The sequence below is a fragment of the Drosophila santomea genome, chromosome 3L (genome assembly GCF_016746245.2).
Source record: "Drosophila santomea strain STO CAGO 1482 chromosome 3L, Prin_Dsan_1.1, whole genome shotgun sequence".
NCBI classification, from domain to species: domain Eukaryota; kingdom Metazoa; phylum Arthropoda; class Insecta; order Diptera; family Drosophilidae; genus Drosophila; species Drosophila santomea.
Window position 1 is genome coordinate 1,697,488 of NC_053018.2, and position 266,919 is coordinate 1,964,406.

Below are 266,919 nucleotides of genomic sequence, written 5' to 3' on the forward strand. Positions count from 1 at the left end.
AGTAGATGAACTGATAGGCAGATAGAAGTGAAGTGCTTGAGGCTTGCAAAACAGGTTAAACTTATCACATTTTGATAAAAAGCTAATATGCTGTTGCAGCTATTTTAAAGCAATTGATGTCAGATTGTATGAAAAAGCATCCTCATTTTTTTGGCACTGGCAATATGGCATTGTGCCACACATGCTCAAATATAGATTGAAGGTTTTTCCCGGCCATGCAAAAGCCATTTGCCAAAATCAATACATTTATTTAGACCGCAGGCAGGAGAGTGAAAAGCAAATCAAATGCCGGCGAGCGACACAAAATGTATTTAGCATTGGGAGGCATTTGCCGTAGCAGCCCAAATATGGTATTGTAAAGGTAACTCAAATACCCAGACCGATTCCAATCCCAATCCCAATCCCAATCCCAGACCCAGTTCCAACCCATCCCATGCCATTCCAAGTGCCGGACTGCTCCTACGTCCACGAGCCTGTTTGGTTTTGGCCAAATCGTTTTACGCTTTGTTGCCGCCAGCCATTCTCCCAGCCAGGATGCAAATATGTGCAGAGGCTTAACGTATCCAATAAGGCCAGGAGAAGACGGACATGAGGGACATGGGGGACTTGGACCTGGACTTGGATTGGCCAAAGCCGAGCCACTGATGGACAAATCCCTGCGGACTCAGCTCGTCATCAGTGGACATAAGCAGCTCAGCGACTCGACTCATACAGAGCAAAAAGGATTTTGGGCAATGGCATTGAATAGCTCCAGTCTCTTAAATTGCCTGCCATTCAAAGCTACCCTTCTGGGAAAACTTGTTTAAAGTCTAAGTTAAATTTACAACAATTTATAATTCGTTAGATAATCATTCGTTTTCCTACAATGTAGCTAATCTCTTAACTGATACATAGGTGTTCTATAAATCATATGATTCGTAAGTAACAAGATTTTCGCCGCGTGCTGTGGCTCACTCCCTAATCCGTTGAGTCCAGCTGAGTCCGAGCCTTTACCACGTGTCCGATGAATTGGATGTGGTCCGGGCCCAACAACTTCATCTGGAGAAGGTGCTGCGTGTGCGGGTTGAATTCGCTTCACTGCAACAATGTTGCGGTGCGATTTATGCCGCTGCTCTTAAATGTCATTACCAGCTAAATGCCTTTAAATGGCCCCCATCCATTTGGGCTGACCGCTTGGCGCCAGCCGAAAGTGCGACCACTGACCACTGAAAACCACCACCATTGAACACCGACCACCCGTCGCGTGTCTTTATGGGCTGGGATCCTCCGCGGATCGGGTTTTCCTCCTGGAGCGACCAGACGCATTTATCATCCCGACCCGTGACGCGCTGTCGCCTTCAATTACACGCAAATTATTCTGCGCTCAGTGAACGGCGGCACCTGTGCCTGCTTACCTGCTCTCGCATCTTGGGGGGAAGTGGGGCATCCGTGGGACTTGGTCATCTTCATTGGAGCCATCTGCTGGCCGGGCGACCGGGCGGCCGGCGATCAATCTGCCTTATGTCAAGTGCCGGCCATCCGATGCCAATCTGGTGCTCCAGTTCGGTTGGCTCGGTTCGCTGGCAGCGATTAGTCTGATTGATCAATGGGTGTTTGCCAAAGGAGGATTAGAAGCCCATTCCAATGTGGAATGTACCACCGAGGCGATTAAACCGTTCTATAGAGTATAGTTTATAGTGATCAAGATTTGTATGAGTTTCTTCTCTCTTAAACTATAGTTTTTAAGTGCCACTCAATGGGCATTTTCTTCATAAAATGGCCAAAAATGGTCACAGAGTTGAAATAATCACCGTTTCTTGCAGCTAATGATCATTACTAACTATCCCCATCACTTTTTTGCAGATATTCAAAAATCAAATTTTGGCCAATTTTTCACTTTTTGATAAGGGGTACCATCATCATTTTTTTGAAAAAATCGACAAAAATTAAAAAGTTCACTTTGGAATGCCGATCGATTTGTGGTATAAATACGAGTTTAAAAAGGTATTACATTCAATAATCGGACCATTATTTCGCCTAATTTGGCCGATATACGGATTTTGCTATGAGGCAACTAGGAAAATTTCAAATATAGTTAGATTCTTAGATCTAAATTTCGAAATCGCCATCGCATGAATATTACTATATTATCAAGTGCCAATTAAGCTGCAATTTTCGAGAAACCCAATTAAGTATTTGACTTTCCTGGGAAGTATTTAAGCTGCAAGACTTCTCACTCCATCGTTTCAAGATCTGCGAGTTTCCCATTCACCTCGCTGAGCAATTGACACTCGGTTCCTACAATTGTCCACTAAAATATGCCGCATGCCCGAGTCGAGAGCCATGCAAATACTTCAAGTTTTCCTCAAGTGCGCGACTGCAGAAGGCAAGGAAGCCAGAAGTTAAGTCCCACCGAACCCCACCCAATCTTAGCTCCCCGATTCCTAATTAAACAATACAAATGCGAGTCGGCAGCCAAAGACAAAGACACAGATTCCGGGGTATTGGAATTTCGGCGGTGTTGAGTCTTGAGCCGAGTCAGCGCATCCGTAGTGCAAGTGGAATGGGGGATAGGAATTTTATAATTAATCGGCGGGAAATTGCGCACACGTCTCTTTATTCACAACCAGCCATCCCTTAGGTCTACAAAGTCGTCCAGCTCCTCGGCGTAATCCTCGGCAGTGCCATCGCTCTGGCCGTGGCGGGAGTAGTGATTGAAAATCATGTCCCTGGCCGCCGGAATCACCTTGCCGCTCTCGCATCCGTGCATGTCCTCGTACGTGATCTCGCCGTGCCCCATTCCGCTCATTCCGCCCATGTCGTAGCTGCCGTGGCCCCCATGGCCACCGCCTCCTCCTCCTCCTCCTCCGCCGCCGCCCTTGGCAATGCCACCTCCGTGTGTGGAAAAGCCAAGCACTTTGTACACCGTTTGCTTCACACCTCCACCTCCACCGCCGCCATGTGATCCATGGAGCACTTTGTACACGGTGTGGGTGTGGTGGTGCGTCTTCACCTTGACCGGCACGTGGATGATGAGGCGTCGGTGGCCCAGACGCCGCGCCTGGATTCCTGTCGCCACCAGCAGCAGCATTATGGCCAGGAGCTTGGCCACCATGGAGCGACTCCCGGATGACACCTTCATTTGAGCAAATCAAAAGTTGAATAGGTTTTACTATTCGAAACTGAGTTATAATTGAAATTTTATTATACTCGTATCAGAACTAAAGTGCAAACTAAAGTGCGAATTCCAAAAACCGAAATCCATTTTATTTCAATTAACAAAAACTTTCTGTTTGTTGAACATTTTCATTCATTTGAGTGAACACTTGGTGCGTATGCAAATTAAACTTAAAATCAATTTTGATTTAGTTTAATATGGTTTGGAAAAGCAATTAAAATTTGTTTTTAAACTTATTTACACTGCTTGAATTTATAGTTTTTATCAAAGCGCACACACTGCGTTTTCATTAGGTTTATTTGGAGTTGAAGTAGACTTTTTATTTATTTATTTATTTTGTGCGTACTTTCTGTTGACCCAAATGGTCAGCTTAACTTGACTCACTTTGGTCATTTGGCAGCTGTGCATTTGGCTGATGGAGCTGCTGATTAAGCTGGTTAAGCAGGTCCTTAATTAATCCTTTAGTTTGTCCACTGCCACCGCCGAGTGGCGCGCGTTCGCTTTCAACACTGTGTGGGCCGGCTGGAATCGATGGGGCTTTTATACGGATGCGGTAATCAGGTTCAGTGCACCATGGCCGCATGTGGCGTACTTATGGGCTGCCTCTCCTCCCTCTCATCCCCCTCATCCACCTGTCCATCATTATCCACATCGGCGGCAGTGTCGATTGCATTGCAGCCTCCACGGAGCCGCAACATTTGCATGTGCAGCGTCCACGTTACGTGTGTCTAATTATTGCTTACAGCTTGTTGCTTGCCAGCACACTGAAAGAAACAATAGGCTGCTATCTATTATTATATAAATAAATTTCTGTATCGCAGCTAGCTTACTTAACTAACTTAGTTTGATTTCCAACAATCAATATGTTCAGAGCATATGAGTTAGGGGAGTCCAACTCAGTTAGTACTTTCTCTTAGTGTAGGCCTAATCTTGGGGCGCGGTCGCTGCTCGCCGGAGCGTTTCGAGTATTTTGCGCCAACGAAACAATTTTCGCCACAGCATCTCTGCTCCTTGGGCGAATCGCTGGATCGGAAGCGGCGTTTTGGTGACTGGCTCTGGGAGCCGGCGAAACGGAATTACCACTGCCATTCATGGCATCTCACATACGCCGCTGCTCGTTTTCAATCCAATCTAATCCAATCCGATCCAATCCCATCCCATCCCTTACCTTCCCTCGCCGTCCCTAGCCCTATAATCAATTTAATGTGGCGAGCATTTCGCGCTTTGTTCAACATTTTATGCAACGCCGCGAAATGCGGAAAAGACATAGATTCGCGCGTGTTTTTCACTTAACATTATTACTTTAATTATTATTAGCCGACTGGCATGCGAGAGGTGGCCAGGGTCCAGTATCGCATTCGTTGCGTATTAAATATGCATTTCATTAGCATTTGCCGGCGATCGGTTGCATTTACATACGTAACTTGGACAATGGCTCACCTAGTTTACGAGGCGTATGCGTAACGTGTCGCTGGGGAGATTGTGTCGGTGGTAAGCGAGAAAGGCTTTCATTTTCATAGGTGAAAAGAAAAAGTAATAAAGCAAAGTTATTACTTGATTTGAGTTCACCCGCCAGTTTTTTATTAGGGCATTTGAGTTTTGTGCCTTGCACTTTCGATTAAACAGCCAGATTAAATCAATTAAAATTATATTTTCCGCTGCTCAGCGAGGACCATAAAATGATTACCATTTTACGACTTTTGCCAATTAATTGGAATTTTGCGCAGTGCTCTGCCTCAGTGATTATAGTAGTATAGTAGATATATGGAATTCACATGCCCTCGCCTCATTAAATGGATTTAATATCGCGCACAGAATGTGCACTCGTAAAAAGCCGGAGCACACTTACGCAGCGGAATGAAAGTCCCGAGGAGGAGTCCGGCATACGGCTAATGAAACGTGGCCCAAAGTTCGTCCGGCGGGCAGATAAACTGCAGTAATAAGTAAACTCCGAAATGCGTTGTGCAAAACGTGCGCCATGAATACCATAACTTTATGGCAATGGCCCACTCTAATTGTCCCGAAAGAGGGTCGCTCCACAAAGATGCTCCGGAAATGCCGGTGCCAGCTTCACCTCTTTACCTTTTTGTGTGCTTAAAGGGTATGCGCGGCAGTTCGGCACTTGCCGTTAGCCTCAGCGAAAAACATGGAAATCGCACTAATGGCAGGGAATTTGATTTGGACTCCTTTAATTGTAACTTTTCAAAGGACGTTGTTTGCACTATCACTAGTTTAACATAATTACAAATATGCTTTTGATTAAATATACAAAAAAGGGTATTCCTAGTGCCCCCTACTGGATCCCCAATTCTGCAGCAGTAATAATTTTGATCAACTTTTATAAGCGGCGTCATCAACCTGCGAGTGTCAGGGGCGTGGGAGTGTTGTTTGCGAGGGGGGCTGGCAATGGGGAAAGGGGGGTGATGCATGGGGCTTCTAACAGCTGCAGGAGCCAGGTCCCGACTTTGGTTGTTGCTGCCCTGGTTGTTATGCCTAGCCATAAACTGCATGCGAAATTACCAGAATGCCGCACACCCACACACACCAATAATACACACCCACACACACACGCAGTTAGTTGGATTTAGGGGCAAAAAGTTGCTCATTTACAGCAATCTGGTTGCCGAGGATACAAGGCTGGCCGGGGCTTCAGTTCGTCCTGCCGGATGCTGCTAATAAAATGAGAGTTGAGGCGCTAACAAGCCGCAGCGGAGCGAAGCGGCAAACGGAGGCCAGAGCCCCGGAAAACCCGAAAGGCACTGAAACTAACCCAACCAAGCCGAGTCGTAAATCCTGCCGCTCCTGCTCTGCGCACCCAAAAAAAAAAAGATCCAAACACAAACCACCCACTCCGGTCGGCACACGGATAGCCTGCACTAGCCCAACCCGTATCCGGACTAAGCAAACTCGTAAATTTGAGGAAATTACAACATGAAAGTCCTGGACGGCAATGCGCGACTCTAAATTAAATAGAAGTACACGGGCAGGGGCATCGGTGTGGGTACACAGCGGGAAATTAGGGGGTCATGCCCTAGGATTGTTCTCAAAGTATCTTTAAATGTACGAGTATCTGTGTGTATCAATACATTCCAATCTATACCTCTCTGGAGCACAGCTGTTCTTTTTAAATACTAGTTTATAATTAAAATGAAAGTGATTGCAGTTTTTCGCTCAGTGCAGCAGGTTGTTAGAACAAGGGTGGTGATCCAAACTATCCGCACCTGTTGGCCTGTTGATGGGGTGGAGAAGGGGCAGCCCGAAAACCTGGCGTTAATTAAAGCTGCAACATAAGCCCTCGCCGGACATATGCCCACTGATCCGAGTGGATTGCCGGATTTCTGGGCTGGGTGGGTGGTGATGGGTGGCCACTTGGGAGTGGGAGTTAGTAGGTGGTTCGCTCAGATTTGTGGCTGGAAAAAAGCGGCAAAAGTTTCGCCATCCGCTGGAGATTTATGTCAAACTAAAGCACTTGATGGCAGAATAGTTGGCATTTAATGGCTGCATTATTGGAGTTTGTTTGGAAAGTGCCGTAACTAATGGGTCACGGCTCTGTGCGCCGGACAAACGAGCCGGAGGAGCAGGCGGAATCGCTGGGGGCGGCAATCGGGGGCGTAACTCCGGGTTAATCCGAACAAATTGCCATTTATCTGCGGCCAACTTTGGAAGCCACTCACAGGTGGAAAGGCTGCGAGTGGCGAATTAGTATAACTCAATTGGAAATTGGAACTGTCCTTGGTGGGGGAAACATTTCAGATGATTTTAGGGATAAAGTTGCACTCCCAAGTGTGCTGTTTGGAGGCACTATCCACTGTCCATAAATCTATGCATAAAATAATTAAATATTTACAAACTTTACATTATAGTAAAGCCAAGCCATTGGGTTTTGTGCTATCAGAAGCCTAGATATGAACAATGTGTTATTACGTTCCATGGCGAACTGGGGTGCCGCTAATCTGGAACCAAGCTCGTTGAGTCCTCGTTTCGTTCCGTTCCTTTTGGCCGGGAGTCAAACGGGACGCAGATCAAACGGCTGGCCATCAGGGCCACCTGTGCGTGTCCAAAATGCCAGGCGCAGTGGGCCCACCCAGCGGAGGGAGGATCGAGAATGGAGGAGCTGCCAGAAATGGCCTCGGGGAGATTGGAGAGCGGCTGGGCTGGTGTGGAGGAGCAGAGGAGCAATGCTGGGCAATAAATTTCGATTACATAATTTGTAAATTGTTATAACCCGGCGAAATTACCATGAAATCTTTCGCAAGGCATTAAAAAATCTGCCACTTCTGGGCAGGAGCTGGAAAGCCATTCTGGCTGTTGGCTTTCGACGTCAGTGGTGGATTCATAAAGTTTTATGGTGTTTGACTGCGGAGCATCTAACAAACAATGGGGCCTTGACTTTGGGATTCCTGGCTCTGATTTGCCAGTGATTTGCCTCTGGAACTGGAACTGGATGTCGATGTGGATGTGGATGTGAATGTGAGTGTGGGCCTCCTCACAGCCTGCACTTCCTGCTTGGGCTTGGGTGGGCGAGGCCCAGGTTACGCATCAGCGGGCGCAATTTCATAGATGATTTCTGTAATGCCGCGATTAGTTTTTATGCCCCGGCCATTCGGACTGAGGAGGAGCCTCTTTTCTGCCTCTTCAGGAGGAGCAGCTCCCGCTGACCCGCCTAATTAATGGCAAATTGAAAGAGAATCGTTTATCTGGCACTTGTTATCGGGCCGAGGAGGAGCATGGCTCCCCGGAGTCTACGTTGGCCATGGCCCATAAATCAACAGCCAATTACAATAAAAATTTATCATGCACAATAAAAGCAAAGGAGGAGCGCGAAAAAATGACGCAGAAATAATTTACATGGCGCATTTTTCACATTTTTCACCAAAGGAATTTATAACAATGTCCCCAAAGGGACCCAGCACCCCTCCACCCCTCCTGCCACCAGCTCCTGGCCATAGATGGAAATTTTAATAAAGCACGCGGCAGTTCAAAGGAAGACAAAGGACCCGGCTCCTAGTTGGGGCTCCTCGCTCGGTTCCAGCGATTGCAATTGAGGGATTTATTGTAGTAGTACTGTACTGGATGATGGCACTCGAAGACATATTTGCCGGAGAGGCCAAAGTGCACTTGCTCCAGCTGCTCCGGGAGCAGGAGCTCTCCATTTGCCCCTTCCACCAGGAGTTCATCAGCAGCAAGCCACATCTCGGCCAGCAAATCAAAGTGCGTGCCGCGTGCTTCCCTTTCCGGCCTGGTTGGGTTAGGTCCGGAATCCGGAAGGCGAAATCCGGATTTCGACACCGGATTTCGTTCTACGGTGCTTTCACTTTCGGGTTCAAAGTTCTAGATGACTGGCAAAGCGAGGGGGAGTGCCGCCCTCCTTCCTGCATTTCAATTTACATTCCGCCCGCAGGACTTATTGCTTTTTTCGCTTTGATCTTCCCCCTTTTTTTGGCCGAGAGTCTCCCCCCCAATTTCCAGCAGCCCGACGAGCTCATGGCTTTTTATGGCCAAGTCCTTTGACGCTTATCGTGACGCTTGGCACTGGAACTGGCACCAGGACCTTCTTCTGGGGCCCATTTGTCTTCTGCTAACTTGATTTCGGCTTCGGCGGGGCAGCAAAAGTTGAAAAAAATTGAAGCACTCTGAATATTACTTATACCTTCGAAAAGCGTCAAATGATTTATACATAAAGTTTCTCCCAATTTTTTCAATTGATTTAAGCCCTATTGGTAAAGTACTTGCAGATAAATATTATAGGATAAATAAATGTATGTACACTCGTATTTTTCTCTGTGTGCCCAAACAAGCTCTTGTCCATATGGAAAGTACTCCACGTTGGTAATAGAAACGCACTTGCCAGGAATGTTCGACTGTCCTTGGACATGCGGGCTGGGCAGGACAACAAGGACATCTTGGTTGGTCCTTCTCCTATTCGAATTTGTGGTCTGGCCACGAAGAAAGTGGGCGGAGATAAGAGTTGGTCAAACACAGATGCCAAGGAAGGACAATGAAAATGAAATTGTCTTTTCGTTGCTTTTAAAATATATATTTTCATATTCCAATGGGCTAGTTAAAGCCAAAAGTAATAAACCAACCACTTTAAAAGACCGTTTTAATTTTGAATTTATGCAAAAGACTTCCCGTAGGAACATTATACGTTCTGCATTATTGTATTAATAACTTTGCAATCATATAAATCAATTGAAATCATGCACCCAAAACGCCTTCGCATAGCCAACTCTAGATTCCTTTCACCTGCCACATCACACTTTCATTTCCCCAGACATTTCGTGTTCAACAGCCCAGCCGCAACATTTAAATTTATTAAGGCCATAAAATGATATTTTTGCGGCCTCAGCCAGCGTGGCTACAAATGGGCTCATAAATATTTAAAACCGCTTAAAACACACGCACGAAAACCAAAAACCCAAAGCCAACAAACGTTTAATTTTATTGCCCTGGCCAACAGCCGCATCCCCCAACCAACTCCACTCCACTCCACTCCACTCCACTGCCAATCCCTTCCAGCGCGACTAAAGGGCTGCTCTTCGATAAAAGATTTTAATTCACTTTTGATCGCGTTCGGGAATCGCACCTATTCAAATCTTGGCCAGTACGGACCACCCAACAGCCAACAGCCAATAGCCCATCAAAATGTCATAAAACCGGGCATTGGTAGTATCGCCAGCATCGCATCGCTGCAGCCACATGAACATGATCCCGGCTAATTGAAAAGCTAAAAACTGAAATTTGTGTAAATTATTTCCCCCATAAATTAGCCACTTGATGGCTGTGCAGTGGCTGGCATGTTGGCACCTGGTCACCAGGTATCCATGGCCTGTCATCGAGGATCTGCCGTCGCAGGGAACCAGCTGGACTGTCGCAGTTGCATATAGAAGCTATAAAATGGGGCAAACGAAAGTTGACTGAGAGTAGTGCAGCTAAATAAATAGTAACCAAGTTCTAAACTCACAATGAAACATCTTAGATACACTTCAAAAGTGGAGGCCAAGTAATGCACAATATATTTAAGTATTTATTAGCATATCCCTACTTAAAAACCAATCAAATTTGTCGGGAAACCCACTGCGCCAACTATTGACAATCTGACAATCAGGCGGACCAAAGACGGATTTTATGGTCGCCGTGGAGCAGTTGGACATTTGGTACGGCGTGGTGGTCACTTTGATGACCCTGGGCTGGGGATGGGATGTGGTTTGGGCCTGGGCGAGTCGTTAAAGATTTGACGATCCCTTAGGAAGCGTTTTAATTTGTTTTGGCACCTCGACGAAGAGCCGAGAGCTGAGAGATAAAGCTGGAAGCGGATCGAAACTCGGCTTTAATTAAATGCCAACGAAATCGGAGTTTATTTATATGTCTGCCTGGCGTTTTGTTAACCCATTAGCGGCGACAACGTTTCTGCCGGACAGTAAGTATATTGCAGTGGCCGTTTTACAGTTGTCTGGCCCGCAGCGAATGGCCACTGGATCTGGCGGGGATTGGGGCTCAGATCGGAGATCGGGCAACGGGCAACGGGGAGAGAGTGGTCCGTCTGAGGCGCTGCCATGTTTAGTGGCAATTAAAATGTTTTTATCTTATTAGTGCCTCTTATCTGCGGCTGCCATTTTAAGATATATGCGAGGGACGTGCGCGAAACGCCGACCACAACAGTTATCGATTGTGCAGCATCTGTATCTATGGGGCATCCATCCCATACCATTCCACTCTATTCCATTCCATTGAGCTGGCCTGGAGATTAGGCCTGATTGAAAAATTTCCAGGGTTCTTCTAATCCATTAAAGCGATTAACCTGGCCGCCGACTTGCGTAGCTAAACTCAATTCCCACAGCTTAAATACTTTTCGAGGAAGCGAATCGTACCAATAATCCTATTTCAGGCTCATTAGATTCTAGATACTAGATACAATTAAATGTGAAAGTTAAGAGGCGGTGCTGTAGACTGAACACTTCCTGATCACATGGATTACTGAGACATATAATCCTCTTCTTTTGACTTTTGACCTTTCCTGGGGTTTTGGGCAGCCCCAGTAACTGGCAGTCAGTCTCATGCAAAAGCAATCCATTCCAAGCGCCTTTTAAGCCCGCGGGCCAGGCACAAATCAATCGGCCAATTTGCACGCTTCGACATTTCTCGATTGAATTATTATCACTAGAACCAGAGCCCGGCTGCCAGTATCCACGGGCGGGACACTGGACACTGGAGTCTGGAGTCTGGAGTCTGGAGACCCGGGCTTGTGATGCATCAAGAGACTGACAGCTGTGCGGTTTCTTTGACTGGTGACTGGGAGGCAGCGAGGCAATGAGGCAGTGAAGCAGGGAAGCAGGGCAGGTGGAAGGTGGAACCCGGTCCGTTGACCACGACCACAATGCCCCAGTGGCCATGTTCATGTCGGACTCTCGCTCGGATGGAGCGGGGCACCATATTTGCAGCAGGCGGGCCAACAAGTTGCAAAACAAATTTGTCAGAGTGTTTCCCATTTTTGGGCAGGCGTTGCAGCTTTGGCCATGTGATTTGTGCAATGCGTCGATGTTGCTGGTGTTGCTGTTGCAAGTGTTGCTGCTGCTGCTACTGCTGATGCAGTTGCAGTTGCAATTGCAATGGCAATTGGAATTGGAATTGCTTTGGTTGTTGGGGACGCTGGTTCCGGCGCAATGTGGTCATTCGCTAATTTGGCAGCCGTTTGCGTTTAATTAGAGGGCCGTCGCAGAGTTCGACCCGGAGCAACACTTTCGATTTTAGTTCTCCGGAGCTGCCCCGTGATCGGCCACGCCTCCAATCCGACCCCGTCATGCCCTCCCCGATCCAAATGCACTTAACATAAATATATGGGTTTCCAATTTGAGCTTTAATGCTGGCTGGAAACGAGAGTTTTATGAAATGAAGTGGTTAGCATTACATCTTGTGTTTTTCAATAGTTTTTGATAACTTAAAATCTTGGGATGTCCAAAGGATGACCTTTGTCCAATCTGTTAAGTGTGCATGCATTTCTCTGAGTGTGCCTGGTGGAGATCACGTCTCACGTAGAGGCCATTAAAGGCCACAGCATCACGATCGAGTTGGAGCTGGGCTTTCCAGCTGGAGCCGCGCTGAGTGAATGACTTTGAGCCGGCCTGTCGTCACACCCCCATGTAATCCTCGCACGATCTCTGCGCTTGAACCTTTTTGATTAGGGCCGGGGCAACGGAACCGCCGACTGACTGACGGTGGAGTCCACTCCCCTCGGAGATCTCCACTCCCCACTGCGGATCGCCTCGCTGAGGTCGTTAAAGTCGCATCGCTGCCGTTGCCGCTGGGCCCGCAGATTTTGGCGGGTCTTGGATCTTGGCTCTTGGCTTAGGGCTCAGGGCCTTGTCCTTTCTGCGCTTCATCAGGGCTTAGTTATGATCCGGAGTACCCTGCCAGCCGCGTAGGGATTACTCCATTTTCAAGGCGGTTCGTTGCGGAATATACGATACCAAGTTGGTGTCGACTTAAAGCACATATGATATCTTTAATCTGCATTCCTTGCCATAGCTGCCAGGTTATTTCAAGTGTTACATTAATACAAAATGGATGTAACATGCATTCCTCGTTTTCATCCGATTTACCACCCATAAATAGCTCGCATTCCAGTTGGCCATGTTTCAATTTGTCATTATTCGCCAGCATGCAAGTGAAATTGGTAAGAGTGTACCGGAGTACACTGTGAACTTTTGTTTCTGCTTTTATTGAACGTTGTGCAAATGTGCTAATCGAAGGAGCGGGGGATATTTGGTATTTTTGAAATAGCGTCACGTTTCAACATTTTACTACTCACTTGTGGCACGTTGTTGCCATTGAGCATATCAGTTTGGAATTTTATTGGCCACGCTTCCCGCCTGCGTAGCTCCACTCCTCCATCTCATCCTCATACTCATCCTCATCCTCATCTTCACCTTCGCCTCGGCCACTTGGAGCTCAGCTCACTGATCTTGGCCTTGATAGCCGCATATGAAGGCGGGAATGCCCCATGCCCGATTCCCCAATCCTCCGATCTTCTGCATCCTCCATTCCCCACTCCAACCGACTCCTGACATTTATATTGCCAGATATTTTAAATATTCCCTGCTCCCCGCGTGGGAGTTGTCCTCCTCCTGGCCGGGTCTTCAGGTGTCGTTATCGCGTCTCAATGGTCTTTACGACCAGCCGATGGAATGGGTAAATCTCGGACTGACTGCAGACCCACAGAAACACCCGCGGACCAGGTCACGTAATTTTTCCGAATCTGCAGACTCTTTTAAGTGGAATTAGTCGATAGTTTGGTCTTTATAGGGAATGAATGATGTTAAATTTTAATTAGGAATTTGAATTTCCATAACTTATCAAATGCACTTGCTTTTCGACATTCACAGCTGCCACATCCTTGCCCACCTATCGTCAAAATGGCGACAACCTGTCTATCACCACTGCCCCACCTGCGGATAGACTGCCACTGGGCTACCAGGAAGCTGGAACTATAGAGCTACAGGCCCAGGAGAACGACTACGTACTTGAGGAGTCCGCCCTGCGAGTGCCACTCTCGCCGCCGCCCAACTACTCTCCCCATCCTCTGACCCCACCGCCCAGTTACACGGAGAGACCAAGATCAGTCCAGGAACACAGATCCCACTTGGCTGATGCAGTGCATCCAGCTGCCGCAGCACGTGTTGTGGTAGCTCCGCCACCGGTAGCAACTACAGCAGCCAGCGAACTAGCAGCACGCCAACAAGCCAGAAGGAGACGGCGACTCCGGGAGCTTCAGCAGCAGCAGCTGCGATTCGCCTCCAGCACAGATAGCTCCAGTAGCTACGGATCCAGTTGCTCCGAGTTGGGTAGCTGCAGTGCCACCAGAAGGCAGCGTCGACGCAGGCGGGGATTAAGGGGTAAGTAAGCCATAATCCCCTGAAGCCATATCATTACGAATACCTTTTCCACTTGCAGATGCCTATTGTCCGGATCTTCTGAACGCCTGCTCCCTGATCCTCCAGCAGCCCGGCAGCAGCGACAGTTCCGTGGGCAACTTCACGGCCACGCCCCCGCCCCCGGTGCGAGCACCTGGTCACCGGGATCAGGAGGAGAGCTTCGAGTACAGCTCCGACTATGTGGAGATCGACGAGCTGCTGCCACTAGTCGCCGGCGGCAGAGCGAAGAGCACTCCGCAGCTGGCGATGGGTCAGAACCTGAGCCTGCGACGGCCGCGCATCTCATTGACCTGGGTGCTCCGAGAGCAGCAGCAGACGCAGCAGGCTCCACCATCGCAAACGCCCCCTTCCCCGCAGAAAGAGGCGCCAAAGGAGTCGGACAGCCAGGTGTTGGATCGCAAGGAGATCGAGGTCTTCCCGCCCAGAACAGAGCCCGTGCCCACTCAGCTGGATGTCACCAAGAAGCGGTACCGGGTTAAGCAGCTACCAAGTGGCGGTGAGCCGCTCAATGGCTATGCCACCACGCCCACCGCCCACCAGGCCCCGCACAACGGCCACCTGGCCAACCAGAAGTTTTTCAGCAACCAGAACCTGCTGGACGTGTCCAGAAGCGGTCCCAGCAGTGCTCCAGTGGCCGCCGCCTCCACCAAAGAGCTGCTCTTCGTGTGCACACCCCAGCGGGGGCCCAGGAGCGATGGCCACAGCGAAGCACTGCTCCTGGCCAGAAAGCGAAACGAGATCCGCAAGAAGCTGGCCTCCCGCCTGCAGCAGGCGAGATCCAGTGCCTCCCAGGCGGGAGAGGCCAGGGGCTCGGTCACGGGAGCGGAGTCTGTGAAGTGCACCTCCTACTCGGAGCCCAGTTTGGTGGCTGCCTCAGAGGGCGGCGGAGTGGGTGGCTCGAGCGGAGGAGCTGCTGCCCCCCAGCAGCAGCGGCGACATAGGCATCGCAAGCGGCGGGATCGCAATCGCGTGCAGAGATTCGGCTATGAGATTCAGAACGTGGACGAGTTTCTCTCCCGCTGCTCGCTGGCCACTCCCGGCAACATTCCCGTGGTTCTGGCCACAGCCAGCACCCTATACCAAACGAGACCAGGTGGCTACCAACTGGAGATCCCTCTGCCCCTGGGCATGGTGGTAAACGCGGTGTTCAAGAACCAGAACTGGCTGTATGTGCAAACGCCCCACGCGGAGGAGGGCTATGTGGGCTATGCCTGCTGCCTGCCCCTGGGGATTCTGCCGCAGCAGGCGAGAGCGGGCTCCCGGAACACCCCCTGCTGGGAGTCCAATGCGGATGTCTTCCCCCGCCCATGTGGCAACATGACGGACTCGGAGAAGGAGATCCGCCTGCGTGGTGGCACCCGATCCGACGGCGCCCGCACTCCACGCAACTCAAAGCCCACTGAAGATGTCCTTAAGCTCAGCACCACCACCATCAACAACAACAACCACCACAGCAACAATAATAACCAAACGAAGTGTGGAAGCACAACCAGCTCCTTGTACGGAGAGCAGCAGGTGGACAAGCTGTATCTGAGGGCAGCATCCAAGCCGCGCCTGGTGGAGAAGGCCTACGCCCAGTTGCGCTCCACTCGCCAGGTGGCTGCATCTGGTTCGGCTTCGGCAAAAAGTGGCGCTTCTCAGGATGAGTATGTGACCCTTCAGCCGAAGCCCGCCAAGAAGCAGCCGAGTGCACAAACCCATCTGCACCAGTCGCAGCCAGCGGCGAGGCGGCTCTCCAACGTCTCCTACATCACCAACGGCCACAATGGCCAGCATCTGCATCCAAAGCTGGTTCCCCTGCCACCCTACGAGCACAAGCCGGCCAAGAACCAGGCAGAGGCGGAAGCCACTCTGAAGGCGCTGCGGCGCCAGCAGGAGGTGGGCCAGCGGCAAACTCTAGTCGCCATCAACACGGACTACATCACGGAGAGCATCGCGGTGCACAAGGGCGAGATCGTCACGCTGTGCGAGTGCCGCGAGTCCAAGGATCAGCGCCAGTGGTTCTACGTGCGGACGCGGGACGGACGCGAGGGCTTCATTCCGGCCGAGGTGGCTGGGCATGGCTACCTGTAGACTTCCAACACCTGGTATGGGTCGCTCTGGGTCATAGAAAAGGGATTAGGAAGCTTAATGTAAACTAGGAACATAATTCGACATATTACCAATACTATATTTGCTATATCTAGAATATCTTGACCTTTAAGATTTTCTCATGATTACAAGTATGTGTTAAACCATTTAACTTTATCAAATTATCTCAATATTTCGAATCATTACTGAGTGTTGGATCATTCATGAAAAATGTATCCGAATTTGTCCAAAGAGTACCTTCTCCCTTTCAAGCTGCCCAAGAGGACCCAACCTACCCACTTGCCCACCCCAAAAAAACAAGTCAAGTTCTACATTTAAATCAATTAACTTAATATCAATCTTAAGCACTCATAGGCCACTCATTCCATTCGCGATCCTTAGTACGCTTCTAGTTGTAAACTGTACTCGTGTCGATGTCCGTAATTGAATACTTGTATCTGTGTATGTGTATTTGCGTGAGTGGAGATCCTTCACAGGATCTTGTATTTATCTAGCCTAGCATTACGAGTAGTCTATGTAAAAGAAACTTGCTTAAAGGAAATCAAAGAGGAAAGCGCAGACGGAAACTATTTATATCATTACTGTACTTGATGCTTCTACTATATAACATTAACAGACATTTAAATAAATAACTAAAAACCATTGCGTGACTATTGACCTGGGGAAGTGGGTAGAAAAGGAAATGCAAATTTTAACATATTTGTATTATCATCTTTATTATCCTCGTTTCTCTCAAGATCGAATATGTGTATATGAAGATAACATAACGCTTTTCAGGATAGATTTATAAATGGGTTAACGTTGACACAATCATAATGTTCCAATATTTGACCTACTTTTTAAAATGTTATCTAGAATCTAATATGAGTTTTATACAATTTTGGCCAAATGTTTCCTTCTTACAAAGCATCAGCATTCAATTTGGATAACAATTAATTACAAATATTGTACGGCATTCAAAATAGTCTATCAATGCCTAATGTGATCTATATAAATGTATTGTTTATGCACTCTAAAAATAAGTATCTTATTAAAAATATAAATACCATATACTTATGCTATTGATATCAATCTGTATATGCATGGGTTCGATTTAAAATTATTGCAACCTCCGTTTCGAGTTTGCCTCACAGGCACTCCGCAATTTTAACAGGAAGAGGTGTTATAGGTACTTAATTTAATATGATCTCACTTAGGGAGTTAGACGCGTATATGGTAAATCGAATGAGCATAATTGTTAGTAAAATTTAAGTCGAATGAAGAAGTCATTTACAAAAGTGAGGACCTTTGCTGGGTTGTAAAGCGCCCCTAAAATTATTGGTAATAAAATTGGTTGAGCTGACATGGCTTTGCTGCGCCAAAACACAAAAGGCAAAAAGGTAACATATCGAATGCAAGACAAATGCTACGCTACACAGAAATACATAACATCACGAACTGAAGTTCTAGGAAACAATTTAAACTAAAGTCGTTACGTACCAGTTGGGAAATTCTTGCCCTACATAGACAAATTAAAATATGACTTAAAATCTAGCCAGCGGGTGAAGTGACTGTTCCGGCTGTCTACTTGCGAAATTCCGGACTGGAACTGGGCGACGCCGTGGAGACGTTGTCCAGGTTAGTGTTGGTATTGTCGAAGCTCTCGTGCTGTGGCTCCGGCTCCGTGGGCGGCAGCGGCTTGTTCAGCAGCACAGTCATGTTCTTCACGTTGCTGGGCTTCTCCTCGTCCTGGTTGATGTTGAGCATGGCGTCGTTCATGCGGTGGTAGTGCGGCTTCTGCGAGGTGCTGGGGCGCGAGTAGTCCAGGTGATCATATTCATCTATCGTATAAAATTCAATTAATTAAATCATTGTTACCTTAAATATGTCTTATAAACACTGGACATGAGAGAAGCCGAACAGAGCACTACAAAAAATGGTTCTTTAACACTGGCTTACCCTCGGGGAACAAAATCTTGCTATAAATTTTCACTGATTCATGCCGTAATGTGTGCAAATGTGGAGTACATAGTTAGTTGTGAAGTTACTAAGCCTGAATATGTAAAAGTCTAGTGACATACCGGGATCCTTGTAGCCCTCCTTGTGTTTGATCTCATCGTAGACATGCTCCTCCTTCAGGGATTCATTGTACACAATCGGATTGGTCTGGTCCGCGTTCAAGTTCTTCGTTAGCAGGTCGTGGTTGTAGTTGATCGAGTAGCTACCGACTGTGGAGGCTACATTATGAGACATTGGCCCAAAAAGGTTGTGCTTCAGAAATCTTACCCCTGCCACAGGCATTGGAGTCATCGCCGTACTCCGTGCTCATCGTGCTCCTCTGGTCAAAGTTGTTCATTTTGGAACGCATGTTGTTGGGCAGCAGACGCGTCTCCGGCTGCATGCCGTACACGGGATTGTCGAAGTTGTGGTTGGGCGGCCAGCTTGGTGGATTCGTTTCATGTGTATAGTGCACATGGGCGATCTCCGTTTTCAGGTTGGAGACCCGTCGACGGTAGTAGAAGAATACGGCGAAGATTATGCAAGCAAACAAGGTCATCAGCACTAGCGTAAGAGCTACACTCGCCCGGCTCGCTGCTGGTCAAAGTGGTAATGAATGACTAAAGTTGATTATTGTATGTAATGTACCAACTTACAATCTTCGCTTTGGTCTGCAACACGTTGGGAGGCAATCAGATCTTCGCAATTATCGCCGGTGTAGCCACTCCTGCACACACAGCCGTGGGCCGCATGGCACTGGAAGTTTTCCGACGGACAAGCGCATGTATTCATGCAGTGCTCGCCGTAGAATCCCTCCGGACACACCTCGTCACACCGGGTGCCCGTCCAGCCGGTCTCACAGATGCACACACCGTCGGCCTTGCGGCACACCTTGTGGTGCACGCAGCGGCAGCGTTGGGCGCATCCTTGTCCGTACGTGTCCGTGGGGCAGGAGACGTTGCAGTTGGCACCTGTCCACCCTGGCAGGCACTGGCACTGGCCGGTCACGTGGTTGCACTCGCCGCCGTGCTCGCAGTTGCACTTGAGCATGCAGCGGGGTCCGTAGAGTCCGGCCGGACAAGGGTGCTCGCAGGTGAGTCCTATGTAACCAGTGCGGCAGAGAACTCCACCTGTAATGTGATCGCAGCTCTTGTTGCCTACAAAAAAGTGAATAGTGGTGGCTGTGTTACTTGGACCTTATTATCTCAACCACAATATCCTACCGTGGAGGATCTCCGGGCAGCGTTCCTTGCATTCCATGCCGTAGAACCCAGAAGGGCAAGGTTCCGCGCAGTCGTCACCAGTCCAACCGGGGGAGCAGATGCAGTTACCGGAGTCGGGGTCGCAGGAGGAGTTATTCAGGCATCTGCAAACTTTATCACAATTTTCACCATAGTAACCGCTCCGACAGTTGGTCTCGCAATGAACGCCTTGGGTTGTTCGATCGTTGGGCATCAGACAAGGACAACAAATACCAGGAACACAAATGTGCAAAACCAGAAAAGCAAATTAAATTAAGGAAATGAAACGTGGGCATGCAAAATAGATTCGAAAATGAAAGCAATGAGTTCAGTGTGCAGTAATTAGGTTGCAAGATGCTACTGTTTAACGTGTTATAGGCAAATCCGTTCTTAGACATTCTGTAATACAAAGCTAAAAGGATTCGACTGAAAATTGTATTGCCTAATTCAACTGTTTATGCTAGAAACTTTTGGTTAAGAAACAAGGTTGCTAAACTACCATAATGATGCGTACTGTTAGTGGTTAGCAAATCACGCGAGCTTCACAGTTAAGAAGGTTGTATCTGAAGTATTCACAAAAGAACAGGCCTAACCCTATCCAAGTTTAACTATCAATCACGGCTTTATCCTATGATTTAAAATCGAAGAAACTTATTAAGCACATTAATGATCTCAGTGATCTATGAAATGAGGTGAGTTCAATGAGGTAGGTATATAGAAATCCCGCTAGTACCTCCCCAATCCTGCTTGCACACGCATCTTCCGTTGGTGGAGTCGCAGGCCAGGCTGTTGTTGAAGTCGCACTGGCACTTCTGGGCGCACTCGTGTCCGAATTTACCGGTCTCGCACTTCCGCTCGCACCGCTCGCCCGTCCAGCCGGCGGCACAGGTGCAGCTTCCGTTCTGCGGATTGCAGGCGGCGTTGTTCTGGCAGTCGCACACCTTGGCGCAGTCCTGTCCGAAGTGGTTCAGATCACACGGCCGGTCGCACTTGATGTTCTTCCATCCCGCCGTGCACAAGCACTGGCCCGTCTCTGGTTCGCACTTGGCTCCGTTCTGGCAGTCGCAGCGCAGGGCGCAGTCCTGACCAAATGTGCCCGGCTCACAGCTGTCCTCGCAGGTGGGCCCACGCCAGCCCGGCGCACACAGGCACGTACCATTCACCGGCGAGCACTTGGCTCCGTTCTTGCAGTTGCAGGTGAGCTCGCAATTGGAACCGTAGCGCAGGAAGGTGCAGGGCCTTGTGCACTGAGCACTGCTCCACCCGATGCTGCACTGGCACTTGCCCGTGTCCGGGTGACACAGGTCCGTGTGCTCCATGTCACACTCGCAGGTGTGGTTACAGTCCACTCCGTACTTGTCCGCCTCGCAGATCCGCTCAGCGCACTTGACACCCGTCCAGCCAGGATTGCAGATGCACGTTCCGTTGGCCCGATCGCACATGGCATCGTTTGCGCAGTCGCAGGTCATGCTGCAGTTGAATCCGTACGTGTTCAGCTGGCACTCGTCGAAGCAGCGTTCCCCGCGATATCCGGGCGGACACTCGCACTTGCCGGTGATGTGGTGGCAGGGCGCTCCCTTGTAGCACTCGCAGCTCTCTTGGCATCCCGCGCCATAGCTGCCCACCGGGCACTTGTTCGCACACACGTCGCCCGTCCAGCCCGGATTGCACATGCAAGCCCCGGTCTCCGGCTGGCACTTTCCGTCGTTCTGGCAGGGACAGTCCTGCTGGCACTGGGCGCCATGTTTCCCGTCCGGACAGCGCATATCGCATCTAGTTGGAGCGGATGATTAGTATGGGTTTTGCGTTGGAGCAGGAGTAAAATGAACCGCTGGATGCAACGGCTTGAAATCACAGCCACAACGAAATATGCATTGCATTCTACGTTTCATTTTGCCTGATCCTCGGCCAGAAGTTTATGCCATCGTCCACTTACAGGGGACCCGTGAAACCAGGCGCACACTGGCATTCGCCGGACACGTGGTGGCACTTGCCGCCGTTCTCGCATCGGCACTTCTCGAAGCAGTTGGCCCCGAAGAAGCCCTCGGGACAGGTGTCCGCACAGCGGGCTCCGGTGTAGCCCTTGGCGCACTCGCAGTCGCCTGAAAAGGGCTCACATACCGCGTTGTTCAGGCAGTCGCACTGCATCGAGCAGTTCCGGCCGTACCAGCCGGGTGGGCAATCTACCGAAGAGTGACACAAACTTGGTTAGCTTCGGTTACGGATCACAGGGTACGGGTTCGACAGTTAGTTGCTGTTTGTATTCTTGCTTTTGCCTTTTGCTTGCTAGCCAGGAGGAACCCAGGAGCCAGACGAAGTTCCGCTCCCGGATGCTCCCGCTTTGGTGGAGGGAATTAGTGACCGAAAGCCTGCTTGCACCTGGATAACTGAGCCGGAGTGAGCTGCATGGTTGTGTGAGACAGTGGAGTGTAGGTGTGGGTGGTCGGAGTTAGATTTGGAGACATGGTGGCAAATTAAAAGGACAAACCAACAAAAGCTACAAAGCAACATAAAGCTGAAGTACAACTACAGAGACACTACGTGCAGATCTTTGGTAGTCCAAAGAAGGAATGCCCTTGCAGAGGCCAGAAACTACTTATACTATTTGAATATTCTGGTTTTTAATAGGAGATTTATTGTCTTCTTGTCGATTGTTTAAACATTCAATTTGGATGAGAATACCAATGTCCGCGAACAGATTAGTAATCCATTCGCCTTTCCTTCATGAAGTAGGAGTGCCGGTTGCTCGGCCCCGGCAGCAAAACGTGGGCTCGGAACTCCTCCATGTTGAATTCGTTGGGTTTGTAGACAAAGGGCTCCTTGATCACCGACACTGAACTCTGTTTTTTCACTAGCTCTTCGACTGGAGAGTCGTCCTTGGTCACTTTTTTCGTGATGCCAAGCATCTGCCAAATATCGTACTCCGACTCCTCCGCCACCAGCGACTGTGCCGGGAGGCTACGGACACTTGGCGTTGGAGTCGGGCAGTAGGGCAAGCACTCCTTCCTCTTCGCCATGTCGTTTTCTACCTTCTGCACCATCGGATGCTTCAGCGTCTTGGCGAACTCCAACACATCGGCGATGCTGGGGAAGCGCTTCGTATCCGTGACGAAGCTGTTTTCGCCATAGATATTCCGCCTGACTGCCACGTTTGCCTCAAACTCTTCTTTCTCGTCCAAGTCGCAGTCCCGACAGTCAAATTGGGTAACATTCTTGTTAACGACCAGGGCACATATAAGCTTTATGCCCAGCTTCGAGCCTAAAGGAATGGCCACCATTTTCAGCCGACGAAGCGGTTCGTGATGCCGCAGAAGATAGCCTATTTGGTCCACAACTGTCCGAGGATTCGCCTCGATACCGGACACATCAAGCTCCTCCACGTGCTCGGTGTCCTTGATGCCGTTGCACAAGATGGACAGAGAGTCCCCGCTTAACTTGTTGTGGGCCAAACCCAAATACTCCAGTCTGGAGAGATTCGATCGCTGCAGTGCCGCTCCGATGGCCGACATGGCGCGCGTATCCAGTCGATTGTACTCCAGCTCTAGGGACTTTAGCATGCAAAGCCGCTCCACCAGACTTCCCAACTCGGGACCACAGTCGTCAGTCATCTGGTTGTACCCAAAGTCCACCAACTCCAGCAAGGGCAACGTGCGCAGCGCTCGGCACACGGTATATAGCTTGAAGGTACTCAGTCGGCTGTTTCGAAACCGGAAGACCTGCAGCTGCTGCAGTGCCACCAATCCTCTAGCCAGACGAATCATGTCCTTGATCGAAAAGAGCGCGTTCCGCTCGTGGTACTTCCTACCCAAAGCCGGACCGAGGAACTCCAAGTTCAGCGATACCAGGTTGACAAAGTGACGTAGAAAGCTTAGATCGATGTGGGTGCAGTCCTCTTCCGGATATTTCACTTGTTTTAGATGCGCCAGATACCTCTGCTTGTTGCGTTTGTCCAAAACCCTGTCATCGCCATCGTCCGGTTCCGGCTCTACGCGGATATCGAAGGCTCCCTTTATTCGCTGCCTTCGCTTCTTCTTCTTTTTGGGTTCTGGCTCCTTGGGCTTTCGCATCGCGGAACGACGTCGCCTGCGCTCCTCGTGCTCCGCATCCCTGGCCGCCTTTAGATCCCGCAATCGTTGGCGGGCGACGTTCCGTTCATGTCGACGTTTGCGACGCTCGTTGTCGGAGTCATCTTCATCGCCGGAAAAGTTTATCTTAAATGATGTGTTGAATCCAATAGCTTTTTTCTCTGCACGCGTGGTGGAACCTGCGTCCCCCTCTTCTTCCTCCCCCTCCTCCTCGCCGTCTTCGGGTGTCATTGGCTCGTCACTGGAAATTTCCATGCTACCAGACTCCTCGGAGGTTATATCCGGCTCCAAATCGTCTTCCTCACGTTCTGCTTTCCGAAAGGCATACTCCGACGGCGGCTGCAGGTGCCGAATGTCCATGGAGCGCACGTGATCCTTTATCAGCGCGGCCAGTTCGGTCATATCTTGCTCTGGCCAAAGGGCAGCCGGACAGGCCTCCACCAGCTCCACGTACTTCAGGCTCAGTCCCTTGCCGCGCCAGTCGTAATCCTGCAAACTCTTCAGTGCAAGGCATGTCTCGGAACTCTTAGCTAGGACCACCCGCCTCCAGAAGCTGGCGTCCTCCACGAAGTAGCACTCGCGCAGAGGCACTTCCACATCGAGTGAGTCGTAGTGGACGCGCATCTTTCGCGGATCTAGGCGCACGGCGTCGGACACGTCGGCATTGCCACGTTTAGCCATCTGTCGGACGCACAGATCCGCCAAAGTGGGCACTTGGTCGGTATCATTAAACGCCTCTGCGAAGGTTTCTCGATTGCGCTCCGAGATCAAATTCCGGTTGGCGGTCAGGGGCGGCTTGTAAAGCTCATACACGGCCAGCAGGACCGGATCATTCGGTATACTCAAGCTGTTGATGTTTGGCGGCGGCAAGTAATCTGTGTCCTCATCCTCCATCCTAGGTTTCAAGATGTGAGTGTTAGCGTGGTGTAGATCTGTTTATGGTTTTTATATTTTTACTTTTTTTTTGTATGAAGTATTTGTTTGACTTTTAATGTGTTGTCATATTGGTAGATTATTTTTGATTTAGTTAGATCATTGATAACGAAATAAATTTCTTGTTCTTTTTGTACGGGTGAGCTCATAATTCTGATCTGTACAGTCGGTGGCAAAATTTTTTATAATATGTATGTAAGTTTCTGATTCTAATTATCATTTCTTTTTGCGTTTTTCAGTAGTCTGCAAATACTTTTAGAAATAAAACCTACAGTCGAGCAGCAGAACAATACAGCCTACAGTAAATTTGTAATCTTTGCAAGGGCATTTAGAACGACAAAGCTTCAAAGCTGCTTATGTGATTAAACAAGCTCTTATCTACGGGGTTCGGCTCATCACAGTCAGTCCGGGAATATCTTAAAGTTGCAGTTTAAAAAAATATAAAAACCCCGGATTGTCGGATGAGCCGCACCCTACGAACACCCAAGGCGATTCATTGTAAAAATTCCGTAGAGAACACAAAACACTTAGGGGCAAGCAACAAATAGCTTAAGGAGTCAACGAACTTATATCGCAGGCGGGTCCTCCGTAACCATGATCGCACTTGCACTTCTCCGGGGAGATGCATCTTCCGTGCTGGCAGGGTTCCGAGCAGTGGGGCACGCATTCTCCTGCGCTTGCGATGTAGCCATCTAAAAGTGGTTAACAGAGGTAAGATGTAAAGTAAAGTCAAACATCCAGAAATGCCCAACTCACCACAACAATCCCTTACAATGCGATTCTTCGCAATCGTCTTGGTTTTGTTGACCACACGGTTCTTAATGCGATAGGTGGAGCACCTTGGCGGAAATGTGACGCACCAGGTGGAGCCGCGCTCCTGGTACGATTGCAGTTCTGTGTAGACAACGTCTACGTTATACCTAAAGGTAGAAGTGCTTATTAGTTTAGTTGATATGTCGTGATCAGGGACCAGCTTACAGTTCTCTCCTTTTGCAGATATTGGGTCCATCCAGATCTTTAAGATCCGCCTGAGCCAGTACCAGCTGGGCCAGGCAGGCGATGAGGATAACCCGCAACATGGTGGCAGTGGTTTCCAGGTCCTGGAATGAGTTTCTCCTACTGATGCAGCTTCACAGGCGAATTACATTGAACTGATAATCGCAGTCAGTTTTCACTATGGGATGACTCAAGTCGCGATTAAACCAAAGGCAACTGCAAGAACAAAGAGAGAATGAATTTATTGAAGTCAGGCATTCTTTGTATGATATATATTTATGTATAGAGATGCATGTGTTTATCTAAATTAATAAATACATATTTCTGAACTAGAGTTGAAGTGACCACCGGATCCAAGTGAGTTCTGAGTTTGTGACGTAAAGCTTTTCCGGGTCGTAGGTCGTAGGCCAGTCCAAATGTAGACAATTTCCAACACAGCCAGAAATTGAAAGCTGCTCAATAAGTAACTGGGAAAAAATATCCCCAGAGGGGACAGTAACCTAATTATTCTAAAACTCAAGAACCCAACAAAGGAGGATGCACAAGCAACATTTGCCCTTCAATGGCGGCCCGGGAGGATTCGGAGCCAGCGCCTTCAACTTCAATGCCCCGCAGTTCGGCGACGGCGCTGGTTTCGCCGAGGGTCTCAACGGGATGCCGTTTCTGGGTAAGACGCCCACCACACCGCTGATGCGCTCCGTTAGCCGCAAGCGCTTGCTGGTCGATGGGGCTGGTCTAGACTCGCTGCCGCCACCTCTTCCTGCGATGGCCCAGCACATCCTGAGTGGCGGCGGAGTGGGACGTGGCCAACGCTTCCCAGTACCGCCCATCTCCACTTACTATGGGCACTACGAGGGCGACCATTCAACGTCATCGATGTCCAAGCTAAAGAAAACTTCCGCACCGGAAAACTCGAATGAGACTCAATGGCAGGAGAAAAATGCACCGTCTCCGGCTTCGGACACCGACTCCGAGAGTGACCTGTGCAGCAAGCAGAAGGGCGCAGAGTTGCCGGAATCCCGCTGGCGGCGTGCCTTCGGCTACATAATGGACACTCAGCCGGAGCAGCGGCGCCAACGCCTGCAGGTGATGATCAAGCGCTGTGGACAGTCGGCTATCGCCAAGCATCTGCTGGTGCTGCTGCAACTGCTGGCCCTGGTGGTGGTTGTGGGTTTCCGCCAAGTCACCCGATTCGGATGGCTCTGCGGCGGCGTTCGCTATCCCATGGGTCGCGCCAAATTCCAGTTGCGCAGCTACCTGCGCCAGATGCTATGGCGGCTGGCCAATGCCAAGGGCAATGACACCTTGCTCTTTTTCATCGTGGTGCTGGTGACGCCCTGGCTATTTCTCCTCAGCCTGGTGGGCTTCGCCATATCCTTCGTCTTTTCCATGAGAACCGGTGTGGCGGAGGCAGTTCGTCAGCTGCGCCGACGCGTATTTTAAACCATTGATGGGCAAGGAGCAGCGCCCAGAAGCTCCAGCACCCCAAGCCATCAGACAGACTTCACACAAGGACACTAGAGCAGCGCATTCCACAAAATCACACCTGACACATCGCAAGAAGAAACCACCTGAACATGGACTATATTTTGTGTTGCAGCAACAAAATAGAACTCAAGAAACGTATTGGTTTTTTTTAGGGATCAGCCTGGGTTTATAATATATAAAAATTTTCATTCTGGAAGATTGCAATCGGTTCAAAATGTGTTATATATCTGCCCATCCTTTGATGTGTGTACTGATTATTAAATAGAAAATGTATCTATTTGTTTACAACTTAATCCGCTCGCCACTCATCAATACCATTTATTGTGTATTATTTTTGCCATTTATTCTGCACGATAAATATGGATGTGAACAATTCAAAACGAAAACATTTCCGTCGCTCATGGGGCAGAACCACAGATTGAGGGCCATTGTTGGTCATGCTCTCTGTAATTTCACTTTCAATTGCATCCCGCCAGCTAAGAGCACCATTTATAGTATATTATATGATTCACTGGCCACTGACAGCCGCATCCAAGTTCCACGGCATATGAAAAGCGGGCAGTAAATCGGGAAAACCCAGAAGACCCTCCTCCAGTTTCCATTCAATGCCCCAGGGCATACTTCCTAAGTATCCAGAGGTCGCCTATGGGAGTTCTCGAATTTCAACCCAACATTGGGGTAAAAGATATTGAGAACTTGTCCATAAATTGTGTCAAGTCTACGTGTGAACTGGGCCAAGTAATGTGCGAGTGTGGTTTACAATTACCAGTGACCCAACAAGAATGGATTGCATAAACATGGATCGCTATCTGTAAAATTACCCTGGCCGAGCCACTTGCAATTAATGCCACAAATGTTTTTCAGGAAATAAAGATCCACTTTTAATACCAAACATTAGGTTTACATTCGTATAATATTTATGAAAGCCGCGGACAAAAGAGAGCTCTTTCTTTCACTACTTGGTTATTAGGAACTGACATGAAGCACGGGCCAGCTATGTCTGGTCAGTTGGAAAGTACCTACAATTAACGGGGGGATTGTCGTGATCCACAATCTGTGTTTATATTGCAAAGATAATTGCTGGCTTCATTTCTAGCCAGCGAGAAATCTGATTCACTTAATCGCACGGCAGGTGCTCCCCTAACTCATCAACCCGGTTGTCAAGGCCGCCATTAGCCAGAAATCGCGTGATGAACTGCCGAAAGTATTCAAGTGGCGCCAAATCTATTACAGCCGAGAAATTGTTTGAAACGGAGTGTTTGTAGAACGATAATGTTTTTTAAGACGTTCGGGAATGAATTCGTCGCTTAGATACTACCTCCCGAAGTAGTACGATAATAAACATCTTTGGCGATATAACTTAAAGAAGACAGAGATAAACACTTAGCAACCCCTCGACTTTGCTCACGAGATTACAACTGATAACGCCGGGCGATAAGAACAACCCAGGCATTCACCCTACATCCCAACAACGACTCGGTTCACTGATATTTGTACATATGTACGAGTACGTAGGTGACTAATTCAGTCTCTCTATAAATATACAAATCCACGGAACGGAAGGTGCGTAATCGTGTCATGGACAAAGACTAATAGAATAATCCCAAACTATCTCGTAACATCATAAAATTTACCATGGACAACGAATCGTGCGAATCAAAGAATACTGTTTAATTTGCTGGCCGTTTGAGTGATATTTATTTAAGCCATGAAGTCAGCTAGGAATGATTAGAAAGATTAGTAAGTGAGTACAAGCTTTTTAAAACAAAAAATTAACCTTTGGAATCAAAAATGTTAACCATAAACTAGGGTGCTACATTAACCCATCGCCATTAGTTTTCATTTTGCCACTTAGGTAGCAAATAAACTTGTATCTTCCCTGCCGCATAAATCATATTAAAATGCGAAAGGCACTCTTATTATGTGGACTGCCACGAGAAAACAAGTTTACATTCGCAATTTACTTATTTGTTTACACGTCTGATTGCTGTTTTAATGAGCTAAATGAAAATGTCGTGGATGAGTCACCTTAGGTTAAACAATGCTAGCCTATAGAGTCTATAAACTATATGGATCTGTTAGTTGTATAATAGGCGAGTGTGCGAGATTTTTCAATGGAAAACGTGTTCGGCACAGTTTGTTTTATCGAGTATCGAGTATCGAATCCATTCACCATTCATAGATGCCGCATGAACAGCATGTGTTTTGATGCTGAGTCACTCGGATCCCATTCAGAAAAATCTGGCCCAGAACTTCGGGTCAAGCTACCCCTCAACTCGCACGTTTGTATTTCCGCCCTTACCCAACGTGTGTGTAATTGTGGCGCACCTCATGTTTTCTGATTTATTTATCTGGCTCTTATCTGTGCGCAATATTGGACAATCATAAACCAGATGAGACGTACTGATTGTGATTCTTAATCGCAAAGGGCTTGCTAAGAGTTGTGCAAGTTCCAAATAAGGGTCATAAAATGTTAGCACTTGTATTAGAACCTTGGCAAATAAGTTAGGAGCCCATTTCCGCTGACACTCTGTCTACGTGCCCTGGGGTCTTTCAAGTGTTTGGAAAGTATAGGTACTTATATATGACTAATTCAATTTCGATGAAGGCGAACGAAAGAAACTACATTCAAGTGGATCGTGCAAACTAAAAGCTGCGGAAAACATCGGACTGAGGAAAAAGCTTTGTTGATCAGAAATCAATGAGATTCATCAATTTCTTGCAGTTAGAATGATATTTTTTAACGGAAGAGCAAATATAGATCGACTTAAAAGCAATTCCTATTTTCGTACCAATTCAACATCCATACTTAAAAACCTGATCTAAGAATAGGTAATACATTCCTTAAGTTGTGTGTATATTTTTAATTCAATTGCCTATGTAACTGCAAAATACGTAATTAGACATCTGGATTCGGTTTGGGCTTTTATAATCTTATGCATAAGAAGGAAAAATGAGCCAGATATTCTCCAACTTTAAGTACTGCGCACTTGATAGAGACTGAACAAAGATTGTCGCTTCCCGCTCCATAAAAACAGAAACATTCTACATACTATATGAAAGGGGCCTTCACTTGAGCTGTACTTTGGATAGCGAAATCAAAATCGAATTTACTGAATCCACATCTCAAATAACCGCAACGCATATGTTTTACGTTCAGTTGGCAATTTAACGCCTTGGCGAGCCGATAAAACACATTTGCCATAAACAATTGTACCAATAACAAACGTTTTCAATGGCAAGAAATTAATTTGGTATGAAAACAAGATGTTCTGCGTTGCAATTTTAGAAAAATAGTCTTGGGCCTTACATTAGTTTTATACTTTAATACTAGGCCAATGAAGACATTCAGTGAACAGCCTAATGAAAGCATAATGAAGTATATAGGCTATTAATATATAAACACGTCAGTCGCAGAGACAGTGATTTCAGCTGTTTCGCATTCATTTCACAGGTGAGTCCACACTCAACACCTCAGTTTGTATTGGCCAATTAGCGGGCGAAGCTCCGATTTCTAACCCGAATTTGGAAAGAGCCAGAAGCTCCACGGTTGATTCAGAGAATAGAACGGATTGCAGCTGAAAATCAAGAAAACATATGTATAATGTTCTAGTGGAAAGGCACCCACACCTTGCAATGCAGACAAACGAGCAAGAATTTAGCATATTCATCATCAGCAAAAGCAAAAGCAAACTGCACTCGCAACAATACGGAGAAAGCAAAGGAAAATGTTGGATAATGCAATCCCAAAGCAAAAAGATAGACAACAGAGACTGTCGTAATCATAAGGGGAAAACGAACATCCCGGGCGATGGGCTGCTCTTTAACCACTGCCATTGGACAAGAAACCCCACGAGGTTTCATCCCAGCCACTCCCTGCCACTTCACCCAGCATTATCAATAAAGCTGAGTAATCATGGCGGCGACAAAGCCAGGCTCCATAAAGGAACCTGAACACACATTTTAACATGCACGGTATGGTATGATAGATATGATATGATACGATATGATATGAGGGTGGGGAGAGCACACCTCTTAGTGCCGTTTCAGCTTTTAATTTTGCAATGGCTCGTGGGGACTTTTCGCTGTGAATTGCATTTTGAAGCTCAAGTCCTAAGCAGTCGTCATTGTTCATTAAATCACGTATGACAATAAAAATTAAGTTCCATTGTCAGTGTCAGAAATATAAGGCTGAGCTGCAAATCGCTTCGTTAAGGAAACTGTGTGAAAATTAAAAATGCTTCTTTTGGAAAATATGATCGCATTTTATTTCATATTAATTTAATAAATTCTTTACAAGCCTTTTATTGCATTTGATATTGCGCGAAAGAGGTTCGAAGATTTCTAAATCTTAATTTGTGGGTTTCCCCATATTCAAAAGTGAAAGAAAGTGTCGGGGATCTGATAACCTAATCAGCACTTATTAACAAGCACACCCAATAAAATGTTTGCGACTGGCAAAACAGTTGCACTGATAATTGGGGAACATCTTTTAGTTATAAAATATGCAATATAGGAAATGATTTTATGGTAGATTATTCAAATTGATTCGAACTATTTATATGCATTCATACATATGTATAGCAAATGGACAGCCATTGGATTCCTCTGGCGGCAGCGGAGTAGTGAAAACCCAAAACGTACAGAACCATTAGTTTGCCTTACAGATGCTCGACTGTATTTCATTGTGGATCTCATCTGGAAAGAACTGCAGCTGTGTGCGTTGGTTAGGCTATTCGGATATGTGTGTGTTTATGCTGGCTGAGTTTTCATTTGATCCGCTGCGTCGCTGTTGTTGTTGTTGTTTCGACTCTGACAGCTGGAAGCTTCCGCAGCAATCTGGAAACTGGAAAGAATCCAGAAGATGCGGGCTTCCAGGGAGGGAGGTGGAGTGCAGGGGGTCGATGAAAGAGAATTTTGCCAATTTGATGAGATTGCCCCGCATGACAAATAAAAAGATACATGCATGAGATACAAAGAAGAAGAATACGAAAGCGCGAAACCAAAGCCAAGGAAAGGCCATTAAATTGTGCGAAAGAGAAACCAAAACAGGTTTAACTGTTCTTGGTGTGCGCCAATAAAAGCGCTAATTGACACGCACACAAGTGCACTACTGCGGCCATAAACAAACCGCTGGAAAGGGAAAGAGAGCGGACAAAGCTAACTGGAACTTCCGTAAATCCAGAGAAAAATTACACATTTTACGAAAGAAAACTCTTATTCTTAACACGATAACAAAGACTAAGGACTGATATAAAACTGCCATGATTGGGGTTAAAACTCACCTTGGAAAGAAGTACGGTGTAAACTGGTTTCGGTTCTCACTCAAAACAAACCAAGAATGCACTCGCAATCAAATTCCACTCAATTTAAATTTACACGTTTACGAAATTCTGGCCATTAAAATCTGGAGAGGATTTGTATTTTTAAATGCTTACAACACCTTACACATGTATAGCCATATATGTATGTATATTTGCTATTGTTTTTACTTTCTCAACATCCACAAAACTCGTTTTCGTTGTCGCGAATCTTTATTTTGGCACACTACTCGCAACTAAGCTGATTTAGCAATTAAAATACAACCTCTTTGAATAAAAACAATTATTTTTCGTGCACTCCACCAACGACAAGAACAAAAACAACGAACACGACGCACAACAACGCAATTCTTTAATGCACTTAAGTATTTTCGTCGCTCAATTGGAGCTTATTCCGTTTTCGCAAGCACCGCAATTACTGTTTACTTTATTTTATATTTGCGTACGCACACAACCGCACGGAGCAGGAATTTATTTCATTTATTTAAAATTGAGCAAAAGCGGACAAGCGATTCAGTTAGCTGCACTCGCCAGTGTAACCGTTTCGCGAGTGTTGGGTAAGCTTGTGGTGTGGCCATAACACATTCCCCGCAAAATACCGGCAGTGAACAGTCACTGTTCCCACTAGGAACACTTTTACTTAAATAAATTTGAATTTTTCTTCTAAAACTACATCCTTTAATTGCATCGGCTTTAATTGGGATCGCTACACAGAAAATCAGCTGGATTAACTGAAATACTAGTCCCCGCTTAGCTCAGATCTCCACTGTCATGGACACGATCAAACTGTGGCACAGTGGGCAAGTTCGGTGCCTGGAGATCTCCGTGGGAGCTGCACAGTGGTGGCAGGTGGTGCAGATCCAAATGTTGTTCGTCGGCTGGGTGATGGGTTTCCCGGAGGAAATGCACGCCGGAAAACGAGCATTGCACTCAGGACAGGAGGGTGAGCTTGAAAGATCAGTAGTCCATGAGTATAATGATCCTTTTGATGACCATGACCCTTCACTTACCTATCAGGCACTGGAACTCCGCAGGAATAGCAATCCACTTTCTCGCCAACGTTGTCCTCCGGATCGTACTTGGCGAAGATCCCTGCCGCCAGCTCCTCGTACCGTTGAAGGGTAGCCTCCGGCAGATGGCCCTGTTGCTCCAACTTCATGAACGCCTTGGAGCAGGTGCCAAAGGCCCGATCCGCACAGCTAGCCAGAGCCAGTAGGCTGTAGATGTGCTCCGGGGGCAGGACGTCCTCGTAGTCGCGCAGCCTCACCGACGTGACCACGGCACTGTGAATGATCCCGAATCGGAGCTGCCTCTGGGCCAGGAGCATAAAGTGGTAGGCTTCGGCGCAGTGCCATAGGCTCTCGATGGCGGCCGCATCCTCCAGGGCAATGGAGTCCAGTAGAGTGTTCCTGCCGCTGGCGTAGTCTATCTCCGGCGTGGCCACCGCCTTGAGGTGCTCCTCCGCCAGCAGAGCAGCCAGAACGTACAGCTTCTTGATTCTCAGCAGAGGAGCCCGCTTCTCCTGCTCCCGTTCCGCCATTTGGGAAAGCAGGCGAGCTGCATCTAGATGGCGACCTGCATTCCTCTGCATCTCGATGGCTTCTTTGAGACGCCCCTCCTGGAGCAACTGAGCTGCGTGCTTTGCTATGAGCGTTTGCACCTGGGGCAGCTGGAACCGCTGGGCCAGTTCCACAGCCTCGCCCCACTGCCGGAGATTCACGCAGGTGGAGACGGCGGCCTTTTGGTCACCGAATCGTAGATGAGCTTGAACTGCCTCGGAACACATGCCCACGGAGGCCAGCATCTCGGCCAGCTTCGGAAGCAGTGGGCTCTTCTCCGGCAGCCGTTCCACGCACTTTTCCAAGTCGTCGAACTGCTCCAAGTGATACAGAGCCTCCATGTAGCCCTCCAGATAGTGTGACTTCTCGTAGTACTCCCTGGCACTCTCCCAGGAGCGCAGGTTGGCGAAGTGGTGGCCAATCTCCCGCCAAGCGATCTCCATCTGCTGGTCCGACACGCCCGATCCTCCCATCCTGTACAGCTGCACCACGCGGAACCAATCGCAAAGGGTCATGCGCAGCTCTATTGCCAGATCCCGACGATCTGCGTCCAGGTAGAGCTTCTCCGCCTCCTCGAACTCTCCGTAGAAGGCTGATATCTCCGCCCTCTGCAGCTCCTTTGAGTGTATGGTGCGCAGTCTCTTGACCAACTTGATGCCCGGGTAGTGGGCACAGCGCACGAAGGCGTTCTCTGCCGTCTCCAGTTCCAGTTTCTTCAGGGCAGACTCTGCCAGGAGGCGCCAAAGCCTCGGATGCGGGTTGTCCTCGATGAACTGCTTGGCATCCTCCAGTCCCACGTGCTCCAGCAGATCGTCGGTATCCCGCAAGGACTTTACCCTCAGTTGGATGACATGCGACGAGTTTTGCAGCTCACCCACGCTGATGATGTCGTCCAACAGTACACTGGTGATCTCCAAGTCCTCGAAGGTGCAAATGTAGCCGGAGCAGGATACGGGCTCCTCGGGATCATTGCCCCGGAAGATGTACATGCGCGTTTTCTCCATCAGAGCCAGCAGCAGTGGGTTATCCTTGGCCCAACTCACCGCCCAAACGTCCTTGCGCTCCACCCGACTGAAGTTGAGTTGCGTCTCCCTGTTGTCGTCCAGGTCGAGCAGCGTCATCACGCCCATGTGGTCGATAATGGCAGCTCGCCTATGTAAGAAGGATAAATTATACAAGTTTGTAGGGAGTAAGGTGTACTACCCACGTGGAATTGCAGTTGATTGCCATCTTGTAGACCTTGGAGTTCATGAGGTGACGGTTCCTCAGTGCCACATTGGCTATGCTGTACTCGTTGATGGCGCCGGATTCCCTGGCCACGAGAAGCAGCTTTTCGGAGAGAGCCAGGGCACAGACTGGGTCACTGATTCCCCGCTGCGTGGAGTGACCATCGCCACTGCTACTGCTCAGCATCAGGTCCTTGGCCATCTCCACTCCCGTGGGTGTGTCGTCGATGTGGAAGCGCTTCTCCTTGCGCGCCTTGACGTTGTGCAGGGTGGAGGCACTCTGAAAGAAGCCCAATGGGTAAGTGGTAATCGGGTTGATGACTCAAATTACGCACCTTGGGAGTGTGGTAGTGCCAAATCAGAATCTCCTCCTGGGAGGCTATGGCCACATAGCTCGAGTTGATGCCCACAAAGCAGGGTCTAATATCCGTGTACTTGGCTAAAATAAAACTGGGATTAGTCTCGAACATCATCATCTCTGGCGATCAACTTACAATCCACAGTGGTGCCAATGGAATTGCAGAGGAGCAACTGGTACACCCTGTCGTCCGCAGGATTACTTCGATTCTCCAGGGTGCTCAGCGCAATCTCCTTGATGTTGCTGCTGACACACTCGACTCCCAGGACGCAGTGCTCACTGCTGGACGCCAGGCACAAGGTGGGCTCCACCTCCTTAAGGAAACTCTGATTGGAGACGGTGTTCCAGAAGGTAATGACGCTCATAGGCGAATCTCTGTTTGCACTGCCGCTGTTTAGGAACACCACGGTCTTCTCGAAGTAACACCAGATGTAGTCCGGTCGGATGTTGGCGAAGTAGATGAACGAGTCCACGGCCATGGCGATGCGCAGGGATTTGCCCTCCCAGCTTAGCGAGGTGATGTCGTTGCCCGGAACCTTGAGGGTGCGGTAGATCTTGCCCAGCGGCGAGTAGAAGCCCACCTGGTTGGAGTCACGCTGCGAAGTCGGACCCACCGCGTCCATGGTGGTTCCACAAATGGCCAGCACAGTGCCGTCATGGTTCCACTTGGCGTCCACATTCCGCATCCCAGTGTCGAAGATTGCGGGCGCTTAAAGACAAGTGGGTTAGTTAGCAGCACCTAGAAGTTCCATCACCTCCTACCATCGTCATTTTCATTCCTCATGATCTGCACCCTTCCGTTCTCATAGCAAATGGCCAGAACTGGTCGCTTGCGACTCTGGGGGATCCTGCCACTGAACCAGCAGATGCTGGCTATGCGATGACCTCTGGAGGAGGAGCCGCCACTTATGTTCACGCACTGGATATGCAGCTTCATCTGGAGTACAAAACCGAAGTAGGTAAGCCAGCAGGATTATCAAGTACCTCCTTTGACTCACAGCAAAGTTCCCCTGGTTATCGTACAGATGGCACTCCCCGTTGGCCAAGGCAAACAAAATGAGCCGATTATCCGGACTCCACTGCACGCCAGTCAGATGAGTGCCCTTCAGCTCCTTGCCAAAGATGCGGTTGCCATCCACAGAACCCACTATAATCGCTCCATCCTCGTAGACGATGCAGATGCGCGATCCATCCGAGGTCCAGCTCATGCTGGCTACCGTGGACTTCTTCCTGTCGTTGGTCATCTCCTCGTACCAGGATCCCTTGTACAGCATCCACACCATGATCACCCCATCCGTGTCCGAGGAGGTCAGCTTCTGCTGGGCATCGTTCCAGGTGACCACGCGCACCGACTCCTTGTGACCATCTAGGGTTTGGTTCATGGACAGATTGGAAACGGCGGCCAGGCCGCCTTTGTTCTGGCCATTGGGAGTAGCTGGAGATTGGCATAAATGGTAATGGTAAAGTAATGTAGATAATGAATGAAAGTATCACTGATCGCGGTACTCACCCTGGTCCAGTTTCAGGACCTTGAGCAGTCCATCTGTTCCGGCCACTGCGATGTAGCCCTCCTCCTTGTTCCAGGCTATGCAGTTGAGCTTCACATTGTTGGGTATGGCTATCTGCGGAAAGACCTTGTAGACCACATAAAGATGCCTTGAATGAAGCCTACCTTTTTGCTGAGATAAACGAACATCTTGGTGTTGCAAGTGCACTTGGGTTCCTTCAGTTATTTTCAATGTTTCTCAGCATTTGTTGTGGCAGCAAAACTAAATGGTTTCCATGGTGATCCTAACTCCAGTTTGTATTACGGCCACGCAGCTCTCAGCTGGCTAAAACCCAAGCCTGTTTTGGGCCCATAAAGTGGTTTAATTGGTATTGGTGGCAAGTGGCAGTGAAGCACCTGCTGCCACCTGTTGCTATCGAAGTACCTGTGTGTTATCGAGGGCGCACCATTTCAAAAGTCGAAGTGTGAAAAATAAGAAACGTTTTTTTAAAAAGCAGATTCAAATGTCTAATTATGTCAAATTAACATACAATATACAAAGCTCCTTAAAAGCCATCGTTAGTAACTTAAAGATTGTGTTTTATGGCATCAAATAAAATAAAACCTTCCCATTATTACACCGTATCGGTTTTTAAAACGTTCTAATCCGGTTGCATTGGCTTATCGGACAAATAAGTTGGAATTAAGTCATAAAGATTAAATAAAACTTAAGTGGACTGTAATAATAACTAAGATAACTTTCTAATTGTGCAAATTCCGTAATTTTCCAGCATTACAGCATAATTTCCCTATATTTTAATTCTATTTCTAACATTTACATTTAAATTAAATTCAGTTAAATCACATGTCACGCAGGTGGATATCAGGCTAGTCGAATACCCCTCTTTAGCAATTCGTGGGCCAGCTTGGTGCCCAGAAACATGTAGACTAACAGGATGATGATGGACTCGAAATCAGACCGATCTTCTGGCCTGAGGAATATGTTCACCATACCGGTGAGAACGTTGGCCACCAGGAAGAATGTCAAACCATTTTTGTTCAGAGCCTGGCTAATCGTAAACGGAACAATGGATCCGCCCCTTTTCTTGGCCACAACTTCTCCCGATAGAAGACCCTTTTCCTGATCCTCCAAAGCATTCGGTTCCCACGGCATTGCGCTGTTGATCGCAAAGTCTATGGCTCCGAAACTGACCCACAAAGTGGTGCTCCCGATGGCCAGCATCCATATGACATAGCCCAGATTGCAGGTCACTCGGGAGATTCCAGTTTCGTAGGCACTGACGACGAACGAGGTCCACAGGATAATCACCAGGCAGAACAGATGCCTCAGCTTCCTGACAAACTCGGAGTAGCTCAGCACACTCTTCGCCACCATCCAGCGGTTAACATAAATGGACAGCAGGAACAGGCCAACGAATCCTGGCAAGGAGACCAGGCCTTCGCGATTCGCATTGAAGAAACTGGAGCGCTCAACATCATCATTCATCACATAGTCGGACACGCCAAGGACGCTCAGGCCAAACTGGTGGATCACCAACAGACCTGGAAGAGCAACTATTTAGTACGAAGATTGGAGGAAGAAGCATGCTCTAGTACCGAATCCCAAGGGCAGCAAATGGAGATCTTTGCGAGCCAGAATGCTGACCAGCGCGCCGAGGAACTTGGTGAATCCCAGGGTGAAAAAGGCATTCAGATGCTGGCCGTACTCATGGGCATCCTGTCCGTAACCCAGCGTCAGAATGGACACCGTGCGAGCCAGTCCCAGCAGGATGAGCGGCAGGGCGGAGTAGAGCACACTCCGGCGGAGATCGGACCAGTGGCGAGTTCTCCGCGACACCATGGCCATGGTGAAGACAAACAGACCGATGCCGGTGTCCATCAGCTTGGCTCCGAACTGCCTGCTCTTGCGGTATGGCCTGTAGAAACTCCCAAAGTCGATGGCCAAAATGCAGACGGCGGTGATTAAGTGGGTCAGAGCACGCAGGATGGACAAGCACACGGGTCTATTGCCACCCAAGTCAAACTGACCGCGGGTGCGAGCACGTTCCAGAGCCCTGCTTGTACGCAGAAACCACAAGGTGGCCACGATCATCACTAGTCCCATGTAGCCACTGTAGTCCACGGACACGGAGACGAGCAGAATGCAGGGCAGGATGACCAGGACGAACTCCATGGCATAGCAGAGATCGGGAGAGCCATGAAGCCGCAGCTTTTGGCACACCACTCGCGCGAATAGAATGCACCACAAGGTGGATAGGATCAGCAGAAGGGACTCGCCACTCTGGACCAGGGTTCCCCACCAATCCCAGTCGGAGACTTGGAAGAGGTCCAGTCCCAGGCGCTGCTCAAGGGTTCGGTTCACGGGATTTGGATGCGGACTCGGGCTCACATCGGGAATGGGTTCCGCTGCCGCTCGACTGTCCATGGCGACTGGCGACGGGATACCCCTTGGACTCAAACGTCGGTGGCCTGATAAAGGCTGCACTTAATCTGCCCGTTGATAGTCGCCACTTATCGGAGACCGGGAGATAGGCATAGTCATAGCCGATCGATTCGGAGCTTCAATAAAAAGCACGAAACTCGAAACAAAATTCGTTAAAACTTCAAACATCGGAATGTCGCTGAGAGAAACTGAAGTATTTCGCCAATGAATAGAAGCATTCCATTAGATCGCGCAAGCCGCGCAGTGATAAAGAAAACCACTCACTCATTTATTATTTTGACAAATTGTGTCAATACTAAAGCCCTTCAAGATCAATTTTGTAACTCCTTGCTTTGTTTTTTTCTCCGTGTACTTGTGCGTAAATTCCTATCTATGCTCTGTTTACTTTATTTAACAGTCGAAGACCTTGGCTACTGATAAATTCAAACCACATTTTGCGTTTTGGGGCTGATATAGTGTAGTGAATCGACTGGAATTAATGATCTAAAGTATGTGTTGCTAAAAATGTGCCCAAGAATTTACATTTTAAGTTGATATTTGTTTGACTGAAAAATATTTGCTGCATTTTTGTTGAATCTGGCGCCTGCGACATTTACTTATTTGACCTCTATTCTCAATTATAACTTTTATTTTAGTAATTTAGCAAACATTTATTTATTTGTAAAAGTCATTTTTTTAAACTTAAAACTGACAACAGTGTTTGAAACTCGCGCCAAATGAATCGATTGACAAGTTCGGTAGCTAGACAATCGACGACGAACAAAATCGGCCAGTCTGGCAGCGCCCGAGCCGTTGGTATTATTTAGTGCTTTCGTTGGCTTAAAGAAAAAGAGGCTCGTCTGCGGTCGCAAAGTGATAAAACCGCAAAACAGTCAATAAAATGTTGTTTATCCAGCAAATAAAGTGTGCTGCCTCCATGTCGGATGTCTAGTTAAACCGCTCGCGACCTAGTCAGTTGGAACTAAAGTTGGGGCAGTGCCAGTGCGGGTGAGTATTTCCATTTTTCCACTTTGCCGGCACGTGTTACGTTATTTTCCATTTACTACTCCATAAGTTGTTAATTAAAGCTGGTTGAGCAAAGTGTTAATTGCAGAGCAAGCTAATTTACAAATTAAAGCCTAATCGCAGTGTCTGGCGATTCAGTTCAGTCCGCTTACGTGCCCATTACGTGTGTAGATTTGTTGTGCTTTTGCACTCCGTGACGTCATGCGGCGTTGGACCAATCGGAATGCAGCTTTCGAGGGGCTTGTCCACCGATGACGCAGGCAACAGCCGACGTCTAGTCGGAAAATTGATTTCTGTTGCTTGTGCAGCGAACCACGTGAGCTGGCCACGTTTGCACCCATCCACCCACTTTCCGCCCCTCCGATCGCCGTGCGACGAGTATACGCCGTGTGTGCCCTTCAATTCGATGGATATACTCATTCAATAGCCAACTTTCGACGCGGCGCGATCGCAAAATACGGAAGCAAATAGAGCCACTTATTTTCTAAATATTGCTGCTGGCAGTGAGGTGCACATTTACGTAACTAATTGCGGGCAAGTGCTAAGAATATTATATGTTTGCATAGGTGTGGCCGAGTGTCAACGGTGCACTCCGGTGCAATCCAACAATCCAGTCTAGAATTTGCCATCTGCAAGTGAAAGAAAAAAACTCTGAAAGTAAAAAAACATTTCCCAGAACTTAAAGTATTTGATTCGCCTGAAAAGCTCCTTAGTTCCTCTATCAACAACTCGAGTATGTGCACATTATAATGAATGCAACTAGAAGATTAAACAACGCCCGGCGCCAGTGGAGCTTGCTAATCGAGTGACCTTTGACCCGGCCTGACTGAGAAATTCATTACATGTTCAGTAACCCGCAACTGCCCCCTTTTGCAGTGCAATTGGCAATCGGCTTATCAAAAACATCGCACACCCAGCAATTAAATGCAATCACAACAAAAACACGCCTTATCAGCAGTCGCAAATATTTCAGCAATCGTTTTGGCTGGCAAATCAAGTCGTACGATACGATATCGCTGTGATAAGCGAGCTATTTCAGGTCCACAGGTCGAATGCGTAATTTAATTTATGCATGTAGGTGCAAAAGTTGAGTGAACCTTTGCACCCCTGATGTAATCACTTATTGTAGTGCAATTCACTCGAATTACACCATTTACAGCATAAAGCGAAATGCAAATGACGGAGTAGCACTCGTTCACTTATTCACTTCAAGTGCAACTCTGAATCAGTGACTGAAATTACAGGCCAATAATAATACGATTGTTTACGACGGCTTTAATGGGTTCTACCCATGCACGCACACTCCCACTTATAAGTACATATATGTACATGTGTAGGTAAACAAGAATTGCACATCAAGGAAATACAACTCATTATCACGCTGGGCGGTGGCCAAGTCGAATTTAGAATACCCTACGCTGCCATGAGCTTGAATTTTGTCGTAAAGTCTATCTGCGACGTATATCATTAGTCCTCACTTCAATAAACTCATAATTGTTCTTATTTAGGGGTACTTTAACCACACCCAAGGGTTTATATGCCCTAACCCAGCCAATACTTCTCTTCTTAAGGCCATCAGTCTGCCAATGGCAACACTTTCGTTTGTGGGCCAACCACTCATCACATGCATATATATGAATATTTTTTCTCTCTGACATTTGGCTTTAACGAACTAGTCTTGTTGACCAAAATGACTTCATTAACTTCGTTTATATAACAAACACACTCCCCCTTTTTGCTTAATGGATGCAAATATTTAAATGCCATCATTTGCATGTGGCTCTATTTCGTTTTGTTGGCCTGCTCTTGAGGATGTCGCACCAGCAGCGTCTGTTTTACTTGGTTGCCCCTCAATGGAATATTTTCAATATTTGTTGTGTCTTTAAATAGACCGGCCTATAAGTATGAGCTGAATGACGCCCACACGTGAGATTGCGTATACGAATTGTCTTTGAAAAGCTGAAGAATTTATGTGTGGGATAATTTTGGTGGAACAATTTCCGCCCGTGAAAACGGGACATTGTTGCGTACGTGTACATAATTGTGGGGAAATGGAAGTAAACTGATTCAGCTGCGCGAATCGCAGCTATAATCGCAGCCTTAACAATCCGCAATTACGCTCCGTTCGAGGGCCTCACTAATACTGTACACAATCCGTGAGAATCTGAGTATTTTACAGTGGTTATAGGTTTTATTTCCCTGATCATTACCTTTGCACATGATAGTCCATTAGGTATTTTACGTCTAGTGAAGCACTATCTTTTTCCAAATTTCTGAGATTATTACCAGACAAATTTGTAGTTTTCCACTCTTGATAGAGCAAATTCAAGTGAGGCATTTTCGTGTTCTCGAAATTTTCAAGATTTTGGGCGCTATTTTCAGATTTATGTCTTCGAGCTTCTTCGTGCTTTCAATCTCCCTGATTTATGTGACACTGCGGTGACTGAAAATGAGCTACTTTTCCGACATTAACTTAGAGTACAATTGTTTTAGAGAAGGAAAGTGTTTGCAGTTTCTTTGTTTCTTTCCTATACGATTGACCCACTGTGCTGGGCTATATTCGTCTGCGGCGAATGCAAATGCGTGTTTTTAAATGCCAAGGCTGTCGCAACCAGTTCGCAGTTTATTGCACCGAGAAGCGTCTAAGGCGGCGTCTAAGCAGCGCCACCCGCAATCCTCCAGTCTACCTGCTCCAGTCCACCTCCTCCAGTCCACCTCCATCCAATAGACCCCTATTCCACCCGCCGACCCAGACATCGCCGCTGCCTGCCGGCTTGTCTTATCAGCTATCGGCAGCATTGGTGCTACTGCTGCTTCCATTTGGTCGGTAGATTTACCTAGTCGTATACACCCGTCCACTGGCCAAACTCGACCATGCGACCATACGAGCTAAAAGCTCTATGTGCTGTGCGGCTATTTTCACTGCGCTGCCGCGCCTTCGAATCGTTTGATTTTCAGCGTACAGATACATTTTGGCGCTCGTCGTGGTCGGTTGTGTTTTGTGTTTAGCTCGTCGCGCTCGGTCCTGCTCTTTCGATCGATTTCCCTCTCTTTCGCCGCAAACTGTCGTCTCTTGGGGATTTGAAAATATTTAAACAAGTGTTATCAGCAGCCATAAACCACAATCGAATACAAAAAGTGAGGGGACGAGTATGCAATGTCAAACAACTCATCAAATATCATTCATCGCAGTCATCAGAGTTATCGCAATAATCGCCGCTATCGCCAACTGTCCCTTGTAATAAAAGCTATCGTAAATTATCCCTTTTAATTCTTCGAGGGCTTTCGTTTTGCCGATTTAGTCGAGTGTTCGAGCAAGTGGGTAGGCAAATATTGTTCGATCAGCCCACCAAAGTGCTTTTCATATCTTATCTGCGATTTCGGGTAACATAACAGTTTATGGGCCGTGTATCAATGGTGGCCTATCAGCTATCAGCAAACAGTGCCTAACAAAGGTACACAGCCATAAACAGGCGTATATAAAACAATGTTGGACTGCCGACTTTGAAAAGTGTCGCCGACTAATTAGAGCTAATAACCAGATGAATCCGGAAAGCGGGGAAACTGTGGAAAGTTTACGAACGTAAATGTCAATCAGCGCAGAATCTAAACAAATCGAATAGATGTAGTCACCCAGTGCACTCGGTCATTAGGCTCTTATCACCGTACCGAGCACTTGACCTTGTCGCAGGGATCGCAATCGGCAGTTGGATCCAGTAGCTTACCATAATTTATGTATTCAGTTTCTGGGCTCCGCTCACGGCGGCGGAGCACCAAACCCGTGCGATAAGCAGTTGGCGTCAACAAGCGTTTCTGTGTGAGAGTGGGAAGAGGGCTCGACCACCGGCTCGGAGTGGGAATCCAGCCCCCCAACGGGCCACCCGGGTACAAAGTCAAACAATGGCCAAACAAGTGCCCGAGCACGGCGTACTCGTACTCGTGTATGTACACAAGTCCATTTCAGATCATATCGCCGGGCAGGTCCACGTGAAAGTGCGAAAGACAAACATGGAACTGCGGGGAGTGGGTATACTATGGATCTGAGCCGGTGGTGGTTCTTCCCAGTCTTCCAGCTTTATCTTTGATTGCTATCGTGAAATGATTTTATGGTTATTGTATTGAAATATTGTTTCGCCCTACACTGGAATACCTTGACTGTGGCGTTTGCCTTCTGACAACTGATAAATAAAATGAAGTGAAATGAAATACGCGCCTAAATATTAATAAATGATGTAATGAGTTTCTACCAAAATCAATAAATGGTTTATGGTGCATTGTAAAGCTTCTTTTTATAGCTCTTTATCATCATATCATAATTTATGCGTCTTGTCGTAGGCGAAATTGATTGAAATTAAATTTATTGTTCAATTTATCGCGAAACCTTTGAACTTTACCCCCAATGTATACATCCCATTATTATGCAATTATTTCCCAAGACTGACTGGCTTATCTAATCTGCGTTCTGTCTTGCAGGCAGCATGACCGAGGGCAAGAACTTACCCCACTCCAGTGCGGATGTGCCGTTCCGCAGCAAGGAGCTGCGCAAGCAGTCGCTCATCCAGCACACCGGCCTGGTCGGAGTCATTGATGAGGGCACCAAGACCATCGGCTTCTCCATCTACACCACGCCGGACTTCAAGGAGATCGCCGCACACCGGGTGGAGCTAAGCGTGATCACGCCCCAGGATGGCTGGTACGAGCAGGACCCGCTGGAGATGATGGCCTCGATCAACAAGTGCGCCGAGGAGGCCATCAAGCAATTGCCCGAAAACGGTTTCTCCGCCAGCGACATCGTCACCGTGGGCATTACCAACCAGCGCGAGACGACAATCGTCTGGGATGCGGTCACCGGCAAACCGCTGTACAATGCGCTCCTGTGGAAGGACATCCGTACCAGCACCACAGTGGAGCACATCGTGGCCAAAGTGCAGGATCCGAACCACTTTCGCAGCAGCACAGGACTGCCCATTTCCACGTACTTCTCGGCCCTCAAGATCCGCTGGCTGCGGGACAATGTTCCCGAGGTGAGGCAGGCCATCCGCGAAAGGCGTTGCAAGGCGGGCACAGTCGACAGCTGGATCGTCTGGAACTTGACAAACGGTAAGGGAACTGGGAACATTAGGATTAAAACATATTTAAACTTACTTAGCTTAATTGGTTTTGTGTCTCTGCAGGAGCTCTCCACATCACGGATGTGACGAACGCCTCCCGCACTCTGCTCATGAATCTGGAGACACAAGCCTGGGATCCCATACTGCTCAAGACGTTCGGCATCAGGGAGGAGATGCTGCCCGCCATCCACAGCTGTTCGGAGGTATTTGGCAAGATCACTTCGGAGCGGAGTCCGCTGCGTGGAATGACCCTCAGTGGAATAATGGGCAACCAGCAAGCCTCGCTTCTGGGCCAGATGTGCGTGAAGCCGGGCCAGACGAAGAACACCTACCGGTCCGGCTGCTTCCTGCTCTGCAATACGGGAGACAAGCCCGTCTTCTCCAGGCACGGTCTGCTCACCACCGTGGCTTACAAGCTGGGTCCCCAGGCACCGACGATCTACGCCATTGAGGGAGCTGTTTCGGTGGCCGGACATGCGCTCTCCTGGCTGCAAAACAAGGTGCGTATCCTGCCGGACTCCAGAGATGCTGAGAAATATGCGGAGATGGTGCCCACATCGGGAGACGTGTACTTTGTGCCCGCCTTCACAGGACTATATGCACCCTACTGGCGGCAGAATGCTCGTGGCATCATCATTGGGCTCACGCAGTTCACCCGTAAGAATCACATTGTGAGAGCTGCGCTGGAGAGTATCTGCTTCCAGACGCGCGACATCCTAGAGTGCATGCACCAGGAGTGCGGTTACGAGATTAACAAGCTCCATGCCGACGGCAAGCTTACCACGAACAATCTGTTGATGCAACTGCAGGCGGACACCATTGGTATGCCCGTCTTCCGCTCCCAGCTAATGGACTCTACGGCCTTCGGAGCTGCCATGTGCGCCGCCCAAGCAGATGGTGTCAATCTCTGCCAGTTTGAGCCCGAGAAGCGATACTACGAGAACGTGCACTACGACACGTTCCTGGCCACCACCACGGATGTAGAGCGCAAGGAGCGTTACGGCAAGTGGAAGCGGGCGGTGGAGCGCAGCCTGGGATGGGTGATCAAGCAGAAAAAGACGCGGGAGTACACGGAGGAGAACTACCGCATGATGTCCTCGCTGCCAGCGAGCATCTTCCTCATCAGCAGCTTCGCCATGCTGGTGCACTCCCTCGCTGCGAGTGGCCAGTAAATGCGACTGCTGCATGACACTTAGATCGATTCTCGGTTGTGATAGTAACTATATGTCCGGATTTCGTTTGGATCTTACACACACTCTGTACATAGTCCTCAAAGGACAATGGGTGGTTGAACGTGCTTTAAACCCTGTAAATAGCAGCTGGTCTCTGGACTAAGCTCCGTACTACTTTAAGTATACTGTAGCCTGACTATCATAACGTGTTTTCGTTGCATATTCTGTACGTCTTAGCCGTAGTTCCATTGACGTTGGCTGGATTTCCGCGCGCCACGCACGCCCATATCAGCGGAATTGTATATAGCCAAAGTGCAAACGACATTTCTAATTTAAGTAGGTTCCGTACTCGTATGTGTATGTATATGTAGTGATTACGCCCCTTAAACAATAAACACAAATAATACGAATCGAAACTTGGCGTCTAAGTGCGAATTACCAGGAACTTCAGAGCAGTATTTGCGAGATCGCAGATTAAGCGGCTATTTATTAGGGCGATTGTGCGTAGATGAGGTGGGCCAAAGTCGAAGATGGTATACGCTAGGATAATTAGAAAGTTGTGTGCAAAATAAGCTATACCATGCAAATTCTTTGAGCTTCCACTCTCATCTAGAAGTTTATTGAACTCGACATTAAAAGTAAGCTGAAGTTTACGAATTGTAAGAACCAAAACACTTGTACCTCTACATAGAGTATCACTTTGTGCAATCTCACTCGATGTGGGGTATGTTCCAGTATCAGTTTCGTTATCTTGGAGCGGAAATGTCAGTTATCAGTTAAATATGACTAAGGTAATCGATTGATTAATAGCTCGGTGGGTGTGTTTGTTATTGGAGGAGCTGGTCTCTAAACGTACTTAAGACTTTTAGGTGTGTCCGGGCTAAGGAAACAGCTATCGAGTTACCAAAATAGATGGAACCCATGGACTAATTAAGTCGTTTTTACTGCTGATTGTGAAATTTAAGCTATCGTTTATATTTGTACATAACCGTTTAGATAATGCCTTAAACTAAAAGTCAGTGATTGAATTTATTTGAAACCCATTTATTGAATTTATTGTGCGGCAAGTTATGTATTTGTAACATCGGGGTAACGAACATATCAATGGAGTATTGAAGTACCTGTGGTGGACACCCACTGTGCGATTCAAATTTGAATAGGGAAAACCTCTGGGAAAACCTCGAAAAGGGTTGAAGGCAGTGGTCAATCAAGCATAAAATCCAAGCTAGAAATACTAATATTCCCGAAATATGCCTAGTCCACGCCCCTTTGAAACCTTTGAAAGCAGAGCTACGCTAGCGAGTAGCCACTGTACTTCCTTCAGACGGGATCTCATTTAAATTGGCTCCACCGATTACCTCAACTCAAACACTCACTCATAAAAATGGATTCTCACCTGGCCAGCTTGCGAGCAGCAACAACAAGTGGTCGTAATCGTTGTTGTTTTTGATGGTGTTATCCAGGTAGTCGCTCAGCAGGAAAAAGGCAAGGTAAGGTAAGGTAGGGAAGGTAACGAAAACAAACGCTCACCTTTGGCAACAACAACAACCAAATTGATTTTCCCTGTTCGTCTCTGAAGAATTTTCTGAATCAGTGCAGCCAGCAGCCACAACAACTAGAACCGGAATCCGTTTGAAGTTGAAGCGCGCGCAACGTACACGCACACACACACAGGTAGCAACTTCGGACTGGAGTTTGTTCGAATGTGTGGGTGTCAGTTGCAAGCCACTTCGAACTCTGCACTGGAAAAAATCGAATTGCTTTCGTCATGAAAACACTTTATTCAACTCTTGAACTGAATAAGAGATTCAACCATAAAAAGAAATTGAGTTGTAGCCTTTCTTTAAAGACGATTAAAACTCTTAGGATCAGCAATACGATTTCTTGCAGTGTAAGTTCGATCTCCGAAGTTCGAAAAGATGTGAGTGCGATCGAAGAACCGTCTCTCAGTTGCGTTTGAGCTGCGAGCGTGGTTCGTCGCCTGATCTCCACTCTCTGCGCATCCGAGAATCCGCTCCAAGTCCAAATCCGCGACGGCGTCTTTGTATTCCGAGTGTGTGGCTGCGGTGCCTTGTTTATGTTAATCCAATATTTATATATACAGGCGAAATACTGCAGAAGTAGCAATAAATTCGACCAATTAATTGGAGCTCGGTTTTAGAAGCGTGAGACCCGCGAGCTGAAGACAGTGGAAAAATGAGTGTGCAGCATAAGTGATCGCTGGAAGTGGAAGTTAAAGGGTCAAACCGGTTTTCGGACAACATGGAGTTGCCACCAGCAGCAGCAACAACAACAAATGCGTCGGCATCCTTGCAACGTGTCGCCTCGGAATCCAGTCTTGGTCGGGAGCGGGATCGGGAGCGGGAGCAAGCAGCTGCTCCGCCTGGCCAACTGATGGCTCATCACTATCATTACATCCAATATCCGGCGCATTTCCAGCCGCAACAACTTCAGGAGCAGCCGCCCCAGCCCCAGCTGCCCTGCCAGTGTCCCTGTTCTTGCGGCAGGGCACCTCCACCGCCTGTGCAGCCCACCAATCCCGGCCAGAATGCGTCGATGGCCGTGGCCGTGCTGGTCCACCAACAGACGCCCAGTCAGCAGGAGCCGGCGAGGAGTTCACCGCTCAAGGCACAGTCCGCTCAGTCCCTGCTCAATCACTCCTACCAGGCGCTCCACGAGGACCAGCATCAGCAGCAGGATCAGCTCCAACTGGACTCCTCTGCCGGAGCCGGCAGCTGCGACTGCGATCTGGAATGCACCTGCCCGGCCACCGGAGGAAACTCCTCGCTGGCCCAGCACAAGAGGAGCCTACTGGCCGATGCCATGCTGGGAGCAGACGAGATCACGGTCAGCGAGTCCGACAACAACAGCACCATGATCAAGAAAAAGAAACCACGTTCCGGCGGAGGAGCAGGACAACTTCCGCCGAAGACGCAGCCCACGAATGACAGCTGCAACGACATCTACCACGACACCGAGCTGGACGGAGCGGTAGGAACCGGCGCAGTTGGATCTCCTGGCTCGGGGATCAAGTCCCAAATCCTGGACGACAATCATCGCCCTCCTCTGCCACCACGCCCACCGCCCAGACCCAGGAGCAATGCCAATGGCTCCATAGGTGAGTTGTAAAATCTCCTAAAGATCTTACAGAAAGGATAAGTTAAGTGCATATATTTATGGAAGTTTGCCAATATAGTAGATATAACCAACTCATATATTGGACTTCTAAGGTCTGGCTTAATGATTGCACATGCATTCTACTGAAGTGTTGGCCAATATCAACGACATGGAGATTATTTCAGAAGAATTCTTCACCTTTCTTCATGTCAATGAAAATTTATAGTCATTATCATTCATCGTGATTATCATGTCGTTCAATTGGGTTAGTAACCTTCATATTTACACGAAAGTTAAATTACTATAGCCCCATTATTACTGAATATAAGGATATGCAAGGGTATTGCCATCTTCGCTACGGTTTTTTCCACTGACTTGCCATCAGTGCTGCTGCTTTGCTTCCTCCACGCAATGAATCACCCTTCCACATGGTCACAGATTTCGTGACACTGATTTGCCACCCGTTGCGAGCGCAGCTTCCGCTTGGCCGCGGCTTCCTCATCCGCATATCCTGCGCCTGCGCCGGAGGAAGCTGCTCTCTCCGTGCTCTCCAGTTCTGCTGGAGCTGGTGCAAAATATTTGCTCGGGGGGTTGTCGCTGTGCTTGTGTCAGTCAGGATTTCAGTTGACACCGTTCCTGTAATTGCAACGCACACTGTAGCGCCACCTCCCAGCTTCTGCTCTCCAGTATCCAGTATCCACTATCCAGTACCAGCACCAGCACCCGTCCACGTCCAAGTGCCCCACTCCAGTCGTCTAAGTCCGCGCAGCTGCCTGCGGAGGCGCCTCATCCCACGTCCGCATCTCTGCCAGCTTCCACGGCTGTGTAGATATTTTTCTGTTTCGCTGCGGAGAAAAAAAAAAGAAGAAAGAGTGAAAAGCGAGGAAAACGTGTTCCGGAATTTCCCAGCTATTCGGCAGCTCCCGGCCAGGATGTGCTCTTAGATTGCAACTCAGCCAATTGGTGGCCACCTTTAACTGCCCGAGGAAACCAAAACTATCCGCATATCCACTAACCATGCACGGCTATCCGGTGATGCAGTTCGTGCAGTACAGCATGCCCCCGCCCTGCTCCTGGGTGCCAGGTCCTCCGCCCTCCTCGGGGAACGTGGATGCCCATCATCGCGGCTCTGGTTGGGATTGTCCTGCCCCCCGTGGCCACTGCAATTTGATTGATTGTTTACTCCTTAATTGCAGCCCATCGCCATGGCGCGGGGATCAAGAAGTACGTGGTCTGGTGCCTCATCTGCGGCGGATTCAGCTGCCTGCTGGGCGTGCTCTTCTTGGGCGTCTACTTCCTGCTCCACTCCTACACCATCACGGTGGGCAACTTCGAAACGGTGCCCACCTTTGTGCCCGCCACCCTGCTCATCCTCACTGGAATCTGCATCATGAGCCTGGCCAGGCGTCGGAATCGCTATAGCTACCTGGTAAGCAGATATTCTCGTACCCCTATAAGCTGCTCAGTTAATACTGTGAATCAATCCACAAATCCTTTTCAGATAAAGCTGTCCGGAGCCTGTGGCCTGGTCTCCGCCTTAACCTGCGCTCTGGTCACAGTGACCACCACCGTGCTCCACATGAGCCGCCTGCAGGCCTTGAGGGAATGCGAGTATGCTCAAAAGACACGGACGTGCACCTGCTACTCGGACCTCATCGAGTCACAGGTGGACCGAGTGGATAAGGGTGAGTTGTCCCACAGATCCCGAAGTCCTCGCGACTAATCCCTAACCGCCATTGCCTTTCAGAAGGAGTGCGCCTTGTGTTTGACTCCCTCTCGGACTGCGGCGTTGTCCACGGATCTCTGTACTCCTGCCTGAGAGCCATCTTCGGCCTGTCCGTGGCCGGAGTTCTCATCGCCGTCTTCAGCTGCATGCTGGTGTACCAGCTCCTCAGCCACGAACGCAAGAAGATGTACTGGGAGCAGCTGGAGCTGCGCTGCAGATCCCTTTACGCCAGTCAGGCTCCTCCTCCGGCCTTGGGTCCAGGCAGGATGTTGAACTGCAGGTGCTGCGAGCAGTGCCACGCCCACAGGCAGCTGACGCTGCCCCTGCAGGCCACCGCCTATCCGTGGGATGAGGCCACGGTCGCCGCTGCAGCAGCAGCCGCCGGAGGAGGAGGTGGAGAGCAGCGATTCTGGGCCACCCAGCCGCCGGGTAACTTCTACTCGCCGAATCCAGGTGGCGAGGATGCGGTGGGCACCTGCAGGAGTGGAGAGCGGGCAGGCGGAGCAGGACGAAGCAGTAGCGGGTGGAGCTGGCCTCGGATGCCTTGGCAACGTACCACTCCAGACGCCGGTCGTCGATTTCGCCAAGCTGCTGCCAGTCCGGACTCGCAGTACGGATTCAGTTCGTCCACGGCGGTCCAGGGAGATGGTAACCAGATGCTGATCGAGGAGCCCGTGGTGGCGGCCTACAGTGGAATGCCACCACCCAACGCCCTGCCCTACGGAGTTTGGGGCCCACCGCCGCCCTACAGCGATCCCAACAGTCCTGCCAGACGTGGCTACTACCAGTATCTGCAGCCAACTGCGTGTCTGGTGGGGAATCAGGGCACTGTCGCCGTGACTCTGACCCAGGAGCCAATGCATCCGACCCTGCAACACCCGCATCCCCAGCAGCAGCAGCAATTGCAGCAGTTGCAGCTGCAGCGGCTCCAGGTGCAATCCGCCACCTTGGAGCGGATGGATGGCCTCAGCAGCGCCGGCAATGTGAGTACTCTAGTGGCCGCCACTCGCTCCTCCGCCTACAAATCAAAGGCCGAGTACGAGAACACGCCGTCTGACAGTGACGGGGGAAATCCCCGGGAGAGGGAACGCTGCTCCAACACGCTGCCCACGCGGAAGCTAAAGAAGCGCTTGGAGGCGGGCACAGGAGCCAAGAGCATCGGTCCGCAGAGTAATCCTGGCCAGCAGCGACCCAATGTCCAGCAGTTGTTCGCCAAACAGGATCAACAGCAGCCAACGGGCCAGGCTAATCCTCAGCAGGCGCAGCCCCAGACGGCTGGGGTGGAGAACAGTGGCTACCAGGACTCGAACGGAGCCATAGCCAAGGACCAGGCGGTGGGAACGGATCCGGCCGAGTCCGAGGTGTATTTCGCCGACGTGAGTAGTTGCTGCAACATGTCTGTGAAGAACGACAGCTACTACGACAACGCCCAGCGGCTCCAAGGGCATCACCATCATCACCAGCACCAGCACAGTAATTGCAGCCACAGCAGCGGGCAGAGCAACGCCAACGAGGACTACCTGGCCCAGCGCTTCGGTCGCGGCAGGGAGCACTCCGTCCGGAGCCGTCTGCCTATTCCGCAGACGCGGCGGGAGGACGACTACGAGAGCTCCAACCTGAACATGCCCACGCTGAAGGAGCAGCAGCAGCAGGCGCAGCAGCTGCAGAAGGAGATCTCCCGCCACAGTATGTGCTCCGTGGAGTCGGAGGCCAAGACCGAGTTCACCGACCTCTCGCCCTCCACGCCCTGCGGTGGCAATCTACCGCTGCCGCCGCCAGCGAACTTCGCCAGTGATCCGCCGACGGGGCAGCAGTCGCCCAGCTTCGTGGCCTCATTTCCCTACTCCTCGGAGTCGCAGTGCCTGGAGGCGCATCGCCGCTCCACGAAGAACATCCACGAGCTGCTCATCGCCGGTGTGGGGGGTTCCTCGGCTGGCGGTGGCGACTCGCACTACGAGGTGATCAACGACCGAGGCAATCCCTACCAGCTGCAGCGATCGCAGCAGGCCAAGCACAAGGCCAAGTCCAAGACGCGGTCGCGGGAGCAGCTGGACATCTACGGCAGCGGAGCTGAGCGATCCGACTGGTCCTCGGATGGGGGTCGCTTGTGAGGCCCCGACGACCAGGAAGTATTCGTCTAGCAGCGGTTTCACCCCCATTATATTCTCTAAGGATGTGGATCTGTTTCGGGAACCAGTGGTGGGACTCTCCAGATCCAACTTCTGCTATATCATTCGTACATCCAGGACAGAGCTGGATACCTCCCATCACTGCCTGTAGAACCACCTTTGGTTTAGAATCGTCGCACTTGTAATGTTTGCCATCCAAAAACGGAACTCTATTCCATTATATGTCCTATATGTCCTATCTCCCAACTATCGAAGGTCCTCGGGGCTGCACACCTTGCTTTAACTACTTTACGCGTATCCTTTGCATAGTTTACTTAGTACATACAAGTATATTACTTATCACATATGGTAGCATTGAATTGAATGTTGACAACTTGTAGCAATGATAATCTATGGATATATTATATACAAATTATGTTATATTTACCTGCGTATTTACATAGTTGCGTATACACACACCCATATACACATACAAATATATGACTAGTTAGTTAAATGTTAGAGCGCCAGTTAAATTTATTAAAGAGTACACCAAGTATAGCCAAACATTTTAACAACAACTTCGGGCTCCTTTCAATGGGATGGCCAAAAGGAACTATAAATTGGAATGGAAGCTATATTACTTCTCCTCGTAAAGGAGACCCAAGAATCAAAGGAAAAACAAGTTTTAGCTTAAAAATACAATTTGGACTTTAATGACTACGTGAACAAGGTGATGTGTTTTTAAGACTATGGCTACCGGAGCACTCCAATCCATCACTGGGCCACCCGGTGCAGAAGCGTGAAGACAGCGGTGACTCCGAGACCCAAACTAACCACCGAAGCACCGGCATTCTTGCGATCCGCAATGTTGCCGTGCGGGATCTCGTTCTCGGAGTCATCCGGCTGGGGCTCCGGCACAGCCAGCTCCTCCACGGCCAGCATGGTGGCCTCGTTGATGGTCCGCAGGAGTGGATAGTTCTGGCTCGATCTCTTGGGCAGCGCAGTCACCTTATGGAAGTCGTCGAACGTGTCCTCGTCCAGCTTGCAGTTACCCAGGAAGTCGTCCGTGTCCACGGACCAAACCATCACTCCCGCCAGCCGCTTGGACATGGCGAACAGCACCTTGTTGGCGATGGAACGGGAGCTGTCGTAGGTAACCACGTGGATCTCTTGGGTGAAGACGTTCCGCTCGGACTTGGCCAGCACCTGGCTGGTTTGCGGATCCCACTCCCTCGTCCATCCGGAGGTCTGATTGCTTAGTGTCTGGCAGATCTCGTTGTAGCCCAGGAAGCCATCCTCCCGCGTGTAGGGTCCCCTGAAGCCAACTCCTTCACTGGCGTCGTTGAGGCCTCCGGCGGTCAACGTCTTGAACGTGCGTCCGTAGAAGGGCAGGCCCATCACCAGCTTCTCCGGCGGAGCGCCCAGCTTCAGCAGGTAGTCAATGGAGAATTTCTGTAGTGGGAAATGATAGGGTTAATGATGTTACCCTTTGCTTCCTGATTAGCAACTTAATCTAATCAAGGTTTATTCCCGGAATTCATTCCTTTGCAAGGAACTCGCATCCCAGGTGCACTCACCACACTCAGCGGATCATCCGCAGGCGCCGAGAGCGGAGAGTTGTAACCCACTCTGTGGTCCCAGCTGCCATGGTAGTCGTAGCACATGATGTGCAGGTAGTCCAGGTAGCGCGAGATCTGCCGCACATTGTAGGCCTCGTCGATGACCTTCTTGGACGCCCCGATGGCGGAGGTCAGCAGCAAGCCATGCTCGTCGAACTCTTCGCGCAGCTCCTTGGTCAGCAGGACGAAGTTCTCGCGATCCGCGGGCTTTCCCTCCCGCTGCGTGGGATACTCCCAGTCCAGATCCAGTCCGTCGAAGTTGTACTTGCGTATGAAACTGGAAACCTGCTTGACGAACCTGCCGCGCAGCAGACTGTTGGCCACCAGGATGGAGTAGTTGGCCGATCCCTCGTTCCAGCCGCCGATCGCCAGGCTAACCTTCAGATGCGGATGGCTGCGCTTCAGACCCGTCATTTTCTCGTAGCCACCCTTGCCGTATTCCTCCTTCAGGTCCTGCCAGGGATCTGCAATCAGCATTGGAAACTTTACTATGCGGAAGCCTTTCAATTTGCATACGGCAATAAATCGAAACGGAAACTCACCCAACGACTTGATGGCTGCCTGGGTGATGTCCAGACCAGCGAAGGCGTACACCACATGGGTGCACAGGCTGGGATCGAAGTTGTCGATAGCATAGGCGCCCTGCTCCGGCCGGTACACAGCCCACGTGGAAACGTAGCAAACAACCACCTTGTCGTGCAGGGGTCCTGCGAATAGAAACCGAACGACGGTGAGCAGTGAGCCACCCCTTTGTGGTTAACCGGTGCGTAGAACTCACCTGTCCTGGCGGCCACCGAAGCCCACAAGCTGCCCGCAATGCTGGCCAGGAGGAGGAGCAGCCACAGCTGCGGTGCTTCCCCACTATATCCGCTCCTCAGCGTCATCTGTTGCGGCTTGGTTTTCTGGGTACGAAGAACCGGAATCGAGAATGGAGAATGAGAATGAAGAATCGAGTTAAGTGCTTTGCGTGGTTGGCGAGCAACTGTGTTGTGACAATTTATAATTCCAATTCAGCTCAATTGCCGTCTTAATTGAACGGGGAAAAGGGAAAGGCACAAGAAGTGACCCATGTAGTTAGAAAAAAGCACAGCATTCTAAAGTCTATGTCTGGGTCCAGAAGGTAGCTGCAGTTTATTATTTCTAGACATTTGTTCACCTATTGCACCTCAAACTAATGATTCATTGCATCGGCTTATTGAGATTGACATTGGTCAGTCGAATAGTGGAATACAAATAATGCATTTATATTCTAAGGCTAAGCCACACTGCACCATTTGCATTGCTAAATGAAACATAGAAGTTTCTTAAAGTGCACTTAGGCTTGTGGAAGAACTACACACAGTGAATCACTGCCAGTTTATTTCAAAAACCGAAATCAAGACGAATGTAATCAGAGAATCCGCTTTGTTCTTTCCAGATCGCGTCAATCCGCAATCCAGACGAAGCAGTCTGGCCATTTTCGAGTGGGTAGTCCAACCTGATTCTCAACTTTCGCCGGTGCGCCCTTAATAGCTGGTCAGCGAATCTTGGTGCAACGGGCAGAACCGTGAATCATGCTGACCCCAGCTGCAGAGTGTATTTTTACTATCTTTTCCGAGGCGAAACAAGTTAGCCTTGATATCGCGGGCCTGATAACGATCGGCATGAATAGGCACTTAAGAGTTGGTAATATGGTGAGAGCTGGAAAATAGGAAGTGCGCACCGAGAAATGGGTGGAAAACAAAGCTCAGAGCGGTTTCACTTTCCGGCTTTTTCCTCCAAACTTATGCATATTAATTTGCTTCTTTTTTATTGGATTTTTTCTGTTCAGCTCGCCGCTGGCAAACCGGAATTTGGCGTTCATCACGAGATTAGAGCCGAGTCAAAAAAAAACGCGGGTACGAAATCGAAATCGTAATGGAGAGGAAAAAACCAGGCCGTGAACCCGAGAACAAACATCAGTTGGGGTGGAGATGGGCTTCCAGAGGAATTGTTGGCCATCTTCGCACTTGGCGGGTTGCGCATGCGCAGCAGAGGAAGTGGGAGCCAATTAACGAGCACACAAGTGCAAACACACACACACACGAGCGGAGAAACCCTCAGGTGACATAAAAACAAGTACGTTCACTGTGTTCCCAAGTAAGTAGCTGCACATAGGGCACATATGTGGATCCGTTAACGTGCCCAGCGTATCGAATTCATACGCTTGGCTCTCTGCTCTGCACTATGTTTCATTACCCGATCTGGAGTTGTTTTTCCGCTTTAGCGACCACGACACTCTTAGCACCGCCCTCGAAGCCAGCTCGCTTATAACTGAACGCGACTCTCCGTCTTCGGTCGTGGCCACAGCGACAACTGATACATATATTCGGCTCCGTCGCAGCTCTGTGGAGCCACTCAAGCCGAACCCGATCCACCAGCCCAGCCACATGCCAGTCTACCCCAAAATGCCAAGACGTTGGAGCGGGGAGGAAGTCGCGCTCAGCATAAAAACAACAACAGAAGAGAAATGAAATGAGAGGTGCGAAGAGAAGGCTTAGTACGTGTGAATACCATGGAAGAGACCTGTTATCTTTTCTAAAAAAAATGAACAATGAGAACTTTAAAAAAATAGTATACATTAAATATGCTGTGATTAAATTTAATGGTCGTAATTGGTGTATAGAGTTATAGACGTTCGAAATTCTATACCAGATTCTAGAAATTACAGATCTAGTACGTTCTGAATTAATTTTCAGCTTCAGTTGGGGAATACTGAGGTGTTCGAATTAAAATCAATTCACATTCACTAAGCCTCATGTGGGAACTCACTTACTATTTCCACTTCAAACCCACAAATCTAAGGGCTAAGTAAATGTAAATTATACTCCGCTTACAGACTTTTAAAGTGGCCGATAAGTCGCGCCAAAGCTATCGGTCTATCGGGCTTTTGCGCGTGAGACACGGGCCATCACTGCTTGTTGGACGTAAACAACGTAGAATCGGGAAATTAGGAAAAGTCCAACGGGGCGGGAAAGCAGGCAGATCACTGATTAAAGACGTGCTCCACCGGCGATGGACGTGGAGAAGGATTCTGTGGCGAGCGGAGCGGCATCCGCCTGCAAGCGCCAGAGGCGCAACACTGATTCCCAGAACGATGGTAAACCTGGAGACGAGGCGCAGGTTGGGTAAGTGTGGTGTCTTTGGGTGAGCAAGCTCTGCAGCTTGGATAACCCATTGATATTTTTTCCCATTGTGAACCAGCGAGGAAAACACGGTCGCCGCCAACCAGCCTTTTATTAACTGCGACGCAATCGCCACCAACAACAATAACGAGGAGCGCGACATGGCGGGCAAGGAACACCCGCTCCAAGAGGAGAAAGAGCTGCCGGAGAAGGATCGTGCCAATGACATTGGGACTGAGGAGCTGCCGGACATAGAACAGGCAGGCTCCTCCAATCTAGTGTATCAATTATCGCCGGCAGCAGCCTCCGCCGTGCTGGCTGCCAATGAGTCGGAAGCCACCGGTGTCATCGAGCCTGTTGACAGCGATGACGATCCACCTACTTCACCGACACCAGGTGAAGCTGCCGAGGCGGTCACTACACATCGCTTCAATCCACGCAACATACCAGCCACGCGCTCCTACCGCCGTATCAGCATAGAGCTAGTGGGCACGGTGACCGACTCGGAGTCAAGCGATTCCCAAGCACCAGAGGCGGAGGAGGAGAGCGAGCACGCGGAAGAGGACAGTGATGATGCGGCGGATCCGCATATAGCCGAGTCCGCTGAAGACAGCTCTTCGAACGACGACATGGTACGCTATTCACTTTCCAGTGAAGACGATACAACCACAGAGGTAAGTAATTTAGATTTAAGCGATGGTAAGGAGGTTACAAAACTTAGGTTCTAGAAATAAGTTAGGCTCTTAATGGATCCTTACTAACAGGTTGAAAACTTGCAGGACGAAGTGGAGTTAAACGAGCACGTCAATGCCGCTGACCGCGAGAAAGTGGACTACGCCGTGGATGAGGTGATGACCAAGTGCAAGCCCAAATACACGTGGAACTACGATCAGGAGCTGTTGCAGAGGGAACACAACATAATAAACCGGATTGGCTGGCGTGGCGGCCACACTTCGGCCTTGAGCTTTGGCCAGGGCTTCTACGGCTCCCGCCAAGTTGTGGAACAGTTGTCGCTGCTCAGTTCGCTAAACGACCACGACGGCTGCGTCAACTGCCTGAACTTTAACCGGACCGGCGACTTGATTTGCTCCGGCTCCGATGATCTCAACATCGTCGTCTGGGATTGGGCGAAAGAAAAACAGCTCCACCGCTTTCGTTCCGGCCATAATATGAACATATTCCAGACGAAGTTTATTGACAGTGCCGGCTGCTTGGACATCGTGTCCGCCAGCCGTGATGGCCAGGTGCGTCGGTCCGTCATTCCGCCCTCCGGAGGCGCCATTAAACCCGTCCGCCTGTACACACACAGCGAGTCCGTTCACAAGATCGTCTTGGTGCCGCACAGTCGCCACGAACTGATGAGCGCCGGCGAGGATGCGGCGGTCAAGCACTTTGATTTGCGCGCCAGCAACGCTGCCACCACTATGCTGCGCTGCGTGTACAACGACGAAAGTAAGCGGGGTCGGGTGCGCCTGTTTAGCATCGCACATCATCCCTATGCGCCGGAGTTCTGCGTCAGCGGATCCGACGACATTCTGCGCGTCTACGACAAGCGCAACCTTAAGAAGACCCTCGTCCAGATGACCCCCAGCAGTATTGCGGAAGTGAGCATGTGCCGCGCCCAGGCCAGGCAGTCTAATCTCTGTTTTCTTCTCGTGTCCAGTTTAAGATCACGCAAATCACTTGCGCCGTTTACAACCACAGCGGCAGCGAAATCCTGGCCTCATACAGCGATGCGGGTATTTATCTGTTCGACAGTCGGAACAACAAGGACGGCGAGTACTTGCATTGCTACCAGGGTCACATGTTAGTACTGCCTGCAGCCCAGAGTGTTCTGGCACTCAAATATCATCTCCTGTTACCCACAGCAACAGCCGCACCATCAAGGGAGTGAACTTCTTTGGACCCAGATCGGAGTATATAGTGAGTGGCAGCGACTGCGGAAATATATTCTTCTGGGACAGAAACACGGAGGCGATTATCAACTACATGAAGGGCGACCACGCCGGCGTTGTCAACTGCCTGGAACCCCATCCCTGGATGCCGGTGCTGGCCACCTCTGGACTGGAGCACGATGTCAAGATCTGGACACCAAATGGTCCGGAAAGGGTATGTTTAACTCATTAATGGGTGCAAATTTAATCTATGAAAGATGTAATGAAATCCACTCTCCGCAGAAAGTCCCCGACGAGGACGCACTGAAGCAGACGCTGCAGCGCAATTTTAGGCGCAACCTGGTGGACAGTGTTGACATCGACATCAACGGACTGGACCTTATACGCGGCTTCCTGCAGGTTTCTGAAGGCTCGCATTTGCGTCCGAGACATGCGTCCTGGCAAGGGCGTCGGCCGCGGGACAACAGCTCCAGCCCCAGCGACGGCTCGAATCCTTCCAACCCGGTTTTCCGGCGGCGCAGCAGCAACAGTTCCGACGACACAAATGACGAGGGAGTAGACGCTGCCGCCGCCTTGGACACGATGCTCTGCCGCACGCAGTGAGAACTCCCCAAGTAGGCGTGGACGTGCTTAAAAAGGCGTCCTCGGTCATCATATAATTTTCGATATTATAACTATGTTAGAGAGCGTTTCTGAAGCTGTGAATTTGTAACCGTAACACATAAGTGCGCATATTTTATTTTTAAACAAGGTTTAATAAATGCTCATTGAGACTAATTGCCCGTCAAATATTTTTTTAAAAGCTACACTTTGCTTCAATATGCGTTTCTATTTTGAGAACTGAATGTATTAGTATAAATAATTTAATGCTCGCAATGGAGCTCAGTCGCTTGTCTGGCAGATGAGGGCCACGCTCCGCTTGACCCAGTGGGATGCCTTGACATGGGTGTTCAGCAGCAGAGGAACCACGTAGTTCGTGGAGTGACCTGTCGTAGACAGTGTTCCCTTGCGTTCGGCAGTCTTGTAGAGCGGGCAGCGGTAGCGGGAGCCCTCGACCACATCGACGAGGCCGACGGGTCGGAAGAAGATGACGGGCATGGCATAGATGAGCACCTTGGGAAACTGCTCCACTAGCGTGCTCTCGCGCCAGTCCCAGCGGGCGCCCTCCAGGTACAATCCGTTGCAGTACACCCCGTCGTCCGGGGGCGAAGTCTTTGTCTCCACCTTCAGCACGTCGTAGTCGAAGGTCAGCGTGTCGATGGGGATCTTGTACTTCCGGGCAAAGTTCTGCATGGCGCCCGTGAGGAAGGCCTGCGTGAAGAAGAATCCAGACAGCCAGAAGGTTGGTGGCTTGCCGTTATGATGCCAGTCGTGGAGCCAGTTGAGACGCTTGTACAGATCCTGGACATAGGAGCCCAGTGGCTTCAGGCAGGGGTACGACTTGGACATCCACTTGGTCGGGATGCGGTTGAACTTCATAGCTGTCATCACGTTTTCCAAGTCGGGTGTCATCACGATGATGCCCTTAATACCCATCGCAAGATCGCGACAGGTGCTACGGATCTCCTTCTGCAACTTGAGAAACCGTTCCATCTCCTGCACCACCACCGTGTTCATGGACTCGTTGTAGTCTACCGGGTACTTCTCCGCCGCTGCCTCGATATCCATATCAGGCGGCATTTCCCGCTCGATTTGCTTGATTGTTTCCAGGATTACCTGCTCCACACTAACCCCTGCGCCGGCGGAACCCGCAGCCTCGCTACCCAGTAAAAGGATCATCGAGTCCAGCAGCGTCTTGGTCGTCTGCAGATCCCGGGTTATGCCGGAGTTGGCATGCAGACCGTAGACCTCGGGCGGCGCCAGCGAAGGCAGGTTCTCGTCCAGATACCGCAGGATCTCGCGATGCTCCGTCTTTCGTGGCAGGATGTAGCGATCGTCGCTGGCGAACCTATAGCGATTGTCGGAGACCGCCTGGGCGTTGCAAAAGTCCGCAAGGATCGTCACGATCAGCCGGCGATCCCAGTTGTCCGTGACCCTTCCACCATAGTTGCACTCGCTGGTCAAATACGAGATGGCGTCGTACGGCACGTGATCATACTGGTTGAGCAGCATCTAAAGGAAACAGAGCAACGTAAGTAAACTGAGCATATTCATTACCGTAGCAACTTACGCTCAGCTGCAGCACCGAGATCTGCAGATCGGACTCGTTGAATCCGTAGGCTATATTCCAACCCAGTGGGCCGTACTTGCGGCGCTCCTGGACAACAGCATGGAAGAAGCAAATGCCGTAGAGCAGCCGGGTGAAGGCGCGATCCTGTTTGGCACAGCCCGTGTAGAACTCGTAGTCGTTAATGGGCTCCGAGTTGTAGGAGCGCATCAGATTCTCCTTCAGACCGGTCGGCGGTTCGTTGGTCATTTTGACGCCGTTCTGCAGGATGGTCACCGGGAACTGGGGAGTGGGATAGGCTGTTAGCCAAATGCGGAAGTTGGCTGCAACGAAGGAATTCGGAATTTAGGACTTTAAGGCCTACTTATGCATTGGAGGACACTCACGCGTGGTGTTAAAGGTGTCCATGTTCTCCCAGAGGTATTCCAGGTAGGGCATCCAGGAAGCGGCCAAGTGACAGTTCTGCAGACACACCCAATAGCCCATCTCTTGAGCATTCTTGATCAGGGCCGTGGCAATCGGACCCTGGCCCTGGCCTAGCGAGATGCTCTGGAAGGTCTCCTCCTGGCCCATCTTCTCGGCGAAGGCCAGCAGGGAGCCGAGTGGGTCCGCTCCGGGAGAGAGAATGAACACCAGCGGCGTCAGAGCTGTGGAGTCAGCATACGACTTGGAAATGTCGAACTCCGGCGGGGTCACATACTGATCGCCGATGCACTCGGCAATGAAGATGCGCACTGCCAGGAAAACCGAGTCGGGCCGCAAGGCCTTCAACACAATGATCTTCTCGAAGGCGGTGGTCTTATCCTGCCAAGGAGGAGGCAGTGGTTGCCTCTCCGGGGAGGCGTGGTCGTAGATCGCCTGCCAGGCTTGCAGATGACTCTTGAAGTGATCCACGATGCCACGCAGCTCCTTGAGCTCCTCCAGACGGAGCACATTAAGCCACACTGTCTCTGTTATCCAGCTGGTATCCGGGTTCGGTGGCAAGTTCGTTGACTCCTTGGCATTGGTGACCAGGTGGGCAAAGTGGCGCATTTCCACCTGACCCGTGCCCAGCAGGATGCGGGCAGTAAGGATGAATGAGTAGAGCAGCTTGTCCTTCTCGAAAATGGATCGGCACACGTTGTTATACAGATTCCGGGTAAAGCCATCCACCAAAAACTTGATACGTCGCGGCAGATCCTTGGATTTGTTGGCCGTCTCAATGGAGTACATGTAGAGATTAATGTACCAGTTGAGTGAGAACTGGTACATGGGATCGATGTTGGGCAGATCCGTGATGGAGTAATAGAGTATGGACGAGTGCACTGCCACGGGCTTGTAGTTCAGCCGGAAGGCCTCGATCTTGGCCACAGTCTCCTTGGCAGCCTCCTGCTTCTCGACGATGTCCTTGGACAGGCCCTTGGAGTCCGCTAGGATCTGAATGGCTGCCTCGTTCTCCAAGATGTCACCACCAGCACTGAGTGTCTTCAAAATCATGTTCTCCGCATCCCGCAGAGCTCCTTTATTGGCCGCCGCCTCCGTGGTGAGAGTGATGCGCAGCTCCTGCAGGTCCGGCCGCTCCTTGGCCACCACAATGCTGAGGAGCTGATCCATCAGGGCATTCTGGGTGAGAGCGAAGTTGATGACGGTCACCTTGTTGAAGGTCTCCGGTAGGAAGTGCGGATTGCGTAAATTGCAGGTCATGTACAGGCGGAAGTTGGGATTAACCGGCACCACCGACTCGCCCAAGCTGATGTGCTTGATCCCGCCCTGCACGAATGTCTGCCGCATCAGAATGGGATCGAGTGGCACCTCCAGCTCCTCCTGCACGTTCTCTATTATCACGGGTGTTCCGTACTCAAGGGCCTCTGCGATGACCCTCATGTAGTTGCTCTGGTTGAATTTGACGCAGTTCAGCCGGTTCTTCCGCTCCATGTTCTTCAGCCAATTGTTGGCCTGCGCCTGCGGATCGATGAACAAGCTGTACCGGCTGGAGTTGGCCGAGATGATGGCATTCTCGCTGGAGAACTCGTCGTTGGGCAGTCCGTCCAGCTGCCAGTTCTGGATGGTCACCTCCAAGCCGAGTACATCGGTGATTGAGTAATGGGCGGAGCAGGGAATCTTAAGGTCCGTGACCTTCTTGAACCAATCCCTTACGCACTCGGAGCGGGACTGCAGATTGACGGCGGAGAGGTACGCAATTATCCCGCAGGAAATGAGCACATCACCTGGCAGGTGGTCGTACAACTCCTGCAGATCCTCCGCAGCCTTGTTCCATCGTGACTTCTCCCCACCCAGTCCACCGATGAGAGCCTCCGCCCGGAGCAGCTTGTTGCGACAGTTCTCGGCGTGCTCCTCCGTCTTTTGCATCTCTGCGTTGGCCTTGTCCAGTTCGATGTTCAGCAGAGCCACCTTTTCCTCCAGAGCCAATGCCAAGGCCCGCTTTTGGGCCAGAAACTCCATTGTGTCGGCGTACTCCTTCTCGGCTCCGGCCAGCTTGGCCTTCTTGGGCGCCACCACCTTGGCCACTTCGTCATACATCATCATGGCAATGATCCACTGGCACAGACCCTTGGCGGCACTCGAGGCCTTGGCCACCACCTTGGGATCGAAGTCCTTGTTGGGAATGAACTCCTTGCGGATACGCTTCACGATTTCCGTCGGTATATTGTCCTTGTCGAACTCCTTGAGGCCCGGAAGGAAGTTCATCTCGCCCAGAAGACGCTTGCTTGGTCCCCAGTAGTCTAGGACCATTTTCCCAGAGGCTGGATCCGGAATGCGCTCGGGCGGAATGCCCTTGATCACACAGACGGCGGCCATCACAAGCTTTATCACCGGCGGCGGATTCTTCATCGACTTGACCAGTGTGATGTCCGCCGGCTTAAGGGTGTTCAATGCAGCCAGGGCATCTTCCAGGACGGGAATGGCCTTGGCCAGATCCCGTTCGCAGTCCTGCTTCAGCACCTGAGCAGCCTCGGCCTGCACGGATGCCACTTCTTCGTCTCGCTTCACCTGCTCGGCAGCGGCGCTGGCGGCTAGCGTCTCCTTGTTGATCTCCAGCATCATCTTCCGGGATGATTCGGCCAGGGCCACCAGCTTGGGCTGCAGCGCATTGAGATCCCTTTGCATGATAGAGATGGCGGCGGCTGCCTGGGCCAGTGTATCCAGGCCTCCAATGTAGCGCATCTTGGCCAACATGGTTTCATTCTGCTTGCGCTCGATGAGCGTCTGGAAGGAGCGGATCAGCTCGATGAAGGAGGCGTTCGTCTGGTAGATGTGGCGACCCGTCATTTGGCAGAAGGCGCGCGTAGCCCGCGCAGCCGTCGTGTGGAAGTACTGGCAGGTGTCCATGATGGCCATCTTGATGTCCTCATTGGGCACTTTGACATCAACCAGCGACATCTTGGCAATCATCTGCAGGGCCTCCTCGGGCCAACTGTCGTACCAGTCGATGGTGCAGCAGTTAACCAGCGAGGGATAAAGACGCACCCGTGTCCTGAGCGCATCTCCGATGGGCGAGAAACTGAGGATCATGTGCAGCTTTTGCTTGCAGCGGTCCACGAAGAAGGAGAAGACCTGCAACGCGGAGACGTCGATGTTGCGATTGCCTCCCTGGGCAGCCAGACGCACCATTTCCAGGACCTCCTGCTTCTCGTCGATGGGAAAGATGTTGGGTACCTCGCCCTGGTTCAGCAGGCAATCAATGTCCTGCAGGAATAGCTCCATCTTGATCTGGTTCTCGGTAATCAGGAACGTTGTGTGCTTGTTCATTCCGCCCGCCTCCTTCAAGATCGCCTTGATGTCGTCATGCCAGTCGTTGGCCCCGTAGTTTTTGGTGATCTCCGGCTGGAAGAAAGAAGTCTGCACCATATTGGTGGCAAGCTTGGTCAGAGATTGGCGACCGGATCCGCCCAATCCTATGATCAGAGCACTTGCTCCCTGGATGGAGATGATGCGGCATATGCGGTTCAAATGCTGCAGAGCAAAAGTGAACAGGGTAATGTCCATCTTGTTGCGACGCGTAGAGTTATAATCCTCCAAGCTGGATAGAGCCAGATTCAGGAACACCTCCACGCTGGGCACCTCCTCGTAGCGCCGCTCATCCGGCACGCTGTCCTCGTCGAAGTAGACGCCGAACAAGATGTTGCTGGCCGCCTCCATGGTGAACACCGGCTCGTCGGGGCCCTGAATGATCATGGATTCTTGGAGGTCTGTATGAGGAACTGATGCAATCAAACTTACCGGAACGCAGTATCTCTCGAAGACTGTCTCCACCTTGTCCTTGAAGTTCGCCTTGAGGCACTCGTTCAGCTTGTCGAACATCCACTTGCGATCCACGTCGTCCACCAGGCGATCGTAGAAGACGCGCATTGCCTCGTGGTACCAGACGCGCACGAAGATCTTCTTGTCCACCACCGACTCCTTCCGCACCAGGGTGCATCCGGTTACCACGCGTGATATGTCTCGCAGGTTGAATATGTAGTGCGACTTGGCTGGTGTGGCCCTGATCTCCGACTGCACGCTCTTGTAGATGCTCTGCGTGGCGCTCACAATCTGGTTGGTCACCACGAACACATCCTGTCCGTGGCCAGCGCGTCGGAAGCCATTCAGAGCCACATTCAGAAATATGCGGAACATACTGTCGTCACTGAAAGTGTTAATGGAATACACGTTGAAGTGATTCAGGAAACGGGCGTAGACGTCCTGACGGCTGCCGCCGGGCAGGCCACATGCGGCCATGATCAGGACATTGTGGATGTAGACCTTGGAGCTGTCCTTCAGGTCATAGACATGACCATAGTCGAAGAACTGGCGCAACAGCTCCAGGGGAGGCTGGGCACCATACACCTCCTTCACCGGCATGTTCATGTCGTCCACGAAGAGCACACTCTGCATGCCCTTTGGCGGACCGTAGATGCCTCGCTTCCACTTCTGCAGCTTGGATATGAGAAGATCTTGGCACTGGTTGGCCGAGATCATTACCGTGAAGGTGATGAATCCCGTTTCGTACACCTCCTTGTCCAGCTTATTCATCAGGTAGTTCTGAACGTAGACCGTCTTGCCGGTGCCCGTTGGTCCTACAATCAGCATTCTCTTCTTGTGCTCCACGTGCATCTTCAGCAGGTGAATGTAGCGAGCGGTGTCCACTGTGGGCACTATAACACCAGTCTTGGTCTCCTCGACGTCCATACGCTTGGCGAGATCCGGCCAGTAGCGCCAGGCTCCACGCTGCTTATACTGGAACACGTAGTCCACCAGCAGACCCTCGGTGGGCGGAGTGATCTCCATCTTGCCCAGCGGTTCCGGCGGCGGCGGATCAGAGTCCCAAAGCTAAGGAATGATATTTTATATAACCAGGTACCTAAGTTGATTCGTAGTACCAATACCTTCTTCAGAAACGCGTCGAACTTCTCCCGAGACGCGGTGTCCAGCACTCCACCCACTCCCCAAATCAGAGCAAACAGTATGGCCGCCTGGAAGTAGCTCTGGATGTACTTCTGGTAGTCCTCCGGATTCTCCTCGATCGCCTCCGCGAGCTGCATGTCGAACAGGTCGAAGGTGGTCAGCATGCAGTTGAACTCTCCGGGCTTAATAAACTGGCTGCAGAATCGCCGTATAAAGGTCTGGCACTGCAAATGATAAACCGCGGTTAAAAGATGAGCATCTGAGGATGTGAGGAAGTACTTACGGGCGGGAGAAGCCACTGCAGCAGAGCCATTACGTACGTCACGCCCTCTTCATCCGCCCATCGAGGATCGGCCTTCTTCAGCCAGGTTTTGGCGAAGGCGCGCCATCCGAGCGTCGAGGGCTCCATGTATATCATGCCACAGCGGGAGACGGTGGCTGGCGAGGCCTGCGCCAGATCCATTACCTCGAACACCATCGACATCTCATTGCTCATGGTGATCACCTCACCGCTGGTCAGGCACAGCTTTTTGTTGTCGTCCAGCACCGTGTTCATGTTCTCAATCCAAACGGCATCCACAGGACCGTCGAAAATTACCTGAAATTGTATCGTATGTTCTCGGAATGGCAGTTGGAACGGTTATTCAAAGAACTCACCCACTTCCTGTCCGGTGTGGGCGTCATGGCAAAGTCACGAAAGATCTTGGCCACCAGGCCGTCGGTCCACTCGTACGAGATCGGATCGAAGGAGCCGTACAACTGGTTCATGGTAATGGACTTCGGGTTCATTATGCCCATTTGAACGTGCTGAAAGTAATTGCTCTTCTGTGGCGCCTTGATCTTCAGCGCAGACAGGACCTTGGCAAGGACCTGGAGCGTCTTCGACTTGCCCGCCAGCGGTTCGCCAACCAGCATGAACCCGTGCCGCACGATAATCATTTCGTACGTCTGGATGACCTTAAGAAGGAAGCTGGGTGCGGGCTCCAGGACCTCTTCCAGGCAGACGCGTTTGAACTCGGTTTCCACCAGAGAGTAGTCAATGTGCGGCAACTTGATGCCCGGGAATATGTCCGAGATAATGCCCTCGAACAGGGGAACATCGAAGGAAAGGAACTTGGGCAGGTTCACATCAATCAAGCTACGCAGCAACAGGATGTCCTCCACCTCGTCCGGATACTGCTTCTTAATGTTGCCGCAGGCGGAGAGCACCGTCTTCACGGCTCGCATGCCGTAGTCGTAGTGATTCTGGCTAGACAACTGTTCCGAGCATAGTCGGTAGGTGGTCACAATCTTGACGGCCAGCTTGCGGGCATCCACGAAACCGTAAGAGTACAGAGAAATCTCACCTATCATGGCGTAATCCGGCACCATCATGGCCACGGAACGGAAGAGCACTTTCAAGTTATCCGGCAACTCGGATCGGCCGGCATATCCGGGATTCATGGTGATGCAAACGTAGCAAGCGGGATTGAGGGTCAACTCCGTACCTTCAAACATGAACTTGGTGGCGTTGCTGCGAACAGCTTGAATGATGAGCAGGATCTGTTGCGCCACCACGGAGAGCACCTCCAGCTCAATTCGGTTGAACTCATCGAAGCACGCCCAGGCACCGCACGAAGCCAATCCCTTGAAGAACTTGCCCATCGCCTTGTAGTCCAGACCGTCGGAGCAGTTGAACACCTTGCACTGCACGGCCAGAGCCTTGGCCAGATCCTTGGTGGTCTCCGTTTTACCTGTACCAGCAGGTCCCTCCGGAGCTCCGTTGAGATGCAGTTGATAGGCTCCAACCAGGGTGCGGTAGCAGCGGTCCGTCAGTGGGGTGATCACCAGGCGATCCGAGTTGCCCAGATACTCGTTGGCAAAGGGAACGGTGGCGTTGATGATTCTCACCCAAGTCTTATCGTCCTCCCAGTAGTATCGCATCTGGGCCAGCCACTGGAAGTCGAACTCACTGCTGACCTTGTTTTTGATGAGATCCTCCGAAACGTCCTTGGCGTGCACATCGATCACGATCAGGGACTTAATGGTGATCCGGTTGAGGTTGCTAATCTTCGGCGAGCGGACCAAGGTCACAATGTCGTTCAGCTCCTTGGACAGGTCTTGAAAGAAGTTCAACATAATGGCCATATTCCCGCCGAACGTGCGGCGCAGGCATCCGTGGACGCGGGATGCCCAGTACACCTGCGAGATGGCCAGCACCGTCATCTGGGGCCACTCCAGAACCCACTCGTGCCGCTTCACCTTGGGATAATGGGCAAAGGATAGCTCGTTCTGGTAACGCACTGCCTTGAGCATTTCATCCTCCACTCCGATGAGCCACTTCTCCACACTTCCTCCGGCCGCCGCGGTAGAGACCTGCTCTATGAACTCAATGGTTTCCTTGTCACTACTGATCATGGCCAGCACGTTCTTGGCCGCATCGAACTCCAGACTGTTGATGCCCTCGAAGCACTTGCTCAAATGGGGAAGAACGCGCAGCGGATCCTTTGTCTCTGAGAGAATCTCCAGCATTTCGTCGTTGGCCAGAAAGAAGAAGCGCGGAAAGTACAGGCGCTTCTTCTCCAGGTAATTACTCACGCCCGTGGCTATGTCCTCCAGCAACTCATTGGCCTTCTGCAGGGATTCCAGCAGACCAGAAACTGGCGCTGTTTCCATCACCAGCGGCTGCCGGAGGACCAAGCCCATGTTCCTGGTATATGTCTGCTCCACGATGACGAAGAGGCGACCCTCCTCCGGCATCTGGGCCACGATGTCCTTCGATGAGAAGATGGGCAAAAGGTACAGATAGTTCGCCTGCACCTTGCCCCACTGGTCCAGCGTTTCATTCACGCGCATGATCTTCTCATACCACGCCCGCACCTCCTCCTCGCAGGGCTTCATGAATGCCGAACCCCGCATGACGAGCGTCTTGAGAATATGGTCATCGAGAAGGGCCTGAATGTCATCCAAGCTGTTGAGGATCTGTACGCCCGTCTCCTTGTAGGGACCATAGGGAAACACTCTGGTCTCCCACTCCTTGATCATGGCCTGCAGGGCGTTCCAAAGCTGTAGCTCTTTGTTGGCTCCGATGCTGATGATTTCAAACTGGTCGAGGATCGGGTCCAAACCAGAGTTGAGGATCTTGCGCAGAGTGGTCCCCGCATCGGGTGTTACGTCAAATCCGGCAATCTCGGACATCTCCTTCCAGTGGCGCTTGCGCAGAGCAGGATTACACATGGTGTTCACTATAAACACGCCAGTGGTGAAGTCTTTGATCGACTGTATCATCGAGGTGCACAGTCGCAGGGGCACTGGGTGTTTAGCCGGATCTGGATCTTCAGTTTGACCCTGCAAGAGATTCGATGTGGTATCACATGACATGTGGTCCTACCCAGTGATCTCACCTTGAATTTGCACACGGGATTGTCGATAAGATCCTGCTTGATCTTGACCCTGTAGTACTTTTGGTTCTTCTGGAACTCCTTGAGGTAGTCGTCCGTAGTTCTCTCCACGAACTGTGGTTCCAGGTACTCGAAGGGTCCGTCGTTCCAAACGCTCAAGTAACGCTGCCACTCAATGCAGCATCTGCAAATGGAAATGTATAAATAAGATCATTGGTTCTACCTTAAAGATTATCACTTACTTCATAAGTTCGGCAAAGGGGTAAACAAACGTTTTGATGATCTCCAGAGTGGGATACTCGGTCAGGGCGATCTTGAAGAGCTTCTCCTCCTTGTTGATCCACGCCACGTAGTCGTCAAAGGTCTTCAGCTGGTCTATGAAGTTTTGCAAAATGATATAGCTATCGCGGAACTTGTCCGGTCGACTCATGTCATCAATGACGGACAACTTGGGCAGCAGCTCCTCTATGTCGGAGTTTAGCTTCTTGATGACCTCTTGCAGGTGCTCCTCAAAAGTGAACTTGAACTGCTCCTGCTGCGAGGCATTATAATCGCAGATGTCGTTAATGTCCTTGATCCAATTGATGGTCTTGATGGTCAGGTCAAAGTGATATTTGGACATTTCAGTGAGCTCCACGATATTGGTGCCGACTTGCAGGCAGTATTGGATGCGGTCGGTCAACTCGGCAATCTTGTCCTTCTTCACGTGGATCATGTAATCAGCACTCTCGAGCAGCTCCTCCGTTGATTTCGGGATCTCCAGCGCCCGGTACTTAATCTTCTCAAACTCGTCACATATGTCCACCTCTGCCTTGATGTGCTCCCGAATGATGATCGTGGTGATCTCGTGAATCAGATTCTCGGCCAGGGTGCGGAGACCAAGTATGGCCGGCTCATTGTGTATTACGGCCATCACGAAGTACTCGGTTGCGGGCTCGCTTCGCAGCATTTGGATGAATCCGTAATACATGTCGATCCGGGCAAAATACTCCTCGAACTCGTGCGGTTCGGACAGAAAGTGGTTGAGGGCGTCTCGTTCCTGCCAGGAGTACAACGCATAGTACTTGTCCCGAAAGCCCTCGATGTACTGAGTTACCTCCTGGTACGTGCGCAGAATAATATTCTGAACCTTGTCTATCACGTCCTTTAGGTAATTGTCATTCATCTCGATCTTTAGGTAATCGTTCACCTTCGCGTACGCGGCCATCGATGTGAGTGTCTGCACCTGCGGCTGCAGTGGCTCCATGCGGTAGCCCACCATCGAGATCTCCGTAGCGATCTCGGCGAAGGTGCGCAAGATGGACCAGACATTGGGCCGCGTGTCCAGATCACTGGCGAACTCGGACCACTCCAGTGACATGGTCAACATGGGCATTGTGCGCGGATGACTGCACATCCGGTTCATTTCCTCGAAGGTGCGGATCTTCATGTTGGTCATCTCGCGGTTCATCAGGGCTTCCAAGGCGTTCCAGGAACGCTTCCACGTGCTCATCGGCATCACCCGCTTGCGCAACAGCTTGCGCAGCACCAGCACAATCTTTGGATACCAGGTCCACCTTAGAAAGGTGTTCACCTTGTCCAGTTGGTTCTGGATGTACTTGCGGTAGAACTTGTAGGACAGCGCCTCCCGTCCTCCCAGTCCCAACTGTTGCTGCATGGCGCCAGTGGCCAGTACGTAGTTAAAGATGCAGGCCAAGTTTGGCAGTTCTCCGACGGAGATGTTGAGGATGGCTCTTAGCGGAAGCTGCAGGATCAGTAGCTTCTGGGCGATGCGTCGTCGGTTCTCCAGGAAGTTGCTGTAATTTTGAGTGCGACCTGGTCGTCGAAACCCGATGTCCGGACGGGGCAGTTCGAACTGCGCCGGATCCTCGTCGGAGAACTCAGGATGGCGCAGGATGTTCTTCATGCTATAGACCTTCATGAGTCGGTTGAACTCCTCGTGGACGTCGTGCATGTAGGCCTGCACCAGCTCCGGGTACTTGTTCTTCAGCCGCTCCGAAGCGAAGCTTAGAATCTTGGCCTCCGTGCGGCGCAGCATCGGCGGCACCACAATCTTCCTCACCTCGCGACGCAGATTGTCCTCGTAATGGGATTGGGGCAGGAGGCGCATTTCTGGCTCCGGCTGCCACTGCTGGCGGGCGACCCGCACCTTGACATCCGCCGCCTTTTGCTTAAGGAACTGATAGTGCCGCCGCTCGTGCACCTCGCTGATGCGGAACTTGAGCAATGGGTTCTTCATGTACGGCTCATTGTCGTACTTTGTGATATCCGAGGCCGGGCGGTGCATCCGCTCCAGCTTCTTGGTGTACATGGTCGAGCCTTCTTTGGTTGGGATTTCAAAGTGCAGGGTTCCGGTTTTCCAATTCTCCGACAGTTATTGTTGCTAAGGCGACTTGTTGTGTTTGTTTTGTTTGTTTCCGAGGGGATGGCTTCCGGTTCGGCGACCTTGGAGGACAACAACCCATAGGTGTTAAAGTTTATGTTTATTTATTGATCGATAGCGTTATCAATTCGATTGAAAATGACATTATAGATACAGAGATTAACAACATTTTAGCAACAATAGTAATAGTTACAATAATAATTACATAACGTCTCGCTCCTCCGATTGCGTTCGAATATACAAAATTCTAAAACACCCGAAATGTTCGTCAAAAAACAGCCTTAAGTTTATGTCCTATAACTTACGCAGCATGAGGGATGGGATATTGAAGGAGTGAGGGGCCGGTTGGTGCGGGACGGGATGTGCTTGTATAGTGTAAAGCGCATTACAGTTCACAAAGTTGTACGTATAGAATTAGAAAACATAGATCAGCGTGTCTTCCTCACAATAGTTTCTATAGATTCGTATCAAAGAAATTGCACGTGTTTGATTTGACAATATTTAAATTGGCTTCTTGTGTGTGTTTCATGTTGTGTCTAGGTACTTTAAAACGTTTCTATATCTCATTCGCAACTGCTTCGGTTCAAGCGTATCTCATTTGGCGCTAAATTAACAAAATTTAGCGATCTATTTAGGTGTTATAACAAAAAGTATACATAACTATCCGCTTTTGATATCAAAGTTAATTCAGTCATTTCAGAACTGATCGTTTAGCTATGATGGGCCAACCCAGAACAGGCCTGATAGTTCGTAATTATTGCGTAACTACATACCTACTGGGGTGGCGAATATGCATATTAAACATAACATAGCCTATGGGCAACATTAGTGATTGACTCTAGTTCGCTGCGGTTGGGATTCATTGGTCCTTCGGCCGCTCCACTCGCTACCTCTCGAAATGCAGCACGTAGTCTTTGAGCGGGCCAGGCAGGTTCAGGCAGTTGATGTTTTGGGCCAGCTTGCGGTTCATCGCCTCATAGATGGCCCAGCGGGAAAGCTGCTTCAGACTGCGCGGCCGACGGTAGAGGGACGAGATCAAGGCAATCAGCTGCTCCGTCTTCTTACTGGGCACCTGTGCCACGTAAAAGTTGTGCAGGGACTTGAGGCAATTGAAGAGCGGCTCGTGGTGCATGGTCAGATAGAAGAGGTGGATGACACGCGTATATGTCGCGTGCGGATCGTTCAGGATGAACTCCTTCTTTGTGATTAGGATGATGTAGTAGAAAAGCAGGTAGCATGAGTTGGTGCGAAACGAACTGCGGAAGGTAGCTAGCTCGTTGGAGAAGATGGCGGTGCCGGGCGTGGTCTTTCCGCTGAGCACTATGTTGGGGTCAGCCCCGTACTGGATCAGTGTCAGAGTCAGCTCGTAGACGCACTCCATGTCGTGGCAGGTGCGCACATTGTGCACCATGTCCATCACCGCCTGCAGAATATGCTGATATGTTTTATTGCAGTCCAAGCCGTGCTGAAGCAGCATCAGGAGGATGTTCTTGATGAAGTCGAAGTTTGTGCGCTTTTGGGCATCACAATTAAGCGTAAAGTTCTCACTGACCGTAAACACGAGCACGTGCAGTGGTTTAAGGTTGGCGCGGTAGGAGCAATTGGGATTCGCTCCGTGCTGCAGCAACATACGAATGCAGTTTAGATAGCAGACCTGAAACCAGGCATTAGTTTTGGAACAAATAAAATTTAATATACGAGACAGACCTTCATAGAGTGCGTGAAATGATGCAGGTGATCCTTATTAATTAATGGCACTAGCAGAACCATAATGGGCACAGAGCCATCCCTCCCCACGATGTTGGGGTCTCCTAAAAATTAGTCATTATTTACTCTGCTGAAATATCACTGATTTACAAACCATTCTCCTTGATAAGCATGCTGAGCAATTCGTAGCAGACTTCCCAGTCTCGCAGGTGTCTAAACACACAAGCCATGGCACTGTTTCCCGCTTGGTTGATTGATTGCTTGGCCCCATTCTGCAGCAGAAATCGCACTAGATGCAACACGTCCCACTTACTCCACTTGTCGTACCCGTAACGGGCTTCCTCAAGGGCATAGCGCACTATCAGGGCGTGCAGTGGAGTGTTTCCCAACGAGTCTGGCGCGTTGATTAGCTCTTTGCATCCCCGTTCCAGCAGGATGCGCAAGGTGGCCAACGTGTCTTCAGCAGATTTACGAGCAGCAAAGATAACTAGAACAAAATAGACACGGTTAGTTAGTTATTAAAATATCTGAATCAGGATCTAATTCTTAATATAAAAAAAAAAGGAACTCACCCACATGCAGCAGGGTCATCTGTTGGGTGCAGGTGCGTACAGTTGTAATTGCACCCTGGTGAATGAGTAGCTCAAGAAAGCGGCCATCATGAAGCACGGCATGGTGAATGGGGTAATACTCGTCCATGATTAGATTTATTTCCTCCGAGCGGGTGACCACTAGTTGCTGGACACAATTCCAGGCGCCGCGTTCGCAGGCTAAGTGGAGCAGCGGCTTCTTCACGCGAAAGGGGATCCACGGCTCCTCCATCTTTTGAGTGAGCAGGCTTAGAACGTTGTACTGATCCCCGTCAATTGCGTAGAAGAGCGCGTTCTGTAGCTTTGTATTAAGCCGCTCGCTGACGTCGTCCACGTTGTTGTGCCACTTGCCGCTCTCTTCACAATTTCTTGTATGGGCGCCAGGAAAACACATTCGTGTGTCCACGTCGATACGTGCGCCGTGCCGGAGCAACAACTCCACGCACTCCTCGTAGCCACGCAGAGTGGCGATGTGCAGGGGCAGGGAGCAGGGCGAGCGATTAACGTCCGGGCGGTGGCGATGCAGCAGCCACTTTGTGAGATCGATGTGGTTGAGGCCGACGCTGCGCTGTAAGATGTTGTAGCCATAGTCGTCATGCATGGCCAAGATGTTCTCGTTTTTTGGGATCTGGATGAGCAGGCTCTCGAGGGTCTGCAGGGAAACCTTCGGGTTCGCGCGCAGGATGTCGAAAAGCGTCTGTATGGTCTCCTCGGTGGCCTTGGACAGCTTCCCGTCGCGATGCGAGAGGAGTGCGGATCCGGAGCGGAACACCTGGCTCACGGAGCCACCCATTGCTCTGGCTTCTACCCTTTTCGGCCGCCTAACACTGCACAGTCATGCTAGAATCTCCTGCGACGCAGTTTCCGGGGAAGATCGGTAGACGGGGAAATGCGTATCACTGCCGAAACCGTAAAAATCAATAAGAGCCCTGAAACAACCGCCCAGATCAGCACTGAACAACGGCTGGGAGGGGAGAGGCTGCTCCGATGGCTTCAGTCGCAGAATCCCACATCCCTGTGGCGCGTTTTCAGGCTAGATTCAGCGCATCCAGGCATTTCCAATTTATCACAATTACAAAAAACTTTGGGATTAAATAAAGTATATTATAGTATGGGATTTTTGATACGGCAATCGATATCAGTTGGTATAGGGTGGTATCGCTTATCGATATCTTGATATCAATTTTTTACAAAGCGCGAAAAAATGTATTTAAACTAAATGTAATTTACTGGGCAAATAAAGTGTAGTGTAAATGTAGCCCATTTAACATTTTCACATTTTACCTTTATTCAACGAGCTGGAAACCTGCTTTTTCTTTTCGATATTTGAAAAACAGCTGTAGCGATGTGTAAGCTTATCGGCTATCGATTCGTGTGTACAGTGAATACTAGAACGTAGGCACTGTATACGATTAAATTAAATTTGAAAACTTCTTAACAATGAAATAATGAAATAGGCGATATATTTAATTATCACCAAGTTAAACGTAACTTTGGTTTTAATAATAAATAATACCAACGTCCTTTAAGAAAATCGGTTTGCATTAGCCACTCTTCTCTGTAACTAATTGGCGCCCAAAAAAAAACGAGCGTCTTGGAAGTTTAGTTCGCTCGTAAGAATACCGCCAGAATCATGACCAACCGCCTGGAAACCAAATACGAGAACCTGAGCAGCATTTTCCTGCTTAAGGGACATGACTACCAGAAGCAGTTCTGCCATCTATATGCCCACCGCCTCGCCGAGATGACGCGTCTCCTGACGCCACTGGTCCAGAAAAAGTGGGGCAACAAGGAGCCCATCAAGAAACTGTGTGAGCTGCGGGGCGAACAGGACATACACTGCATCCTGATTGGCACCATCTTCAAGCATCAGGCTCACAAGCCCAGCATCCTTCGAGACATTTCTGAGGAAAATCAGTTGGCGCCGCAGCCGCCAAGACAAAACTACTCGGATCCGGAGGACAAGATTGTTCTGGAGGATGAACTGCAGCGAGTGCGACTTCAGGGCGAGATAAATGGCCAGTTCTTGGCTACCGGAGTTGTGTGCGCAGCCCTCGGTGGAACAGACAGCGACGGATTTTTCAACGTGGAGGATATGCTCTTCTACGAAAGCGGACCTCAGAAGCCACTGGCCACTATCAAAAGAAGTCGCTTCTTGGTACTGGCCTCTGGATTGGACCAACTGCAGGCCCACAAATTTGTGGAGGCCTTAAACCTCTTTCAGTACTGGCTGGCTGGCAGTCTTGGCAACAGCAAGGAAGCGGGCTCCATGGTGCGTCTTATCGTGGCTGGAAACTCGGTGAGATCCAGTGCCATGGCACATGTGCCCACTCTTCAGGTGGCACGCACCCAGGCGAACGCCAATGACACAGTCCAGGCTGTGACTCAGCTAGACCAGTGGTTTGCCTCATGGGCACGCTGTCTGCCCGTCGACATAATGGCGGGAGCCTACGACCCGGCCAACTTTATGCTACCCCAGCAGCCGTTCCACAAGTGCATGTTTCCGCAGGCTGCTCAATTGGCCACCTTCCAGGCAGTGACCAATCCGTACAGCTGCCGGCTGGATGAGGCCCTGGTGGTGGGCACATCTGGCCAGAATGTATCGGATCTGTTGCGCAGCACTTCGCTGGACTCGGCACTCGATGCCCTACGCTGCACCCTCACCTGGGGACACATTGCTCCCAGTGCACCGGACACTTTGGCCTGCTATCCGTACATCGACAGTGATCCCTTCATCCTGCGCGAGTGTCCGCACGTGTACTACGCCGGCAACTGCGAGTCCTTTGCGACGGAACTCCACGAGGGCGCCGAAGGTAAGCGCACCCGTCTGGTCTGCGTGCCCAAATTTAGCAAAACGCAGAGTGTGGCCGTTGTGGACCTGGATACGCTGGACTGCCGCCTGGTCAACTTTAGCGTAAATGCAGAATAAGAAATTCAATTAATACTAATAATACACCCTGTTAAGTCTGGAAAATCACTGGTTTTATTCGCTATCCTAGTGCACCACCGGGCCCAGCGGCTCGCCCCTGATGTTGGCCAAATCCAGGCGAGAATCGATGGTTTCATCTATCAGTCCGATCACTGCAATGTTGTCCCCCCGGATGATGTGCAGTCCCAGCACGATTTGCTCGATGCCGGAGGTGGTAGAGAAGACGCGTTCATGGCACTCGTCTATGATAATGTTGATGGTCTGGTCGAATCCCTTGAGTGTTCCAATGAAGTTCCTTCCGTCCGCCGTGATAATGGACACTGTGTGGTTGATATACGACTCCAGACCGGACATTTTAGCAGTCTTTCCTTGATAACTACTCCAAACAGAACAAAATAAATACGAATTGTGAAAAGAGGCTAGCGACGCGCTCTCCGATAACGATAACCGTGCCGCAAAACAGCTGTTCCGACTCTGGTGCTCATGTAATCGGTGCTCAACATTCTATTTTGCGAAAAAATTAAATTAAACTGCTTAAAATGCTGCGTCGCCTTGTGCAAGTGGGTGCCCGGGAGTTGAGCCGAGCCCAATCCTCAACCGCCACCGCGGAAAAGTGGGACCTGTACGCCGGAGTGCTCGTAGAGCGTCTGCCTGTGGTGTCCAAGTCCCTAAATCCGCTGGAGAAACAGTTCCAGGACTTGCTGTGGCGCGTGGAGTACGAGAACAGCCTGAAGTCCGACCATGAACTGAAGCATGAGCGTGAAATCGTCCAGGCGGAGCTCATCAAGCAGGGCAAGATCCAGGTGGACCTGGAGGACGGCGGATCCAAGCAGACGGCACAGGATCTCAAGGACGCCTACGTCGAGGAGCTGAAAAAGTTCCAGCTGGGCTCCCGCACCACGCCCGATGACCAGGCCAACAAAACTACCTCCACTAACCGTTGTCTGGAGGACACACTATACCTTTTGGTTAAGCAGAACCTGGGACAACAGGAGCACCTGATTCTGCCGCAGGGAAAGCGGGAGGAGGGAGAGTCCATGCGTCAAACGGCAGAAAGGGTGCTCCGCGAGAGATGTGGCCAAGATCTGCAGGTTCTTTTCTACGGCAATGCCCCAGTGGGCTTCCACAAGTACAAGTATCCCAGCAACCAGCGGACGGAGAGCGTCGGAGCCAAGGTCTTTTTCTACAGAGCATCCCTCCGTTCCGGCCAGGTGCCTGAAAAGGTCACCAAGTTCGAGTGGCTGCCCAAGAAGGCGCTCAACGGAAAGCTGACCAATGCAGCCTACGCGGAAAGCGTTAACAAGTTCTTGTTGTAAACGTAATTGTTAAAATTGTTTTGATATCTAACAAAAAAATAAAAAACTAGAGGAATAGCTACTAACTGCCTTTCATCCGGGAAGAAGTAGCAAAGATGTTATATTTTTTTAGAAATGGTTCCTTTTTCGAAATCAGAATACAGCCTCCCCTGAATCTTAAATAAATACTCCGCTCAATTAACATATTTAGACATGCAGCAATATATTTATTTTTGCAATTCACGGATTGTAAATATACGTCCAATACAGAGGCAAATATTTATTGTTATGTTTTCTTCGTTTTTTTTTTGCTTTGAAAAAGTTTACTACTTTCGTTTCGAATACACGTAGAAACTGGAGAAATCATAAGACGCTGGTTATTATGTATTTCTGGGTAGCAAGAGTATCTTAAACATTTTGGTATTTCAATTGTATCTATGTTCGTTACAAGTTACAGACATTCAATATGGAAAATGTGTGCTGCTCGATTACTGGAAGCTAAGCTTTTTATGTTTTTCAGGCGCAAGATGCTCAGATTACTGTGACAATATTCTCGATTAAATATCTTCTTCGGCGACCTGACGCGTTGCCAATGCTCAAACTGAAACGTCCAAATTTAAGATACTTTCATCAGGGTGTTGATAAATAAATGCAAAAACTACAAATGGTTTATAGTCATGTTGATAAATATGTATTGCAAGGTGCTATTGTTGATTTAAGGTTCATTGTGGCATAGGTTCTTAAATAAGCATTAAACTGTTTGACTTAGAGACTAAATTATCGAAAATAATGGTGTAAATATATATTTTTGTTTGTTTTTTTTTGTGGTTTTGTTGGTTTTTAGAAATATACTTTAAATTGTAAGACATATGCTCAGGCGCCACTAAACAAGACAATACAGGCTCTTTAGTTCTGGAACAGCGTTCGCGTGAAGTCTATGTAGTCCAGGGCATCCTTGATGGGCTGGCCGGAGCGCGGTTCCGAGAAGGGTTTCATGCGCTGCACGCAGTAGTCCGCCATGTCCTTGGTGAGGTTCTGTAGCAAGAATGCAAAGATGTTAGAATTGGTTTGTGTGCAAACTTTCAGTAAACTTACGCAGTAGAGCTCCTCCTTGGTGACGTAGGGGCGGTCGGCAGCGGTGATGGCGCGGAAGGCATTCTCGATCTCCTCGTAGGATTGGACATTCTCCGTCTCCTTGGAGATCATGAACGCGATGTATTCCTGCAGGGAGACGTAGCCATCCCGGTTGGGGTCGACCACATCGAGAATTGCCTCGAACTCCGGGTCGGGCTGTCCCTCCTCCACCATGGGCAGGTCGTAGCCGAGGGCGCGCAGGCAGGACTTGAACTCCTGGTGGTTGAGCTTGCCGCTCTTGTCCTTGTCGAAGTGCTTGAACATCATCGAGAACTCCTTGAGCGAGTCCTCAGAGACGCCCGAGTGGTTGCGTGCCTGGATTTGTTGCTCCAGGTTGTGCTGCATGCGCATGGACAGCTGGTCGAGCTGATCCCACTGCTGGGCCAGGCCCACCGTAGAGTGTTCCGTGTAGCGGTTGTCCAGGATTAGGTGCTCCTCCAGCAGGGCTCCCAGCTCTTCGATCTTCTTGAGGTCAACGCGACGAGCGCGCACCTCGGTGGCCTTGACACGAAGCGCCTCCAGTTGCTGTTCCAGGGAACCGGAGCCTTCCATCATGGACGTTCTGTGAAATTCGCGACGTGGGGATTGGTTGAGAGTTGGCGGATAAAGAGCGTTCGTTAGTAGGGCACAATATCGGGTTAGGTCTCAAACAATTCGGAACGTTACAATGATATAATGCATAAGAGAAGCAAATCTTGTTAGAGGTCTGTTACGGGCAGCGAATATTTTTCTGGATTTTTTGGATTCGGGCTTGCAACTAGTTTGTCTTCCCTTTGTTTTTGGTTTGTACATATTTACACGTGTCAGTGGGAATTAGGCGGGCCCGAGTGTTTTGATCTGTTTTGGGTCAGGTTTAGTGTAGTTAAGATTGGTTGTTCTTTGAGTTCAGCAACTAATAATGACGAAATTTGTCTAATTGCTAGAAGCGAGTTAAAATAAGAAAAGCGCCAAAGGAACGTTCAAATTGTAATTGAAAAATGCTACTAGATTGGTTAAACTCTTCGATTGAACGGAATAAATATGAAAATAATTTATGTTTTTAATTGCTACGTTTCTCTGTATGCTACAACAGTATTTTGATCTCGATTCGCATGCTAAAGAGTTTAGTTTCGTTAATTTTGAATAAGATTAGGTGAGACCAAAGGAGTAATGGAGAATCGAAACAGTACGTTGACGATATACACTCAGATTGGGATCGGGTGGGTCAGTGCTCTCGCTAATGCAACTAACTAAAACTAGGCCTTAGTTGTCGCTCAATCTTTTATCTTTTCAGTGTGGATATATACGAGTATTTACAAGTCCCCGGCTTAAGGGGCAAAGCAAGAGTTACGGAGCATATGGCCATTCCCAAAGGTTAGTGGAGGCGCAGCGAGATCGGGAGCTCAGCTCCAACGCGAGTTAAGGAACCAAAAAGATCACAACAGAAAATATGAGTTTAAACGCAGAATCAAGCCTGCTCGCTTAATTACCCTTGACGGTTATAACCCAGCATATAATATCTAGAAAATAGAATGGATCTTTCAGTTACGTAGTATTTCATGGGGGAAGAGTCGCGACCACGAGACTTGTTTTCGGAAATGTGTGGGTTGGGATGGGTACATGGATTTGATCCGAAAAAACCAACACACGTCTGGATGGAGTAGCCCCTCCAGTTGGGGAAAGCCCTAGCCCCCACTCACCTTGTCTCTGTTAGCCACTGGTGGAAAAGATTGGCGTGCTTGGCAAACTCCTTGCGCAGCTTGTCGTTCTCCTCCTGGCGCTTGGCCTCCTTGGCAAGTTCCCCATCGCGTTCCTCTATGATCTTTTGCAGATTACGCCAGGTCTCCTCAAGAGCTTCCATGGTGAACCACGTGTAGGGGTTGGGTCCAACATTAAAGCTCTTGATCTTCTGGTCGAGTGCTGCCAATGCCTTGAAGTCAGCTTCGGCCGACGAAAGGGACGCCTGGAATTGGGCATGGGCGTCGCGCAGGGCGCGAATTTCTTCGATCGAATTGCAGCGAACAGGATCTGTGAGATCCTCCTCGGCATTTTCGAACCAAGAATTGAAGGCCGAAGCTTTCTTGGCAAATGTCAAGTAGAGTTCCTCGATCTGGCGGAACTGCTCCTGCATGGCCAACAGTCGCTGCTTGCGCGTGTCGGAGGCGTCGCGCAATTTCTGCCACCTGGCAATCACGTCTCCGTGACGCTTCAGAATTGCCGGCGACTGGGCGTGGCTGGCATTGATCAGTTGGTCCTTGAGTGCCGTGATGTTGTGGATGCCCTCCTGCTCGAAGGCATTGAGACCTTAAACGAGAGGAATTGGTTTTACAAAAGGAACTAAGACACAGTTTCAGCTGATCTTACCTGCATCGAATGTCTCCTGCTTGGTCAACAGCGTCTGCACGGTGGACAGGTCACGTCCGAACTCGTCGGAGCGCACATAGTTCTCCTTGTCGTCAATCCAGCTCTCGACCACGTCGGCCTTCCACATGAACTGCAGATAGGCCGAGTTGTCCAGCAGGGCTCCCTTGCGGCGGGCAGCCAGGGCGGACAGGTTGTCCAGTTTGAGGCGCAGCTGCTGGCAGCGTTGCGCAATGGACTCACCGTGGTGGTTCTTGGCCTCCACCAACTCACTGCCCTGGTCGCAGATCAAAGAGCAGCGGTCCTTGTGGGCAGTGAAGTCCGTCTCGAAGGCGTCGTGCTTCTTCAGCAGACCTTGAACAGCGGCCATTGAGTCGCCGTAATCCTCCACAGAGAGCAGCTGCTGCTTCTCGGTGATCCAGGCCTCCTCCTCCTCCACCTGTGCGAGGAATTGCTGATAGGTCAGCGACTCATCCAGCTTCTGACCTCGCGTGGCAGCCAGGTTCTTTAGCTCGGCCCAGGCCTGGTTGAGAGCCTTCAGGCGCTGCTCAATTTCAGGCACACCCAGGTTGGACACGTCCATGAGCTTTTCGCCAGCCTCCTGCACAGCTTGAATAGCCGGTTCGTGAGAGGCCAATTCGGCTTCTAGACGCTTGTGCTTCTTCTTTAGGTTCTGGACGCCGGTCAAATCGCGACCGTAGTCGTCGGAGCCGACAAGCAGCTTCTTCTCCTTGATCCAGCTCTCCTCGTCGGCGATGTCGCGGAAGAATTGGTGCAGGGTCAGGGCCTCGTTAAGACGGGCTTGGCGATGGGCCGCCAGGTTGCAGATGCGCTCGTAGCGCTCATTGATGCTTTGACGCTTCTCCTGGATGCCGGCAGTGTCGAACTGGCCGCTCTCCACCAAGGAATCGGCCTGGTTGTTCATGTCCTTGATGCGGTCTTCGTGCGCCACGATATCCGCCTCGACCAACTGATGCTTCTTCATGAGGTTTTGGACAGAAGCCAAATCCTTACCAGAATCCTCAGTGGTCAAAAGACTCTCGACCTCGCCCAACCAGAAGTCCAAATCCTTGACAGCAGCGATATAGGTGCGCTGCTTGTTCGCCTCCTTCAGCTTCAGCGACTTCTCGGTAGTCTTGTGGGTCAGGTATTCCCACTGATCGGCGATCTGCGTCAGCCGCTTCTGCACCGCGTCCTCCGACCCGCTGCACTGCTTCTTATCGATCAGGTTTCCGCCCATGGCCAGCACACTCTGGATGCGGTCGGCGTTAGCCGCCAGCTCAGCCTCGAAGGCCTGGTGTTTCTGGTGCTTCGACTGGATGTTGGCCGGGTCCTTGTAGCTCTCCTCGGTGGCCAGCTGCAGCTTCTCTGCGATCCAGTTCTCAATCTCATCGGCATCGCGTGAGAACTGCTGCAGCGTCTGCTCGTCTCCCAGACGGGATCGCTTCTCGATCAGACCTTCCTTGAGGTGGCGCCAGCGCTCCAGCACTTGCTTGCGCTTCTCGTCCACCAAATTGGAGGCATAGTGGTTCTGGGCGATCAACTGATCCGCCACCGTCTGCAGAGCGGCAATCTTCTGCTCGTGGCCGTTAATGGCCTTGTCGAAGTCTTCGTGCTTCTTGATCAGTGCCTCCACGTTTCCGCCGGCATTGGCATCATCATCGGCATTGAGGAAGGCCTCGCGGGCAGACATCCAGGACTCGGCCAACTCACAGTCACGCATGTAGAGCTGCAGATCCAAGTTCTGCTCCAGCTGCAGGCGGCGCTCGGTCCATGCCTTCTCCAAGTCCTCGCGGGCCTTGGCGAGGTCCTCGATTTTCTCCTTGATTTCAGGCGAGGCATAGTGGTTGGCCTGCAGCAGCTCGTTTCCGAACTGCTCGAAGGCGCCGAAAGTGCCGGCGCGGGCATCGATCTCCGTGCGGTGTTCCTGGGGAAATTCATGGGGAAATCAGATTAGTTAGGGTCATGGACTTCGCTTTGGTAACGCCGTGTTAGAACAACATTGCAACGCTGGCAGGCTGGCCACTGTGGATCGATTGCTGCAGCGTCGAATTAGTCAAGAGTAATAAACGTAGAACGAAGTTAAACTGAACAAATCGGTGGATAAACTGAATGAAACTTGAACGGAGCTTGGATGTGTGATGATGATGATGAAAGGATTGCACAGAAAACTGTATAAGTTCATTAATGTATACATGTGTAAAGCTTTAATGATAAGTGAAATCAGGTTTTAATTACTTTTGTCGTAATACATATATATCACAAATTTTCAACTAAACCAACTGCTAAATGTATTTTATACATTTGATGATTTGGAAACACATTCCCTCGTGAGCAGTAAACTTAATCTGGACACTAGGAATTGAGTGATATGTGCTGATGAAAAGCCCAATGTGTGTAAGCAATATTAGATAAGATAACAAGAAACTGCTTGAGTTACTAAAAGAACATAACGTGTGTGTTTGTAAGGGAAAGCTAAAGCCGTAGATATGGTTTGGTATTTGTACATGAAGGGTATTCCCACTGAACGACATAAAGATAAAGAAGGAATTTCGAGTACCCTCTGATATATGAATTGGAATGTATGATACGAGTATGTTCTAATCGGAGGCGAGCAACACATAAACACAACGAAACACGGATCTGGGGAGATGGTGGTAAGCGAAGGATCTACCTCGTCGCCGGATGGAGATGCGATGCTGGAGGTCGAGGCGGCGGCTCCAGGAGCCGAGCTGCTGCCCAGGGTGAACCCAATCTCGGCACGGCGTGCCTGCGATGGGTATCGTATTTGATTGATTGTTTGTTTATTGGGGAGTTGGAATGTAGAAACACAACCATGATGGGGATTTGGATGTTGTCATGAACCGTGAACCGTTGCAGTTGTCGATGTCGATTGTTTGTTGTTCGTTTATGACATGACACGAACCAAAAAATCAAAACCAAAAAGATATAGTCAAGAGATGTAAAAATATAACCAAACAGTCTGCAGTTTAAGAATGGCTTAGACTTATGAAGGAGATCCTAGTTAAAGTTGTGTAGGAATATTCCCCAACGAAATTCTTACCTGATGACGCTCGATTAGAGCCTCGGCTCCAGTGACATCGTTAGCCAGCTCGTCGGACGTGACCAGGCTCATCATCGAGTTGATCCAGGCCAGCAGATCGCGGTAGTCGCTGAGGAAGCGCTGCAGATCGTATGAGTCCAGCAGCTTCTCCTTGCGGGCGGTGGACTTGGTGATGATCTGGTCCCACATCTCGTTGATCTCCTTCTGCTTGGCGTAGGTCTGCTCGGCGGTGTCCGGGTGCGACTGCATTAGCCTGTTGGCAGTTTCGTCCAGCTGGCGGATCTTGTCCCGCAAAGCGGCCAAATCGCGTTCCACGCCCTCGTGCTTGCGCTGCAGAGTCTGGACACTGCGCAGGTCCTTGCCCAGGTCGTCGTTGTTTAGGGCGTTCGCCTTCTCCGCGATCCAATCCTTGGTCTCATCAATGTCGCGATGGAAGCGTTGTACCTCATGGGCGGAGCCCAGTTGGCTAGCCTTCTCAGCAGTTAGCGTCTGCAGATTGTTCCACTTCTCGTTCAGGTCTTGCATCTGAGTTTGGATCTTCAAAGCGGCCTCGGTCTGACCCAAGGAAGTAAGCTGCACGGCAATCTCGTTCATGTTGGCCAGACGCACTTCGTTGGCCTTCAGGTCGTCATTGAAGTCGTCGAACTTCTTCTGGAGCACCTCAACCTCCTCCAGATCCTCTCCCACAACATCGGCGATCTGAGCGTGGTTCTCCTTGTCCCGGATCCACTGGGCCAAGTCGGCAGCCTCACGTACCAGAACGTACGCCTTCACAGTCTCGTTTAGCTTGTTCTGGCGCTCACGGGCGAGGGCCAGCAAGTTGTCGTACTGCGAGTTGATCTGGTTCTGGCGCTTGGCAATCGAATGGTTGTCCACCAGGTTTTGCTGCGAGGCGCTCAAGCCGGCCTCAATCTTCTTGATGTAGGCAGCTGGGACGAAGCCCTGGCGGTCGTTGACCTCCACCTTCCACCAGTCCTTGTTGTTTGAGTTCAGCAGGGTCAGCACATCGCCCTTCTTCATCGAGACCTCACGAGGGGATTTCTCCGTGTAATCGTAAAGGGCAACCACGCACTCCTTGCCGGTGATGTCCACAACAGGTGTCTCCTGCTGGCGACAGTTCTTGGCCTGCTCCTGCAGCGCCTGAATGGTGTTGCCAAAGGCCTCGAGATCGGAGACAAGGGCCTCGTGCTTCTTGAGCAAAGCCTCCGAGGAATCCTCGTCCTTTCCGTAGTCGCTACCAGTTGCAATCGGTTCCTTTTCGCGCATCCACGACTCTGCTTCGTTGGCATCGGCAAAGTACTGGTGAGCCTGGAGAGAGTCATCCAGATCCTGCTTACGCTGACTGGACTTCTCCTTCAGCGTGTTCCACTGCTCCTGAAGTGCCTCCAAACGCTGACGGATGTCGTCGCTGGCGAAGGGCTGATCCTTCAGCATGTTCTCGCCCGAGCTGATCACATTAAGCAGCCTGGCCTCATGGTTGTTGATCTCGGCCAGCACAGCCTGGTGCTTCTTGATCAGGTTCTGCACACCAATCAAGTCACGACCGCGGTTCGTGGATGCGGCAATGGGTTCCTTCTCACGGATCCAGGCAGCCTCGTCCTCCAAGTCGCGGAAAAGCTGCTGCACCTGAAGGGAGTCCAGAAGGTGCTGCTTCCTCTCGCCCATTGGGGCAGCTAGAGCGGCATAGCGAGCCGACAGATTACCCTCCTTGTTGCGAATGTTGTCCGCGTCAAAGTGACCTGATTCGATGAACTTGTTGGCAGCCACCTTGATGCTCTCAATGCGATCCTGGTGAGCCATCACGTCGGCCTCCAGCAGGGCGTGCTTCTTCTGCAAATTCTGAACGGAGGTCAGGTCTTTGCCGTGATCCTCCGACAGCAGCTGGCCCTCGATCTCGCTAAGCCATAGCTCAATGTCCTCGATGGTGCGGTTGAACTGCTGCTGTTGGCATGCCTCGTTGAGCTTGGTTCCCTTTTTGTCGGATGCCTGGACAAGGGTCTCCCACAGGACGACGATCTCCTGCATGCGGGTGTTGATCTGGTCGGCGGCATAGTGCTGCTTCTCGATCAGTTCGGTGCCCACGTTGGTGATGTCTTCGATGCGCGACTTGTTGGCATTCAGCTCGTGCTCGAAGTTCTGGTGCTTCTGCATCTTTCCGTTTAGGTTGGTAGGATCCAAATAGCTGTCATCCGTGGCGAACTTCAGCTTCTCGCTAATCCAGCCCTTGGTCTCGTCGCAATCGCGCTCGAACTGCTGGTAGCGGTTAGAATCCTCCAGCAACTGGCGACGCTTGGACGATTTTTCCTGGAGAGCAGCACGTCGGGCTAGAAGCATCTGACGGCGCTGGGCCACATCATCGGCGGCATAATGCTGACCATCGATCAGTTTGGTGGCAAAGATGTCTAGAGCCTTGATCTTCTCCTCCTGGGCAGCCAGACTCTTCTCAAAGTCCTCGTGTTTCTTAATAAGCGCCTCTACTGAGTCCAGGGAGTCGCCGAGGTCCTCGTTGGCCAGGAAGGCCTCCTGCTTGGCCATCCAGGTGTCAGCCTGCTCCGTATCGCGGTAGAACAGTTGCAGATCCATGCACTGCTCGTACAGGATGCGACGATCCTCCCACAGCGAAAGCAGCGAGCTCTTGTCGTTCTCCAGAGCGGCCAGCTTTTCCTGGATTTCGGCGGCGGCGTAATGCTCGCGCTCCAGCAGTTTTTGTCCGGATTCAGTGGTCAGCTTGAAGCTATCCTCGCGAGCATCGATCTCGCCCTTGTGCTCCTGGTGACGTTCCAGGAGGGCCTCAGCTCCAGCCACATCCTTTGCCAGCTCATCGGCCGAGATGATGGCCTTCATGCCATTGATCCAGGACACAAGGTCGCGGAAATCGGCGAGGAAACGGTGCAGGTAGTAGGACTCATCCAGCTTCTGCTTACGCTCGCGGGCCTTGGTGGTGAGACTCTGCCAGTAGTTGGCTATCTCAGCCTGTTTGTCACGGATCTGGTCACTGTGATCGGCGTGAATGGAGCACAGCCGCTGGGCCTCGGCTCCCAGTGTGGAAACTTTATCCTCCAAGGCGGCCAAATCGCGCTCCACTCCTTCGTGTTTGCGCTGCAGCGCCTGAACACTCGCCAAATCGCGGCCATAATCATCGGACGACAGGACCACATCCTTCTCGGCAATCCAGGCGACGGTTTCGTCGGCATCGCGGTTGAAGCGCTGGATCTCGTGGGCACCGAATAGCTTCTCTTGGCGCACAATGGCTAACTGCTTAAGGCGCTGCCAAGCCTCGTTCAGCTCCTCCTTGCGCTTGGTAATCGTGTCGCGCTCGGGATGTCCGTCTTGTACCAACTTATCGGCCAACTGGTTGACCTCAGTCACGCGGTACTCTTGGGAAGCCATGTCCTTCTGGAACTCATCGAACTTGCGCTGCAGAACCTCCACATGTTCCAGGTCCTGGCCGAACTCGTCGGCGGTGACAAAGGTCTCCTTGTCCTTAATCCAAAACATGACCTCTTCACACTGACGCAGGAACTGCACCAGGACGAGAGCCTGCTGTAGCTTAAGGCCCTTCTCGGCCAGACGGCTGAGAAGCAGCTCCCACAGTTTGTGCAGCTCGTCGAGACGAACCTGAATCGACTCGGAGGCAAAGTGTTGCTGATTGATCATCTCCTGGCCAGTGTTGTCCAGCGAGACAATGGCGTTGCTGTGCGCCGAAACCTCCGCCTCGAAGGCCTGATGCTTCTGGATTTTGGCCTGCAGGTTGGTGGGATCGCGGTAGCTCTCCTCGCTGGCTGCCTGCAGCTTCTCGTGGATCCACGACTCCAACTCGTCGGCATCGCGCTTGAAGTACTGGAAGCGGCGCGAATCCTCGAGCTTTTCACGCTTCTGGCGCGTCTCGATCTTGAAGTCATTGTAGCGGGACAGAACCTGCTCACGTCGCTCCTGGATGTCCTCGACTGTCTCGAGGATCTTCACCTCTTTGGGTGTAAAGTTCTCCATTTCGCTGGTTCGTTTACTTGTCTAATTGCTTGAGTGTTTCGTTCGTTTTGATATTGAAATGCTGTAAAGTTGTTATGCAATTAATTGGAATTCTTTTTCATTTGGTTTCTTTTCGGACTTTACCTTAAGTTGCTCTGGGCGCTGGATATTTTTAATTTAATACTGCTGCTGGTGCTTCCCCTTCATCAAATGTTCGACCGTGCCCAACTGTAAAGAAAATGAAGAAAGAACAATTAGTTTAATTCGGTTTAATCAGCTCCAATACAAACGCAATCACTCAATTACTTAATTGCTGGGTCATTCGTTATGTGGGAAACACAAAATCATGAAACTGAATGGCTGGCTTGCGTACTACAACGTTGTTTTCATATTTCATTCTTATTTCATAATATTTTATCTCGCAGTGACATTGCTCCCAAGTATTTTTTGTCGTTTAACGAAATTTATTTTATTATTAAGAGTAGTATGCAAAATACCTCCTGTAAACTCTTCAAACTACTTGACTGCATGGGCAACAATCGCAAAATTCTCATTTAGAATTTCCACATCGATTGACAACCTCGTCCCCTTATGGTGGCCTCAACGTTCGCACACACTAACCAAACTAAAAGCGCGAATGTGACGCATTCTCCCGCTGATTAGGTTCCATCAGCTATCGCTATCTTATCGGCTACATAGTGTGGTCCCCATTTCCAAGCTATTTCCAGCAGACACATACAAAAAGGGAACAGTTTATTCGAAACATGAACGTTCAATGACATAACCAACAGTTTTAAACTTAAAAGTTATCCAGATCGCGTGATAAATCGGCCAGCATCTCCATGAAGAGATGCGACTTTGCCTCGTCTTCGGGACTATCACCAGAGGCGTCATGGGCATCGGAATCTTTTCCGGTGAGAGAGAGTTTCTGTAGAAGGTCGGAAAGAATGCTCCACACTTCCGGCGACCAGTTCTTGGCAAACAGCGGCATGAAGAGTTCGTTAAGTTGATCCGCGCGTATAGCGCCAGACTTTAGCATTGATCTAAGGATCACCTCCAGCATCCGAAAGCTGTCCGCATTGTTGCCCATCTCCTGCACAAAACTAATGCTGATCAAGCCCTCGAAGATTCCGGGTGAAGCTTCACTGGCCATGAGCTGCGGTGACCGCCACACCGAACAGCTGGCCGAGATTACATCCTTGTCGAGGAAATTCGGTTTTCTGGTGATGAGCAACTGGAGCAGATGAACTAATCCAGACCCAATAAGGTGATAAAAAACAGTGGGCATTTGAGGAAACAGGACCGCCTTTTGGGATTTTCGAAGCAGCTCGGCCAAATCTTCACGACTGCCCACATAATCGGGCCGCAAGCTCAGGCAGTGTAGCCACTGCTGCAGCTGATAGAGCAGCTCTGACAGGCTGAATCCCACATCCGGACTGAGTTGGAGCTCACTGGAGCCGCCGCCACCTGCAGTCGCTGCATCTGCCTTGTTCCTATTGGAGTTACAGACTTTGGTGGTTAGCTCCTGAAGATCACCATGATAAAATGTGGACTGAAGCACGCTGGACTGGAGCCACTGTTGCAGCTGAGACTGTGCTTTCATACGGATTAGATGAGCATATGTAGACCGCAATACCGCATTGGTGGTGGCGGGCAAAAGTGCCTCCAGTGATTGCCCAATGCGCTTGTCCAGCATTTGATGCACATTCTCCTTCCAACGCTGGCACGCCTTCTCCCTGGCATCTTGAAAGATCTCATGCAGCTTTTGAAATACCTCCTCGCGCTTCGTGGAGCTGATCTCGTTAACTTTGGCATCCGCCGATGCCTTCGACGGGATCAGAATCTCCTGCTGAGCGTCCTTGACCACACACTTAAAACTGCGTTCCGTGACGAACTCTATCAACCTCCTGGTGGATGCGTTTTGGGAATGGAGAAAGGCATCGGCCAATTTACGCTGCTGCTGCTCCGAGGGACTTAGTTCGCTGGCAACTATCGCCTCCTTAGAAATGGAACTGCTGTTCTGCTGCAACTGCTCCAACCGAGTGGTTATGTACCGGAATCGCCCACTTCTCGCTTGTCTGGAGGGCGTAATGCTGACCCGGAATTCCTGCAGGAAAGGACAAGCCACTGGCAAAAGTTCATCCAACACGGGGGCGTACGATTTATCGTGACGACAGAGGCCCTTTAGGCAGGTATCCACAATTGACGAAATGCTTCCAACTCCGGCTTCCTGTGCCCGGTGACTGTAGTAGCCATTAACCAGCTGCGGCTGCGCATCCAAAAGCCATCCAATACAACTCCTGGCTATGAATACAGCTGCGGGTTGCAATTTTTCCATACGTATGGCGGCATACAGTCCGTACAGCAGCTCCAAAGTGGCCACTGCATCTGGAAGATGTAGACTGACCAAGTCGAGCATCGCCAGGTATTGAACTAGCCACGGAAGCGTGATCAGCAGCTTGCCCTGGTGCATGGAGCGTTCGAGTATCTCGCGGAGATTGAAGTCCGGATGAAAATGGCTACGAAGCTGCAACTGCTGTGGGCAAAGATATGGCGGAGTTGGGTTTCCATGTTGCGTGGACCCACTGAAAGGCATTACAGTTACGTAGCCCAAAAACTTGGCCAGGATTAGCATATTGGCCATGGCCTGGACGCGAACAATGTATGGTCCCTGCTGAGCAGACTGCTCTTCGGCACCCAAATCCTCAGTCAGCTGGAGCAGGTCAAAGGTGGAGTCGTTGTGACGCATAAGTTGCGCATACAGTTCCAGCTTCAGGTGCACCAGAAATGCCACCGATGAGCATCCGGCGATAAGGTCGCGAAAAAAGGCCTGCGAGCGGGGAAACTGACCTTCCACACTGGAACTGGAGGTCACCAGGCGCTGTGCCAGTTTGTTGTGCCTAAGTGGATCCAGCTTTAAGCCCAGTTCTTCGGGAGATTCGGTGGTCTCGGTGGCGGAGATCAGCAATTGGTTGACAAATAGTTTGGCCAGGTGCGTCATGTTCACTGGGTGCTCCGACACCTTAAAGATATCCCTAATACGGGGCCCCAGTTCGCTGGCAAAGTTGAAAACGCGATTCAGATGGCTCAGCTCCCACTGCTTAAGGGCTTTGTAAAAGAGATCCCTTTGGGACTTGAAGGCCCCGAACTCCTTCTGCGCAGGAAAGTTATCCCGCGAGTCCTTCTCCACGTGATAGTACACATTCTGCTGTGCGGACGAAGAAGTGTCCATAGTGAACGATGCGGTCAACTCCTGCTTCTGCTGACAGTAAGTTTCCAGTTCTTGGACAACTCCTGGAGGCAGCAGACTCAATCTTTCGTTTTGTAGCAAGATCCCCAAAGTCCTTTTGTCAAGCTGCAGAAGTAAACTTTTTTGGTTCTCCAGCAGTTTGACTGCAAAGTATACACAACTTTTGTATTGCGTGAGTCCCTGCAAAGCACTGGGTAGATCTGACTTGACGGGTGATTCCCCAAAATCTCGCACATTCAACAGCTGGAGCACAAAACTAAGTTCACCTAGTACGTTGGGCACTAAATTGAGGTCTATCAACAAGCTGTAAATGGTTGACAGGAGCTGCAATTGGTTTGTATTGGCCACATCCTCCAAGCTGAAGGCTTCCTCCGGGAACACCTCATCTTCGGGCGTCCTCTCCTGTTGACTGACATTCACTGGCGCTTCGCTTTTGATCTCCTGCTTTTTAAGCAACAGGAACTTGCGGGCCTCCATTTCCAGGGCCGCTTCTTGGCTTCTATCAAAGATTTCGCTGCTCTGCGAGATTCGCCAAAGGTTATTGTCATTGCTAAAGGAACTAGTGTCTCCAAAAGAGGAGTTGGCCGAAACATTCTTGCTGATGGTCATGGGTAAGACCCGTCGTCGCGGCTTGGATTGCGGTGTGGCTCCTGCTCCAGTTCCTGAACCCACTGGTGAATTTTGATTTTGCTGCTGTTGCTGGGGTGTGGTCTTCTTCTTGGATCTCTGCTGGCTCTGAATAGGTGTGTTGACCAGAAAGTTACCCAAGCAGATGCTGTGCCCACCTCCTGTTCCTCCGCCACCGCTTCTGTTGGGCGTGCTGCAAAACTGGGCGCCACTTCCTGGCGTTGATCTTCTGCCCTGCGGCTGCTGACGAGACGGAGTCGTATTCGAATTGGATGTCACACTGCAGCTACTCCGGCTAAGGATTGAGGACTCATTGAGCTGGTGCTGGTCCTCCTCCGTGACCGCATCAGCGACCGGTGGCTTGACCTGACGGATGGGTGTCAAGGGGAACACGGGTGTCTCCGAGTTCCGCGTACAGTAGTACTGCTTTGTGCTCCGACGCAGTGCCCCTAAAAAGTAGGTGGCAAAGTCCTCCAGGCTGCAGTTGCTTTGCTGATTACCCTTCCCGCTCTTTTTGAAGTGGGCGACAAACTTCTGCTGCAGCTGAGGGCGTGGCACCTTCTCCAGTTGCGCAAGCAGCTGCAGCAGATGGCTCTCTTCCGGCTTCGTCATTTCTGTATCTCCCGCTTTGAGCTCTGTGGGCATGATCTGGTGATCTATTTTCTGCGCCTCAGCTCGAGCTATTTTCGACCTTTGGCCCTCCTCCAATCCCTCTCTCCCTTTTGTTTCCCTGCAACGGAAGAGGAGAGAAGGGAAATGTTGGCTCGGCTTTTGTGGGTTTTCGTTTTCTAATTTATTTTTAGACTTGTTTGGATGGGTTGAAGTTGCAGGATTTTTTTTTCTTGTATTTTTGTATAAACAGTACTTTTTCACACACTAAACTAAATCAAAGTAAACGACACGAAAGACATTACGAATTGTCAAATTTAGGAGGCGATGACATCACCTGTACTAAAAGTTATAAAAAGTGAAATATTGGTTAGGATAGAAGGGTTTTTGTTAAGCGGGGGAATCAGGATACGACGATTTCTAGGTGTAGTTCGGAAAAATTAACATGTATGCTAAACAAATTATAGAGATATTTATCTAATCAATAAAAGAATGTATATAGTAGGTTCCCTCAAATATCCAAAAGAATTTGATGTTTAATGTTTATTATTAGATTTTATTTAATTTCTAATGGTTTCCAATTATTCCAATGGAATTGGCAACTACATTCCTTAATAAATTCCAATATCATGAGGCAAAATAGTTAAGATTGGCCAATAATGATTAATATAATAAAGCAGATGAAAAAATTCTAGGTAATAAAATAACATAAAATACAATTAGCACTAACGATAAGAAAATCTGGGGAATGTTCGGATTTCTGCAGCACTTAACTTAATATTTCAGATCGCCCCTTTAGAAGGGGTCAGCACAGTGAGCAATGACATCATTTTGGGGAGAGGGTGGGTCAGCATGCAGAGAAACAAACAAACAACACACTTTGCCACAGGAAATTAAAATAAATCAGAGGGAGATGGAAACACCCCAGGGCTTGGCAGCCATACAAAGTTGGAGCACACACACGCACACACAGGCAGGCAATTTAACTGTTTATCGCGGTGGCAAACAAAAACAACAACAGAATCGGCAAGTGCGAGAGATACACCTCAATAAGAGAGCGAATAGAAAGAGAGGGAGAGCGAAACATTAATTGAAGTGTCTATCAGAAAATAGCCGAGGATGACGTAATGCGTACGGTATGGAATTATGAGCAATCAATGAAGAGGCTCCGAAAATCAACTGGTACAAAAGTGTGCTACGAACACGAAATCATCTTGCAAGCAAACAAAAATATCCTATGCAAACACAGGCCTTCAATAAAGTCAAGGACATTTCCCCCACCCAAAACAGGTTTTGGCAAATGTAAGGCAAACAGTTTGCTTTTTTTACTCGTACTTAAAATCTCTCGCAAACACAAACAAGCAAAGAGAGAGAGTGTGCTCTCTCGCTTTCTCTCTTCTGAAGTTGCCGCACCACCACCACCGCCCGATGACGTACACACACAGCCATCTCTACTCCTGCGTAACTCGCACACACACATGCACAACTGGAGCACCAGATACTTTTTCTTAAATTGCAATTGGAGTCGAGAATTTTGGCAGAAATTCAAAATTTCCATGACTAATCAAGCACTGGCATTTCACCTTATAGGTTTTCAGTTTTGCCCAAGACTTTTCTCTCACTTTTGCCCCGTTAATTGGATTTTTGTGTCGCCTTCGAGGGTGTGGCGTTGACCCGAAAAATTTTCACTTTGCACGCACACCGAATTCCAATTGCATTTTGAACCCAACTAATAGTGAGCTACGGACGAAAACGATTGGAAAACTTACACTTTGATGGCAATCTAATTGTTCACAGTTAATTTGTTAATTTAACTATTGATTTGCAGTAGTTATTCGTAATTTTCACGGAGCGCCTCAATTCCACGGGACCGCAGTTTTTTTCAATATGTCGGCCGATTGCTAAAGAAGATTGTAATCAATATCGTGATTTCTATCGATTTCTATCGATGTCTATCGATTTTAGACATGGTTCTAATTTTGTCCGCTCTGGCGCTTTTCTCATAACACCAATCTTCTATTATCGTAATTCACTGGTGGTATTTTTCCGTTATAGCCCTGCGGTCACACTAATTTCCAGAGCAATCCAAAAAAAAAAGGAAGCAGCGGAAAACGAACAAATACCTGCAGAATTTACATTTAAAGGAAGTCCGCATCAAAGAAACAGTAAAATGGTGGACTACAGCAAGTGGAAGAACATCGAGGTGAGCCCGCTGCTGCGAGCCAACCCAATTAGCCGTCTTAATCGGCATACTTCCTTTTAGATTTCGGACGATGAGGACGACACTCACCCGAACATAGACACGCCTTCCCTGTTCCGCTGGCGACACCAGGCACGCGTGGAGCGCATGGCGGAGATGGACCACGAGAAGGACGAGTTTAAGAAGAAGCGCCAGAGCTACCAGGCGCGACTCATGGACGTCAAGGAGCGAATCTCAAAGAAGGACGGCAACGAGGACGCTCTGAAGGTATGTCATCACACCGGATGCACTGCTCACTTGTTGCTGATTAGCCTGGGCTGGAATTCCCAATAGTCTCTTTAATATTTCTCTGTCCATCTAATCCAGATATACAATTTATTACTATTACCAACTCTAAGATGTACATACATAAGTACTATCAAATGCTATGCCATCCTCCTTATTGGCCATGATGAAAGATTCAATATGTGATCTGCAATTTTTATCACCACAGAAAGAGCTGGAAAAGATCGAGGCCGAGGGCAAGGAGCTTGACCGCATCGAGAACGACATGATTAAGAAGGAAAAGAAAACACCCTGGAATGTGGACACCATCAGCAAGCCCGGTTTTGAGAAGACCGTGATCAACAAGAAGGCAGGCCGCAAGCCGGATGAGAACCTGTCCGAGGAGGAGCGAGAGCAGCGCATGAAGCAGTTCGTCAAGGAGAACGAGAAACTTTGCAAGCAGTACGGCATGTTGCGCAAGTACGACGATTCGAAACGGTTTCTGCAAGAGCATCTCCACCTGGTGGGCGAGGAGACGGCCAACTACTTGGTTATCTGGTCCATCAACCTGGAAATGGAGGAGAAGCACGAGCTGATGGCCCACGTGGCGCACCAGTGCATTTGTATGCAGTACATTTTGGAGCTGGCCAAACAGCTGGACGTGGATCCTCGCGCCTGTGTAGCTTCCTTCTTCTCGAAGATCCAGCACTGTCAGCCCGAGTACAGGGCGCAGTTCGAAAGCGAAATCGAAGGTTTCAAGGGACGCATTCAGAAGCGTGCTCAGGAGAAGATTCAGGAGGCGATAGCCCAGGCCGAAGAGGAGGAACGCAAGGAGCGCCTTGGACCTGGTGGTCTGGACCCAGCCGATGTCTTTGAATCCCTGCCCGATGTACGTTCCAGTTGTTTGCTGTTTGGGGATTATTCGACTAACTTTTCTCGTATTTGGTCCGCAGGAACTAAAGGCCTGTTTCGAGTCCCGCGATGTAGAGCTGCTGCAGAAGACCATTGCCGCCATGCCCGTGGACGTGGCCAAACTGCACATGAAGCGGTGTGTGGACTCTGGTCTCTGGGTGCCCAATGCCGCTGACTTGGAGGGCGACAAGAAGGAGGACGATGACTCAGATGACGCCGCCGGTGGCGAGGAGAAGACCGACGATGCCAAGTCGGAGAGCGCGGCCAAGGAGGAGCCCATCTACACTGGCGTCAGCACAGAGGACGTTGACTGATCGCCGACACGTTTCCATCTACACCATAGCTCTAATCTTAATGTATTGTCCACAAGCATATTTCATCCTTAACCAGATCCTGCGTCAGTTGAGTTGTTGTATATAATTTGAATAAAGTCACATAAATTCTCAGTAACACGTCAACCATTCTGTGAACATTTCTGCCATTTATTCGTTTTGAATCGGAGTACATACAATGAACCGCCCGGAGCTGGACTACTACGCGGTGCTGGACCAGCCCAGAGACTCTACCAAGGAGCAGATTACCCTGGCCTACCGCCGCCTGGCTATTCGCCTTTGCCCACATCGCGACAAGAAGGACGAGCAGGACTTTGTGCCGTTGGCCCAGGAGGGTCGTCTCACGCATCTCTCGCCTATGGGCGAGCCCAGGCAGTGGGCCTACATCAACATGGCCTTCGATGTGCTGGGCAACGATCTCTACCGGGCCATATACGATCGCTATGGCGAGGCGGGTCTGTTCGAGGGAGTCATGCTGCCGAACGGTTACTTTCCGCCCTATCAGTACGATGGTGACCACATGAAGGTCTACGAAAGGGTCTTCGGCAGCTACTCGCCGTATGCCAACGTGATCGATGCCATCGCCAATCCACCGAGCTTGTACGCGACGCGGCAGCATGGCATTGGCGTGCGTTCCAAGGACGCCAGCACGGAGAGGATTATCGAGCTGTCTCTGGAGGAAGTGCGCACTGGTTGCGTCAAGCTGATGAACGTGTGGCGCCAGGAGATCGTGGACGCCAAGGAGTCGCGCTTGGAGAAGCGCAAGCACACCTTGAAGCTGAACATTGCCCCAGGCACCACGGCCGGAACTCGCTTCTGCTTCAAGGAGGAGGGTGATCGCTATCCGGCCACCATTCCGGGTGACATCATTTTCATTGCCGCCGACAAGCCGCATCCGGACTTTGAGAGGAGGAACCAGCATGACTTGGTCTACAAGCATTCTATTGACCTCTGCCAGGCTTTCACCGGCTTCACGTTCTTCATTTGCACGCTGGACAGGCGTCAGTTAAAGGTGGTCATTACGGACGTAGTGCAGCCGGGATACACCAAAGTGGTTCCCCTCGAGGGACTGCCCAAGTGCCGCAATTTGAATGCAGTTACGGCCATCAAGGAGGCCAACAAGAAGGTGGAGCAGTATGGGGATCTCATTATAGAATTTGATTGTGGGTTTTCATATTCTTTTTGGGGTTTCTTTTCTGATAGCTTTTCTGTTCCTTTTGTAGATATTTTTCCAAAGTACTTGACTCCAAATATGAAGCATATCACACGCCAATTTTTCCGCGAATTCCGCAAGCTCGAAGTTGAACTGGAGGAGGAGGAAGAACGTAACATGGTTTAATGGCAGACACCTTATTGTTTCCGTATTTGGAACACAGAAATTTGGCGTACAGCGAAAATAAATTAAAATGTTTTGTTTAAAACGATGAAAACAATACCCATATTACTTTTAGGTCTTTTCTTATTACAATTAGCATGATATTTTTGAATTTGATAATAAATATCCATTTGGTTACATTCACAGATATAACGGTCGAATTTGAACTGATTTTTAAAAGGTGGCAACTGTTCCAACTATATCGATTCTCTATCGATGAACAATGCAACCGCTCGGCAACCCTGTCCATCAGCTGTTCGAGAAAAGAAAATGCATTTGGCATTCCATTCCAGAGATAATTAAAAATCAATTGCTGAAGCAGCAGAGCAAGTGCCCACAAAAAAGAGTGCAACGGAGCGGGGAAACACTTCGTGGCATCCACACGGCGCAGTAACTGATCCGGAGCTGTCCCACTTAGCGTTCAAATCGGATTACCTGTTTCGCAGTTTAGGACAAAGTGTGCCAACGCCACAACGCCCCCACCCAGAAGTCCATAGAAACGCCAGCGGAAGTGGGATAGAGACGGAGACCACGCTCCACTGACCACGCACCGCTCGCTGGCCACGCCCACCGCCACAAGATGCACCTCAGCGCGGACATTTCCAGCGCCCTTCAGCAGATCGAGGCTGTGAAGAAGGGCATCGATGAGTCCGACGACCCCAAGCTGCAGATGCAGACGGCCGAGAGCCTCAGCACCATCCTGGGCATCCTGCAGGATCCCGTTTTTCGCACCATCGTCCACGTGCAGGACTCGCTGTCCGAGCTGAACGCACAGCTGGCTCAGCATCCGTCCATGTTGCCCAACGACTTCGACATCGATGTGGCGGGCAACCTTGTCCTCAGTCTGAATGGCGGCGAGGTGATGTACGACTTTGACGAACAGCGATCCTCGTCGCACTCCCACTCTGCTCCGGGCAGTCCGGATAAGTCCGGAGGCGTCGGCGAGGAGCCGCGCCCGCAGAGCCAGAACTCAAAGGGAGCCGGAGTGGCTGATCTCTACGCAACGGATTACGCCCAGATCCAGGCCATAGAGCTGGTCAACGACGGCACGGGTCTCGGATTCGGCATTATTGGAGCTCGCAACTCGGGGGTGATTGTAAAGACCATCCTGCCGGGGGGCGTGGCCGATAAAGATGGCCGCTTGCGCTCGGGCGACCACATCCTCCAGATTGGAGACGTCAATCTGCACGAAATGGTCTCCGAACAGGTGGCTGCCGTGCTGAGACAGTCTGGAACCCACGTTCGTCTGGTGGTCGCCCGTCCCGTCGAGCAGAGCGTACCCACGCCTCAGTACGCCCTGGAACCGGGCACTGCTGTGGTGCCAACGCGCGTCCTCGTCGATCCTGCCGAGCTGGAACGGTACCTCATATCGACCGGCTATCCGGAAATCTTTGGCGAGAGCTCCACAGCCTCCACTCCGCAGACCACCACGGAAGACGATCGCTTCGTTTATCGCGGCGAGACCTCCATGCTGATTGATCCCAACATCGACCTAGAGGAATTGCTTGCCCTTCCTGAAACGGAGAAGCTTCAGGTGGAGCTGAAGAAGGATGCCAATGGCCTGGGCATCACCATTGCCGGCTATGTTTGTGAGAAAGAAGAGCTGTCTGGCATTTTCGTAAAGAGCGTCTCGCCCGGATCAGCGGCTGACCTGAGTGGTCGCATCCGGGTGAACGATCGCATCATTGAAGTTGACGGCCAGTCGCTACAAGGCTACTCCAACCACCAGGCCGTAGAGCTGCTAAAGAAGTCTGGTCAGGTGGTGAACCTCCGCTTGGAACGCTACCTGAGGGGCCCCAAATTCGAGCAACTGCAGCAGGCCATCGCTGCGAATGACAAACTTCCATCCAGTGCTCCTGGAACGCCTTCAAGGGCTCCCATGCCCACGCCTGTGGCTACAACGTCCTCGGCCACAACTACACCATCACGCAGCATCACTCGGGAGTTGGAAGAGGAAGCTTTACCAGCGCCAGAAGCATTCATGACCGCTCCGCCGTCGGTTACCACAATGACCACCACCACATTGAGCTCATTTGGAGCGGGTAAGCAACTGGTAGCTGTAAGGGATTCACTGGACGGCTCCACGAAGATCATACCCACGGAAGTGGTACCCTTGGCGGATAAAACAGAGGTGAGTATTAGTTAAAGGAGTAACACGCTAGCAAACCTTACAGTTTAACATGTTTCAGGCCAAGAACAGCGGTGTGATCACCCGTCACAAATACTACACGGATCCGGAGCTGTCGGACGACGCTGAAACCGAAATTATTCGCAAGTGGCAGAAGATTGTGGGCTCCGATGTGGAGGTGATTGTGGCCCAGATCAAGAAGTTCGCGGTCGGCGGCTTGGGAATCTCCTTGGAGGGAACCGTTGACGTCGAAGGAGGGCGCGAGGTACGACCCCATCACTATATTCGTTCAATCTTGCCCGACGGACCCGTAGGCGTGAATGGAGTACTTCGCTCTGGCGATGAATTGCTGGAGGTAAACGGCGAGCGGTTGCTGGGCATGAACCACCTGGAGGTGGTGGCTATACTCAAGGAACTGCCGCTGGATGTGCGCATGGTTTGCGGTCGCAACAGGAACAGCTCGCTTCTCCCATTCTCTGATGACACCCTGAAAAAGTTGAGCAACAACTTTGAGAACCTCCTGCCTGCTACCGATCGCCTGGTGAAGGCCAAATCAGATGGTAGTCTGGCCACCGCGGGCTCCGTGGCCGATGGAGATTCAGTGGCTGCCGCCGCTGCGTCGTTTAGTAAGCTGAAGTCGCGCTCCCTGGAGCCACTGACCGGATTGGCTATGTGGTCGTCCCAACCGCAAATCATCGAATTGGTCAAGGGCGATCGTGGTTTGGGCTTTTCCATTCTGGATTATCAAGATCCGCTGGATCCCAACGATACGCTGATTGTAATCCGTTCTCTGGTCCCAGGGGGCGTGGCTCAATTGGATGGACGTCTTATTCCAGGAGATCGATTGTTGTTTGTGAACTCCATTAACCTGGAGAACGCCTCGCTGGACCAGGCTGTGCAGGCTTTGAAGGGTGCTTCCAAGGGAGTAGTGCGTATTGGGGTGGCCAAACCACTGCCCATGACGGACAACTCCCTGAAGGCTTGCAGTAACGCGAGCACTACCAGCGAGGAGACCTTGGACGCGCAGCCATCGCCTCCAGCCTTGCCCACAGTTGCTCCGCCCGCCATGCCGCCCAGTGCCTCCATGGGAGCTGAACCGGACCTGATTCCCGATTGGCGGAATTAGGGAGTTACAACGAAGAATTCCACACATTCCAGGCAGCTGAATCTTTAAACCTGTTTCTGCATCCAATCAAACGCGGTCGCATCGGAATTTAACAGCTTTTTAGGGCTTAGTTAGTCGATATTTTCTACGAATATAGAACAGGCAGTAGAATCTGCCAATTTGAAAGGATGCCAGAAGTACAGGACCAGAAGTACCGAATCAAAATGTTATGCATATTATTAGCACCGAATTGTGTTTGTCCCCTAAAAACGAGCATTCCACAAATATGCAATATATTAAACCCCCTAGTATTAGCAAATGAATTTTAACATGGTATTGCCAGAATGTATGTACTTAAACTAAATTAAATAATGTACCTTCCGTACGGTCAATGAGTATCACTTGGGGAACGGAATGGATGATTTGGCGGGGGTTATTGCACACGGTTTAGCTGTCGTTCGATCCTCATGTAGTTGCGTCTGGACAGGACTCGATCGCGGGCATAACTGACCAGGTAGCTCAGCAATCCGATTACAAGGCACAAGACCTCGAATTTCAGGAAGTTCATTTGCTCGATGAGCGCGACCCGGTCGCAGCTTCTGGTTACGATCTCGCCACTCTGGCAGCGCAGCAACTCCTTGTAGTGCGTGTGGATGCAGACGCCTAGGCTCCGGCTGACTATGTCGAATTCGGAGCACGGGTGGCACTCCTGCACTATCGTGTACTTCTCATTCCGCCAGCAGGTGGAATTGTCTTCGATGACAAACTGCGGCTCTCGGCGACGGGGTCCTTCTGCAGCATATCGGGATTCCACGAAGAGGACGAGGATGGTGACCATCGTTAGGGCTCCTAGTCCAAGGAGCATGTGGTGTCGCTGGCAGTTCTCTAGCATTGTGGAGGCGGGCAGCTAACTCTCGTATCGGGTCAAGTGTTGGAGACAACCTGGAAGAACCTATGTATGCTAAGTGGATGGATAATTCCAAGACAATATGAATGGTATTACTCGTATACCTTTTGTTTTGGTTTTTCTTGCTATGAAATCAGCTTTACTGTGTGACCAGGCGAAGGCGTTTATTTTTGTACAGCCGTCTTTGGAACTAGTTCATGTTTGGCGATTCAGATAATATAATTTAAGAAGTAAGAATTTGCACATGCATAACTTTTGTATGTTTGCATAACGTGATTAATTGATTGAAAAAGTACTTATAGTTTCCTGGGTAATCATTTAAGCCTCTGGTTCCGCTCCGGGTTGCGGAGCTGCAGCAGTGTGACCAGACAGCGGACAGGTCGAAACTAGTTCGCTGTTTACGAACGACAATAAACGGAGACCAAAACAATTACGGAGGACAAGCACAAAGCGGACGTGAGAAATCTGTGAAAATTTTTATAAATCGCGTGTGTGGGCGCTTCAAAAATGGTGCTGCGATCGGGGATCATAATTCCGTTTCAGTTTCGCGACACGAAAAAGCTGCTGATGATCGGGGTACCTGAGGAGAACCGCAACCTAAACATATGGGACCTGAAGAACGTGGGTAAGCAGTGGTGTGAATGGGCAGGGGGTGGAGGTGGAGGCCAAAAACACGGAGCCCCCAAGCGATTAGGCTGCCAAGCATGAAATAAACCTAACAAATCCCACCCCACAGTGCGCGCCGCCTTCGGGATCTACAACTTCGAGTTCCGGAACAAGAAGATCGGCTTCAACATCCCGGACGAGCTGCTGCTGCACTATCTGGCCCAGAGGCACGATCTCACCAACTTCGTTATAGAGATCAGTCAAGGTAAATAGCGTTTAAGTTACGGCTAAGCCGCGTTTCAATTAGCGTTTAAGCGTTCGAGTGACTGCGGGCAACCCAAAGTCGCGGAGTCGCGGTGACGCGGAGTTCCGGAGTCCGGAGTTTCGGAGTCCGGTCTTGTTTGTAGATCAGTTGTGTTTATGTAGACGCTGCGTGCGCTTCGCTTGTAAGTCTCTGCGATTGCCATCTGTAATAAAACCCAAATTGTAAAATGCTCCCTCTTGCAGCTCTGGACGATGGCCACGCCAAGGAGCTGCTCTCCTACGAGCCCTCCTGCTCGATGGCGGTCCTGAAGCACCACGCCCATCCGCACCAGCACCACGTGCCACTGCCACAGCGTTCCAATGAAAGTGCCTCGCACCACGCCCACGAATTTGTGCCTGGCTCCCAGCCCTCCTCTCCGGCCCTAGGAATGAGCTCTGAGGCTGTGGATTCGCCACTGGACCAGCAGGGCAACAATTCGGTGTCGGAACCAACGGACAGTTCCCACAAACTTCGCCTGGGTCAGGCTTACTCGGAACGGACGCCAGAATCGATGACCCAAGCTATTGACCCGATGGATATAATACCCAAGTCAGAATCCGAATCGGAGGTGGAGCGTCTGCAGCGGGCCTCTAGATTCCTGGCGCGCCAGGAACAGCACCAAGCCCAGCAGCAACAGCATCAGCAACAGCTGCTGCCTGGTCAGCAGATCTTCCCCAGCTACACGCATCCTTTGCCGCCAATGAATGCACCAAATGCCTCCCAACAGTCGCCTTACACGCCGGGTCTGATGAGTCGCTTTAGAAGTGAGAGAAGCACTTGTACCACTCTGAAATCCGAACTTAATCCCTTAAAATTCTCTTCAAGAACGCGGCGAACGCATGTCCAAGGACCAAAAGGAGCTGTATGTTAAGTTTTTCGAGGACAATCCCTGCATGCTCTCAAACCATCGCCGTCACGATGGCCTCACCGAACCCCTGTGGGCCAAATTGGCCCACATGTTGAATAGTGTTCCCCAAGGAGCCGTAAAGAACGTGGAGGACTGGAAGCAAACCTTTGACGCCTGGCGGTATCGCATCTTCATGTACACACGCTACAACTCCAAGCTGAGCATGTCGGAAACGACCGATCCTAAGAACTTCAAACCCCTGACAGCTACCGACCAGAAGGCGTATGCCATGTGGACCAGCCACAAGCACATAGCGCCGCAGGACTACGAAAAGATGGACATGTTTGTGCCGTTGGACGAAGCCACCACGGCAACTAACAGCTACGACTACTAGACCGGGATCAAAGTGCAAAAAATGAAACTGTTAATGTGTACTTTAACTAGTGCTAAGAAATACAATACTTTTTAAGAGAAAGAAACTGCGTTTTTTATGTTGAATTAGATTAGACATAAAATATGTAATTCAAAATTATATCTTCTAAATACTAAATACCATACTTATTTATTTCAGTCTATGATGTCGCCCTGGACAACTATGTGCTGAATCGCCAGTGCAGCTGTGCGAACCAGAAAATGCTCAACGATTCGCCAACGCCCGAGGAGCCCACCAATTTGTGCCAGCCCAGCAATGTACTGGAGGCCGCGCCCACTCCGCTCATGGCTCTGCCACCCTGCGAGGACGAGGATCATGAGCCCGAGCATGAGCATGAGCACGAGGAGAGCATGAAGTACCGGATTGATAAGGCCAGCAGTGGAGCTGCCTCCGCGGAGCTGGGCATGCCCGCCTACGAGGCCTGCTCGCCCAAGATGGACTACGATACGCAGGACGAGCTGCCGGACTCACCGCACTCGCAGCCGCTACCACCACCGCCTTTCCCTTTGCCCGCGGCCCTGCCACCGCCGCCCACCTCGCATCACCAGCATCTGCAACAGCAGCAGCTGCAGCAACACGAGGTGAGTTTGTCCACTTCTGGCATATGTGACGATTTTGTGTAGCTGCCGTATTATTTCAGGAGCGCATCCAGCAAGAGTACATAATCCAGCAGCAGCAGCAGCATCAACACCTGCAGCAGCAACACCTTGCTCTCCTACAGCAGCAGCAGGAGCAACAGCAACAGATTCAGCAGCAGCAGGGAGTCAACATGGCCATGGGCACTACTACGACAAACAACATTCGACGTAAGTGACTCCATTTGAAAAAGTACACCCAAACAAACTAAAGAAAACACTATAAAATCTAATTTTAAACATCAATAAAATTTATGAGATGTACATATATTACTCTTGTGGTGATTTAAACATTTTACTACGCCGATCAGGTCTTGGAAATGTTTTTAGCTTGTCCGAACTAACAAAACACATTCCAGATTCTATCTTAAGATGACTTCACCCTCCTGTATACTTCTTCCATTTATTGCCCAGTTGTGGCATTGTTCCGATGAATTGCCAGAAAGATTCAAAATGTATTTTAATAAAATAATGGCGGTTTTCCATTAGGGCTCCAATCGCGATGTCCATAAACAAAGCATTCCAATATGATCAGGTGCATATTATTTGCATTAATTTGACCGTAAATACATGTATTTGAATGTTTAAATAATAATTTTGCTGATTGCGGAACAATGGTGTTAATGAGTGCAACTGTTTCTCGCCCGCAGAGCGCAAGGAGCGGATGTCCAAGCGGCAGAAGGAGCTGTACGTGCACTTCCTGCAGCAGCACCAGTTCATCAACGACCACCGTCGCAACGATCCCGTGCTGGACCCCTACTGGCTGAAGCTGGCCAACCTGCTGAACGCCGTGCCGCAGGGCGCCGTGAAGCACGTGACCGAGTGGAAGCAGACCTTCGACAACTGGCGATACCGCATCTTCCTCTACGCGCGCTACAACTCCAAGCTGCAGGACGAGGAGGCCCAGAATCCACGCAACTTCAAACCGCTGACCCGGACCGACAAGCAGGCCTACATCATGTGGATACGGAACCCGGACACCGCGCCGCCCGACCTGGACAAGATGCGCAACGTCTTCTGCAACCTGGAAGAGACGGCGTTGCAGCAGGAGTAGTGGGCCATTCGTCGTAGCTGTAACATTTCAAATCTTCTTTGTCACCTTTTCAATGGTTTTTATCGTGTTAGTCGTGCGTATGTGTGTCGCTGTTTTTCCTGTTTTGGGAATGCATTTTCCTTTTAGCTTGTTGTCATTGTTATGCCTTTTTGAATATTAAACATGTGTTTTTTTGAATGAATCGCTAATTTTAGTCGCAAAATATGCGCACCTACTATATTTACACTCTGGCCAAGCAGGTCGTTTGCCCCAGCTGCTGTTTTGCATATGCTGTGGCCACAATGAACCCTAATGCTGAACAGGTTATGGAATCAATAACAATAAGTGCGTGGACTTGCTCAGCTCAGCGCGTATTTCTGGCAAGGATATCGAATTCGACCGCGATGGCTTGGCCTTGAAGGCGTTGATCTGAGTGGCTCCATGACAAACTCCTTTCAGAACCAGCTCCACTCGTATGGCTCCGTATCTCCATCTAGACATCCACGCCCACGTCCATTTCGTCTACCGGCGCTGATTAATTTGCTGCCCGCGGCGGTACAGCATCCATCCAGCGGGGCCTGTTGTACTTGTCGCTAATCCGCGGCCATTAATTATTCGTTCAATCATGTTCGATACGCCCGATGCCGCCGTTCAATCGACACTTGGCAGCTTGGTGGGGATTATTTTTATTGTCAAATCCCGATAATAATTCCTTCTTTTGCCGATCTGCGAATTAGTTCCAGTGTTTCTTGAACCTGAACCTGAAATGCCAACTGCAACTGAAAAAGGGAGCCCCAGCGATTAGCATATTGTTAATTAAAAAGAAATTGTTTCGGTTCGGTTCGATTCGGTTCGGCATTGGTATGGGTATTGGGTTTATTCTTCTGATTAAATGGCAATTTATCATAAATTATTACACTTAATTGTGTGCAATTGCAAAGTGCAAGTGCTGCGGGACCATTAGAAATCTTGTTTTATGGCCGGCAGAAATGTGTTACATAAACAACTAACTTAAATGAGCGTATCAGCTCGGGCGACATTACAAATGACTGGTAATCGCGGGGTCTCCCCTAACAGAGACCCTCCATCGCCTTTTGTCTTCTGTCTGTTATCTGCGTGGCTGCCAATTGCCAATCCTAATAAAGATAAATGAACCCGCACTCATTCCAACCGATCCACTTCGATCCGCTCCGTTCCGAAGGCATTGAGTTGGGTTATTGGCTGTGACTTTTGCGGCCGATTGCCCCCGAATCGGAGCTGGGTTCTGCCATATGGATACATGTGAAATAAAGTACATATGTATTCCGATTTTTGGTATAACAACTCCATTGATTATTTGAGTTTTGTAACTAATATTCTTTCATTATATCTTTCACCACAAAACTCTTATATATTTGTGTACAATATTTAATATCCAACAGTATTTATTTCCAGTGCTGTTTATATCTGCCGCGTCAGTCAGGCGTTCAATATCAATATTTCAGCATTCAGCGTTTGCATTCGAGAATTCGTGGGTTGACATCTAGGTGGCATTCGTTAGATGTGCCCGGGTATGAATTATGACAGGTGGGGGAAAACAATGCGAAGCCTGATGGCTGGTGGCTTGTGGCTCATGTTTAATTCATCTGTAACTGCATATGGGGCACAGGGTAACCGGGTAGCTGTTCCCAGATCGGCGGTCGATAGTCGTTGACAGATTAATTCGAAGTTGCGAGTCCAGAAACCAGAAATGTGAGCCGTGTCGGTAGAACTGGGTGGAGTTGGGCAGGGCCAGCACATAGCGATAAGGCTTCGTTTCCTAACCCAGTTTCCGCCGACTAATCCACTCCAATCCCAATCCAATCCCGCAACGCTATTGGAAAATTACCATGTATCAACCGCTCGCTTGCAATGGTAATTTATCAAAATTAAAATTATCGCATCAGATTAGTGCGCCTAGCAAAATTCTCCCACACTCTCACCACAAAAAATAAAATACTTGCAAAAGACCAGCAGCAGTTAAGTCCCGAAAAAACAGCGAACAAAAACTAAAACTTCATCAGATCAATCATAAAGACATAAAAAATGCTGTAAAAACGATAAAAACACCATAAAAGCGATAATAATCTTTTGAAAGACCTGTTTTGCCCAGCAATGATCAGCGCAGACCAAAGACAGTTCCACAGCCCAACAACCACCATCACCTTTACTAAAGCAGGCATACAGTGAGGGAAATATGTAAGTAAACTATAATATAATATACATTGACAAGCAGCAGAGGTAACCTTTTCAAATCCCATTAAGAGCGCCTAATTTTTTTCTGTGCACTTTACCATATCACACCGAAGGCAACTTGTCAGACCAAAGTGATCTTAACAGACATTTCTGTTGATTTACTATTCGAACTTAAGCACACAGACACACACATAATTGGAAAAACTTGTGTATGCTAATCGATAGGCAAACTGATTGATATGGCTTTTTAATTGCATTTACAATTTACAATTTAATTGACCTGCACTATCTTGCCGCAAAAGCCAGAGCCGAATTTGCAGTCTCCCAGAATCAGTTTGCATAATTTTATGTCTTAATGAGGAAACCGATCCTCCATTAAGCGAAACATTGTGAGCCCATAAAATGAAATGAAATTAAATAAATGCGAACACAGCCGTATTTTGCATTGACATAAGGCGACCGATAATTATACGAAGTGTTGTCTGGGGCTCATTAACTTGGCCAGTCAATAAAATCAAACTCGGCTGACATCCAATCAAATTGATGGGGACAACCACTTCGTGGTGGGGGCTTTCAAGTGTTTAATGAAAGAAATTAAAATACGCCAGCCTTCAGCTCATGCGTAAAGAGCTCAGCCGCCTCCGACTATTTATCATGCTGTATCCAATTTCAATGTCGCTCACGTAATCGCTCTCTGTAGTGTCACACTCCATTGTGGTTCAGTGTGTGTTATCAGCAGGTGATTTGTTGAAGGAGGTCATGGATGCCCCCACACAAGTAGGCCTACAACTAGGTAAAGTCGCTTGTAAAGTCGAGAGTGTACGTACAGAGTTCCTAAGGAATTTAATGCACTTTTAAATCACAATGACAATATCAGCATCTTTAATGTGTCCATAAAAATCATTTTGATTTTATCACTTTGACAAAAATAAATGTATTGTATTTTTAATTATAATTAAATTAAACATTCAGAATTCGTAAACAAATCAAGTCGGTCTGATGAATGAAATTAGCATTACTAAATTCATTAAATATTTCTAAGTTAAACAAGTCATTAATAATTTATTGATGATGTATTACGAACAGCAAAATATTTGTTCAGCTGAATTACATGCGAGATGTTCGGTAATTAAAATGAAAAACGGAAACGAAATAAATTAGCTGGCTTTATTTATTGGCATATGTCGGAATATTTAATTATGCTCCAGTCCAAATCAGAAATATATTGGTGTTAAACATATTATTCCAAGCCCACACCAACGTTAATAGTTTACACAATTCTCAAAAGTAATCTTAGTTTAAGAAAATATTTGCCTAGATGAATTGCAAAATCATGAGTCTGTCCACATACCATTCATAGCTATTTAAAACGCTTGTGGCTAAAGCAGAGTCAAGTCACATATCTATTTGTTCTTAAACGTTTAAAGCTTAAAAGTAGTAGTGCCAAGTAACCAATTGAATTTATTTATTTGTGTATCCCCAGCTTGGCAACATGTTTCAAGAATTTAATACCGGAAACGGCCCTAGCAACATGTTGCTTGGGCCACATATGAAAATAAAAACTGGCTGGCAAAAACGAAAAGGCAAAAAGCGTTGAAAAACACGCCTGAAAATAGAAAACAAAGCGAAAAGCAGCCGAGTTGGAGTTCGGGCTCGGCTTTGCGAGTTCGGGCCTGGCTCGAAGCCGTCTGGCTGATTCGCGAACCAGCTGATGACCAGCGGAGGCCGACAAATCGGGAGACGGAGACTTTGTGCTGATGCTACCACATTCGCTGCTTTCAGTGTGGCCCGTGTCTTCAATGAGTTTTGTCATGCTTTAGCGCAGAAACAGCGGTTCGATATCGAGATACCCACAGCAGATAAACAGTATAATATACTATATCCTTCAGTTACCAGCAGCGGCAAAGTATGTGCAGTGTCATCTGATGAATGCTAAATATAAACGTGTGTTGTGAAATTCTGACCAAGTGCAAGAAACCAAGAGCCAAGAAACGTAAAAGTAAAAATAAACGTAAACATAAAAGGATCGTTAAGATCAGCGACAGAAACAAAAGACTCAGGCAACGAACTTGCGTGCTGCAATGCAGACAATTTATAGCCTGCAGGCTGCGCAGCTGCTGTCGCAGGCGTGTTAAATTTATGCAAATAAATAAATCAATTCCACAAAGATAAATAAAATTGAAGGCGTTCCGCCGTTTTGCACGCACCAAACACTTTAAGGCATTTGTCAAAATAGCCAAAAAAAAGCAAGAAAATATGCAAAAGCAATCTAAAGAAAAATCTGTTTCCCGAGCTGCCATAAATTAAACCTCGCCCATGACTTTTCTCCCAAGCTAAACTCAATAAACTAAATAAAATAAAGTAAAATAAAAGGGAGGGAAAAAGTTAAAAACGCTTTTGGCCTCTTTAAATGCAACAACTTGAAAATGAGTTTTGAACAGGCAGCAAATTATTATTGTTATTATCACGGGCAGCCAACTGACATTTAGTTTTGCTTTATCTCCGTATAGTTTTTGCGTTTAATGTGCCGGAAATGTTTTCTGCTTTTCTCAGACTCCGCGGCGGATAATTGTGGGTACTTGAAGTTGGGTGTTGCCAATGATTATAAAACCTTGTTAATTTGCGCAAATTGGTTTTGCATTTTTCAAGACCAGACGTAGCATCTTCTCCGACTAGTTTGTCGGCTCTATAAAAGTTAAATGCTTAATTTATGCACATATCACGGTTCCTTAAATTGGCCGCAGAGCAAATAACTAAGGTCACCTGATCGGTGGGCTCATTACAGCTCGGAACGGGTTTTTGGGCCAGCTAGAGATTCTACCGTACCGCTGAGCTGGTGACCTCCAGTGCCTCCAGTTTTGACGCCTAAAATCTTGGAGTCCGGCTAAACATAGTCACGTTTCGACTGTTAGCCGTGACATGGGCCGGCGTTTGTTTTTGGCCGGACAGTGCATACTGGCACGCCTTCTTCCTCGGATATTTACGATCGCAAATAGCTGGGACTTGGACGGCACTTAAAATGCGTGGCATGTGGCTCGTATTCGGGCAAACTTTGCGACACTTTGTGGCCAAAAAGGCTGAGTGCCGCCACCACACGCCAAGCCAAAGGCAATTGAAAATTAACCGTACCTAAGATTTTCAAGAAAATGGTAAATGGTCATTTGGTCATTTGAATTGGTTCCAACGCTTACGCATGCGCCACGAATCGTGCGCTACTCCCCCTCGGATTGAAACACATACCCTCTTATCAGGGCAGCCATGTGTGGAACGAATCTCGATTTCGATCTCGATCTCGATCTCCGCCAGAAAGCAAAATGTTGCCACGGACACTGGTAATTGAGACGCCAAAAGTCAGCGTCATCGCGAACACAATCACCGCCAAAAGTAACCGCTCACTAGGGTCCAACTAAGTGTGGCGATTGCGTAATGAGCGCGGCCCATTCCATTTGATATTTACCTTAAATCTGATTTGATATTGTCCCACACGGCATTCGATATGCCAGACTCGTCTACAATTACTATATACCCGGGTGTATATAGGCAACAGTCGACTGTCGTTAATGGAGGTGACTTCTGATTTCTGATTTCTGACTGAGAGGCTGACCAGTTGATCGCTTTAAATTAATAACAAATCTGCTTGTGGAGGACGGTGGAGCAACTTTCCGTGCTCAAAAGGTTATGCAAAAGCTTCAAGTGCAACTCCAGTGATTGTAGTAAAAATCGAACAAATTGGATATTTTATATATTATACATTAAATGCAACATATTATTTGGTGTAGTGACAACCTTGAGATATACCCTTCAGTAATTCAACTAATATATTTGCAGTTAAGCGACTTAGAAGTTTCGGGTTTCATTCGACCATACACAATCGACACAAAATGGTAAGTACCAGTTTACTCATGCATTGTTAATTTCCGCTGCGTAATTGGGTTTAAACACGTGTATCTCGCCATTCGATCGACTCGTGTTGTTTGGGGGTAATCAATGCAGGTATTTATGCATTTCTCGACTTCTGTGTTTGCTCTCACATAATTTTTGGAATAATTAAGCCGCAAGCACGATCGCCCAACGAAATTGACACACACTCCCAGCAACTGCATAAATTTCGCATCAACGCATGAGCATTCCAATCCCAAGCATTCGTGTCATTGGACCTTACCTTATGAGATGGGAAATATAAATATATTTAATTCGAATATAAAAATGCTCGGGTTATTTTTAAGAAGAAAAAAGAGTTCAGCACGAACATTCCTTTAACATAACTAAGCAATGATGAATTATTTTGGGCTTTTGAAAACATTGAAACTTCCTTTAAGCTTGGTAATTATATATTTCTGAGAACATAGAACTTTAAAACTTGTGACTTATGAAATCATAATTCCCATAATCTCGGCTGCAGCCTCAAGGGCAAAAAGCACAGAGAACCACTCTTTCTGCACACAGAAATTGCAGTTGACAAAGGCATTGACCCACAATGGGCCATGTGAGTGCGGTTGAATGTCGATTCGAGTGATTCTCATTCACTTCGTACGCATTGTTTTGTGGCAAGTTCGTTTTGGGACTCATGTTCGTACATTTATTGAGCAGCGAGCTGATGTCTCACCGGAAATGAAAACGCTCTGCGCTGCTCAGAGTGAAATCAGCGTCATTAATTGTCAAAATACGTCGGGCAAAAACAATATTTGTGCAACATCATTTAAGTAATTAACGTGTTCGATTATTTTTATAATTCTGTTTTTGGCAATTTGCCACAGACAAAGAGCCCGCAGCCGAGCATAATTATATTAATATGCAATTTGTTAATTTAAATGACTTCCTTAAGCGAAATGGAGATGCGTTCACAGCTGTTGCGCGATCTTGGAATTATAAATTAAATATCATATTACGTTTTTCTTTCAACACTCGATCGGACTCGGCTGGTTATCAGTCAGCTAGCATTTTACATTGTGATTCAGATTATGGGTTGTGGGATTGACAAATCAAAACAGTATGCACGCCCTAATGCTGATTTTATGCAGCATGCAAACAAAGCACAAATTATACAAATTATCGGCCGATTTCGGTTTGTTTACAAAACAATCAAATGCTACTTTGGCCACGCTTCGAAATCATTTTCAACGCTAACGGTAGCACATTGACCTCCTGAACACACAGCCAAACCATTGTCTTGACCACCGGGCTATTGTTTTGGCTGGAATTGATTTAGCTCAGTTCGATTCGTTTCGTTTCGATTTATTTATTTTTCCATTTTCACAACATTCCTGGCCAAAAGTTCAAGACACTTAACCGCCTGACAGGCATTAACTTTTGGGTTCGTAACCGTTGATTAGGCGTCTTGACTTGCTGTTGCGTTGAGATTTATGATTAGCGCCCAGCTTAGTCGGACTAAAAATCGAGAAAACCAAAAAAAAAAGAAGGAAAACGAGACGCATTAAGTGCCCTACTCAAAATGCAAGTTATTACGTCTCGAAGGTTTTTTGTTCGGTCTTTACGAGTTTTTCCATTTTTCTTTGCGAAACCCAACCGCCCAAAATGCCAGAAATTCAATGAGCTCCTGCTATCGCGATGAAGTCAATCAGCTGGCCGGCGAAAAAGCCAGAAAAAGCGAACTGCCAAAAATGTGGAGCCCTCGAGCATTCCCTGGGACATATTTACGATGATGCAGATCTCTGGCCCACAAAATCTGGCAGCCACTTCGGAATGTCCAAAATGAATGACTTGGCTGGAACGTTTGGGGAGATCTCCCAGTGATACCATTGTCCAAATGGGCAACACCTTTGGGTTGAACGAACTTTACCATTCTCTGGCACAAGTGTGCCAAATAAGATTGATCATATTACCTTAACTAATGTTATTCCTCAACAAAATGGTCCAAATGGTCCAATACAGAGAAAAGATTGCATTTGAAATATAACAAGCTTAAATGAATGCTCAAATTAAAAATCCAATTAAAATTTTTATGACACGTATGTGGATCATTGAGATACCTCCTTGAAAATCTTCGAATCTAGTTCAGAAGCCATGTCTATCCGAGTATCAAATGTATTGCGCAACTTTCGAGATTCAGCTTCTGTAAATGCTTCTCGAGTCACTTATCGAGTTTATTTGCGATCAAAGTACGAGTATTTAATTTGCCCATTTTTCGTGTTAATTAAAAGCCGACCACGCCCCTTGCATGTTGGGTGAAATCAGCATCAGCAAATACAGCATCTCAGTACTGAACGTGGAAAAAGGTCAAGTTTGCTGTGCTCCGTCAGTTTGGCTGGGAACAAATCCGATGGAGAACAATGCCTGTTGTGCAAATAGAATCCACCTACGCACCATGGCCAGCCAAGTTGAAGTTGAAGAGAAAAACAAGAAATTTACTTATGAAAAGAACTGAAATTTCATTAACCCCATTGAACAGGTTAAAAATGCGCAATTTGGCAGCGTAATTGAAATCAACATGATGTCTACTTATTTATTAATATTTTTTCTGTTTGCGCGGCTGATTGACTCCCACGTCTGGTTTGCTTATAAATTTTGGTTATGCGATTTTCAAATCATTTTTTTGGCCATCGATTATTGTTTATTATTCTTTTGTTATGGATATGGACTTGACTTGGGCTGAACTTCTCTGAAATCTGATGCCTGAAATAGCATGGGAACATTGTGGCAATTAATCAAAGTGCATAATCATCTTGCTTTTATTGCCGTCTATTTGTTTGCCTGGGAAAGTATGCAAATTAAGAGATTTCACTAATGCGAAATATTTGTTTTTGGCAAGGGAAACTTAATTTTAGAAGGGAGAGAAAGCTTCGCAGATATTCTCTTGACTATCTTAAATCAGTCGATTCATAAGCGCTCTTCAAACCACTTCAAAATCACTTAGCCTCTTCATTTTGTAAACCGATACTAGACATTCTATATTTCGAAACCAGAAACCGATCGATAATGCGTCTGGCAGGCACCTTCACCGAAACCAAGACAAATCGCTGCCAATCACCCATCATAACTCAAGACACATCTGCCACCGAACAGACAGATCAAAAAGCTCGTGTGCCGATCTCCTAGCACAAGGTTATGGCGAAATATCGCCTGAGTTGAGCACAGAAAATAAATAATTTACTTAAAAATATATTTATGTATGTATAATTAAAGTACAAAATAACTTATTTTTTAAAGGGGTATACAAATTCTAATAAAAGTACCTGAAAGTGGCTTTAAAATCTATATCTAATGTTTATCAAGTTAATATGTAATAACTTAAAGTCTATTATAAAGTAAAGAACTGCATGATTTCAAATCAGAATTATAGAGTAGTAAGTATTTTCTCGCTGTGCACACTTCTGACTGATGAGGAAGCTTGAATCGAATATTGTTTTCGGTACTTCACCTCCATTTGCCTTTTGCACACCCGGTACATTGTGAATGCTGTGTAGCAATGCACTGAAAACCGAATCTAATGTGGCGATTCAAACAAAATAACAAAATAAGTCGAACAAATGCTTATAAGCTGGCAGAAACATTTAAATGGAAACGAGTTTGGGAGCTTGTGACAAACGAGCGCAGCCAAAAAGTAAAACGAAACTCTAACCACGAAATAATGATTTGGCGTCAAAGAGCCATGTTCAAATTTAACGCTACCTAGCCTCCTAAATGCGCTCTTCGGCTCTTGGGTTGGGGGGTTTCAGTGGGCTGCTGTTCGTTCTGCGATTTATCAAGGTTAGTTTGCTTAATTGATGGATGGTTAGGCACTGCCATTGCACTGAACAAGCGACAATTTGCTGGGCCTTGAACCTCCATTCGCCTCTCCTCTCCACTCCACTCATACAAGACAATCCAATCCGATCTGATGAAGATGGACTTGTATCTGGAAGAACGACAAGTCGACAACTTCAACTAGAACTGAAACTGAAAGCGAAACCGAAACTGAATCTCATTCCGAACCTGAATCGGAGGCTAGGCCCGTGCTTAATATGCAAATGAGAGCGCGTTGTAAAAAATGCTGGGGCTAATTACGTGACACGCTTCGCCTGTTCGACATCGGGCAGATGAAGTCATTCTTAAGTCTCCTATTTATGATTCTCGACTTGGAGTGAAGGTCACTTGGACGCTCGGCTACTTGGCCACTTGGCTACTTAAGCACTTGGCCACCGTAGTTGGACCCAGTTCAGTGATCTGCCGGATGTCTTCTCTCGTTCTGCACCAGAAGCCATTAAGATGTAAATTTAATGATCACCTACGGCGCGATATCTGGCAGCCAGATTTATGGATGATATTTTCACGCCAACGGTGGGTGGATAACACCCACCTCGCCCCGATTAATAAAGTACTATAACTGATCTCATCTGGCATTTCCAGCTTGTTGGGAATAATAGTGGTACTAAGTGCTTTTAGCGGATGTTACTTACTCGCTATGACTAAGCCAAGTTTATGCTTGGAAAACCCTATACGAGGAATAGCTATGGTGGGGATCAACTAGTTTCGAGTCATTTAATTATGGGGCTAGCACGAATAAAGAATAAGATCTCATAGACTAAGCTCCTAAGAGAAAAGGATGTTACTTGGTGGAAGTGACTAGGCAAAGTTTACGCTTCAAAAATCCAGCGAATCTATTAATCGAAATTTGTGTTGGCATTAATATAAGTTAGTAACGAGGAAGTTAAACGAAAAATGTTAAATGCCTTTTTGTACAGTCGTAAACGTTTTGTTTGTTTCATTATGTAAAGCGCCTATTTCGCTTCACTCCGTGGGACCATCATTTTGTAATAAATTATCATCTTATTTCGTTAATCGACTTCCAATCGTGATCGCTTGATTATCTTCTCATGACCTTTTCAAAATCTGAATAACAGGCCGAAGAGCATAATTGATTGTGTGACTTGATAGCATTGCCATAACTGGAGTAATCCGCTCAAGATCAATTTTTTTTCGAAGACAGTTCATTGTGTGCCACCCATCGCCTTGTGAATCTTTTGAATTCACATTGATTGATGAATGATCTGTGTTTTCACATCTCTCCTTTGCTTTCATTAATCGGACTTCGGTAATTGCGCATGTACAGTCGCTATATCATTGACTTACTTTCATCACCCACTCTTGACACGATTTCCAGACTTAGGGAATAACCATTTATCATTATTGTTTTCGGGGCTTTCGCCTCACGCCCGCATTGCAAAAAGTGCAATTCACAAATGGTAACTGGAAAACATATGGACCGTATTCATAATTAAGCTGCAATGTTTCGGCCCGCACGAACCACTAACACTGGAAAAGCAGGCATATCTAACTACTCATGAGGGGTACCCCCATAAGCCGATATAAATTATTTCAGTTAGGGCGTTTAAAAAATGATTATGGCATACTTATTATCGAATTACAATTTGAACGCGCCAAATGCAAGCGTTAAACTTTGTTTCGCCTTTTCGATAATGTTGTGTAATAAAAGAGATTTACAATAACTATAAGAAACCGAGATCTCAAACGATTTATCTTTTGCAGCCGAATAAGCCACTTTAAGCCACAGTCAGCTGGCTAAGGAGGCTTTTCTTTTATTTTGGCCACATTAAATTAAATCTAAGCTTGACCCAAAAAAACATAAGCACGAGCTGCCTTGTTTTTTTTGGCTGCACAAATTTCGCAAAATATTTTGTCTAAGCACTTAATTTCAGGCTGGAACACCAAACACAAAACTGCAGCCCAAGTCAGCATGATAATAAATGATTATTTTCGGTCTAAACTGCGTTAATCAAAGATAATGATAATGCGGTGCAGTGCCGGGCGTGTGGAGCGGCGTTTACTTAGCCTTTATTGATTGTTTTTAATTAGTGAGCAGAACCTCGGTACGCCTCATTACTATTACGAGTGCGATTACCAGATCAAGATCGCTTTGGATCGCAGAGGAGTGCCCGGTATTTGTAAATTCGTAAAACGGAGTTACGACCCAAAGGAGAGTCCCCATTACGCGAGGTTCATTCAACCGACTGCGCAGTTGCGAGCCATTAAGTATCCAAGAATAAGACCGAGAACAGCCAGCAACAATCTCAGATCTCGATGGTGTTTTGCCATCCACCAACTGCGATTCACTCAAGTTCAGGGTCAGCGCTATTTTGTCTATTTTGTCTGTCGGAAGTGACACTGCCGGCAGGGCGCCCATTGTTACACAAATCCGAGTTTATGGCTTCTCATGCCGCCTAATAACAGGTCTTGTCAAACTGGAGCCATTAAAAGGTTTTCAAAACGGAGCAAAACGTGTTGAGATCTGGCTGAATCGAAATAGTTGTCCGCGCCGCTTTGATTTCTGTCTCGGAATTATGCCTTTGAACACCATGATGGGGCAGACACCGAATAAAAACGATCGAATGAGACGTAAATGTCGCGAGATACATGTTTTATAAGGATAAACAGTACCCTATAAATTGGGAATTAGGGTGTACTAATGCTTAGTCTTTAATAGCTTTTAAGTATTCATTTAACATACAAATCGGAGGATACACTACAAAATCAGTCTGCAATGGAAAGTGTTTGACAGTAGCAATCTTAGATCTTCTTATATAAACGAGATACCCGTAATTTGCTTTCTGGACTCGTTTCGCTTCACCTTATTTTTATGACAACCTCCACCAGTTATTTAGGATAGCAGGCAAAAACTTGGCATGTACGGAGCAGCTATCGTTAATGCTGGCCTTGATTTCTGCGAGTTTTTATGATTGCACAAAAGCGATGACAGCGCCGATCGGCGGACAGGTATTGCTGCAACCGGCGGCGGCTCATGCCAATATGCATTGTGCATAGCAAATAAGTGCTTGTCAATGCAAAATTGTCAATCAATTAGCCAAAACGGGGGATAGCCGAGCCCGCCGACAGCTTAACCGCTGCCTCTTCGGGGCAAGTGTTGTACATAATTGCTGGAATTAGCCACCTCACGATCCCGCATTGGGGTTATGTTGTTGTCAAACGTGCAATTTATGGACCACCGATTGCACCCCGAAGAATTGCACAATAGGTCGAACTGTCACTCTGATATTATGACATCTCGGAGTTTGTTGGTTTAAAATTAAAATAATAAACTATGCAATTACATGGTAGGCTTAATAATAAACCCATCAGAAATTCTGGCTTAAAATAGTGCACTTTAAACGTAAAACTAGTTTACTAAGAACTACGAGCCACTCGATTGTGGCTGTGTAGTTTTACAATTAGCTCACAATTAATCAATTGTATTGTCAATCATGGGAAAAAGCTAAAAAACCGCGACAAGAATCCCAGCCCCTCAAATTGGTCAATAAAAGCGAACTCCGCGTTGTCCTGAGCCGAGCCATATGGTATCCATACATCAGCGTTATCGAATCCATTTTTGGCGTTTACTGTGCTGACAAATTTGTAGCCAGATGCCTATCCTCCCAGCCGGGCCATAACTCCATGCCGTGAGGTAACTAATGACCAAACTTGGCCTCAAAGGTTTAGCCCCGTATTATATTGCCGGCATGGCTTCGGATTTGGTTTGGGATTGGGGTTGGGGTTGGGTGCGTTTGGCGGCTGTCTTGAGCTGGAGCACACACTTCCTCGAGGCTCATTAGTTAAGCAAACACTCGGCAATCAATGCGAAAGGCTGGGGGCAAAAAACAGATCTAACCATAAATAATGCCGCATTCTGCAACGTTGTGCATTGTAATCGATTTGAGAATCGCATAAAAAGTGTCAAGCGACAGAGGGAATGGTTGAAAAAAACTTGAACTGAATGTAATTAATCAACAATAAATCTATTATTTGAGCGGGTAATTCAATTAACCCAACAAACAGTCGTCATACATATTTATGGGCAATTGCGATTCATAGGCCAAACATCTGAGCAAAGTGCAAGGCAATCAGCAAACAATAAAGTAAGTAATTTCTTTGAATATTCGATCGCCTTTTTTTGTCAAAAAAAAACTCAAGCACCTGCGGCAATTTAACACTTGACATTGTTTTATTAACAAGAGAAGTGGCGGCGAGGGGCATTTTCTTTATGTAATTATTGTTATTACATTCGAGTTATACACACTCGATTTCGATTTGAGTTCAAGTGCGAACTGTTTGTTTTGCCTCAAATTAAAATTGATTTGGCTGAGTCTGTGTCCAATTTGCCATGCGACTAAATAAAGCGATTTTAATTGATCATCGATTCGAGGTTGCGTCGATGATAAGGCAAAGCAGGTTTTATGACATTTGTTTTGAATCTCGAATCGGTTAATCTCGATCAGGTCGGTTCTAACTGATATCAGGAGCGGAATCGTGTACCAATTTGCCAAACACAACAATGCAAAGCACTTTCTGGCGAGGATTCCCACACTCATCCGATCCCAAACTCGTTTTCCAGCTCACTCCTTGCCTGCTGCTAGTCGCCACAGTCGCCAGTTTCAGCCTCCAGGCGCAGGCCATCCGGGTGGACTGGGGCACCAACACAGGACCAATAGCACCACCGCCACCGCGCACCACTCCACAGCCACCGAGGAAGCCATACCGGGATCCAGCGCCCGTCTGGGAGGACCAGAGCAATGACGTACCCAACCCCAATCCCTATGTGTAAGTGCAAACGGGTTTCGCAGAGATCAGTAACCAGTAAAACTAGCTGCAAGGGTCAATCTGCCATTTGTATGAATTGTTTATATAAATAAATTGAATTCCTGGTATTTTCGGATTTTAGCTTTCGGCCAGATGTAGAGAAAATAAATTGGCATCTGTGATATTATATTACACTTGAATATTTATAAGACTTATAGCTTGCATTATTAATAGATTTGAGTTTCAAGATTTCCAGCAAACTTTAACAGCCCTTTTATGCAAATCTATTGAGCTTTTGAGCCAAACAATTACAAACAACATTAATTACTTAAATGATAATTAACGAATATTTAATATTACTGTTTATTTAAATCAGCTTCGTATTGCCACCGCCTTCGAGACCAAGAACCTGGACGATTCCCGCCGGACCCTATGCGCCGCCCAACTACAACAACCTGCCGCCCAAGGGCAACCACTACGGCCAGCTGGCCAGCAACTCCTACAGCGGAGGAGTGACCTCCGTGCCGGGACTGGCCGCCCAGTATGTGCCCGGAGTGGGCATCAAGTATACGGCTATTGTGCCCGACAAGCTGCAGGGCAAATACAACGCGAAGACCAAGAAGTACAAAGCCTACGAGAAGGCCAAGTACGCGTACCCCTGGAACTATGTAAGGCAATACGAGAGTCGCAAGCGATATCTGCGCTATTGAGCCGCCGATACTCGATATGCATTTAGAACTACCTATATATAATTGTACAAGAGATTAAAGCCAGACACCTCAGACACGAACCCCGCTTTTGACACTGTAAATTGCAATGCCTTTCAGCCCGATCAAGTCAAACACCCCCGCATCGCAAACATGCCGCTCACTATCCCTTTCACAATCATCTTGCCCCATCCACATCCACATCCACGTCCACATCCACATTCATGTCCATGTCATAATCGCATGCATCATCTCGTTGCAGTTGCAGCAGTTGCCGGTGGAGGAGAAGGCCTTGGAATGGCAGGCGGAGCTCGAGAAGCGGCTCGACGAGGAGCAGGCGCAGTCGCGGTCTCAGGCTCTCAGTTCCTCCACGACAAGCACCACTTCCAGCACCTCGACAGCCACCATCACCACCACCACCACCACACCGGCACCACTTCCATCTGCAGACAGCACCACAACTGCCGCATCGTCGACAACATCTACGAGCACGCAGCAGCCCACAACAATTGCCAATTACAAGCTGGCACACGAGAAGAGCGCCCATCTGAAGAAACACAACAAGCAGAAGAAGCTCCTCCAGCTGCACATGGAGCAGGAGAAGAAGGCGCTGAAGAAGCTGCAGCAGGAGCAAAACTCGTTGCAGACCAGTTGAGCGGCTAGCTGCTGAAAAACAAGCAAACATTTAAGCGAACATTACCTTTAAGACTTGCCCACAATGTTGTAAATAACTATTAATAAAATTAAACATCCCATAATAAAACGTAATCGAAATTAAGAAACTTGCAGCTTAAGATGGGCAGCTATGTAGGACATAGTAATTGAAATTACCCATTTTACGAAGAATCAAAAGACTTAGGCAACAAACTTTAACTGGGAAATTGTATTAAACTGAGAAGACTAATAAAAGTAATTACTGGCGGGCCAAATCGGAACATAAAAGAAAATTAAATTAACTGTAAACATTAAAAAAAAAATTGTTTTCAAAAATCAAAAGACTTAGGCGACGAACTTGACACTAATAAAGCTATTTGGCAACCCAACCATCGGTAAATAAAACTCTAAGTGAGAGTTAGTTAAACAAACGTCATTATGCAACGCCGCAAACAAAAGACTTAGGCGACGAACTTGACAGATGCATGTGCGATAACTTGGGGAAATGTGGCTGCGCAAGATGAGAGGTGAAAAGTCAAAGGGAGGCATTTGAGAGGGTAATCCCGCTTACCCGAGGAGGATGGCGCCTAAATTGCCTTTTAATTGCTACCGGGGGTCAGCAAAAGAGCAAGCCGGACAAGGTGAGCTGTCAAACGGATTAACGGACCCACCACTGATTGGAGCTTTCTTGAACGACTTTTTGTAGCCGCAGGCACTGAAAACTGGGCACAAAAAGCAGTGCCAACAAAACATACGGCAATTAGCCGTTGCAATTAGCGGTGTCGTTGAACGGCGGCGGCTTCTGGGCCATCATTTAAGCTGATCAGTGATCACAGAGCGGCGTCTTAAGACCCTGACCACGGGACGTCAGCGGCAGCAATGGAAACAATATAATTAGCTCGTAATGCTAACAAAAATACAATCATTCTTCTGCTGCAGCCAAAAATATTTGATTTATGCCTGGCTCCCGACTTTGTATAGGTGTCGTTAACCCAGTTTCGGCTTGTCGACGGGTTTAGTCAACCATATATAGAGACGGTTAATTTATTATAATTAAGCATGAAATTCATATTTGACTGCTTGAGAAGTGAGCTAACATCGGTAGTAGCTAATTCACTAAGTGTTTAATTTAATGCCGTTTTTTCGTTGGCTCAAACAATTACTCAAGCTAAAAGACCTCAAGATTGGTTTGTAGATAATAGCGATGCTAAGGGTAGCCATAAATTTCTTTGAACAAAAGCAGCTCAACGATAACAAGCAGAATTCGTTTGCATCTAGTTTTTTTGTTTGTCACCGAAAACAAAAAGGAAATAATTTTATTCATTCATTCCGCTTGGCTTGAATTATAGCCCCAAAATATTTACATTTTAAGTTTAATAAAATTGTTCGCTTACATTTTATGGGCCCCTCCCGAAATCAATTTAAATTTCAAATACGAAATTCACTTAACAAGTCAGCGAAGTCATTGAAAGACAATTAAACAATTTGCAATTTACGGCTGCGTACGGCAAGACAAATAATTCGCTTGTCGCTTGTTACTTTTACGGGCCGGTTTCACACCGCTGGACGCCTTAAATCACAAAAGCCACAGGCTCGGCAATTGCCAGAGCCCGGATCGGTTGCCTGCTCCGGAATTCCAGCGCCTGGTGCACCCGACTGTTCCCGGTTCGCTGCTCAACCACGGCCTTGAATCCCCGCTTGGCTCCCCGCACCTCGTAGTGCACACTGCGAACATGTCCACTGGGCTCCAGGTGGGCATAAGACCCGGAGACGTAGTCCCCATGGCGCTGCTCTCGGTGCAGGATGTGCACCCGACTGGCCACGTCGGAGATGTGGTACTGATGCGAGTAGTGGAGCTTGAAATAGGGTACGAAAATTATTATTCGCCTAGTTGAACGATATTTGTAACACAGAAAATAATATTTGCAGTGATAATTAAGATATTTAACAGATATAATGAGGTGATAGATAAACACAAAAACCAATGCAAACCAGTGCAAATAAGTCAAGTACACTGAAAAGGTGCAAATCAATTTAGATTGCTAAGAAACTAATTTTAGGCTAAGCGAATAAATAAAAAATTTGAATTACTGTATTAATTTATTATCATCAAGCTTTTATTAAACACAATTCGCGTTGTTGTGAAACAGATGCCAGACTCACCCTTTCCTCGTCATGATTTTTGCCGTAATCGCTGTAAAATTCGATGTGCTCAGCCGGTACACGCTGCGTATGCGCAATTTGCAGCAGCCAGAGGACCACGAAGCCCAAACCCCATCCATATGCCATGCTGACCGGACACGTGGGCATGAGCTGCTGCCGAAATTAATTTGATTAGAAACATAACGAAGTGGCCGAGAAGAGTGGGCGCCCGGGTGCTGACCGGAGATTGGCCCCGTAGGAGTGGTCGGGGTGAAAATCATTTGCACTTTGCTGTTACGGCAGCAGTTGAAAGCTCGGAGCAGCCACTTCCTAGCGGCTGGAGCGATGCTGATTACATAGTCACGTTGTTAACTACATCTTCACGGTGCACAGCAGCCAAAACGCTGGTGTGGATTGGACGCTGGACTGGTGGACTGTTAGACTGTTGGACTGGTGGTGCATGCCACAAGTTGGGCAATCAAAACGAATCAAAGACCAGCATCTTTCACACTTCGTTAGGGGCCACAGACTTAGTCAAGGCAATTTAGTGTCAAAAAGCGAGCAGTCGATAAAGACAAAGGCCCCAAACCAACGGCAATATGCACATTATGGATCTTGGCGATCTCCGACGGTTGGCTAACATGCCCTAACGTGACTGGTCGCCCGATTGGATTGCTCTGACCCAGAGCTGGCACCTGGACCCTTTTTGTGCCCCAATCCACCCCGATCCATGGGCTTGGCTATGTCTTCGAGGAGATTGCCGTTTATGAGCCGCGAGTGGCAAACTTTCTTTCTCTTGCATCATGATGCTTAACTGTTTTTCCTTTTCGCCTGTTTGCGGCACGTTTCACTGGCAATGCAAAGATTTGAACAGCAGGTGACGCCATCGTCATAGTCATCGTCATCGCCATCGCCTCTGCCCAGTTTTGTTCCTGGTCTTCCCACTCGGATGCTCAGTTCATAAAAACCAATGCCCTTTTGATTGGTTACAGCTGTAATTGCCTCGGGGTCTTTGTGAAAGGCTGCGAAGCCATAGTCGCCAATCACCGGCAAAAAATGATACCCAAAAGTTCCCAGAAGAATGATTTCAGTTCGCTTACAATAATAGTACCACATTAATTGAAAATGGTACTTGAAAACATAATGGGACATTTATGAATGATGCGTAAACTAAGTCTTTTTTATGATTAACGCTTAATCACTTTACTAAATATTCAGCATACATATCAGCCTCCTTGCATATGAACAAATTAGTCTTCTTCATTATTTCTTTAAATATATTTTTTTCGTGCAGTCTTGGATTCTCCACTGGTAATAAAGAAATTGTCTAATTAGGCCGCTGCTCCAACTTTTGATTGGCCGTGGGCTGCAGTACGCATACGCCACGTTGGCTTGCGCAATCGGAGCTAACTAGATTAACCTGGCTGGATGGTGGGATGCTGGATCCCTCTGGGCCACGAATCTTGGCGCCCAAACTAGGCCCGTCCAAACTGTCGTTAATTGTGGGGTCGGCTGGGTGGCTGACTTCCATAATTCACAGAATCGAACCGATAATCTACGGTGGGTTAGGGCACGTTTTGCCGGCCCATCTCCGCCTTGGAAATGCCAAATGCACTGGGGAAAATTCCAGATCTCTGGTCGAAGGAAATAAACAGGCTGAACCAGGACAACTTGTTTCTTTTGACTGGCTAATTGCAATGTAATAAAATGAAAACGAAATGGCGAAAGAGAAATATCGGACGACAAAGCATTTTCGTTTCCATTTTTCCATTTCTTTAATGGAACAGCCTCCTTAACACACGCGCTCCATTAGGCCCGACAAACATGCGGCGAATGTTTATTCATATCTGGACCGACTTGGGGTTCGGGACGGGCCCGGTCCAATTCCAGATCGAGCGACACATCCACGGGTCCAGATCCAGATGGGGATCCAGATCCAGAGACACACAGGCACACAGGCACAGACAGCCGCACTCGGTCAGTCAGTCGGTTTGCCAGACAGTCGGAAGCCAGGCCGTGCCAAGCTGATGCGAAAAAATAAAAACACTTACGTTTTCTATTGATTTGTGGCCAGATTTCTTGTTTTCCTTGCTTTGTTTACATAATGAACTGCCACCGAGTGGACCCCTTGCACCCCATGTACCCCCTGGACCCCATTGAGCTCCCCTCTCCTGACCATTTCCAGATTCAACATCAGTTATGCGGGTGCCAATCGCACATAACATTGCTCAACGCTATCCGCCGACACTCGAGATCGGAGGCTATATCTATGTCCCCACTCGGCACTCGTCGTGCCCAGATATATAACCTTAGTCAATGCTATTTGTTGCTATCTTTATAGCAATCATAGCCAATGTCGTCGCCAATGCTGCGCCGAGCTGCCGTTAGGTTTCAAATGGTGGAACTTATTGCGAACTTCGTTTAATTGCCACAGGGGAAAGATGAAATGGCAGCCTCGTTGGCTGGGGAAATGTACAAAGGGGCGTGAATGATGGGAGAAAGCAGTTGAAAACTCCAATAAAAAATCGTCAAATGTTGTCTAATTTAGAAAGGGGTTCAAGTGGAAGGTCTGTAGAAAAAATCATCCATTTCGCTGAGGTAACACTAGTGGACCAGTAACTTAATACGAATCATTTGCGAGGAAAAGTAATGCGATCTAAAAAGCTTAACTAGCAAGTAATTTTGCCTTTACTATCATAATTTCCGCAACAAATTAAGCCAAGCCAAATGTAAGATTTTTATAAAAAACAGGAAAGTCAGTTATATAAATTTTATAGGAAGATGTAGTTAGTATGTAAGCTACTTAGAACATTTTAAATCGTAAGGCTTGGGACGAATTCAACTTTAATCGTTAGCTTAACATCCCTATCACCAAAAAAGTTAAACAAACTTTTATAATCTCGTCGGGCTTGTCGTGTTTCCGTTTAGGGGACCCATTAAGCCCAGACGATGCCAACATTCTACGACCATTACGGTCATAATCTGGCTTTTCATCTTCCGCATTTTGAGCCGCCATCCCGGGCTGTTGGCCACATTCAGCGACCTGGTTCACTCACTTCCCCTTCTACGAAACGCAGATCGGAATCGAGATCGAGATCGCGAGCGGGGCGATTGCATAATGTCATGGGTACAGAAGAAGACCGCTTTCAAGGCCGCAGTCGTGAGCACACTTGGCTGGGCCTTTCTTCCTCCGTTCCCCCGACGGATTCGGACTGGGATACCCATACCCATACCAATACCATAGCCATTCCCATTCCCAAGCCGCAAAAACACAGGCCTTTTATGGCCTTTCCTGGCCGAGAGTCGTGTTGCTGCACTTCCCAATTAAAATGCATGGCTAGGACAGCTAAAAAGCGGCCCGAAAAGCACTCTGATGCGATACGAATCGCAGAAATGTTGCGAGCAACTGAGGCAGCAAAACTGAAAACTGAAACCCGTTTTAAATGCACCGAATTTACATAATGTGCTCCAAATGGGCAGCGCGCGAATATAAATCCCGAATCCAAAAGAAATCAAAAAAAATAATCGAAAAAACAGAGCCGCAAGCAATGGCAATGACAATTGCATGTGACAATTGCGGAAAACGGCCAAAGTTGCCAAAAAAAAAAAATCTGGATGCAAAGTTAAGTTCATGGAGATCCGAAATTGTGCATATGAAAGTCTGTGTTTCCTTGGCCATTCGAAAGGGGAAATACTGCCACCGAGCCAACTGAAAACTGAGTCGAACGTGAAAAGCGAATCTGAATAGCGATATTGATGGCTGGCAATTTATGTTATTGAACCTTGCCTTATGCAAATTGAAAAACTATGAGTAATTGTTACCGATTTCTGGGCTTGTTTTAATAAGATTTTTCATCATTTGGCTGAATGTTTGAGAAATGAAAGTCCCAAAATTAAGGAGGTCCCCCAAAAAATAATCAAACGACTTCCTTCCACAGAGGGCCACTTACTTTTGCTGTTTTTTTGAGTTGCAAGTTGCTGGTGGCAAGTTGCTAGTTGCCAGTTGCTAGTAGCCAGTTGCTAGCTGCTAGTTTGTAGTTGCTATGTGTAGGCCGTAATATCAATGGCAAACACTTGAAAACTGAACCACTTTGCTGGGCTGCCACACTTGCTCTGAAGTGTTTGGAGTGGAGAGCTCTTGGGTTTATTTACGACAGCCGGCAGGCAGATGAGATGTGTCTGGGATTTTAGATTGTCAACGCGGTGACTCGGATTCTTCTGCGCACGAACATCGTGGTGCCCCATAATTATATGCCACTCCGTGTGTGCACAACTAAATCTGTGTCTATATCCATAAGTCTGGGGGCCCCGACTATTAGATCATTCTCTTTTGCAATGCTTCCCCTGTCGCGCTCTGTGTGATTTAATTAACTTTTGCGAGCAGTTCCCTGAATCCAATTCAATAACGATTCACCTAGCAGACAAAAGGGCATGATGCCGCACTTTGAGCACCCGGCTTCGGAGTTCGAACACACAAAACGGGCTTGCAATCGCAAATTAGTTTCAAACATCGCACAAAACACAAAAACAGCCTGCAAAACTGCATCAGCGATCGGCAGCCTTGCAAAATCAGAAAATCCACAACAATAATAACTATAGCCCCCGCCATATCCCCGTCTATATATCCCAGACTCGGACTGAGAATTACTTGGCGGCTGCTTATTTTTGCTTCTGCGAGCTTAGCGAAGATTTTTCAGTGCTGATAGTAAAAGTGACGCATCAAATGGAGCTGCCTGGGCTTGCTTGTAAGTAATGGGTATTAGGGGTATACATATGTAGATGGTTTAGAATGATTTTAGCTACTAACATTGTAATGCAGAAAAGTATTATGAAGCTCATTTTATACCGTATATAATATATATGTTTATGGGTTAATGAGTTGATATATAAGTGAGTTAATATATAACTACAAGAAGTGCTTTTGATGATTATGAGATCATTTGAATATTTCCTTTACAAATATGTTTCACCACAGGGCACTGCCATGTATACCCTATAGCCCAAATGTTCTGATTTGCTGCTCCATCAGTCAATGACACAAACACTGGCACACATATGCTTATAACTCATTTTGCAATATTGTTCGAAAAACACACTAAAAACGTGTCCCAGCGACAACAATCACTTTGAAAGGGTCGTGTGGTTTTGCATTTTACGGCCAACTTGGTCGCATCTGGGCATCAATAGAATAACCAGCGAACATCAAGTAGTTTTTCTATTACATCTTACTTGGGTGTTTTGTAATGCCTGAATGCTAAATTTGGCAACTATTCAGGCAACAGCCACTAAACAGGCTTCAACGTCAATAATAGATGCCAAAGTGCTCTCAGTTTAGCCGGTTTCGGATGCTCACCTCTCGGCAGACTTTTATGGCTTAATTTTGAGCTGGCTCATAGCAAAAATACATTGTTTATTGAAAACATTATTTGCGGTTTGCAAAACAGGGTTCAAGAGGGTTTGCAAAATAGATTTATTTGTGGTTTCACAAATCGCTTCGAGTGAACCAAGTCGAATCGATGCGATGCCGATCAACTGGGAGTTGGGCACGTGATCGGGCTCAATTAATAAGTTAGTTTGTTTGGCCACCAGACGGAAGTAATCATGGTCGATTATTTTAAATTGGCTGTTAATGAAATGCAATTGGACTTTGCTCAAGATATTTATTATGTTCAACAGAATATTAAAATTGGAAACTAGGTTTATGGCTTTTTCTACTTCTTCCTTATTTTTAATGCTCCTCGCTTTAAACAGTTTTATAGATTTAAATTGACTTGAAAGTAAATTAGTGTGGATCTTAATGTTCTTCCTTATTATTATACTCTACCAATGAAGTGCCAAATGTGTGGTTGCTATAATAAACCGCATCAAACTTATGTGCTCCCATTTTATTGTCTCATGCCCCATTTTGTCTTATTCTTATTCAGCATTTTCTAGTTTCAATTTGTAAGTGCACCATTTCCTTTGAACTGTTTGCCACCCAGCTGAAGCATTTCTTAGCCACGAAAAATGAGGCTTAAATTATTGGCTTGGCATTTAACATGACAGCCACATTAAATTGTCCACTTTGGCAACCTGTGTGCCGGCACATATGTATGTACACACATATTTATATATATATATATACCAGTAGTACCATATATATGGCCATATGTTTGATATATAGGAGTCGGCCAGGCTGCTGCTGGCGTTTGGCTTTTTGGCTATAATTGAGGTTTGACGTCTCGGGCCGGGTTGGGTTCAGACTTTTGCTCTGGGGCCTCAGACCTCTCGAGGAAATTCAGGCGACGACGGCCTGTCCAAAAAGCCTGGCAAAAAAACAATTTTTATTTAACAGCTTCAGTTTTGGTTTGTTAATTGTCACTTTCATTGGAGCCCGCACAATCCCAGCAATTTTAATTCAATCCTAATGCGCCCAAATGATTTTAGATTGGGCAAGCTCCACTGAGCGCTGCACTCTGATGCAATCACACTGGAACAAATTATATCAATACTTTGTGAGGCGCAAATGCAATCCATAACTTAGCATTCGCATACATTCAGCGGGCTAATCTGCGTTTTATGCAAAGCAGCTCGGACCGAGAAATGTTTGCCGATACCAGTTCTTGGTCCGTAACCTTGGGCCACAAACACGACGGGCCACTAAGAAGACGCTTCCAGCTGACTTGGCGAGCTATCCACATCCGTTGTGTAATTGCCGGCGGCCAGAGATGGAAACATATTAGATAAATCCACTGCGTGGTGCTAGGCAGCTGTCCGTTGGTGTGGGGCAATTACAAGTCGTCAGAACCATTAGTAGTTATTAAGATCGAATCCGAATTCAATTTATTTGTTAATTAACCGATTGGTTAATTCTATGTTGTCCCATGTACGCAGATTAACAGCTATCCAGATCTCAGCTGAGATATGCAGTTAGGCGACTGTGATGTTTCGCTGATATATTAAGTATACGTTGCTGTGTTACAAAACGTGTGTTCATAGCTGACTAATAAAAAATCAAATAAAAATAATAATAAACTGCATATTAACGACATTTATGACTCCAGGGTGTTACATTTCGTTTAGCATGCAAAAGTTGATAAAACTTTTTGATCGTGGAAACTTAGCCCCATAAGTATGCAGAGCAAAATCTAGTCATTGGTGAAACAAGTTTAGTGAAGCTCAAAACCATGAGTTGGAAGGTTTTTCCAAGCCCAGCTTTAATTTAAATAAAAAGCTTTTTCTTATCTTATTTAGCTTTTCCTACTTTGACCGTTTGGCCGGTCAGCCAAAAGTCACCGGAAGAGAAGTTTTGAGTCCCCCAATTAAGTCAGCGAAGTAAGCTATCTAAACAAACAATGATACAAGCACGAAAAACATCTTATGTAAGTTGGAGCTACAAATTTGCAGACCGTGAAAATGTCTTGTTTTTGTTGAAAGAAAACCTCAACGGAAACGGACAACTTTGAACATTGAAAGGCAATATTTTTGCGATAATGAAATGCAAAGCTTTTGGTGCGTTCAATTGGCCATGAGACATCGATTGCAGCTTCCCCAAATGGGTAGTGCAAACTGAATAAATGGTTTGCTAAGTGGAAATTGTAACGCCAACATGGAAGGCGGAATCTGGTGGATGCATAATAATTACTTAAAGTCATCATGCTCATTACAAAACCATAGAACTTATTTATAAACTATTCATAGAAACAATATTAGGTTTATTAGTTAAGAGTAAAGAAGTTTTGAAACCTTGCAGTTACATACATTTTTTTCATTTTGTACGAAGAAACTTACGGAATCAACGAAGAAAATAATACAAAGTATATTACTTCACTTAAACATTTTTTCGAATCTTTATTTTACAAATTTGTTGCATAACTTAAGTAAGATTAACCTTGATGTTTCCCTTTTGTTTGACCGCGCAGCGTAGATCTCAGAATTCCTTCGCAAGCTACACTGAGAGAATCCATTGAAGTTCCAGGTGGAGGCGTACAGCTAAGCGGGCTTAAGTAACTAAGAAGTGAATCCACTGGGAGCTCGGAGTGCGTCCTAGTAGTGGCCCGCATAGGGACTCGCATAGTGGCCGTAATGCCCGCTGTACTGGTCGTACTGGGGGATGTACTCGTACTGCTGGCCCTGGTTGTAGTAGCCATCATCGTAGTCGTAGTGGATGGGTGCAGCTGCCGCCGGAGCATAGTGCTTGGCCACTTGAAGATCGAATAAATATAGAGACTTTAGTTTTTGCGAGGGGGAGACTGGCTTAGATTTATTTCGCTCTGTTGTAATAATGACCGACAAAAAACTAAACTGCCGTAACAGCTGTTAACCGTCTGCCATTGTTGGCAAGTAGCTCAACTGGCCAAAATAAATACGGTAACAATTCAATGCTGACCGAGGCAGTTTCTTTGGCCATTTCTTTGCCCCCTTGCAAATAATTTATTTGTGCACGAATTTGTCAGTCAATTGGTCACAGGTGTTGTTTTCGTTTTGTTTTGCTTCGTTTTTCTATGCCTGATGTTTTGTTGTTGAAATTTTACTTTTGTCGTCGTTTTGCATGCACGCAAGTTCGTTGCCTAAGTCTTTTGTTTTGGCTGCTGATTTCTTTTGCTGTGCGTTTCACTGATAATTCTCAATTAAAATTGCACCGCAGCACCCACAACAATTATGCATTTTCACATGAATATCCAACCATGTATTCATTTCCCAGGCCCAAAGCGTTGCGACATTGAGAAAATTATGCTAAAGTCTTGTGAAGCAAAGGGAGAAGGGAAATGGCCGAAGAAGAAACGGCAATTTTCGTGAAAAATATGCTGCGGTGGCTGTTGTTATTTTTGTTTTTTTGGAAGATGATGCACCTGACATAATCTGTGTGGGAAATTCGAGACGGAAAGTGCATAAACATAGCTAGATCTTTGGCTCCGATCGGAGCAAAATGAGGTAACCCACTAAGGAGGCGTGTCGGCGCGGATTAGTCAACCATATGATGTTACACATTTCCAGCCCAGTTTTACAACCCATGATTCAGCTTAGCTGCTTGACTGGCCACAAATGTGAGACTAATTGCAATTTATTGAATGAAATTGCCAATGCAACTGCCACCCAAGCTAGAAATGAGATGAGATTACAATGAAATTATGGTAACTTATTCAGACAGCTCAGAACGTTCAGTAGGCTGCATAGTAATCAGCGTCAAAACCAAGATCATCATCACCATCGTAGCCGTTGTCGATGTCGTCTTCGTCTGGGCGCAATTTGCGATACTGATTGTTCAGATAGTTGGCATGCCGCCTGAACAGCTTTAGCATGCGATATGTGTTCATGCCTGAAAAAGCGAGCAGAGAACACGTGGAAATGGGTGGGCGGAACCCCAAGAAAGATGACTATGGAGGAGTGGGGAAAGAAGAGGTGCCACCAGAGGTGAAGGCCAACTATAAAGGTGCTGCTAATCCCTTCTCTAAAGTCTTTAGCCCATATCCTGTCCCAGAAGTTCTTCACTCACCATACGGCGCCGGGGAGGCCACCACCAGAGGAGCGTGGGCCACTGGAGCCACATGCTTCACCACCTGCGGTTCATAGTGGGTCAGGACGGGCTTGTGGGCCACAATGGGACTGGCCACCACCGCCTGGGCGTGCACAGTGGGTCCAGACTTGGTCACCACGGCGTTGAAGCCGTGAATGGAGTCCGCCGTGTAATCCACAGTGCGGATGGAACCATCGGGCTCAACCAGAGAGTACTGACCTGTAGATAAAAGATATAGAAATGCGCAGTCTGCAGATCATCCATTAGTCACCTACCCTTGACTACATCTCCATCTCTCGTCTCGTGTTGTGACTTCACATCTCCTGTGCTGTGATCAGCCACTCCGTAGTTAAAGGCGTATTTCGGATGATCCTGTTTGAAGAACAGAATGATTAAGATTAAGGGATAAAGGTTTAAGAATGGAATATATTTATAACATTGTAGGGTTCAATAATGTTAAAAATGAACTTTAAATGAAACTTCATCAGAATAACTAGTACTTTAGGATTCTAAAAAAGGATTTTTTCGATTTGATGTAACTTTTCTGTAACAATTTTATCTTTTTTAATACGTAAACAAGTCCTTTTAAAGCGTAATGATTTGTACTTCATGGTAAAATCACTTGAAAACTCACATAGTAATCCAGGGCATATCCCGGTCGCGCCACAGCAACACTTGCGAAGAGAGCCAACGAAAGGACGACGAAGCACACGAAGTTTGCCATTTTGTACTTGGTTTTTATATTTATTGCTTCAAATGCGATTGAAACGAGGAAAATATTTGCTAAAAATAAACACAAAATATATCGTATCCGTTAGAAAACACCGCACTGTGTTGGAGATTTTTTGATATTTTCAGGAGATTTACTTGGAGTATTTCAACGGCACTAGATACAAACACCACCGAGCTGCCCGGAATACTGTGGCGATTCTAAAAGCAAGTTTCCATTAAATAAGCGCGAAATGTGCGAAAGTCGCGAGCAGCGCAGTAGACGCCGGCAGAGACGTCGGCAGAGAGCAGGCACAATGCCAAGACGCTTGGTTTCTCAGTCACTCGGCTGTGGCGAATGGTGATCGGTGATCCAGTCTGGTGAGCCACTCTTCGCCGGGCAAAGTGGCAAGTAGATGCCCGGCCATGTGAATGAAGTTGCAGCACGGATCCATGGGATGTTGCCAAACGCAGCCGGGTTCCACTGAATCCACCGAATCCAATGAATCCGCTGAATGGGGTGGCGTTGTCTTGTGTTTTGTTGGTTGATCTGCGACACATTTCTCAAATCCGTTGCCAATCCCCCAGCGATTGTCAATGAAGTCATCTGGAACAATCACTTCTTTTCAGCTCAGAATTATGCGAGATTAATCATTGGAGTTAATCATTAATTTCCTTGATTTCTGCAAGAAATGATTGTGGCCAATTTAACTAACAACTTAATGCAGGTCAGAGCAGCGAAAACCAAGAGCGAAATCGAAATCAAAATAAATCGCTGACAAGAACCGAAAAAATGTAAATCAAACACAAATCGGGTCAAGTTGCAATTGCAGCACAATAAGGCCCTAGTTATTCGGCACATGCGAAATTCTCAGTGATCTACTTCAATGACAGTGGTTAGGACCAGCAACTTGTACTGGTAATGGTAACAGATACTATGGCCACTGCACCCGCTTTGGTCTTTTGTCTTTTGTCGGCTAAATGCAACTTGAAGGTCAAGCGCATTAAACTAGGCTTCAAACTTGGCTTCCAATCTGGGCTGAAATGACGGCAAAAGTCTTTGGAGCAGGACAATTTATGATGCCAAATAAATGCTTTTCCTAAGCTGTTGTGAATCTGACCTTTGCTTTTGCACTAACAATTAGTTTGAATAGTATAATATGTATAACATTACCACTGAAGCTTTAAAGTTTAGAAACTGTATAAATAGGTCACAAATAAATATGCCCCCCAAGTTTGTAAACAGAAAACCACCTAATTTTAAAGTTTTTAAATGACTTTAAAACCTCGAACCTCTAAAGAAGTAACATGCAAGATGCTCTCATCTTTTTAGCTAATTTGTGCGCCCACAAAGCAGATTGAGACAGATTTTCAATCTGCAATTTATGGCAGTTACACACCCTTGAGAAAAGACGAGAACGTGCCAATTGCGGTCTGTCTGGCAGCCTACAAAGTAATCCAAATTATGTACAGACCGCAGAAGCCTTAGGTTTTTGTGCGACTAATAATGTGGGCTAGTTTAATGTCCAGGTCGGCATTTCTTGGGCATTTTCATTTTCACACAATTAACCATGGCGAGGGGCGTGCTAAAGACTCTAATTAAACGAGGGGTGCTTCAGAAGTAATCTCCAGCTGACCCGAGCAAAAAAGAAAAACAACCAACAGACCTTCGACTTTGGCTTGGAAACAATTGTCTCTCTTGGACTGCGGTTTTTGTAAAACTAAATACTAGATTAAGTCAATTTGCATGCTGCCAAAAAGCATTTTGCTACCTAGACTTGGGAAAATTCAGTCAGCGATTGTCGGCGTTTTCCGAAGGTTTTCCATATATGCACTCGCAGGTTTTTCCAAACCGTTCTTTTTGCTGAGTAAGCAGACATCTTGACAGACACATGTGCGTGGCTGGGCATTGTTTTCTGAATTCTGGCAATTAACTTATGTTAAATATATTTGGCCTATGAAAAAAACCAAGCCAAAGAAAATTCATAAACAGAGGAATTCCTCTAAAATGTTCTTAAACGTGGCATTTCCAGGGGCAAGTTTATGTGGGATGGGAACTACGAATTTGGAATTAGGAAGTGAAATATTCTTGTCGGTTAAATTCAACAAAAATTTCAATGGCTAAATGTGAATCAGTTGATGAAATGATACTTTTCTAAAAGTTGTACTTCTTATTTGCCTTCAAGCCTCTTTTCTCTGTGCATTTATATTAAATACAATCGATTTAAATTGGATTTCTTAGGCACGTACTTCCTTTTTAATACCTTTATTTTCATCCCGTGAATGGGAAGATCATTCTGCCCAACATGCTTCAGCCTGGGGAATCGGCATTGCAATTACCATGAGATCGCAGTTTGGCCAAATCCAGAGACCATTCATAAGCCGGTGACTTTGACTCGGTTTACTTTGGTCACCTAATTTCGGCTTGTTTGCACACCGACTAATTTGACAATGGAGCACTCGACAACTGACTTGCAACATGGGGAATGGAGTATGTTGCAAGTCGTGGGTCTTGGGAGTGTGGGCGTCTTTAGACTTGTTTCTCGAATGATACTGCCAAGTCCAGCTGGGGCTGTCATTGTTGTCGCCCTTAGTTGGCCATGGTCCAGTGACTCCGCCTCAGCTGCCGCATCTCCAATTGAGTGACCATTGTTAACATGGCCAGTCTGTTACAGAATGACCCGTGGCAAATGCAAACGCGTTCGCGGCAATAAAATGCAAATGAATGGCTGCCTCTGGGTCTTACAGTCCATCGTCTCTTCCTCCAACATAAATTTCGCACCTCGGCGGCCAATTTGCTGCAGACTGTTTGCCATGCATCAAATTAACGGCCCAACTAATCCAGTTAACATTGTTATATAATTGACTCCGACAGTCGAAGCCCTGATTAGGCACTGCTGTCTTCGGCAGATGGGCTGTCCGTCTCTTATTATTTATGCCCGCTTCTACTTTACTTTGTTCAATTATCTCCGCTCAGTTGGCAAACATTAATCAGCAATTAATGGCGTTATTCAATTACGCAGGCAGTCAGACGACATTTAGCATTTTACAGTGGTTTACAGCCCAATGACCAAAAGCATATGCAATCTACACTGCGTATACGTGATATTATTAATATGCTTTCATTTCAACATTAAATTAGTACTATTGTTTATTTAATCGCCGATTTTTGTGGTGCTTATATTGCTAATTGAATTTTATGCATTTTCAAAGTATTTTTTTGGCATGTGCTTGACAGGGTATACAAATTTGTTACAAGTGGCAGTGTGCAACTAATAAATCGCTCGACAAGATACTTCTTCAGCCCTCTGCACATCTTTCGAAACCAGTAGCCTATAGTCGGGGTATTTTATTATCTATAAATTGTATCAGCTCCGACAGATTTGTATCTCAGAAGTTGTATCTTAATGTTGCCGCCACATACAGCAATACAGACCCCCAGATACCAAGATACTATAACTGCAATGGATGCCATATAGAGAGCACGTGTTGGCGACAGTTTACTGAGGCAGTCGTCTTGAATGTCAACTAGTCGAAGTGAGCAAAAACAGAGAAAAAACAGAGTAGCATAATGCCGAGACTTAGTAACTGTCATTTATCTATGAAGAAGTCGCTGGCTAAGTAAAGGTTACTGGAGCAGCAGATGCGAGTCTACATTCCACTCGACATTGAGATTTCACATTTTGGCACAAGGGAAAAGTACTTCGTCTTGAACATCTGAGTTCAAATCTAGTTAGCCATCGGAAACTTCCTTCCGGCATTTCCTACTTCTTGACCTTAAATGGACGGAGAATCCGCCCCCAAAGGCGGCACCTGTCCGCTCTTTTTTCGTTTCAAGTGAATTAATGAAGACCACGTATGGCATATTCACCCTTTTGTTTTGCTTCCAGCTCTAAAATGCGCACATTTAAACGCTTCGCTGCGCACTGATCTTTGATAAATTCTTTTTCTCTCAGCCAGCATTTTTGCACCATTTTCCCGACGTCTCTGTTTTGATCGTTGGCCATTTGTCTAGAGCATAGACCAAAAACCACGTTGTGCCTATTAAGAGATCAATATTTGTCTTTGTTGCGACTTGTTCGCACGTTAAAAGTGACGGAAATACGAAGATTTGTTGCATGCGGAAGCCCCCGCACACTCATCTCTTGTGACTTAAATGTTTTAAGTTATGCTTTATTTGTTTATTGTCTTCACTGGAGAGATGCCCCCGAACTTGTGACCGCACTGGGGGGCAACTCCATTGGGGGCACAATTCTGCGGTGACTTCCAATGGGCACAAAAGTAAAAGTGCGTAAGTGGATAGGGAAATTGTGGTTTTCCATGTGGCATCAATCGACCTTGTTATTTGTTATTGGTAATGTATCTATTGGAAAGGAGCGAAACAATGTTGTTTGGCATTTCCTAGGGACTTACATTGTTATATATTTGTAATCAAATAAAAAGGGAAGCTCATTATGAAGTCATCTCTTATTAAGAATTTTCCCTAATCTCTAAACTGTGGTAATAGTCTTCATTGTTATAAATAGTAAACAAAAAAGTCAAGATGTTTAAAGACCAAAAATATCTTAAATACTTATAATGTGGCATAATTTTCTAAAGCCTCGAATTGGTTTTTTGTTTAGCTTAAAAGTCGTCTATGACTCTTAGTCTTAAAGAAAACAGCCAAAAAGCACACATCATCGTCTTTTTTATAGACCTCCAAGAATTAATTTGAAAGCGGAGCTTTAAGTTTTACAAAAAAAAAAACCACGCCTAAAAGTTTTCTACAACATTATACAGCAGAAACCGAAAATAGTGAGTACATCTATTTAATATCCCTAAGTATGGATTCCTACGCACACTATTAATTCAACAATAAATAAAAGCTTTTAGATTTTATTTGACATATTTATTTAAGAATTCATAATATACAAAACTTTATTCTGCTTTTTAATTTTAGTCAAGACTTGTAAAGAAAACGTTGCAAGTGAACAGATGGCAGAGTTCTTCTACTGATAAATAATAAGTTAATCAACACCAACTGGTTATTCGCGGATCCAATGTTAATAAACTGCCCATGATTACCTTCACCTTTTCCACTAACGCCCACAAATTAGCCAACTCGATTATTGTAAATCCAGTGGCGTGATCCCAACGAAGTGCTCTACCCAACAATTTCCATAACATTCATAACTAATGGGAACCATAATTACCGATACTTGGAATCGATTGCCTTTTGAAAGTGAATGTGTTCTTGAACAGAAATGTTAATCAACTAATTAATGGCATTTAAGGCCAAAGAAATCTTGGACTAAATATATATTTTCTAAGTTAAATTCTTTAATGCAATCTGTGCACATAGAGGGGCCAAATCAAAGCAGTAAAAAACGAGATATTTGAATTTTTATAATTCTCTACATTTTGTATTTATAGCATTGTCAGCCGTTTCAGCTTCAAACTTATAGTATACACAAAGTTATTATAATACATGTGTTTTTTTTTATTATTTTTTTAAATTTTGTTCGTTTTCTTCATCTTTTCAGGTTGGTTCTTCTTCGTGGGCGTGTGGCAGGATGGGCGTTTGTTCCTCACTCGATGTTTCATTATTTACAATTAAAGAGAATGTTGGTTAACAAACAAAAGAGAGAATTGCGCGAAAGCTGAGACAGAGACGGCAATGTGTGTGTGTGTGTGAAGGAGACAGATGCTGTCGGGGGAAATCCGGGGAATCCCCGACAGGACATGATGGACATGACTGTGGTACTGAGTATTTTAGCAGGCTTCGTCAGTGGATCGATCATCCGTTTTGTGAGGTCGTCAACGTGCTTAATAAATTACAGAAGAGTGGTGTTGGCGGTGCAGGTGGTGCTTCAGGTGGTGCATCCAGCGGGCTGCTCCACATCCTTAGTAGTGGGCCACATGCGCGTGGGCGTTGTGGGTGGCGTATCCGTAGGCGGGCACCTGATGCGCCAGGGATCCGGCGTAGGGCACAGCGGGAGCGGCGGCCACATGGTGGGCAATAGCAGGGGCATAGGCCGGAGCAGCATGGACCACGGCGGGAGCGGCGTGGGCAACGACAGCGGGAGCAGCGTGGTGCACAGTGGGGCCGGTCTTGTGGACGACGGCGTTGAAGCCGTTGTGGTCATCGGCGGTGTACTCCACGGTGCGCACCGAACCATCGGGCTCCACCAGGGAGTAGGATCCCTTCACGACATCGCCATCGCGCACCTCGTGCTGCGACTTCACGTCTCCGGTGTGGGAGTCAGCCACTCCGTAGTTGTAGTGGTACTTGGGGTAGGCCTGCGGATTGGTATAAAGATTCCATGAGAAGAGTGCGGACTCGCTCGCATTGGGTGCTAATTTCATGTGCATGCCACACGGCACTCAAAGCAGCTGGCCATGCTAATGGAGCTGGCGTGGGAAAATGGCCAAGCGACCAAATGGCAAATGCCACAGTGACCCTGGGCCACCAGCATCCACATCGCTGGCCAGCGGAGGAGTGGGTGAGAGGCTGTGCAGACTGGTGGTGTCAGATTTAGGGCATATTAAGCATAATTTTATGATTGCCTCTACAGCCACTGGGCTGTATAACTTGTTCAGGCTTACAGGTCGTATGCGTGATGTTTGCCAAGAAGGATTACGTGTCGTATAAGTAATTTTTTTGAGTCAAGATGTTTGCATGCACTTATAAGCTCAGAATGGTCTTGTAATTTTGTGGTTGCAATCTTTTGATTTTAAAAGGGCAATAAACCCATAAGATGCGATGGTAATATACAATTAGAAGGTAACAATTTTGAAATGTGCGTTTTAAAAGAGTCAAATGATAGGACATTGATGTTCTTTAAGAGTTAGTAATCCTCTTCTGCGCTACTTTGAGAGTAAGTCCTTTTCTTGGTTACATTGGAGCCTAGTTGGACACTTACATGGTAATCGATTCCCTCGTCGTGGTGACCATGGCCGGCATAGATGGCCGGGGCGGCGGCGTAGAGACCAGCACCATGTCCGTGGAGGACTCCGGCGGAGGCGGCGCTCAGGACGGCCAGGCAGATCAGGGACTAAATCACAGGGGGTAGGGGTTTGTTATTTAGTATTTAGTTTTCGATTGGATCACATAGCACTTTTGGCTGTCACAGGGCTGTCCTGTTCACTCACTTTGAAGAATGCCATTGTTTGGTTTTTTGGGATTTTGTTTCTTGCAGACGCGAGTGTGTGCTGTACGTTGAGCTGGATTCAACTGATAACTAGAACCAAGAAGGAAGCCGCTTTTATATACAAGACAACGCCCGAGCGGCCCAAACACGAGCCGAGCCACAAAAAGCCGAATGCCAGTCGGTCAGCAGGGGCAAAAACAAAACTACTTGTACAATGAAATACTGAAATACCAGGCAAAGCCGAGCTTTGCGGAGCGAAGCCCAAGAAGTTGAGGCCCCCACAACGCCCCTGCAAGCCCCCCTCCTTTCCCCAAGAAATCCACAATTATTTAATGCTTTTCAGCGCAAAAAAAAACGAGAGTGAAGTTCGGTTCAGATGTGGAGCGACTGTTGGCTGGCTGTGGTTTGTCTTTGGAAATGGTCTGATTTGTGAGATAACCGGCGATGTATGCAAATCGAAATCGAAATGGAAATAGAAATAATTGTGAAATGGAAGGGAAAACCTCAAACACACGACACCAAATGTTAGTTCTATCTAATGAAACGAATATTAACATATCAAATTGGCCATTATTAAGGCGTATTAATTATGAAATCATGATCGGAAAAAGGTTGGCTATCTATATATTTCCATCTCCCATCACGATTTAATTGAAATGGCCTTTGCAAGCACTAAACTACCTCGCAAAAACAATCTTCGCGCACGAATAAAATTAGCCGTACACACAAATATTTATGAAATAAAAAGACAATGGCTGAAATAAGTTAAAATTGCATTAGGTGGGCGGAGGTGTTGCACCCCCTCCGAAAATCTCAATGGTTTTTTCTGCAGCATGTTGCAATTTGTTCGCTCGTCTGTTTCGTGGGTTTCAAGACTAAGTTTTCTATGTTCTACGTTTTCTATACCTTATTTTGCTTGCAGCGGGCGTCGTCTATCAAATCTTTAGCTTAATGTGATAGTACACTACAAGAAATAGAAATTATTCTAATTAATATAAATAATAAATACTTTTGTCGTCATAGTGAAACCAACTGAATAACTAAACGAGTAATATAACTAAGCTAAAATGCTTTTGGGTTTTATGCCACTGAACTAAATATAATCTTGTGATCTTTCGTAGCAATTCAGTAAGGGGCCTTATTCTTCAATTGTTTTTAAGTGCACAGACTGTTGTTCCTACTGCCACTTTTTTAATTGCCATGTAGGCCGTTTTGCTTATTAAACCAATCTGGGAAAGACAAGAGGGGTGTGCTATGGGGAGGCCACCACCCGAAGACGCTGTAGAAACGCCGTCGAAGTGGGGCGCAGCGTGGCGCCACATCATTATGGCCAAAATATACGCCAGTGCAGCTCCAACTCATTACCAGGCCAAAACTACAAACAGTAAAAAATAAAAAAAGCAAAAGCGTTTGGTTTTGACATATTTTCGAGGGCTGCCTTGCTTTGTTTTACGGCACATTGCTGGGCTTAAGCTACGTACTTGCCCTGCTTCGCCTCATTTAATAAATTGTCTCGAATTAGTAGCTCGGCTCTGACATTCCCCCTTTGGAGCCCCCTTTGAGCCCCCTTTCATGGCAGGCTGGCCATCGCGTACTAAAAAATTGAAGCAATCATCTCAAGGTTAGCACGACACAGCAGCAAACGACGTGTAACGGATCACTAACAGTTTTAATCTCAGCAGGGACGTAGTCAAAAAGGGGGCATACTTATCATAAAAATCATTTAGATTATGTTACAAGTTTTATATAAATTGATTATCGAGGAAAGAACAATATTTATTTAACTCCAAGCCAAAGCTAGTTGGTAAGCGAGAAGAAAGTCCACGTACAACGAAATCCATGAGCTTTCTTAAAATAAATTTCTTTTAAGTTTTCCATACCCTATTATGATATACCCCTCTATAGACTCGAAACGAATCTCTGAGTTCGCCTTAGATTGCCTGAATAGAAGCACGATCTGATTACGTCCTTTGTTTGCGGAAAATGACGCACCGCCGTGGCCAATTAATTGAATTTTTGCAGTTGAGACTTTGAATAACTAGGTTTCGATTGGGTTCGAGCTGCTGTAATGCAGCTGTAATTGATTGCCTTTTGATGGAAGATTGAGCCATATTTGGGAAGAGGTAGGGCAGTTCGATAGAATATCCCCGATAAACAATCGTTTTAAAGCACTCAAAATTGTATTAAAGCTTCTAAGTAACAAAGGAATGCAAAACCAGTTAGACCAACTTCCTTGATACGCGGTTTCGTTTCCTAGATATTCAGCAACCCGTTAGTTAAATGTGTGGAAATTCCTTGAACAATCATAAGCCACTCACCGCGGCAGAACCAAGTCCAGTTTAAACAGACTATAGGCTAGACTGAGCCCAACAATGACAATTACGAATTCGTGAATGCGAAACTCTTTGGCCACGTTGCGCGTTTCCTTTTCGATTTAATTATTCACCCCTTCCGCTGCAACTCAGATTTCAGTACGTGGAATAGATCCGCTCCACATGGAAGCAAATATATATCTTAACAGTTATGAGTCAGGCGCGGAGTTACAGAGACCACCCATTTGCAGTCTGCAGCCGGATTCGCAGAATCATAGAATCGCAACGCCCAAGTGGCCAGCAGCAGTTGCAATAATCTTGGCCCGATCTTGGCTCGTCATGTCAGCACACCAAGATCCGAGATCCGAGTCTCTGGCCACTTGAGTGGTGTCCGACCGAGTGGAGAGCCCCAGAGCTGGCAATATTTTTCTAGCTGCGGGTGCACGACGTGAACAGTCACTGTGATTCCGCGGCGTTAGAGAGTATTTGCTCAAAAGACACTGGGAAAAATATAATATTAAGGATTTTTAGTGAAAGAAGTCTTGAATTTCTTATGGAAAGTAATGTAGTCATTTTAGGGATTTTTCAGTAGTAGTAATGTTACATTAATGTGCTGAGGGTTAGCCTTCTAAATTTAAATAAAATTAACTAGGTACTGTAGTTTTAATGGATGGTTCAAGACTTATTTCTCGCAGTGCACGCGCTTAGAGTCAGCTAAAAACCTCAAGTTTATATATATTCAAACAAATTTGTTGTAATTAAAGCAATTTGTGTGCGTTGCCTTAGTTGCACTAGCTGTTCGGCTGCTGATTGAGTGGCAAATGTTTGCAGCTTTTCCTCGCATTGTTGTTGCGGTCGTGTGTGTGCGCAATATGCGAAACAAGTTCGTTGCCCAAGTCATTCGTTTGATTTTGAGTTTCGTTCTGTCAGCTGTCTTGCGCAATACTGTCCGATGGTAGCGAGTTCACAAGTCAACAGTGAGTGCAGAACGTAGGTTATAATTTAAATTAATTATGCAAAACCGTATTGCAATTAACATATTGAACTAAGCCCAAACGACTCACAGCAATTAACATTTACTCATGATTTGCTTTGATCATTTTCGACCAGCGACCAGCGGCTACTACGCTTTGTGGTAACCAATAAAAAACCGCAGAAAAGAGGGAGTCGATGGAAAATAACAATACCAACTGCAGTAATTGAACAAACCGGTGACCTTGACCAACGCCGAATGGAATTCACTGGAAATCAAACTGCAATCAATAGACAAAAGGGTTCAGCAGCGTGGTATAAAATGTTAGAAAAAGCGTAATTGATTAATGAAATCTCGGTGGCACATTATGCTTGTCATACAGATTTCAGTTTCAATCTGATAATACAGTGAAGAAAATCGGTTTTTTCCTCTCCTCGTAAGGTAAAGTGCAACCACCAAAAAGTTACTATACCAAGGTCAAATCAAATAAAGTTTTTTTCCTAACAAATTGTTTGTTATTTTTTGTTGTAAATGCTCCGAGATTTGGGTTTCAATTTTCTGACAGCTTAATGCCAAAATTTTCGGTGGGCGTTCGGCTTATCAGCCGTCCAATTACAAATGTGAGAGGGGGAGAGACCAGTAAACAGACAACAGCTTAATCCGTGCAATTATGTCGCTCGAAATTTACATAGATCACCACCATTGTTCCGCGGATAGACCAGATCGAGCAGATCGACCTTCAGGCGGTGGCCCAGACCAGCGCGGACCAGGCTTAGAATGGAGAACCAGCGATGGCAATTTGCCATGACCAGGCCAACACAAGACCCGGGACCCAATCCTCGGCCGAATTCGGTTTGCATGCAGATCGCTTTTCGCAATGCATTCACTGCAGTCCGCAGGGGGCGTGGCGCTTTACAAAATTTCCGCTTTGGGTTCCGCGTCGTATCGAATTGGTTTCTATATGGTTTTGTAATTGTCTGGGCATTGTCATTTTTGTTGCTGAAATTTGTGGCTCAGCTCGCTGATTTATTGGCTCTCGATAAAGTGCATTGTTCACTGGCCCATGGCATGTTGGACATGCCAATGCTTATCGCATTGTTCGCCATATCCGGCTTAGAATTGTTCCTAGAGCGCGATAACTCATAGATATATATATTTCATACCTGGCGCTCTTGCAACACAATCGCGAGGCAAACCGCAACAGAGATGTCTCGCAGTCCCAATCTGCCGCATCTTATGGTCTTATGATCCGTGCACCACCCCCATCCCAATCCCACGACGACGACTGGGTTAACCGCAGCTCAATTGTTGGCAATCGCTTCTTGCACAACGGCGACGTGTGGCTGCCCTGTAATCAAAGATTGAACTCGGTCTACATGCAACTCCCTTTGAACCCCCGGCTTTTTGTCTGCGTTGCGTGGGTGTCTACGACGCCTTGTGTCTATCGCCACCAACATGACAGTCCAGTTTCTGCCGCAAGTTTCAGCCGCAAGAGCTTATCTACACGCTGGAGGTGGCCTGTGGAATCTGGCAAACATGCTGGATTTTTAAAGTATGTGGGGCCCGGAAGATTCTTGAAAAAGAAGGCTGCGCTACAAGGGATTGTTTTCGAGCGGCAATTCAATATGTTGAAATAACTATCTAAAAAAACAATGCCATAAACTTTTATTGCCTCGTTTTGTGCTTGCAAATTTCATATAATTTCCTGCAATAATTTCCAGCTCCTAGGCTGCAGACAGGGCAAGTTTGTTGCCCAAGTCTTTTGTTTAGTTTTGCATTACAAATATTTTGCCACTTGCCCAGTCGAGTCATAACCACTCTGCGCCGCAGCTAAAGGTAACGGATTAACCATTGTAATGTAGTTCAAACAGCACATTCACCCATTAACCCACAATTGCCGGCGGACACGGCTTTTCCCCCCCCCCCCAAGTTTTCCACTCAGTTTTCCATTTCAACTGGACACACCCAGAGCCGAACGACATGATTGCGGAAGATCTATCATATTTGGGCCAAGGAACGGTTGCTGACCGTTTTTTGGTGGCGCCCGAACAGGGACCGTCGAGGAGCGTGGAGGGATGCCGCCCGAACAGGGACAGTAGTGGGTGAATGCAGGCCGAAATTCGTGAGGTTTGCTAAGCCTAAACTATGCATAGTTTAGAGCTGGTTGGCTTGGCGGTCTTACTTTAGATTGCTGGCCGAGGATTATTTATTTTTAAATATTTTAATGATTTTTTTTCGAATGCAGAGCGTAGGCCAACACCCTCGCCCCGTGGATTATGCAAGGCGGTTTCTGTTCTCCCTCTCTGTGCGGCAAAACGCTTTCGAAAGTTGCAGCTGCTGCATGCAGGCCGCAACTGAGACAGTTGAGTCTCTTACTTGCTTACTCGCTTACTCGGTTACTCGGCTAGCTCCACATGACACAATTTGTTAACTAGATTATTATGTAAGGCCCACTCTCCCCTTTCTCTCCCCCGTCCATGGTGTCTAATCAAACGGCATGCAAGCAGCCGCCTGCCTGCATATGCAAAAATAACAATTAGCCATCATTTTGATGCCGGCAACGAGCGAAAAGAAATCCCAAGCCTCCACTTCACGCCACTCCAATTCGTTTCGCTTGCAGACCGGCGGAGATGATAATTAAATCTCTTGCGTTGATAGGTTGTCGGGCCAAATTGAGTTGACATCTTGTGTGAGCCTTGTGTGCTGTTGCTAATTGATGGCCAATAAGCGTCCGAAAAAGTCTGACCCAGCCATCATTAGAAGCCAATGCGCAAATGCGGAAGCTGAGAAGGTATGCCGCAAAAAACCCTAGTTGAAATTGCCTTTTTCCTCAGCTAATACATCATTAATTACACGAAAACAAAAGCCAAAAGCCACGCAACACACCTCGAATGGTATTTCAATTTCGTGCAGACAGAAATCAAAACTAAATATGTAGACAAATCTTGACCAAATTGATCGACGGTTCTTGACTCGCGAACTCAGACTCAGCTCACTTTCGGTTTCAAAATTAAAAGGCAATTCATTTTTCCCGCCACTCCGCCCGTTGATTGTGTGAGAATGGCTGCAACTCCCATTCGCGATTGATGATTAATGGAGCCCCGCCGATCTGAATGTGCCCCCATCTGGGATGGTCCCTCTAATGGCCCACAATTGTGGCAATCGCTGTAATTAGCCCCATCGGCTACGAGCCATTTGCACATACTTATTTCTGCCTTAATTGTGTCACTTTTGGAATGCAAAAGCTCTGGCTCGCAAATAGTTCATTTGCACAACGGTGGCGGCGAATTTGTGTCAAGTTCAGAGTCGCCGGAGCGGAGATTTGAATTTCCACGTCTCATGAGGAAACCTGGCTTCGGCCAACATTCAATTGCCGCAAATTTATGGGCTTTTTGGTTGATTTTCCTGCCTGGCCAGCTGGGTTGACATTAAGGCCAAACGACTTGTGCGTTTACGCACGATTCTGTTGCGAATGAATGAATGAATACTGCGGCCGGGCATTCATTCAGTTGGCACTCATATGTGGCACGTGCTGTGCAGACACGCAGTATACAAGATCAGTGCATTGCTGTAAAAATAAAATATAAATGACATAAATGACTTATGACATCTAACAAACCTTTGAGTATTAGAGTAGGATTATCAAGCTTACACTCCTCTTACCTCGTTACCTAATTTGTAGAGTTCGGTATGTAAATGTGATTTATTATGTAAAATTACACTCATAAAATAGGAACAAGCCCGAATGGTTTGATAATTTGCATGGCTTTTCCTTTTAGTTTAATTTCCTGCTGACTGCAGTGTTCCACAGCGGAATTCGGTAGCCCGTATCCCTGAAAACTCTACCGCTTCGTCACTCTTAGGCATTTGGCTACAGAAATTACAGAGACCGTTTGGGGCATTCACATGCACATGCCGAACGACTTGGACCTGAGGCACTTCATCATCGTCGAGCAGGCTGGCCTTGTCAATGCCGCTTCGGAGGAATAATAATAAAAGTGGCGCATATCTGGTGCAGAGTGCAGCAAACAATTGCGATTGTCTTCCAGTTGCAGTTGCAAATGCAGTTGCAGTTGCGGCCACAGTTTTCTCACACGATTGAGTCAGTTTTGGATTCAGTTTTGGAGTATGGAGCTGTATGGTGTGGCGTGTGAGAAATGCCACGATCCGCACCCATCCACTCGGGCCAGGCCATTAATGTTACGATTTCAATTTGGTTCTGTGTATCCAGTTTTTGCTCAGGTGATTTTTGCGCTTTTGAAAGTTCAATTAACACGCGAGTTAAACAACTGAATTAACTTAATTAAGTACCCACTCGTTTACTTTTACTCTCGCCCGCTGCTCTGGTCCGCTGATCAACAATCTTGACCCTGAAATTGTTTCGGGCTCGTAAAACGTCGATCAGCTTAACGCTTAATTATCTCAGATTTCCCGACGGGGAACTCTGAGTTTAATGCAGATGGCAAGTCAGTTGTGGCCAAGGAAAATGCCGATTTGCTAAGCGGATTTAGATTAATGGTTGTATTAAATGTTTCTCTAGTAATAATATAATTTTAATTAGAAAACTGCATATAACTCTTTTAATTTATAAGCTTGCCGAATGAGGCGTTAAGTATTTTGTGACTGTAAAGCGCTGACTACGATTTGGCTTCAATAAATTTGTAATTATTTTGTAATTATGCATCGCGGTTTATCTGAAATCTACTGGGATTCCACACTGATTACTTGCCACTCAATTTTCGCTCATCTGCGTGGGAATCTCTATATATAAACGCCAATCACCGATTAGCCGAGATCTTTATATTGAAATGTTACATTCATAATTCCCGAGATCAGCAGACACCAGCAATTTGTCGAGTGATTTGAGCACGTTTAATTACAATAGAATTTGCATTCAAACAGAACAAGATATAGATACATATATAGTTATATATAGGGTGTTTTTTTTAGAGGTATAGAACTTTAAATTGCAATAAAACAACGATGGATTATTCGATTGACATGAATTTTATTGACATGAAAGATAATCTTGTGACATTACATTTTAAATATGATTTCTGGCATATGACCGCCACGGCTGGCTCGGATGTAGTCCAATCTGGACGTCCAATTTGCAATGACTTTTTCCAACATATTTGGCCGTATATCGGCAATAACACGGCGAATGTTGTCTTCCAAATGGTTTAGCGTTTGTGGCTTATCCGCATAGACCAATGACTTTACATAGCCCCACAAAAAGTAGTCTAGCGGTGTTAAATCACAAGATCTTGGAGGCTTATGAAAAATCGGGAACAACAGCAATCTCGTTTTGGGCCCATTCGACGAATCTACGCCTTGCTTGATGATCGTTTGGTTTCAATTCTTGCACGAGTTGGATTTTGTAAGCACGCATGACGAATTGCCAAACCAAACTGAGAATAAATCACTTGACAGCTGTTAAATCGGTCGCCATCTTGAACAGTAATGCCAACTTAAAGTTCTATACCTCTAAAAAAAACACCCGTTAGTTGGGCATGAATCACTTAAGAGCGAGTGCCGCATGCTCGGTAATTGCGAATAAATCGAAATGCATTTCGTGTAAACGTGTTAAAGAGCATAGACATATAGACTAAATGCGAGGCTCAGCCGAAGGTCGCGATTGGTCAGCTACGTCAGTCCATTGAAACTGAAATTGAAATTGTAATAGTAAAATAGTAACAACTGCGCCAACTCAGATTTTTCCCACAGCCAGCGAACGCGTTTGGGCGTTTACTTCTGACAACTGCCAGTTGTGTTTATTCCGCGATGTTGGCTTTGTGTTTAATGGCCAACGGCGCCGCCATGGCATTAAGTGGCCGACTATAAATGCGATCGACTTCTATATTTCATATCCTGACACCCACCAAAACCTGCAGTTCTCTGTATTTCTGTTTGGCTTCTGACTTTTCAACAAATTGCAGTGGCACTTGGCCTTTACAATCGCGACCTGGAGGTCGGCCAATTGCACAAACACATGGCGCACTCGAATCAGAGCTGGCTGCGTGATCTACCTATGCTATCAATATCCTGGCACTACAAAATCAATATAAAAATCAATATGTAGGATTGGATAGCATCAATCACAGGGATCGTACCTCGAACACAATCAAGCGGCTTAAATACTGGTAATGACACTTTATGAGCTCTTTATCGTTCTTTGTGGTTCGATCAGAGTGCCAATAAATTTCTTATGGATCAATAAAACAAGATCTAAGTCCGGTAAATTTTAAAAGCGAAAGTACGCTGCTTAGTTACCTTTAAAATTGCTTAACTACAATGGAAATCTATGCACCATGATAGAGAATTAATAAAACTGTCCACCAAAGGCAATTCCTAAAAAATCTGTTTCACTTAAAGTTCCAGTCAAGGGCTTGAAAAAAACTTAAGAAAAGCCCAAACCCTAAAAGTAAGCTAAATATTTTGCCATAAAATCTTCTTAGCCAAAGAAATCTTTGAATACTTTAGGGGCTGGTGCGATTTGCTAATCACGAACTAACCAAAGTCACATACTGGCAAAGACATTTAGTGGACCTCCTTCGGGTCCTTGAATACCATAGCTATATAACATTTATTCAAGAAACTTGGCCACATATCAATCTTGTATGTTGTTTGTTTTGTTTTCAATAAATATTTTTCAGAAATATGTATTTTTGGCTTAATATCTAGCAACATTGTGTTGGTTATTATAATTTAATGTATTTCAAATACAACAAGAATCATAGATAGTATTTATATTTATAACTAATATGGGAATACTTCAGTGTGTGCGTTTGCGTGTGTGTGTGTGTTAATGTCGGTGTGCAGAGAGCGGGGTCAGATGTGTGTGTCAGTGTGTGTAGGTCGAGACATTATTTATAAGTACAATAAGTACAATGTAATCATAGTTGCTAACTAAATTCTGCACGGGTTGTTAACTAAATTAGAACGGTAGACAATACTTGGCATTTGAACATTCGTCCAGAGTTTGTGTGTGACAATGCAAATTCTTTGATTTTTGGAAAGGGTTTATTTGACTTTGGTTTGTTTGGCTTTGCGGACTTAAAGCATTAGGTTTCTTCAGTAGGAATTGAAGCCAGCGTTGCGTTTGCGTCCCATGTTGCAGATCTTGAAGTGGCACGGCGACATATCTGGGGGATTCAGAAATATAGATGGTTAGTACACATTCTCTGGGCTGAAAACTTGAGTTCATGCCACACTTACATTGTTTACGAACTAATGGGGTCGGAAATTAAACACATGGAAATAAAACGAACCGAAAACATAAATTAGTCAATCAATCATGCCACACTTAAGGATCATATCAATTTTGTTATGCGAATTGGAGTGGGAGAAATAATTCCTTAAAGTTACAATTGAATGCTCTTTACTCCTCAACAATCTCAATCCATACTCACATTGCACGTTCTTTTTGGTGTTGTGATCCTTGAGCGGATGTCCTGGCAGCACCTTCTTGCTGGGCATGTTGGTCAGATCGGGCACGATGTTGTAGCGCAGCTCCTCGCCGCCTCCGTTATCGCCGAGCTTGTGCAGTCGTGCCAGCAGGCGGGAACTGGGCGCCACCGCCTCCTCGCTCTCCTGGGTAACTCCGAAGTCATCGTAGTCCACGGTGAGCAGCAGATCCCTCAGCGATGGCCACTTCCTGGCGAAGCCTGGCACCCGCTGCTGCTTCTGTTCCTGCTGCTGCTGCTGTTGCTGGTACTTCTGGGAGTTGGACAATTGAGTAGAGTGGCGACATATGGCATATGGACTGCTCTTACCAACTGCTCGCCATAGTAGTTGTTGTCCTCGTTTCCGCCGCCCAGGAGCTCGCTAAACAACAACTGCGTGTTGCGGGCTGGACGGGGCAACGCGTTTCCCGGTCCAATCGCCATTGACAGGAGCACAATGACAATGGCCCAGTGGAAGAGTGGCGAGCAGCCACATGTGGTGGGCGACGACAGGGCTGACATCCTCAACTGCGGAGAATCCAGAGTCAATCAAAACATTAAGGGGGTCACTTCGGTGGCTCGAGAAGTAGGAATTTGTATAGCCCTTAGCTTTAATAGCACAAGTTTAAACGAGAGTCTAAAATATGTAGACAGTAGCAACTTTAGGCTAGAATAATTAGGTAGAAACGCCCAGCCCGCAACACATGACCCAAGCACCCCAATTCCGCCAACACCCCCAGCTCCATATCGAGAAGCTTCCAGGACCCTCGAGTGCTTACGCAAAGGGTTTCCTATTACAAACAACACAAGTTAGCAAAAACAAAGCGAATTGTGGCTGAGGCTGGGCAAAAATGCGTGAATGCTCCGTTTCGAGGGGTTTCGGCCCACTCGAGGTGTTGGGTACTCGTACTTGTACTTTAAATAAGTCACGTTGCAGTTGGCCAACTTGGCCAAGTTGGCCTGCTCAATGCAATCGGGGCCGTGTTCCAGTTAAAAGTTTTGGCTTTCTCAGGCGTATCCCAAAACAGTCGAGGGCTTCTTTTGATGCGAGTTCACGGATTCAGGTCACATTGCAGTATCATCACTTGATGTGCGACGGACACGAGTCATCAGTGGGATTGGGAGTGGATGGCTGTGCCCTCGTAATTGACATTTATGAAATATTAATGCCTAATTAAGCTCCAGCCCGGAAAGCGGGAGTGACCGGAATGCTAAAGGTGAGCGGCGTGCTCATTATCAAATAAGGATTGGGTTCATTTCGGGGAGGATGGTCGGTGACTTTTAAAAATTACAAGTCATTTGGGGTGGTTAGCAAATGAATGAATGGACTCCCAAATGGTGGCTCGATTATGAGCTGGTCAAACTAATAGAAGTTGAAACAAGTTGGAAAGCGAATTAGGAATGACCTTTATATCTTTCTTAACCTTACACTTATAAAAAGAGCACAATTGAATGCTGCTTCAAATATTCAAAGGGTACTCTTTAAAGATTTTACCATTACGTATCGCTTTGTTAAATTGGCGCTTATTGAGAGTTATAAAAGTATATTAAAAGCTTCTTATCTGCCTTCTTAGTAGCATTTTTCCCTCAATTTCTTTTTACTTTATTTATTACCAATTTGATTACCTAAAACGAACGAAAAAACACACCTCCTCGTTATTTGTTGTTGCTGACCGAAAACAGATTTTCTTCTATTTTTATTCACTTTTTCACAGCGAGTGCAAGCGATAAACTCTGGCGATCGTGTCAGCGACTTCTCATCTCGATCGGTAATTTATGTCGCAGAGTAATCGCACGCCAAACGCATTTTAATGGCCCAATAAATATGAAAAAAAATGCCTCGAAAGCTGATAATGCACTGGTGTCGTGGCTAATTTGCGAACCCCTGTCAAGAGTCATCTCTATTTTGGTATTGGAGCCAAGGCCTCGCGCGTAGAGGTTCCATTGAACCCAGGGGTGGGGCTTCTCCCCCATAAACATAGTGCTAACTGGTATAACTACGAGCATAAGTAAATTGGGGAGGCCCCATCCGAATTTATTTGACAGTTTTCCATGACGGTTGCGCGGTTATTACGAGCTTAAACTGAGCGGTGTCCGATAAGCGATAACAAGATGTCAAAGTAGTTACTAGATTGCTAATTATGCTGACAAGAAGTATGCACACCTGCGGTCAATAGTATAGATACCTGATTAATACTTCATAAAACACATTTCAATAGTTGTTATATCGCCAGTTTGAACTGGTATATTCCCAGCTTTTTAATATGTACACAACATTCTAGAAGTTCATCTAATAATACAATAATTTCGTGCGCAAGTCAAATAAATCCTAATCTGCGTTCGAAATTCCGAAGCAATTCAATGACATGTTTAAAATCAAACTAGGCTGGGGGTCTCAACTTCTGTGACCCAAATCGTATCATCTATCATAAACTGGGAATGAGCATGTATAATAATAAAATCGCTGGGTTTCGTTTTTATTCTTTTACTTGCCCGCCATAAAGTGCGTCATCGGGAGCGTCATAAAATATCGGACCACAAGCAACATGGAGAGCTAGGAGCTCGTTCTTATCAAGAACAATAATTTCAAATCTACTGACACGCCCTCTTTTCTTCCTCGCTTCTCGGGCTGTGTAAACAAAAGCTATCTGCATCCGAATCTAAGTTGGAATCCCCCCTCCTTAGTAAAACTACGCAATACCTTCCGATTCACGCGACTCTTTGCATTGAAACTTTACGATTTCGCTTGCAGCCCTGATAAGACGGCTACACTTATTTTCAATGGAACGTGGAACGTAATTAAAATCGAAAAACCCGCACTGACAGTTCTGAAAACCTCTGCTGATAATGTATAAATAACTGAATTTATACATAAAGCTTTATTATCAAGAGGCGAAAGTGATTTTTTGGCGCCATTCAGCTGAAACTCAATGATTCCACGTCATACTATTAATATTCAATGTTCAATAAGAGTCAAGGATAAGCTGTATGTACCCTAAATTAATTGTAACTCTTAATTTAGTTTAGACTAGTTTAGACTTGTAGTTAGTGGAATACACTTACCTTTGTTCAAATTCACTCGAAGTAACGGAAAACTTTGACAGATACGTCAAGTTCTTCACACTTGATCTCGAATTCAGTCAGTTCCGGCTAACACTTTTCACTGTAACTGTACTTTTTACTGTAGCTGTACTTTTTTACTGAATTGTTCTAAAAATAAATGTCAAATTTAAGCTTCAGCCAGCTTTGCCACTAAATAGATTACTGACTGATTCGGCTTTTAAAATAATTGTATAAAATACAATTCTCTCCGCTGGCGAATCTCAACCGTTAGGTGTGACAATGCAGAATAAACGCAGGTCCGTTGGGAGCATTTGTTTATATAGGCGCTCGAAGACCGACGCCGCAAAAAGGCAAAAAGGGTAAATCAACAGGTACAACTAAACAACCGACGACTTTCCACTTCGGAGGTGACAGAAGTCAAATGTTCGTGTGGGCGGCTCGGATGGGCTGGATTTTCGCGCAGCAAGGGTGGGATTTCGCGGGGTTTGAGTGTCTGGTTGCACAAGTACTTGAAAAGTTTTTGTAATTTTATTTCTGCGCTGCTAATTTGGGCACAATCTCGGATTTAGGCACTCGCAGTACTCGGATTCCTACTAAACGCTTTCTGCTTTGGCGGCGAACTAACTCATCCGATCCCAGCACAAGCGACTCAAGTCGTTTGGAGCCTTCGGCCCCGATCTTCGTGAGTTTGTCGTGCCACGCTTTTGACAAATCGACCGATAAAGCCAAGATTTATGATCTGTGGCCATATAGTTGGTGTTGCCTAGCTGCGCTACAGCACTGGGAATGGGTCATATGGGTGCGCTGTGTCAGCAAATTAAATCACTTGAATTATGTACCACTTTGATCTCTGAACCCCAAGTATTTTACTATCTTGGGTTTACACCCTCGCCCGGTTCGTTGACTCAGGGCTTTGGTAATCCAAGGTGATTTAGGCAAGGTTTTGAATAATCTGAGTATTGGAACGATAATGCCAGGGCGAGATTTGGAAAATGCTCCCACATGAACCATTACTTTTACTGTAGGTCATTAAACTCGTCATCACTTAGCTGGAATATTTTAGATGTTAATTGGGTCAATGTCGATTTGCAGTTTCTAAACAGCGGATGCTGAGATCGCAAGTGGCATTCGCCAACTCATGGAATATAACCGAAATCATCACAAGATTCGAGAGTTCCTTACACATTTTGGGTACCTGTAAATATAACCCATTTGTAGGGTGATCCTGTCACAAATCTTAATAAAATATTTGGGACATTAAGATTAATTAGGTACTTGTAAATATAACTCATTGTAGGATGTGCCTTTCACAAATCCAAATAAATAGTTTTAATCTGGTTGGGCATACAAGAGGGTTAAAAATAAAATCGGAGTTCATACCAAAATAGCATGGAAATTTGCACATGTCCATCGCAGAGATAACTACACTGATCTTATCTGTTATGATTACCTAATCATCCGCGTATCTTGCCAAATCTTCTTCCTAAAAAGCCCATAAAAATGACGCAACACCGTCCCCGGATTAAGTCACACAGAAACCCAAAATATTTGGGGGTGCCATGACATAGAAATCTTTAATTAAAAATTTCGACGTATTATAAAGATTATGTTTTGCTTATATAGAATCTCCCCCAAGTCATTTCCCCAAATATAATGCGCCTTAAAATCAAAGTCCCATTAGGCAGCAATTAATTCCGTCTAGTCTATAATTGGATGATTCGAACTCTCGAAACCTCTTGTCTGATCCCAAAATATCGGAAGGTAGCCAACGCTTCTTCCGCAGACTTTGTGATTAAATTAAAATTTATGGTTTCATCACCTCTATTACGAACCCAAATCCGGCGGGGGTGTCTCGCTCATCACTTGTCCGACTGATTTTGATAAGCGGACTCTTTGGACGCCGCCCAGCGCTGATAGCAAATCAAATGGCACTCATATCAGTGCTAATTGACACTTATTAAAACGCGACCGGTTGAACTGATACTGCGTGCCGGAACAAAGGCACAAGCACGTGCAGCCCAATTATCAGCACTCGAGTTGAGGAAATCACGTGACTTTCATCGAGCCATATCGTTGGTTACTTTACTGAGTCATCTGATGGATAACTTTCTTAAATATCCATAACCAGTGCACTTAATTGAAATTAATTGAGAATGTCACTTAAATCCAGTTTGAATTGCCGCCAAAGCTGGACTTAACCGCTTTGCAACACTGGCTAGTAAGCGGAGGGCATCGATGCATAACTATGAAATAAGCTATCCTCACTAATGTTAGGAGTTGAGTTTTGTAAGAGTAGATGTTTGAAATTACATAAACGCGTTTTAAAGTTTATGTATATATAAAGTACCAATAAATTACTGTAGGACTACTTGACTCTACTACTACTACTCCACTAATTTGACCAGTGGGAACCCCCTGTTTCTTGGTAGAACATAAGAATACTGGCTCTGGTCACACTGCTCCGCCAATTGGACTGTGGGGGCGAAAATAAAAATAAGAATAATCATGTCAACGCTGCAGCTGGAATTTTCGCAGGCAATGACCGACTTCAAGAAGATGTTCCCGGACATCGACCGCGAGGTGATCGAGGCCATCCTGCGGGCGAACCTGGGGGCCGTGGACCAGACCATCGACGCCCTGCTGGCCATGTCGATTGACAACCAGGTGAGTGGAGGTGCCTGTGTATACTAACGTCTATGCTGTACTAACCCACTAACGAACGCAGAACGAGAAACTGCGCAATGAACTGGATGCTAATGTCTCGCCCCAGCAGAGCCTCATCAACCTGAACGACTCGGACCGGGACCTCCAGCTGGTGGACACCACGGACGGCGGAGGAGCGGGAGCAGTTGGAGCACCTGGAGCACCCAATGCCTTGCTACCGACGGCCGGTGCCTCGCCGAACCACCAGAACACGGGCGCATCGCCCAAGCAGCGCCCGATGGGAGCGGCCAACAGCAAGGGAAGCAGCCTGAACAACACGCCCACCAAGCGCAGCCGTCGCTGGAATCCACCTATCCTGGGTCCCCTGCCTGCGGGCTTCCTGCGCATCACGCCCGCTCCCGGGCAGCAGGACTTCGAGCTGCCGGACGAACAGTTCGCCCTGATGCTACAAAACGAGGAGTTCATGAATCAGCTGCGCTGGAATCAGGACTTCATGAACGCTCTCGAAAAGGAGCAGAACGGAAAGACCAAGGGAGAGGACGATGCACCCTTTCAGGAGCGGCTCAAGAACATGGGCAAGATGTCGCGCAAGAAGTTCCTGCAGATGGCTCGGGTCTTCACCTGGCAGCGCAACAAGAAGGTGACCACCGCCAAGCAGATAGACTCCTTGCCGCTGCGCGAGGAGCCCAGCGACGACGAGGATCACCACCACCAGCATCGTGATCAGCAGCAAGCGAGCCAGTCCAACCAGCAGCAGGGTCAACTGCAGCTGCGCAAGTGAAGCGGATCGTTCTGTTATCTAATCTCAACGGCCATAACGTGACGATCACGTGCGCTAGTAATCTCCCCAGTCCCAAGTAATCTCCAGGCAAGAACGAAATCTCCTATCCCAAACTCAACACAAAGATGCGATGGTATTACCCTAGTTTTAACCTTAAGTGCAATTTTCACCCTACCGTGCAATATCCCCCATATATTCCTTGTTTGTATACGTTTTGTTTACCCTTTCGTTGTTGCCAAATTAGCGTAGTTAAGTTTTATGCATTATTTGTAATCGATACTAAGGCGGCCCCTTTTAAGCCGCGATTGCTAGAGAGCCACACTCACTCACATGTTCGACTGATTATAAAAAGCGTTAATTAACAAGCATCACACCAGGAATCGGAGGCGAGTCCCCCAAGTAGAGCACTTTGCTTAGCCCAACACCTAGTCATGAAGCGGAACTCGAGCCACTTATTGTACAGTAATAGGAACTACCACGTAATTCAGTCTTAAATTTCACTTTCTACAATTTAACTGCTGGCCGGCGCTTCGCCAGCTTCTGCGAAAAGCATGAAATATGTTTGTATATCCCCAGACCGCGAATCTCTCGGAACTTGCATACCATATCAGCTGTGGATACAATGCAGTTTTACTACTCCAACGCCCCAACTTAACTCCGAATCGATCCTATCGCAGATATTACAGTGGATTAATATGCGTGCTATAAACTAGCGAAAATATTATAATTATAAAGAGCAGCTATTTGATTGTAATTGTATATGTATAAATATTTGAATAACAACCTTATATAACTATTCCAAGTATCAAATACAGATATTTCCAAACTTCAATGAAATTGTGTTGTTGTCTTCTTCGTGGCAAATAACTTCTGAAAGAAGTTATTCTAAAAATAAACCATACGCTCCATAAATGAATTTATTTAATTTTTATTTTGTTTTTGCATTTCGTTTTTAATTTTTTATAAACATAATACATTTATTAATAATTAAAAGATGCTCGATCCCGTCGACCTACTGCGTCGCGAATTCGGGACAGGCAGGATTCTGAGATCGGAAGCGCTGTGAGGTCCCAAAAACGCGACCAGTAGGGAAACAAGTTCGAAAAAATGGTTTTTCAATTACATTTTTCACACGCTCATTATTACATTATGTTATTGTAACGGTTGGTTTGTTTATTATGTTCAAAAATGATTTGTATCTTTATCATATATTTAATATATACGCTTGGGCTTAGGTTTTATTTAGTTTTAATGTTGGTTGTTGGCTGTGTTTAGACTTTGCTTTAAGGGCATATTGGTTACTACTCGTACGCGAAGTTTATGCAATGTTTATTATGAAATATTTGTAAATTACTTCGTTTTTAGGTTTCTTTTCATTTTGGGATTGACACGACAGTTTATGTTAAACCATTTCTTAAGTATTAAATATACTAGAATTTGTGGCTCTCTCTGCACTTCTGGTTCTTCTTCTTACCAGGAAGCGGAAATGAGCCTTGGCCGCAGGAGCCTCGCGTCTCCATTTCCGCTTCCGCGTAGCTTTTTCGCTCTCTGAGAGCGCGCCGGAAATGTGTCGGTGTGTGGTGTGGTGTGAATGTGTGGCTGCGAATGTGTGTGTGTGGGATGTGGCTGGTATGTGTACATATGTGTGTGTGGGGTCTTCAGATTGGATGCAACTGATCGTGGTAAACAATTACTTGTAAATTTGTTTTAAACTAATTTCTAAGGGGGCTCATTACTTCTGGTTGTTTGCAACATTTTGACATCATTTGCATACAATATTTTTATAAAATATTTTCCTTATTCATGATTCATTTCCTTTCTCGATTTATTTGCTCTTTTCTCTCTTGGAATTTTTTATCTTTTAGGCGTACAATTTAGTTTAGCTTAATTTGATTTGTGTTTTGAATGTTGTTTTTTTCGGTTCTATTTACTTCTTGTTGTTTGGGTTTTCTCGTGTATAAGTAGTTGTAGATGTGTAGAGTACAATCGAAAAGAATCAATAAATACGAATGTTTTAGTTTACGAATGTTTCACGTGTTGCATAATTTAAAAAACGGCTCAAAAACGAACGACAAATATATTTAAATATGTAGATATATATATATAATAATTCCCCATATGCATTAATGGTTAATCAGCGAAAAATAGTACAATCATAATAGTAGTAAATGGTAATAATTACAAAAACTTGAAACAGTTAAAAACATTTGTCAGTTTAAGTTTTGCTTGTATATAGTAGATTGGTTATTTCAATTTCAATTTTTCGACATTTGCCTTCGGATCCAAAAACGAAACGAGAACGAAAAAAAAATTGAAAATTCTTTACTTTACGCTTATACTTTTGCTTCTCCCCTACATCCTTACTCCTCCTCTGTTATATTTTTTTTGTTTTTAGTTTTGTTGGTTTTTGGAAGTCTTATAGCAGAACACATAGGGACTTTTTCGGCTTCTTCTGTTTCTTCTCGGGCGACTTCTTGTTGATCTGCCGGACCAGGTCGTAGAAAATATCGTTCACATTCACTTTGGCTTTGGCTGAGGTCTCCATGAAGGCGCAGTTGAACTGGGTGGCCAGGTTCTTGCCCAGCTCCTTGCCGACGACGCGCTCCTCCTCGAGGTCGCACTTGTTGCCCACAAGCACCATGGGCACATCGTCTGTGTCCTTCACCCGGAGTATCTGCTCCCGCAGGTCCTGCAGATCATTGAACGTCGATTGCGCCGTGATCGAGTAGACAAGCACGAATCCCTGGCCGTTCTTCATATACAGATCCCGCATGGCCGTGAACTGCTCCGTGCCCGCCGTGTCTAGGATCTCCAGCATGCACTGCTGTCCGTCCACCTCCACCTGCTTCCTGTAGCTGTCCTCGATGGTGGGATCGTACTTCTCCACGAAGATGCACTGGACAAACTGGACCGTCAGCGCGGATTTGCCCACGCCGCCGCTTCCGAGAACCACGATTTTGTACTCACGCATGTTGGCTGCTGTGCTGTATCCTTTGTATATCTGTTGTTTTGTGCTAAATTCTTTGGAAGAGACCCAAAATACAGGTAGGCCTGGTAAGTGGGATTACTTTCTAGGTGGCTCTCCCTCGAAAATCACTAGTTTTTAGGCGTTGTTCGGCGATTGCTTGTCGGTTGCAGTTGTTTTAGTTGCACTTGCTTTTTAGTTAATATATGTTTATATTTAAAGTAATTTGTTTGTTGTTGCTTTTGCTTTTGCTGTTGATAACCTTTGTGCCGTGTAAGTGACTGCGTGTGTGTGAGTGTGTTTGTGTGTGTGAATGTGTGCTGGTGTTTGTGCTCCCTCTCTCTCTTCCTCTCTCGCTCGCTCCTTCCGCCGAGTTGCGTGCGTTCAATTGTTGCTTTTTTGAGCGGAAATATCCTGATTTGACTGTTCCTCGAGACCGCCGTCACTGCTACCGAGGGCACACTGTGGGGGGAGTAAGAAGAAAGGCGGTTTTTAGACACAATTAACGCTAAATTCGCTGCGAGTCTTTTTGGTTTGCGTTTTTGGTATGCTGAGAACTGACTGCACTCCCTCTTTTCTTCTTCGCAACTCTCTCGTTCTCGTTCTCGCTCTAATGATTCATTTTCAGGGTTGCCAGGCAGCCGCACCGAACGCAGCGCTCCAATGCAACGCCTCAATCCGAAGATTCCCTTTCATTTCACTGGACTCTTTCACTTAAAATGCACTTAAATTGCACACTTGTGACCCATGTGCGTACATCAGCCAACCGAATGCCCACTGCACCACGCAAATGCACCCGCATGTCGGGCGGCAGGGCAACTCTGGGCGGAGTTTTACCTGTGCTTTTCACTCGCTGCCGCCAACTGTTTGCTCCTTGGGGACCGCTTCACCTGTCGCCGCTCGCGAATCGCTTCACTTTTTATTTAACACGATTTTATCTCCTAATTTCTTTATTTTTTCGCCCTCAGCGAACAGCGAACACTCACAGACTAGGGCTGCAAAAGCATCGATGGCACTATCGGCACTTGCAAGCCGATGGCTGCTCGCGATGTTCCCACGGCTATCGCGAGAGCTTAGAGATGACACTTTTAAGGCCAATAAAAATTATTAAAAAAAAAAAAATTTACTCATAAAAATAAATTCAATTTTTCTCAATTTATTTCAAGGAATCAAGAATTGGCTAATCAAATTTAGTAAATCTTAATATTGAAATTTTCATAATATATATTTTAATTAAAACTCTTTAATAGGATTTCATTGTATTGTATTCTACAGTTAGTAATATTTTAAAGTAATCATATTTTAATTCTTTTATCATATTTAAAAAGGAAATATGGTGTGTTGCCGATAGTTTGACAAAAATATTCAAATTTCTCATGAATCAGCATTATGATTCGCACTCAGAATTTTAGTCAGCCGCATTATTCCCATTTTCTAGATACAGATTTGAATCATATAATTGTTTATAATTTAAACAACTCTGATTAAGAACATTACTATATATAACTTTTTGGAATATTATGACAATTATAAAAGTGATTATTTCGAATAAATGGCACTAATATGTATGAAACCTAATAAAATATGTTTAGGAGAACCAATTGTCATTCAACTTTCCCCTTTAAGATATCCTTTAAATGATCAGCCAAAAATCTTCGGTGTCAATTCCACAGCTTCAGCGTCTTTTCGATTTAATCAATTCATATAAACTATGTATGTATATTTAGCAAAACAACAAAAGTTAATATCTAACTAAAATTTCGTACAAAATTCAGCGCGGCCGTTGATCTAGCGGATCTTGGTGACCATCCCGGCAGCAATGGTGACTCCCGCCACCCGCAGCATCACGCGTCCCAGCTCCTTGAAGTCCGCATACCGCTCGATGCAGATGGGTCTGCTGGTTTCCAGTTCCACCAGGGCACAGGAGTTGTTACCCAGGCAGCGCGGCTTCTTCTTAACCACCTCACCGGTGCTCTTGTGAATCGATGCGGTCAGCTTGCAGACCACGGCGGGCTCTATTAGGGATTGGTGGTGCAGCAGCACGGGGAAGCCCATGGTTATGGGCACCTTGACGTTGAACACGATGATGCGGGCCTGGAATCGCGTTGTCACCGGAATGGGTGTCTGCGGATCGCTGATGATGCAGCCCACGGCGACGTTGTTGATGTCCAAGGCGGGCAGGGTTACGGAGACCTGATCGCCGGCGAAAACGCAAGTCTGCGGGAACTCGTTCATGGTGAGGGATTTTACTTGAGCCTGCTCCCGGCTAGCACCCACCAGCACCTTGTCGTTCAGGCACAGCACTCCGGTTTCCACTCGCCCCGAAATGCAAAATCCGGAGCCAGTGCCCTTGTAAATGTCCGACACGGACATCCGCAGTGGTCTGTCGATGGCTCTTTCGGGGATCTTGAAGTTCTCTATGACATCCAGCAGGTGTGGTCCACTGTACCAGCTGGTCAGGGCGGACTCCTGCGCTTTCTTGGTGAGATTCTCGCCGGTCAGTCCGGAGCAGGGCGTAAAACTCACATCGGAATCCTTGAAGCCCGCCAGCTTGAGGAAGGACTTTAGCTTCGTCACAATCTCTGTGAATCGCTCCTGTGACCAGCCAACGGTGTCCAGCTTGTTGATAACCACGCCTAGTTGGTTAACCCCCAGGGATCGCACTAGGATGGCGTGCTCTCTTGTCTGTCCGCCGAGCTCGAAGCCGGATTCAAACTCTCCCCTTGTAGCATCCACCACCAGAAGGGCTACATCCGCCTGTGTGGCACCTGATATCATGTTCGGAATAAAGTCCTTGTGCCCCGGAGCATCCAGCAGTGTGACGATCTTTGTCTTGGTTTCGATACGCGACTGGCCCACATCCATGGTGATGCCGCGGGCCCGCTCCTCGCCCGTCTCGTCCAGCACCCAGGCGTACATGAAGCTCTGCTTGCCCAGCTTCTTGGACTCCTGTTCGTGCTTGTGCATCACGCGCTGCGAAACGTTTCCGGTGTCATACAACAGATGACCCATCAGCGTGCTCTTCCCGGCGTCCACGTGACCAATGACGATCATGTGGATGTGGCTCTTCTGGTCGGCACGCTCTTTCTCGTACAGCTGGCGGGCATTGCGCACGGCCTGCTCCTTGGAGACCTTGAAAAGGGTCGCTGAGCTACGGGAGATGTCGTCGCCGCTGATGTCAACGGGTGTGTTTCTGCCCGAAACCACAGGCGATGAGGGCACCTTGGGCGAGGGTATTTCGAAGCCTCGGCGCGGCTCCTTAAGGCTGATCTTCGGTGGCGGCGTAGCCACCGTTTTGCTGACGGTCTTAGGCAGCACCGGAGCAGGTGGCGCTTTCATCCTATTCACAGCCGGCTTGGCAGACTTCTTGGTCTCTTCGTTGAGTATCTCGTCCAGGATCTTCTGCATGTCGTAGTCGAATTTCATAGAGGTTTCCACGATGCGGCGCTCCGAGACGGCATCGCCCACCACGCTGCGCACCTCGTCCACGCAGGAGCTCAGCTTGGCCTGCTCGATCTCGTCCAGCTGCGGCATCTGGAAACTCTCGGAGTCGCGACGCGCCTTCTCAAAGGCGGCATCCTCGTCTTCCTCCTCGTCGGCATCCTCCTCCTGGATGTCCTTGTTCTTGCTAATGAACGCCGAGATGCTCTGCTGGCCACGAGCACGATCGTAGAGCCACTGCTGGGCATCCGTGGGCGAGATGCAGTGCTCGTCCTCCACGGAGTGGCCGTAGACGTCGTCGTACCCGTCGTACTCATCGTTGTAGTCCATGGTGCGCACTATCCTGTGCCGCGACATCTTGGAGGACTCTGTATTTCACAATTTACGGAGAAAGGTCAGAATTTCATCAAAAATAATAAAGGTGCGTACAGGTGTGGCTGCCTTTTCGTAAGTTTGGTATTTTGCGGCACTTCGTCCAAGGGATTTTAATAGACGACTACTGGTAGGTATGTATTCCGATTTGCATGACGTATTAACCCATGAAACTGATAATTCGTAATTTTTAAGAATTACACAGGTTGCTATTTACGTGGCAGGGTCAAAAGAAAGAACAATTGTTGAAAGTGTGAAATCGTTTAAATGTTTGTGATGCGACCTTGTGTAAACAGTGACATATGCTTAAATATACCAAACAAGCTGGAAGCCACCCCCACACAGCATTTAACCACCCCCGCGGAATGGTCACACTGCTGCGAGTCTGAATATTTTTTGCTTTGTGTCGCGTTTTAATGTGAAAAGAAAAACAGTTTTTCAACGGTTACGGGCGCAGAAAAGAGTACAAAACATTGCGAATACGGAGTGCGCGAAAATGCAGGCGGGGCAGCACTAAGTGGGAGCCGCATTTCCCCCGATTTTCGCCGTGCTGGGAGCCAACGTTGGCAGCCCGAATCCGAATCTCCAGCGCACTCGTTTATTATTAAACAACGGGCAGAGAAAAAGCAGAATCCAATCCAAGCCCAGCAAACAAACATGTACAACAACGGGGCCAGGGGCTTCTCCATTCACGACGCCTTCGAGGAGGAGACCGACGAGGCGATACGCGTCTATGGCTCCACCGTGATATCCACGCCCATGAGAGGCAAGCAAGGTCGCTCCACCGAAGACGTCTCCATCCGGATTCAGGATCCCAAGTGAGTGGGCTAGGCTCGTTCTCTGGTGAAAACAGGTCTTTGATCTGCCTGCGTGGGCAGCGATTATTGGCACCATTTTCCCCGCCGCCGCTGTGTGCCAAACAAGGAGCTCCATTCCCATTGTGACTGTGATTCCGGTTATTGTTGTGTTTATACTATGTGCACATCGTACACTTGCACGTTTGGCCAGCTGGGCATCTGGTGTTCTGTGAGCTGCCCACTTCCTTATTCCCGCCGGAAGCACCTGAATAAGTTAGCCGAGCGGCGCGTGCGTGATGGATACCATGCCACCATGCCTTCTTACCATCCCATTAGCCATGCATGGCGTGTCGCAACTACAGAAACGACGTGTAATTGTGGGGATTATAAATGCAGACGTCCAGCCTAATTTGGCATTCAATTGTAAAAATCATTGCGCATAAATTTCGTCATAAGGGTCTCTGCAGTTTCTCGCGGGGATCACAACGAGGAGGGGGTGGCCTTCGCCTGCGGTCAGCTGGAACCAGTTGGCCAGCCCAGCAAGCCGAAACCAGCCACCAGCTCATAGCCGTTTGCACTTGTCGGGCTTCTCTTGCCAATATAAACGAGTGGTAAACGCGAAACTGATTGCGCCTCGCCTTTGGCGGCAATCCAACCCCCCGATAACCCCTCGAAATGGTTGATAAGGGTCTTAAAGTCCATATTTTGCAAACTTGAAAAGCCTACTTGGCGCCTGAGCTTCGGATACCGCTCAAGTCACATTGTTATCGGGCATTTGGGCTTTTATCTTCGCTAGATATGACCAAATCTACCAAAATCATCACCAAACCGCGATAAACCACAAAACCTGTTTTGAAAGAAGCTTAGTAATCAGGGTGTTCTGAAGGCAGTCGTATGATAATCTTAAACGTTTCTTGAATAATACTGTTGAAAGCATTTAAATTGCTTGTTTGTTATATCTAAATATGCTTTATCTCTTCTCAGTGACTTACGCTGTTTATGTTTTGTACATTAGTTGTTTTAAATTATAGATATGAATGCCTATGAGTTGCTTAGGGTATACGTGTATTTAAGGATATTTATAGCGTAAAAACTGAATGCACCTTTTGCATTGCTGAAACCCTTTTCCCAAGTGAAGCGAGTCTTGAAGTAAGTGGGTCAACAAATTGGCGTTCAAAACCGGCTTTAATTATACAGCACCCAAGGCCATTGAACGCACCTTCTTTCAACCGCTTCCCCACTTCTGTCTCCCCAGGGGCTACAACAAGTATGCCGAGGACACAACCTCCCGGGACAGCGACTCGCTCATCCAGGAGTACGGCAACCTGCCCACGGAGGAGACCAACACATACTGCTGGCGGCATCCCAAGGTGCGTGAGAACTGGCGCACAGTGCTGGCCGCCTTCACGCTCCTGGTCGTGGGCACGGGCCTCTTTGTGATGGGCACCTTCGCCATCGCGGATCCGCAGAACACGTCGCAGGGAGTCGTGTTCTTTGTGGCCGGACTCATCTGCTTCATACCCGGGGCCTATCACGTCGTGTACATCTGGCTGGCAGCCAAAGGATATCGAGGGTTTGACTTCTATCACCTGCCGCTGTTCACATAAACGGACATCTGGTTGTCCTGTTTGAGCTGGTTTATCCACTGACGGAGAGTGGGAGAAGCCCCATCTATAAATATAAATCTGTGTTTGTTTATACATGTATAAACAACTTATGTTTTACATTGTAATCGTAATTAACCCGAAACTCGGTTTGTGTAACGTATTTTTTGTGTTTAGCGGCAAAAATTTCGTTTAGACAAAGATCCCCCCAAAACCCGAATCAAAATCTAGCAATATATAGATTATATATTTTACAATATTTTCTATTATGTACTCGGTAAAGTGTTTTGTATGCTCCCTCCAAAACAACCAAAAAAAAAAAAACATTCATACGTACACTCGAAATTTATTTAAACAAAAGAGAAAAAACAAACGAAAGACTTTGTATATGATGCTAACATGTTGAGGAAGCGCTAGAGTTAAAACGTATACTATATATAAATTGTAATTTATTGAAATTTAATTGCACCAAAAACGCTGCAAGGCGTGCGAAAATGTTTTACGATTTTCAAGAAATTCTCAAGAAACTAAAAAGATTAACAACCGTACACCCACGAATCTACGTATATGATTAGTGAGCGTCTGTCCAGGGATGCGCCTTAAAGAACTAGATCTAGACTTTAGTCAACGTCGAGTTATGATTACGATTATGATTATGATTATGTTAAAACCTAATCGAATGCAGCGAGGATTCCTCGAGCAACCAAGATACCATGATAATACCAAGCTACTAGTGATGTAAGACGATGCGCCGATATTGCAATACGTTCTTTTATAGCTATAGTGATGACGCGACTCTTTTCCGCTGACCTTTAACCCCGTCCTTTAATGAAATTACATCTCACACTCACCCACATTTCTGAGTACTAATCACACAGAATCACACCTCATCTGCCGCTTAGTTGTTAATGTCGTATAATTTCTTTTTAAGAAATGCTGAATATGGTTGTATTAAAACGAAAATGATTTTCACACTCAGAAAACCGAAGAAAACAATCAAAAAAAGATAAAATAAATTTACTTAAATTACAACACAATTTATATTTATGGCTAATACAGGACTCCTTTTTTCGAAATTTACACGAAACCTCTTTTCTAGATGTAATTTTGTGACTTTTGTATGTATTTTCCCATTGAATGTTGGTTTTTATTTGAATTAAAAATATTATTTTTGAACATTTCAGTTCGTTCTTATTATTTGGGAGTTTACTTTAATGCCGCGGCATTCAGCAATATGATTTTATTTTATCAACAGTTTTTTGCTTTTTGGACGTGTTTAATTGTTTCTTCTTTTTATTCGTTATTTTTTTTAGCACTCTTTTGGAAATTAATTTCATTTCCTTACGCAGCTAAAAATGAGCGATAAATTTTATCTTTCTTTTGCGGCGTGCCCATTGAAGTGTATCAAACTCCAATCATTATCAAGTTCACCCTCAACGCGACAGTGCGTTTCATGACTGTAAGATAAGTCGGATGCGGGTGTGCCCATTTGAATAACTTTTCGTAGATTATTTTGTACTAAACTGAATTACAATCAATTTCATTAACTAGTTAATGTCCTAAATGTTTGTATATTTATAAATTAGCTGATAAGCTATTTGCTTTCCCTCTCCGCTCTCTTGCTGACCTTACTCCACATCTTTTTGATAGCCCGGTAATTAATATATGTATGTATACCCCCGTCATACGGCCACGAAACGCACTGTCTGCCAACCCAGCTCCGAACCAGGCCCAAAGTCCTCTTGGTCAAATGGAATCGGTTGCCGCGGCTAATGGCTAATGGCTAATGGCGATGCAAATGAGATGAAGTGAAACGTTAGAAACAATCAAATCGAAATCGGCAATGGAATAGGATAGATACTTGCTCAATATACGAAGTTAACGACGGCTCTAATAGGTTTAATTATATTGGTGTTGTGCGCCTCCCCGAATCGATTATTTTTGTAGCTTTCGAACTTATTTGAACCGTATTTAAATAATTGTTGCCTCGATTCCACTCGGTTCGATTCGATTCGAATTGACCCCTCGGTTCGACCGTTGATGATTAAGCTTTAAATGTGCTTAGCGAAGTAAGTGTGGAAATGGAATAAAGTGCATGGAAATTAAGCGCCAAACAATGTTTGTTGATTCACCACCCATCCCCTCCAAGGAATCGAGGTATCAGTCGATGGGACAGAGGTGGGTTTGTTTGGGGGCTTGTACCTGTACACTTTCGCTATCTTCCTCAGGTACAACAGATACCTCGCCTTTTGGCTTATCTTTTTGGAACCCTGTAGAAATGGATAGTTACTATGGCTCATCTGTTTCTACCTATATCTATATATTAATTACATAGATTAGACGTACTCCATCGACTAAGGTACAGTTTTGCTGAGCACAGGAATCCAAAACAGAATCCCATTCCATGTTGGAAGCCGCCTCTGTTCCTTGGAGAGACAATTTGTCACCGCGCATCGATCAAACATAGGACATCCCAGTGGCCTGGCAACGGGCGCCATTGAGACCTGGATGGCAGGCCATCGTAACCGCAAGGGAGCGGAGTGAAGCCGCTAATGTCTGGAGTGCACATCCAAGTTCATTAGTCTTGGATGGGTGCGGAAAAGCTGCTCGACACGAAATGGAAAGTTTTGGCGAAGTTTCCAGCTGGTGAACGGTCGTAAATCGCAGCACGAAAAGCTAAAGGTCTAAAAATATCCCGGCACTCGAAGGCAATCGATGTGCCCGCAGCTGGCAGAGATGGGCGAACGCGAGCCGGAGTCGGACGAGGACTGCGAGGTCTATTGTAAGTCGTTACCTGTAAGTTGGCAGTAGCAGCATGTCCCTACTCATGGATTATTCCGCAGTCCTGAAACCGGTCAACGAGTACAACATTGTGGACAGGATCAAGGAGGCCAACAAGGAGCTCTTTGCGCTGGACGACGAGGCTTCCAATGGCAACGGCAAGGTGACCAAGGTGAAATTCGCCCTGAATCTGGAAGATTACGAGCCCACGGAGCAGCAGAAGGATCTCAGTCCCAGTCCGCCTGATGAGCTCCTCCAGCAGTTGACGCAGCTGAAGCTGAAGCCCATTGCCGAGGAAGAACCAGCGGCTCCAGAAGTGACCAAGTCGATAGAGGCGCCACCGCCAATGGAAGAGCCAGAAGTCGATGAAGTGGAGGAGGAGATATGCGAGGAAATCGTGGACTTGAGTGAGGTTCCGCAACAGCCAGTGGCCCAGGAAGCCACGCCCATAGAAGATGAAGACGACTTCTCCGGCGTGGACGAGGCAGACCTGGATGACGACCCTCCGGCTAAGGACTCTTCTGTTCCCGGTTCACTTCAACTGAGACAGAGCACTTTCGACCAGGATGACTCCGATCAGAAGAGTCTTACCAATCTGCTAACCGAATCCGATTGCGAGGAGGAGGAACGCACTCTGAATGAGGCTCGCCAGAAGCTAAGGGATGCCTACAAGAATCTTTACAAGACTTTGGATCCGAAGCAGCAGGCAACCATTGACAGGTTGACGGGAGCCGAAACTGAAGTGCCTTTGCCGGTGGCGCCGGTGGTGGCTCCAGTTGAAGTCGAAGAGGAGGATGACCTGTCCATCATTGTGGCCAGCTATATTCCAGATGACTTTGAGCTCAACGAGCAGAGCATTTACTACAAGAAGGAGGAGCCCGATGAAGTCAAGGAATCCTGCACCACATGTCCTAAGGCCACTTCCAAGACCTTCTTCACTTCGCGCAGTTTCAGCTTTCGCCGGCGGGCCAAACCCACGCCCACTCCATCCTCTGCCTCCGCTTCCACGACATCTCCTTCCGTGCGGATGAACTACAAGATCTGCTGCGAGCACCGTCATTCAATACAAGGCAAACTTCCAAGGTACACGGGCTACATGTCCGAGTACGGACTGACTGCCCAGCAGCTGCAGCGCCGGGACCAGCAACTGCGGCGGAAGCAGCGCTTCTCCATGGAGCAGACCATCAATCGCAACGAGCAGGAGCTGAAGAAGATGCAGGACAACGAGCGAGCCTTCACCACCTGGCTGAAGAACAAGATGCGCTATCCGATCAACAAGACCCGCAACATGTTCGATGCCCACAAGAGGCGGGGCAGTGTGGCCGCCGCCGGAAGTCCGCGCCAGCATCCGCAAGCTCATCCGCATCTGCACCAGGAGCAGGAGCAGCGTGGAGGACGGCGAAGGCGGCGGCGCGACAGCGGAGAGGTGGAGGTGCACGCCTATCGACACCTACTCGGCAGCTGGAACAAGTAGAAATAATGTAGTTCTTACATTAGTTTATTATATAAATGTATCGTATTATATTTAATTTGTAATACAACTTTTGAAGCGTGAAAAATGAGTGACAGGGATCGGAGTGGCGGGACCTTTAACAGATAGACAATGGTAACAGGAGAGTTAAATTACGGCCGGAGTGCCCCACAGGCTTGGGAATGCTCCCAGGCTCCCTCTAATGACGCGACTTCTTCGACTTGTGGCCATTGTCACGACTGTCCTCCCGCGAGCGCTTGCGATCCTTGTCCTTGCTGCTGCTCTTGTGTCCGGACGATGAGGAGGAATGATGCTTGTCCCGGCTGTGGTACTTGTCCTTAGACGATTTCGACGGGCTTTAAAGTAATAAAAGGGGTTTGGGTACGTTTTAAAAGATAATTCTAAAATAATTATTCTGTGGTTTTACAATTTTGAGCAAGCAAGGTGTGATGCTGTTCGTTGTTCGTTTTTTTTTGGAAATCAATTTTGCCAGACTGAACAATCATTAAATAATTCGACATAAACCCAAACAACAGATTATTGTATTACACCGAAAGTCAAATGGAATTTGGGGTACACCTAATCAGAACTTCCAAACCAACACCAGAAGTAACTAATCAATTGATAAAAATATAAATTAACAAAAATGAACTCTGAATAGTTTCTATCCTTAAAAATGTTTTTTGTTCCACCAAAGAAGAAAATAAAATTTAAAACGAAATTTCCTGAGTGTGTGATTGTGAGTGAAATGATATGGAAAATGCACTTGCGTTAGGCCGTATGGTTGGGTATTAGGTGTTTGGGGCTTTCGATAACAAACCTAGATGAGCTGCCATGTTTGGAGCTGGAGGACTTTAAATGCGAAGAGGACGAGGAGGAGTTCGACTTGTGCTTTTTACTGTGCGTCGACGATCGAGCCTCCTCGCGGTCGCGGCGACTGTGTTGGGCGTAAAATGGGGTAGAACGATTGATATAGATAAGAGAAAGGAGATCTCGGATAAGGTAACTCTTCTTGGACGGGTTGATGGGGTCGTGGCTCATACCTGTGCTTTGAACTTTTGCCGTGCTTCTTGGAATCGAATTTGCCGTTGCGTGGTTTGTCATCAGTGGCATAATCATGGTTGCGATCCTCCTCAGCAGCCTCGCGCTCCAGATCGGACCAGTCCTTGCCAGATTCCTCATCAGAGCCAAGGTCCTCTGTAAATGTCGTTGAAAAGAATAAGAACTTGCAGATATGGGAAGCTTGGGTTTGTGCATACCATCGCTTTCTTCGCTGTCTTCTGATGCCTCTGAGTACTCGGAATCTTCGTCCGACTCCTCATCTGATTCTGCGTCGGTGGGATTGTAGGCTTCATCCTCTTCGGACTCGGCGGTCTCGTTTTCGCCTTCGCTGCCCGATTCCGGGTCCAAGAAAGTCCAGCCGCCTTGGTCAAAGAATCCCTCGGGATCGTCTGTGATAGTTTTCATGATCTTTTGCCAGTTCAGGGATTGAACGCCCTCCGAATAGCGAATGTCGCAGGAGCTACAGGATACTCGTTAGTAGAAGTACAATTTAAAAATAGGCAGAGGAACCTACTTGAGCCACTCCTTGACGTGATCCAGCATGTTCATGGGAATGGCGTTCACCATGGCCACCTTCTTGTTGTACTCCTTGAACACAAATATCATATCAAAGTTACGCAAGTGGAACTGGACGCGCTCAAAGTGCACCAACTCCACATCGTCCAGCGTGATGACGAATGGCGGCCATTCCGTGAGATTGACCAGTGAGCCCGAGGTGGGTTGCAGCGTCACTGTGCTGCGGAAGGGTGCTCCAGGGAATCCCAACTCACGGAAAGGCGTGTCGAACTCCACTACCGACTTGGTCATTGTTTCCACCTTCTCGCAGAAGCTCTTAAAGGCAGTCTTGAGCTTGTGGCGCAGCTCGCGTTCCGCCTGCTCAGCAGCCAAGTCGTCGCGGTCGTGCATGTGCTGGTGTTTGCCCAGATCCGTGGTGATTTCTCCCACTTCCGTGTAGAACTGCACATCCACGTGCTTCTTTTTGCCAAACATGATGGCGTACTTGAGGTGGAAGTGCAGAAGAATGATCATCTCGCCGTCGCAGGGCTGGAAGAACGCGCTCTTTATGTTGTTGTACAGGATGTCCACTTTGTCGCCGCGCACGGAGATGTAGCGGAATCCATTGGAGTGCGCTTCCAGGCTGCCCGTCATGCGCTTGGTCACGATGTTGGGCCGAATGTACAGATCCTTCAGCTTGGGATTACCCTTGTTCTGCGACAGAATGAGCGTGTCTTGCTTCACAAGATCCTCCTTCTCGCGCTCCTCCGCCTCGCGGGTCTTGAAGCGCTTCTGCACCTCCTTGATCAGCCGGAAGGCATTGTTCAGATTTGCAGATGGAGCTCCCACCTCTCCGTGTTCCTTCACATTGGAGCTGCGGTACGTACTGCAGGGAAAGGGTTCAGTTAGTGTATTCATATAGCGGATTTCGTACTATACTTACACTTCCTTGACGAAGGTGGCCTCCGGCTGAGGATAGAGTCCGCCTTCGTTGCGACCCATCGTGGCGCCGGGGTGAAAGAAGTTGATACGCAAGTACGTGTACTCGCCCTCCACCGACTGCGAGATGTTCTTGATGGTCGATATATGGAACGGCACCTGAATGCCGAACACTGGCATGATGACGGTCTCGTACTTCTTGTCCACGTAAAGCTTGAGCTCTTTTACTTCCGGTTCGCGCGGCATTTGGCTGATGGACTTGTATGAAACGGTGTTCTTGCGCACTTTCTCCACCTCCTTCGAGTTTCCCTGCTTGGCCAGCCGATCCTTGGCGCGCTCGTTCAGCTGTTGAGCCAGCTCGCGCTGGTGCTCCTTGCGCTTCTCCTCTGTGTTGATCTCGTTTCGCAACTTTGACTCCAGCACCGCATTGCGCTTGCTGCGGCCCAGAATCTCGGTGCCCTGATCTTCCTTAGCAGTCTTCTTGTCATCCACATCTTCCTCGTCGCTGTCGTCCTTGATGAAGATGCCCACGTTCTTGATCTTCTTCTTGGAGGGCGTCATCACACTGGCCGGCGATTGTTCGCCAACTAGGACGGTGTCTCCGATGAAGAGGGCGTAGTTCTTGCCCTCTTTGTCGGCGGCTTCGGGATTGGTCAGATTCGAGATGCCCACGTGCAAATTGAAGACCATATTCTTTTTGAGTAGCGCCTGGCATTTGGGCCCAATGACAATGGAGTTCTCCCGGAACTCAAGGCCCATGGCGAAACCAAAGCTCTTGGGCAGATTGTCCACCATACTGGGCTTCTCCTTCTTAACGTAGTCCAGGGTCTTCTCGTAGACGTCGCACAGCTTGGTGCCCGGTACCAGCAGCTTGAGAATCTCCTCCTGCACACTTACCAGAAATGTGTAGTTCTCCTGCATGGCTTCGGTGGGATTCACCAGAAAGGTGCGCGATATATTTGAGCAGTAGGACTTGTAGCGGGCGCCCAGAGAGCATACTATCACACCGAAGTGCAAGGGATTTTTGTCGGCTACGGCGGAGAATTTTAGGCTGTAGACTCCTCCCGATTGGATGATGGGTGGATAGGCCATGTCGAGGAGTCTGGGATCCAGACCACTGGTGTACTTCTTCTCGCCTATGGCAGCCTCGCAGCCATCTGAGAGCTTGTTGTGTTTGACTTTCTAAAATGGGTGGAAAGGGTTAATAAAATAGGGAAACACAATCACGTTTTAGCCCGAAGCTCACCCTATCCGAATCAATAATGTCCATGATCTCATCTTTCAAATACTTGTTGAAAATGTCCATGGACACTAGCGATGCCTTGCGTATGTTGTTGATCTCTGACTCATCCTTGGGACACATAAGGTAGGCGATGATAGTGCTGATGTCCACATGATCAAACTTGGACGCTGTCAACGACTTTTTCCAGGCTTCGCTGAACTCCCCGGGATAGGCGTCCTTGGTGAAGATGCCCAAGCGCTTGCCCTTCTTGGAGTTCTGCAGGGCTTTGATGAGTTTCTCGAAGTTGCCCTGGTCCTTGTCCGTCTTTTCGAAGGGAAAAGCAGAAGGGATTAGAGAACTTTTAGCCTGGAGCAGAATTTGAAACTCACCCGATCCCTCACAAGGAGCTTGATTTCAGGAAAACCTTCTTCGGTGATGTTCTGGGTTTGTTTCAGGAACTCTATTTTCTTTTTGCTGGTGAGGAAGTATACGGCATCCGAGCAGAACACTGAGATGGTGTCCGTCAGCTCGTAGCCCAGCAGCCAGAGCTGCAGGGCCATGGACTTGGAGTACATGACATCCTCCTCGACGCCCACAATGCTCATGATGCAGTCCAGATTCCTGAGCGCGTCATCGTGTCCGATGCTGGGAGCCTTCGAAAGACAATGAGATGGAGATTACTATGCAGTAGGCCCCTTTTCTCCGCACCAGCTGGTCTATGGGTACTTAATTTCACCACATCTCCAAATCCCCCATTATCGCTGTCTGCCAGCAGACACTCCACGTGCTACCCGGTGCTCCTGCGACCCCAAAAATCCGGAGATTGCCGACCGGCGGACGGACTCACCCTCCATTCTGTGTAGAGGCGCTTCACGCGGCGCACGAACGCCTCCTTGTCCAGCACAAAGCTCGACATCTTGCCGCCGGATTTGTTACAGTATCTGCGCTAACTCCGCTTAAAATGCGCTTAACGCCAGAAATTGCATTTGCAAATTCCGCCGGATAAAAAAATTGCGCGGCGACCAGATGAAGAAGAAGAAGAATCAGCGTCAGCGCGAGGTGAGTGTGACCGCGCTCTAAAATACCACAATATACCAATTGAGTTTCAGTTGCCATTGATAAAATAGTGTAACCAGGCTCAGTACTAAAAATCTAGCAGGGACTCAAACCATATGCAAAAATTTTCCTTGCTAAATTGTTGATGCACTTAAAAAAAAATGAAGACTGCGTTCTTAAATGAATTGTTCCAATAAATGAAATACTTTGGCACTGTTTCGTTTAAATATAGCTAAGTTTATTATTGTTTTCTTCAGTATTATCAACATTTGCAATTACGTACTGTGACGGCTAATATGTGAGTTCGTTGAACTTGATTCATTGGTTTTTAGCAAAGTCTAAGAATTCAGAGCTAGTTTAATTCTTTGTGCCCGCCGGACTTTCGGCCTCATCCGGCCGGGCAACCTGCAGATACTCCTGGATGTCGTAGTCGAACAGCTCAAAGTCGTATCTGTGGGTAAATATTTGAATTTCTTAGGATGCACTAATTATAGGATGGAATAATCATTTAGAAAGGTGTCCAAGAGTATGCATCAAAGTGGGAAGTCCTCTGCATCCTTTTGGGCGCCATTCTAAATTCGTTTCAATGGATAACCCACTTGTAATACTCGTAGAGCTCCAGCATTTCCTGGCGCGTCAGCTGCCCGTAGAATTGCTGCTGGAGCTCGTGCGTCTTGCGGCCCTTGCCCATGTTGCGCCACACGGGCGCTATCACCCGCTTGAGGCCAGTCTTTTCGATTAGATATAATTGATCCTCCGCCAGCGACTCGAACTTCAGTATCATGTCGAACCGGATGAGGCAGGGTGTGCAGAAGGAGGTGGCCGACACGAAGTGCATGTCGATGAAGCTGCCGCGTTTCACCTGGTCGAGCAGCCAGTGCACGAATTCCGGGAACGACGGGAACTTTGTGTTGGCCGCTCGGGCAGCTAGCGATGGCTATTGGTATAGATAAGGTAAGATATAAGATTCATGTTTCTCAAAATGAAATGTATATGTCATCCGGTGCGTATACTTGATATTTCCGGGCAACAATATCGAGTATACGCAGTGGGCTACAAAAGGCTTACCTTTTTGCGGTAGTTGCGCACAATGCTGCGACCCAACTTATCGTGGAAGGAGTAGGGCAGGGCGAACACCATCTTGTCCCGATAGGCACTCAACAGCCGCTCGAAGGGATCGCGTGCGATGATAAAGGTCAGCGAGTAGTTCTGCGCCTCACGCAGCTGTCGCCCGAAATAGAATGAGTTAAATTTAACGAAAGTTTCAGGGGTGAGAGTAAGCATTCCATTGAGACGCACCTCGTCGAGGGTCACCCTGGGATAGCGCTCCCTGGCCAGATTGAGGAGAATCTTCTTGGTTTTGCGCAGATAGCTGGGTGAGTAGCCGGCCAGGACGTTGAAGTTGAACATCCAGGACGAGGAGGCAGCCTTAAACACATTGCACCTGCACGGAAAATAAATAGTAAATGGAGACTTATTACTTTCTGTGCTTTGATCTATAAGAACGTATTTGCTAAATCCAAATTCCACACTAAAGGGAACCTTTGAAGAGTGACTAAAGTTCACACCTACCAGATAATGTGATACTTTTTGTTGACCAAAAATTCCCACGTGTTCGGCGTGTGCCACGCGTCGTGACCTGTAAGTAAAACAAAAACGATCAGACCCCAATCCACTGGCTGAATCCAAGCGGAAGGACCCACCCAGGACATCCAATCCATAGGCGGAGCACTTGTCCTTCAGCCGCTCCCTGCGCTGGTCCATCCGCTGCTCCACCTGGAGCATTTCCTGTGGCGTGAGTGTCTGCACGGCATACTCGGGGATGAGGGGCAGGAGTGTCTGGTTGCTGTCCTGTTTGGATTGCAAATATGCGAAAGGTGAGCCATAGAGTGTCCAGGATGAGTTTCTCGACGGGAATGAGGGTAGAGAATGGGGGTGGGGTGCCCAAATGCCTGCCAATGCGACTCGCTAATGCGCAATCAATTTGGCTATCTGAATTTTATTTAGCCGCTCTGTTTACATCATTAATTATACGAGCCTGTGACTTGAAGTGTTTGTTGTGTGTGGTGGGTGTGATGGGTGTGTGTGTGTGTGCTTGTTACATGGTATATGGTGTTTGTGTGGGTTACATATTTACTTTATCAACATAGCGCCACTTGTTCTTGGTCTTGCCCGTTGCCACGACGGTGAGGTCCTTGTTCTTGTTCTTGTTCAGCAGCAGCACCGGATACCGGACCACCGGATACGGAAACTGGCCATGTTGCTGCGGCTGCTGCTGCTGCTCCTGCTGCTGCTGCTGCTGCTGTTGCTGCTGCGGCTGCTGCGGCGATTGCTGCTGCACATTAAAGGCCTAGAAAATCAGTTGCAGTTGCGTTTGTGGATAAGGATTTGGGCTGGTCTGGGTGTTCGCTATTTGGGTTAAGTTGCAGGCGGGGATGACGTGGCGTATGCGCAATGTACAAGCATTCGGTCTAGGTCCAAGGTCGCCGCCCCCACGAGCACTACTCATTCCACATTCCACATTTTACATTTCACATTTCACATGCCGAGTGAATCTCAATCTCAATCCCAATTAAAAGCCCCAGACGCCAGTGTCAACTGTCATCTGGAAAATGGCCACATGAATCAAGTGGCTGCGGCTACTCTGCGGATAAGTTGGCGTCAACGTGGCAGGCACTTTGCATTTGACTCGCGTATCCACTTTGCCATACCGCCCCATGTGACACACTATATATGTGGCCTGTACACCCTTGTGGGAGGGGCGGGGACTTCCACTGAGGGATTGGGCGGAAAAACTCACTGGTACATGAACCTCGGGTGCAGATAAGATTGATTAATGGTCGTGACTGGGCACTGGGCTTGAATAATGAATGTGATGCTTCTGCAAATGTTTTGGGCTCTTTTGATGACTTGCGTAAACATTTAGATGCTTTCTCCCTAATTGATTAGCGCCATTTTCATTTCGATTAATATATGTGTTAATAATGCAACAGAATCTTTACTTATATACATAATAAAACCGTATTATTTTGACGAGCTTAAAACAATTGCAAGAGCATTTAATTTTCCACTTGTTTAGTGGAAGCCGACTTAAGTGGCGCTACTGCTAAGTAGCGAAATGGTATGCAACAGCGGAAATGGCAATGTTTGGATTGTAGCCTCTATTAGAGTGGACCAAATACTCGCAGGGGCTTCCCCATCTGCTTCTAGAGTGGATATACGAAGGTGTTTGTGATTCGCTGTGCTTAATTATGCGTGTGTGCCGTCCGAGAAAGAAATACAACAGTTTTGCTGGAAAACAACACGGCGTATGCGTGTCTTAATGTGCTTTTGCTTTCTGGGTACGAATAAGCATGTGTCATTTGGGTAATGCTATGCAAATTAGCAGTGGGCAAGCGCATATTGATTGCGGTGCCAGCCACCCGTGAATCGATATCCTCCGGCCCCCCGTTGATGACTTTTTCATGATGCCACACGCAATTAAGTGTAATTTGTGCGAAAGTTTTCCTTTTTCGCAAGCCATTTGGCCAAGGCCGATGGACGATGGGCGATGGACTATGGGCGTTAGACTATGGGCGCCCAAGAGTCTCTGGCGACCACGCAACAAAGTTTTCACACTCGCAAAACTTGAAAAGAACTATTGCCAAAGATTAAAAGCACATATTGATATTATTTGGTCTTACAGTTGTACGTTCAACTTCTGATTTTAATCCTTTTTAATCTGTTTTCTAACATAAAAGAGAAGTGTAGGTAAGCATTTATCCTTCGCCTTTAAGGCTTATAAATAAAACGTTGCATACTTTAAGGCACAATCAAATTTCCTTTGAAATTCCTTACAGTCGATATCACATATTAAGTTATTAATCAGCCTATTTCTTGTGAGAGGCATTTGTGTAGTCCAATTTGGTAACATTACTTTGTAATTTCTCCCTGTGTAAGCGGCTTAGGCAACGCCAAAGGGTTGTGCGGGCCAAAAGGGGCGTGGCCAGTGGGCGGTCGGCCAGCTTATGTGATTATAAGCCAAGAACGCTTTCCGTCCGTCCACGTCCGCGTTTGAGTGTGTGTGAGTGTGTGTCTATGGGGCGTCGGAATATTCCGTCTTTGTATGGCATTTGCTCAATTTCAAGCACAAATGGGCGATAAAGCCGGCCAAAGCCCGCCGCTAATTTCAAATTAATTTGCACCCAATCAAGCGCACACATAATGCCCAGAAAGCCAGTTCAAACACTGCAGTCCACTTCGGGTTCCCCGGTGAATTGAGAATTGAGAATCGAGGCGCTAAACGTGCAGTTCGCAAGTGCGAGAAGCGAAACAATGGAATATGCTAAAATCACTAAGCAACTTGGATAAATAAATAGCAGCTAGATGGGTTGGGATGAGATGGGATGCCTTCGATTGCGGCCATTTATCGTGAATTTATGGCGATCGCTGCTAATTTGCGTGTAACATTTTGTTCTCGACGCTGGCCAAACGCCCTTCACACCGGATTGTTTATTGAATTAGATGATTGCCCAGATTGCCAGCTGATTAGTTTGTTGATTCGGTGCGCATTAAATGGCAATTCATATTAATTGGTTTTTTTCTGTTCCTTTCTGGTTTTTTTAGCCATCACCTCCTCCGATGGCCTGAAACAGAAACTGAGTCAGGCAATCGATGGCCTGCACCGTGTTTGTTGTCAGGCGATGAGGGGCGGGGCGGGGGGCGTGTCGCGGGGGTTGGGGTGGCAACTACAAGCGAGTGTATCTACAGGCAGGTGCACTGAGAGAAATCAATGTTAAGTATTAAATGCATAACATTTACTTTTTAAAATGTGTCTGAAAAATGATCATCACAGGTAGTTACGAATTCAAATGAGTTTCGATTTCTAATTTTAATATAAATATATTTCTCTCAGTGCACTGGTATAAGCGCTATGTGCATCAGATGTTTGCCGGGCACTCAAAGGGCTACGAATGGCAACCTGCACCCACTGCCACAGTCCACAGCCAGTGGCACTTCGGCATTATGGCATTGTGGCACCGTGGCACTTCGCCTCCACTCACCTCGAATCCTCGGATCTTCTGCAGCTGCTCGTTCCACACCAGGTAGGCCAGGGAGAGGGGCAGGAGCAGCAGGGACACGGCCGTGAAGATGAGCAAATAGCGCCGGATGGCGCGACAGTTTGCCAGGCTCTTGCTCAATTTCATTTAAACTCCGCCGATATAGCTGCATAGGAACTCTGGTGCGGATTCTTCCCTGCGGCTCCCGTTGGCTGCCGACTCGGTGGATTCCAAGTTCTGGGTTCCAGGTGCTGGGTGCTGGTTTCTGGGTGCGATTCGGCTCGGTTCAGCTCGGATCGGATCGGTTCTGGATTGGCTATTGATAGTCGTGGGACATTTCCTGCTGCTACGCGGCCGCAAAGTTTGCCTGCAGTTGGCGACAGATTTTGTAAGTTCTCATCGCTGTCGACGACGTGCTGGCTAAATTTAGTTTCAGTTTGCTGTGCTAAATGTTCTTAGCCGAAAAAAGCGGCGGGGCACAGCAACCAAACATGAAAGAAACAAAAAAAACAAGAGCGGAAACCAAATATATATAGAGAATGAGCTGTGCGAATGGCAGTATTTGCTTTATGGCCGAGTGGCTTTCGACCGGAATGGTGTCACTGCAGTCGCCCGATTATTTCGGGCCAACAATTGATTCGCTTACGCTTTTGTTCAGTTATGCTTTATGCTTTTCGATTGTGGGGGTGTGCTTTTGGAGCTTCCTACATTTTTGGCTGCAAGTCAGGGGGCGAGTGAGTAGAAGGAAGTCGTTTATTGATTTTCTGCTCACTTCAAAACTCCACTGCAACTGGCGCTTGGAGTTTGTGGGAAAAACACCCCTACATAAATTACTCGACTCTTCCTTTTGTCTGCTTGCTATCTCTGCTCAGCTTCTGCTGTCTTTTTGCCATTGTTATTATTTATTCTTATTTTCTGCCTTTTAGGAAATGCTCAATTCTATGTTTTTTAGGCAAAAAGATTATTTTTTTTTTAAGGTTGACTTTTCTTTGTTATTTGTGTTTGTTATTGATTTTCTGCTCACTTCAAACTCCATTCTGCAGGCCTCGCAAAGCAAATAAAAAGAACCCACTCATTTCTGTCTGTTTATGTTTGTAAAGCCGTGCCTGTTTATTTTCATTTTGGCCAGCTTTTACTTTGCTTTGCGTTTTTCGTTTATTTGGTTTTCACGCCATTTTCGCTGACCTTAAACTTCTTATAAATAGTCACATTCTAAATATTCAAAAGTTTGTTCTAGTTTTTATAAACTTGTACGTTTATTTGATTATCACTTTCAACACTTGGATCTATAAATATAGTCCATGCTTTATGTTGCTATGCTTTAATTTTCACTAAATTAAGAAAATCACTTCCAGCTTGTATGCTTTGTGCCTCTAACTTTTGTATTCAGAGTCATGCGTCAGGTGGGATTTTATTGCACTTTGGGTCATCGAGTTAATTGTTTGGCACCGTGCACGTAATTGTTTCTTAATAATTTTATACACACTCAAGCACACTGCAAACTTGGCAAACAAATGCTAAATGCGGGGCGTAAGAGGCGTATACGTAACGTGCTGTCAATTGCCGTGCTTTCTGTGCCCTCTCTCTCTGCCCTTCTGCTCTCTCCTCTTCTACTCTCTTTTCACAACAATAAACAACAACAAACACACGGTATGCGGGATGAGGGCAACTTTTTAGTTGTTGTTAGTCAATTGTTTGCCAATTGAAGAAAAGCGCGCAATCAATATCAATTCGTCAGGCGTGCTAGGATGATTTTCTTTTTATTTATTTCTTTTATTTATTGTGAATAGAGGGGGTGTGTGGATAAACAGCAAACACCAACCGTTAGCGTCATCACCGCACAACGCACATTTCACGAGTGAAATCAAAATCAAAGGCGAAATGAGCACAGGCTAAAAGCAGCGACGTCGGCAGCGCAGCCGCTGCGCAGTTTCGCTTTTCGCCAGTCTCCATTCTCTCTTCCTTCGGACTCTCCGTGTGCCATTCCTCAGCTCCTTGATTCCTTGATTCTTCCTTGCGCGCTCTGTTTGTTGCTATTTTTCAAAGGGGGGGGGAAAGGTGGTTTGATTTGTTTATCGGCGTGCGGTGGCGGGGGCGGAAGTTCCTCGAATTCTGGGTTAACGCAGCACAACAATTTTTGTTTATCGCTGAGCAAAGGCGCCGGTAACGGTAAACGGGAGAGCAACGAAAGCGGAGAAAGTGCCAGGAGAGAGAAGAGAGTGCAGTGAGTGCGCAGTGAGAGTAAAGCGTTTTTTATAAAATATAATTGAAATAATTTTTAAGCAGTTTAAAGTGTAACTACCATATTTAAGGTTTTTGTTACTTTTTGATTTCCTAAATCGCAATCTCTTTAATTTATTGACTTAAGCACATATGAAATGTTTTAAAGCATACTTTTTGGGATTTCAAATAATTCAAGAGAAATCAATGTAAAAAATGAATAAATAAATAATAAATTTTACTAACATTTTTTTTTTAAATTTTAATTATGTAAAAGCATTATATATTTTTTAAGCCCTATGACAACACAAAAAACTTAAAGTAGGCTATCTAATTTATGTTCGAAAACTATCCAAAAATAGTTTTCGATATGTAAATTTCGTTATTTATCTTCGCTTTTACTCGAAATGTTGTTTCACATGCTATATTTATATATTTTTATTCGAAATAACATTATTGCCATGAAAATGAGACAGTTGACAAGTTCCATTGATAGATTATACGGTTCTGTTATCAATGCCAAATATATTTCGTTATAAAAATAAGCCTCTGCCTCAAAAACTGCTGACATTTCAAAGATTTCATAAAAATTCGCTACTTGAATAGGTAAATGCAAGTGTGGAAGGCCTTCGTTACAATTCGATTAGCTCTCAGTACTTGATGAGGGAATGCACTTTTCCATCCAGCCTCTTGCGACCCTGCAGTCCAACTAGTTCCATGACCACCAGGCTCTCCACGACAACGCCACCCACCTTGTGGATGAGTTCGTTGGCGGCCACCAGGGAACCACCTGTGGCTAGTAGATCATCTACAACAACGACCTTTTGGCCCGGCTTAATGGCGGATTTTTGCAGCTCAAAGGTGTCCTAAAAGATTTAATTTCAAAGCATAAACTTCTCTGTGATTGTGAATAGTAAGCAATATACTAGCGGGTACTCACACTACCGTACTCCAGTTTGTACTCCACGGAAACCACTTCTCCCGCCAGCTTGCCCTTCTTGCGAATCGGAGCACATCCCAAACCCAACTCGGTGGCTATGAGCAGATTAAAGAGGAAGCCCCGCGAGTCCAGTCCCACGATGATCTCCGCCTCGGGAGCACTTTCCCGGATGTGGTCCACCAGCAAATCCCGCAAGTACACACAGGCCTTCGCATCCGTGAGCGCTCCAAAAATGTCGCTGATGTTTTACATGAAAACATGTGTAGAAACACATTAACAACCTGATAAGGGAACATTTGTTTGCCCATAATCACCATTGCAGCACCATCAGTGCCCCAATCAGATAACCTCGTGCGATGATAACTCACCGGAACAGAATGCCCTCCTTTGGGAAGTCCGGATACTCGCCAATCTTGCTCTTTACGTAGTCTAGCTTGTCTTCCGCGCTGATTGAAGGGCTCATCTTTCTAATTTTTAGATACTTTTGTTTATTACTTAACTTACAAGGGACTTTTTACATGGGTTCTCTGATTTCAGCGCTACGTGAGTGCGTGCCCAACTGCGGATTGCTACAGGGAACAGCTGATAAGTCAGCTGCTTTCGGGGGAGGTGGTTGCTATGGATGGGAGATTCTCCACCCGATAAGTCATCGTGTTGAGTTCGCTGCGCGGTCGATTTGAAATTGAGGTGGATAAGCAAATGTGGGGAATTTAATATAATATTTCAGGGAAAATAACTATATAGCTAGTTGTGCGATATTCCATTATGTAAATCAAGTTAAATTTGATAATTAAAATGTACGTTCTGATTTGATTAACCTCAGCCAATCTTGTATTTTCTGTGTATTTTCACTTTTGTCTCAGCGTTCTAATCTTTCACACATGCTGACCAGCTATTTGGAAACCAAACATTTGGTTTGGCATTTGCTTGCACAAAGAAAGCAGTTCAAGGAATTCGGCAAACATCCTGCAGGTAGTCATGTGCGATTGAAAAACCTCCCCCGACTTTTCTCTGCTTCTCTCGGTCTTTCTCTAGATCGATGATATCTGAATGATAAGTGGAGAAATCTCAGCAATTCTTCGAGGGAAAGACACATTGCAGCACTGTTTATCGAGCTAAATGATTGAAAAGAAATGCCAACAATTTTCGCTGCACTTATCAAAGGCGGGCCAAGATCGGGAACTCTCACCTGGACTCCCTCCCTCTCTCTCTCTCTCCCTCTGTGTCTTGTTCCCTCTTTCTCTCTGTCTCGCACTCACACAGGTGCGCAAGTGAATGTGAGTATCTGTGTGTCTGTATCTTTGACTCCCAATGCCAAGAAAGATTCAGTTCGTTTCTCAGCGCCGAACGCGACGGTTCAGTTTTTGGTGGTTTCTTCCGAAGAAGCGGATCGAATTCGAATTCTCTGCCCGCGATTTTTAATAATTAATGCAAGCTCGCGAACAATAGTAGTAAATTAAAATAACAACAATAGTCCGGAGGAACGGCTAAAAACCGAAACCAGTTCTCGATCAACGTAAGCTGCGAAATAACGCATGGAAAAGCAAGAGTTTGCAAATCCTCACATTAAATTCGATCTTAACGGCCAAAGTAAATGTCAGCCGACAAAACTGCGCCCCGTTTTTGCCATTTTAAAAGTCGGAAAACGACTCTAATGCCAGCCATAAACCACAACCATACTGCAGTTACTCCAATAACAACTGAAACAACAAAGTTCAAACAACATAAAAACGCGAAAACCTACAAATAATATATGTATATGTATATATCTATGCAACATTAGAGAGAACTGCAACAAAGTAGCATAGTGCAAAAACACATTCACATTCGCACACTTGCAGGGATGCACTTGGAGAAATATTTCGAAAAAATATCTTGAGAAACTTAGTACTGAGGAATATTTATTTTAGGAGTGATTTTAAGTAATTCAGTCTTTTGTATAAGCTTTGACTCAAAATAGTGTTGATCGTTAATATTTTATTTGTTATTTTATTTAAACTGACTGGAACTTTTTCTCAGTGTGCCAGTCACACACACATGCATATCTTGGCAATGTGAAGACGTGCGTACTGAAACTGCAACTGCAACAACAACTGCTGCAACTGCAACTGCAACAACAACAGCGCGCCCGAGTAACGTGAAAAACCAGAAAGAGGCACAGTTTTTTTGTTTTTCTGCTGGGTTTTGTTTTTATCTCTTTTTTTTGAGGCAAACGAGCATCTCGCCTGAAACTTCTGCGGCTGCGCAGAGGCGGCCTTCGTGGTGAAGGGCATAGAAATAGGGCGCTCGGAAAACAGCGGGAAAAAAGGGAAATTTATTGCCGAACTTTGGATGATATATTGTACTACTTCAAAAAGTTATATTGGTTTGTGTGTGGTTGCTCGGTGTGACGATTAAGGAATGCTACAACTAATCCCCTTCATAGTTTATAAATTCAAATAAGATCTTGAGTATCCGTGGCACTAAATAGAACCCCTAGCCGCTCCTGACCTTTTCGTGGGCCCAAGTCGAATGAAGAATCTCGGTGTGAGCTGCGATTATGCATAGACCTCCATTGTAGTTGTTGGTTTGGTGGCTTGGTATGCGCGAATGTTTGCTAACATCCAAATCGTGATCTAATAAAAAACGTAGAAAAACAGAGACACATACCAGAGGCCCACGAGCGAGTGGATGAGTGAGCGGACCAGCTCTGGCTGGGATCGGGTCGTCTTGGAGCGGACTGAAGACTCTTCAAAGGGGCCGTGTGCCGTGGATGCCACCAACTTTCGCAAAAAGTAAATGCTCAAAAAAGCGGGCTTCTCCCAATATGGATGGCAGCTGGAACGGCTGTCAATACATTGAGTAACTGACCGCAAAAAAAGTAAAGTTTTGCCGGTTCTCCGGTTCTCCGGGTCTTCAATCCCGTTCCGTTTTGCGGTTCTCCCTGTTGGAGGAGAAAAGAAATCGTCTGTTTGGAATACAATATATGCAGAAACGATCATCACACCTGGGAACAACACATTGTATATATAAGGGGGGAACCCGAAACCGAACCCAAACCCGAAGAAATGGGCAAAAGCGAAAAGTTCGAATAAAAACATGGAACAAGAGCCACTTTAAACGCCATTTCCGCATAATTCTGAAATGTAGGAACCAGTTTCGAATGGTGGTGGCTGAAATTTAGCAACTGTTTTGAGAAACCACGAACGTGTTAATCAAGCCACTGGCACCAACGTCTTTAGGTTCCACTTTGTTGGCCAAAACAAACCATAACAAGCTGGTTACATCTACATGTAGCTTCGCTGATCGCCAAGCGGAACAATAAGAGATTTTCCCCCGCTTAGGCGGGGAAAAGCTGAAAATGTGAAAATTAATTACCAGTGTGTGGCCAATTGCTCGGTGTTTTGGCTCTTTGATGGCTGTGCGGAGTCTTCCGGGGCAAGGGAACCCCCATTTCAAAGTCAGAAGCCGCTGCAGACACGGTTTACTCACCCCACGGTCGTCTGGCTGTGCCTAATGTGAAATTTATGTTTATAAAGTAGAAAGTCATCCGCGGCTCAGGGAGATGGATATGGAATGACCGTTGCGGATCGAAGTGGCCGCAAAAGAAAGCCCCTCTCAGTTTGGAGTGCAGTTTTCGCAACTGCCACTGCAACTGCATTTTTCTTGGCTCCTCAATTTGGCTGGTGGCCACGTTTAAGGTATAACCATTACCCAACTGACCTTATTTCGTCGCTCATACGCTCATACGATGTGCAGTCCCAGCTAAAAAGTCGCCGTATTTGCTGAGATTGCAACTCACCCGTAGATTTTGATTTTCAGCTTGTTTTGGAGTATTTATTGCAGTGCACAGGAAACTAAACTGTGCTGTGAAAAAGATCTTGTTTCATTACTGCCAAGCAGATTTTCAAATCAGCTGAAACATCAGTTTAAAAATGCTAATACTTGTATGCATTCTATGACTAATTGTAGTGCCAGCATCGTTTTCCTTGTGTATTTATATTTTGAAATGTTTCTCATATATTTCTTGCCGTGCAAGTGAAACTCGTCCGAAATGTTGGAACCGCCGGCCGGTGAGCGGATGTAACCCAAGTCGAGACCACGCTGATTTTGCTGCGTCATACGAACTGGAGAGCCTTCCAGCCGTCCAGTGGTCACTTTCTTTTTGGTCACGTTCGAATCCGAAAAACCATCAATGCAGTTGGGTTTTACACGCCCAACAAACATACAAATAACGAATTACCCCATAGAAAAGCACAAAGTGGAGATAAAGGAAGTTATTAGACGTCTGCGGTTTGTCTGTCTGGTCCAGTGCAATTTTCCCGAGACTCGCTTTTCAGGCTCGGCGTACATGAGTCACGGACAAGATTTTCCATCGGTTCGATTGGTATGGGCCAAGTTATCACGTTATCACGTGCCGACAGGAAAGTTTTCTTTGTGTTACTGGGTTGGTCTCGTAGTTTGTTTGTTCTGCTGGCCCGACTCTCTCCTTTGTTGTTAGCATTGTTGTGTTAATCAATTCCACTTTTGCCTTGGACTTCAATTTCTACTTCAACTTTAACGTTCAACTCCCATAATTGAGTCTTATTCTCTTTGTTTGCCATAGCTTTAATTCACCTTAATGAGCCAATCTTGACCAAGTTCCTTTTGTTGTACTTCTCACGGGCACAGACTTACCTTTGTGCTACAGTTTCCTCGGTTTCGAAACAAAAATAAATATGATAAATTAAGAGCGAGCACAAGGCTGGGAAAACTTGTTGGAATGGTAGTCAGATGAAAAGCATTTGAAATGAAATTGCATTTTCGGAGCCTATTTTTCGTGTCTTTCAATAATGATTTGAGCGAATCGCAAACGAGTTTATTGATCGCCAGCCAGTTTGGGCCATGAATCATGGCTAAAATTAGGCAGTCAAGACACACAGATTTTGCACAATGGCTCTCTCCCTTTGACATAGAATTAGTGGCAGATATGAGGCAATAGTGGAAAGAGTCGTTAGCTGTTGGTCAAAAATAATTGCTGATTTACATAAGCAAAAGCAAAATTGTAGCCCCCGGCAACTTCTCTCTCTCTGTGTTTGCGATTATCATTCGCATTCGAATGTGTTTTGATTGAAGTGAAGGGGAAAACCTCATAAAAAACATGTTTAATGATTTGAAAAATGTTTTCGTGTGGACCCGACACATGCAGATGGATGGAAAGTTATCATTTGATAAAAAACCTCTTGCATCAGAGTTCCCTGACTCAAAAGCATTTCAAACCACTTCCACGAGGTCATCAAACCGAAAGCTGGCCAATTTAATAAGCTTAAGTAAAGAGCACCCAAAAACCGATTTATGACCAGCAGAAACGCAATTGTTCAAGCTGCCCTGGTTGCTTTGGTTCCATCTTCCAATTACTACCCAGCAAGTTGGTCGCCAAACACTTATCCACGCTCGAATCACTCCCATTCATTCACAGGCAAACAAAGCAGCATTCCCCACTCTCTAAAAAATGGGAACGAAGATCGAGTACGTGGACACCACGCATCTGTACGCCTCCAAGTACATCCGCAACTCCAAGGCGATCGGCGTGCTGTGGGCCATCTTCACCATCTGCTATGCCATCATCGGCATCGTGGCATTCGTGACACCAGGTGGGCATACTCGCTTTTATTTATTGGAAATGGTTCCGTGACTGATCTGCTTTACGCGTTCCATTGCAGAGTGGATCGGTGATCCCGACAACGATGGAGCTGGTCGCCTGGGTCTTTGGCAGCAGTGCCAGCGGGATGAGATCTTCGACAACTGTCGCCGCCGATGGGAGAGCATCTTCGAAGTGCCCACATTCTCATTTCAAGTAAGTAATCCAAGGAATTCTGAACTAGAAATGCAATTTTTACTGATACTTTAATGATTACCCTTGAAAGTGATGGAATTCTGTGTCACTGAATGCACATATTTCATTGAGTTCGCAGAGGCCTTACCTTAATATGATTACTCTACAGATACTTGACCATTTGCTATTTTTACTCACCCCTCTGCAGTTGGCCACATTCTTCATGTTGGGCGCCATAGCTCTGGCCTTGCTGACCATATTTTTCTTGGTTTGTTTGCTGTTTATGAAGTCAACGCGTGTTTTCCACCTTTGCGGTTGGATGCAAATCATATCAGGTATGTGTGCCGACCTACCTCCCACTCTATCTCCTTGGGTTAACTACTAAGCCATATCGAAAACATCACGTTCTCGTGTATACACAGAGTTTTGATGTTTTTCCTCTATTGATAGTTGAACGTGTTGTTATCACTGTTACACATGGCTATTTATAAATTCCAGCTCTTTGCATGATTGTGGCCTGCGCGGCGTTTCCCTTTGGCTGGAATTCAGACGATTTTCGTAAGATCTGCGGCCCGGAAGCGAATCGCTTTGAGCTGGGCCTGTGCGGCATTCGTTGGGCTTATCCACTGGCCATTATCGGTTGCATAGATGGTGTGGTCTTGGCCACTCTGGCGTTTATCTTGGCCACGAGGCACGTGCGCCTGCAGCCAGATCCGATATACCAGAACTCGCTATATAAAGGTGGGTTATGCGATAGGGCTTTCACCATGAAAAAATCTATATGTGGTCTATTTTTCGCAGGTGAAATCAACAATGCGTACCTCACTGATGCCATTAGCTTGGCGGGATCGAGGAAATCTAATCCACGCATAACTGGCTTGAATTTGCAACCCATTTTGCTGGTGGCTCCGCCAAATGAGGATAGCATATCGCAGTTTTCTCGTTATCACTGAGGAAACCATTCAAACAGCCAAGACGCCAACCAATTAAGCTTAGCACATGCATGAACCAGGGGTGAAACTCAGCTTAAAGTTTTCCATAAATTGTTTGAGCTATATTTTTAACCGATTTTCGCCGCAACCATAAGATGAAACTACGTAAAAGTGTGTAGTGTGTATTTGAGTGTGAAAGTCAGAGAGTGAATGATTTGTATATGCCACTTAGCCCGACTGAATGCCAACTTGTAGTTGTAAGCTTGGATTTTAAACTATTATTTAGCATTTCGTGTGAATAGATTGTGCCTAAATGTATGCTTCGAATAAGTTAAAAGTTAAACGAGAGTCCCTAAAGCTCTGCCTGTAAATTATATACCCATTAACAATAAACAATAAACAATAAACATGTACAAATATTAAACATAAAACCAATGTTTATTTCGACCACAAATAGCAGCCTCAATTATGCCATCATCATCATCATCATGGTAATCAAGGTCAGCAACTTCTGGACTAGGCAAAATCAAATTATGACCATCCCACGCATAAAAGCCCATAACGAACAACTTAGCGCCCAATTTGTTTGTCCTTAGTCTGGATTTGGATTCGAATCGGACCCCAACCCCCCTTTTCAATAACCATTTGGCACATACTTTTCCAATAAAGTATTTCCAAAGGAATCGGGAGTTACTCCCCCATTCCCTGCGTGGGAGGCAATTGAAATATCCCGGGCAAGAGATCCGTGCCGAGTGCAAGTGGCTCCTGCTCTTCTCGGGCACGTTTTAATATTCTTGTATAATTCATAAGCAATTCCATCACGGGCCTAAGTGGCCAACCAGCTGACGCCGAGCAAATCGCTCCAGATTCGACAGGGAATCCACCCCGAGATGGGATTTCACTTGACTTCTTTTAGATACTCTCAATGGGGGTTGTATACTTTTTTATATCGAATTAGTTACACATTAAATATATATAATATTTACCCTCTTATTTTTTTAAGGCCCAGATTAAAAAAAAAAATTATAAATAATTATTACTGTTGATATATAAAATATGTTTGGACTTTAAAAGTTATTTGCATTTTTAAAAATCTTGCCATCGAAAAAGTTACTTAAGTTTTTATAGTTTGCGCTTAGGCTTTCATGCAGTGCATCTAAAACTTCGGCTTGCCAGTGCTCACCAAACTTTGATTGTTTTTATTTACTTGAGCCATTTCTTTTGCCGCCTGCAACATATGGCCAGCATTTTTCCAATTGTACTCACGCATTTTCCGGGCCAACCCCCAAAGGAAAGCCACCCAACTACACAAAATGGCAATGAAGATCTCGGGTATTTCTGGCTGGATTTTGATGTGCCAATTGTTTTTATTCGATTTTATCGTGCGCCATAAACGAATTTTTAACTTTTGTTGTCCTTGAGGTTTGGCGGCCATTTCATTGGGAACATCGAAGGACCTCGAAGGAAGGGGCTGCTTATGAGGGTGGATATGTGTGGCTTGCGTTTATGGCGCTGTTGGCAGCACATGTTGCTGGCGAATATTAGTTTATCACTCGCCGTTTTATGGATTTCCAAGTGGCTGAGGCAAATTAGAGTGGCATAACAACTTTTTCATGGTCTATTCGTGGATATTGGGCGTGGGCGTTATGATAGCTGGCCACGCCCATTCGCGCAGCAGTTCGTTACAATCCTCCGAGGGCAAAAACCAGGCAACACAAAACCCCCTTTGCGTGTACAAAAGGAGGCGAAATGAATTGCGCCTTTAAGGTTTTCGTTTAAGTGAAATGTCAGCAACAGAAATTGAATCGAAAATTGTAAAATTGGTTTTGTATAAACATTTTTGCCAAATGAAATGAAAACGCTTTTCTTAAGACCTGTGCCGCTTGCCTCCTGCCTGCCATGAAATTTCATTCTTCTGTCTCCTTTTCCTCCTTTTTTGTCCGAGTTTTCCGAGCAAACATTGCAAAACATCATATTTCTTGTGCCTGTTTTTTATTTCCGAAACAAAAGCCCAGCCAAGTGGCCTAAACTAGCCACCCCGTCCGCCCCTTTTCGCAGAACTTGTGTATAATTTATTGCTCATACGACCCGTGTTCGTGTGGGTATTTTTATTTTCTTCTTTTTTCTTCAATGGGGGAAAAGCAGAAAATATGTGGAATTGTGGGAACGTCAAAAGTGCGTCAATCAACAAAAGCTTCAAGGCAACGAAAAGCCAGCACTCCTGTTTATTTTCTAGTTCAGTTTTCCGTTTTTTACTTGCCTTGATTTATAACAGTCAGAAATTGTTCTGAGAACTGCCGAAGCTGCGAGATGGAGAATCTGCTCTTAACAAGTAGATTTATGCTTTCAGTTGGATTTATGGAGTCTAAAGATATTTTTAAGAAATATGAGAGTTCTAGCAAAAAATGGTTTTTGAATTGCAAAATTCTCATTTATATATTTTATAATTTCGTACATCCTCAGCCTAAACATTATTTAACAAATACATAAAATATAATTAAGGTTTACGACTAACCTAAGCTAACAGCTAACAAAACTAGAAATGAGTGCTTGCATTTTTCACATTGTAATCATTGACTAGTGAATTATTTGTAGCATTCCATTGACAAAAATGTGTACAAATTCATACGCCTATCTACAAGATACAAGATACAAGTTACAAGTTACTAGCAAACCCGTTTGGCGTTAGTAGCAGCAAGATGAATATGATTGATTGGTTCGATGTGGAAACTGAGTAATGATAATGCATATGCAGTGGCAAGAACGTCAAGTATATGCCACGAATTTGGCCAGACTCAAGCATTCACACCTTAAGGATCTAGTTGTACGTCTATATCTGCAACTACGACTCCTGACTGATTCCAGCACTGAGGCTTCCATCGATGATGGGCTGCGCGTCCTCCTCCTGGTTTCCCTCCCCCAAACAGGTGGCCATGGGTCCATGTCGCAGCAGGGAGTAGCTGTCCCGGTGATGAACGAGTAACCTGTGCTGCTGATGGGCTATGAAACTGCTGCCCCGCCTCAAGGACCTCCTGCCCATCTCGAGGATCTCCAGCGTGGGATCCCGGGCGAACACAAAGTTCTGGTAGGCTCTCACGAAGCTGAAGATGATGGCAAAGGCTCCGCCCAGGATCATCAGGTAGGATCCGATGGGCACGGCACTCGGGGCTATCACTGTGCCCAAGTAAATCCAGCGCTTGATGGCAGGTGTCAGCTCAGAGATGCCCTATAAAGGTGTAGTTTGCAGCTTAATAGATTTTCTGGGTGTGTTTTGGACATTTGATGGCTCACCTCTTCCAGCCACATGACCGGAAAGACAAAGTCTCGAAAATCACGCACTGGGTAGACGTCCTTGGCACGTGTCACTTTAAGATTCAGCTGTATCCGCACTTTACCCTCCAGTGGAACTCCAAGTTTCTAATGGAGAACAGAAATTAAGTTAGAAGAGCAATGCGGAAAAAGCACGAGCGTCATATAAGAACGTTACATTTAAGATACAAATTAAACTCCGTAGGCACATGCTAGAGCTCACATTTCCATGGTGACTTTGATACTTTAGGTTTATAATATATTATTAAATTCACTCACCGGTTGTATTTTGAAGTAGGTTTCGTGCTTCTCACGTTCTGGCTTTAGGCCTTCCACGGAATTGAGAAGATCTGGGTGGGATTCAAAGAAATGCGGATTGGAAATGTAAACGGGGGCGCCATATTGGCACGGACTGATATTCTGGAGGCCCTGAATGGGCTCATATTCGCTGGTATCGTAGCACTTGTTCTCCGGATTGTGTGCGGAATCCCCGTAGGAATTATTGGGCAGCCGGAACAGATCCGCCGCTATGCCATCCTTTTCCAGGCTCTCCACATATTTCAGCGGAATAATCCTGCACAAATCCTTGTCGTATATATGAACCATCTCCGATTTGGTGAGTTCCCGCGGCGGAAAGAAGGATCCCTCCGATCCAGCTATACTCGTGCACGGCGGCTCACTCCAGTGCGGCAGGTGATCCATCCCATTCAGCTGGTCTATGTAGCCAAACTGGTCCATGCTGTCCATGCCCGTCTTAACGGAGGACACCTCCGTGAGGGTGCCATTGCGTCCCAGGAGCAGACCCATCCTCTCCATCGGTCTCATGTGCTTGGGATAAAACCTGTGTGCCAAGCTCACCAGCGCATCGTCGTAGCCAAAGGCCAACTGCTCGGCAGTGACGTTGATGAAGGGTTTGAATTGGGCAGCCGTTACCACTACGGATATGGTTTTGGAGAGGAGATATCCCAGCTTCGGGCTGAGACTGGTGAGGGTCTTTGGGAAGGTAATTAGTATTAGTTTTATTAAAGGGAATATTAAATACATAATAATATAAAAAGTAGCTGTGCAGTTAAATACTAAATATCCTTACCAGCAGGGGAATATTGGGCGTGACTATGGGCGTGTCCTTATCAATACTCAGTTCAGGAACAAATTGCAGTATCTTCTTATGCTGATATGACACGGTGTAGTTATTCTCGTGAAACTTGACATTCACCTTCTGCATGTCTTCCCTGTAAAAAGCGCAGAAAGAGAAAATAATGTCTTATCATTAATCGGCACGTGCTGCGGACTCGGATTCGTGGTCCAAAGTCAGGGGCGGCCAACAAAAAGCCAAGCAATTGAATGTCAAGTTCAGTTTCGGCCGGGGAAAAGCAAAAGGCAAAACGAGTCGAAACCAACATAAAAAGTGGCAGCGAATGACGGGCACTTTGGGCCTCGATTGTCATTATGGCCACAATTTTAAACCTATCATCACCAGCCGAGATGCCCATGCAAATTTAAATCTAAGCTTGTGATGCAGTGATTGAATGATTGATCACTTTGAACCGAACCCTCTCAGGTTATCCTTCATTTAAACGGGTTCAGTTCGGGCTGTCCATGTGGAGGCCTATTATTAAACATTGCATTGCATTTGCACTAGCTCTAGATGTTGCAATCTCACTCAGCGGAAACTCGCCTTCAAGAGCTGTGAGCTCATGGTTTAATTGGCCAACTAATTGCACGGCGGCTCACGGCTGTTGGCCAGTTTGATTGGGTGTTAAAATCCGAAGAGATAATTCAATTGTTTGCACATTGCCGTGGCTAATGCCCAAGCTTAGTTTAATCTGATCTTGATAAGTCTTAGTTGCTTAAATGATTAATACAAATATATTAGCTGATATGCAAAGATATAACTAAGTGGTGGTATTTTTTACACCCAATTTAAATAATATCAAACTGAGACATTTGAAAGGCCTAAAGACAAAGTAAAACTTTGTAATTTTTGCATTAGTTTAAAGAACTTCTAAGCTGCAATTACCTTCCAGCTAGCAGTGAATTGCTGAATCCGGAATTCAGTAGTCGGAGCTGGGGAAATAAATCAGATATCACTTACTAAGCCCCTAATTTTCCCTTCTAGAAGTTCAATAAGTTAACCATTAACCGTTACCGTAGCTAATATTTTTAGCCACTTGAATTGCTTTTAGCCACTTGCGATTCTAATTACAGGTATTAAGACATTAACTTCCCAGAAAACCGCGACCAATCGGAGTGCTGTGCCAAAGCGGCCGTGGAAATTTATCTATGCCTAAAGGTTTTCCAACCTGAGGTGTCAGAAAAGGCGTAACGAATCTTTCAATTGCCGCGATTTATGGCCAAATTCTGCAGCTGGGTGGCTTACCTGTAGACAAAAGGACCAACTTCTTGCAGGTGCGGCTTTTCCCCGCGGAGGAATCCATCCGGATTGGTCACATTGTAGATGTAGAGCTTGGTCAGTCGGATGACGCCGGGCCTTTGCCAATAATGATAGCTCAGTGTATCATTCCACAGCCTTAAGTTCTAAAGTTCACCAAAATTAAAACCTTTACAGTTCAGATTTCAAGGAAAACTTACCTTTAGTATAAAATAATCCAGCCAGGGCATGGAGGATAGAATAATGCCTAAGATTAAAGTAATTATCCCAATAATTATCACAGCTAGTCTATCTGCAAAGAAAGAAGAAATAACAAGTTATTATTTTGCTGATTAGGCACGAGTCAAAGTATTGCAGCAAGACTTAGCTAAGTGCTATTATTAAAAATCTCGTGGACAGTCCTAGAAAGCAGAGCAAAATGCTTGAGTTATATAACCCAGTTTTGTTGACTGAAAGTGACGCAAATTACCCCCTGATGTGCAGCTTTTCATATTCCTTTTTAATGCCGCTTTTTTGTGCAGTTTCGAAAGGTAAATAAAATAAAATTATTTGCGAATTTCACGGTGCAATTTCACGGATGTCACATGCAATTACAATGGTCAACACTCAGATTCGCCATCTCGTGGGCAGTCAATCGCGATCTTGGCCGACTTATCGCCAGCGGACATACAGCATACAGCATATACACGTATGACAGCTGCCAAAATTTACGACCCTCTGTTATCACTAATTGAAACTGAATCTCGGCCGATGCAATGTTAATTGGCCCATGCACTTAGTCTCTGGACATTGGACGTCCGCAACATCAACATCAACTTCATTTGGAGGCGGTGGGCGTGGCCAGCAGCATCTCAAATCCGCTGATGATTCCGCTGATTATTATGATGATGATGATGAAGATGATGGGCATGCAATGCCAACGAGTTCTGAGTATTTTCACGGGTTTTTCTGTACTTGCGGCGACCAGTCAACGAACTGATCGCCACGCCAATCCGATCAAGAAAAAGCGTTTCGCTATCAGGTTTCGCCAAAAAGTGCCGCCGCCCCGAAAAAGTGCAAGGTGAAGCGTTTTGAAACAACATAAATTTCAATTTTATTTATTATTTATTATCTTATAAAAAGCTGCTTCGATTTTGCAGGTCACTGAGTCAAAAACGGCGACGTCAGCGATAAGGCCGAAAAAATAAGTGAAAAGGGAAGCAAGTCGGCTGGGAAAACGAATCCAAAAGTACTCTACGCGTAATAAATAGCAGGGATAATAAATTATAACGCTTTTTCTACTATTACTACTAGTAAGAACTAAATTTGTAAAATATATTTTTGATTTAAAGGAAGGATTAACACTTTAAAGACTTTAACTGATTGATCTAACAAATCAAACCTTCTGTAAGAGTGCGATAAAAATGCACTTGGGTACAGAAATCAGCTTGGAACTCATTAAGCCCATATTTTCAATATGGGTGCAATACTTGCTGTCAAAACTTAGTCGGATTATGGGAGTAGGTGCATTGAATCACTCTTTGCCTGGCAAAATTCCAGCGGTTGCTTCTCTGGTTAGTGTTCCACTGACCCTGAAGAGCTCGACGATCATAAAATCTGTCCCAGAGAAAGTTACGCAAAAAGGAGAGTGAAGTAAAAAGCCGAAAAAGCGACAACAAGTGTCATAAAACGAGGCACATTACATTTCGGAGCCCAAGGTCAAGGGAAGACAGCGCCTCAACGGAAGGCTTTATTCGGTTGTTCGGTTCTCCAAAGCTATAATGTTACTGCAATCGAACGGCTATTGCAAATCGGGTTTCTGAGCGCGCTGGGAAGATACATATAGCCATATAGGCATATAGGCATATAGCCGCAGCGATATGGTCACTAAACATTTGGCACACAATTGATACGTCAGCGAACAACGACTGTTGACAATTATGCTGATCCCCAAGTAAACGCTGCTGTGGCTACTTACATACTTGTATATTTTTGTGTTGAGTTATGATTTCTTTGCAGGGGTTTGGCTTTTATATGCGATTACCTGTTCATACTGGAAAATTACAAAGTAAATCTTATACCTATTGTAAACTAAATATGTTTTCGCGACCCCTTTTCTGTGCGCCTCTGCCTCAATTGGATTTGGCCGTTGGTGTCATATGCTCGTTACATATGCAATGTCATATGCAATTACAGCTGAGCACGCGATTCTCATATTTTCAAGCTTCTAAACTCGACAGCTAGCCAAAAACCACGCACAAAAGTTAAAAAAAAGAAACACTCAGAAAAGCGAGAAAAACCTAAGAGCTCTGCAATTGCCGTAGACTTTCAAACTGTTTAAATGAGACAATTTAAATGGTCAGTTATATTAGCTGGGAGGTTTAAGTGAAACATTTGCTGGTTGGGAGGTCTATGCAACCTGGTTTTATTTGTAGTTTCTGTTGAAGCTTGGCCCGAAAAACAGAAAAAAAAACATAGAAAAAGGCGAAAAAGAATAAACGTAAGTTTCCCAATTGCCTGTTAAAATTAACGCTCACAATTACCGGCCGTAAAGCTGCAGCTGCTTCGCAGCTCTTGGCCAACAAAAGTGGCGGCGAAAAGGCAACAAAGCGTGCTGGTCATATACCATTTCAATAGACAGTTTCTAGACCCGCATATAGACAATACCATGCCATGTCCATTAACAATAGAGCTAAACAGTTGCAATGTCCGAGACAATCGAGCCGAGATTTCGCCTAAGAACGTGCCGTGCAAATAACAATAATCCAAGACCTGATCCGGCTGCCCCTCCCCCAAAATCATTATGGCCATGTAAACACTTTTGTTTAAGCAAATAATCCAAGCAATTCCTGGCGGTCCGAGTTCACTTCCTCGTACGCGTTACAATTTGCATCACGTGACCGCATCTCCTCCGCCGATCTTCTATCCGTAAGCTATATATACTCGATTTGGAGATCCCTTAGTGGCCAATTAGCCGAAACAAAGGGCAATGGCTATGGGCATGTCCCACGAAAACAAAAAACAAAAAACAAAAAAACAACACATCGCAACCGGTTTCTGGCTACCGAGACGTGCCTTCGCACAATTTTGCATTTAAGTTATCGCGTCGCGGCCCTTAATTAAAGCATTTACAACTGATTCTCGGTTGGGATAAGGACCCAACCGAAAGGAGGGTATGCATGAAGAGATGCAAAGGCCGAAGGTTAGGAACTGGATCTGGAAAGTTTGCCCCGAGATGAAAGGCAAACACTGCGAAGGCTCGTAGCGGAAATCCTGGGGAGAAACCCCCAGAAAGTGAAAGTGGAAAGTGAACTGGCATTTCCACTCGGTTGAGTCAGCCCAGATCGAAATGGAATGTTATTGATGACCCCATTTATATTAATATGGGAAGATACCAATTTAACGGACGACAACATATCTCTTTATAAATGTTTCTCAGACTTCCTATATAAGTGAGTTGTTGCTTCTTCTCGTATTGTATAATAATGGAAATGTAAAGAGATTCTCTTTATTGTTTCTCATTTTATATTTACAACTTTTAAAGTTTCAGTATTTCTTTTCAATATTTATGCGTTTTTCAAACAATATATTTATTTTGGCTTCTAGTTGACTGCATTCTGTGTCAACATCTTAAAAATTCCGACGCAGAGCAACCGAAGCTGAGGCACGATCTTGGCCAGGCCTTAATGCCAGTATCTGGTTATATAATCGCAAAGTACACCACACTCGCAGACTCGCAGATTCGGTCGCAGATTGCTAAAGAGTCCGCTGCCATCGGGAACTCTTCTTCTTCGGCAGAGCTGAGCTGAGCTGGGCTGAGCCACTTGAGTCTCGACTGCATCGACTGCCACCATCGCGCCTGTTTCTGTTTGAGCCGGACAAACAAATGGCCAAAAGCACGTCGCCCGCGTCTAGAGCCCCCTTCCTCCCACTTAAGACATAGAATTGGCCATAAGCAACCTGCATGTGTTTATTCATGCTCACCCTCCCAATCCACACGGCATCCACGGCGGCTACTTGATTTCGCACTCGCCAGCACTCAACTCACTGTCGCTATCACTGGCCCCTTGAATCCACTCGGAACCCACTCGTTCACTCTTTTTCGGCGCTCATTCACTGTCTTGCAGCTTCAGCTGCACAGCGAGAAATACTAGGACTGAAATACTCACCAGCTGATGGATAAAAACCACTAATTAACGCAATCACTTGAATTAATATTAGAGTTAAGGTACCTTAAGGTTCCACTACATTAATCAAGACTGCTGCTTTGAAATACATATATTAAGTAGTGTTATTACCATCAAGTTCAATTGCTTTCTGTGTGGCCAATCGCCCCTCCATCCCCTCGCCAAATGTCTTAGCCATTGATTTGGCAACATTTTCATATTTGCTTTGAATGAGCTCGTGGCTAGTTGCTGGTATTGGTCTTTGTAAGTCCGAGTATTTGGCAGTTAAAAGTGGCTAGTATTGCTGGCCACATAGTTTTCAATTGCGAATTTTCTGTTTTTAATGCTGCTTGTTGTTTGTTTGTTATGCTTGGCAATAGAATTGCCCAAGAGAAATCAGCTAGCTTCCTCCATAAGAAGTAACATAACAGATAGACAGCTTCTCTCATATAAGCCAGTATATGGAGGGCAATTAAATAGCTTGGCTATTTTGGCCTTTAATCGTAAAGATATATCTCAGATAAGTCCTTCGGCGATCGTCACGTCCAACAGAAGTACCCATAATTGCTCCGTGGCCAAACAGCATCCCCTAGAAGTCCAATAGCAAGGCACTTGGCGAACATGGCAATAAAGCCAGGCCAATAGTCAAGTGCAAAGCGCTTAAAAAATAATTCTATATAAGCGACAATCGAAAAACGCCTCGAAAACGAAGTGAAACCGAAACCAGAAAATACACAAAATTCAACCAAAAAACTAGTGAAAAGCGAAACGTAAACAAACGGAGCCTGGGCTTCAGTCTAAGCCAAGTTCAGATTGCTGCCGTCCCTCTCTGGCGAATGTTCTTGGCCATGGTTACTAGTTACTGTTTGCTAGCTAGCTGGCTGGCTGGCTGCTTGCACACTTGGCTGCCTTCGACTAACTAAGCCTAGCTGGCTTGGCTCGGCTCACTCGGCGTATACGCAATGTCGGCCATTGCATAGAACGCTACAATCTCAGTTTGAATTGGAAAACTCGAGTTTGTGTCTGTGTGTTTCCTTGATTTACATCTGCGCGTAGTTGGCTGCTTAGTTTAGCTGTTTCGACTTTTCGTTTTCAAGTCTGCCACTAAATTGTTTTGTATTTTAGCCTCTTGGTTTTTCCTTTCGGCCAAAGACTAGTTTTTAATTTTTTTGGCTGCAGTTCTTGGATGACCAGTTTTGTAAACAGCATTTTGCGGTATTTTTTCAAACTGTCAATTTGCTGGTGTGGGTATGGTCTTTGCTTTCAGCGAACTCAACAAGCATCTGACCAATTTGGCAGTTGATATTGACTTTTAGCTAGCTAATTGAGCGCTTAATAACATTTTTCCTTAATTCAATTTTCTTGTTGTCTGTCGAAGGTGATAGGAGTCTGTCAGTCAAGGCATTTCCTTTTCGGGACAGCTTGTACGAATAGTATGGGAAAACTCCCAATATGGTGGATTATATTATGCTAAAAGAGTTTCCAAGATGTTTTACCTGATTCTTAAATAAATTTTCCGCAACTACCATTAATGATTTGCTTCATGCTGAAATTAATGTACTAATTGTTTTAGCTTTCAAATACGCCTTGTTTATGCATCATTATTTTGTATACACTCGGATGACTGGCATATTTCGCGCTGTAATTAAGTGGGGTGTACTTACTATTGCTAATCCTAACTCCATTTGATATCAGCATGGAGAGCGGCGTTCCCCTGTGTGTCACATGGGGGCGGGACCTCCGCCCCGTGGCAGTTGACCCCTGTGATGGCTGTGCATGTTGTTGCTGCTGTTGTGGATGCTGCTGTTGCAGTTGCTGCTGCTGCTGTTGCTGCTGCTGTCGTCGACCACGCCCACAGGTGGCCCAGTCAAGGAGGTGATCTCTAGCGGTGCGTCCATATCGCAGGTAATGTTTTTCCAAGCCCATAATTCAAGTCTATCGGAGATAGTAGCAATAAAAAGCGGTTGAGGTGGATTAGTTCAACGGCGACTAGGGGACAACAACATATTTATAGAAGGCAATTATAATTTAAATGGCCTGCCGTGTCGGTCAAGTACTTCCTGGGGTCGTTTGTCTAACCAGGAGATGCGAAGAATTTTTAGAACCTCGCACCGCCAGCCTTGGCATACTTCTCCAAAGATTTGGCTGTGATTAGCTGCATTTTTAAGCGGACCTACTGAAACCGCAATGAATCGTGCCATAAATTCAGTTACAACAGTATAATAATATATGTTTTTATTAGCCCGGTGGCTGATAAATGCTCCATGGCGTAAATACATTTGTCACTCGCTACGTGAGTGCCGGGGAACCCTCTCCGCTGGCAGGTCGTTACCTTAAGCCACAGACAATATGCTAATTGGGCAGCAACCACTGGCTGGCTACCGGCACAGTTTCATTTGCTTACTAATTGAAAATGCAGAAAATCAATTGGAATCTATCTATGGGTCCAGGAAAACAGGCAATGCGGAATCAAACTCAGGTCGATGCACGTGATCAAATCATATCGTAAACAACTTAAGAAGTACCAATACAATTTATTTAGAGTTTCGTTTTTTGCCAAAGAAATTCTATATAAATATTTTCCATGGATAATATTGATTTTACTATAATAATAGTTACTGCCTAAAATCAAAAGCAGCCCTTTGATAGGTCTTCGATTTCCATAAATTTTCCATAAATCTATTAGGCTAATTGCTTCATGCTGAAATTGTTCTACTAATTGTTTTATATGTCTTGTTAATGCCATGTGCCTTATTTTTCATTCGAAAAATGCTAATGCATGCTAATAAATAATATAATAAAATGGGAACTATGGGCGAAGCCTGGAAAATTTTATGATCTCGGCCAAAGGGGAATTGTAATCAGTACACATGATCAATAATCGAGTTCAATCGCGTTGACACTTGGTTTTTATTGTGCCAAGCAGAATATTTATATGCAAAGTGCGGAAAAAAACAAATGACTGAGGCAACGAACTTTGCATACCTGGACTTATGCGTGAACTGGACTCTCTACTCTCAACTCTAGTTTTGTCGCTCCGAGTGTGAGCTCATAGCCCATTTGGTCATTTACCAAGATTTTCATTTAAGCCGCATCTCAAGTGAGGGCAAATTATTTTTAATGGACTTCTGACATAACTGAAATGTTAGTTAAACGGCTGTCACAATTGAGCGATTTTTGTTTATGAACAAAGTTGTGTAAAGTTGGATACAGGCAAAAAATAAGAAAACAACAATATTTAAACCCAATTAATGACATTTATATCTTTTGTACTTTGTTTCGCGATGTTTTTTGGGTATCTCTTTTAATTGCAGCCAGATTGTAAACCGCTTTGGGCCAGGAGAAGCTGACTTAACTTTTTGCCATTTTGGCAGGGCAAATATTTAGCTGTGCGCTTAATGAGCATAAAATAATTAAGGCCGCATTTAATTTGCCAACTTTTCAAGGGTATTCAAAGGGAAAGGATGCGGAAACGAGCGAGGTTCTCTAAATAACGACTTCATTCGAAGTCCAGAATTCAGCATTCAACATTCAACAGTCGGAAGTGGCTATTATTTATCATCTTGCGGTGCGAAACTCCACCCCCACCATTAACCCCTTGTTGCACACTCCTTCGTCGAAAATCACGCCTCAATGGCCAACGCCAATCCATTAAGAAGTTCCCAGCTCGACGGAGCAGAAGAAAATAAATAAAGTGGTAAAATCGGGAGAGGGAGAAACAAAAAAAAGTTAAACACGTTTTTTACAATTTTGCGCTTATTGTACTTATTGGCCACGGCGTGGTCACTTGGCTTCTTTGGCATAAGCACATTATGCAATCGAAAAAATAAAACACCGGCACAGTGAGACTCTGGACTGGATTGGCCTGACTAGAAAATCATTAAAAAATAGCACAAGCATTTGCGTAAAGAAATTTCAAAATGCCAAATGCGAAATTTGATTGACCTAAATACGGTTTTATAATAGCCATATATCCCCGGCCAGACCAGAGGTGTATATGGCAACTGGCTGGATGTGTCGCAACTGCCACATGCCTCTCGCCGCCACTGGAGCACCATGTCCAGCTCGGCCAGCGAAGCTTTCTAACAGCTGACGCCGACGATACCCAACCCGATTCCATGGCTTCCATCCATATACTCATGCCCAGTCCCAGTCCCAGTTACAGTCGCTCAGCCTCACTTTCGATTGCAGTTGCAGCAAAAGTAGTGCCAGAAGTAGGTTGCCTGGCCAGCAGGCCACTTGGCCATTGAGCCACTGTGCCACTCCACCATCCAAAGCGTTCGTTGGCATTTGCCGAAAATCTGCCTTCCCGCTTGCACCTGCTGCATTTTGCTGCGGCTCATGTTGCTGCTGTTCGCGTGCATTTCGAAGTGTGAGTCAAGAGCTGCGCCTTCTGTGGCGCCTGCTTGGGGGTATTGTGTTAAGCTCGCTGGGAGGGAGGATATCAATTTCGGAAAAACCCACATTTAGCTATGGCTTCGTGAACTTTAAATGGGCAGGAAAAATTGGGCAAACACTGGCATGCCGCTGGGATTCTGGAATAACCAGTCGGCAAAACCAACTCAATGCACAGCTTGGTTTTTCTTGTACTTATGGAGCATTTTAATTAATGGTGGTGTAACTTACAGAAAGAGTATCTATAAATTTAAGTTTGGTTTTTTTTTTCTTATCTAAATATTTTTTAAGCATGTTGCCAAATATTTTCCTTAACTTCTGTGGAGTGTATCTCAAGTTCGCTGCTTTCCTTGACTCATTCGGCGATGTTGCCTCTTTGCAAACAGTAGCCACCAGCTGGAGTGCCTGTTTCTCCTCCTCCTCCGACTGGCTGTCCAATGTCTGATGTCTGATGGCTGCGATGTCGTTCCTCTTGTTGCACTTGTTTGTTTTGGTTTCTTGGGAGTGCAGTTGTGACTGTGAAGCGGCTGCTGATTTAATAATTTCACACAGCCGCAGTTTCAGGTTACTGTGCACTTTTTGCTCAGTGGTGCGAAGGTCACGCGCCACTTTTTCTCTTTCCCGCAGATACCATTTACCATCCCCAGCTGCGCAGGAATCCAGTTTTTTTTTTTGGCTGGAGTGCGAGATTTCGGCCTGTTTTATGCATTTTTAATAAATTTCTGCTTAATTTTTTTGGCAGCCAAACCTTTATAATTTTATGGTCGTTATTATTTTTTCTTTCTTTCCTGCGCTGTTATTACATATATAAAATATCAATTTTTTGGAATCATCTGCTTCCTTTTCCTCCTTGGCCGAAGGCACTTGAATGGCTTCATAAGCCATGGCCAAGAGGTGCGCCCACAAAAGGGACGAGCACATGGACATATGGATACAAGGGCCTGGCATTTCATAATTGGCATCGTTGGGAACGCGTTGATTGGCAAATTGTATGCAATTATTGAAACTGTGGGTTGCCTCTTTTTGTTCGATTTCACATGCGAAAGGTTCGTTCATCTTTTCCGCTGTTGACATTGAGATAAACATAAAAATCTTTCCGGAAGTCTCCGTTGGAACCAGAAGTGCTCTCTCATTTAGCTCTAATTGCAACCTACACATGGGGCAGGGTATTTATTTGGCTATGCCCCCAGCAGCATAACGGCTAAATGCACGGAAAAAAACTTAAAGGCGCCCGAATAGCCCTAATTATTATGACTCTTTTATCATTACTTTTTGCTTCCGTAGGGATTCTGGACAATCGATTGGCTTCGTATAATTCGATGATAATTTGTTCCTTGCTTGAAGTCATATTAAAGTTAATACGTAATTTCTTTCTGTGTGAGCGCTTTCCGCTTGGTAGCGCCACACTTTCCTTGGCGGGGAGCAGACTTCATCCAACTCTTATTTTATTATGCCATCGTTTTGTTCAGCTCAATTAAGATACAACGCATCGGGAGCGAAAGCGATGGGTATATTTACATGGGCATATTCATAGCTCAGCTAGCCAGGCCAAGCGCAACAAATCATTCTATAAATGGTACAACAACAGCAGCAAACACTGCACGAGCCATGTATACAATTTAAATGGCATTAAGTAATTCAACGTTAACATTAAACTTCATGTTATAATAATTGTAGTTGAAGGAATTGAAAAAATGGTGCAAGTTGTGCGCGGAAAGTAGAGTTCGCACAACTAAAACGAAAGACTTAGGAAACGAACTTGACATTGTGGGATCACACTGCTTGTAATTTTATTTACTTTAATTATTTTTCCCTTTCAGATTGCCAACAAACTAAAGTAAATCCCCCAATAAAAGTTCCCTTTTTTGCAGTAGTTTGATAACTGCCTTTTCAATTGGCATGCCCTAATTGAGCTCTCATCTTCAAAATCACTTGATTAGTTGCCCCAGCATTTGACACGCGTTCCCCCAAGCCCGAGAGCGGCAAAAAGCGTTAACAAGATTGTTGTGAATGTCGTGGAGTCTGGACGGAGTTGCAGTGCTCGTCCAAGTCGCGGACTTGGCTGAAACCGTGGCCAATCACTGAAGCGTTGCCGACCGCTCCATCAACAGCTGAATTATTGGCAAATATTTTCCAATACTCGGCAGCAGCTGCGTCGAGTGTTGTAATTTATACGCGCACACTCTCCCGCTGTCTATTTTTGGGAACATTTTTATGGCCTTTTTTTTGGCGAAACGATACGCGAAATGCTCCAATTACGCTTGAGAATTTCAACTGAATCAAAAAGCCCTTTTCGAGCAGGCTTTTTCTGCGAGTCATGAATCAATTTCGTTCGCTTTGAGAAGGGTCTGATCTGGTTGTCAGAGAAATAAGGCCGCAAGGTCGTGCGCAAGTGTGTGTGGGCCGGCAACTTCAATCCTGACCTAAGTCACTATATAAGCTTATAGCCAGCCGATTCGCTTGTCTCGCCCGCGGCCAGAAATTAGCGATTGATGGCTTTCTCGCACTTTAAGCCGCCAAATGGCAATTTGCCAATTTCTCGGCTCTTATCAGGGGGCCAATCAGTTGGTTATTAAAGAGCATGGCCTGGCCCATTATGTAAACCTATCTGCCAGATATTGTATGTTCGCGTTATTAGCAAGTGTGCCTGCCCCGGGCCGTGGTCAAATGAATCAGAAATTCACGAAAAAAAAAAAACAAAAAATAGCTACACTCATCACAAAACTTGTGTCAATATTTCAATTTAACGGTTAGGAAAGCAGCAAAGCAACGCAACAAAAGCGGCCTTTTGTGTGACGTCTATTGCACTTAAAGGTATTTTTTCGCTTGCGGTTAATTTAAGACAACTTCTGTGTCCACGTTTAAGTCTGGCAAATCGGTGGGCGGACAACTGGATGGATGGCTGGGTGGGTTGGGATGAGTGACTAGCTGGCTTTCCCAACTAAGTGCTCTAGGAGGTGTAGACAGCGTTGGAAATTTCGCCTAAATTGTTGTCTGCGGTCCGCTTGAAAGTGAAACTGATTGGGCCCAAATGTGGCGTGATAAAATAGGGCTCGAAGAGTGGTTGAGGGATGTTGAAAGACCTAAATGTGCTTTAAACTGTATATAGTAACAATTTTAGTTTCCTAAATGTGTGAAAAAGATTCCTACAGCATTTCCACATAACGTAGATTTTAGTCAAATTTAAATATTCTTTTAAAACCACCGCAAATGTCGTCATAGGTTGTTTGTTTTTGGGACATCCGTTTGCGCTGACCCCTAAATTTCACACCATTTCACACACAGATGTCTCAACTTTTATTACTTTTATTTGCTTCAAGTATTTCAGTATTTCAGTTTAGCTGTCACTAAGGTCATAAAAAGTATTTTGCCAAATTTGCTCAAATGGCATGGGAACTTGTAAAAAAGACACATTAGTCAATAATCAATAGTGAGACTTGACGCATAAACTAGAAAGATCTATGTTATATGTCAGGTCTCTAGTTTCATTGAAAGGGAAATGCCCAAAGCTGGGTGACCTTACCTCTGTGGCTCTTTCAATTTCACCTTAACATTGACCTTAACTCGGCGTGCATGTGGGTCAAACTTAATCAGGGGTGGGGAAAACGCATCATTGTGGGGTTTTTGGTACGTGTCTGCGGTGGCATATTTGCGAAATCGCCCTAAAACCAAAACCTAAAACAGATCGGCAGACTCCAAATAATATGCATTTGGCCAAGAGACAAACACACGAGAAATGACCGCTCATAACCACATTGCCGTTATTTTGCATAACTTGCAAAATGTTTACACTTAATTGCAGACTGCAAAAATGAGCCAAAATGCGAAGGCAAAAACAGCAAACCAAACTGTTTATAAATTGAAGCAAACAACCCAAGAGTCATTGGGCAAGGGCTTTTCTGAGTAGTCTAGATTTTTGACATCACATTGATAAGGCTGCCGGCTGTCCAGTGATTTTTTTCGCAATCAGCTTAATTGATTTGCTCCCGTCTGGCGAATGAAATGATATTTTTGACAGCTCCGTTAATGTTTATAATCCAATTAAATGCGCACATTGAACTGCATTTCGATTAAAAGGTGCAGGGGGTTGACTTTTTGAGCTTATATAAGTACGCCGCTGATAAAATTGATAGGTCAATAATAAAATAATATAAATATAGCATTATTGCAATTTTATTCGTTGACAGATTAATAGAATTAAATATATTTTCGATTTCAATTCAAATCATAAGTACTCTTCATTTGAATTTAAAGAGGTTGCTGAACATTTCTATTGACATAAAAAATTAATTCAGTTCAGAACAATTGCAATTTCAATCACGATATTTAAATTAATTATATTCAAGAGAAATAATCTAATTTAAACCAATAAATAAATGATTAATATTATTTAAGTTCCATTCAACTTAATTTGAATTCAATTATGCAGTCACATTACAAAGAATATATTCTTTTTCTAATCAATCAATAAAAGTTTGTTCACTTATGGGATTGAAGTCAAGGGTTAATAATTAAGTAAGCCAAATAAATTGCAGACCAATTATTCTTAGGCAGTTAATGAAAACATTACCGCCAATCGCGAAACCTTTAACAGAAGCACATTAATAAAATTCCGTTCTTGACACGCGGATTATAATTAATGAAACCACACTTGATATTTACTATGTTTTGCCACCACACAGAATATTGCACATACGCCCTGAGGCCATAACTCATACGCCCCGTTTGTCACTTACGTTTCAAAAATTCTCAGGCGCTGCACGGCTAATCCAAGGTTTGTCTTTCGCTAGTGGAACTACGATCGGAATCTATTTGGGTCAGATGTAAACTTTTCGCATATTCACTGCCGCAAACGAATTGATTTTGTGCCAATTACGATTTGTTTTTTGCTTGCAATTTGGTTTTTAAGAACTCATACTACTGCATTATCCTTCGCACAGACACTCGTCGAACTCTGTGAATTTATTTAGCCGCATTTACTGACGATCGCGCCCGCTGGCGAGAGCATGTGTCGTTTTAAGTTGACGCGTCGAAATGAAAAACTGGCATGAATGGACCGTCGTCTGGGCAAGACGTTTTTGTTTAAAACCCCCAGACTTGCGACGACTTCGGCAGCGATCGCCGACTAAGTACGAGTGCTTTACAGCAGAGACGATCGTTCAGATTCGCTTGAATGTATCTGTGAGATACTCGTATCGCTCAGCTCGCCCAGTGTGCTGCAATCCTAGCCGCCGTTTAGATTTAAGGCAACAGAAACAGAAGCAGAAGCCGAAGCCGAAGCAGAAATTTGGCAATTGGCTAAATCGCATGCGCAGCCGAGGTGAGTTTCTCTCATGTTGAGTTTTTCCTTTCCTCAACAGGTAATTGGCCTGATTGGAACTGGGGGTTTTTTTTCGCATTTATGCTGAGTCATCTGTACTTTGGGTTACTTCTCTTGTTCACTTGTTTGTTTTTGCTCGCTGCTTTTATCGCCGTCGGTGGTTCTAGTTAAGTGAACTTGAAGCCGTTTTATAGCTTCCTTAGTATTTCCGACTTTTGGGGTTTTTCTGAGGGATATGCGGTGCGACAGCTCGGAAAGTGATGCCCTTTGCCCAGGATCGTAAGTGCATGGAGAAAAAATATTGCCAATGTATTTTCCCTAAAAAATTGTTTATCAGTTTTCTTGTTTTTGCTTAAGGTATAATTTTTAATATTTGTGAAGCCGATAATTGCAACCAAGGCTAATTGTATTTGGATGATCCCATTGAAGACTTAATCAATTGCTGATAATAAACCCGAATTATACACCTTGAAGGCGATGGTTGTGAAAAACTTTCCGTTTGCCATAAACCGAAGTGGAAAATTTTCCAGACGCGCAATTGTTTTTATGTGTCTAAAGCAAACAACTTAAATCGGGGGCTTGACTGCCCTCGCCGATTCAGAGCGATTTAACAAATACAAATCAGCTATCCAGCTATCACGCACTGACGTCATAAGTATAAAGTATAGGAGATATATATACCTTTTGTTGATCTCACCGGACGGGATCTGAACTCTTCAATTAGAGACCTGTATGTAGATAGGGGTTTGCTTTTACGGCCAAGAACTTGGTCATAAATCTAATGGAATTGATAAATACACCCATTGAATGAAGGACATCAACTAGCCAAGTCAATCATAACTTTCTTAGGCTATAAATACAAACCCGTAGTAATTAGCATGGCACTCTAGTAAATCCGCTGTAATCTGTGAGTATGTAAAATATTGCATTGGGATAGCTTCGGTTCCAGTGATGATTGATGGCGATAGATGACAGCTACATTTGCTTACTTTAGATTTCAGCACATTAAGTAGCATGACCGCACCGGAAACTGGTCTTTTGTAGAACCATTTGCCGCCACAAAGGAAGTTCTCCCGCAGTTCAATGCGATTCCAGTGGGTCGCAATGCGAAGCCTCTCGAAAATCCAACTTTCCTCAAGTGCTCAGTAAACTTGGTACCTAGCTTATCCAGTCGGAAATAAGTGAGATTCGCGCGGCTTACAAATGACACAGTTACCCAGTTATCGGCCAAGGATTCCACTGCACTTATAAATTTGACCCAAAGACCTTAATCTAATATACAGTACAAGTAGCCCTGAAGGCTGCAGTTGTCAAGAACGACTTAATTGCAGTTGTGAAACTCGAAACTAAAGCACAACCAAGTATGTTTACATTTGACAACGAAAAATTAAGACCGCGACACATGTTATGGGGACAAGTTGTGGTCGTTTTTGGACAACCAAAAATTTTAACTTATATTGTTTATAATTATAATTGCCAGCATTTTGCGGAAAAGGCCACGGGAGACATTAAAAATATTCAAACTGCCTCGGCAGACGATCCACTTGAATGGCAAGAGGAATTTGCCTCTGGAATGACTTAAGTCATTTTTACAGAGGCCAGTAATGTCCACTCCTCACAAGTTCAAGTTTGCCAGACGAAATGACATGAAGTCTGGCTTAAATGGGTGATTAGTTAACGGCACGTTCGATTTAATTGCCCTGCGACAAAGATCTTAACTGCATGATCATGCTCGGTACTTGGTACCGAGATCAAAATGAAGACGTCACTGAAAAGCAGTCGATCTTCGGCAAATGATGATACCAAGCTTAAATACTAAGGGAAATCGTAATTGTAAAGATATATATTAAATAAGTATCTTTATCTTGAATCGTACACATATTAAAGGCGCGAAAATGTGTGAAAAATTATCTAATATTGTTATTTAGTACTTTCAGAACCCACGTCAAAGGCATTAAAAGAGGTAGTTTTTATGGTTTTACATTTGCGCATTCCTGTTTTACAAAGAAAACAAATATTGAAGTTACGATTTAGTGATAATTTTGATTTGAGGCTTTGTACAATAAGGCGTACGCCGGTTAGTAGAATTAGTTTGGTAGTGAACCAGATTTCCCTAAAACCATTTACAAAAATCCATTCTTACCAAATTGGTAACAAATTACGCTTTTGCCAGCATTCAAACAGAAATTCCCCGCACTTGAAAGTGGCCAAGCCCCAATATTGTATAGACCCTTTCGAATAGGTTTCGCAAACTTTTTAATTTGTTTGTCAGGCACTCGGCAGTAAACCTTGGTTAAACAGGGGTAAGGGCCCGGATTTATGTGGATATCACACTCGAGGGGCAACAAAGTACGTCTGGAATACTGCGAACTTTGAACCTGACATACATTTGATTTATATTTAGAGATTCGCTGTTGAAAAGGGTGTGACCAGAACGAGACATCATCCTTCACATTGAAAGTTGATTCACCTGAACGATCACAAAAAAACAGGTCTCAAGTGTCGCAATCCTACCTAGAGAGGTTACTACAAGTCCCCAGCCCGAAAACCCAGCCAGAAAGATTGAGAAGATCAAACGGCATCTCATTGCCAAGCAAATCGGAAATCAGACAGCACGAGCCAGGCCCATGAAACATATGACCTAGCTGAAACAATATGTGCTAGCTAGCTAGCTGGTTATGGCCATAAACCTATTGCCAAAAATATGACGTGAAGTGCAGAAATTTTTACATATCCATTTATTCAATTATTCAACGACCGACCACACGGTAGACAGGCTTACAAAACACTGCCTTCCAAGGGCCATAATTCACAGACGACTGGCCTAGAAGCAGTCGCAGTCCGAGGAGTTGGCCCATCCAGCGAATTGGCCAACTTAATACATCGTTTTCTTTCAATTACCGCTCGAAGGACAAAACAGACTGCTGTTTAGCAGGGCTGCAGGGTTCTGCGCAATCGTGGTCAAAAGCGAGCCCAGTCAGCCTCTGCAGACAAATCTCTTTATTATGGCCAAGAAATGAAAAAGTTTTCGACTTGCTGTTGGAGGCGTTGAAGCGGATATAATTACCCGCAGACTTAATGTTTTAATTTGTGGAAAATGATTTGCATCTTTGACGATTTTCATTTGAGTTTATATGGCAGGGGAATTAATTGCCGCATAATTGGAAATTTTAGGGCAGTCGAATTCAAATTCAAGTCGTGCATTATGTGCAGCTTCACAATTATGTATTTCATCAACTTTTCTAATATTATTCCTACAAATGTTATGTCTTCTTATATGTATATTTAAACCTATGTTAGACCAAATACATCTTTCTTGAATGTATCTACAACTTTCCAAGAGAAACTAGTTTCTCTGCTTAACATAATCAGATACAGTTAAAGTTGAGATACAGTTCTGCATACTTTTAGGAAGATATGCTATATATGTGTCTTCATAATCTTTACATTTTGAATAATTTTGGTATGTGAGTTTTTCAAATACGCCTAAGAACACTTAGTGTTCTCGATTTTATTAAAGAAAGTTAAGCCATACACTGGCAGTTAAGCCATACACTGGCAGTTAAGCCATACACTGGCAGTTAAGCCATACACTGGCAGTTAAGCCATTATATTATCCAACGTCAAGATCCCGCCTCTATATAGAAAGGGGCGGCACCCGACAACTGATCTACAAGGCAAAAACAAGGCTTCCCTCGATTGCCCCACCTTTGGCTTGCCTCCTCATTAATTTTCGAGCAGATTTCCACTGCAATTACCAATTACTGTCAAGGCTACTAATCTTGAACCGACTATTGGAATAATAATAATAGTTTATGGAGGGATTTTACGGCGATCGCATTGCGGAAAGCTCCTCTTCGTTTACGGCTTAATTGATTCAACTGTAAACTCACTACAAATAGTCTTAAAATAAAACAATAACATTTATTGAAACTGGTTTAAGGCCCAGTGTGCTTTTTATGACGTCGGACACTAAAATGATTGCGATGTGCGGACAAACACCCAACGGTAAAGCTATATAACTTCAGGTCGGCGGGTCAAACGACCTCGGTTCACTTACTGACGGTCAAGGGTCAGCAAATTGCGGCGAAGCTCGTTGCATTTATTGCACTTTTTATTCTGGCCGCACTCAATCAATTGTCATTCAGTTTGATCGATATATGCGTTTCAATACTTACTGCTGGCAGGTCCTTGCCTGCGTTGATAATGATTAACTGGCTCATTGCCTGCTATTTAATTATGCTGCTATTGTTGCTTTATTATTATGCAATAGTTTTTTATTATCCCCACTTTTTCTTGCCTTGTTTCCAGGGTCTGTTACTGCACGCAATTAATGATATGGTAATAACGCACTACTCATCCGGGGAGTTGATATTCTTTTACTTTTTACATATTTTCAGAAATAATATTATCTGTATGACTACGCACAGAGCCTCGAAATCGACTAAATGGCTGGAGAGGCTGTGGCCCTTAGTTGACTCAATTTCAGATTTCTTCTTGCGCAATCAGTAGCGGAATGAGGGTCTTAAAATAATGAACGAGTAAAGTGGATAAAGTTCAAAGGCAAATGTTATTTTTGACTGGGTTTTGAAGCATATACCTAAATTTGTATTAATTTATTTAATTATGTAGGATGTTGAGAATATAATATTACGCGCCCTTTTAAGGCGCTCTTGTGTCTAGAATGCCCTCCTGACTTTTGAAGCGTATTTAACAGGTCTTAATTGAACTGTGCGGTTGACCTGTTGGCATGCGTACGACAGTACATATAGAGCCACACAGCAGACTTTCTGATACAAATTCAGAATCATGCGTGGGGAATTTAGCAATTACAAAGATATGCCACCATTAAAAAATTAAACATGAGAATTGTGTGATAGGAAAATGAAGCTACACTCGGTATTTTTCAGCCTACCGCAAACTAAACAAACAAAAAATATGATTCCTTAATTACGGCAACTTCAACCCTTCGATGCTCCGGACAGCGTGCAAATGTCAATCAACTGGAGGCAAATAGAAACAAATATGCAGACCGCATTTTGCATAAATGTAAATACTCGTAATAATTTGAACCCAAGGCAAACAGGGAGCTGGAAAAAAGTCTATGAAGAATTAAATTAAATTGTGCAATCAAAATCTGTGACGAGTGAGCAAAACCGAAATGCCAAAGCCTGGCAAATGCAGAAATTGTTTCGAGGCACCTCGTTTGCCGTTTGCCGTTTGCTGTTAGCTGTTAGCTGTTGGCCTGGTCAGAAACAGAAGCCAAATGTCCATCAGAAATGCATCCAATGGATTTGCTAAAAAGTAGCAGGCGCCGTAACCCGGATGAATCACGGCACGAGGAGGAGGAGGAGGAGGAGGAAGAGGAGTCCATCAGAAATGCATCCAATGGATTTGCTAAAAAGTAGCAGGCGCCGTAACCCGGATGAATCACGGCACGAGGAGGAGGAGGAGGAGGAGGAAGAGGAGCAGGCACAGGAGCTCTCCGTCCGGATAATTAAAAATGCTGCGCCTCCGGCCGCAGGCCTTCACTCATCGGCTTCAACTGCACTGGCAGCCAAGTTAATTGAATTGGCTTTTGGTTTTTGTGATTATTTCCTAGAGCTTCTTCCGAGTTAGAAACGGCCCATCCAGGCATACTGGCATATATGCATACGAGTTCTTTCTGTATTTCATAAATAATCATTTCATATTTCCCTAAGCACGTGACCAAAACTAATTTTATTTTCATTATCCAATTGCATTCCCCGCGCCTAATCCCCATGCCCTATAAATATATCCGTATAAAACGGGGTCACCCTTTCGCTAATTTAGCAGCGTGTCTAAATTACCGGGCATCCCTTTTGTCCTTTTCGGCGGCGTTGGTGGTGGTTTGATTTTCCAACCTTTGCATACATTTCAGCGCAATCTGTTGCCTAACTAGGCGTTACATTGATGCCACTTGCGCGGGGGGATGGAGTTGAGGAACAGGACTTATATAGGGGGTGGCATTCGGCTGCGTCAGCTGGCCAAACTCTCTAATTAGTCCTGACAACTTGTTGTGAGATCACGCGAATCGAGCACTCGGCACTTGTCAATTGGCTGTGAGTGACTTCGCAGGGTGATCCATCAGATTAGAATTATAAATGAAAGTTAGAAATGAAATGAAAGGGAACTAGGAATATTAATAAGTTAATCTTTAGAGGCTGGTGGAGATCAGTAATGATCAACATTTACCTTGAGAAAACCCTCCAGCACTCCTTCCTCCCATTTCCTTACGTTCAATAAATTTCGTGTAAATTTGTTTGACTAATTACCCGCGATCCTGTGATCTAGTGTGACAACTACAACGCCGCATAAATTCCCAAATTACTTCCGAGTGGCTGGGCCTTGAATCGCAGATTTCGGTGCCCACAGAGAGTCACATAACTCAGAGAGACATAAAAATTAATTAAAGTGCTCCTTGGACTCCTCGAGGGACTCGAGTCAAGTAGCCGCCGAATGTCCTTTGGCTGCTTTCACACGTTGTAGTAGCGCGTCCTTTTCCTTTTTCCATTTTTCCTTCTTGGCCGCAGCGTCAAGTGATGAGCCTTTTTTCTAGGGATCTGGATTTCAACCCTCCTCGAGTCCTGTGGGTTTGCTTCTGTTGTTATTGTTTCGAGCTGTCAAATTTCGTTGTATCCTGCCTATCCTTTGTGTGCCAGTCTGCGTCTCCTTTCGTGTAATTTTATTAATCACAACAACACATTTGTTGTCTGCTACCCTTTTGCTCCTTTGCTCCTCTGCTCCTTGCGATTTTGTGATTGTGATTGTCCTTCTCATTTCTGGGCCTGTGTGCCTTGTGTCCTGTCATTTAGTTTTGACTAATTACGCAATTTGTATGCAATAAAAAATATTAATTGCCTTCGCGCCGCCTCTCTTCGCCTGGAAAATTATGCAACTCTTTGATTTTTTGCAAAAGCTCTGTTTATTTACTTTTTGCCGCTGCAATTCAGGGAAATACTGGGCGTGGGGAAATCAGGGGGCATGGTCGAGCAGGGGCTATGCGAATTTTCCAGTTGGTTTAATCGGCGCCCTCATGCGGACATCGAAAATCAACGAGGTTCAGCTGTAAAAAATTGTAAAAAATAATATTGCAAAAATATTCCTTCTGTGCTACCTTTAAAAAAGCGGAAAGAGAACTCCAACGGAGGTCATGAACTGCGGTAAATTAATACAAATTCAAGGGAGAATTGAATAAAGATAGAAGAGCAGATGATATAATCGATTTGATGCCCTATAAAAATACCAATAATTAACCGCCTTACTTGCACTTTATTGGCTATAAAAGGAGCTGGTTCAAATTAGCATTTCTCACATACTTACACACCTAACTAGGCCCACTTAACAACCACTCAACTGAACGGCACTTTGCAACCACAGGTCCAAACACAAATAAATAAGCGAGCCACCACAAAACCACAACTACCGACAAGCCACAAACACACATGGCCAACTCGCAAACCATTAAATGTGTAAATTTCATAAATTAACCAATAAAGTTGGCAATTATTTCCATACAAATCAAATTAAGTGAAATAAAGTAATAAAGTGAGGAATACAAAATATTTTCATAAACTGTTTGGCGGCAGGTCGTGGAGTGGCATGAAAACTTTTCGCCTTGCGCCAAATAAAAATAAAGAAAATAAAAATGTGAGCCAAAAACTTGGCAACTAAAAATCGCTTCATTCTAATTACTTCCGTTCGCGACTCCGCTGAAGGACTTCCGCCAGCAGGACACGTCGTCCCGTAGTCCAGTCCAAGTTCAAGTTGAAGTCCGGGATTTCCACGGCATCCGAGGAGTGGGAGTAGCAGTGCCGAGGGGGGCGTGGCGCATAAAACAATCGTTTTGTAATAAAGATGAAAATTTTATTAAAAGATGTCGGAAACAGATGTCGCCGGCAGGACGAGAAAGAGAACGAACTCCGAACCCAGAAGCCAGAATCCAGTATCCAGAATCCAGAAGGCAGCAGCAACCCACTGGGCAGCAAAAGCCAACGACAACACACACTTTATAATCTTTTATCGCATTTTTTCTACTTGGCTGACACAAAGAGCGTATTTATGCGACTGTTAACGTTATGAAAAGCCCATAATTTCGCAGCCACCCCGAGAGTTGTGCTCCGGTTTCTCTAGTTTGCCGGCGCGTATAATAAAAATAATAAACGTTGTCCTGAAAATCGATGGCAAACAGAATTCGCATTCATTTCATGGATGGTGGGCGGTGTGGAGTGGGTTCTGTGGGCGTGGTGGGGACATGGTCGTGGCAGCAGCTGATATCGACAGTTAACTTGGCTGGAATGCTTTTTCTATATCGTCTCTCGCATCGAGTGTCGTGTATAAATGTTTGCGCTTTATTATATTGCCCAACCACGCCCCCACCCCCCCTCACACCCGCCCACGAATTCAGAATGCCACCAACCAAGCAACCAACCAACCACTCAACCACCCATTTGTGCCCCAACCATCTTGCAGCATCTTGTGACATTTTACCTTTTTTGCCAGCTGTAGCTGCTGCTGCTGCAGACGATACACGATAATGATATCCATATAATGATGCGACTGTCAGCGGCATTCGATTCCACATACACTCGCCCCAAAGAGCCATGAAGTTGTTTATTCGAGCTGGATTGGCATGTGGCAGCGCTGACAGAAAGAAGTCTTTGAATTTGGCCAACTGGATTTACCTGCAAGGGTATTTTGCCAGATTGGTTGGAGTGAGCACGAAAAGAAAGCGAGTTTAGTTGTCAGATGCTTCGGGCTTGGAAGAAGCAGTTGGAGATGGGTAATAAGCTTTGATGTGTACTATCATTTTGATTCACAGTCTGATTCTGTTTATGAACTGTGCAATCATTTCTCCGTAGTTATGGTACTTTTAAAACATTTGAAGAGAGGAATCTATGTCCTTGTTGCCTTTGATCTTTTTTAGCTCGAACCAGACCATTCATAAATATGTTTTTCATACATTTTTCTGTATTGTGAGGATAGATAATATACCAAATTACATTTGAGTTATTCTTTGATTTCTCAATCCCAAAAGTACCTCCATTATCAATCCGATCCCCTCACATTCATCACATATTTCGTAACGAGTCCAAACAATACGCCCACAAAGCCCGGCCAAAAAGCCAAACGTTAACAGCACAATAATCCACACTGCAGACCCAACATCATTTACATATTTCCAATTCGGCAAACAAATTAAAAAAATAAAAACGGAACTCAACTCACACCATGGCAACACTCCGAAAAACAATTAAAAGTTTGTCTTCAACACCTTTCCCCCGACCGGAAAATGGGGGCAAGTATATATATTATTGGGGGCTGTCGACAAAAGCCTGTTTCGGTGACCCCTTTCATTTGTCAAAAAGCAGAAGCAGAAGCAGCAGCAGCAGCAGCAGGGCCGTAACAATGCCAGATGGAATCCGTATCCAAATCCAAATCCGAGCAGGAGCTGGGAAGCCGGAGGAAGCTGCACATTCAGCCCACTTATCAAATAATTGTCCTCATATTATGGCGACTACAAAGAGAGATGGAGATAGCTGGAGATGGCTAAGAGAGAGCCATTTTCCGAGCGGAACCGGGGAAATTGTGGAAAATGGAAAATACTCACCATCAGTTTTAGCTTCAGCTTCAGCTTCAGTGTCGGTGGCAAATAAAAATGTAAGGACTCTTCAGCGCACACAGACAAACACACACACATACACACATACACAAACACACGCCATGGACGGAATCCTTTGCATAAATGATGATGGTATGATGAGAAGTTTTAATCATTATTATCACATATTTATACGCTTATATGAGCATGTTTTATGTACTCGCTGCCAGCAGGAGCAGCGGGTGAAGTGGATGTGGAAGTGGAAGTGTCCTGGCTGCACGGATACGGGGTAATCCTTTGAGGCGTGCTCCATATGAAAGCAAAAAGCCACAAATGGCAGCGCAAAACAATCTGAGCTGGGGCCTTTGTTATCCTTGTACTTCTTCCTATTGTCGAGAGCACTTCTCCGCCTTTCAGCTCCGCTCCTGATGGCATTCGGTGATGGGATTCGAGTGAGGCCACGCCCCTTCTGCGGGCAGAACTCCTTGGAACCCCAGCCACTGACGCACAAGGGTTGCTCGTTGCTCTCGCCCTCTCTCTTTTTTTTCTGTTCTGTTCGCACACAATAGAGGCCAAAAGGACACACACATCCTTGCCACATTCGGCTGTTTATCTAGCTCCTAAGCTTACATAACCGCTGCTCAGCCATTTTCGCATTTACCACGCTTGCGACGCCGAGTAAATAAGTCATCATTGTCGATAAACTCGATTGTCGTCATCAACGGCGACGAGGACAACTAATTTGCGGTCATAATAAAAGTTAATCTACTGACTCCTTGGCCGCTTGCCGGCATTCTTTTTCCTTCTACATGCCTGCAACAAATTGCTCGCACAAATTCAAAAGTCTATGGATGGAGAAGTCCAATTCGACTTATGCTGCTTAGTTCCATGACTCTGTATCCTTAAACTTTAAACTTTATGGTGCGAAGTTTTTTGTAGAAAAAGAATTTATGCTTAATCAAACTTGTAACTCTTAACATTTACTTATGTATATACTTATCAAATCCTGTTTAGCATTAATATAGTTACCTTTTATACATAGGTCATGTAGTACAAGTTATCCATTAAATGTATTCTAATTCTTATACTTTTTTTATTATATTATGATTATAATTCTCATCTTTAATAATTTCACGATTTATCCCACTGTGCAGCACTGTGGAATGGCAGCCCAAACTTAATAAGATCGAGGCAAATTCAGTTCAAGGCAGCGAGTGGCAAGGCAACAAAACAAGAAAATTAAATTTTTATTGTTTTCACACAAATAAAATCAAATAAAAAGCGTACAACAATAACGAGCAGGCAAAGGCTAAACAGGACACTTACGCACACACGCACACGCTCTCGCAGGGAGAGCGAAACAGAGAGAGGAAGACAGAGAGAGAAAAAGAGAGAGAGAGGGCGAGAGCAGGATGTACATAAGGACGAAGCATCACGTGCCGCACAGCCGACACTTCTACTGGGCAGGAGGAGCGGACCAACCAACGACGAGCAACCCCGAAATCGCAGTCCTGGGCATCCGGATGCTGCGTCCTGCGCCAGCCAGGATATTCTGCCAACGAGTTCAGTTCGAATTGAGCACTCGACGCGAACGCGACAACTGGCGGGTAGAGACGAGAACTGAACACACAGTACGGATAATAGAGACTACGGAAATATAGAGCAGCCAGCTCCGTCGCGTTATGTCTACGGCCTTCCTCGTGGACAGTCTCCTGCACGCCCAGCAGACCTACACGGAAAGCCAGCTGAAGTCCAGCCTGAGCGAGATGCTCCTGTCGCGTCGGTCGGGCACGGGAACAGAGGCTACGGATACGGCTGAGCAGCCCACCGAGTCCTGCGGCTGCTCCAAGTTGCGCGGCTACAAGTGTGATAAGTGCCGCGAAATCCGTGCCGAGAGTGTGGACAGCATCGAGGAGATGGACGAGGACGATGGGTCCTCCTCGGCGGACGAGATCGTCGCCGATATTGGCAGTGTCGAGGGCGAGGAGCCGCACATGGATCTCGACGAGGAGCTGGAGGAGGAGCTGGCCGATGTGGACGAGCCCGTGGCAATCAAATTGCCCAAGGTGGAGCCCAAGGAGCCCAGCATGCCGACGGGCGGCAACACCATCCTCAAGGATACCAACAGCAAGCCCATTCTCAAGTTCAGTGTCAGCGCGATCCTTGGCGACACCCGGGAAGGAGTCCGGGTCAGAAATGGTAAGCAATACTAGATCTGAATTCGGTCTTATGACTTGGGTAAAATTTTCTAGTAGTAGTAGTAGTAGTTCATTCTCTTTGAAAGTTCTTTTCAATAGAACCCCTTTCTGGCAAAATGATTATATTTCATAATTGCCTTGGCCCCTTCCAATTCTGAAGTGGTCCTAAGTCGCTGAGATAGTTTCCTCCAATTAGGTTTGCGCCGCGGGCTGCTACAAAGAATGCCATAAAAAGGCTTGGCAATTAATTTGCCATGGCTAATGCCAAATGAAAACAAAATACCAAACACAATTGCAATATGAAAAGCCAAAAGAATAACAAATCTGGCCGAAAGTTTACGCAGACTCCTCGCGAGGAGGGTAGAGCCCAACGTCCTGGTACTTCGCAGTTGCCTTAGTTTTTACGCCGCGATTTTACTGTGTGTTGGCCTAAGTCCTCGGGGCGTTTCGCCGCTGATCCTGCAGGCTGTAAAAACACAACCAGACCTAATCATGTTTAAATTATTGAGCCAAGCCCCTGAGCACAAAGCCGCCTAACCAGTTCGTCCCATTCCCATCCGCACTTCCGCCAGGTTTTGCACGGGATATGCTATGTGCGAAGGATCCTCTGCCGCGTGCTGCTTACAACGGGGGATGACAATGGTTGCATGGAATCCCTATGCCAGTTGGGACATGGAAAAGGTCCAGATCCGGGGTGGGGGACAGAAGGTAGGCGGAACCAATTGGCCATCAGTCAATGTAACAGCTCTGCCTTGTCCGTTTTTTAGCATTGTTCCCTTGTAGTTCTGGGGATTGTGGGATTTAATTGTCATGTGATTATCGCATCGCGGTTTACTTTCCATATTAATGAGTGGGCAGGACCTTTCGATTTCCCTTATTTTATGACTGTTTTTTATGGGAATTTATTCGCGATATTTTGGCGTTAGATCGTGCTGTTTTTTATGGCCAAAGCGTGGCAAAAAAGGTTGCTACAATTATTATTATTAGGTAATATATTTAATATTATGTAGATCATGCTTTTAATGCTATGTATAACACATAAGTAACTTTTAATGTCTTCATAGCCCAGCAAAACTGCTTCGACCATTAGGTATCCATTTACCCACTTTCTAAGTTTTTCCACCCATTAATCCTCTCTACATATTCCAACTAATTGCCTTCGAATTTCAATCAATAATCCACTTAGCACATTTCCCCCTCGAAATGCGAACGGCTTCTTGCCCAAGAGTAAGCCATAAATGAACTTTTTTGCTGGCACATAAACCAATAAGTCGAAAAACTTGCCACATTTTCGGAGCACAGATGCAGATACAGAAAAGTCGGTAAACCGCCGACGAACAAAACAAACAAAAGCGAACAATTATAACTTAATTTGTGCGCTCATTAGGCACACATGTGCCACACACACAGAAGCACACAAACACACACATGCTCCTACACTCCTACACACACACACACACAAGGACAATCAAGGATGCCATAATAGAAATGGAAATTTTCGGGGCTCCGCAGCGCAAAAAGCCGTTGGCCACAGGAGTCAAAAGCATCAGTTTGAACGCGCACACAATGTCGAAACTAAAGAGGCGTTAATTCGTTAATTGTTTCAGTTCTCTAATCGAATTAAAATCATATCCTGAATATCCTGCAGCAACTGCCAGCCTGTCAGCATGTGCGTGAGGCGGGGCAAATCAACATGGGGAACATGGGGAAAAGCCTCCATGGTGGCTGCCTTTTTGGGGTGTTTAATTAGAAAATGAAATGCAGCCACACAATACTCCAATGACGAGATTCCAACCCCCGATATCCTTCCCATACATACATATATGCAGCATATCCTTCAAAGGCGCCAAACTTTGCTCTCAAGGTGCGAGCTCCTCTGTCTGTCTGTCTGTCTGTCTTCCTGCGCTGCTGTGTGTGTGCGTGAAGTCCTTTATGCCGGAGTTTGTGTTTGCTTTAATTATGCCAACTTCACACTGACACTTCAAAGCAGATTTCATTTCCCATTGTCTGCGCGCGTGTGTGTGTGTGTGAGTGTTTGGGGGTTGTGGGTGGCACTTTTGGGGGTTTATGGCGCCTGTCTGGAAATTCGCAAGACAGCACATAACGAGCTTCAACGACTCCTTGAGGATGAGCCAAGTCTCGGGGCAGGATAACGACTTTGGCAGATTGTTTTCAAGGCTGACAATCTGACACTTCAAAGTGGTTTTGGGCACAGAAGACCGAGCAATTAATTAGCATATAATCAATGTGGAGTTGAGGTGTTTGTTTTTATTTTGATAATACATTAAGTTACTATATATTAAGCGCTACTTTCTAGTTTTCCCTCGAGTTTTTTTCCAAGTGCCCCCATTTTGGACAGCATACTTTCGGGCACAGTGGCAGTTTGAGCTGTCGCCGCGCTTTAGTGACTCACTCGCCACTAATGGTGTCGCCACTTCTCCTCCACAGAATTCATGCAACCGCAGCATATATGGCCTTATCTGCAGCAAAACTTCATGCAACAGCACTCGCATCAATATCAGCAACACCATCAGCAGCAGCATCCGCATCCCCACCCGCAGCACCAGGCGTTGCCAGTGCCAGGACATCAGCACTCGCACTCTCACTCTCATCCGCATCAGCATCCGCATCACCATCATCCGGGGGCGGGGCACGCCCACTTTCCGCATCCCGCATTTCTAACGCATCAACTGCCGCCGCATCAGCAGCAACATGTACAGCAGCAACATCCCGGCAATAGTTGTCAACCGCAAACCGCATCCTCGTCGTCGTCACCTGGCAGCACAATTAGTGATAGCGACAACAATCACGGCGCATCGACTGCCACTGCCAATGGCAATGGCAATGGCAATTCTGGCCAGGATGGTCGACCGCACGACCTGGCGAATCCCAATCCCGACGACGACACCAGCGCCAGTCGAAGATTAACGCAAGACAAGCAGCAGCAACAGCAGCAGCAGCAGTTGCTGGGCGCCGGAGGAGCAGGAGGAGGTGGTGGTGGCCATGGACACCCGACGCCGCCGCCACCGCCTCCTCCGCCGGTGATTGCCAAGCCCATGCCCAGCCGCCCCACGCCCTTCCTGCCGCACACCCTCAACCACCCGCACCTCCACTCGCTGCTGGCGCACTGCCGCAATCCCTACATGAGTGGTAAGATACTCGAAAAAATTCGAATCTAAAGAAATTTAAAAGATTATTATTAAAAATAGAATGCAGCACATTATTACCTTAAAATTAACTTTAGATACAGCTTCAATTTTGCAAATTTGAGAACTGATTTTAAAGTGTAGGCTCCCCTAATGGCCGCATATATCAAGTGTCACATCCCCAACCAGAGGCCAGTGGCCAGTGGCCAGTGGCACCCCGCTGTGCCCGTTAACAAGTGTTTTGGTCTAATGCATTTCCTCTTTCCACTCTCTCCTCTGCAACAACTGCAGTTGGCGCCCAAGTGTTCCCCCTGCCTCCTGGCCAGGGATTCCCCTGGGCTCACTCGACGCGTGGCAAGCCCCGCCGTGGGATGATGCGACGTGCCGTCTTCTCAGGTGCGTAGTTGGGGCACCCACTCCCGAGTTCCCGATTTCAAATAATGGTGGCCCTCATTGCAGATTCCCAGAGGAAGGGGCTGGAGAAGCGCTTCCAGCAGCAGAAGTACATCAGCAAGCCGGATCGCAAGAAGCTGGCCGAGCGACTGGGATTGAAGGACTCTCAGGTGAGTCGAGCTATATGCTTATAAATGCTGATATTACGCTGCTGTAGAGCCATCCATGAACAAAGAATCGTGTGGTTAGTCATGCCGAAATTCACTTATATAAACCAAGTGATGGGGCGATATTCAACTGGGGGTATAGCTCAGAGGTAGAGCGATCGATTGCAGCTCGACAGGTCCCTGGTTCAAATCCGGGTGCCCCCTAGTAACAATTTTTTTGGTTTGATTTATTTTGTTCACTTTACGCACAATAGTACGGCTGGGCAGTAATTTCAACAGAGTTTCTTGTGTTTATACAAGCCTCAGTATTTATTATTAAATCCAGTTCCAGCATTTCTTATTAATCATTTTGTAAAGTTATTGCATCATTCATTTAAGATATTTGCAATAACGATATTTTCACATTTCACTCAAAGGTATAATTTGACTTTTTTGCACCTACGAAAGCGCCTAAAAGAGCGCAATGTTAAAGTTAGTTATTATCTTTGTATATTTTTTTCCTTATCTGCATGCATGAAAATAGACGAAAGTACTTTCGCTGCCGCTTATAAGCTCTTTGTTCCGAAGTTATTTAATTACCAGCTTGGCTTACACATTTTGGTGACCCAACTTATTTATGGCGTCTAGTTTGCCAGAGTTTTTCCACCACACATGTGCCCCAATTTTGCTAAACTGGCGCCGCCAACAACAACACTCAATTAGCATTTTGGCAAAGCAAAAACTTTACCCACTAAACTCAGTAAATCTGGTGTAAGCAATCCATAAACAATCTGCGCTCGAAAACAACACGAAAAATCAATAAGCATAATGAGCGCAGAATTATGCCATTATAAATTATACTCAACCGCTTGCGAACAATTCGTGTTGCCAACTTTTCGAATCAGCTTTAATAAGCAGACAACAAAGGGCGACGGCAGCGGTAGCCATAGTATAAAGTGCCCAAAAAACCACTTCGCTCCACACAAAAAGCGAACAAAGTGGAGAAAACTCCGCCCTGGAAGCTCGGCGGCAATGGCTGCGCACGGGAAAATGGCAGAAAAGCGGAAAATGGGTGGGGGGTCAGTGCTCCTTGAAATGCGCAGTCGCTTTCTTGGGCACATAGCCCCGATATAGATATACACATATGTATATATACAGGCGATATATAGGCGACCGAGGTCGAGGTGGCAGTATAATGAAATTATAACGAGCTGTAAGAAATTCATGTCGCCTGAGACGGCGGCCCGTTTTCATTGATTGCGCACTTTTTTCCCAGCCCGACGGCATGCAATAATTAAATTAATTTTTGTAAGCCCAAAGGAGCCCTTTTCGCTTTCACATGGCTGCGAGCAATTTGCGTGGCCAATTTGGTCGTGTCACAATGTAATCGATCACAACTCAATCACGGCGAGAAGTCATCCCCTGAAAAGCTGATGATGAAAACAATTCTGCTGCTGATGATGATGATGATGCGGCTGCTGATGACTGACAATGTCACGCCAAATTAGTGCAGCTCTTTCTGCTCTTTTTTGCTGCATTTCACTGGCATATGATTCATAAAAATTTCATAATTGCACAATAAGCGTGTCCAGTTGCAGGCAACTCGGGAATTCATCAACTCATCGGCCAGGTCACGCCCCTTTCGGGAATACATTTGCCGATCGATCACTTACGCCCTAATGATCTTATAATGTCCGCGTCTGGAAAAAGATCGTCCAGTCGAATGCGACAGTATTTCATTTGTTAAAATGTTACCGAGAGATGGAAATTGCGAAATCCGCTCCACAACCTACGGCCTTAAATAATGGTGATTTTAAAATGATTGATTAAGCAGCGACTTGCTATAGTTGTACGAATATAGCTTGCCTTTAAATTTATGGAGTTTACTTAGTTCCATTTGGATCAGAGAGCCCGCCTGCATTGTAAATTTCCTTGTAATGAAGCACTTTAATGGGCAGTCTATTATAAGTTCTCTGTTTTAGCTGTTTTTGTTTATATACTAGGCTATGATAAACTTTGACTAATATTCAGTCGTTTGGTTCAGACTTATTCCCCTAAAAGTTTCAACTATTATTTGATGATCATTGCCTAGACTTTGGCTATAAATCTTAGGCTTGAACACTGGAAACTGCAGTTTGTCAAAGTGTGAAAACGGAGAGCTATGAGAATGGTAAAACAAAAGGCAGGAAAAACCCCAGCGATGAAAAAAGCTGAAAGAAAACTCGGTGGCTACGGCAAAAATGTGCAAAAATGTCAGAAAAATTCGCAATCAAATCGCAGCGGGTGTCCAGCTTACGGTGGCTGGAGCTGGACACAGGACTCTGGATCCTGGCTTCTGAATTCTGGGCTCTGGATCCTGGGTGGGGAATTGTGACCGGGACACAGGACAAAGGACACACAAAGTGTTGGCCAGCCGGCGGCGATGGGAGCTCCATTAACGATGGCTTTATAACGAGTGGTTTGGGTGTGGATCTGGGGTCCGTTTTCCCATGTGGAGTGGGTGATGAACGAGTGCGGATATTCACACTCGAGTGACACAGGTTGAGCGCGTGTGTGTGTGAGTGAGTCCTTGTGGCTGGTTGCTTGAGTGTGGGTGCATTGCACTGCGCCTAGTTGTATGCAACATGATTTAAGAGCCTCCATCCTTGCTTTTGCTGCACTTTTTGCGGCCGTTTGTTGTTCATTTTGCTGCACAGTGCCCGCCATAAATATCAGCACACAGTGCACTGCCCTGCAATTGGCCAGTGGAGTGGACTGGGTTTTGGACTGCGACTGGACGCCATTGTCCAGTGTCGCGTGCCCTGCGGTTTTGGCAAACGCTGCATTGATGAGGATGCCCAGGTGATTCATCATTTCGAGTGTTGTTCATTGCAACGTTTATTGCGATTTTTACAAACGCACTCGAAAAATCGCTGGCGCCCAAAAACCGAAGCGTTTATTGCAGCCAACGCGATTTATGGGCGGTTTTTGGTTTAACTTTTCGCGCCCCTCCATTTGGAATGCAAGTCACGTTCTGTGTGTTATTAACTAATGGACTGATCAGTGTCTAGAATGCATTATTAGCCGGCAGGTCTGGCGCCTAATATCTGTGAGCTATCTAGTGCTGTAAACAGTGACATCGGAAATAGATGGTTATTTGCATATAGGCTACATAATGGAAGTATCTCACTCAGTTATGCCCCTATAACTAAGTAAAACCCATATAAAACTCAACACCCAGAAGGTACTTATCTGCCTTGAACATATAACTAAGGATTCATGAACTCAATATAATTTCTATACGTAAATCCCTGACGGCACACTCCTTCAATCAGTCACGCCCCTTCAAAGGCGAACTGCAAGTGACAGTTACCAGCCTCATAATCCGCTGGCTATAAATTTAATTGCCATTAATGGCACTCGGAGACAAAGGCGGTGGGAAAGCGGGAAAGCGGGAAATCGGAAAAGGGGAAAGTTGTCCGCAGGCGGCTGCCAAAATCACGCGGCGGAAATGAAAACATCTTGAGGCCAAATGCGATTTGCATTTTTAAATCAATACGCAAGGACTCAAGGACCAGGATCGTGAATATATATATTCATATAGATATATGTGTGTGTGTGTGTGCGTATACTTCAACAACCCCCGCACACACGTGTCTGGCCTGCAGCCCTCTCTTTCGCACAGAGCAACTTTTTAAGTATCGTGTCCAAAACAAATTCGTCTGTTTTTGATTTGTCGAAAAATGGGGGAGCGAAAAAAGGAAGCGCGCAACTCGACTCGGATAAAGGAAATTCCCGCCAACGCCTGGCAATCAACTGTGGAATTTCCACCCATTTCCCCCCACCCTTTACTCACCCTCTCTCTCTCTGTCTCCTGGCATTTTCACGTTATAAATATTTTTATTTTCCATTTCGTCTGGATTGTCTTTTGTGTACTTTTTCCGGATTCACGGGGGGATTCCCACAGCAGACGCGTGCAGCATTCGCTTCGTTTTGCTGCCCTTATTTGGTTATTTGGTTTGCGATTTCGATTTCTTCCGCGGTGGCGACAGAAGCCAGCGGCTTTAAATCAAATTGCACAATAAATAATCCCCGAATGGGAATCGAGGGTATTTAACACTCGATATGAGTTGGACCTTGTAATCCTTAATGGTCTTTTAGTGGTTTTTAATCAAAAAGAACTAGATGAGTTTAAAGATAAAAAGTTTATGAGAAGCATTGGTTTATAACTCTAATTTGATGAGCATTAAAAAAATATCAGAATTTCTTATTTGATGCTTCCTAAATGAAAGAACATTTCATTTCAATTTGGCAATTTGCAACCCTCCACGCCAAAACGATTGGCGAACATTAAAAACCATCATTCGCAGCTTTGGTTACAAAATAAATTGTTGACAAATTGCTAAATAAACGGTCGTGGTCCACAGGCCAAAGTATTTGGCAAGCACTTGGCCTGCTCCTGAAACAATAACCACAAAAGTGGGAGGACGCCCAATGGACCGTGGTCAGTAACCCAAAACGCACTGCCAACTGCTGCCGGAATGACTTTCGCAAATAGTAGCAGACTATTTAATACGCTATTACGCAGCATATCGAATGACATCCTCAGTGCCGAAATGGGTTGACAGCCTGCCACTGGGATGGATATATATATACTATACTGTAGCATGTATTTGGACCATCCCCGACATCCATCCAGCCTCATTAGTTAACATATGTTGCCGAAGCCAGGATTCTGGATTCGGGATTCGGGATTCGGGACTCGAGACTCCCCCACAGAAACAACAGCTTGTGCTCATTGCCCAAAGTCAATTTTCGGCAAAAAAAAAAAAATTGCGAGGGGAGAAAGAAGAGTCCGCAAGAGGGGAGCAATTTGTAGCCCACTTTCCGCCCAACTCCTCTGGGTGGTTTATAAAAACTTCAAACGAATTCTATGCGCGTTATGCTGGCAGCGTGTCAGAAAAATATGTTACTTATCGTTTTGGCTTACTGTCAATGGAATGGGCCCAACTTCCTTGGGGGAGAATTATATTGAGAGGTTGGGTCTTTAACAAAGTGGCAGAACGTTTAGCCGGACTTCGAGATGAGATGGGTGCTTCTGAACTTTATTTGGTGATGTGAATTAGTTTAGCCAAGAACAAAATAAAGATGAAGAGCGGAAGTAAGTCAAGTGTTCATTTCGAGAGAGAATAAATCCGGAATCTGTAGGATTTGAAAGCACAAATAAAGCAGTGCTGCATTTTAATTTGCAACTTTCTACCTAACTTCAAGTTCACAAAATTTTATTTAATTCATACTAATAACACACAAAAACAAGTAGCTATTAAATTAATGACATGCCAATATTATCCTTGTTTACTCCATAACCATTTAATACTATGAAATACATATATTGCGCAACAAACAAACAGAAATCTATGCGAAGCTGCTAATTACTATTCACAGCAATTGAATACTAAAGTATTTGTCGCCAGGCACAAATATTTGCATAAATTTATTTATTATATGAGCGGCGAAAAATGAAGCGAATATTTTTGTGTTAGACAATAATTGCGGGTTTGTGGTGAGGGGTAGAGCACTCGTAACATGGTCAATATTTGTTAACAAGCCGGACTAACGCCAAAACAAACACACAACTTAATCCGGCTCATTTGGGGGCCTATCGAGTGCAGTTCATAATTCTATAATTTCCGAAGCGGATTGTTTATCGGGGAATTTCCGTATGCTGTATGTTTTCACGGCGGGTCGGTTTTACTACTGAAACAGGTTTTGGAGCAATGCGAACCGGGAGCCACCAGCTCATCGAAGAACACCAGCTGAACAGGGAGCGGAAATGTCCAGACGCTGCTCCTTGGCACACTAAACTGCACGCCTTATAATTAATTTCCATCAGAAACAGACGATGACGAGATGACGACGGTGGTTCCAAAGTGGTCCCAAAGTTCCAATTCTCCCTCATTATACGACTGACTTTCGGCTGGACCCATAATCATTAATCTTATCGCCGCCTGAGCTTATTATTTCAATTGCTTGTGGGGTGGCGGAAAATGGGAAAATGCGAAAATCTAGCTTTCCACCGCACAGACGCTGGAAAACTCGATGACCGGAAGTAAGCGGAACAGCAAACCGAGAACCAAGAGACCAAAATCAGGCACGTGCCACTGGGAGTTGGGTGTTTCGCTCTGTGTTCCCAGAGAAATCTCTGCGGTTAATCGGTTGTTCAACATGTCAGCGGCTTTTTGTAGCCGTTGTTTACTTATTTATTTATAAATGCCAGAGCTTAAGTCTAATTGAGGGGGTTGTGCCGGGGCGCCCACCCATTTTACGCATCAATTTGCTTTAAATTTCACATCAAGTCACAATCTAATTACCGCCGGGGTGTGGGTCTCCCATAAAATGTTGCAAATTGTTGGGCCCGACTACAAAGTGCGAATGTCCTGCTGTGTCGCAGACTCACAAGGAGCAGGGAGGGGGGAGGCAGGAAGGGGAGACAGGACTGCACAATAACTCAAAAACAGCTCATGGAGCGGTGGGCCAAGGATGCTGAACGGCCAGTCCTGCAATCTGCTTCAAGTGTCCCAGCTAGCCTGTCACATGCAGGAAGCTAAGCCCTCCACCGAAGGATACCAGGAAGTGAGTTACAGGACTTACAGCATTTTTGCTGGACCAACTTTGCAGCCTGCACCGTGGGAGGAGGACACATAAATAAATATTAAATGTAGATCATGCAAGGGCACTTCAAGTCTTGGGGCTTCAAAGGGATATTTTGTGCACTTGGTAGCATTAGGATTACGGATTAGGATTATGCTAAGATTATGGTAAGGATAGGCAATCCGCAGATAGGATTGTAAGTTATATCAAATCTGAAGCTCTTGGCTTGCATGTAAACGCTGACTGAACCTATTGCTTTTGCACCACTGTGCGGCCTCTAATCAATTTGTAGCCGCTTTGGGTAAATGTCTCTAATTTGCATTTATTATGGATATGCCCGTCGTCTGGCGATGGCAGTGCAGTTCAAACTTCTGCCCGGTCCATGGCCACGCCCCCACACACGACCCGCCCCAATTGGGTGGTGGGGTGGTTGGTTCTGAATGGGTTTGTACGAGATTCAATTTGCCACAGAAAAGTTTTCGTCGGATAGCCGGCAGAAGTTTGTTTTGCCCAAAAGTGGAATTTGATACCCACACCACTCATACGCCCCGTCGGCCATGAAAACTTCCAGATCTATAGCCATCCCAGCTCTGCTGCTCCGGACAGCTTTCCATCCACTGGACAGTCGCAATTTACCCATTTCAATGAAACTACAGCCTGGTTTTTTTTTAATCCCATTTCTCCTTTTCATTTGCAGGTGAAAATTTGGTTTCAAAACCGGCGCATGAAGTGGCGCAACTCCAAGGAGCGGGAGCTCCTGGCCAGCGGCGGTTCCCGCGACCAGACGCTGCCCAACAAGAACAACCCCAATCCGGACTTGAGCGATGCCAAGTGCGATCGCCCGCTGACGCCCCTCTCGCCCTCCCTGCTCTCGCCCAACGGGAGTGCCACGCCCCCGCCGGGAACGGTGGCCAAGGATGAGCCGCCGACGGCAGCTGTCACGCCCAAGTCCCCGCAATCCGCCAGCAGCAGGAGCTCCCCCTCCGTGGGCTATGGCCTTCAGATCAGCTCGCCCCCTCCGCTGCTCACCAGCCTCAAAATGGGCGATCAATCGGCAGCGGCCACGCCCACTCCGTTGCCGGGCACAACCGTTTCCTCCGCCGCCTCCTCGCCGCCCGCAGTCAGCGCCTCGGAGTTCCAGGCCAAGATCAATGCCGAGATGCAGAAGCAGCTGGTGGCCGCCGATCTGAAGTTCAAGCTGGAGAACAGCATTCAGGAGGCCAAGCAGCGCCGGTTCGAGCAACTGCAGCAGCAGCTGCATCACTCCCCGCACTTCAGTGCCATGCGGGAGGTGGAGCTGGCCGCCGCCGCCGCGGCTGCGCAACTGCATCATCATCACCAGCAGCAGCAGCAGCAACAGCAACAGCAGCAGCAGCAGCAGCAGCAGCAGCAGCATGCGCAGCAGCAACATGTGCAGCAGCAACACCCAGGTGGCTCCGAGTTCATGAAACTCTACTACGACGACTACGACGACTCCAACTCGGACAGTGACGAGGAGATCAGCGTGACGTGATTTGCGACTGGAGCGGAAGAAGATGGAGCTGCAACGGGCCGTGTGTATATATATGTTTTAATTGTACATTTATTCAGGCATTCGAATTATTGTATTTAATGATATGTGTATGATATTTTTTCGAATTTAAATTCCAACACGAAATAAACTCCTTTGAAAATCATAAAACGCAGACTAGTCGAAACTTTGGTTGACATTTCAGCTACCAACGCTGATCAGGAATATATAGGTTTTATTAGATGGCTTAAAACGAACTAAAGATAAAATCATTTCGTAGTAACATTAGTAAGTGTGTGTGTATACAGAATACTGAGCCAACAACCTCGGCTGGGACTTAAGAACTAGAAATCACTCTTTCGACTAAACTAGGACAGTTAACAGATTGCGACTGGTCTTTGTACATGGAGGTTACAGGTTACACAAGGAATTGGCCGTTGGGGAAGCGTCGATCCCCGCCAGGAATCGAGTTTTGGCTTCGCGTTCTATTCGTCGTCAATGCGAATGGCATGGTTCACATGGCCCTCGTCACTTGTCGGCTGTCGCGGCTCGGCAATCATCGTCGTGGTGGTGTACTGCACCTGGGAGTCGCTCTTGAAGATCTCCTCGGAAACGGCGGGATTGTCGATGCCCTTGCCGGTGATCTTCAGCACATTGCGTCGCTGGATGAAGTCAATGACCAGGGATATGAACCAGCCCAGGAAAACGGTGAGTAGACAGCCAATCATGCTGTACCACATGTAGCTCAGTCGGAAAATGGGCCACGATCTGTAATTTATAAATTAGCTAACTATTCAATGGGTTCCATGCATTTGTCTTACGTGAATCCGCCCTCCTCAATGATTTCCACAGGTTCTGTTAGCAAGCCGCCAATGATGTTCGTTATGTTCACATGACAATCGCATTGGTCGATGGATGTGGGCAATGCGGGCTGCTCCACGCTGACAATTTGAGCCACCACGCCCACGAATATGACCAGGGCCAGGGACAAAAGTCCTCCATAGAAGGCACCCTTGGTATTGGCCTGTTTGCAGGCGATTCCCAGCACGAAGAGACCCAAGGTGACACCACCTATCAGTCCATTGAGGGTCAGTGTGGCCTGCAGCACTCCACCCAGATGCTCCACGATGAAGACCAGGCCGAAGGAGGCGATGCCAAAGCCCAGGGACATCCACTTGGCATAGGTGGCTCCCTTCTCGGGGGAGATTTTGATGTTCATGCCATTGACCAGCAGATCCTCGCAGGTCACAGCGGACAGGGAGTTCAAGGCAGAGGCCACAGTTCTGTTGGGGAAGGAAAAAGCTTTGAATAAGACATCCTGAAACTCTCCTGGAGCTAAAGAGCTCACCCCAAACTGGCTGCAAAGATGCCAGCCACAAAGATTCCCGCCACGGAGCTTATGTGCTCGTAGGTGTTAATCACATAGTAGGGCAACAACTGATCCGTGGCTGAGATGCGACCCGCAGTCAAAGGATCGCAGTCCGCGTAGTGGGTGAAGACCATGAGACCCGTGTAGAAGTTCAGCAGGAAGACTGCAATCAGACCAATGATGGCAAAGCCCAGAGCGATCTTGGCCAGCCTCAAGGACTTCAAGGACATGCACTTCTGAACGGAGGCCTGGTTGGTGCAAAACAGCGAGGTCCAGTAGAAAAAGCCACCAATGACCACCGACCAGACGGTGTGACGAGTTGTGGGATCGGGATCCATGCTGTGGGATTAAACAGTTTACTAAGGTCCTTGGACTTGGACTTTGGGCTTAACTCACTTGAAGAACTCCAGGCGATTGTGTTCGGAAGCAGTCTGAAAGACCTGGATGGGATTGCCACTGTAGAAGCAGCCCAAGCCCACGATCAGAACCAAGGATACAGCCAGGACAGCAGCCTGAAAGGATAATGAAATTTAAAATATCCCATATTTTTGAGTAGTCCCGGAACTCACCTGGAAGGAATCCGCAATGACCACAGCCTTCATGCCACCCTGAGAGGAGTAGAAAACGCAGACCACATAGATCAGGACCACAGCTATTTTGGTGTCCAGTCCCGTGGCCTTGGACAGAGCAATTGCCGGGGCCAGAACAGCCACAGCCGTGTAGAAGCACATCTGGAGAAGGAGTTTATGTAAATCACTTTCCTGCGCAATTGGAATCCCGGAACCCACCTGAATGACATAGAGCACTGCACCCAGAATCCTGATCTCCTTGCCAAACCGAATGCCCAGGTATTCATAGCAGCTAGTGAGCTCCATTTTGAAGTAAATGGGATAGAAGATCTTCACTGCCACCGGAATGACCAGCACCATGGGGATGACGATGAGCACAAACTGGGTTCCCTGGAAGTACATCTCGGAAGGATTTCCCAGCAATTCGATGGCCGTGATGAAACTGGTGGTGAGACTGAGGGTCACCGGAAAGATGTTCATCTCGGAGCCCAGCAGGAACTCGTTGGAGGAGCTGCCGCCCTTTTGGAAGAATCCATAAAAGATTCCGATGCCCAGCGAGATGACCAGCATGCCCAGCAGGATCACGTAGTCGTATCCCGAGAAGGTGGCCTTGTGACTAGGCGCACTGCACTCCTCCAGGTCGCCGGATGCGGGAATCTGTTGGTTCTTGAAGGCTCTCAGGAGCAGGGTGGCGGCATTATCGAATTCCACATGCTCCTGGGATCCACTGGGCGACTCTCCCCGCACGATCAAGTACTTGTGGCTGGAATCCAAGGGTGCAGATCCCCCGGGAGTCGGAGACCTTTCCTGCAGGGCCAGTGCGGTTATAGAATGTGCCAGGGCGCACAGGGTCAGCAACTTCAGAATGGTGTCCTGGGTGGCGAACATCCTGGATCACGAGCAAGGACTAGGGATGGGGATCGAAGGATGGCAATTTCCGGGAGATCACTTTCTCCAGCCAACTTTCCACGCGGCGACGTGTGTGCAAACTGAAACGAGATCAGATCGGAAACGATTTAGACTTGGATCACTTGCAAGATCAAGGTTCGCGAAGAGAAATTGCAACGAGGCGGCATTACAAAGCCCACACCGCACCGTGGGTGTCACATTTGGTGTCATCTTGGGCCCATTAATTAATTAACCGAACGATCTGGATGTGGATCTCTGGATCTCTGAATCCGGAGGAGGGGAGGCCATCGACCATCGACCATTGGCCATTGGCCAGCGTCTCATGTTCAAGTACAAATACATTATTTCCTTATACAAACAATTCCATTTACGCGTAATTGCTTTATGATTAATATGTTTTCTTCATGGGGCGGGCAGTCAAGGCAACGCCTTTTTTTTTGGGTGATATTTCTTTTACGGATTTCTGATTCCAGATCCAGAGTTATGGCTCTTTTGGAGCTACAAGTGGATGGGCGAAGAGTAAGCCCGGCAGAAAGCTGCCTCAAACTGGTCGTTGATTTATTCAAACTGGTTATTTCTGGCCAAAAGAAATCGCACATCTTGAATGTGTTAAGGAATTTGGTAAGATATTTGGTTTAATTCCAAGCAAATTCTAGGATGCTCAATAAGTCTAAATATTTTATCAGTTTCTTAATTCTGCAGTAGTAGTCTGCAATTCCTAGCTGATTTATGCAATTACTTCTCATTTTAATTGTCAAGTATTTGAATTCATTACACAAGCCTTATCTTTGAGTAACTTGAATTTATTACACATGCCTCTGTCTCTTCTTAATTGTTAAATCATAAAACACACATTCTGCAACTGATCAACGATGGCAATCACTTCCCATTCAATTGATCCCAAACACTCGGCAATTATTCTTGATGAGACCAGAAGCCATGGCGCCTCCTCCACCTCCTCCTCCATCTCCTCCCACCCTTTCCACCTCCTCCCAATTTTCCGGCCAATCAAACCATTTGAGAAAAGCTGCTCCTGTGCGCCATGGGGACATACATATATACATATGTGCACATATGGCCTGAATGGCGAATAGATGGGGCTACGGCTACAATGTCTGAGCGCCAATCGAGATTTAAGCGAATTCAACTGGTTTAGATCGGTGGCCATTGGACTGAGCCGGATTGCGCCGGTTTTGGCCAGAAATTCGCCATCGCTCGGGGAATCTTCGAAGAGCAGCTTCCAAGTTGCCGAAGGCAATGCCGGAAACTAAGAGTAAAAAGCCCGACCAGAAGAGAGCGATGGTCAAGATGGCCAGCTGCACAGAGAGAAAATACCAGTAAGGAATTGTATGTTTTTATAGCTAAATAAAGCCATTGCCAACTAGCTCATTATAAATAATGTTAAGTTAAATAGGAGTATTATTTTATATATTTATTTAGGCTAACAAGTTAAGAAACTATATTTATTGTTTATTGGTTTGTTATTTATTTATACCATTGGTGAAACCCGTTTTTCTCGGTGGCCATATGAATTGTGGGTTCTAGTTGAGGACAGGCGTCTGGCTTAATTGGTGGACTTTCCCCCAGTCCATTCCAAAAGCCCTTCGCTTCCATTAAATGGCATCATCAAGAAGTCTTCGTACCCAATTAATATGCGCGTTTTGTTTTGCTTTCCTAGGCTTTTTTATCTGGTGTGAGGTGGGAGGAACTCGCTTCTATTTTAATATAATTTAAACAAAATAAAGCGCTTGACAAGATCTGTGCTGCAGACTGTTGGCAGAAGATACCAATCGCAATCAGGGCGATTTTCCACAGTCACGACAGCTGCAAACATTACCTACTTCGAATGCGATTAGCTCACATAAAAAAACAGAGTGAAGTAACAAACGACAATATTTAAATGCTTTAGGGAATGTGTATAAATACTTACAGCTTTATTAGCTGGTTTGACAAATGCATTTTACAATTTGTTTTTGCCCTCACAACTTTTTTACTCTAGTTAGTCATGGGTAATTGTAATGAATTTATTTTAGGTAACACTTTTTAGCGTTCTGGGCTGAGAAATTTCGCAACCATCAATTAAACTGTCTTGGGTTTTTATCACTTATCAATGATAAACTTCAAAATAACTCACTTGCATATTTTGGCGCTTTCACTGAAAAACTGATTTACTTCTCACCTTGGTTAGTAATTTTCCAATTCGTCAAATTCGTTATCCTTTCGTTGTCGTATGCGATTAACTCTCAAATGGAATTAAATTGGCTGCACTATATCTTAGAAATGTTCTGAACTGGATTTGCAATATTGTGCCACGATTGTTTCTGTATTTCATTAACGTGTTTTCTTATTTAGTCACAAAACAAACGTATATCACTGATTTGATTGGTCCCTCGAGCCGAGTCCTGTCTGTACTTTTCACTTTGAGCACTAGTGGTTTCCTTGTTTTTCCAGCTCGTCGATCGCTGTTCGAACGTATTGACAATTTTTAAATGAATGAGTTTTGCAAGCGGCCGTTACGCTATTTTATACAACACCCAAGGCGGCGCAGGCAAATCACAGATCTCAGATCTCGGATCTCAGATCTCGGGCTCCCAGCTTCAGCTTCGGGAACCCCACCAATCGAGATCTCTTCGGGGTCTTGGAAAGCGCAGAAAGAGCGAAAACCGAACTAAGAGCAGTCAAAGCGTCGCCGGATATGATATTGCCGATCTCCACGGAGAGGGAAACTCGATCGCTAGCCAACGGTCGTGTGGAGTGCTCAGATATAGGCAACTTATTTTAATCTGGGCCTAGTATAAACAATTTAAGATTATGGCACTGAACTTTCTTAAAAATGAGATTTAAGGCAGTTAAATAATACTATAAATAAATATAGCCAATAGTATATAATTTTTTAATTAAAAGGTTATTAGATTGAGAAAGTCATAGGATAGGATAGTAACAATTGCTTAAGGATGAAACATTTAAGGGGAGGTACAAAATCGCTTTTAAATGTTTGCCAAACCGTCACATAAATTGATGCCAATTAATTTCTGGAAATTGCAACGCTCTGATTCATAAGCGAAGATTCAGTTCAATTCCTCAGAAGTGCTATAGCTCCACAGAAGGCCGGAAAATATCCGGTAATTTCCAACTCCTTTGCAGATCGCTCGATCGCGATGGTTAATTGGCCGGGTGGGTGACAAGTAGAGCCAAGTGAAATGCGCTGTAAACAAACACAAAAGTTTAATTGCTGGTTCTTGGCCAGTTTCGCTTGCGTGATGTGTACATATTTCCATTTGGCTCGCCCTTTATTACTTTTTAAGTAACTCGAGCACGAGTCACAAAGGCAAAAAGTGCGCCAATTAATAATGGAAACGATTATATCTTTCATTTTTGTACATTTGTCGCCTCGCCTCAATTGCTGGCTATGTTATGTTTTACTTGGATAACGATAACGAGTTCGATCTGGTACGATTTTGATCAGGCATGACACTCTTTCTCCCGCTAATAGAAACTTATTTGTTTACAATTCCTGTGCGCCAGTGTGGGTGTTTAATTCTAATTGAAATGTATTCGCAATTTGAATTTAAATGTGAACTGAAACGGCGCCGGTCAGTTCAAAAAGAGTTTGCAATCACAATAAATTTAAACAGTGGCAAAAGGAAATGAAATCCAAAGCACTGAGATGCGATACCCAAATATTCATCAGGTGCTTCCCCTCCAGCGGAAAGTCTCCAAATCGACGCCTACTTTTCTAAAGGTCAGTGAGTTATCTAGGCAGCTATGCACTTAAGCATGAAGCGTGTTGCATTAATTAAATATGCCCGCCATGTCGTTAACTAACAGTCTCATGTAAATCTTGGCCATTCAACTACCTTAGCCGACGAAAAGCAGTTAAAAGCAGTTCGGCAAATGCGTCTCGGTGTTTAGGCCCGAAACGATCCCATCCCATCCCATTCCATTCCATATCTACATCCACATCCACAGCAAATCCAGTAAACTCTGTTCCTCGGATGCAAGTGGCCGGAGACGTCACAAAACTGGTCGAGCCCCTCGTCTGCCGAGTTAGTTGTTCTTTCGGACTTTGGTCCGGTTGGGTGGGTATCATATCACATCAGAATGTTTTCCAAACATTACAAGACAAACCACACACGTGCTGTCTGCGTGCTGTCGAAACTGAAAATACGCAATATCAATAAACAGAATTTTGGATTCAATTCCGGCATTACACAAGATCAGCGCCCCTCCTCCCTCCATTCATGGAATTGAAATTGGAGAAAGCGTAGTAGTCAATTAATTTACTAATGAGAGTGGGCGCTGACATTGCTATAACACTTGTTAATAACTACAGCACAGAAGAGTACATTTTTCCGTTCAATAAGAAACCTTACATCTATGTATAAATTTCCTACAAAACAAGTATGCTATATACAAAAATTATATCAAACTCTCATAGCTTTTTCCCAATATTTTTTTTCTTTATTATAAACTAAACTTAAATTTTGAATTCAATTTCTTTCTGTGTATTTATATTCAATTAACAAATGTCTCAATTAGTTGCTGGCCTCAATTTCGGGTTTGCGAAGTCATCGCACTTCCGTCATTGCAATTTAATTTTTATGATATGTTGAATACTTTTCAAATGAATATAGTATAAACTTTTATTCTACGCGAACCGGGTAGTAAAACGTTTGAATTAACGTTTCAAATTGCGCGGCTAGTTCGATGGCGTTGCCACTGTGTTATTGTGATAATACTGTGATAATATTTCCAAGAAAAAAATCGATTATTGTCAGATACTTCTGCCCACCTCTAACTTGCCATACTTTTGTTAAAGAAATATTTACATTAAAGATTTGCTTTTTAGCCATTGAATATAAGCGAAAACAAGGATGAGTGCAGCCGCCGCCGCCGCTTCTGGAATCCAGAGCACAGCGGGCGCCGTTCCCATGCGCAATGAGAAGGGTAAAAAGGAGCGCACGATCCCCACCAGAAATTGTTTATAAACTTTACATCTTTTCAATAGGTGAATTGTCCATGCAAAAGGTAAAGGTGCAGCGGTACATATCCGGAAAGCGACCTGACTACGCCCGTGCGGACTCCAGTTCGGAGGAGAGCGACGACGATGACTTTATTGACACCAAGAAGCGTCTGGAGCGCCACAAGGCGGAACGGCATAAGCTGGAGCTCTCCCGTCGAGCAGGCAGCGCGGAGGGTGAGGAGCGGGCGGCGGGTGAGGGCCAGGACGAGGACGATGCCGAGGTGGACGATCCCCGCCTGCGAAGATTGCGACAAAGACCCGTGGACATGGAGGACATGGAACGTGAGCGGAGGGAGCGCCACCGACACATCCACGAACCGGAAATCATGGAGAGCGACAGCGAGGACGAGGAGGAAGACGAGGAAGCACAGGGAGCCATTCAGCGAGGCACCAACAAGATCACACTGGCATCCGAATCCGACACGGATGCCGAGCTCAGCGACACAGAGCTGGAGAACCGGCGCACCAAACTGAGATCCCGGATGCTGCAGCAACAGCGCGAAGAAGAGGTGCTTCAGAAAGAAGATGAGAAACAGTCGGAATCCTCCGAATCAGAAAGCTCCGAGTACGAAGAGGAGACCGAAAGCGAGGAGGACAACGAGCCCCGCCTGAAACCTCTCTTCGTTCGAAAGAGAGATCGTGCCACCATCCAGGAGAAGGAGCGAGAGGCGCAGAAGCAAAAGCAGCTGGAGGCGGAGGCCAAGCGGGCAGCCAAGGAGCGAAGAAGGGCCACCCTGCGAATGGTCGAGGAGAGCGTCAAAAAAGATCTGGAGAAGACCAAGCCGGAGACCAATGAGGCCTGCATCGAGGACGTGTGCACGGATGACGAGAACGACGAGGTGGAGTACGAGGCCTGGAAGCTGCGTGAGCTAAAGAGAATGAAGCGGGATCGCGAGGAGCGTGATAAGTAAGTCAACATCAAATTTCTTCAAGAGCCCCTTTTTAACATTTCTCTCCTGTTTTCTTGCAGCGTCGAACGCGAGAAGCTGGATATTGATCGCATGCGCAACATGACCGAAGAGGAGCGACGCCAGGAGCTGCGCCAGAACCCCAAGGTGGTCACCAACAAGGCCACCAAGGGCAAGTACAAGTTCCTGCAGAAGTACTATCATCGTGGTGCCTTCTACCTGGATGAGGAGAACGATGTCCTTAAGCGCGACTTCGCCCAGGCCACGCTAGAGGATCACTTCGACAAGACCATCCTGCCCAAGGTGATGCAGGTGAAGAACTTCGGTCGCTGTGGCCGCACTAAGTACACGCATTTAGTGGACCAGGACACCACCAAGTTCGACTCGCCCTGGTACGCCGAGTCATCCAGCAACATCAAGTTTCACAACGAACGCGCCGGCGGCATGAGGCAGCAGTTTGACAAGCCCACCGGCTCGAAGCGAAAAAAGATGGAGTAGTTTTAGACGTATGATGTATTTGACAGACGGTAGGAAAGTAACAACTAAATATTGTATGGCCACAATTGTGATGGCTCCAAAAAACATTAAACAATTATATATAATACAAAAAGCTTAAGCTTAAACTGTGAAAAAGATTTTGTCTGGGACTCCGCTGTGTGATGTACTTTCTAGTAGTTAATTAGGAATCTGGAGCTATATGGAATAATGGCTGACAAATGATAACAATAAAAAGGAAAAAACTACAGGACACTTAAACAATTAAATATCCAAAAACAATAACGTTTAAAGTTTGAGTTTGAACTCCTGTAGCTTTTCAATGTTGTGCTGAACGAGCGCCTGCATAACAGCCTCGGCTTTGATAAAGTGCACCTTCTCATAGTTGTTCAGACGTCGCTTAGATTTCGTGTCCTTGCTCGTAGTCACCACGTACAGTTCCACACTGATAGCCAGCGAAGGCGGATGGATGTGCACCTTTCCGCCGGCGCTTTGAATTATGACTGTGGGAAAATACAGATTACCTAATAGTTGGGATAGGTTTTTGAAGAGGGCTTGCCTTTCATTTCGGTTGCTTTTGGCACAATGTCTTCTCCGAGCATAAAGTGCAAGCCATACAACAAACGAGGGTGGTCCAATACGGACGAGGGTTTGAACTTAAAGGTCTCCTCAAACGTCGCGTCGCTGAACAGGTGATCTGCCTTTATGTCGATGCTTCTGGTCTTCTTTACAGAGTGCAGCCAATTGGTGGAGAGAACTGGTTTGTTGGAAGCAATGACTGTCAGAAACTTGTAGGTGCGCTCGCCCTTGTCCATCATAAGCAGGTCGCACTGTAAGGGATCTTCAGTGACCTCCATCACGTCTAAAAGACAGAGAAGTCAAATTAGAATCCAATTCGCTTTGAAGCCACCGTTTTCTTACGCCTCAGTGACTTTAGGACAGATTCCAAGGCAGGACGATTGCACATGGTAAACGCTATCTTTATTTTGCCTGTCGTCTTCGCCTTCCTCACATATAAGTTGAATGCTAGAAACGAAGAAGAAGGTAATGTGAGTGTACATAAAGCGGAAGTGTAAAGCGGATTATTTACCTCTAAGGGGGTCGAAATCCGGCTGGCTGAAACGCGTCGTGGCTGCAATGAAACATAGTCGCGCCAATGAAATATTCAAATAGCTAATCAACAATAAGTACTAAACTTACTAGCGCCTGATCTGTTCTTTAGGACATCCTCGTCAACTAAAATTTTAGGCTTCTTGGTAGTGACTGAGCTGGACGTGGGCTCTTCGCGGGACGCTAACCGCTTAGACCCTCTGCTACTTCCGAAGCTGGTTGATGACTGATCGGCCTTAGGAGCTGCGGAACTCGACGTGGCGGCCCGAACGGTCTTGGGTGCGCGTGTAGTTGCTGATGAATTTGGACCCTTGGCAGCAGCAGTGCTAGATGATGGCTCTTCAATTGAGGGCGTTGCAGAGCGGGACTTGGCAGCCCGAGTTATTCTGGCAGTAGACGAAGAATCTGGGTTTTCTATGCTTGCTCTGGATATGCGGACAACCGCGCGTTTAATTAATGCTGGCTTAGCTTCCGTCAGGGTGTCGCAATCTTCGACGATTGTCTTGCGCCTAGTTCTAGTCATAGACTTTTCCACAGGTGCGACAACTTGATTAGTCTCGGTTTCCTTGTGTTTCCTTCCTCTTTTCGGTTTGACGATCTCTTCTGTGCTCTCAGCCTGTTCTATACTGGCTTTGCGCCTGGTTCTGGCCGCTGGCTTAGGCATATCCTTGGCTTTGTCCATCTGAACCTGTCTTTCTTTTTCTACTTTAGGTGTCGCAGCATCTTCGTCGGCAGTTTGACGTCTGGTTCTAGGTTTTGGCTTCGCAATATCTTTTGATGTTTCCTCTTTACTTGACTTGACCTTTTTGACTTTTTTCTCATTTTCAGTCTGAACGGAACTTTCTTCCCTGTGCACTTCGACATCATCGGCGCTATTTTGTCGTGTGACTCTTGTCACACCTTTGGGAATATTCTTAGATGTGTCTGCCTTACTCGACGCAGCCTTCTTGGCCTTTCTTCCCTTTCCACGATCAGACGCTTGAGCATCTTCATCGCTGGTTTGGCGCCTGGTTCTTGTCGTAGGCTTGGGAATATCCTTGGATGTGTCTGCCTTATTTGTCTCCGCCTTCTTGGCCCTTCTACCTCGTTTACTTTTGGTAGGTGGTTCTTCATTAGACTTATCCACCACCTCAGTGTTGGCTTCATTCCTTTCTAAAGCGTTGGCTTCATTCCTTTCTAAAGAGCTTCCTGGTGTACCAGAACGGTTTTGAATTCGACTTCTACGGGATTGCCATTGATTGGCAACTTCGTTAAAAGAATCGTTCGCTTTATATTTCTGTGTTTCCTCTTCCGGGATAGAATCGACGTCTTGTTCCCGGATAACAGACTTGTTAATAGCTACAAATTAGAATATAAGTAGAATTTCCTTCAATAAATAAACAACTTACCTTCTGATTTTTTATCCGCTGGATTGTTCCGCCGTTTTATAAAATTACTTTCTGGTCTCTCAGAACCCTCTGATATTCGTCTGTTTTTACGACTTGCTGTAAATGAAATGGAGATAAGTTCGTTTAAGAAAAGCTTCATTTGCAAGTGACTTACGCGTTGCTGGAGGAGATTCTGATTTGGCCACTCGTTTGCGCCTGCGATCGCCAGATTTTTCAGTGCGCCAACGACTTTTATTACTCGAGTTACTAAAAACTCCTTCAATCTGACAAATCTGCAAGGAAATACATATTCCATATTGCAAACTGAGCTTGGAGTTTATAATTAGGTTACCTTTTGATAGTGATTTTTATCCTTGATCACACACGGCTCGACAAATTTAATCGGCTCCTCATTGGGATTTACAGGCGACGTTACCACAGTCCCTGAAATCATTTCATTGAGCACAGCTTCTATCTCTTCGCAAGGCTCTTCAAAGAATTTTGAATCTGGAGAGTGTTTTAGTGCCCAGATCCATAACACAGAACTTCTTTGATATTCTTACCTGTTGCAACTTTGGCACTGTCGTCGAGTGGAATATTCTCCTTGTCTCGTAAACTCACGGAATGCTGATTGACCACGTGAAAAGGTTGCGTGGCTATGAAGTCTTGGCACCGAGAGCTATTGATCTTGGCAGGAAATACTTGAGTGGCAATCAAATCTTGGTTGGAAGTCTCATTATCTTTTGGTGGGCCAAAGGAATTGTTTGCTTGTGGGCGTCCTAAGTTAAATGCCTGAGTTTCTATGAAATCTTGGTTGGAAGAATCATTAGCAGACGAGGGTTTAGGTGAATCAGTTATTTGTGGCCGGCCCAAGTTGAATGCCTGTGTCGCTATGAAATCTTGATTAGTTTCCTTATCTTCTTGTGCCTGCGGACGTCCCAAGTTAAAAGCCTGAGTCGCCACGAAGTCTTGGTTACTTTGCTCATTGTGTTCCTCGTCACTTTCCAACAATTTATGTCGTGGAAATCGTTGAGTGGCTACCATATCTTGATTCTTCTCTTGACTAGATGAGTTATCTGTGTCAGGAGTGGCAGTGGGAGTCTCAATTGTCGCCACAACCAGCTGTTTAACTCCGCCAAACTGCGGTGTGGCGGTATTCGTTTTGTCCGTAGGACGAACAAACGGATCTGGACTGCTGGAGCCATCGCGCCCCTCCCTCCCCATGATTAGGTCAAACAGATCAGGGGTGCAGATATTTCTATCCACGGACGGAGCGGTCAAATCAGGTGTAATGCAGGCGTCGCCACGCGGTAGCACTTCATCCGCTTTGGTGCTACTCAGGGCACAGCATTTCGAATCGCTAGCTGACCAGTTTAAGGCACTTATTTCCAGGTCGGTGGTGTCCAGTTGATCTAATTAAAAAGAACGCATTATTGAAAGTCATAATTTTCAATGGATGCCCATACCACGCTTATCTTCCTTCTTATCAATAGTTTCCATTGGCTTTGCTGGCGGAGGGAGAGGCAGCAAAACATCGCAAAGGACCTGTGAGGCATCGAAGTCATCAATGGCATCCTCATTATAGTCCTGGGTGCACATGCGTATCATGCTGCCCTCGGATGATTCCCCATCGCTGTCCATTGTCGGATCCCGGTTATCGGCCACAGGAATAACCGAGGGTTTAACCACTGGTGGTTCAGGTGGAAGACACGCAAGCATATCCTGCGTTTCGGGTATCATGAAGTCATCGGCCAGCGACACTCTTCCACCGGTCGAAGGCCTTTCGAAGACCACCGCCTGGGTCTCGGGTATGAAGAAGCTATCTGCCGTTGTGTTGACTGACGTGTTGGCGGATGGAGGCTGTGTTTCAGGAATGTCCATGCTGTCCAACGTCGTGTGGGTTGATCTGTCCTTCAGGCATTCCCCGAATCCGCTGCTGTCGTGAACCTGAAGGAAAGGTACGCATTTGGTTATGGATCCTGTAAGAATGACATGTAGTACTTATACCTCATCGTGATCCTCTCCAATCTCCAGCCTGGCCTCCACATTGCCAAAGCGGAGTTTCACCTTGCCGGCCAAGGTGTCCTCCCTGCCAATGTCCACCACTGTCTTCTCCTGGTCGTTCACGAAGATACTGCCCACCAGGGCGGCCAGGCGCACCACACCTCGGCGCAGGATGCAGGCGGTGGCGTGGGCCAACTCCATTGACTGTCCATTCAGAATAAAGTTAATCAATGTTGGAATGTGCACATTAGTAAAGGCAAATTTACCTCATCGGCGATGCTGATTTCCAGGCCCTTCTTCCTTCCAATGCGGTATATTATATCCGGTTCCAGGAGAATGGCCGGCAGACCGCCAAAAAACAGGCTTACATCTGCCATCCTGGCGGGACTTCCTTGAACACTGAAGGACGAACAAAAAAACAATACAATAATTGGAAACAACAAACGCAACGGACGGTCACACCTGCAACGGGCGCCAAACACAGACGATAGGCTATATGGTAGCATTAATTAAAACAGAGCTGCCAACTCGCGACGAAAAAATACACACAATTTATTGTTTACAAATTACTGAACGTCCTGTGCTGACTTTTATATGGAGTCTTTCTGTTATAATTTGTAATAGATAATAGGTAAATATATTGACAAGCTGATGTTGGATATATTGTCTAACGATATTCCGATAGCTCATTGTTTACGATAATCCTGCATTATCACAAGCATATGGCAACCCTGTTCATCGCCATGGCAATCGGTGGCTTGTTCAACTCTTGTTTTGAACAATTATAATTATAATATAAGCATAATCTTAATATAAAGTTAACCATGAGGCATGAGTGATACCGATACGGACGACACCGATCTGCTGCTCCTGATACCACCGAACTTCTGCGCGGAGGACAAAATGAGCGCATGCGCAGCGGCAGATGCACTGGCCATGCCCCCGCCCCCACCCCCGGCATCCACAAGTGCGGCGTACCAGTTTCTGCATCCGAGCAAGAAATCGGAGCTGAATAGCATTAATGCTCGGCTCCAGAACATCGCACTGGATGCGGAGGAACCCCCCTCGGACATTTCTACCATATCCACGAATACTGTGAGGAACGCTGGACGGCCAGAGAGAGACAGAGAGCTCCATGGCATGGTGCACTCCACGCCGAAGAGTGGATCCGTTGAGCCACTGCGCCATCGACCTGTAGACGATAACTTCCTTATCGAAATTGACCACTATTTAGACGACAATAACGCGCACCGCTGGCAGCGGCACGATCACCAACTGCACCACCGCAGCGATGATCATCTTAGGAACGAGCGAGTGGGTCAGGAGGGTCATCCAGGAACCACCTCTCTGCCCAGCATGAGGCTGGCTTCGTCCTCCTCCGGCGCTGTTTCTGTGGAAGCAGCCAGGGTCGATCGCAACAGCTTGAGCGAGAACAAGATCATTAGCCTAAGTGAGCTCTGGGGCAAGAGCAGTTTGACCAAAACTGTACTCGACAACCACTCTCCCAACCGACTATTGTGCAGCTCTTCCCTGAAAGAGGAACAACTCAGAAGGCAGCATCTTGAGAAAACTGTCCACACACTGCAGTCCCAACTTCTAGAGTACCAGCAGCGTATCTCGGTGGCTATCGAGGTGGATCGTTCCAAGGATGTTGCTCTCACCGATGCAGAGCAAACAGTTCAAAGTCTCAACTACGAGGTTCAGCACCTGCGGGACGCTGTTCACCGGCTGGAAGCGGAGAGGGGCGAGTCTCAGAGCAAGTTTGATGCACTGCAGAACGAGTTGGCGCAGGCTGTCAACTTGGCCACCAAGTTCCAGGAAAAGAATGATAAACTCGAAAGAGAGTTGGACCATTGCAGGCACGATGCCAAGCAATGGGACGAAAGAATGGAGCAACTGGAAATGCAACTAAACAGCAGCAAAAGAGCTGAGGAGCTGTCTCATGCCGAGCTTAATAAGCTCAGGGATAAGTTTGCCAAGGTGGACTACCAGCAGGAAAAAGTAATTCAAAAATAGGGTTACAAATACGGACTATTTTTAAACATTTTTCTTATATATTAGCTAAAAGCGCGAATAGAAGAACTGGAAAAGGACAAGAACACGCTCACTAACCAAAAGGAAATGCTGCAGGAATATCATCAAAAACAGAAAGCAAGAGCGGATTCCTTGGAGAGCCAGCGTAAATCCCTACAAGAAACTTTGGCCAATCTAACAGAGACTGAGGTTATTTTTAAAACTCCCAAAAATAAATCCAATAATAATTTATTTCCGTTTGCAGACCAATCTCAAAAAAAAGCTTGAGATACAGCAGAAGTCCCTCAAGCAATACTACCAACAGCAAATGGAAAATGTCGTGGCCAAGAAGATGCAGGAATTCCAGGACCAGCTGGACAAAAATGAGGAGCATTTAAAGAACGAAGCTCGTGAGCGAGAAAGACTCATAGCTGAGCGGGCCGTGAAGCAGCTTGAAATGATCAACGAGAAGAACAACCAGGAACTGAATCTCATCCAGGAGAAGCACAACGAGGAGGTGGAGCTGTACCGCCTCCAACTGGCGAATGCCTCGAAAAAGATCGATGAAATGGATCTCAAGCTCAGCTGTTACAAAACTAAGCGGTAAGATATGAAAGCTTTATATTTTTTCTGGTAATAAAAACTGTTTTCCATTCCTAGTGCTGATATTGCGGAGAAGCTACACGGGGTCATGGAGGCCCAATGGCAGCAGGCCCTTGCCATACTCACCACTCCTAGTCAGAACTCTATCATGCAAGCCAGTGACACTGAAGGGGAATCCCCGGAGCTGAATAATGCACGCATGTATCCAGAAACGCCCAAAACGAGCAAATCGCAGCGCAGCAACAGCACTGAAAAGAATAACCTGGATGTGGTGGGCAAACGGGATCCACCCTCGCCGATGGACAAGCTGCAGGCCTACATTGAACTGCTGCTCAGCAAGTCGCCCAGTGATTTCGACAGACTCGACGAGATCTTGGCCATGACGGCCAAACAGGGAAGCAAGCAAACCAAACCAAAGAGTGGAAGTGGCAACAGTAAGCCTCCTCCCTGGAAGTGCTGACAACGAGAGAAGCTCATAAAAAGTAATATTGTATCTAGAGATACCTGTAGTATAATAAGCATGAATCCCTCCTTGAACGGATACTACGATGGACATTGTAGTTGTATATTTTTCTATGGAATTCTATAAGTAAATAGATTAGTTTTTGCAAAATATTATGGTTTATTTGATAATATCAACAATTGAAGGCAGCGTGGCATTTTTATGCAGCACGGGAAAAACAAAGACGGAAATGTAAAAATAATATAGTTTTGGTACAAAAGGTGTATTTTACAGCTCTATGAGACCTAAGCCTAGGAATCTTGTGATATATTCATTTTGTGGCAGTCGCCAGCGAATGTTGTATTTTTATATCTTTTAGAAGGATTTATTCTTTGATTCAGCTGCTTTTTAGATTGTTTATGTGTCTGTCATTGATATGCTTTGAGTTCAGTTATTGAGTATGTTGTGTGTTCGAACCGATCGCATCCCCATTAACCTTATTTGTAGACGATTTGGGGGAACTTTGGGGCATTCCCATAGAGACCCTCTGATTCCCAAACTTGAATGTGGGACTCGCGCGTTAGCACCACCAAATGCTGATGGGTTGAATAGCAAATGCTGAAATGAAGGCAGGGATAAGATTTGAATTTAGTCGATTATGGTACAACCTCTTTCTTACCTACGAATGGGCGATGTGCCCGTGGTCAGTTCACTGACGAAGCTCAGGTTCCAGCTGGACCAGAAGCGCACGAATCCTCCCTCCACGGCAGTGGCTATCACGTTGACACCCACTCCTTCTTTGATGTAGGAGTAGCAGACGGCCAGGATGCGATCCTCGTGCACCAGGTGCTGCACATACCGTGCGTTCACTGAGTGCAGCCTCAGAATGGACTTGCCATTGGGATTCACATTCACATTGACGAAGTCGTCCAGGTTCTCCTCCGTTACTTCAAAACATTCGTCGGCTACGTTGAGCGAATTGGGTCTGGTCGCAGCTGCTGTGGGCTTTGGATCCGTGCTGGTGCTGGAGGATTGGGGCAAAGTGTGTACCGTGACAATGTCTCCGAGCGTAGGACTAATGGCCACATGCGTTATTGGAGACTGATGAATCTCTGCCGGGCGGGCAATCGTGCGCACATAGCTCCAGCTGAGAGCAAATGAAATATGAGTACTTTTTGAGAGAAGATTTATGTGTGCACTTACTCATTGAGATCCCATATGACGGCAATGCCATCGCGGCCGGCAGTCACAGCGATCTTAAACTCCACGGAGAGGGTAATACAGGTAATCTCGTCGGTGTGTCGCACCAGCAACGTGGGTCCCAGCCAGTTGAGATCGGCGCCGTCCCTCTGGAAAGCATCCCCGCCGGAGGAAGTGCTGGACGAGTTTACTGAGGAGGCAGAACTGGTTGGATGCAGGTTGCCTGCCTCATCTGACCTCTCCGATCCACCGCCGCCGATTCCCTTGCTAGTCATCTTCCGAAAGGCTGAGTTGTAGGACAAGCTGAAGCCACGGGCATAGCTCTGCCTGCTCTTCGCCGAGGCTCGCTGCTGGGAATCCAGTCCTCCGGTGCACTTGTAAACACTAATCCTTCCAGATTTATGGCCGAACCAAAGTTGGTTCGAGTTTACATCGCATCCACAGGCAGTGATGTCGTCAAAGGTTCCATTGTGTAGGAGGTTCTTTGGCTTGGCCTGTGGCTTGTTGAGTGGCTGGATCCTCACAATGCGATCATCGTAGCCCCAGGAGATCACGTTGTACGTATCCGGCTCAGCTCCCTGCATCACACTGGCTCTGCCAGGAAGAGCATATACCACGTTGGTGTTGCAGAAGCTTACCAGGTGCTCGGTGCCTGGTATCTTGTGGATGTTTGCCCATGAGGGAGCTTTCAGCTGCGGCGATCCAGCATAGACGCCCCAGCGCAGACCTCGTACGGTAGACACTATGGGTTTGTCCACCAGTGAGTAGTCCAGCGGCTTGGACGCCGGATGAGAAGACTTGAAAAGCTGTCTGGGCATCTGACCGTATGTCTTTACCATTGTCTTGACTGCTTCCCGTTCGATGGGATCGCTGATCTCGGAGTCCAGAAACACGGCGTAAGTCTGAGGAGGAATTCAGGAGAGGATAAGCATCTATATGCATTGCACAGGATATTATCACTTACTGCTGGGTGAAACACATTGATGGCCTCCACGGCACTCTCCCCGGTCTGTTTGTAGCCGAAGATCAGGTCTATCCAGTTATGAATCTGATTGCGTACCAGTTCCGATTCCAAAGCCTGGCGGTGGATTAGGACGAATAGCCGGGAGTCCCGCTGACTCCACGGTGGTAGTGAGACATCCTCCACCCGCTCGCCATTTTGCCGACAGCCGAACTTGAAGCGTTCGAAGTTTTCAAACATTTCCGGCAGGCAGAAGAATTCCGGAATGAGTTCCTTCACATCGGTCGGACTATCCCGGCTAGCTAACGACCATGTGGTGTTCAGGGCATGGAAAGTGCGATCCGGTAAATCGAAGTCGTTGTCCTGGTAACGCAGAAAGTAGCTGGTAAACGGAGGAACCCTCACCAGGAAGTGGAGCACAGTGCCGGAATTCGAGTAATGGGAGCTGTAGTGATAGGGCTTAAGGATCAGGGAGCCCATGGTGGTGTTGGTACTGTCTATGTACTGAAAGTAGAGATGCCAGATAGGTTAGGTTTCAACGGATTGCTGGATAAGATCGTTACATACTGTATAGTTGCTGATGTAGTGCTTCTCGTTCTCCTCCAGCTGCACGGCAATGGGTCGTCCAAGCCGCCTGAAGTTGTGTCCCTCCCGCAGATCCAAAACCTCCGAGTTGTAGTTGGCCAGCACCCAGGGAAACACTGGGTACTGCATGAGATCGTTGTAAGTACGGCCGGAGATCTGGTTGAGCGTCATCAGGTACTCCCAGTTGGTCAGAAGACCTTCGCGCCACTGCTGGGTGATGGCGAGTACCTTGGACTGGTCGGGCGTGGCTACGATTTTATCACAGAATACCTCGCGCATGATCTTCCAGTCGTCGGCGTTCTGCAGCGAGAAAAACAGCGACTTGTTGGTGTCCAGTAGAATCTCGAAAGCCGTCTCCTGGTGCTGGTAGCGCTTCAGCCAGATCTCGGTTATGTTGGCGATATCACAGTTCACGTTGAAGTACCGACACCGGTAGGTGGCCAGAAAGTAGAGCTTCAGATCGGTGATGATGATCTCGCCCTCGATCTCCCCGTCCACGGGCAGGAATTTGGCCGCAAAGTTGTACAGGATTTGGGAGTTCAGCGATATGTTCAGTTGTTGATCATAGCTGGCTATCAGGTAGTCCAGAGGACGCACATATGGCTCTAGATCCTCGCGATGTCCTTGTCCCGGTCTGTATTCGTTCATAAAGAAGCGTCGATCGATGTCCAGGTGGCAGCGACGTAGACGAGTGTGTACTCGAGAGGGTCCCTCGGTGTCGTCCAGTTCCCAAGAGCTGGGGATTGGGTTTTATGTGAGGTACAGCCTGTGGAGACTCTTTAAGCTTACTCACCACTCAGCTCGTTCAGCAGAGTGCCAAGGAGCACCTTCGTGGGTCATGCGACGTATGATTTCCAGCCATTTGGTGTATGTGTATGTATCATCGTAGACTTTCATGTGACACATCAGAGCCTTGCGCTCAGCGTTCTAGAGAAGATCCAAGGATATTATAAAAGTGGAGTGATTGGAATATTACGATCACTCACCTGTAGTTCTGCTACCTTTCTAGTGGTCACCATGGAGGACTCAACGCATTGCTGGACCAGTGGTTCAAACCTGTACACGGTCTTCTCGAGCAGTGTCTTCTGTTTGGCCGCCATATTATTACGATTCTGATCTAGGCGATCTAGCTCATGGACCAGATTCCATGAGGAGTCATTCTCCTTGATGCCCAAGGCATCGCAAAGACGCTGCAGGTTTTCAATGGGCTCCGGCATGTCCTCCAGCAAGGAGAGCCAGAGTAGCGCCTTGATCATCTTAGCATCACAGATAATAGCCCGCTGGAACTCATCCTGTTGGGAACGCCATAGGGCATCCACAATGTAGGAGCGCAGATCCCGTGGACGCGAAGGTTGAAGCCCCCATGCGATGAAGTTGTTGCATCGCTGATTGCTCGAGATGCCGTAGGAAACGAGCAACTGAAAGAGGGCCAGCTCCTGGGAACTGGCCACATAATTGGGTCCGGAGGTCTGGCCCACACCTACGGTGAAGAACTGGGTGCAGCGATCTATCAGGAGCTCCACCCGGGTCCGCAGTTCCGAGTGACTCAGGGAGGAATCGTTGGTCGCTGCAACGCGGAAACTATTGGGCTCAAAGAACTTGGTGAGCCACTCCAGCTGAAGTTGAGCCTGGGCAGTTCGGAAGCTTCGCATAATCAACTGCGGTTGCTTGTCCTGGTAGAAGGATAATAGGTTGAGGATGTCCCAAACGAGCTAAGGAGGGATGAAAAAGGATGTTCTCAAAATTCCATTTGGCTCATTCTGTGTATACCCACATTTATCTGACCAACAGAACGCATTGCCCGCTCGCCAATATTGGCCAGTAGTTCCACAACGGACTCATCGGCATTGGATTGACCCACGCGTAAGGAGTAGATCTTGTAGAGGGCCTTCACCGAGCACTGCAGTAGTCCTGCATCAATCAGACACGTCTGATCATCAGGATTCTAGGAGGAGAGGATGTCCATTAACACTCAAAAGAATTATGAAAAACACTCAAAAGAATTACCTGCAGATACAGCCGTAGGAGTGCCTTGAATACCCACTGAGGATCTGTTCCTTCTGCGATGGCCAGCAGGGATTGGAGTCCAAAGCGCTGGCGAATCCTTAGAGGTGCCTCGCAACTTTGAACATCCGTCAGGCTACAATGCATCCCGTTGATCCAAGCTAGACAGGCCTCAAACATGCCTACGTCACATCCGTGGATGGTCAACTGGTTGGCCAAATGCAGAGGATACATCAACTTGGTGGCGGCGTTGAGTTCACCACTAGGCAGACGCTTTGTCAGCACATCCACCAACTGAATGATGGCCTGGCGCACGGCGCAGCTGCGCTGGTTGGCCAGAACCAAAAGCAGCTCCAGTTTTACGTAGTGCCGGGTGACCACATCCACCGATGAGTCCGGCAAAAGGCAAAGAAAGTCCTTCAGCAGGATGAGGAGGCGCTGCTGCAGTCGGATGATTCCCAGCTGATCATAAAAGTCCGTCTTCCTATTCGGCAGCGATGACTGACCTGAGCTGGGAGTACTGTGACCCGATGGCTGCCAGATTTTGCTGAGATGCAGATGCGGGTGGATGCGCCTTCGAGCGATCTTCAGCGGGCTCCTCTTCGGACTGTTGGCATTGGTGGGATGTCGTCGCTTAAACTTCAGACGCCATCGAGTGGCCTCCACGGGACTCAGCAGTCTTAAGGCGGTCTTGTTGAGATTCGAACAGTCGGCCATCTGGTCCAGCTGCTCCTCGAATTCGTTGACAGCTTTCCTATAACCAGATGTACTGGCATGAAGTCGTCTCAGTTTCTTGACCCTTTCCGCTCGCTCGGGATCCAGTTCCTGTGGCTGAGGATGCAACTGCCTGCGCAGCGAGGTGGTTACCCTGCTCAAATTGGCTGCCACCAGGGACCGTTCCTTTGCCGGCTGTTGAGCCGTTAGAAGGAAGTAGAAGTGCGTGCGATCGTGGGTCACATAACAATCGCTGGGCTTGTGGAGCAGCAAGAGAAGTTTCATGATCTCATCCAGCATGGAGGAGTCAGGAGGCGATCCTGAAAACACGGCCAGAATCTGGACAAAGCACTCGGCGGCATAGGGTGAAATCTGAACCGGACTGGGTGACTCTATCACATAGACCTTGCAGAGATTGAGGAGTGCTCCCAGCAAACCGCATTTCTGAAGCTGCTCCATATTGAAGTCCCTTTGCGGATGCTTGTCCCTGGTCAGAGCCAGAATGCAGCGGAAGAGCATGTCCAAAACATCGGAGTGTGTTGCTCCGGATCGGTGCCAGTCGGAGTAGCGCTGCAGCACGGTCAGCATCAGGCGGGGATATACCAGTGTGGCCATCGTGTTGTCATTTACATTAATGGATTCCCCCTTCCTGGTGATCAGCACCTGGGAACAGGCATTGTTCACAATGCTCCGGAGCAACTGGACATCCTTTGAGCACTTCTCCGACTTGATGACGTAGCCGATTAGAGACAGGTAATCCTGTCGTTGGAACTCCGTGTACAGCTGAGCATCCGAGTGCGCCACCTGCAACAGCAAATCCAGAGCCAAGGCCTGAGTACTCGCATTGCCTGTGAGCTCAACAATCTGCAAAATGAGCATGTTAAAAACGGGTTTTCCAGGAGGCTAGTGACAGACTTACCCTGGCGAAGAGATACAGCAGCGTGGAGAGTCCACCGCTTAGGGATGTGGCCGACTGAAGGGTCTGCGGTTGGTGCTGCTGCAGTTCCCCGTACAGCATGTGGCCGTGGGGCTGTCCATAGCAGGCCATGTCTAGTTCCTGGCTAGCATCGTAGCTCATCACCAGATCCGGCTGCTGGGCGGTGTACACGAGGACTCTAGCCTGTCTCAGATGGCGCATGCAGTCCAGATGGTTACCGAAGTTTGAGGACGCAAGCTTGCCCAGGCTTACGAAGCCATAGTTTGGCTTCCAGTTGGCCACTTGGCACTGGGTGAATTCGGTAAAGTCCGGTCCCATGGCCGTGAGATTCATCATCAGCAACGGATCCACCAGTCGACGCCTGAAAAGGATCACGTTCGAGAGGGCATATCGAGGCGCCGAACCATCAAGGGTGGATCGCGAGGAGGAGCTGCTCCCGGGACTCCTGGTCGGTTGTCCTTCACCCAGAGCCAACAGTTGAAAGCTGTGCACCCGAGTGAGCTGACGAAGATTGCGGAAGGGCAACCGCATGGTGTGTTGCTCCAGACCATCAAGGAATATGCTGATCTCCACGGAATCTCCCTGCTGCTGCAGACCGAACACCAAATGCATCCACTTGTGGCGTGGTAATCGCAAATGCTGGAGCTGTACAGCGGAGCCCTCAAAGTATCCACCTGTTGAATCCGGCGCAGTTTGGTGGCCATTGAGCAGGTGCATCTGGCCGAAGCTGTTGAGCAGCGCCAACTTGGTCTGTTTGAGCGCCTGTCGAATAGTTCCTCCATTGGCCGCCTGAGTGTTGGCCGATATTACGGATGCCGTATCTGCATTGGCATCTATTTGCTCCTCCACGCGAATTGGAGCTAGTTGCTCGTTTGGTTTGACCAGCTCGAAGATAAGCTGCATGTTGTGGCTGATGTATATACTGACCATGGCCTGGTTAGTTCCCAAAGAAAGCAGGTGGAGTTTCTAAAGAAGATTGGGGTGAGTTATGCTGTCTAAAGGAGGGTTGTTCTCCAGCTTACTGTTAGATCCTCTCCAGAGTAACGAGTTTCATCGTCGTTAAACTGCATGGAGCTGCGATGCATCTGCTGCCCTCTTAATTCCAGCCAGAGGGATAGGGTCAAGCCATCCGGTTGCCAAAGACGGGTCTGGGTCACCGGAAAAATGCAGGCAGCCCGCGTGAAGAGGGTGCTGGTTTGGCATTGCTGGTGGTGCAGGCGCACCCTCTCTATCTGCTCGCTGATGAGCGGCTCCGAGGTGACCACAATCTTGCCATCAGTGGTGATGGGAAAGTCCAGCTCCATGCATGGCTGAGCCCTTCGCAGCGATCCGGAGGAAATGTGGTGCATGTGCCGCATTAGCAGATCCACTGGGGGTTGCCTGGAGGCCATGATGGAGTAGTAACACTGCAGCACCTCTGGTGTGTTCAGATGGGTAACCAATTCTAGGATCGATTGCTGCAACTCTAAAGGGTAACCAGATCAGATATGGAAGGTCAATAACAGGTATTTCATAACTCACCCCTCAATCTCGGATCGCTGCAGCTCAGAATCGGCGCGAATCCTCTGAGCAAGCATAGAGGACCACCGAGATAATCCCTGATGACGAACAGCCGGTTGGCCAGTTGGGTGAGACTCTCTGTCCATCCGTTTGGCTGCTTGATGCAGAGCAGAGATAGTTCCGCCAGCATTTGCACCACCAGCTGGCTGAGACCTTGGTGCATGATGTGGCTTCGATAGCGGGAGGATGGCTGAAACGGGGTCCACGACGATTCGTTGGCGGCCAAGACGCCGCCATTGAGCTCGCACTCGGATTCACTGAGGTCAGCGATTTCGCCATCTGCCTCGTAACCCTCGTCGGCGGTGAGGTAGAACTCGTGCTCATTTTCGCTGAGCTCCAGTTCGCTGTCGGCGGCACAGCTCAACGAGGCCCGGGTGGAGAAGTAATCCGCATCCACGCCCGCATTCACCTCACTGGAATTGGGTCTCCGTCGCGGAGTAGGCGGAGTGGCCAGGGAGTTCTTGGCTGGCAGTTTGACGGTCTGCAATCTGGGCAGCTCCACGCTGCCGCTGTTAAAGGATCTGGCACGTGGTCGTGGCTGCTGGGAATCGCCGGAGGGACTGTTCACCACGCCCGTCGGCTCCTGGTGGGTGCTCGATAGCTCGGCGATCTTGAGCAGGGTCTGCAGCGTCTGGATGACCGCATTGTCCCGGGCATGCTGTTCGCCGTGGTCCGACCAGTTGTCCGTGGCATGGCTCAAAATGATGGCTCGAAGCTTGCGCAGGTGCTTCTGCATCTTCTCCACTGTGAAGAAAGTGAGATAAGCCACGGATTAGTGGTAGATATGATGTGGTTATCGCTTCTATCTTCTTTCTTCCGCAATCTGGAGCAAGTCGTCAGCGCTGGGCGAGCGCCAAAGCAAAAGTGTCGCCTCTTGTCTGGAATGTATCTCGTTTCGGTGCCTATCTCTGTCTCTATTTGCCAATGTATCTGTGCCTTTAAATGTGTATCTGTCTCGGCGATGTTGTAACTTGTGTACCCAGAAATTCAATCCCAGCGGGCAGAGCCTTGTAAATGCCGCGTATTATACTCCAGCCGACCGACTGACTAACTACTGTCTGCCTAGCTGGCTTATAATTAACTCTCCTAGTCCGCAGCCACAATCACAACCACAACGCCCCGTTATTAGCCAGAGTCTAGAACCTAGAATCCGGAGCTGGATTGGCGGTGAATGTGGGTGCCTTGTTCTTGTCCCACTTCTAGGGCTTCTCCGAGAGTGCTCGACTGTTGTGCTTTGTCTATTTTCTATTGCCTATTGCCTATTGCCTATTGGCAACGCATTAGCCGCGGAATGCCGTGGAACCCACCAGTTAGGCGGTTCATCAGAGGGAATATGGCAGGCAAGTGATGCCCTTTCCTTTTTGATACTCTACTAATAGGGATCTAAGTAAAAATGTTGTTTAACTGAAACCAAAGTATGATATATCATTGGAACTTCCTTTTTATAACTAAATACGCCTGAGCACCTTTGCATATCGCACCACATGCTAAGCATACCCGCTTTCCTCATCTGAAAAGGTACTCAACCGAACAATCTCTGACACTTACCTTCTTCGTTTTGGAAACCCTTGATGCAGATGGCCATGGTCGCCTCGAAGAGTTTGAGCAAGAGTTTCTTGCATTCGCCATTGGGTTCGTATAAGCAGAAGAAATCCGCATCAATATTAGCACGTGTCGGTGTGTTGGCACTTTCGCCGCTTCCTGGACTGCCGCCGAACAGGGATCCCACAATGCTAAAGAGCTTGTTGATTATGCCGTCGGCTGTGGCCACTTCCTCCTCGCTTGGCAGGATCAGGGAGTTGGTGGGAGCGTCCTTGCTGGACTGACTGCCACGTATGTCAAAGAGCATCGTACTCTCATCCGGTTCGCAGGCGAGCAGCTGCTGCAGGAACGAGGGAGTGGCCATGTCCCGCGAGTAACTATCGTAGTTATCAATCACAGATGCGTAATCCAGTGTCGAGTCCGCGTAGTCCGAACTGGCAGCCGTTGTGACCGAGACTGAAGTGGAGCCACCGAGTGGCAGCTGCGAGACCAGGGCTTCCAATGAACTTGAGCCGCAAATGCCTGTGGCTGTGGGCGTGGTTGCGGTGGAGGATGGGGTTGGCCCCATTGTGGCTTTTGGCAGCATGAGGAAACAGCCCAGGGCGTTATAGTTCAGCCTTAAGATGTCGAAGATGTTTTTGTCCCCATGCCGCAGCTTCTTCTCCCCCAGGAGCAGCTCGCACGTTGGCGTCTCCACCTCACCCTCATCCTCGTCGTCCAGCATTTCCACGGGTATGGAGTAGATTTTAGCAAACTCGTTGTAGAACAGCTGACTGGTTTTCAGGAGCTCAAAGTTCAGCGTCCATTGCAGGGCGGTTATGTAGAGTATATCCGCGGCCTTGTGACCCTCGAGCTTGGCAGGATTGGAGCTCTCATCCAGCCAGAACTTGCTGCGCGAGTGCTTGGAGCACTTGTGCAGCAGAGCCTGGAAGAGCTGGGATGCCCTGTCACTGCTGTTCAGCTGCAGCTGGATGAGTCTCCTGCTCAGAGTGATCTGCTCCTGGCTGTTCTCGCCCAAAAAAGCTATGTTATCAATGCCCACCTTGATGAGATCGCACACTCCCCGCTGTAGCTCGGGTATGATTAGAAGATCCTGCATGTAGCGGATGTTCTCCTCGTTGTAGAAAGCTTTGACCAGGCGGATATCACTCAGGTACATGACGAAGATGCTCAGGCACTCGTGTAGAGCTCTGTAGTTCTCCAACTTGCTCGGCAATTGAAGAGGAGTGACCTTGCTGTTCTTGCTCTTGCTTTCGCCGCCTTCAATCAGCTCTTTGTACAGCCTGAAAATGGGCAAAGCCACCTCCGCCAGGATTCCGGATGCCAAATCATACGGTAGCAGATAGGCGATATGTTTCAGGTGCTTCAGGAAGAGCAACATTCCAGGTGTGTTCATCAGGGTCTTGTAGGTATCCCTGTAGATGTTCAGTAGATCCATGTGAAATACAGGCGCCTTCAGTTTATCCTCGCATCCCGGGCATCCCTGGGGATTCCGCTTCACGAAGATGGTGTGCAGCACATTGTAGTGAAGGAATTTGTAGGCACACTTCTGATAGCTGCTGGTTAGTTGGGTGGCCAGTTGCAGGCAGGTGGCGTAGTTCCTGACATTGTAGTGGCAGCAACAGCTTCCAGTTCGGAGCAGACTCCTCACGCTGTGCTCCTGCAGCTCTGCCTCCAGGCTGGGCAGCAGATGGTACAGTTTTCCCTGGAAGTAGCAGCTCAGGGAACTGGCTCCCAGGCAATGCAGTTGAGTGCTTCTTTGTCTTTTGTGCCGCGGATGTTGCTGTTGCTTGGGCATCGCGGTGGACGCACTACTCTCCATCAGACTCTGCAGGTGCTGCTCCTGACTCGACAGATTGTCCGTCAGGCGGAGCAGCATCTTGTAGATATGCAGGAATATGGCAGTCGAAAAGTTGGTCGATTTGGCCGCCTCTTGCAAGACCTCGAAGCAGGCATCAAAGTTCCTCACATCGATCTGGTTCAACTCCCGCACGCCATCATCCACCAGGTTGTGGAGGGTGCCAAACATAATGTATAATACTCCATGAGCCAAGAGTGGACTCCTCCGATTGGCGGTCAGTGCGTAGAGGAGCTGCCCGAAGTTGCTGTTGAAGTCATGGACATTCGGCTGCTGTTGCTCCAGCACGTAAAAGTTGTTGACACAGTGGGCTGTCAATTGGAGCAGTTCAAACTTAATGATCTCATCGTTATCCCCTGGTGCATCCTGCTCCAAACTGGCACACAAGTGCCCCAGTGCAAAGTTGTGGACCGTAACGCTCAGCTGGGATTCTTGCTCCGCATCCACGCACCTGGTGAGCAATTGGATGAGCAACAGGGCCAGTTCATCACTGCTCCTTGTTGTCCCGCTGAAGTCTTCGAAACTCGATTTGATTGGATTGGATATGTGATTGGGTAATTGACTTTTTTGTTGCTGCTGGCGTCTCAGCTTTTTGCTTTGCGAATTGAGGTAGAAACTTCCGATGAACTGGGCAATGCTGGTCATGGGAACCAGCGGCTGGTTGGAGGAACTCCACTTGCAGTTGGGGAACAGGTTGATGCACAGCTGGCACAGACTCTTCTGGGATGCAATGAGCTGTAGACATAGAGAAGGGGAGTTGATTAAGTTCAGCAACAGTTGGGATCCCAGAAAGCACGTGCCTTGATATCCACGCGTAGCAGAAATGCCAATAAGTGATGACCCAACTTATTCGTGAGAAATGTCCGCAGGGCGAGAATCTTGTTGCAATCACTGGGAGTACTGAGTATTAGCTGCAAGTGGAGGCATTATCTGGAGGCATTAGTAAACTGAATCAGGAATATTTGAATATGCTTATATAGAAACCTGGGCTAGATTGTGTTGCTTGCGCAGCTGCTTGATGCACTTGTCCTGCTGCTCGGGCTCGGGCTCGTGCGTCGGACTGCTTTCCTGAGATCTCTTCGCCTCGCTGATGATTTGATAGACCTGCTCCAACAAGTAGGAACACAGCTCCTCGGGCATCAGGTTGAAGTGGCTGCCATATAGATAATCAATTAATAAACGATGATATGAATGAAAAGAACTATACGAATATGTTACCTATTTAGCCAGGCATCTTCCAAGTTCTTATCGTCCAGAAACTGGAAGTTGTACAGCAGCAGCCAGAGCCAGTGGTCCTGCGAGCATGAGAGGAGGTAAGGAGGAGAGAGGCAACCAGCGATAAGACCTGGGAATATCAATGGAATGGACGAAGGAGAGCCACACAAACCTTGACACTCGCATCTTCGAGCTCCGAGGCCTGGAGATACTGACTCCACAGTCCGATCAGGGTATCCAGCAGCAGCTGCTCCTC

The 266,919-nt window shown here is 46.7% G+C and overlaps 44 protein-coding genes, 1 long non-coding RNA gene and 1 other non-coding gene across 76 annotated transcripts in view; 21 read left to right on the plus strand and 25 right to left on the minus strand.

Moving 5' to 3' along the window:
• Window positions 1-2,599: 2,599 nt before the first annotated feature.
• Window positions 2,600-3,610, minus strand: LOC120449936 (cold and drought-regulated protein CORA). Its single transcript, XM_039632634.1, has 2 exons — window positions 3,542-3,610; window positions 2,600-3,115 (listed from the first exon to the last, which is right to left on the minus strand). The coding sequence occupies exons 1-2, from the start codon at window positions 3,563-3,565 to the stop codon at window positions 2,600-2,602; spliced, it is 540 nt and encodes a 179-aa protein (XP_039488568.1). The 5' UTR covers window positions 3,566-3,610.
• A 9,125-nt stretch (window positions 3,611-12,735) lies between these two features.
• On the plus strand, window positions 12,736-17,646 carry LOC120449931. Its single transcript, XM_039632628.1, has 3 exons — window positions 12,736-12,830; window positions 13,540-14,049; window positions 14,108-17,646. The coding sequence occupies exons 1-3, from the start codon at window positions 12,788-12,790 to the stop codon at window positions 16,159-16,161; spliced, it is 2,607 nt and encodes an 868-aa protein (XP_039488562.1). The 5' UTR covers window positions 12,736-12,787; the 3' UTR covers window positions 16,162-17,646.
• LOC120449930 (protein draper) lies at window positions 16,869-25,527 on the minus strand. Of its 4 annotated transcripts, XM_039632624.1 has the most exons (11): window positions 25,394-25,527; window positions 25,172-25,335; window positions 24,982-25,107; window positions 21,334-21,580; window positions 20,131-21,170; window positions 19,380-19,586; window positions 18,813-19,313; window positions 18,445-18,750; window positions 18,240-18,386; window positions 18,118-18,150; window positions 16,869-17,999 (listed from the first exon to the last, which is right to left on the minus strand). In XM_039632624.1, the coding sequence occupies exons 1-11, from the start codon at window positions 25,492-25,494 to the stop codon at window positions 17,743-17,745; spliced, it is 3,129 nt and encodes a 1,042-aa protein (XP_039488558.1). In that variant the 5' UTR covers window positions 25,495-25,527; the 3' UTR covers window positions 16,869-17,742. The 4 variants fall into 4 exon arrangements, with proteins under 4 accessions (XP_039488558.1, XP_039488559.1, XP_039488561.1 ...); XM_039632625.1 differs by lacking the exon at window positions 18,118-18,150; XM_039632627.1 differs by lacking the exons at window positions 20,131-21,170; window positions 21,334-21,580 and having other exon boundaries at window positions 19,380-19,529.
• LOC120449932 lies at window positions 22,010-24,522 on the minus strand. Its single transcript, XM_039632629.2, has one exon. It carries the CDS (start codon window positions 24,374-24,376, stop codon window positions 22,097-22,099), a length of 2,280 nt encoding a protein of 759 aa, XP_039488563.1. The 5' UTR covers window positions 24,377-24,522; the 3' UTR covers window positions 22,010-22,096.
• A 264-nt stretch (window positions 25,528-25,791) lies between the features above and the next one.
• On the plus strand, window positions 25,792-27,037 carry LOC120449935. The gene is made up of 2 exons (XM_039632633.2): window positions 25,792-26,858; window positions 26,915-27,037. The coding sequence occupies exon 1, from the start codon at window positions 25,949-25,951 to the stop codon at window positions 26,852-26,854; it is 906 nt and encodes a 301-aa protein (XP_039488567.1). The 5' UTR covers window positions 25,792-25,948; the 3' UTR covers window positions 26,855-26,858; window positions 26,915-27,037.
• A 5,867-nt stretch (window positions 27,038-32,904) lies between these two features.
• On the minus strand, window positions 32,905-37,175 carry LOC120449929 (WD repeat-containing protein 35). Its single transcript, XM_039632623.1, has 9 exons — window positions 37,036-37,175; window positions 36,874-36,985; window positions 36,362-36,798; window positions 36,126-36,300; window positions 35,500-36,072; window positions 35,341-35,444; window positions 34,987-35,285; window positions 33,231-34,931; window positions 32,905-33,168 (listed from the first exon to the last, which is right to left on the minus strand). The coding sequence occupies exons 1-9, from the start codon at window positions 37,057-37,059 to the stop codon at window positions 32,976-32,978; spliced, it is 3,618 nt and encodes a 1,205-aa protein (XP_039488557.1). The 5' UTR covers window positions 37,060-37,175; the 3' UTR covers window positions 32,905-32,975.
• On the plus strand, window positions 36,689-37,484 carry LOC120449937. Of its 3 annotated transcripts, none has more exons than XR_005616229.1 (2): window positions 36,689-36,817; window positions 36,884-37,484. It is a non-coding gene; the product is annotated as an uncharacterized LOC120449937 (long non-coding RNA). The 3 variants fall into 3 exon arrangements; XR_005616228.1 differs by having other exon boundaries at window positions 36,692-36,828; XR_005616230.1 differs by having other exon boundaries at window positions 36,707-36,823.
• A 220-nt stretch (window positions 37,485-37,704) lies between these two features.
• LOC120449934 (uncharacterized protein At4g17910) lies at window positions 37,705-39,463 on the minus strand. The gene is made up of 2 exons (XM_039632632.2): window positions 38,467-39,463; window positions 37,705-38,412 (listed from the first exon to the last, which is right to left on the minus strand). Exons 1-2 carry the CDS (start codon window positions 39,293-39,295, stop codon window positions 37,733-37,735), a joined length of 1,509 nt encoding a protein of 502 aa, XP_039488566.1. The 5' UTR covers window positions 39,296-39,463; the 3' UTR covers window positions 37,705-37,732.
• A 655-nt stretch (window positions 39,464-40,118) lies between these two features.
• On the plus strand, window positions 40,119-47,017 carry LOC120448911 (glycerol kinase). Of its 3 annotated transcripts, none has more exons than XM_039631135.2 (3): window positions 40,119-40,300; window positions 44,792-45,418; window positions 45,493-47,017. In XM_039631135.2, exons 2-3 carry the CDS (start codon window positions 44,797-44,799, stop codon window positions 46,599-46,601), a joined length of 1,731 nt encoding a protein of 576 aa, XP_039487069.1. In that variant the 5' UTR covers window positions 40,119-40,300; window positions 44,792-44,796; the 3' UTR covers window positions 46,602-47,017. The 3 variants fall into 3 exon arrangements, with proteins under 3 accessions (XP_039487069.1, XP_039487070.1, XP_039487068.1); XM_039631136.1 differs by lacking the exon at window positions 40,119-40,300 and adding an exon at window positions 40,751-40,852; XM_039631134.2 differs by lacking the exon at window positions 40,119-40,300 and adding an exon at window positions 43,279-43,456.
• Window positions 47,018-48,561: 1,544 nt separating this feature from the next.
• On the plus strand, window positions 48,562-54,244 carry LOC120448222. 4 transcript variants are annotated; one of them, XM_039630112.2, is made up of 4 exons: window positions 48,562-49,719; window positions 50,915-51,147; window positions 51,220-51,403; window positions 51,466-54,244. In XM_039630112.2, exons 1-4 carry the CDS (start codon window positions 48,864-48,866, stop codon window positions 53,553-53,555), a joined length of 3,363 nt encoding a protein of 1,120 aa, XP_039486046.1. In that variant the 5' UTR covers window positions 48,562-48,863; the 3' UTR covers window positions 53,556-54,244. The 4 variants fall into 4 exon arrangements, with proteins under 4 accessions (XP_039486046.1, XP_039486047.1, XP_039486050.1 ...); XM_039630113.2 differs by having other exon boundaries at window positions 51,469-54,244; XM_039630116.2 differs by lacking the exon at window positions 48,562-49,719 and adding an exon at window positions 50,334-50,850.
• Window positions 54,239-57,548, minus strand: LOC120448223 (probable chitinase 2). The gene is made up of 5 exons (XM_039630118.1): window positions 57,392-57,548; window positions 55,953-56,076; window positions 55,717-55,881; window positions 55,133-55,638; window positions 54,239-55,007 (listed from the first exon to the last, which is right to left on the minus strand). The coding sequence occupies exons 2-5, from the start codon at window positions 56,056-56,058 to the stop codon at window positions 54,330-54,332; spliced, it is 1,455 nt and encodes a 484-aa protein (XP_039486052.1). The 5' UTR covers window positions 56,059-56,076; window positions 57,392-57,548; the 3' UTR covers window positions 54,239-54,329.
• Window positions 57,549-57,913: 365 nt separating this feature from the next.
• On the plus strand, window positions 57,914-60,989 carry LOC120450467 (DDB1- and CUL4-associated factor 8). Of its 2 annotated transcripts, none has more exons than XM_039633506.1 (6): window positions 57,914-58,320; window positions 58,397-58,991; window positions 59,082-59,921; window positions 59,981-60,123; window positions 60,186-60,426; window positions 60,495-60,989. In XM_039633506.1, exons 1-6 carry the CDS (start codon window positions 58,208-58,210, stop codon window positions 60,813-60,815), a joined length of 2,253 nt encoding a protein of 750 aa, XP_039489440.1. In that variant the 5' UTR covers window positions 57,914-58,207; the 3' UTR covers window positions 60,816-60,989. The 2 variants fall into 2 exon arrangements, with proteins under 2 accessions (XP_039489440.1, XP_039489441.1); XM_039633507.2 differs by having other exon boundaries at window positions 57,916-58,320; window positions 59,097-59,921.
• Window positions 60,947-73,579, minus strand: LOC120450466 (dynein axonemal heavy chain 12). The gene is made up of 9 exons (XM_039633505.1): window positions 71,387-73,579; window positions 71,148-71,328; window positions 68,422-71,091; window positions 68,048-68,362; window positions 67,746-67,988; window positions 66,601-67,689; window positions 62,766-66,543; window positions 62,383-62,702; window positions 60,947-62,324 (listed from the first exon to the last, which is right to left on the minus strand). The coding sequence occupies exons 1-9, from the start codon at window positions 73,453-73,455 to the stop codon at window positions 61,095-61,097; spliced, it is 11,895 nt and encodes a 3,964-aa protein (XP_039489439.1). The 5' UTR covers window positions 73,456-73,579; the 3' UTR covers window positions 60,947-61,094.
• A 29-nt stretch (window positions 73,580-73,608) lies between these two features.
• LOC120450469 (ankyrin-3) lies at window positions 73,609-76,953 on the minus strand. Its single transcript, XM_039633508.2, has 4 exons — window positions 75,807-76,953; window positions 75,389-75,721; window positions 75,235-75,338; window positions 73,609-75,181 (listed from the first exon to the last, which is right to left on the minus strand). Exons 1-4 carry the CDS (start codon window positions 76,615-76,617, stop codon window positions 74,414-74,416), a joined length of 2,016 nt encoding a protein of 671 aa, XP_039489442.1. The 5' UTR covers window positions 76,618-76,953; the 3' UTR covers window positions 73,609-74,413.
• A 415-nt stretch (window positions 76,954-77,368) lies between these two features.
• On the plus strand, window positions 77,369-78,798 carry LOC120450139 (DNA polymerase delta subunit 2). Its single transcript, XM_039632966.1, has one exon. The coding sequence runs from the start codon at window positions 77,458-77,460 to the stop codon at window positions 78,751-78,753; it is 1,296 nt and encodes a 431-aa protein (XP_039488900.1). The 5' UTR covers window positions 77,369-77,457; the 3' UTR covers window positions 78,754-78,798.
• On the minus strand, window positions 78,785-79,109 carry LOC120450144 (U6 snRNA-associated Sm-like protein LSm8). The gene has a single exon (XM_039632974.2). It carries the CDS (start codon window positions 79,105-79,107, stop codon window positions 78,820-78,822), a length of 288 nt encoding a protein of 95 aa, XP_039488908.1. The 5' UTR covers window positions 79,108-79,109; the 3' UTR covers window positions 78,785-78,819.
• A 132-nt stretch (window positions 79,110-79,241) lies between these two features.
• On the plus strand, window positions 79,242-80,130 carry LOC120450142 (39S ribosomal protein L46, mitochondrial). The gene has a single exon (XM_039632970.2). The coding sequence runs from the start codon at window positions 79,293-79,295 to the stop codon at window positions 80,067-80,069; it is 777 nt and encodes a 258-aa protein (XP_039488904.1). The 5' UTR covers window positions 79,242-79,292; the 3' UTR covers window positions 80,070-80,130.
• A 586-nt stretch (window positions 80,131-80,716) lies between these two features.
• On the minus strand, window positions 80,717-96,937 carry LOC120450133 (spectrin alpha chain). Of its 4 annotated transcripts, XM_039632958.2 has the most exons (9): window positions 96,811-96,937; window positions 90,700-90,783; window positions 86,587-90,637; window positions 86,197-86,292; window positions 83,526-85,449; window positions 82,862-83,465; window positions 82,652-82,681; window positions 81,144-81,744; window positions 80,717-81,083 (listed from the first exon to the last, which is right to left on the minus strand). In XM_039632958.2, exons 3-9 carry the CDS (start codon window positions 90,574-90,576, stop codon window positions 80,955-80,957), a joined length of 7,374 nt encoding a protein of 2,457 aa, XP_039488892.1. In that variant the 5' UTR covers window positions 90,577-90,637; window positions 90,700-90,783; window positions 96,811-96,937; the 3' UTR covers window positions 80,717-80,954. The 4 variants fall into 4 exon arrangements, with proteins under 4 accessions (XP_039488892.1, XP_039488894.1, XP_039488893.1 ...); XM_039632960.2 differs by lacking the exon at window positions 86,197-86,292; XM_039632959.2 differs by lacking the exon at window positions 82,652-82,681.
• Window positions 91,292-96,926, minus strand: LOC120450135 (protein disks lost). Its single transcript, XM_039632962.1, has 2 exons — window positions 96,811-96,926; window positions 91,292-95,162 (listed from the first exon to the last, which is right to left on the minus strand). Exon 2 carries the CDS (start codon window positions 95,075-95,077, stop codon window positions 91,355-91,357), a length of 3,723 nt encoding a protein of 1,240 aa, XP_039488896.1. The 5' UTR covers window positions 95,078-95,162; window positions 96,811-96,926; the 3' UTR covers window positions 91,292-91,354.
• A 147-nt stretch (window positions 96,938-97,084) lies between the features above and the next one.
• LOC120450137 (hsp90 co-chaperone Cdc37) lies at window positions 97,085-98,875 on the plus strand. Its single transcript, XM_039632964.1, has 4 exons — window positions 97,085-97,244; window positions 97,305-97,508; window positions 97,735-98,394; window positions 98,459-98,875. The coding sequence occupies exons 1-4, from the start codon at window positions 97,212-97,214 to the stop codon at window positions 98,729-98,731; spliced, it is 1,170 nt and encodes a 389-aa protein (XP_039488898.1). The 5' UTR covers window positions 97,085-97,211; the 3' UTR covers window positions 98,732-98,875.
• Window positions 98,875-100,193, plus strand: LOC120450141 (dnaJ homolog subfamily B member 13). The gene is made up of 2 exons (XM_039632969.1): window positions 98,875-99,912; window positions 99,973-100,193. Exons 1-2 carry the CDS (start codon window positions 98,928-98,930, stop codon window positions 100,086-100,088), a joined length of 1,101 nt encoding a protein of 366 aa, XP_039488903.1. The 5' UTR covers window positions 98,875-98,927; the 3' UTR covers window positions 100,089-100,193.
• Window positions 100,194-100,360: 167 nt separating this feature from the next.
• Window positions 100,361-103,742, plus strand: LOC120450136 (patj homolog). Its single transcript, XM_039632963.2, has 2 exons — window positions 100,361-102,255; window positions 102,314-103,742. Exons 1-2 carry the CDS (start codon window positions 100,705-100,707, stop codon window positions 103,376-103,378), a joined length of 2,616 nt encoding a protein of 871 aa, XP_039488897.1. The 5' UTR covers window positions 100,361-100,704; the 3' UTR covers window positions 103,379-103,742.
• On the minus strand, window positions 103,634-104,487 carry LOC120450143 (protein JTB). Of its 2 annotated transcripts, none has more exons than XM_039632971.1 (2): window positions 104,369-104,487; window positions 103,634-104,309 (listed from the first exon to the last, which is right to left on the minus strand). In XM_039632971.1, exon 2 carries the CDS (start codon window positions 104,247-104,249, stop codon window positions 103,791-103,793), a length of 459 nt encoding a protein of 152 aa, XP_039488905.1. In that variant the 5' UTR covers window positions 104,250-104,309; window positions 104,369-104,487; the 3' UTR covers window positions 103,634-103,790. The 2 variants fall into 2 exon arrangements, with proteins under 2 accessions (XP_039488905.1, XP_039488906.1); XM_039632972.2 differs by having other exon boundaries at window positions 103,634-104,299; window positions 104,369-104,429.
• Window positions 104,488-104,663: 176 nt separating this feature from the next.
• LOC120450140 lies at window positions 104,664-108,324 on the plus strand. Of its 2 annotated transcripts, XM_039632967.2 has the most exons (5): window positions 104,664-104,889; window positions 105,001-105,135; window positions 106,593-107,035; window positions 107,095-107,260; window positions 107,740-108,324. In XM_039632967.2, the coding sequence occupies exons 1-5, from the start codon at window positions 104,772-104,774 to the stop codon at window positions 108,141-108,143; spliced, it is 1,266 nt and encodes a 421-aa protein (XP_039488901.1). In that variant the 5' UTR covers window positions 104,664-104,771; the 3' UTR covers window positions 108,144-108,324. The 2 variants fall into 2 exon arrangements, with proteins under 2 accessions (XP_039488901.1, XP_039488902.1); XM_039632968.2 differs by lacking the exons at window positions 106,593-107,035; window positions 107,095-107,260; window positions 107,740-108,324 and adding exons at window positions 105,378-105,938; window positions 106,000-106,490 and having other exon boundaries at window positions 104,668-104,889.
• Window positions 108,325-112,094: 3,770 nt separating this feature from the next.
• On the plus strand, window positions 112,095-124,339 carry LOC120449373 (uncharacterized protein YGR130C). Of its 2 annotated transcripts, none has more exons than XM_039631805.1 (5): window positions 112,095-112,242; window positions 114,165-114,220; window positions 122,680-122,885; window positions 123,241-123,532; window positions 123,834-124,339. In XM_039631805.1, exons 2-5 carry the CDS (start codon window positions 114,218-114,220, stop codon window positions 124,224-124,226), a joined length of 894 nt encoding a protein of 297 aa, XP_039487739.1. In that variant the 5' UTR covers window positions 112,095-112,242; window positions 114,165-114,217; the 3' UTR covers window positions 124,227-124,339. The 2 variants fall into 2 exon arrangements, with proteins under 2 accessions (XP_039487739.1, XP_039487738.1); XM_039631804.1 differs by having other exon boundaries at window positions 112,233-112,335.
• Window positions 124,340-125,488: 1,149 nt separating this feature from the next.
• LOC120448762 (cuticle protein 7) lies at window positions 125,489-126,535 on the minus strand. The gene is made up of 2 exons (XM_039630948.1): window positions 126,389-126,535; window positions 125,489-126,081 (listed from the first exon to the last, which is right to left on the minus strand). Exons 1-2 carry the CDS (start codon window positions 126,533-126,535, stop codon window positions 125,797-125,799), a joined length of 432 nt encoding a protein of 143 aa, XP_039486882.1. The 3' UTR covers window positions 125,489-125,796.
• A 7,637-nt stretch (window positions 126,536-134,172) lies between these two features.
• On the minus strand, window positions 134,173-136,785 carry LOC120449072 (larval cuticle protein A2B). The gene is made up of 5 exons (XM_039631370.1): window positions 136,731-136,785; window positions 136,498-136,646; window positions 136,139-136,235; window positions 135,843-136,082; window positions 134,173-134,550 (listed from the first exon to the last, which is right to left on the minus strand). Exons 2-5 carry the CDS (start codon window positions 136,585-136,587, stop codon window positions 134,393-134,395), a joined length of 585 nt encoding a protein of 194 aa, XP_039487304.1. The 5' UTR covers window positions 136,588-136,646; window positions 136,731-136,785; the 3' UTR covers window positions 134,173-134,392.
• Window positions 136,786-141,945: 5,160 nt separating this feature from the next.
• On the minus strand, window positions 141,946-143,788 carry LOC120449073 (cuticle protein 7). The gene is made up of 3 exons (XM_039631372.2): window positions 143,703-143,788; window positions 143,474-143,605; window positions 141,946-142,850 (listed from the first exon to the last, which is right to left on the minus strand). The coding sequence occupies exons 1-3, from the start codon at window positions 143,715-143,717 to the stop codon at window positions 142,455-142,457; spliced, it is 543 nt and encodes a 180-aa protein (XP_039487306.1). The 5' UTR covers window positions 143,718-143,788; the 3' UTR covers window positions 141,946-142,454.
• Window positions 143,789-153,605: 9,817 nt separating this feature from the next.
• Window positions 153,606-158,061, minus strand: LOC120448576. Of its 3 annotated transcripts, none has more exons than XM_039630645.2 (5): window positions 157,495-158,059; window positions 154,762-154,959; window positions 154,399-154,702; window positions 154,205-154,216; window positions 153,608-154,131 (listed from the first exon to the last, which is right to left on the minus strand). In XM_039630645.2, the coding sequence occupies exons 2-5, from the start codon at window positions 154,951-154,953 to the stop codon at window positions 154,061-154,063; spliced, it is 579 nt and encodes a 192-aa protein (XP_039486579.1). In that variant the 5' UTR covers window positions 154,954-154,959; window positions 157,495-158,059; the 3' UTR covers window positions 153,608-154,060. The 3 variants fall into 3 exon arrangements, with proteins under 3 accessions (XP_039486580.1, XP_039486579.1, XP_039486578.1); XM_039630644.2 differs by having other exon boundaries at window positions 153,614-154,131; window positions 154,399-154,705; window positions 157,495-157,902; XM_039630646.2 differs by lacking the exon at window positions 154,205-154,216 and having other exon boundaries at window positions 153,606-154,131; window positions 154,399-154,705; window positions 157,495-158,061.
• A 1,876-nt stretch (window positions 158,062-159,937) lies between these two features.
• Window positions 159,938-161,771, plus strand: LOC120448151 (CUE domain-containing protein 1). 3 transcript variants are annotated; one of them, XM_039629985.1, is made up of 2 exons: window positions 159,938-160,158; window positions 160,220-161,771. In XM_039629985.1, the coding sequence occupies exons 1-2, from the start codon at window positions 160,000-160,002 to the stop codon at window positions 160,937-160,939; spliced, it is 879 nt and encodes a 292-aa protein (XP_039485919.1). In that variant the 5' UTR covers window positions 159,938-159,999; the 3' UTR covers window positions 160,940-161,771. The 3 variants fall into 3 exon arrangements, with proteins under 3 accessions (XP_039485919.1, XP_039485920.1, XP_039485921.1); XM_039629986.1 differs by having other exon boundaries at window positions 160,265-161,771; XM_039629987.1 differs by having other exon boundaries at window positions 160,268-161,771.
• Window positions 161,772-161,851: 80 nt separating this feature from the next.
• Window positions 161,852-164,916, minus strand: LOC120448152 (ras-related protein Rap1). Its single transcript, XM_039629988.2, has 2 exons — window positions 164,742-164,916; window positions 161,852-164,366 (listed from the first exon to the last, which is right to left on the minus strand). The coding sequence occupies exon 2, from the start codon at window positions 163,908-163,910 to the stop codon at window positions 163,356-163,358; it is 555 nt and encodes a 184-aa protein (XP_039485922.1). The 5' UTR covers window positions 163,911-164,366; window positions 164,742-164,916; the 3' UTR covers window positions 161,852-163,355.
• A 642-nt stretch (window positions 164,917-165,558) lies between these two features.
• Window positions 165,559-167,928, minus strand: LOC120450395 (HBS1-like protein). Its single transcript, XM_039633391.1, has 2 exons — window positions 167,775-167,928; window positions 165,559-167,713 (listed from the first exon to the last, which is right to left on the minus strand). Exon 2 carries the CDS (start codon window positions 167,700-167,702, stop codon window positions 165,693-165,695), a length of 2,010 nt encoding a protein of 669 aa, XP_039489325.1. The 5' UTR covers window positions 167,703-167,713; window positions 167,775-167,928; the 3' UTR covers window positions 165,559-165,692.
• A 133-nt stretch (window positions 167,929-168,061) lies between these two features.
• Window positions 168,062-171,298, plus strand: LOC120450398 (transmembrane protein 134). Its single transcript, XM_039633393.2, has 2 exons — window positions 168,062-168,535; window positions 169,770-171,298. Exons 1-2 carry the CDS (start codon window positions 168,375-168,377, stop codon window positions 170,119-170,121), a joined length of 513 nt encoding a protein of 170 aa, XP_039489327.1. The 5' UTR covers window positions 168,062-168,374; the 3' UTR covers window positions 170,122-171,298.
• Window positions 171,299-172,384: 1,086 nt separating this feature from the next.
• Window positions 172,385-174,490, plus strand: LOC120450397 (coiled-coil domain-containing protein 181). The gene is made up of 2 exons (XM_039633392.1): window positions 172,385-172,900; window positions 172,962-174,490. The coding sequence occupies exons 1-2, from the start codon at window positions 172,834-172,836 to the stop codon at window positions 174,371-174,373; spliced, it is 1,479 nt and encodes a 492-aa protein (XP_039489326.1). The 5' UTR covers window positions 172,385-172,833; the 3' UTR covers window positions 174,374-174,490.
• On the minus strand, window positions 174,382-179,140 carry LOC120450394 (FACT complex subunit spt16). 2 transcript variants are annotated; one of them, XM_039633389.2, is made up of 9 exons: window positions 178,936-179,140; window positions 178,478-178,741; window positions 178,113-178,412; window positions 176,871-178,048; window positions 175,947-176,813; window positions 175,630-175,892; window positions 175,414-175,567; window positions 175,191-175,307; window positions 174,382-174,726 (listed from the first exon to the last, which is right to left on the minus strand). In XM_039633389.2, exons 1-9 carry the CDS (start codon window positions 179,002-179,004, stop codon window positions 174,570-174,572), a joined length of 3,369 nt encoding a protein of 1,122 aa, XP_039489323.1. In that variant the 5' UTR covers window positions 179,005-179,140; the 3' UTR covers window positions 174,382-174,569. The 2 variants fall into 2 exon arrangements, with proteins under 2 accessions (XP_039489323.1, XP_039489324.1); XM_039633390.2 differs by lacking the exon at window positions 175,191-175,307 and having other exon boundaries at window positions 178,936-179,138.
• A 220-nt stretch (window positions 179,141-179,360) lies between these two features.
• LOC120449287 (carbohydrate sulfotransferase 11) lies at window positions 179,361-186,025 on the minus strand. Of its 5 annotated transcripts, none has more exons than XM_039631671.1 (9): window positions 186,006-186,025; window positions 184,187-184,628; window positions 181,282-181,494; window positions 180,848-180,995; window positions 180,717-180,783; window positions 180,444-180,588; window positions 180,213-180,368; window positions 179,744-180,081; window positions 179,361-179,595 (listed from the first exon to the last, which is right to left on the minus strand). In XM_039631671.1, exons 2-9 carry the CDS (start codon window positions 184,328-184,330, stop codon window positions 179,502-179,504), a joined length of 1,305 nt encoding a protein of 434 aa, XP_039487605.1. In that variant the 5' UTR covers window positions 184,331-184,628; window positions 186,006-186,025; the 3' UTR covers window positions 179,361-179,501. The 5 variants fall into 5 exon arrangements, with proteins under 5 accessions (XP_039487605.1, XP_039487604.1, XP_039487607.1 ...); XM_039631670.1 differs by having other exon boundaries at window positions 184,187-184,637; window positions 186,006-186,023; XM_039631673.2 differs by lacking the exon at window positions 186,006-186,025 and having other exon boundaries at window positions 181,282-181,476; window positions 184,187-185,164.
• An 883-nt stretch (window positions 186,026-186,908) lies between these two features.
• On the minus strand, window positions 186,909-188,064 carry LOC120449797 (adenine phosphoribosyltransferase). The gene is made up of 3 exons (XM_039632439.2): window positions 187,712-188,064; window positions 187,344-187,581; window positions 186,909-187,269 (listed from the first exon to the last, which is right to left on the minus strand). Exons 1-3 carry the CDS (start codon window positions 187,804-187,806, stop codon window positions 187,054-187,056), a joined length of 549 nt encoding a protein of 182 aa, XP_039488373.1. The 5' UTR covers window positions 187,807-188,064; the 3' UTR covers window positions 186,909-187,053.
• Window positions 188,065-188,672: 608 nt separating this feature from the next.
• Window positions 188,673-194,495, plus strand: LOC120449382 (LHFPL tetraspan subfamily member 3 protein). Its single transcript, XM_039631817.1, has 6 exons — window positions 188,673-188,859; window positions 192,781-192,955; window positions 193,025-193,158; window positions 193,346-193,472; window positions 193,636-193,878; window positions 193,939-194,495. Exons 2-6 carry the CDS (start codon window positions 192,814-192,816, stop codon window positions 194,088-194,090), a joined length of 798 nt encoding a protein of 265 aa, XP_039487751.1. The 5' UTR covers window positions 188,673-188,859; window positions 192,781-192,813; the 3' UTR covers window positions 194,091-194,495.
• Window positions 194,496-196,478: 1,983 nt separating this feature from the next.
• Window positions 196,479-213,349, minus strand: LOC120449457 (lysosome membrane protein 2). 2 transcript variants are annotated; one of them, XM_039631928.1, is made up of 8 exons: window positions 213,047-213,349; window positions 205,580-205,850; window positions 199,971-200,062; window positions 199,759-199,916; window positions 198,469-198,610; window positions 197,658-198,371; window positions 197,361-197,486; window positions 196,479-197,295 (listed from the first exon to the last, which is right to left on the minus strand). In XM_039631928.1, the coding sequence occupies exons 2-8, from the start codon at window positions 205,839-205,841 to the stop codon at window positions 196,912-196,914; spliced, it is 1,878 nt and encodes a 625-aa protein (XP_039487862.1). In that variant the 5' UTR covers window positions 205,842-205,850; window positions 213,047-213,349; the 3' UTR covers window positions 196,479-196,911. The 2 variants fall into 2 exon arrangements, with proteins under 2 accessions (XP_039487862.1, XP_039487863.1); XM_039631929.1 differs by lacking the exons at window positions 205,580-205,850; window positions 213,047-213,349 and adding an exon at window positions 200,240-200,784.
• Window positions 213,350-224,427: 11,078 nt separating this feature from the next.
• On the plus strand, window positions 224,428-237,427 carry LOC120449079 (alpha-protein kinase 1). The gene is made up of 5 exons (XM_039631383.2): window positions 224,428-225,451; window positions 227,899-228,600; window positions 228,888-228,992; window positions 229,056-229,159; window positions 236,463-237,427. Exons 1-5 carry the CDS (start codon window positions 224,935-224,937, stop codon window positions 237,276-237,278), a joined length of 2,244 nt encoding a protein of 747 aa, XP_039487317.1. The 5' UTR covers window positions 224,428-224,934; the 3' UTR covers window positions 237,279-237,427.
• On the plus strand, window positions 229,289-229,360 carry Trnac-gca. The gene has a single exon. It is a non-coding gene; the product is annotated as a tRNA-Cys (tRNA).
• A 36-nt stretch (window positions 237,428-237,463) lies between the features above and the next one.
• On the minus strand, window positions 237,464-242,608 carry LOC120449080 (sodium-coupled monocarboxylate transporter 1). The gene is made up of 7 exons (XM_039631384.1): window positions 242,302-242,608; window positions 239,433-240,202; window positions 239,214-239,375; window positions 239,041-239,156; window positions 238,624-238,983; window positions 238,097-238,558; window positions 237,464-238,043 (listed from the first exon to the last, which is right to left on the minus strand). The coding sequence occupies exons 2-7, from the start codon at window positions 240,099-240,101 to the stop codon at window positions 237,761-237,763; spliced, it is 2,052 nt and encodes a 683-aa protein (XP_039487318.1). The 5' UTR covers window positions 240,102-240,202; window positions 242,302-242,608; the 3' UTR covers window positions 237,464-237,760.
• A 2,287-nt stretch (window positions 242,609-244,895) lies between these two features.
• Window positions 244,896-246,688, plus strand: LOC120447573 (microfibrillar-associated protein 1). The gene is made up of 3 exons (XM_039629036.2): window positions 244,896-245,069; window positions 245,131-246,052; window positions 246,116-246,688. Exons 1-3 carry the CDS (start codon window positions 244,997-244,999, stop codon window positions 246,549-246,551), a joined length of 1,431 nt encoding a protein of 476 aa, XP_039484970.1. The 5' UTR covers window positions 244,896-244,996; the 3' UTR covers window positions 246,552-246,688.
• On the minus strand, window positions 246,549-251,628 carry LOC120447570. Of its 4 annotated transcripts, none has more exons than XM_039629032.2 (13): window positions 251,492-251,628; window positions 251,296-251,428; window positions 251,033-251,233; window positions 250,492-250,972; window positions 249,589-250,437; window positions 249,378-249,469; window positions 249,201-249,318; window positions 249,047-249,142; window positions 247,749-248,996; window positions 247,639-247,680; window positions 247,470-247,574; window positions 247,108-247,410; window positions 246,549-247,051 (listed from the first exon to the last, which is right to left on the minus strand). In XM_039629032.2, the coding sequence occupies exons 1-13, from the start codon at window positions 251,533-251,535 to the stop codon at window positions 246,837-246,839; spliced, it is 3,927 nt and encodes a 1,308-aa protein (XP_039484966.1). In that variant the 5' UTR covers window positions 251,536-251,628; the 3' UTR covers window positions 246,549-246,836. The 4 variants fall into 4 exon arrangements, with proteins under 4 accessions (XP_039484966.1, XP_039484965.1, XP_039484964.1 ...); XM_039629031.2 differs by having other exon boundaries at window positions 249,378-249,514; XM_039629030.1 differs by having other exon boundaries at window positions 249,378-249,532.
• Window positions 251,629-251,743: 115 nt separating this feature from the next.
• On the plus strand, window positions 251,744-254,260 carry LOC120447571 (protein MLP1). The gene is made up of 4 exons (XM_039629033.2): window positions 251,744-253,030; window positions 253,091-253,252; window positions 253,308-253,645; window positions 253,703-254,260. The coding sequence occupies exons 1-4, from the start codon at window positions 251,861-251,863 to the stop codon at window positions 254,103-254,105; spliced, it is 2,073 nt and encodes a 690-aa protein (XP_039484967.1). The 5' UTR covers window positions 251,744-251,860; the 3' UTR covers window positions 254,106-254,260.
• Window positions 254,261-254,499: 239 nt separating this feature from the next.
• The window catches only part of LOC120447569 (lysosomal-trafficking regulator), a 13,768-nt gene continuing 1,348 nt past the window's right edge, over window positions 254,500-266,919 (minus strand). Inside the window, exons 2-18 of the mRNA XM_039629029.2 lie at window positions 266,836-266,919; window positions 266,667-266,743; window positions 266,433-266,601; window positions 266,249-266,359; window positions 263,597-266,183; window positions 262,010-262,792; window positions 261,511-261,953; window positions 260,471-261,454; window positions 258,841-260,415; window positions 258,608-258,778; window positions 257,820-258,545; window positions 257,627-257,760; window positions 256,816-257,569; window positions 256,252-256,752; window positions 255,291-256,189; window positions 254,767-255,234; window positions 254,500-254,705 (exon numbers count right to left, since the gene is read on the minus strand). The exon at window positions 266,836-266,919 is cut by the window's right edge and continues 170 nt beyond it. Of these exons, the coding sequence (XP_039484963.1) occupies window positions 254,585-254,705; window positions 254,767-255,234; window positions 255,291-256,189; window positions 256,252-256,752; window positions 256,816-257,569; window positions 257,627-257,760; window positions 257,820-258,545; window positions 258,608-258,778; window positions 258,841-260,415; window positions 260,471-261,454; window positions 261,511-261,953; window positions 262,010-262,792; window positions 263,597-266,183; window positions 266,249-266,359; window positions 266,433-266,601; window positions 266,667-266,743; window positions 266,836-266,919 (10,587 nt within the window). The 3' untranslated portion in view covers window positions 254,500-254,584. The remainder of the gene's footprint in view (window positions 254,706-254,766; window positions 255,235-255,290; window positions 256,190-256,251; window positions 256,753-256,815; window positions 257,570-257,626; window positions 257,761-257,819; window positions 258,546-258,607; window positions 258,779-258,840; window positions 260,416-260,470; window positions 261,455-261,510; window positions 261,954-262,009; window positions 262,793-263,596; window positions 266,184-266,248; window positions 266,360-266,432; window positions 266,602-266,666; window positions 266,744-266,835) is intronic.

Bases quoted from the DNA above. Each gene is read 5' to 3' on its own strand.
- LOC120449457 (XM_039631928.1), bottom strand. From the start codon at position 205,841: ATGGGCTTGGAAAAACATTACCTGCGATATGGACGCACCGCTAGAGAT. The intron at 199,917-199,970 runs GTAAGTTTTCCT...GGTGAACTTTAG, and splicing joins TGGATTATTTTATACTAAAG to AACTTAAGGCTGTGGAATGA. The intron at 198,611-199,758 runs GTAAGCCACCCA...CGCTTTTTACAG, and splicing joins GTTGGTCCTTTTGTCTACAG to GGAAGACATGCAGAAGGTGA.
- LOC120449932 (XM_039632629.2), bottom strand. From the start codon at position 24,376: ATGGAGGATGAGGACACAGATTACTTGCCGCCGCCAAACATCAACAGC.
- LOC120450144 (XM_039632974.2), bottom strand. From the start codon at position 79,107: ATGTCCGGTCTGGAGTCGTATATCAACCACACAGTGTCCATTATCACG.
- LOC120449072 (XM_039631370.1), bottom strand. From the start codon at position 136,587: ATGGCAAACTTCGTGTGCTTCGTCGTCCTTTCGTTGGCTCTCTTCGCA. The intron at 136,083-136,138 runs GTAGGTGACTAA...TTTTATCTACAG, and splicing joins AGATGGAGATGTAGTCAAGG to GTCAGTACTCTCTGGTTGAG. The intron at 134,551-135,842 runs GTGAGTGAAGAA...TCGATCTTCAAG, and splicing joins GGCCTCCCCGGCGCCGTATG to TGGCCAAGCACTATGCTCCG.
- LOC120450139 (XM_039632966.1), top strand. From the start codon at position 77,458: ATGACCAACCGCCTGGAAACCAAATACGAGAACCTGAGCAGCATTTTC.
- LOC120450143 (XM_039632971.1), bottom strand. From the start codon at position 104,249: ATGCTAGAGAACTGCCAGCGACACCACATGCTCCTTGGACTAGGAGCC.
- LOC120449382 (XM_039631817.1), top strand. From the start codon at position 192,814: ATGGGAACGAAGATCGAGTACGTGGACACCACGCATCTGTACGCCTCC. The intron at 193,159-193,345 runs GTAAGTAATCCA...ACCCCTCTGCAG, and splicing joins TGCCCACATTCTCATTTCAA to TTGGCCACATTCTTCATGTT. The intron at 193,879-193,938 runs GTGGGTTATGCG...TATTTTTCGCAG, and splicing joins CCAGAACTCGCTATATAAAG to GTGAAATCAACAATGCGTAC.
- LOC120450467 (XM_039633506.1), top strand. From the start codon at position 58,208: ATGGACGTGGAGAAGGATTCTGTGGCGAGCGGAGCGGCATCCGCCTGC. The intron at 59,922-59,980 runs GTGAGCATGTGC...TCTCGTGTCCAG, and splicing joins CCCCCAGCAGTATTGCGGAA to TTTAAGATCACGCAAATCAC. The intron at 60,427-60,494 runs GTATGTTTAACT...CACTCTCCGCAG, and splicing joins CACCAAATGGTCCGGAAAGG to AAAGTCCCCGACGAGGACGC.
- LOC120448762 (XM_039630948.1), bottom strand. From the start codon at position 126,535: ATGCCCACGTGTCCGGTCAGCATGGCATATGGATGGGGTTTGGGCTTC. The intron at 126,082-126,388 runs GTGAGTCTGGCA...CCCTATTTCAAG, and splicing joins AAAATCATGACGAGGAAAGG to CTCCACTACTCGCATCAGTA.
- LOC120447570 (XM_039629030.1), bottom strand. From the start codon at position 251,535: ATGCTACCATATAGCCTATCGTCTGTGTTTGGCGCCCGTTGCAG. The intron at 251,429-251,491 runs GTGTGACCGTCC...TTCGTCCTTCAG, and splicing joins GTGTTTGGCGCCCGTTGCAG to TGTTCAAGGAAGTCCCGCCA. The intron at 250,973-251,032 runs GTATAAGTACTA...CCTTTCCTTCAG, and splicing joins TTGGAGAGGATCACGATGAG to GTTCACGACAGCAGCGGATT.
- LOC120448222 (XM_039630112.2), top strand. From the start codon at position 48,864: ATGGAGTTGCCACCAGCAGCAGCAACAACAACAAATGCGTCGGCATCC. The intron at 51,148-51,219 runs GTAAGCAGATAT...AATCCTTTTCAG, and splicing joins GGAATCGCTATAGCTACCTG to ATAAAGCTGTCCGGAGCCTG. The intron at 51,404-51,465 runs GTGAGTTGTCCC...ATTGCCTTTCAG, and splicing joins GGTGGACCGAGTGGATAAGG to AAGGAGTGCGCCTTGTGTTT.
- LOC120450466 (XM_039633505.1), bottom strand. From the start codon at position 73,455: ATGTACACCAAGAAGCTGGAGCGGATGCACCGCCCGGCCTCGGATATC. The intron at 67,690-67,745 runs GTATTGGTACTA...ATCATTCCTTAG, and splicing joins TCGACGCGTTTCTGAAGAAG to CTTTGGGACTCTGATCCGCC. The intron at 66,544-66,600 runs GTAAGTTTGATT...ATGATCATTCAG, and splicing joins TCGAGAGATACTGCGTTCCG to GGCCCCGACGAGCCGGTGTT.
- LOC120450398 (XM_039633393.2), top strand. From the start codon at position 168,375: ATGTACAACAACGGGGCCAGGGGCTTCTCCATTCACGACGCCTTCGAG. The intron at 168,536-169,769 runs GTGAGTGGGCTA...CTGTCTCCCCAG, and splicing joins ATCCGGATTCAGGATCCCAA to GGGCTACAACAAGTATGCCG.
- LOC120449373 (XM_039631804.1), top strand. From the start codon at position 112,266: ATGCTAAATATAAACGTGTGTTGTGAAATTCTGACCAAGTGCAAGAAA. The intron at 114,221-122,679 runs GTAAGTACCAGT...CTCGTTTTCCAG, and splicing joins TACACAATCGACACAAAATG to CTCACTCCTTGCCTGCTGCT. The intron at 122,886-123,240 runs GTAAGTGCAAAC...TATTTAAATCAG, and splicing joins CCCAACCCCAATCCCTATGT to CTTCGTATTGCCACCGCCTT.
- LOC120450394 (XM_039633389.2), bottom strand. From the start codon at position 179,004: ATGTCGAGCTTTGTGCTGGACAAGGAGGCGTTCGTGCGCCGCGTGAAG. The intron at 178,742-178,935 runs GTGAGTCCGTCC...TGTCTTTCGAAG, and splicing joins GCCTCTACACAGAATGGAGG to GCTCCCAGCATCGGACACGA. The intron at 175,308-175,413 runs GTATGAGCCACG...CGCCCAACACAG, and splicing joins GGCAAAAGTTCAAAGCACAG to TCGCCGCGACCGCGAGGAGG.
- LOC120449073 (XM_039631372.2), bottom strand. The intron at 142,851-143,473 runs GTAAGTGTCCAA...ACCAATCCGCAG, and splicing joins ACGAGGGAATCGATTACCAT to GCCTACCCCAAGTACCACTA.
- LOC120450136 (XM_039632963.2), top strand. From the start codon at position 100,705: ATGCACCTCAGCGCGGACATTTCCAGCGCCCTTCAGCAGATCGAGGCT. The intron at 102,256-102,313 runs GTGAGTATTAGT...AACATGTTTCAG, and splicing joins CCTTGGCGGATAAAACAGAG to GCCAAGAACAGCGGTGTGAT.
- LOC120450397 (XM_039633392.1), top strand. From the start codon at position 172,834: ATGTGCCCGCAGCTGGCAGAGATGGGCGAACGCGAGCCGGAGTCGGAC. The intron at 172,901-172,961 runs GTAAGTCGTTAC...ATTATTCCGCAG, and splicing joins CGAGGACTGCGAGGTCTATT to TCCTGAAACCGGTCAACGAG.
- LOC120448151 (XM_039629985.1), top strand. From the start codon at position 160,000: ATGTCAACGCTGCAGCTGGAATTTTCGCAGGCAATGACCGACTTCAAG. The intron at 160,159-160,219 runs GTGAGTGGAGGT...TAACGAACGCAG, and splicing joins CCATGTCGATTGACAACCAG to AACGAGAAACTGCGCAATGA.
- LOC120449797 (XM_039632439.2), bottom strand. From the start codon at position 187,806: ATGAGCCCTTCAATCAGCGCGGAAGACAAGCTAGACTACGTAAAGAGC. The intron at 187,582-187,711 runs GTGAGTTATCAT...GTAAAACATCAG, and splicing joins AAGGAGGGCATTCTGTTCCG to CGACATTTTTGGAGCGCTCA. The intron at 187,270-187,343 runs GTGAGTACCCGC...TAAATCTTTTAG, and splicing joins ACAAACTGGAGTACGGTAGT to GACACCTTTGAGCTGCAAAA.
- LOC120450140 (XM_039632967.2), top strand. From the start codon at position 104,772: ATGGTGCTGCGATCGGGGATCATAATTCCGTTTCAGTTTCGCGACACG. The intron at 104,890-105,000 runs GTAAGCAGTGGT...CCCACCCCACAG, and splicing joins ATGGGACCTGAAGAACGTGG to TGCGCGCCGCCTTCGGGATC. The intron at 107,261-107,739 runs GTAAGTGACTCC...TCTCGCCCGCAG, and splicing joins TACGACAAACAACATTCGAC to AGCGCAAGGAGCGGATGTCC.
- LOC120450395 (XM_039633391.1), bottom strand. From the start codon at position 167,702: ATGTCGCGGCACAGGATAGTGCGCACCATGGACTACAACGATGAGTAC.
- LOC120450137 (XM_039632964.1), top strand. From the start codon at position 97,212: ATGGTGGACTACAGCAAGTGGAAGAACATCGAG. The intron at 97,245-97,304 runs GTGAGCCCGCTG...ACTTCCTTTTAG, and splicing joins GCAAGTGGAAGAACATCGAG to ATTTCGGACGATGAGGACGA. The intron at 97,509-97,734 runs GTATGTCATCAC...TTATCACCACAG, and splicing joins GCAACGAGGACGCTCTGAAG to AAAGAGCTGGAAAAGATCGA.
- LOC120450142 (XM_039632970.2), top strand. From the start codon at position 79,293: ATGCTGCGTCGCCTTGTGCAAGTGGGTGCCCGGGAGTTGAGCCGAGCC.
- LOC120450133 (XM_039632958.2), bottom strand. From the start codon at position 90,576: ATGGAGAACTTTACACCCAAAGAGGTGAAGATCCTCGAGACAGTCGAG. The intron at 85,450-86,196 runs GTAGATCCTTCG...GAATTTCCCCAG, and splicing joins CATCTCCATCCGGCGACGAG to GAACACCGCACGGAGATCGA. The intron at 82,682-82,861 runs GTGAGTGGGGGC...TCTATTTTCTAG, and splicing joins CAGTGGCTAACAGAGACAAG to ATATTATATGCTGGGTTATA.
- LOC120450141 (XM_039632969.1), top strand. From the start codon at position 98,928: ATGAACCGCCCGGAGCTGGACTACTACGCGGTGCTGGACCAGCCCAGA. The intron at 99,913-99,972 runs GTGGGTTTTCAT...TTCCTTTTGTAG, and splicing joins TCTCATTATAGAATTTGATT to ATATTTTTCCAAAGTACTTG.
- LOC120447571 (XM_039629033.2), top strand. From the start codon at position 251,861: ATGAGTGATACCGATACGGACGACACCGATCTGCTGCTCCTGATACCA. The intron at 253,253-253,307 runs GTTATTTTTAAA...TTCCGTTTGCAG, and splicing joins CCAATCTAACAGAGACTGAG to ACCAATCTCAAAAAAAAGCT. The intron at 253,646-253,702 runs GTAAGATATGAA...TTCCATTCCTAG, and splicing joins AGCTGTTACAAAACTAAGCG to TGCTGATATTGCGGAGAAGC.
- LOC120449929 (XM_039632623.1), bottom strand. From the start codon at position 37,059: ATGTTCGTTTATCTCAGCAAAAAG. The intron at 36,986-37,035 runs GTAGGCTTCATT...GTCTTTCCGCAG, and splicing joins TCGTTTATCTCAGCAAAAAG to ATAGCCATACCCAACAATGT. The intron at 34,932-34,986 runs GTGGGTAGTACA...CTTCTTACATAG, and splicing joins GCAATCAACTGCAATTCCAC to GCGAGCTGCCATTATCGACC.
- LOC120449930 (XM_039632624.1), bottom strand. From the start codon at position 25,494: ATGTTGCGGGTTATCCTCATCGCCTGCCTGGCCCAGCTGGTACTGGCT. The intron at 21,581-24,981 runs GTTCGTTGACTC...ACTCTTCGGTAG, and splicing joins AGGACCCGCCTGCGATATAA to ATTGCCCACCCGGCTGGTAC. The intron at 19,314-19,379 runs GTAGGATATTGT...ACTTTTTTGTAG, and splicing joins CTGCCCGGAGATCCTCCACG to GCAACAAGAGCTGCGATCAC.
- LOC120449079 (XM_039631383.2), top strand. From the start codon at position 224,935: ATGTCTACGGCCTTCCTCGTGGACAGTCTCCTGCACGCCCAGCAGACC. The intron at 225,452-227,898 runs GTAAGCAATACT...TCTCCTCCACAG, and splicing joins AGGAGTCCGGGTCAGAAATG to AATTCATGCAACCGCAGCAT. The intron at 229,160-236,462 runs GTGAGTCGAGCT...TTTCATTTGCAG, and splicing joins TGGGATTGAAGGACTCTCAG to GTGAAAATTTGGTTTCAAAA.
- LOC120449080 (XM_039631384.1), bottom strand. From the start codon at position 240,101: ATGTTCGCCACCCAGGACACCATTCTGAAGTTGCTGACCCTGTGCGCC. The intron at 239,157-239,213 runs GTGAGTTCCGGG...TTATCCTTTCAG, and splicing joins TCATTGCGGATTCCTTCCAG to GCTGCTGTCCTGGCTGTATC. The intron at 238,559-238,623 runs GTGAGCTCTTTA...CTTCCCCAACAG, and splicing joins ATCTTTGCAGCCAGTTTGGG to AACTGTGGCCTCTGCCTTGA.
- LOC120449934 (XM_039632632.2), bottom strand. From the start codon at position 39,295: ATGGACAGTCGAGCGGCAGCGGAACCCATTCCCGATGTGAGCCCGAGT. The intron at 38,413-38,466 runs GTACTAGAGCAT...TTGCTCTTCCAG, and splicing joins TTTGCTGCCCTTGGGATTCG to GTCTGTTGGTGATCCACCAG.
- LOC120449931 (XM_039632628.1), top strand. From the start codon at position 12,788: ATGTTTCAATTTGTCATTATTCGCCAGCATGCAAGTGAAATTG. The intron at 12,831-13,539 runs GTAAGAGTGTAC...CGACATTCACAG, and splicing joins CCAGCATGCAAGTGAAATTG to CTGCCACATCCTTGCCCACC. The intron at 14,050-14,107 runs GTAAGTAAGCCA...TTCCACTTGCAG, and splicing joins ACGCAGGCGGGGATTAAGGG to ATGCCTATTGTCCGGATCTT.
- LOC120449936 (XM_039632634.1), bottom strand. From the start codon at position 3,565: ATGCACAGCTGCCAAATGACCAAA. The intron at 3,116-3,541 runs GTGAGTCAAGTT...GCTCAAATGAAG, and splicing joins ACAGCTGCCAAATGACCAAA to GTGTCATCCGGGAGTCGCTC.
- LOC120450135 (XM_039632962.1), bottom strand. From the start codon at position 95,077: ATGCCCACAGAGCTCAAAGCGGGAGATACAGAAATGACGAAGCCGGAA.
- LOC120449935 (XM_039632633.2), top strand. From the start codon at position 25,949: ATGCACAAGCAACATTTGCCCTTCAATGGCGGCCCGGGAGGATTCGGA.
- LOC120450469 (XM_039633508.2), bottom strand. From the start codon at position 76,617: ATGGGTGGCTCCGTGAGCCAGGTGTTCCGCTCCGGATCCGCACTCCTC. The intron at 75,339-75,388 runs GTTTGTAAATCA...ACTAATTTTTAG, and splicing joins CATGCTTATCAAGGAGAATG to GAGACCCCAACATCGTGGGG. The intron at 75,182-75,234 runs GTCTGTCTCGTA...GCCTGGTTTCAG, and splicing joins ATTTCACGCACTCTATGAAG to GTCTGCTATCTAAACTGCAT.
- LOC120448223 (XM_039630118.1), bottom strand. From the start codon at position 56,058: ATGACGCTGAGGAGCGGATATAGTGGGGAAGCACCGCAGCTGTGGCTG. The intron at 55,882-55,952 runs GTGAGTTCTACG...TTCTATTCGCAG, and splicing joins TTCGGTGGCCGCCAGGACAG to GACCCCTGCACGACAAGGTG. The intron at 55,639-55,716 runs GTGAGTTTCCGT...TGCTGATTGCAG, and splicing joins GGCAGCCATCAAGTCGTTGG to ATCCCTGGCAGGACCTGAAG.
- LOC120448911 (XM_039631135.2), top strand. From the start codon at position 44,797: ATGACCGAGGGCAAGAACTTACCCCACTCCAGTGCGGATGTGCCGTTC. The intron at 45,419-45,492 runs GTAAGGGAACTG...GTGTCTCTGCAG, and splicing joins CGTCTGGAACTTGACAAACG to GAGCTCTCCACATCACGGAT.
- LOC120449287 (XM_039631671.1), bottom strand. From the start codon at position 184,330: ATGAAATTGAGCAAGAGCCTGGCAAACTGTCGCGCCATCCGGCGCTAT. The intron at 180,082-180,212 runs GTAAGCCTTTTG...CTATACCAATAG, and splicing joins TGCGCAACTACCGCAAAAAG to CCATCGCTAGCTGCCCGAGC. The intron at 179,596-179,743 runs GTGGGTTATCCA...ATTTACCCACAG, and splicing joins GAGCTCTACGAGTATTACAA to ATACGACTTTGAGCTGTTCG.
- LOC120448152 (XM_039629988.2), bottom strand. From the start codon at position 163,910: ATGCGTGAGTACAAAATCGTGGTTCTCGGAAGCGGCGGCGTGGGCAAA.
- LOC120447573 (XM_039629036.2), top strand. From the start codon at position 244,997: ATGAGTGCAGCCGCCGCCGCCGCTTCTGGAATCCAGAGCACAGCGGGC. The intron at 245,070-245,130 runs GTAAAAAGGAGC...TCTTTTCAATAG, and splicing joins TCCCATGCGCAATGAGAAGG to GTGAATTGTCCATGCAAAAG. The intron at 246,053-246,115 runs GTAAGTCAACAT...GTTTTCTTGCAG, and splicing joins GATCGCGAGGAGCGTGATAA to CGTCGAACGCGAGAAGCTGG.
- LOC120448576 (XM_039630644.2), bottom strand. From the start codon at position 154,953: ATGTCAGCCCTGTCGTCGCCCACCACATGTGGCTGCTCGCCACTCTTC. The intron at 154,706-154,761 runs GTAAGAGCAGTC...TCCAACTCCCAG, and splicing joins ACTACTATGGCGAGCAGTTG to AAGTACCAGCAACAGCAGCA.